The sequence below is a fragment of the Schistocerca cancellata genome, chromosome 3, assembly GCF_023864275.1.
Source record: "Schistocerca cancellata isolate TAMUIC-IGC-003103 chromosome 3, iqSchCanc2.1, whole genome shotgun sequence".
NCBI lineage: Eukaryota > Metazoa > Arthropoda > Insecta > Orthoptera > Acrididae > Schistocerca > Schistocerca cancellata.
The window spans coordinates 419,291,520-419,561,145 of record NC_064628.1 but is presented as its reverse complement, the minus strand read 5'-3'; the positions used below and the strand labels follow the sequence as shown (position 1 = coordinate 419,561,145).

The 269,626-nt window shown below is 40.3% G+C and overlaps 2 protein-coding genes across 2 annotated transcripts in view; one reads left to right on the top strand and one right to left on the bottom strand.

Annotated features, from left to right (window-relative positions):
• Positions 1-72,658: 72,658 nt before the first annotated feature.
• LOC126175167 (enolase-like) lies at positions 72,659-193,959 on the top strand. The gene is made up of 7 exons (XM_049921756.1): positions 72,659-72,759; positions 72,904-73,003; positions 73,148-73,324; positions 120,243-120,397; positions 124,465-124,827; positions 144,388-144,808; positions 193,837-193,959. Exons 2-7 carry the CDS (start codon positions 72,941-72,943, stop codon positions 193,957-193,959), a joined length of 1,302 nt encoding a protein of 433 aa, XP_049777713.1. The 5' UTR covers positions 72,659-72,759; positions 72,904-72,940.
• A 39,765-nt stretch (positions 193,960-233,724) lies between these two features.
• Positions 233,725-269,626, bottom strand: part of LOC126175166 (abasic site processing protein HMCES-like) — an 84,976-nt gene continuing 49,074 nt past the window's right edge. The window contains exons 8-9 of the mRNA XM_049921755.1: positions 247,161-247,217; positions 233,725-234,091 (exon numbers count right to left, since the gene is read on the bottom strand). Of these exons, the coding sequence (XP_049777712.1) occupies positions 234,028-234,091; positions 247,161-247,217 (121 nt within the window). The 3' untranslated portion in view covers positions 233,725-234,027. The remainder of the gene's footprint in view (positions 234,092-247,160; positions 247,218-269,626) is intronic.

Genomic DNA, 269,626 nt, shown 5'->3' with positions numbered 1-269,626 from the left:
CTTTCTGCTGCAAAAACTTGTCAGGCAATGAAAATATTTCCTGGTTTCAATCTACATGTAAATGAACATAACCAAAAAAGTTGTCAAAATATTGTATTCTTCAGAATCTTAAGTCGGAGGCTTGTTGGACTGTGGACAACAAAGAATCGATAATGTTCAGGTGGCACCTGAACACAAATAACATTGTTAGATAGTTCTGATTTCTGAAGGGTTCTGATATTAAAGCATTATTTGCACATATAGTGAGACTGTACTTAATTTGTTAGGTAATAAATTACAAGCTGCAGGTAGTTTCTGTGATTTTCTAAAGGCAACTGACTGTGCAAATACCATCCTTTAGCATAAATTAGAAAACTAAGATTTCACTGGCTATGATGCAAAATAGTCAATCATGTCTCAAAAACAAGAAACAGATGGTGTAGGTGAATTAAGCTGTGTGTCATCACTTTAGGAGGTAATTACGTGTAGTGTCCCACAGTTGTCCATCTTAATGCCATTGCTTTCTCTTGCATGCTTTGGTGATTTCTCGTGAGTTGCATTGCCAGATGGAGATTTTGTTTTATTTGCAGATGATAAAAGTATTGCAATAAATAGCTCAAATCTTTCATGTTTTGACACTGTTGTACCAGGTATTTAAATTTAGTGATGTGTACTAGGAATGGGTTTGAGGATATCCCCTGGTAATTTGTTCTACTCTGCCAACATAAGAGCATTTATGTGCTTTGTTGTTCCATGATGGCACATATATTTTGTACTGATAGTCTTTCCTTGTGTTACATGCTTCACTAGTAAACAATCTTTGTTCTGTATCTTCCCATGCCCCTTCACCCACATATGCTTGTTAAATTCTTTGTGTGATACCTGCCCATTTCAATTAATACTACTTGCTCTATTGTTATGTATCTGGCTGACCTCCATTACACTCATTTTATCTGATTTTATAGGTATCTTTGCCGGGAATTACATATCCTTGCAGCATACTCCAACTGGGTTCTTAAGAGACATGTTGGCTCTCCTCCTGCTTTGGACTCTACCTTGCTCCCTTCAGAATCCTCATACACATGCACAGAGATTTATGTGCCTCGTTTACTGTCTCTCCATTTGTAGTCACCAACATAATTTCTCAGGCTGACAGGTATCGGCATTATTGGCCTACTGAGATGTTGTCAGATATTGGCTTGTACTTGTATCTTATACCACTCTTGCTATATCAGAAGCTAATGAGAGGATTCATCTCCACATTTGCCAACAACCCATTTCTCTGGATCCAGGTTCATATGACTTATAGATCTTTCTGCAGAATCTGTCTTCAAAGTTGTTTACTTTCTTTTAAATTAGTTTGTCACCAAGAGCCGTCTTAGTTCTGAGTTTACCTGTTCTTAAATATTATTGGCATAAACCTGGAGTAAAATGGGAAGAAGACATGGATTTCTGGTCAGGTGAGTATAGGGTAATATCAACAGCAGGAGAAAACGGTGTAGCTGGAGTAGGATTCATTATGAATTGGAAGTTAAGGCAGAGAGTTGGTTACTGTGAACAGTTCGGTGATAAGGTTAGCCTCATCAGAATCGACAACAAACACCGACAATGATAGCTCAGGTATACATGCCTATGTTGCAAGTTGAAGATCGACAGATAAAGTACCATGAGGATACTGAATGAGTAATTCAGTATGTAAAGGAGATGAAAATCTAATATTCATGGAGGAATGGAATGCAGTTGTAGGGGAACGAGTAGAAGAAAGGGTTATGGCAGACTAGGAACGAGATAGGAGAAAGACTGAGTTCTACGATACATTTCAGCTAGTAATAGTGAATACTCTGTGCAAGAACCATAAGAAGAGGAGATATACTTGATAAAGCCAGGAAGTACAGGAATAGTCCAGTTAGATTACATAATGGTTACACAGAGATTCCAACATCAGATATTGGATTGTAACTCATACCCAGGAGCAGATGTGAAATTGGATCACAATTTAGTAATGATGAAAAGTACACTGAACTCCAAGAGACTAGGCAGGAAGAATCAATGCCCAAAGAAGTGGGATGTGGAAGTACTAAGGAATGGAGAGATATGGCTGAAGTTCTCTGGGGCTTAGATATTGTGATAATGAATAGCCCAGTTGGCAGTTCAGTTGAAGGGTCACATCCAAAATGGGTAGTCACAGAATTTGGAAAGAAAAAGTAGATACAAATAGGGAAGAAACTGTGGGTACCAGAACAAATACACAGTTGATCAATGAAAGAAGTAAATACAAAAATGTTCATGAACACAGAAATAAGTAAGTTGCTTACAAATGAAATAAATAGGAAGTGCAAGGTAGCTCAGATGAAATGGCTGCATAAAAAATGTGAAGATGTGATTGTCGGAAGAACTGACTTAGCATATAGAAAAGTCAACAGAGTTTGGTGAAATTAAGAGTGCAAAGGGAAATCCTCTCTTAAATGTAGAGGAGAGAGTGAATAGGTGGAAATAGTACATTGAAGGCCTATATGAGGGAGAAGACTTGTTTGATGATGTGATGGAAGAAGAAGCAGGAGTCGGTATAGAAGAGATAGGAGCTCAAGTATTAGAATCAGAATTTAAGAGCTTTGGAATACCATCTGAAACTGGAAAATCCAGGATGGAATAATGACCATATTACAAAAAGGGTATATTGCTACTTACCAGGTAACAGAGATGTTGACATGCAGATAGGCACAATAAAATGACTGTCAAAGAAGTAAGCTTTTGGCCAAAAAGACCTTCATTGGAATGTATATAAGATACCAACCATTTCCTCCACTGATTCTTCACGGTTCCTGTTCCTTTACGACACAATGCCCTGCTCGTCTCTATTGACGCCACTTTCCTTTACACTAACATCCCCAGTGCCCATGGCCTTCCCACTATTTAACGGTATCTTTACCAATATCCGACAGATCCCAAACCTACAACCTTCTTCCTAGTTGCCATGACCATTTCCATCCTCATCCACAATTATTTCTCTTTTGAAGGCATCACCTACAAACAAATCTGGGGTACAGCAATGGGCATCCGCACGGCACCATCTCATGCCAATCTATTCATGGGCCATTTAGAAGAAACCTTTTAGTCATCCAGTATACCAAACTCCTCACCTGGTTCAGATTCATTGATGACATCTTCATGATCTGAATTGAGGGTGAGGAAACCCTATCCATGTTCCTCCAGAACCTTAAGGCCTTGACCTCCATTCACTTCACCTGGTACTCCTCAACCTAACAAGCTGCATTCCTCTATGTTGACCTCACCCCAGAAGATGGCTACGTCGTTATATCTGTCCATATCAAACCTACCAACGTCCACTTTGACAGCTGCCACCCATTCCATACCAAGAAGACCCTTCCATACAGCCACCCATGACCATTGCATCTGTAGTGATGAGCATTCCCCCTTGAAATACACGAAGGGTCTCACTGAGGCCTCTAGAGACCATAATTACCCTCCCGACCGTGTACAGAAAAAGATGCCCTGCACCCTATCTCTCCAGTCACCACTCACCTCCCAGAGACCTGGCATCTGCCCACAGAAGAGCATCATCCCCTTGTGACTCAGTACCACACAGAACTAGAGCAAATGAATTGCATTCTCTGTTAGAGTTCTGCCTGCCTCTCACTGTGCCCAGAAATGTCCAACCCACTATCATTCCCACCCTGTACACTGTGGTATTCTGTTGCCCACTGAACCTACGGAAACAGAAGCGTCCGATCCTGCCCGTCTGCTTTGACACATGATGTCACAAATATGGCGGAAACGACCATAAATCACGATTCCAATATGGCACATATAAAGTCGGTACGTACATATTATGAGGACGAAAATACATCGAAAAACAAACACACACACACTTTCCACAAAAAGCTTAATGACACTAACGGGACAAGTGCGGGAAATGGGGTGTTTTTAGGTGGGGGCAAACTGAATACAAACAAATTTAGACACCCATCCCCCATACAAAACCACAAAAAAAGACGAAAAAAAAACCATCACAAAACTCCCCAAATACCACTAAACACAATATCATCTGGAATCGGACACTTCCCTTGACCTATATAGCTCAACAGCAGCTCCCGATCCCACAAATTAGGATCAAACGCTTCCCTTGGCCTATATAGCTCAAAAACATCTCCTGATACCAACATACACAGCCACATATTGGGATCGAACACTTCCCTTGACCTGTGCACTGTTAATTTTATCTGTCATATCCATTCCTGAACAAAAACAACAACCGATTAATTTTACTAAAATTACCACAAGACATACAGTGAACAACACTAAATTAACCTTCACACAAAATCGTTAACTCACTGAAACGAATTCCACTACAAACACAGCCAACACTCGAACAATTCTGGATAATGTGCAAAAGCAAACTGAGCCCATTACCCCACACAAACGAAAAAACCCTGAACATACCACCAGAGAGCACAACACGACAACTACATACATGCCACACTCACAAACCTAACTCCGTGCAGTCATGACGTCACACACAACACCCTTACGTCACGGGTCAAAGCTGACGCGTGGGATCGGACGCTTCTGTCGACCCGAACGTACACAATATACAGGGTGTTACAAAAAGGTATGGCCAAACTTTCAGGAAACATTCCTCACACACAAAGAAAGAAAATATGTTATGTGGACATGTGTCCGGAAATGCTTACTTTCCATGTTGGAGCTCATTTTACTACTTCTCTTCAAATCACGTTAATCATGGAATGGAAACACACAGCAACAGAATGTAGCAGCGTGACTTCAAACACTTTGTTACAGGAAATGTTGAAAATGTCCTCCGTTAGCGAGGATACATGCATCCACCATGTCGCATGGAATCCCTGATGCGCTGATGCAGCCCTGGAGAATGGTGTATTGTATCACAGCCGTCCACAATACGACCATGGGGTTGCGTAGACAAGAGCTTCCAAATGCCCCCATAAATGAAAGTCAAGAGGGTTGAGGTCAGGAGAGCGTGGAGGCCATGGAATTGGTCCGCCTCTACCAATCCATCGGTCACCGAATCTGTTGTTGAGAAGCGTACAAACACTTCGACTGAAATGTGCAGGAGCTCCATCATGCATGAAGCACATGTTGTCGTACTTGTAAAGGCACATGTTCTAGCAGCACAGGTAGAGTATCCCATATGAAACCATGGCGGTGAATCGAGGAAGTACAGTACATACTGACGAAACTAAAATGAGCTGTAACTTGGAAATTAAGTGTTTCCGGACACATGTCCACATAACATCTTTTCTTTATTTGTGTGTGAGGAATGTTTCCTGAAAGTTTGGCCATACCTTTTTGTAACACCCTGTATATATATTTGTCCATTCCTACACAACCCCTGCTCCCAACCCCCATACCTCATGGCTCATGTCCCTGTAACAGATGTAGATGCAAGGTGCTTAGACTTGGTAAATTTTGAATTATGTTGTACTGCCACAGTCTGTTAAATATTGTGCTTGACAGTGACCATGTGTCGAAACAGCAATGACAATAAATAACATTTAACAACCTAAAGTGGTATGACTTCATTCAAAAACTCAGCATGAAACTCATACCCTCAAAAAATACACAAAAAATCTGCTACTTGTCATTCCTATGATTTCAGGTTGGAAGAGGCACTTGAAACTGTGAGGTGGAGTCAAAGACTGAACAACAGTAAGTAATACCTGAATATCACAGCACTTGGCGCAGTGACTTTGGTTTATAGTAATGTACTGGACCCACCTCATATTTTTCAATATTATGCCGACGTGAACATCAGGCTGCACTATCGGTCAGTTTGTTACCACAATCAGAGTTTCTGCTTTCAAATCAGTTGGCTTCGCCAGCTCTTAACAGAATTATCACCTTGCAACATAACCTAGATCTCCAGTGGCACTACAGACCAGTCTGTCATCACCACAACCATGACTTCAGGGGGAGGAGGGACGGGAGGTTGTCAAAGATATAAATTTGGCCTTGACTTCGAAGTCCCGCAGCACAGTCAACAGACCAATAAGCAACTTGTATATAAGACAGTGGTATTGATATGGAGTGCGAGGTCAGCATGTTCAATGTCCCACCCTGCCTGAATTCAGATGTGGAGCCTGTAAAACGCACCACATGAGGAGGCTGCCGCACGGTTGAGAGACAAGGTGGGCAGCTCGCTACCCCGACACTGGTGGCCTACACATTGAGTTCATATGGTTGTTGAGATTCTGCCTACCAAACACTGCCCTAAACCTAGCTTTAAATATGTGTACTTGTGTCATCAAAAGTTGTCTTACTTCACACCCACTGACATTTTATTTACAATGATTCTGGCAGTGCTTGTGGATTTTGTCTTTGGACACATTTGCGGAGGGTTGTATATTAAGCTTTGAACTAAGACTTGGCATGATATGGTATGAAATGCGCTGTGGAATCATGTCTCTGTACTCGGTAATTAATTCATTTATTCCTGAGAACTCTGCATGTTATAACAGTGCCATTAGTGATACCTTTACCAACTTTCAAAAAAGCAGCTCACTTCCTGCGGCTGTGACATCGTTGGTCTGTGAGAGTGTTTGCACAATAGCGCTTCACGTCAACGGCTGGGATTTCGTCTGTTAACGACAGTGTACTACACTACTACTAGTCTTCCTTCGACATCGGTAATTATTAATATCCGATTATATCGATACTATTTCTTAAAACGATTGATATATCGATTAACCATCGGCTGTTTTGAGCAGGTGTTTCAAATGAAAAACAGCTTCTCTAGTTTTTCCCCAGGCTTTCTTTTTCAGTAGTCCCTTAAATAAGTCGTATTCCCTGAATTTTTATATTCTTTGCTGCCCAAGGCACATTTCACAAAATGGCTATTATCGTCCATTTTCTTGAAAAAAATCCACACCAATGGTTGATTTTTAACAACGTATTTTCAGAACAATAATAAAACCCGGATTTCCAGCTTCTGTCGTCGTCTGCCCATCTAAGCATGTGATAAAATTTCACAGTGTTTTCATTTTACAGTTTTTGTACATTACTGTGCAATGTCTTTGATTCGCCCGATATCTGTTAATGCTGGGTTGATAGTTATATAGAGGGAGTGGACAAAAATACGGAAACACCAAAAACACAACACATTACTATGCCTAATATGGTGAAGGAAAACTGTTGGCATTCAAGCTGGCATTCAGTTGTCTCCGAATCGATAAATATTGTTCCGCTAAAGAAAAAAAAGCAGTTCTTCAACCGTACAATACCTATCCTTTCCTGACTAAAATGGTAATTATTAACAAATATGTAAAGCTTTACAATGACATGTCGTTTGACTCATAGTTGGGTGAGCCCCGCTCCCAAATCCCTCCAACTGAATGCAGCTTCTAGCTTCACGTTTCTTCACATTATTATTACGCCTCTGCCTGAAGTTTTCGCACGTCTTAATTTAAGCTTTGGCAATCTCGCCACTGTATCCGGCATTAGTGTTCCTTCTCACTGTCATTCTTGGTAATGAACAAGAGTAAAACAACTGTCTTTCTCTCTGCCTTCAGTGCTGCCAGACGATTATTCGATAAATTCCTTCCTCCTAATGCTGAGTTCAGCAACCACCATCCTAAAAGACGCTGCAATGGGGAGCCACAATCTCGCTCGAACTGGTGGCGTAACTGTCCGAATCCTGATGGTGAAAGAGATGTCTGTCATCAGGCTGCGGTTAGCAATGGGGGAAGAGGTACTATACTCTGATCATCATAAGGATAAACCTTATGTAAACAAACACAAACGGAATGATTGGTCAGAAGATGTAGCACACACACAGTGGTATTGTTACGCTCTTGGAAGTAGGTCCTACTTGTGTATTAGATATACACTACTGGAAAGTGAAAGAAGAACACCATGAATTCGTCGACTCAGCAGATGGAAATTTTGTTGACACACTCTTGAGGACATATACAACAAACAATCACACTGACAGCCCCATGAGCGCATTGGACAGGGCGTGTAAAATTTCGGCACTGGTAGCCTCTAGATCCTCATTTTGCAGCAATGCAAGTTGTAGTTCTCCAAAGGAGACGATCGTGCACGTGACGAAAGTAGTCTTGCGGAATGGCCTGCATTACAGTTTCCATCTGGTGGCTCAATTACATCAGATACCTGGCGATATTGCAGACTGTGCAAGATGATATGTCGTCCACACTCAAACATGCTCTGTGGGAGTCAGATATGGGGATCGTGCTGGCTAGGGTACTTGACCTACACCTCGGAGAGCAAGTTGGGTGGCACAGGTTACATGTGGCTGTGAATTGTCATGTTGGAAAACCACGACACCTTGTTGGTGCTTGAACGGTAGCATATCCGTTGAATACTGTTTTGGATGAATCGTACACTGAACAGTGTTTCCTCTACAATTATCACAATAGAACGGCCATTGTATGATATGGCTCTGCACACTATGTGTTGGCCCTGTATGCCACACTCATATACACTACAGAGGTTGGAACTCACCTGCATGATGTCACACATGCAAATGATCATCATTGACACCAAGGCAGAAGTGATTCCCATTTGAAGATAAGTCTTTTTTCGCCATTCCATAAGCGTCTATCGCGACACAACTGGAGACGGGCTGCACGATGTTGGGTTGTGAGTGGAAGACGCCTTAAGGCATGCAGGATCGTAGCCCTACTTCACAGGGATGGTTGTGAATGGTCCTCGGTGATACACCCGGAGCAACAGTGTCTCTAAGACGAAATTAGAATTACATTAATACCTTCAGCTGCAAATGGACGTTGATATATATCAACGGGGACAGGTGAAAATATGTGCCCTGACCGGGACTCAAACCCGGGATCTCCTGCTTACATGGCAGACGCTCTATCCATTTGAGACACCGAGGGCACAGAGGATAGAGCGACTGCAGGGACTATCTCGCGCACGCCTCCCGCGAGACCCACATTCTCACCTTGTATGTCCACAAACTACATTCGTAGTGTCTCATCCCAGCACACTCATTACTCGTGAAAGACATTCTTACCAAATCCCGTAAGAATTCGGGGAATATGTGTGCATCCGCACAGAAGAAGAAGGTCATGGTCGGTGTTGCCAAATCTATATACTTCTATGGATATGGTGTATGTTCTTTCGGACATGCCCGAAAGAACAGACACCGCTGATGACCTGCAGCCGTCTTCAACGACCTCTCGCCGCGCGTGTTGCGCAATTCTGTGGTATAACCACCCAGCATCCCTCAGACCCCACCAGTTCCAACTCCGTCAACTGCTCAAACGGTTCACGTCCACGCCGTCGCGGGATGCTAACAATGTTACAGTCAGAGACAACTGGCTGCTACTGGCTTTGGAGATGAACAACTGCTGCGAAGCTTGATTATTCCACAACTGATAACGCGGCTCTTGGCTTGTAAGCAACGCTGTGCATTTGATCATCGCGTTAACTGCCCTTTCGTAGTGTCCTGTGCAAGTATGACATTCTTTAGTCACTTGTGTCAAAGTGTTCTTTTTTCATTTTCCACAAGTGTTTTATTACTAAGTTACGCTAAATAAAACTTTAAGATATTCAAATGTATTAACAGTCATCAACATTTTTCTTAATCACACTTTAGCTACATAGTTTTTATTTCAAAAATTATTTTCAGTCATGGCCTCTGCACTCTTGTGATCTGATTGTCGCCCTGTTAACACGCAGTATGAAAATGGCTGAGGCTGCTTCCTGTACCGTAGTAAAACACGGTTAGAACGTGCCGAGAAATAATTTGTTCATAACGTTTTTTACAAATTTCCAGAGATAATCAGTTTTGAAGTTTTCCGAGGGACTGTACAGCTTCACGTGAGACACAAATACACATTGGATGTATAGCGGAATTGGTAGCGAAATAGATTAACAACTTACTGCAGTTCATGGTTCGCTGGTTCAAATCCAACCAATACAGAGATCGTAAGGCAAGGATGCCCCCTCTCGACGAGTTTGTCCACCATCGCACTGGACCTTGTGCTAAGAAAAATGGATGACACCACAGCAGGAATCACGTCGCACTGTGCTAAAATGCAAGGCGTGCGCTGACGACGTTGGTTTCCTTGTGGGAGACAAAGAGGACCTCAACAAAGCAAACTACTTCCTTCAACCATTCGGACAATCAGCAGGAGCCAAAATAAAGAAGAACAAAAATTTGATTAACTCTTTTCCGATGATTAGCCGAGTGGTGGCGTTGCCATGTCGCAACATTTCGGTGAGTTTTGTAACCATCATTCTCGCTTGAGAATAATGGGTGCGAAACTCACCGATACGTTGCGACAAGACGACATCACCACTCGACTGATCACCTGAGAAGAGTCCATCAATGGAACACGCCGAGAAAGCCAGCAATCGCGTTTAAAAACGAGACTGCCCTATTACCGATTGGCAGCGAAAAGCTACACGAGAGAAGTACCTGGTACAAAGCTGTCGAAATGCATAAGGGCCTTGGACTGAAACTACACTCGTACCTGACGAAAATGATGGCACAAAATTGGAGGAAAGTGTTGCAAGCAATTAGAGGTCTCGCCAGAACGGATGACCACAGAGAGCTGGACCTATTCCAGAAGGCGATTCTCATTAACGAGCAACCCCTGTCTAAAGTGTGGTTCCTCTCCCAGGTGCCCCACCCGTGAAAGGAAATAGCAAGATCCAATGAAGAAGCAATACATTACCTCCTCTGGTGCACGGTATGCAACCACGACGTCGAGAGAAAATGCGCCGCACTGCTGATACACCGCTTGAACACCATAGCAGGGAACAACCAAAACAGCCTGACAGCCGCTCTAATAAATACGTACCGGCCAGCCTCAGAAAAAGCACCAGTGAACGTAACAACCATACCCTACAAACTAAAATACCTGAAAGAATACTTTGTACAAAAAGGTTAAGTATTATACACAACAGAAGATCCAAGAACGAGGACGACCAAGGAGCTTTATGCAGAACTGAGAGGAGAGGAGCAACGGAACAAGATAGAATCAAAGATACCTGAGCACTATTGGAGACAAGTATGGCTCAATCTACACTAAGGTGTACTCAGTACGAATGCATCTTACAAGGCAGTGAACAACACTGTACCTACAAATGAAAGATTAACAGCAATTCACCTCAGACTATCACGAAAATGTCACATTTATAATCCAAGCAACACCTGGGAACATCGTTTCCAATGTGGAAAAACGAAACAAATATTGGAGACATCAAAAACTATGCTGGCACAGCCGGCCGGTGTGGCCGAGTGGATGTAGGCGCTTCAGTCTGGAACCACGCGAGCGCTACGTCGCAGGTTCGAATCCTGCCTCGGGCATGGATGTGTGTGATGTCCTTAGGATAGTTAGGTCTAAGTAGTTCTAAGTTCTACGGGACTGATGACCTCAGATGTTAAGTCCCATAGTCCTCAGAGCCATCTGAACAATTTTAAGCTGGCACAGATAAACAGAAGTACAAAAATGGTTCAAATGGCTCTGAGCACTATGCGACTTAACTTCTGAGGTCATCAGTCGCCTAGAACTTAGAACTAATTAAACCTAACTAACCTAAGGACATCACACACATCCATGCCCGAGGCAGGATTCGAACCTGCGACCGTAGCGGTCACGCGGTTCCAGACTGAGTCGCCTAGAACCGCACGGCCACAACAGCAGGCACAGAAGTACACCAGAACCGTTAAACATCGAACTATTAACCGTCCCAGACATAAAATCATTCCCCAGATCAAAGAAACAAACCACCACATGGATTTTGGGCCAACCAGTGTATGCAGTAATAGAACAGAACCAAAAAGACGTTATGGGATCCAAAAAGCACAAAACAGAATTTTCGAAATCGCCCTATGTAGCGTTTCAGAGAGCCTTGACGTCACCGCCTGCCCGCCCACCATGGACGGAGCCCAGCTTGAGGGAGGATGGCGGCCCAAGCCAAGCCCCCCCCCCCCCCCTGCCACTCACCGCTGCAGCCACCGCGCCCGCCAGTCGTCCCAGCAAAACCGACAAAGTGCATCAGTGAAGTTTTCTGTCAGTGTTGAGTGCCGTGTTGTTTGTGTTCAGTGTTTTATCAATGCCCTCGCCACTGGATTAGTTAATAACAAGTGAAATCAAAGAGCAAAAATTTACCCCATGCCGCCGAAAAATACGAGCTCATTCACCAGACGCACACAAATCAACACAAATACTACTACACAAATCTGCGTTTTCTAATACACACACATCAAAAAAAGTTTTTCATCACCTTTGTTCCAAGAGTTCCGGAATCTGTACAGAAAATTAGAACAGAGATCAACATAAACATCATTTTCGACTTTTTTATCGGTCATGACAACCACACATTGCGCGTTGTACTACCATACAGCGAGACCTTCAGAGGTGGTGGTCCAGATTACTGTACACACCAGTACCTCTAATACCCAGCAGGGCGTCCTCTTGCACTGATGCATGGCTGTATTCGTCATAGCATACTATTCACAAGTTCATCAAGGCACTGTTGGTCAGATTGCCCCACTCCTCAACAGCGATTCGGCGTAGATCCCTCAGAGTGGTTGGTGGGCCACATCCGTCCATAAACAGCCCTTTTCAATCTATTCAAGGCACGTCGATAGGGTTCGTGTCTGGAGAACATGCTGGCCACTCTAGTCGAGCGATGTCATTATCCTGAAGGAAGTCATTCACAAGATGTGCACGATGGGGACGCGAATTGTCGTCCATGAAGACAAATGCCTTGGCAATAAGCTGCCGATATGGTTGCACTATCGGTCGGAGGGTGGCATTCACGTACAGTCATTATGGCGCCTTCCATGACCATCAGTGGCGTACATCGGCCCCACATAATGCCACCCCAACACAACAGGGAACCTCCACCTTGCTGCACTCGCTGGACAGTGTGTCTGAGCCGTTCAGCCTGACCGAGTTGCCTCCAAAGACGTCTCCAACGATTGTCTGGTTGAAGGCATATGCGACACTCAGCGGTGAAGAGAATGTGATGCCAATTCTGAACGGTCCAATCAGCATGTTGTTGGGCCCATCTATACCGCGCTACATGGTGTCGTGGTTGCAAAGACAGACCTCACCATGGACGTCGGGAATGAAGTAGCACATCATGCAGTCTATTGCGCACAGTTTTAGTTGTAACACGACGTCCTGCGGCTGCACGAAAAGCATTATTCAACTTGGTGGCATTGCTGTCAGGGTTCCACCGAGCCATAATCCGTAGGTAGCGGTCATCCACTGCAGTAGTAACCCTTGGGCGGCCTGAGAGAGGAATGTCATCGACAGTTCCTGTCTCTCCGTATCTCCTCCATGCCCGAATAACATCGCTTTGGTTCACTCCGAGACGCCTGGGCACTTCCCGTGTTGAGAGCCCTTCCTGGCACAAAATAACAAGGCGGACGCGATCGAACCGCGGTATTGACAGTGTAGGCATGGTTGAACTACAAACAACACGAGCCGTGTACCTCCTTCCTGGTGGAATGACTGGAACTCATCGGCTGTCGGACTCTCTCCGTCTAATTGGGGCTGCTCATGCTGCTCATGCATGGTTGTTTACATCTTTGGGCGGGTTTAGCGACATCTCTGAACAGTCAAAGGGACTACGTCTGTGATACAATATCCACAGTCAACATCTATCTTCAGAAGTTCTGGGAACTGAGAGGATGCAAAGCTTTTTTTGATGTATGTAGTAGAAAATTTGTTCACATTTATCATTGCCCAGAAAAACCTCATTTAAAAGTAAAAATGGTCAAGTCAACCATCATGGCAAATGCATCAAAACAAAGACTACTTCTATTAAAAGTTAAATGAAAAGAGGACAATGTCCTAGAAATGAAACAAACTAACTCTATACACAATGATGACTTTGAAACAAAAACTGTGTAAAAGGGAAATTGAAAACGAAATGTAATGGAATTCAAAAACATACCTTATACTTATTTTATAAATAATGAAATTAAAAACGTTTTCGCATTATTATAAAAAAGTGTTGCCTGAGTCATTTTTTTTTCTCATTCAATCTGAAATATCTACATCTTGTATTTGTAAAATTCATCATTATTTCTCACAAATAATGCAAGTCTTCTTTTTTCTTATTATATATAGCACGCAAAATTCATGTTTTCATTTCAAATATAAATCCTTACTTATCGATATTTTATAAAAGACTGTTAATAAAGGTTGCTTAAATTAATAAAACAACAATTTAATTTCTTAAGGAAATACAAATGTAGATAGGTGTCGTAGAAATATGAAAAATAATCATTTTGACAGCCTCGAATACAGCATACGCTGCATTTTTACGTTTGCCACTGTACCATTATGATATGAACCAAACGAAACTGATCTGGAGCCAAGATGAGGGATTTGGCTCGAGAAATAACAAGACTGTTTCACTGCCAGAGGTACGGGAATGAACGCACACAGCTTTTTCACACGTCACTGCCGAACGCTGGAGGGATATAGATAGGCATGTCATAAAAGAAGAGAAGAAAATGCGGCGCATGATGGCTTCGTGGACTCCGTTGTTGACAGACTCGTTATCAACGTACCAGATGACAATTCCATAACTGAAATGTAGGGCCTATTCCTCGGATTCGGATAAGGAAGGAGCTAAGAGATTATCAGATATTTGACTGTAATCAATACCTTCAGTATTCAACAGTACAGAGATTTCAATCCATGCAGTATGCTTTTTCATTGCACGTAGTTCACTCTGAAAAATTACTCTGTGTTTAATTGAGGACTTTTCATGGCTCTTGTTTGTAATTAGAATACTACGTCAGGTGAGAACGAGAGCGTTTTATGCTTTCAATCTGGTCATTTAAGAAGCGCGCGGTAGTCTGGAGTTTTGCTGAATATTATTTCATTCTCTTTAAGAATTAAACCCCCCCATGAACCATGGACCTTGCCGTTGGTGGGGAGGCTTGCGTGCCTCAGCGATACAGATGGCCGTACCGTAGGTGCAACCACAATGGAGGGGTATCTGTTGAGAGGCCAGACAAACATGTGGTTCCTGAAGAGCGGCAGCAGCCTTTTCAGTAGTTGCAGGGGCAACAGTCTGGATGATTGACTGATCTGGCCTTGTAACATTAACCAAAACGGCCTTGCTGTGCTGGTACTGCGAACGGCTGAAAGCAAGGGGAAACTACAGCCGTAATTTTTCCCGAGGACATGCAGCTCTACTGTATGATTAAATGATGATGGCGTCCTCTTGGGTAAAATATTCCGGAGGTAAAATAGTCCCCCATTCGGATCTCCGGGCGGGGACTACTCAGGAGGACGTCGTTATCAGGAGAAAGAAAACTGGCGTTCTACGGATCGGAGCGTGGAATGTCAGATCCCTTAATCGGGCAGGTAGGTTAGAAAATTTAAAAAGGGAAATGGATAGGTTAAAGTTAGATATAGTGGGAATTAGTGAAGTTCGGTGGCAGGAGGAACAAGACTTTTGGTCAGGTGATTACAGGGTTATAAATACAAAATCAAACAGGGGTAATGCAGGAGTAGGTTTAATAATGAATAAAAAAAATAGGAGTGCCGGTTAGCTACTACAAACAGCATAGTGAACGCATTATTGTGGCCAAGATAGACACAAAGCCCATGCCTACTACAGTAGTACAAGTTTATATGCCAACTACCTCTGCAGATGATGAAGAAATACACTCCTGGAAATGGAAAAAAGAACACATTGACACCGGTGTGTCAGACCCACCATACTTGCTCCGGACACTGCGAGAGGGCTGTACAAGCAATGATCACACGCACGGCACAGCGGACACACCAGGAACCGCGGTGTTGGCCGTCGAATGGCGCTAGCTGCGCAGCATTTGTGCACCGCCGCCGTCAGTGTCAGCCAGTTTGCCGTGGCATACGGAGCTCCATCGCAGTCTTTAACACTGGTAGCATGCCGCGACAGCGTGGACGTGAACCGTATGTGCAGTTGACGGACTTTGAGCGAGGGCGTATAGTGGGCATGCGGGAGGCCGGGTGGACGTACCGCCGAATTGCTCAACACGTGGGGCGTGAGGTCTCCACAGTACATCGATGTTGTCGCCAGTGGTCGGCGGAAGGTGCACGTGCCCGTCGACCTGGGACCGGACCGCAGCGACGCACGGATGCACGCCAAGACCGTAGGATCCTACGCAGTGCCGTAGGGGACCGCACCGCCACTTCCCAGCAAATTAGGGACACTGTTGCTCCTGGGGTATCGGCGAGGACCATTCGCAACCGTCTCCATGAAGCTGGGCTACGGTCCCGCACACCGTTAGGCCGTCTTCCGCTCACGCCCCAACATCGTGCAGCCCGCCTCCAGTGGTGTCGCGACAGGCGTGAATGGAGGGACGAATGGAGACGTGTCGTCTTCAGCGATGAGAGTCGCTTCTGCCTTGGTGCCAATGATGGTCGTATGCGTGTTTGGCGCCGTGCAGTTGAGCGCCACAATCAGGACTGCATACGACCGAGGCACACAGGGCCAACACCCGGCATCATGGTGTGGGGAGCGATCTCCTACACTGGCCGTACACCACTGGTGATCGTCGAGGGGACACTGAATAGTGCACGGTACATCCAAACCGTCATCGAACCCATCGTTCTACCATTCCTAGACCGGCAGGGGAACTTGCTGTTCCAACAGGACAATGCACGTCCGCATGTATCCCGTGCCACCCAACGTGCTCTAGAAGGTGTAAGTCAACTATCCTGGCCAGCAAGATCTCCGGATCTGTCCCCCATTGAGCATGTTTGGGACTGGATGAAGCGTCGTCTCACGCGGTCTGCACGTCCAGCACGAACGCTGGTCCAACTGAGGCGCCAGGTGGAAATGGCATGGCAAGCCGTTCCACAGGACTACATCCAGCATCTCTACGATCGTCTCCATGGTAGAATAGCAGCCTGCATTGCTGCGAAAGGTGGATATACACTGTACTAGTGCCGACATTGTGCATGATCTGTTGCCTGTGTCTATGTGCCTGTGGTTCTGTCAGTGTGATCATGTGATGTATCTGACCCCAGGAATGTGTCAATAAAGTTTCCCCTTCCTGGGACAATGAATTCACGGTGTTCTTATTTCAATTTCCAGGAGTGTAGATGAAATGTATGACGAGATAAAAGAAATTATTCAGGTAGTGAAGGGAGACGAAAATTTAATAGTCATGGGTGACTGGAATTCGTCAGTAGGAAAAGGGAGAGAAGGAAACATAGTAGGTGAATATGGATTGGGGGGAAGGAATGAAAGAGGATGCCGCCTTGTAGAATTTTGCACAGAGCATAACTTAATCATAGCCAACACTTGGTTCAAGAATCATAAAAGAAGGTTGTATACCTGGAAGAATCCTGGAGATACTAAAAGGTATCAGATAGATTATATAATGGTAAGACAGAGATTTAGGAACCAGATTTTAAATTGTAAGACATTTCCTGGGGCAGATGTGGATTCTGACCACAATCTATTGGTTATGAACTGCAGATTGAAACTGAAGAAACTGAAAAAAGGTGGGAATTTAAGGAGATGGGACCTGGATAAACTGAAAGAACCAGAGGTTGTAGAGAGTTTCAGGGAGAGCATAAGGGAACAATTGACAGGAATGGGAGAAAGAAATACAGTAGAAGAAGAATGGGTAGCTCTGAGGGATGAAGTAGTGAAGGCAGCAGAAGGTAAAGTAGGTAAAAAGACGAGGGCTAACAGAAATCCTTGGGTAACAGAAGAAATATTGAATTTAATTGATGAAAGGAGAAAATATAAAAATGCAGTAAATGAAGCAGGCAAAAAGGAATACAAACGTCTCAAAAATGATATCGACAGGAAGTGCAAAATGGCTAAGCAGGGATGGCTAGAGGACAAATGTAAGGATGTAGAGGCTTGTCTCACTAGGGGTAAGATAGATACTGCCTACAGGAAAATTAAAGTGACATTTGGAGAGAAGAGAACCACTTGTATGAATATCAAGAGCTCAGATGGCAACCCAGTTCTAAGCAAAGAAGGGAAGGCAGAAAGGTGGAAGGAGTATATAGAGGGTTTATACAACGGCGATGTACTTGAGGACAATATTATGGAAATGGAAGAGGATGTAGATGAAGACGAAATGGGAGATAAGATACTGCGTGAAGAGTTTGACAGAGCACTGAAAGACCTGAGTCGAAACAAGGCCCCGGGAGTAGACAACATTCCATTTGAACTACTGATGACCTCGGGAGAGCCAGTCATGACAAAACTCTACCATCTGGTGAGCACGATGTATGAGACAGGCGAAATACCCTCAGACTTCAAGAAGAATATAATAATTCCAATACCAAAGAAAGCAGGTGTTGACAGATGTGAAAATTACCGAACTATCAGTTTAATAAGTCACAGCTGCAAAATACTAACGCGAATTCTTTACAGACGAATGGAAAAACTGGTAGAAGCCGACCTCGGGGGAGATCAGTTTGGATTCCGTAGAAATGTTGGAACACGTGAGGCAATACTGACCTTACGACTTATCTTAGAAGAAAGATTAAGAAAAGGAAAACCTACGTTTCTAGCATTTGTAGACTTAGAGAAAGCTTTTGACAATGTTAACTGGAATACTCTCTTTCAAATTCTGAAGGTGGCAGGGGTAAAATACAGGGAGCGAAAGGCTATTTACAGTTTGTACAGACACCAGATGGCAGTTATAAGAGTCGAGGGGCATGAAAGGGAAGCAGTGGTTGGGAAAGGAGTAAGACAGGGTTGTAGCCTCTCCCCGATGTTATTCAATCTGTATATTGAGCAAGCAGTAAAGGAAACAAAAGAAAAATTCGGAGTAGGTATTAAAATTCATGGAGAAGAAGTAAAAACTTTGAGGTTCGCCGATGACATTGTAATTCTGTCAGAGACAGCAAAGGACTTGGAAGAGCAGTTGAACGGAATGGACAGTGTCTTGAAAGGAGGATATAAGATGAACATCAACAAAAGCAAAACGAGGATAATGGAATGTAGTCAAATTAAGTCGGGTGATGCTGAGGGAATTAGATTAGGAAATGAGACACTTAAAGTAGTAAAGGAGTTTTGCTATTTAGGGAGTAAAATAACCGATGATGGTCGAAGTAGAGAGGATATAAAATGTAGACTGGCAATGGCAAGGAAAGCGTTTCTCAAGAAGAGGAATTTGTTAACATCGAGTATAGATTTAAGTGTCAGGAAGTCGTTTCTGAAAGTATTTGTATGGAGTGTAGCCATGTATGGAAGTGAAACATGGACGATAACTAGTTTGGACAAGAAGAGAATAGAAGCTTTCGAAATGTGGTGCTACAGAAGAATGCTGAAGATAAGGTGGGTAGATCACGTAACTAATGAGGAGGTATTGAATAGGATTGGGGAGAAGAGAAGTTTGTGGCACAACTTGACTAGAAGAAGGGATCGGTTGGTAGGACATGTTTTGAGGCATCAAGGGATCACAAATTTAGCATTGGAGGGCAGTGTGGAGGGTAAAAATCGTAGAGGGAGACCAAGAGATGAATACACTAAGCAGATTCAGAAGGATGTAGGTTGCAGTAGATACTGGGAGATGAAGAAGCTTGCACAGGATAGAGTAGCATGGAGAGCTGCATCAAACCAGTCTCAGGACTGAAGACCACAACAACAACAACAACAACAACAACAACAACAACAAGAATTAAACGACATTCGAAGCTATATTGTTTCTTTGCTCGTCTCGTTTTACGTCGCAACTGCAACTGCTCACATCATTGCATGTTAGTTGGATCGCCGGCTGGCCAGTGCCGTCCAAGTTTAATGCTCCGGTAAAGCTGTTGTCCCGCATTATCGCGCAATGTGCGTGCAATACAGCATATAACGTATCCTTATGATCGTACTTAACTGTACTGATCACAGCTTGGCTTCCGCTCCACGTGAGACGAAATCCAATGAGATTCAAGCAAACGCAGAAGGATGCATGACGTAATGTTTACTTCAGGTTTATTCTTATGATGATTAGAGTATAATGTCCACAACAGACGACCTCGACGCGCAAGTCGCCGGAGTAGCGTCAAATCGAAAGACATGCACCTAGTCACACGACATTTACATTTACATTTAACAGACGACCATGACCAATATTCTGTACTCTCGATTACATCACAAAGCTCGTCCTATGGTGTCAACAACGTGGCTCTATACATAACGATCCACCCACGGATTGGGACTTTGAAGTGTTGGTGTTATGCAAGATGCGTATGCTCTGTGCAAGAACTGAGTTCCACCTTGCCCCCTTCTTTTATTTACTTGATTATCAAAAACAACACAAACACAACACTACACTGCACAGACATTCATCCCCTAAAACACAGATACGGGCATGATACATTACTCTGAGGAAAAGAGTGTTATAACAAGAGTGTCACAAACACTCACGAAAATGGGTCATACAACATACGTGTTGGAACTGACTGCACAGGTAGACCGAACAGCCCGAGAACATCTTCCTCAGTGTCGTAGTCACCCCACTTTCGTGATATGGTGATGTAACTTCGAGGAAGCCCTCGAAATGTGGGTGCTTCTACAGATCCAAGTTCTTATAGCGGCAGAAAATTTCGTAGAAAACTTGGAGAAAGATACGCGTAAATTTCCTGGTCAAGCTACGGTAATAAGAGAGATTTCAGCCTACCAGCTGCAGTCTGGGAAATTCAAGTGATCTGGGAGAGTGGTATGGAAAGGGATTCATGAGATGAATTGGTCTAAATGCCTCATCCGAAAATTACCTTGAACAGTCACAAAATCTTCTCGATAGGGTAACGTCTTAAATCTCCTGGTCACAAACAGGCTCGCGATTTTCGATTCAGTTTACGCAGAACTCCGAATCACTGAGCATCCGACCATTATAGCATCATTGACTAAGGCTGGCAGTAGGCATGTAAAAAAAGATGGGGGGCTATTTCTGCTTAGTGAGCACAACAAGAAATAGATCTCAGATTAAATGAGTAGTCAACATCAAACATTCATAGAGACCGAAGATTTGGAAAGTAAACGAACAAAATTCAGGAGTATCACACAAACTGCTTTACAAGGTACATCCTGAACAAAGTTCTGCTGGAGGAAAAGACGCCTCGTGGTTCCGCTGTCACGTTGTAGAGTACTCCGGAAGCATAGGGCAAAAACAAAACGAAGCCACAAAGAGCTGAGGGATATACACTGCTGGCCATTAAAATTGCTACACCACGAAAATGACCTGCTACAGACGCGAAATTTAACCTACAGGAAGAAGATGCTGTGATACGCAAATGATTAGCTTTTTAGAGCATTCACACAAAGTTGGCGCCGGAGGTGACACCTACAACGTGCTGACATGAGGAAAGTTTCCAACCGATTTCTCATACACAAACAGCAGTTGACCGGCGTTGCCTGCTGAAACGTTGTTGTGACGCCTCGTGTAAGGAGGAGAAATGCGTACCATCACGTTTCCGACTTTGATAAAGGTCGGATTGTAGCCTATCGCGATTGCGGTTTATCGTATCGCGACATTGCTGCTCGCGTTGGTCGAGATCCAATGATTGTTAGCAGAATATGGAATCGGTGGGTTCAGGAGGATAATACGGAACGCCTTGCTGGATCCCAATGGCCTCGTATCACTAGCAGTCGAGACGACAGGCATCTTATCCGCATGGCTGTAACGGATCGTGCAGCCACGTGTCGATCCCTGAGTCAGCAGAAGGGGACGTTTGCAAGACAACAACCATCTGCACGAACAGTTCGACGACGTTTGCAGCAGCATGGACTATCAGCTCGGAGACCATGGCTGTGGTTACCCTTGACGCTGCATCACAGACAGGAGCGCCTGCGATGGTGTATTCAACGACGAACCTGGGTGCACGAATGGCAAAACGTCATTTTTCCTCACAATACGCCAGTCACTACTCTTGATGAACTGTGGTATCGTGTTGAAGCTGCATGGGCAGCTGTACCTGTACCGCCATCCAAGCTCTGTTTGACTCAATGCCCAGGCGTATAAAGGCCGTTATTACGGCCAGAGGTGGTTTGTTCTGGGTACTGATTTCTCAGGATCTATGCACACAAATTGCGTGAAAATGTAATCACATGTCAGTTCTAGTATAATATATTTGTCCAATGAATACCCGTTTATCATCTGCACTTCTTCTTGGTGTAGCAATTTTAATGGCCAGTAGTGAACATGTGTGAAGCGTTCAACGAATTCTGAAGTAAAATTATGTCCGTTCATCTGACAGAAAATCTAAGAAGTTTGGTCCTACATGACGTCAGTAAAAGGATCGAAGACATATGTGCAGTCACTCAGTGACCACATTGACACCGGAAACTAGATTGACAGAGAGGAGCCCGAAATACTAATTTCCGTTTTCAGAAATTGTTTCACTGGGGAAAATCTAGCTTGCACGAATACTGAAATATCTTATATCGAGGTAAGACAAATAAGGTGAGACAAAAAATCGACTACAATCGTTCAACAAAGGAGAGGCGTCTGGACCTGATGAGATAGCTTTACTACTCTATTGTACATAGCATATCAGAAATAATTTACTCCTCTTCAAGCAGCAATCTATCGGAGATCGTCATAGCAATGATGCATTCCAAGTGATTGGAAAAATGCACAGGTCATTCCTCTTTTCCAGAAGAATCGTTGACCAGATGCACACAGCTATAGACCTATATCGCTTGTAACGCCGGAAATGCATATCCTCCTATTTCCGTCTATTGTACTATTATTTTTTTTCCTTGTTTTGTTAAATCAAGATATAACATTTCTGTCTCTTTGTATACTGTAATTGTTTTACTGTTTGTATATATATATATATTTATACATTTATGTCGATGTATAATTGGTTTGTTTCGTAAATATTATTTGTATTTTTACGCTGGGTCTTGCCTAGGGAAGACTGCTATCGAACGATTACGTCGATGGGTCGTGTGAAGAATCAAAGTGTGTAGGATCTTTGGTAGTGTTAACTCTGCCGCGTGGAGCGCGGGCTGAGCAGAGGGGGTCTGGCTGGGGTAGTGCAGTGGAGCAGGTGTGTTGTGTGACGTTCCCGCGAGTTGCCGCGCTTTCGGGGTTTGGCAGCATGTAATTGCGCTCGACTCGCGATGATAGTTTCTGACATGGTGTCGCGGACGGGAAGCATTAGCTGGCGCACATCAACAGCCCGTTTCGCCTGGTGACCGTGTCGAGAAGAAGGCGCGCCAACATCCAGCTTCTGCAACAGCGACGGCCGACAATGAGTGACTGTCGCCACCTCCTCGATCGACGACTTCAAACCTTCAATCAACCAACAAGGAAGACTGGAAGCAAGTAAAGTTTTAGAACTGTATGGCAGACCTCAGCTTTTCATACTGTACCATTTTCGTAACTATAATTACAGCAACTTAGCATGAACCTTTGTTGCTCATTGTCCCAATTGCATTGCCAAGCAGGGTCCCTTCCTTTTCCGGAATGAACCCGAGTGTCGTTGAAATTCAAACGCCAGCATTAAATTAATATTATAGCATTTCACTGCTTTAATTTCAAAATTCAGTTAAAGTATTCATAGCTGGCTACAATACTTAGATTACACAAGCACAAATTAAGAGTGCGAGTTTTGTTACCATATTTTAGCTTACCTGTGACTGCAGCTCAGCTTGGTACGTACTAAATTTTACTATAGTTAATTGTTCAGAATCATTTAATTCAATTTCAAAGTTAAATCTCTTATTTCTAAATTGCGTAGATTCAAGTAGCTTTTGAAACGATTGTTGAGGTAGTCCAAGACTAACCGTATTTTACTGAATTTCGATGTGCTTCAGAAAGAAAGCTCATTATTAACTTCAGTCAATAAATTAACTTTCAATTTTCCGGTTTTATTAATTCTTTTGCTAAATTAAGTCAGAGTGTAGCGAAATTTATTACTTCTGACAAACTTTCAGTTTTCACACTACACGTGTCATCCTTCAGTTGCCACGCTTCTAGTGCTAATTATATGTGTAATAACCTTTCTTTCTCAATTACTATAGTAATTGTCCTTAGGACTGGCGACCGTAATTTCCCCCAAATCTCAAATATCTAATTACCGCTAGTTGATTTTAACGTAACGGCCGCGCATTTACTTCCTTTATTAACTTTACCCCTTTTCAAAATTAATTTCCACCAGTTTCATTTGCATTTTTCCTTTCATTTAGATGTAACCCTTTCCCCCCTCTTTACCGACAGGTTAACTTCGGTGACGATTGCTTTTCCAAAATTCTCATGGCGACCGTGACAGGACCATCTTCGGATTTGAGGTTGTTCTGGACACGAATTTTGCATTGTGCAAATCTCGTAACAAAGTACTGGTTACGAAATGTTCGATACGTCAGCCAGAATATTAGTGTGAGGAATCCTAATTAGATTTGAGATTTGGCATTTATATTGAAAATTATTAAAATGAGTGAAGGCAACAATTACCAAAATTTGGTAGGCTTGGATAAGGAACAATCGGTCGAACAGTGGGTAACGCGCACCGCGGTACCCATTGTTCAAGGGCAGGCGGCTAGCATGAAAGACGCGACCGCCGAAACGCAACAAAGAGCAGAAATGGAATTCCAAACTTTAGAAAATGTTTCGGAATCGGAAGTGAAAATCAAATCTGAATCCCTTGATGACGAATACGAGGGGACAACTAAAGAGGAAGCCGCTACGGAAGTAAAACCGGTAGTTTCCGGGAATTTAACTGATTTATTGAATGTTTTGATTAACGAAATCAAGAGTCAATCGGCAGAAATTAAAGCTCTGTCTGCCAAGCAAGAAGATCAGGCTGGCAAGCAAGAAGCTCAGGCTGCCAAGCAAGAAGCTCAGGCTGCCAAGCAAGAAGCTCAGTCTGAAAAAATTGAACGGATGCTAGACAATCAGAACAAAGCTGTTAACGTTGCTAACAACAATGTTGGAGTTGTTAACACAAAAGTTGATAAAATCAAAGAAGATATTGTTGTAATTAGTACCGAAATCGGTAATCTTAAACAGGAAATGATAGGCGTTCAGGCGGAAATTGCGAGCATAAATACTCGTTTTTATTCCGAAATTAGCAGAATCGAGAAAAGTGTAGGAGAAGCAGTTGCTCCGATGATTGAGAATAAGGTGACGGAACAAATTCAATTAGTGAAAAAAGAGGATCAAAAGAAGGTGGAAACTTTAAAGGCGTTAGTATCCGAAGTAGATACCAAAGTGACGAAGCAGGCTAATACCTGCGAAGAGAAAAAAAGGGAAGTAGAAACGCTTGCGACAACCACTTGCCAAGTAATTACGAGAGTGTCGGAATTAGAAAAGAAACTTGACGAAAAACAGAGCTATGTGCCAATCTGTGCACATAGTTCGGAATTGTTGACGAAAGAGGAGCGGTTCGACCCCTTGAAAAAAGGCGGTATACACGCGACGGATTTCATTAAGAATTGTGAAAGAGTTTTACCCAGATCATGGACTAATGAGAGAAAAATTAATGCGATTATTGATGTGTTGGCTGGTGATGCCAAGCGTTGGGGCTTAAACCTCAACATTACGAACCTGACTTTTGACGAATTTAAAAATTTGTTTCTGGCTGAATACTGGTCAGAGCAAAAACAGCAAAGTGTCTGGCGCGAATTTGTCGTATCGAGGCCTTTCGATGCGAATTCTCGCGGTTCGATGAAGGAGTTTTGTGAGGGCTGGATCCGCAAGTTGGAATATTTGCGTGATCGCCGCACGGAATCCGAAATAGTCTGGGAACTCTACAAAAAGCTTCCAGATGATACAAAACGCTACGTAGGAAGCAATTACAGGACAATAAATGATTTCCTGGAAAGAGTGGAAGACGAGGACAATTGGCGCAATAATCGCGACAGTGGTAGAGGCCGTGGTAACAATAACGGGTACCACAGCAACCACAACAACGATAACCATGGGAATAATGCATACCGCAACCATGGCAGCAATAACAATAATGGTTCGGACCGTAATAACAATCGGTACAATGCAAATAATAACAGGAATGACGGAAACCAGTATCATACTAACGTGATACGGGCTTCGCAGAATAGTAATAACGCCAGAGGGTGTGATCAGCCGCCTCAGCAGCATCCGGGGAGCGTATCTGCTGGGACGAGACAGGGAAACCATTAGCCGCGCCGGTGAGGGGCCGACCGGGCGTGGAGAAATTTTGGAGGCCCAATAACGAGAGAAAACCCAGGTGTCGCCGTTATGAAAATTCCGTATGGAATAATCAACGGCGGGAGAGTGTGCCAGTGTTAAGAGAAAGGAGTGCGCCCGCAAGTAGTAGATCAGCTGTATACACGGCAGTAGAAAATACATTCACTGTCAGTGAGAACAATTTAAGTAGTGTTCCGGAAATCGATTATAAAGTGGCAGCTGTAATACCCACAGCGGAACTGGAGATTGAGTTTAATAATGATTCACAAGTGTTGAGAGAAGATCAGATGTCGGATAAAACGTCCGTCATCGAGCGAGGGGATGCAGAGAGGGATGAGGTCTGGTTAAGGCAGTTCGGTCGCTTATACGACGAACTAAGAGATTATAGGGGCCTGTATGGGAGAAGTGTTTATAGGGAGCGCGTGCAGGATTTTCCGCGTCTCGTCCCGCAGGAAGATAGTGTTTGTGAAATGATAGAAAGTTCTGGCCCTAACCGGCAGACTTTTCTAGAAATAGTTGATGTTAATGGGGAGCACGAGCAAGATTCGTCGTGTTTCGTCCCGCAAGAGTTGGATGTTGAAGTAGTAACGGAAAGTTCTGGCCTTGAGCGGCAGACTTTACCGAAAGTTATAGTGGTAGAAGTAGCCGACCCATCCGACGCAAAACTCCAGTTAAAACATTGCGAAAGTATTAAGGAGAAAGAGTACGAGAATTTTAGTGATAGCCGGACACGATTGGTAGAAAAGCACGCAGACTACAGCGTGTATGAGGTTAGAGCTGACGTTATACGGTCAGACGATAGCAGTGTGGGTTGTGCAGGTCCAGAGGAAGTAATTGCAGATACTACTGGGCACATTCCTCCAGGTAGATTGGCAGATGAGATCAATCTGACCAAAGTGGAATCAACGAAGGTGACAATTAGTGAATTGATAGCAAAGCAACACTCACCAGTTGACGAGTTACAGGAAAAGGTTTCGGTATTGGAGGCGAAGCTACAGACTAAGCCTCAGGACAAACGTGTTGAAATTAAAACTGTATGTGAACAGAGGTTGAAAAAGCCGCCAGATAAGCCGAATTTAGGATCAAAGCCGGATGGTTTTTTCTGGAATGACCTGGATATAGACGAGGATTTACTGTGGGAAAATAAAGAAACAGTCGACGACAAGTGTAGACAGATAGTAGTGTCTGTTAATATGCACAACCTACAACTAAACGTGTTGATTGACACCGGTGCAGAATTGAGTGCTGTATCTGGGAAAATATTTGAGTTACTGAAAGACAGACCTGGCATCGTAGTTATGCCAGTAACAGGAGTGAAAATTATCGGTGCTACTGGGAAGGCCAGTAAACCGGTCACAAAACAGATTTTTGTCAACTTCGAGATATGTGGGGCACGATTTGAACAAGAGTTTGTCGTTGTGCCAGGCTTGACTACGGAAGTAATTATCGGGTTGGATTGGCTATTAAAGTACCGTGCAGTGATTAATTGCGAAAGCAAAACTTTGACATGTACATCACAAGATAAAACAATAGTAGTTAGTTTTGACGAGGCAGGAGACGGTGTGCATGGGCAATACCAGCCTATACACATTGTTAACTGGCCGGATGCTATTGACGTAGGTATGAATTTGAACTACTGTAACGTGAGGAATTTCGGCATTGACAAAAGTGTAGAAAATGAATTGGAAGAGATAATCAAATTCCCTCCACGGATTGACATTAGTATTGGTGTGAAAAAAGATCGTTTGCGAGAAGTAATGAAGCTAAAAGTCGATGCTCGCATACGTCGTCATGACGCTAAAGCGCGTTTTGCTAAGTTTGCAATCGGAGACTTAGTACTTGTAAAAGCTCATGAGAAATCGAGCGAGATAGACCATGAAATCTCTAAATTTAAGTTTGTTTATAATGGACCATATAATGTCATTGCTATACCTCACACAAAGGCTTATTGCTTAGAGTATCGAAGCTCTGGAAAACGATTAGGTATACGGAATATTGTAGACTTGAAATTGTACCAACCTAGGATCGATTAATACCACACAATGGGTAATTTGTACAGTATGTAAATATAGAGCGTAAGATTTAAGGATGTGCCATGTTACGATGCTTTTGCCTGACCTAGAGGTCATTAAAGAAGTTGTAATTAATAAGTAATTAATTTTGACTAAATGATTTAAGAGTAACTGATCAGTAATCATCTGAAAAATCCAAGCTGCTAGTTTAAGTTTTCAGCTGAGTCACAGTAGATTAAGGAATGTAAATATGATTTTGTAACTTGCTGTAATATTTCATGAATGTGTGTTTTTATTAGTCATTGCCGATGTACTTAGACGCTGTTTTAAGTTTCAGGCCAGTACATGCGTGTGATGATGGACAGTGTTGAGTTATCCACTGTGATAGTGTTTATGAACTCATTGAGATTACTCGGGAGTGAGTTTTTCCGAAAGAATTCAGTGAAACGGACGTTCTGGAAACGCCGTTACAAGGGCGAGTGAGATCAAGCGTGCCGCACAGGCGGGCGCAACAATACTGGCAAGGCTGAGTCGCTGTCGGCTCTTGTGTCGCTGTCGGCTCTTGTGCCGCTGTCGGCATTCTTTGTACTCGCGAGTACGGAATGTGGTGTTGCTTTTCTTCCCGGACAGCTGATGTGAAAGAATTCTGCTGTCAATATTTATGTTTTTTTCGATCTGCTGTATATTATTTTCTTGTTTAGCGTTAATTGGACATGACGAGAAAATTAATTATGAAAAGGTTACATAAAAATGTGTATTCTATGTAATTAATCATTAGTTTGCGTATTTTGATATACCTGTTTTTTATAACCACGTACTCTGATTAATTTTGCAAATAGTATTCCATTTCTTATAGTGTTACGAATTTTAATGATTTTGGAATAGCTAAACCATTTTCTATGTTTTCTATGAATTTTGATATGTTGTCAACCTGTTTTATTTTGTGCAAGATGACAGAGTGGAATAAGATTAGGAGTGTCTCCACTCAATTATTATTGTCTAAAAATTGGTTTATGGTTAATTAGACGAATGCTAAATTTTTTTGATGTTTTGAGCATATGCATTTCCACTGTTTCTTTTTTGGGACATTTTCTGAGTCTGTTTACGTTACACAAACATCCTCAGACAATGTGGGGCACGTGTAACGCCGGAAATGCATATCCTCCTATTTCCATCTATTGTACTATTATTTTTTTTCTTTGTTTTGTTACCGCAAGATATGACATTTCTGTCTCTTTGTATACTGTAATTGTTTTACTGTTTGTATATATATATATATTTATACATTTATGTCGATGTATAATTGGTTTGTTTCGTAAATATTATTTGTATTTTTACGCTGGGTCTTGCCTATGGAAGACTGCTATCGAACGATTACGTCGATGGGTCGTGTGAAGAATGAAAGTGTGTAGGATCTTTGGTAGTGTTAACTCTGCCGCATGGAGTGCGGGCTGAGCAGAGGGGGTCTGGCTGGGGTAGTGCAGTGGAGCAGGTGTGTTGTGTGACGTTCCCGCGAGTTGCTGCGCTTTCAGGGTTTGGCAGCATGTAATTGCGCTCGACTCGCGATGATAGTTTCTGACATGGTGTCGCGGACGGGAAGCATTAGCTGGCGCACATCAACAGCCCGTTTCGCCTGGTGACCGTGTCGAGAAGAAGGCGCGCCAACATCCAGCTTCTGCAACAGCGACGGCCGACAATGAGTGACTGTCGCCACCTCCTCGATCGACGGCTTCAAACCTTCAATCAACCAACAAGGAAGACTGGAAGCAAGTAAAGTTTTAGAACTGTATGGCAGACCTCAGCTTTTCATACTGTACCATTTTCGTAACTATAATTACAGCAACTTAGCATGAACCTTTGTTGCTCATTGTCCCAATTGCATTGCCAAGCAGGGTCCCTTCCTTTTCCGGAATGAACCCGAGTGTCGTTGAAATTCAAACGCCAGCATTAAATTAATATTATAGCATTTCACTGCTTTAATTTCAAAATTCAGTTAAAGTATTCATAGCTGGCTACAATACTTAGATTACACAAGCACAAATTAAGAGTGCGAGTTTTGTTACCATATTTTAGCTTACCTGTGACTGCAGCTCAGCTTGGTACGTACTAAATTTTACTATAGTTAATTGTTCAGAATCATTTAATTCAATTTCAAAGTTAAATCTCTTATTTCTAAATTGCGTAGATTCAAGTAGCTTTTGAAACGATTGTTGAGGTAGTCCAAGACTAACCGTATTTTACTGAATTTCGATGTGCTTCAGAAAGAAAGCTCATTATTAACTTCAGTCAATAAATTAACTTTCAATTTTCCGGTTTTATTAATTCTTTTGCTAAATTAAGTCAGAGTGTAGCGAAATTTATTACTTCTGACAAACTTTCAGTTTTCACACTACACGTGTCATCCTTCAGTTGCCACGCTTCTAGTGCTAATTATATGTGTAATAACCTTTCTTTCTCAATTACTATAGTAATTGTCCTTAGGACTGGCGACCGTAATTTCCCCCAAATCTCAAATATCTAATTACCGCTAGTTGATTGTTAACGTAACGGCCGCGCATTTACTTCCTTTATTAACTTTACCCCTTTTCAAAATTAATTTCCACCAGTTTCATTTGCATTTTTCCTTTCATTTAGATGTAACCCTTTCCTCCCTCTTTACCGACAGGTTAACTTCGGTGACGATTGCTTTTCCAAAATTCCCATTAGGTACACGCGGTTTCATTTTTCACTGTCATTTAGGTCGATAAGTGAGGGGGAGGTTACACGCGACGTAAGTATGTTGCACCTTTTTTGCTGGCATGTTATGACCTTTCTGGTTACAAAAAGAATCTCCTTCAAGAAATCAATATGAAGTCCATCAACAAAGTTGCTGTGAAACTCAGCTCACTGTATTCGTCCATAAACATGGAAGGCAGCGGATATCAGCTCCCAGGTTGATTCAATGTTCCTTGACTTTCGAAAGGCATTCGATATAGGTCCACACTGGCGCATAACGAACAAAATACGAGCTTAGGGACTATCAGATCAGCTCTGTGACTGGATTGTAGAGTTATCAAATAGAACACAGCATGTCGCTCTTAAAGGAGAGAAATCTTCAGACTAAAAGTACCTTCAGTAATGCCCGAAAAAGTATTACAGACCATTATACAGGATGGCGAGGAACAGCCTGAGAAGCTTGTAAGGGTGGTGCAGGTTCTGCTGAGAAATAACTGTTAAGAAAAAAAATCGATACGTTGCGTTGTTTCCAAGTTAATAACATTGAAGTTAGCAAATTAGCGCGTTGCGTGTGCAAAGACAAGCGGCCTGCCACAGACGATGTCCCTGAACCTATGCTTCGTTTGGTTTCCTAAAACCGAACAAGGGAGCGATACAAGAATTGGACAGGGGTCGGTAGTGAGGATCGAACCCGAGCCAAAGGCTGAGCAGTCCCGTGCGCCACTGGCTACCGCTCGGTTATAGGTAACACACAAACAGGGCAACTCACTTCACAAATGCTGTTAATGTGTAACATGCAGCAAATGTTGGAAGTGTCCGTCGCAAGGTATGTCAGAAATGCGAGACGCTCTGTTCATAGCTGATTTTAAGTAACATGTGAATAAACTGCGACAGGAGACGCGTTTTGTAGCCCTGAATTTAAACACATGTCCTAAACTAACCATAACTTCGTGATGTGTAATGTACCTGAGAAAGCCATGATCAACAATCTGCAGCAGAACTAAAATCACGATCGTTTTGTTCACGGCTATTAAAGTTAATCTCTATGAGCAAACTCAAGACAGAAAAAGTTAAGTTCAGCGTTAAGAGCAAACTGTAATTTCATGCTATCGTTGGTTACCTGAAACCATTCTCTCACCGGCTACATGAGCTGCCACGTTACCAGCTGATGAGCAGTCCTCGTTGGCACTTGGGTGCAGATGATAGACGACACAGGCAGATTCCAGACGAAAAAAAGAATAAAAAAAGTCAATACGATGATGAAAATGACTTCGCAAAGAATTGGATAAAAAAAATTACATTTCAACCAATTAACTGAATAAAAATGATAATCAAACTCTTCTGATTAGATTTAGAAAAAAATTCACCTCTTTTAAACCTACAACCTTCAACGTGGGAGGACGACGGTTCAATCCCGTCTCCGGCCATCCTGATTTAGGTTTTCCGTGATTTCCCTAAATCGCTTCAGGCAAATGCCGGGATGGTTCCTTTGAAAGGGCACGGCCGATTTCCTTCCCCATCCTTCCCTCACCCGAGCTTGCGCTCCGTCTCTAATGACCTCGTTGTCGACGGGACGTTAAACGCTAATATCCTCCTCCTCCTTCAACGTGGGAAGTTAACTACGTCAACCATTGCGCTAAAGTACTACAACCAGTCAAGTTGTTTTCCCTACAATCACCCAGTCAAAAAGACTTGGTTTCACGCAGTGTCGTGCGAAGTTTATCTAATGTAAGCCGGTGGTGGTGATTAGTGTTCAACGTCCCGTCGACAACGAGGTCATTAGAGACGGAGCACAAGCTCGGGTGAGGGAAGGATGGGGAAGGAAATCGGCCGTGCCCTTTCAAAGGAACCATCCCGGCATTTGCCTGAAGCGATTTAGGGAAATCACGGAAAACCTAAATCAGGATGGCCGCAGACGGGATTGAACCGTCGTCCTCCCGAATGCGAGTCCAGTGTGCTAACCACTGCGCCACCTCGCTCGGTTCTAATGTAAGCCGTTATGTGTGACTATGAAAACCGCATATGTGACTCTGAATCGCATCTTGTGTGGAAGTATCGAGTAGTGTTTAGTTAGTGCTGTTATGAAACGTGTGTGTTTCGTTAACATCCTTATGTGTGTAAGTTGTTTTTGGTGCGGTTATCATGTGTGATGACATACGAAATAAAAGTGCCAGAGCCATGATTCGGGATTCAGACACATCAAGAAAGAATACCGGGCAAGGAATTTGAAATAAAATGACCAATTTTTGTAGCAGTTTGGCAACAATGAACGGTTCGGGCATGACGTTTAGCTCTCTGATTGGAAGAAACCAGCCCCAATGCTTGAAGTGTCAACCACCAAGTAATTCTGATCAGACTATAAAAGACACTGTAATATAGTTGATTGCCTTTTTTAAAAGTTGCAGTCACTCTGAAATAATACTGCCACCAGAAACTTTGTTATTTCGTTTTTCAAATCTGCTGGGCAAGTGTTTAATCAGCATTGAGGTTACCAGTACTAGAATCTGGTTATATGATTATACTGCCAGTATTTTTTTTAGAATACTGTGAGCTGCTGTGAAACCACAGAAAGCCTTTCAATAATTTAACAATACTTGTTTACTCACACACAAATTTTATTCATACGTCAAATAATAGAAAGGTCATATACTTTTGCCACATAAATCAATCATTTGTGGTATGTCAAAACCTTAATACACCAAAATCACACATATTATCATGGTATCATTATAAACCATATTCAAAAAATGTTTCAATTGGCTCTGAGCACTATGCGACTTAACTTCTGAGGTCATCAGTCGCCTAGAACTTAGAACTAATTAAACCTAACTAACCTAAGGACATCACACACATCCATGCCCGAGGCAGGATTCGAACCTGCGACCGTAGCGGCCGCTCGGCTCCAGACTGTAGCGCTTAGAACCACTCGGCCACTCCAGCCGGCCACCATATTCAAAACAATGCACTTAGGAGAGATCTTTAATCCAGTGCATCACGAAACTACATATTTTCGTAAAACACAAGCATAAATATGAAAACGATCAAATATGGCATGTTAGCTTTGTGGCTGTAAAGGGGGCCCTAGCCGCAATTGCATGCTTGAAAAGCACGCTTGCGCAAGCGTGATTGCCCATGCATGCTTGAGACTGCGTAGGATAAATTTGTGCAAGCGGCAGGACTGTACAAGCAGCTGGATGCTTGATCGAATTTCGATTATGCTTGCTTGTGCAAGCGTTCAAGCGTGCGTATGCTTGAGCGAGTGTACCAAGAATAGGGAGGCTTGTGCAAGCATTTGTCAGTGATTTGGCTTGAATTTATATTCATTTGGTTCTGTCAAATTACATTCTGTAGAAACAATGTACTGTACTGTAGGTCAAGTCAAAATGGTTCAAATGGCTCTGAGCACTATGCGACTTAACTTCTGAGGTCATCAGTCGCCTAGAACTTAGAACTAATTAAACCTAACTAACCTATGGTCATCACACACATCCATGCCCGAGGCAGGATTCGAACCTGCGACCGTAGCGGTCACGCGGTTCCAGACTGAAGCGCCTTTAACCGCACGGCCACACCGGCCGGCTAGGTCAAGTCAAAGAACACAACACATATTCCAAGTAGGTACAGAGAAGAAAATCAAAAGTACTGTGAGACAGTTTCCATAGCGTGTCTACCACGTATTGTTAATATGGGAATAATGTTTTCGTTCGTTTAACAATCTTTTCTCGACATATCACATTCTATCTTTTTTTTTTAACACAACCAAAAAGGTTACCAATGCTAGCGCACCGTCGTCTGAACACATTTTCTGATAAACAAACTAATGTTTGTACAAGAGCGTACGCGAACCACGTGTAGGCACCAGTAATTTGTAGAAGCTTGCTCAAGTAAGTTTGCGCAAGCGTGCTTGTCAAGCATACAGTTTCTGCCCGAGGCAGGATTCGAACCTGCGACCGTAGCGGTCGCGCGGTTTCAGACTGAAGCGCCTACAACCGCTCGGCCACCGCGGCCGGCCAAGTTTAAAAGAATAGGTGACCATGTAATGGATAGATATGTATACAGTAGAACAGTTCATGATTGGAGAGAGCCCCCATGGCATACAGACACTACAAAGAAACTTCTAACGGGAAAGAGGCTACACCATAATAGATATTAAACAGTGCACAAAGCTATAAATAGAGAGGCGCTGAATGAACCACGTTTGGCAGTTACGAGAGCAATGTGTGAAGCCTTCAGTGACTTATGTAGGAGAATGTTGTCGAAAGATCTTTCACAAAACACAGATAAATTCTGGTCGTATGTAAAGGCTTTTCAAATGTTCCATTACAAAGGAAAAATCAGGAATATTGCTTCAATTTAATCTTCGTGCCATTGAAAAGAGGAGTGAAATATATATTAGTGCCAATGACATTGAGAAACAGCTGAAATCGTTAAAATTAAACAAAGCCTCAGAGCTCGATGGAATTCCTATCAGGTTCTATACCCAATTATATGCGCCTGAGTTAGCCTCTCTGCTAACTATAATTTAATGTAGATTCCTCGGACCAAAAATTGTGCCCAGTAAATGGAAAAAAGCACAGGCCACAAAGCACAGGTCACATCTGTCCACTGTAGGGTATCAGTAGCGAGCCATAAAACTATTGTCCAGTATCCTTGACATCCATTTGTTGTACAGTCTTAGAACATACTCCAAGCTCAATCATAATGAGGTATCTTAAATAGAACGACTTCCTCCCCAACACCCGTAATGGATTTCGAAAACATAGATCACGTGGAACCCAACTCCCACCTTGATAAGCTGAAAACCATAGAAGAAGCCAGTATTCAGTATTTCTCGATTTCTGAAATGCATTTGACTCAGTACTGCACCTATTCTCATTAAGAAGAGAACGATCATGTGGGGTATCACGCACAGTTTGTGACTTGACTGAGAGTATCTTGTTAGGGATAGCGCAGCATGTTATATTGGATGGAGAGTCATCGACAGATGTAAAAGTCACTTCGAGTGTACCCCAGGGAAGTGTACTGGGTGTTGGGTCTCTTGCTGCTCATGTTGTATATAATGTGAATGAAACTTCCAAATATCCAGTCAGACCTTATGAGATTTCAAAGTGGTGCAAAGATTGTCAATTTGCTTTAAATGTCCAAAAACGTAACACTGTGCACTTCACAAAATGAAAAAAAGCATACTATCCTAGGAATTTACTATCAGTGAGCCACAGTGTGGATCAGCACCACAACTCACAGAAATACGGTACCTGGGTGTTACACTTAATAGGGACATGAAATAGAACGATCACATTGGCCCATTTGTGGGTAAAACAGATAGCAAACATCGGTTATTTAGAGAACTAGCTGCGCCCTGCGATGTTACCCGCGTTAAACAGTTATGTATAAATAACTTCCTGGCAGATTAAAACTGTGTGCCCGACCGAGACTCGAACTCGGGACCTTTGCCTTTCGCGGGCAAGTGCTCTACCATCTTTTTTTTTTTCGCATTTTGTTCGTTGTTAATCGATGTGTTTGGTAGCTGCGGACGTCACATGACATCCGCTCATGTTCGTTTTGTTGATCCTTCCACTCAGTTTTTTATTACAGAGTTGAAGCAGCTCTCTGACCGAACACGCTGAGCTACCGTGCTGGCATACCATCTGAGCTACCGAAGCACGACTGACGGCCGCTCCTCACAGCTTTACTTCTGCCACTATCTCGTCTCCTACCTTTCAAACTTTACAGAAGCTCTCCTGCGAACCTTGCAGAACTAGCACTCCTGACAGAAAGGATACTGCGGAGACATGGTTTAGCCGCAGCCTGGGGGATGTTTCCAGAATGAGATTTTCAATCTGCAGCGGAGTGTGCGCTGATATGAAACTTCCTGGCAGATTAAAAGTGTGTGCCCGACGAGATACTGGCAGAGGTAAAGCCGTGAGGACCGGCCGTGAGTCGTGCTTCGGTATCTCAGATGGTAGAGCACTTGCCCGCGAAAGGCAAAGGTCCCGAGTTCGAGTCTCGGTCGGGCACACAGTTTTAATCTGCCAGGAAGTTTCATATCAGCGCACACTCCGCTGCAGAGTGAAAATCTCATTCTGGAATAAATGTTGTTGCTGGAACTCAGTATCCATGCGTATGCGCCGTCACAAAAGTCGGCTCTTAGAGGTACTGAGGCGTGGGCCACTTGCGGTCCAGCAAAACGGGCAATATCGGTAGAAAAAACGCAAAATTTTGAGACGACTTGCGCCATAGGGTGGTGGGGTTTCGGGTTCCGCTAGATAGGTCAGGAGTCCACTGCACGCAGCAGGCGGCTACGCGGGTAGCAGGGGTTGTGTGGCGTCGACTGGGAGGTTTTTTAGGTTAGATGGCCTCGGGCAGGTACAGAAAGGGCAACAGCCTCAAAGGGTGTGGGGCAAAGTCAGGACATGCGGGGACCAAGCAGCAATCGGTATTGTAATTGGAAACTGTCGAAGCTGCATTGGTAAAGTACCGGAACTTCAAGCGCTGATAGAAACCACCGAAGCTGAAATCGTTATAGGTACGAAAAGCTGGCTGAAGCCAGAGATAAATTCTCCGAAATTTTTACAAAAGCACAGACGGTGTTTAGAAAGGATAGATTGCAGGCAACCGGTGGTGGCGTGTTTGTCGGTGTTAGTAGTAGTTTATCCTGTAGTGAAGTAGAAGTGGATAGTTCCTGTGAATTGTTGTGGGTGGAGGTTACACTCAACAACCGAGCTAGGTTAATAATTGGCTCCTTTTACCGACCTCCCGACTCAGCAGCATTAGTGGCAGAACAACTGAGAGAAAATTTGGAATACATTTCACATAAATTTTCTCAGCATGTTATAGTCTTAGGTGGAGATTTCAATTTACCAGATATAGACTGGGACACTCAGATGTTTAGGATGGGTGGTAGGGACAGAGCATCGAGTGACATTATACTGAGTGCACTATCCGAAAATTACCTCGAGCAATTAGACAGAGAACCGACTCGTGGAGATAACATCTTGGACCTACTGATAACAAACAGACCCGAACTTTTCGACTCTGTAAGCGCAGAACAGGGAATCAGTGATCATAAGGCTGTTGCAGCATCCCTGAATATGGAAGTAAATAGGAATATAAAAAAAGGGAGGAAGGTGTAACTGTTTAGCAAGAGTAATAGAAGGCATATTTCAGACTACCTGACAGATCAAAACGAAAATTTCTGTTCCGACACTGACAATGTTGAGTGTTTATGGAAAAAGTTCAAGGCAATCGTAAAATGCGTTTTAGACAGGTACGTACCGAGTAAAACTGCGAGGGACGGGAAAAACCCACCGTGGGTCAACAACAAAGTTAGGAAACTACTGCGAAAGCAAAGAGAGCTTCACTCCAAGTTTAAACGCAGCCAAAACCTCTCAGACAAAGAGAAGCTAAACGATGTCAAAGTTAGCGTAAGGAGGGCTATGCGTTAAGCGTTCAGTGAATTCGAAAGTAAAATTCTATGTACCGACTTGACAGAAAATCCTAGGAAGTTCTGGTCTTACGTTAAATCTGTAAGTGGCTCAAAACAGCATATCCAGACACTCCGGGATGATGATGGCATTGAAACAGAGGATGACACGCGTAAAGCTGAAATACTAAACACCTTTCTCCAAAGCTGTTTCACAGAGGAAGACTGCACTGCAGTTCCTTCTCTAAATCCTCACACAAACGAAAAAATGGCTGACATCGAAATAAGTGTCCATGGAATAGAAAAGCAACTGGAATCACTCAACAGAGGAAAGTCCACTCGACCTGACGGGATACCGATTCGATTCTACACAGAGTACGCGAAAGAACTTGCCCCCCTTCTAACAGCCGTGTACCCTAGTCTCTAGAGGAACGAAAGGTTCCAAATGACTGGAAAAGAGCACAGGTAGTCCCAGTCTTCAAGAAGGGTCGTCGAGCAGATGCGCAGAACTATAGGCCTATATCTCTGACGTAGATCTGTTGTAGAATTTCAGAACATGGTTTTTGCTCGCGTATCATGTCGTTTCTGGAAGCCCAGAATCCACTCTGTAGGAATCAACATGGATTCCGGAAACAGCGATCGTGTGAGACCCAACTCGCTTTATTTGTTCATGAGACCCAAAAAATATTAGATACAGGCTCCCAGGTAGATGCTATTTTCCTTGACTTCCCGAAGGCGTTCGATACAGTTCCGCACTGTCGCCCGATAAACAAGTAAGAGCCTACGGAATATCAGACCAGCTGTGTGGCTGGATTGAAGAGTTTTTAGCAAACAGAACACAGCATGTTGTTCTCAATGGAGAGACGTCTACAGACGTTAAAGTAACCTCTGGCGTGCCACAGGGGAGTGTTATGGGACCATTGCTTTTCACAATATATATAAATGACCTAGTAGATAGTGTCAGAAGTTCCATGCGGCTTTTCGCGGATGATGCTGTAGTATACAGAGAAGTTGCATCATTAGAAAATTTCAGCGAAATGCAGGAAGATCTGCAGCGGATAGGCACGTGGTGTAGGGAGTGGCAACTGACCCTTAACATAGACAAATGTAATGTATTGCGAATACATAGAAAGAAGGATCCTTTATTGTATGATTATATGATAGCGGAACAAACACTGGTAGCAGTTACTTCTGAAAAATATCTGGGAGTACACGTGCGGAACGATTTGAAGTGGCATGATCATATAAAATTAATTGTTGGTAAAGCGGGTATCAGGTTGAGATTCATTGGGAGAGTCCTTAGAAAATGTAGTCCATCAACAAAGGAGGTGGCTTACAAAACACTCGTTCGACCTATACTTGAGTATTGCTCATCAGTGTGGGATCCATACCAGATCGGGTTGACGGAGGAGATAGAGAAGATCCAAAGAAGAGCGGCGCGTTTCGTCACAGGGTTATTTGGTAAGCGTGATAGCGTTACGGAGATATTTAGCTAACTCAAGTGGCAGAATCTGCAAGAGAGGCGCTCTGCATCGCGGTGTAGCTTGCTGTCCAGGTTTCGAGAGGGTGCGTTTCTGCATGAGGTATCGAATATATTGCTTCCCCCTACTTATACCTCCCGAGAAAATCACGAATGTAAAATTAGTGAGATTCGAGCGCGCACGGAGGCTTTCCGGCAGTCGTTCTTCCCGCAAACCACACGCGACTGGAACAGGAAAGGGAGGTAATGACAGTGGCACGTAAAGTGCCCTCCACCACACACCGTTGGGTGGCTTGCAGAGTATAAATGTAGATGTAGATGTAGATCTGACAGAAAAAACCTCTCTCAAAATTCACTTGTTTACTTAAGAAAAAATTTTTACGCGACCGAGTAGCGAATTACAAAATGTGCCAGGAAAGGGAATAAATAATATCACGACTGTTTGCGACATGCCTAGCACGGAAAAAATCATAATTGTCTTGGTGTTTATGGAGAGCCAGAAATCTACTGTTTCACTCGTCTCTGTAAACAAGGTTCCGAGATTTCTTGTTCTCTGTGGATATAAAGAGAGCTCTAGCTCTCGATACACGCGAGTAGACAACGTAGATCTGTCGGTGCGATAACCACCTTGTGCCCAGATGAATAACTGCCACTTTCAAGGTTTGTCCTTGACTCTTTGTTTATAGTGATCGAGAAGGCCCAGAGTTACCAAATTACTGGAATTTCCGCTAAATTTGACGAATTTTACACACTGTCAGCGGGTGAAATTTTGCATTTAGCGGTCAAAGGATTTTTTAACGGATTTGTGGATTGACGTCTGCAACAATATTTTTCCGTTTAATTCAACCTTTCCATTTTACAATTTGAAATCATATTTAGCGTGAAAAATCCTAAACTGGCAATTAGATTTCGATATAGTGTTTCTCCTAAATGAAATGAGCGTGTGGCATCGTTGGCCAGGAGGCCCCAACCGGGGACGTTCGGCCGCCGAGTGGAAGTCGCGTTTCCCCTGTCTCAACACAACAGAACAATCCTTTCCAGTCTTAATTCTTTGCTTTTAGCATTGCAGTTACAAATTATCGTGGATCTAAGTCGGTATAGTGCATAGTGTTGAATTGTTAATGTTTATGGTGCAGATAATTGTAATGTAATCAGTGATTTTCTTTAATTTTTTATTAGTTGTCTCATCAAAATGTCGAAGCAAAAGGACAAAAAATACACACAAAAGTTTAGAAAAGAGTGGCTTAGCAACAAACAATTGAAAGACTGGCTTCTTGAGATCCCCGCCGATCCTTCTAGTGTGCGATATCAGTTTTGCCAGGGCAATTTAAATTCGCTTCTGTCGGACTTATTGAATCATTCAAAAAGCAAAAAGCATGTAAAAGCTGCGGCACCCTTCACAGGGGCAGTTGAAACTAGATGCACATCTAGTTAGACAGTCGAATGAAGTTTCTGTTACAGAAGCTGCATTATGTTTATTTGTGGCTAACCATTACGCAATAAGATCAGTAAACCACTCTGCAGCCTTTCAAAAAGGTGTTTTATAGTTGCCGACAATGTCTCCCAGATGCGTTTGCACAGAAGCAAGTGTAGTGGTGTGATTAAAAACATTCTTTACCCACATTTCAAGGCCAGTCTGAACAAAGACATAGAAGACGGCTATTTCAGTGTACTTTTGGATGAATGTACAGACATTAGTGCCAGTAAATTGTTAGCTGCGTGTGTGATATACTTTTCTGAGGCCCAAGGTCGCATGTTTCCACATTCTTGGGAATGGTAGAGTTAGAGGAAGGCGACGCAATCTTTGCTTAATGAGTACGGCTTGAACATTCATTTAATGCGCGGTTTGGGTACTGACAATGCAGCAGTTATGGTAGGAAGAGAAGTTCTTCATCTTATCTTAATTCCTTGCGTCGACCATTCCGTGCAGTTGGCGGTATCTTCTGCCGCAGCTGAAACTTTGCCCCGAAATTTGGAATTTTTGTTGTCAGAAACGTATTCTTGGTTTTCCAAGTCTTCATCTTGTCAAATTGCTTATAGAAAGCTATTCAGTGCAATAAATGACGGAGCTAATCCATTGAAAATAGTTCCAGAAGTGCAATACACGTTGAATGTCTATTTCAGAGGCTGTTTCTCGTGCTTTGTCTCAGTGGCTTGAACTAAAAACCCAATAGCAGCGCTTCGTGAGAAGTGCTATATTGCCCAAGTACTCCATAATATGTACAGTGATGACGTAAACATAATTTATCTTACTTTTCTGAAACCTTATTTGGAAGAATGTCAGCTAGTAAATAAGGAATTTCAGTCAAATTCTGCAGACAAATCACGGTTCCTAAACTATGTTGTTTTACTAATCAGTGGGCTCGTAAGGAGAATTGTTGTACCAGGGTATAGAGACGATCTTTTAACAGCAGATGTTCGCAAATATAAGTCGCCAAGAATATACGAGGGTTCACTGAAAAGGGATATATTCTAGTGTCCGATTCCACTCGTCGGCTTTGAGCAATGACGTGTTACGTAAGGCAAAGACGCTATGTATAGTCAGTCTATGAACGCAACGGATCATACTCGTAAAAAAACGAATGTAGCATACGATAAAATTACGATCACATTTACGCAGTTATTTAGTCATGAATTATATCTAAACGAAGATAATTAATAATAATAATAATAAATAATTAAGAAAGAGAATTAAAAAGAAACTCTCATGTATGATAAGAAGTATTCTCGTAATTTACACGAGTAGAAAAGCACAGAGAACCTATAAATTGCATTACTGTAAAGCGCATATTGTCATATTGTTATAAAAATGGCATTAATTTTACTATTAATTATTGAATCTAACGGACGAAGTGCAGGAAAGTTGGGGTTTTGGGCGGGGAAAAACTAAAATGTAAAAGAAAAACGAGAAAATGAAATGAATGACAACAAATACGAAACAGTAACATGAAATGTGGAGAAAATGACACACTAAATTCTAAAAGAAAACCCATTACATGGCTAACGAATATCTATAAAAATAAAGGATATTGGAATAGATAATTAGAATTAACCTATGTAGGTTACAGATTCCAACTGCTTCACTAAATTATTTTTGCAGTTGTATGCATTGAAATTTAATACCATTTCTACATTTGTAATTGCTTTCTAAAGCTACTGCGGTGAATAGCAAAAACTGGAAACGGTAATTAGAACTGACCTTCTAGATAGGTCACTTCTAGTACCGATTCCAAAATCAGTAACTTTTTTGCAGTAGTTCAGAGAAAAATTACAAGTGCAGAAATCATATTAGCCCACATTTTAATGTAAACACGTGCTAAAAAAAACGATATAATTAATAAGTCATCGAATGCCTGGAATCGGTTAGTAGATTTGACCTATATAGGATGTCAATTCCAATTACTAGAATTGATCTATATAGGAGGTCAATTCCAATTACTGATTCCAACTATTCGATGATTCATAATTTTGGACATATTTGCAGTATATCTGTGGACGAATAAAAGACTTGTTTTTGTACTTTTTCTAGATTTCTTATTGCTCTCAGAACTACTACGAAAAACAAATAAACATTGTAGGTATAGCTTCCAAATTTTTCTCTTTTTCGTACCAGTGAAGAGTGTAATACCATACGTACAAATGCTGTAACACGTTAGTGCACACACTTGTTATTAAAACGGTCTAAACAACGAACCGTGGAATGGTTGGAATCGGTAACTACAATTAAACTATGTACGTCACTTCCGGTTACCGATTCCAGTGTTTGTTACACACTACTTTTTGTCAATTTTCGTTACCTGTGTACTAGTCCCATCAGATTTAAAACTAGTATTAAAAGTTAACGCTATTTCACAATATTATGACTTCATCATGCGCTATACTGCACTGGATTTAAAGGTTCTCTGTGCTTTTCTTCTCGCATAAATTACGATAATAATTTATTTCAGACGTTTATACTTCTCTTCTTCTGTTCTTATTTATTTTCGGTACCTTTAATTCTTCTCGGTATAATTTGTGGCTAAGAAATTAATCATGTGAACTGTGCTTGTAATTTTATCGTATGATACATTTGTTTGTTTACGAATATGGTCAGTTGCTTTCAAAGATTGTCTCTACGTAGTGTCTCTGCCTTAGGTATGACGTCAAGCTCAAAGCCGACGAGTGGAATCGGACACTAGAATTGATCCCTGAAAAGTAATGCCTCCACCTTCGTACCTCTTCAATAGTAGGCAGCATTGGTATGCGGCAGGTACTGGCTTGTTCCGTATCCTCTTCTCTACAGCTCCAGTTGACGGGAAGCCTAAGTATTCAAAAATGGTTCAAATGGCTCTGAGCACTGTGGGACTTAACTACTGAGGTCATCAGTCCCCTAGAACTTAGAACTACTTAAACCTAACTAACCTAAGGACATCACACACATCCATGTCCGAGGCAGGATTCGAACCTGCGACCGTGGCGGTCACGCGGTTCCAAACTGACGCGCTTAAAACCGCACGGCCACACCGGCCGGCGCCTAGGTATTGAACGGTTGTGTTGTTACAGTGTAAAGTATGGAACCCTGCGCAGACGGTCGGTCAATGCGATTTAAGCAACGTGCGGTCATTGAATTATTGACAGCATAAGGTGTCACCCTATAGGAGATTCATCAGAGAATGAAAGAAGTTTATGGTGATTGTGTTGATATGAGTACCATGCCTCATTGGGCGAGTATGTTTAGAAGATGTTGAGGCGGGAACATCTGATCAGCGTGACAAAAAAAGACTTGAACGTCCTGTGACAGAAACCAACGAGTTTCACAACCAAAATGTTGACAGACTGATTCAGGATGATCGTCGTATGACTCAGAGAGAAACTGCAAGCACAATCGGCATTTCACAAGAACGTGTGGGTCACATTATTGCTTTGCTTGGCTATCGGAAGAACTGTGCACGATGGGTAGCCCGGATGCGGACTCCTGAAATGAAAGCGCACAGACTTGAAATTTGCTAGGACTCCTCTCTTGTTACGAGAATGAAGGTGACGCCTTTCTCCATTCAGTTGTGACGGGTCTCCATTCAGTTGTGACAGGAGACGAAACATGGGTACACCATTACGACCCGGAGACGAAACGTCAGCCTATGGAATATCGACACAAGGACGCGCCCCAGAAGAAGAAATTCAAGACGCAGCCCTCAGCTGGAAAAATCATGGCCACAGTATTGTGGGACGCAGATGGTGTTATCCATGTTGATTCCCTTGATCGTGGAACAACAATAATTTCAGAGCGTTACATCATAACACTGCGAACTCTGGAACGACGGCTAACAAGGGTCCGAAAGGAAAAGAGAATTGTTTTCCTACAGCATGACAATGCCAAACCACACACTTCACGTGCCACTACAGCAGAACTTCAGAGACTGAATCTCACCACTGTACGGCATCCTCCGTACAGTCCAGATTTAGCACTGTCTGACTTCCATCTGTTCCCGATAGTGAAAGACGATCTGTGGGAAAATCATTATGTTTCTGATGAAGACGCTGAGAGAACTGTGAGACTGTGGTTGCGGAAACAGAGTGCCAACTTCTTCTGTGATGGCTTCAGAAAACTTATTTATCGTTTGAAGAAATGTGTCCAATGGGCTGATGATTATGTGGAAAAGTGAATATTGGTAATTAAAGATCACATTCTAAGGATTATTTCTGCGTTTGATTTATTAAAATATTCCTATCCAAACCCAATTACCGAAGGTGGAGGCATTACTTTTCATCCAACCCTCGTACTTGCGACATGAAGTCGAAGTCTTACTGCAGTATATGAATACTTCCAATAAAATTTCATCAGAGGTCGAGAAGGCCATAAGGAAAAGATGTGAACATTTTCTTGTTTCCCTTGCTTCTGAGCTCAACGCCGCTTGCCCCAAAATGTAGAAGTGTTGCAAAAAGTATCCTTAATTGCTCCAAGAGAATGCTTGAGAGTGATAGAAGAACCAATGGTATCGTTGGCTAAGGAAATGGGCTTGTCAGACAGTACAGTAACAAAAATTGATTTTCAGTGGTACAGGCTCACTACTGTCCAATGGAAACAAATCAACAATACTGCGGCGTTTTGGAATGAAATTAGATGATACAGAGATGCCAGCGGCTTCAATCCTTTCCGAGAACTCTCAGATCTGGCTATTATGCTTTTGGTTTTACAATGGTCCGATGCAGGGGTCTAAAGGGCCTTTGGCCAACTAAATTTGATAAAAACATCTCTCCAGAACAGATTATTATTGTGGCAAACGCCATAATTACAATAAGAGTTTGTCTTAATCATATTTGTAAGTGCTGTCACGATTACGAGCTGCCGGTGAATGTTCTCCCAGAAATCGGTCCCAGGAATACCTTCACTCGGTCCCAGTACTTCAGCACACAACCTACCAGGATGAGGAGGAAAATGAAATATTGTGGCTTGAACTACATTAATGTGGTGAGTGAAATCTTAACTTAGTGAACTTCCTTTTAGTCGTAGTAATAATATGCCAAGATGATGACAAAAAAATTCTTTATAAGTTATCAGTGCATTGAAATTTCGTTTTTAGGAGGGTACCGTAAATAACAATGATAAGCATTTTGCGGATTTTAGCGGAATTTTAACTTCCGTTTAGCGGAATAAATTTTTCTGTGTTGGCAGCGCCGAGAAGGCCACTTACAAAGGAATCTGCAAGCATCGGAACTGGAAAGGCGAGTTTGTTGGGATGACAGGAATTCGTCCCACAGGAACAGCAGTCACTTTGTCCATCACGTGCGAAGTGACTTTTCCGGAATAAAAATTAGCCTTTGTGTTAATTAATAACTTAGCCTTCGTGTATTAGGCTGTCTCCATTCCACAGTTCATCCAAATCCGTGCAGCGGCTTCAGCGTGAAGTAGTAACAAACACACTAACTCTACGAAGAAAGAAATTAACAAATTTTTATTTCGGTCCAGCGCAAATTTCGTATTTGAACATGCAACAATGCCCACCTGTGTACCAGGTACTAGCGGGTATGCTCTCATATCGTAAATCAAATCCAACCTCAGTAAAACCCTACCACAAGGATTACATAGATAAAACAGAGTAGGGGTTTGATAAAAAAAAATGTTATACAAATAAATACTAATTATAATGATTATAAAACATCCCACATTCCACGTAACACCTTCACTTTATATTTTTTTCCTTCCTTTTTCCTTTCTAGAAATACTTACTCAATGCATAGCACCATACTAAACCCTCTTCCTCTTTCTGAGCTCAACATTTCACTCATTATGGAGTGATGCTGACTCGGTATTTCAGGACAGCAAATGGGAAGTTGCGGTACAGAAAATGGCCCAGAGATCACGTGGGTGTGTGTTATGAAACCATGTGTGTGTAAGTGTGTGCAGTGACTGATAGTGCGATATGAGTGAAGTGTGGCATTACATTATTTAATAAGTACGTTAATTTGTAAAAAAAACTGTTGTATACCAGTAGTAATTCTAATGATTGTCCTTAACTAGAAGTCTGTAAATATATGTGTATACGAATTAGCTTATTTTAAATTGATCTAAACTTGTAAATACTTTGACATGTCCTATATCCTTCTAAAAATAGATCTACAGATGAATAAAGCTACTACTGCTACTACTATTACTTATAACTGCTATAATGGAATTTACCCTCTGCCATGCATTTCACAGTAGTTCGCAGGGTATAGATGTAATAAATGCCAGTCAATTAGAAATGGAGCAGTAGCTCACTTTTAGGAATAATGTGAACAAATCGTGCGTGTCAGTATTGAATAAATGGATAAAGAACAGGCCCAGCATAAATTCCTCGTGATCCAAAGAAACTATCTCGATACCGCTCACTATTTATTATGGGATTCAGACATGGATTCTAAACACTTGTTTCTCGTTTCACAATCACTCAAATTATTGAAATTCGAAGCTCATCAGTTTGTGTCTGCTTAACACTCCACGTGGGCCTCTTGTGCACGTTTTTGGTCACTGAGCATCGCCTATTTTCAATTGTTATTTATGCGTTATTAAGACCTGAGTTTGCGGTGTGCTTGAGTTTTCACTGCATCTCTCTTGTTTTCCTGGTTGCTAGCTACCTAAGCTGATCATTCACGTGTAAGTGTTAAACAACTGCTAAAGTTCTAGACTCGCCTGTAAGCAAAGTACAATGAAGCCGTCCCCAGTTTCATATTAAGCACTGTTTGTTAATGTCTGTACTGCTCGTTTTCTGGCAAAGAGTAAATTATTTCGTGCCGTTGATGGTGACATTGTTACGTTACTTCACGGATTTTGTATCGACGGAGTCCCTGAACCCTTCTTCTGTTTCCAAGTTTGTTTAGAGAGTGATTAGTAGTAAACAAGAAAAATATTGGCAAATGAAGTAACCTGCTTGAGTACTGAGATATAAACATAGTGTAGCAGTTTTGTGTTAGTTTGTTACTGGTAAGTACTTTTACTTAGAGCTAATGTTTTGCACACAGTTAACGGTGCTTAATTCCAAGAGTCACAAAGCTAGAAGACTGTTGGCAATGCAATGTGTTCGATGAAGCGGCTTGGCAGTTAATACTAAAACGTAATGGCAACAGAAGACGCAAAGTTTTGTCCATTGTATTGACTCGCCAGTTATCACGCGAGTAAATACGTATAATTTCATTGTTGACAAAGAAACTCGTTGCCACAGAAGCAATGGATTTTACTCGTATAGTGATCTGCTTCCATGTTCGATCGTAATTTAATACAGTTTCTGGATTAAATCGTCATTTTGATTCAGTCCCCGCGAAAATTATGTGGAAATCTGTGTTCATATGTTGAAGATCCAATCGCAGTTGCTTTACACGTTTGACTGAGATTAACTATGTGGTTTATACTGCATAGATCATTATTGGGTATTAATAATTACTGCCATATCGACCAGGCCTACATGTACACCCAGCAAACCACAGTGGGGTGCATGGCAGAGGATACGACCCATTGTACCAGACTACCAGTTATTAGGGTTTCTTCTCGTTCCATTCACATATGGAGCGCGGGAAGAATGATTGTTTGGATGTCTGTGTGCATGCAGTAATTATTCTAATCTTATCCTCAAGATCCCTATGTGAGCGATACATAGGGGGTTGTAGTATATAACTAGAGTAATCATTTAAAGCCGGTTCTTGAAACTTTGTTAATAGACTTTCTCTGGGTAGAGCACGTCTAGCTTCGAGAGTCTTCCAGTTCAGTTCCTTCAGTATCTCTATGACACTCTCTGACTGACTTAAACAAACCTGTCACCGTTTGTGCTGCCCCTCCCTGTACACCCATTAGTCCTATTTGGTATAATGAGCCCCACACAATTGAGCAATATTCTAGAAGCCCTTGCTCGAGTGATTTGTAAACAATCTTCTTTGTAGACTGATTGCAATTCCCCAGCATTCTTATAGTAAACCGAATTCTACCACCTGCTTTATCCACGACTGAAGGTACGGTAGTTCCATTTCATAGCCCTACAAAGTGTTACACCCAGGTATTTGTATGAGTTCCAACAGTGATTCATTGATGTTGTAGTCACAGGATACTACTTTTTTCATTTTGTGAATTGCAAGATTTTACATTTCTGACCTTTTAGAGCATGTTGCCAATCTCGGCACCACATTCAAGTCTTATCAAGATCTGACTGAATATTTATGCAACTTCTTTCGGATTATAATAGATAATTGCATCATCTTCAAAAAGCCTGGTTTTACTATTGATATTGTCTGTGAGGTCATTAATATGCAATATGAACACCCACAATCCCAATTTATTTCCCAGGGGCATACCCAAAGTTACTTATACCAGCTACATCTTCATCTGATGTTTACTCTCCATCCAAGATAACATGCTGTGTCTTCCCTACCAAAAAGTCCTTCACTTGATCCCCCATATGATTGTACTTTGGACAACACGTGTAGGCACAGTACTGAGTCAAACACTTTTCGGAAATTAAGAAATGCTGCATCTATATGGTTGCCTTGATCCAAAGCTTTCAGTATGTTATATGAGAAAAGTGCAAGTTGTGTTTCACATTAGATTAGATTAGATTAGATTTACTTTCATTCCAATTGATCCGTAGTGAGGAGGTCCTCCTGGATGTGGAACATGTCAGAAAAACAACAATACATGACAAATATTTACAACTAAAACAAATAAGCTAATGTACCATTCCACAGGTCCCAAGTGGAATGATCGTCATTTTTTAATGAACACTAAGAGTCATTTTACAAATACTGATGCACTGAATTTAAAATAAAAAAGTTTTTTTATTTATTTATAAGGTAATAAACATGTAATACAACTACTGTAATACTTATTTACAATGAACACATTACTGCACTGAAATGGTGCAGAAGTTAGATTATACTTACACACACACACACACACACACACACACACACACACACACACACAAATTTTCAGTGAACACATTACTGCACTGAAATTGTGCAGAAGTTATGTTGTACTTATATACAAATCAGTTGGTTTTACTAAGAAATTCATCAATGGAGTAGAAGGAGTTGGCCACCAATAAATCCTTTAGGCTTCTCTTAAACTGAATTTCATTGGTTGTTAAGCTTTTTATGGCTGCTGGCAAGTTATTGAAAATGTGTGTTCCTGAATAATGCACACCTTTTTGTACAAGACTAAGTGACTTTAAATTCTTGTGAAGATTATTCTTATTTCTAGTATTGATTCCATGAATTGAGCTGTTGGTTTGAAAAAGTGATATATTTTTAATGACAAATTTCATTAAGGAATAAATATATTGGGAAGCTGTAGTTAGTATCCCTAGCTCCCTAAACAGGCTTCTGCAGGATGTTCTTGAGTTCACACCACATATAATTCTTACTGCACGTTTTTGTGCCCGGAAAACTTTAGCTTGGCTTGATGAATTACCCCAAAAAATAATACCATATGACATTATGGAATGAAAGTAAGCATAGTATGCCAGCTTTTTCATTTTTATATCCCCTACGTCTGACAAAATTCGCATTGCAAACAGAGATTTGTTAAGACGCTTCAGCAGTTCTGTGGTGTGCTCCTCCCAATTGAATTTATTATCAAGCTGTAATCCCAAGAATTTAACACTGTCCACTTCTTCTATCTTCTTGTCATCATATGTTAGACATATACTCTTGAGACACCCCTTACAAGTTCTGAACTGCATGTAGTGTGTTTTTTCAAAGTTTAGTGACAAAGAATTGGCTAGGAACCAGTGATTAATGTCCACAAATATTTTATTGGCTGATCTTTCTAAGACTACGCTTGATTTGCTATTTATTGCAATGTTTGTATCATCGGCAAACAAAACAAACTTGGCATCTGGTAATGTTACTGATGAAAGGTCATTGATATACACAAGAAAAAGTAAGGGCCCCAAAATGGAACCTTGTGGGACCCCACATGTAATTAGTTCCCAGTTGGATGATGCCTGATAGCTTGATACATGTCTCTTTCCTAATAACACCCTTTGTTTCCTGCCAGAGATATAAGATTTGAACCATTTTGCAGCATTTCCTGTTACACTATAATATTCTAGTTTACTTAAAAGGATATTGTGATTTACACAGTCAAATGCCTTTGATAGATCACAAAATATACCAGTTGCCTGCAATTTTTTGTCTAATGAATTAAGCACATTTTCACTGTAAGTGAAGATAGCCTTCTCAATATCAGAACCTTTTAGAAATCCAAACTGTGACTTTGACAGTATGTTATTTGAGATAAGATGGTTATAAAGACGACTGTACATTACTTTTTCGAAAATTTTTGAGAATGCTGGTAACAGTGAAATTGGACGGAAATTTGATGCTATTTCTTTATCTCCCTTCTTAAACAGTGGCTTAACTTCAGCATATTTCAGCCATTCAGGAAATATTCCACTGATAAACGACTGGTTACACAGATAGCTTAATATGTTACTTAGCTCAGAATCACATTCTTTAATTAACTTTGTTGATATTTCATCATACCCACTAGATGTTTTTGATTTTAAAGATTTTATGATGGACATTATTTCTGTTGGGGTAGTGAGGGTCAAATTCACATTATGGAAGTTACTTGAAATGTCTGGTCTAAGGTAATCCATAGCAGCATCTACCGAACCTGACAACCCCATCTTTTCAGTAACAGTTATAAAATGTTTGTTAAAAAGTTCTGCAACACTATACACATCTGTCACCAATGTATGTTTTGGAAATCCATGCTGTATAACTCTGAGGAGGACATGTCAAGAAACTTCATTATGTTTGAGCTCGGAATATGTTATAAGATTCTACAACAAATCAGTGTCAAGGACATTGGACGGTAGTGTTGTGGATCACTTCTACTACTTGTCTTGTAGATGGATGTGATCAGTGCCTTTTTCCAAGAACTGGGTATGGTTTTTTGTTCAAGAGATTTACATTGGATTCTAGCTAGAAGGCGGTCCAACTCAGCTGCAAATTCAGTATAAAATCTGACACCAGTTCCATTAGGGCCTAAAACTTTGTTCAGTTTTAACGATTTCAGCTGTTTCTCAACACTGCTGACACTAATAGTTATTTCATTCATCTTTTCAGGGGTATGGGGATTAAATTGTAGCAATTCTCCTGGGTTTTTCTTCGTAAAGGAACATTTGAAAACGGACTTACGCACTTCAGCTTTTGCTTTACTACCCTCAATTTCAGTTCCTGTCTCATTTGCTAGGGGGTGGACACTAACTTTGGTGCCACTAACAGCTTGTACATACGACCATAATTTCTTTGGGTTCCGTGAAAGATCATTTGACAATATTCTGCTATGGTAGTCATTAAAGGTATCACCCATTGCTTTCTTGACAGCCAGATGCGTTTCATTAAGCATATCTCAAGCCATAGCCCTATGCATTGTTTTACACCTATTATGCAGCAATCTCTGCTTCCTTGGAAGTTTCTTTAGAGTGACTGTATACCATGGAGTTTCCCTACCACTATAATTGTTCTCCAAGTTACATACCTATCCAGTGCATGCTCAACTATTCTTTTAAACTTGAGCCAGAGTTCCTCTGATATGACATTACCGATTTTTTTTCTAGTTTGCTGAACATATATAACTTTCTACGTGTTTTAGTTGTCATTTGTACTTTGTTAATCATTGTTTCCACAACCGTGTCATGGTCACTGATACCATATTGATGTCAACATCATCAAAGAGGAAAGGTCTATTTGTTGCCATTAGATCCAGTATATTTCGATCATGAGTGGGGCTCCTAACTAGCTGTTCTATGTAGTTTTCAGAGGAGATGTTTTGTAAAGTTTCACAGGATGTCTTATTGTGCCCACCACTGACAATAGTGTAGTTTTTCCACTTAATCGTTGGATAATTAAAGTCTCCACTGATGATTACAGTAAGACTGGGGAATTTATGTACAAGGGGGTGAGGTTTTCTGTAAAGTTTTTGGTTACATCAGGAGATGAGGCTGGAGGGCGATAGAAGGATCCAATAATCATTTTATGGCCACCCCTGATACTTATTCTTGTCCAAACAGTCTCACATGCAGCTTCAATTTCTACCTTGGTGGATTTGAGTTTCTTGTCTACTGCGACAAATACACTGCCTCAATTTCCCATTTGCCTATCCTTTTGATATACTCTTAAATTTTCCCCAGAAATCTCACTGCTGTCAATTTCAGGTTTCAACAGCTTTCTGAACTAGGTCTAGTATTATGTGAGCTTCACTGCTTTTGATTAGCACTTCAAGCTCTTGTACTTTGCCGTTCTTCTAGGTGTCAAAACCTAGGTTAAGTATTGTTACATCAAACAATTAAAATTTCTTACAGATTTACAGATGCAAATTTTTATTTCTGACAGACACAAGAGTAATACATTTATATCTAATGTAAACATAATCTGTAATCTCCTTTGTCCCTGCTCCCTGCTAAGAAAGCCAGAATAGTAATGGATTTTGACTAACAGCAAAAGTAGGAAGAGCCATTTTATAATAGAATCTCAAAACTATTTTGTTATTCAAAGTGTAGTTAATGCAAGTTCCCCCACATATCACAACCACAACGAGCCCAATCCATAGATACAATCTTTGTGCAGTACTAGATTCTTAGATTCTTCAAAGGTCTTGAAACTTTGTAAAAAGTGTTTTGCATGGTAGTTGTTGACTTCTCTTCAAGCACTGAAAAATACAGGTTTTTTTCAGTGTCCTGTGTCCAATGCACTCTCTCAGGATACAAATAAACCTGTGGCCATTTGTACTGCTCCCCCCCCCCTTTTTTTAAAATAATCAATATTTTCTCTAAGACCTATATTACATGGGTACAACACACAAGCAATTTTCTAGGATGGCTCAGAAGCATGTTTTGTGAGCAGTATCTTCTGTATACTGGTTGGATTTTTCCAGCATTCTGCTAATGAACCAAATTCTGCCACCTACTTTATTCACAAGCATGAGTTGACTGATTTCATTTTTGACTAAAAGTTTAAAGATATTTCCATGTGTCTGCTTTTTGCATCCAATTTTACAACTATGATTATGGTATTTAAAGCAAGTAACGAGTCTTTGCACCACATTGTAATCTTCTCAGTGTCTGCCTGGATATTTATGCTATTTTTGGTTCAAGTAGTGCTTCATTATAGATAACTGCATCACCTGTAGGAAGTCTGCAGTTATTGATACTGTTAATATTCTCTATGAGATCATTAACATACAACATCAACTGCAAGAGTTTCATTTCCTTGGGGTGTGCCTGGAGTTATTTTTGTCAATAATTCTCCAGTAAATCTTCAATCCAGTCCCAGATTTCATTTGATACACGTTATGATGATACTGTCTTTAATAAATGTTGGTGTGGTACTGTATTGTATTGTACTGTATGGAACTGGGGACTTAGAAACAATGGAGAGGCTTCGTCCCCGCCATAGCCCTCAGTGATATACAACCCCACAACAGGCTACAGCAGTTCACTCACTTCACTGCCCCACACTGAACCCAGGGTTATTGTGTGATTTGCCCCCCTGTGGACCACCCCGACCCCCCCCCCCCTCACCCCCCCCCCCTCCCCGGGGAATGTCTCACACCAGACGAATGTAACCCCAGTGTGTGCACAGTAGAGTAATTATGGTGTACACATGTATGGAGAAAGTGTATGCACAGATGCACAGCAATTGCCAACATAGTGTAACTAAGGTGGAATAAGGGGAACCAGCCCACATTCACCGAGGCAGATGGAAAACTGCCTTAAAAACCATCCACAGACTGACCGGTACACCGGACCTCGACACTAGTCCAATGGGTGGATTCATGCCGGTTACCGGCACACCTTCCCGCCCAAAAAGCAGTGTGTTAGACCGCACGGATAACCGTACAGGCTGCTTTTGGAAGGTCAATAAATACTGCACCCACCTGTCTGTCTTGATCCAATGTCCACTGTCATCTTGTGTGATAAAGGAGTGAGTTTAGTTTTGCGTACGGTAACAATGTTTTTGTAATCCAACTTGGTTGGCTTGGAAGAGGTCATTCTGTTCAAGCACATCTTTATCTTTCAGCTCACATTATGCTCAAGTATTCCACTACAGGGGAATGAAATTGAATTGTAGTCTGTGAATCATTTCTGCTAATAGTACCCATCGTTTTTTAAAGGTGTGACCTATGCTTTCTTTCAGCCATTGGGTACAATTTGTTGTTCGAAGGATCTGCTGAATAGTATGGCTACAGTGGGGACTAACTCAGCTGCAAATTATGTGCAAAATCTAACAGGGATTCCACATTAGTGATTTCAGCTGTTTCTTAATACCACTGGTGGTAATATCTATACTAATTTTTGCAGTGCTGTGAGAGTTAAAACTGAGGTAGTACTTCTTGTTCTCCTTTGTAGAGGACTGTTTAAAAATGAAATTCAGCATTCCTACTTTTGCTTTAATAGCTTCAATTTTGGTTCCTATGCCATCCATGAGCATATCGAAATTAACTTTGATACCACTGAGAGCCTTTACATATGACCAGGAATTTATTTGGGTAGTGGAAGATATTTTGGAAAGTTTGTAATACCGTAGACCTTGAAGACTGCACACATTGCCATTTTTACAGGTGAACATGTTTCATTCAGCATTTTTCTATCTATAGCTCTGCATTTAAATTATCATCTGCAATGCAGTAGTTACTTTAGAGAGACTGTATACCATGGATGATGCCTCCCATCATGGTTATCCTACTACCAGTTTGTGTGTTGTATCTATCCAAGATTCACCAGCTGTTCTTCCAAACTTGAGGCGTAGTTCCTCTATATGACCTACCTGTATAGCTACATTTCTTCAAGTTTCTTCTTGTCATATGACACTACTTCTTAGTCTTGTTTACCTTTGTACTTCCTTTAGTTTCCTTTTTACTTTATCTACAATTTTAATACATTGCCTCATGGTCACTGATATCAGTTTAGGGTGAACATCCTCAAAGAGGAATGGTTTGTAGGTCACCATTAGATCTAACATATTTCCATCAGAACTATCTGTTCTAGGTAGTTTTCAGAGAAAGCATTTAGTATTGTTTCGCAGAAAGCGTTATTGCTCTCACGACTTAAAAATCTATAATTACCCTCAAATAAGGTGAAGCTGACAGCAGATGTGAAATAGACTGAAAAGTTCAAAAAAGATTTTATGTTAAGTAACTAGGTATACGAGGGTGAGTCAAATGAAAACCTTAAATTTGTAATAACAAATCGAAATTTCACACCGTTATCCTGTAAGTTGGTAAGCTTGCTACAAACAGCATGCAGAATGGCCTGCAGGTGGCAGCATAGTGCAGATGCACACATACCGTTGCAGTATCAGTATAAAGATGGCCACCCCACTTGCGACTTGCACCAGGGAAGAACAGCATTCTGTTGTTCGGCAGTGAAGGTGTGAAACCTATTGAAATTCATCAACGAATGATCAGTTGTAGAATTTTGGAACACGTATTATGTTCGAGTATAATGACTTTTCTGGAGACTAGAAATCTACTCTGTAGGAATCAGCATGGGTTTCGAAAAAGACGGTCAAGTGAAACCCAGCTCGCGCTATTCGTCCACGAGACTCAGAGGGCCATAGACACGGGTTCACAGGTAGATGCCGTGTTTCTTGACTTCCGCAAGGCGTTCGATACAGTTCCCCACAGTCGTTTAATGAACAAAGTAAGAGCATATGGACTATCAGACCAATTGTGTGATTGGATTGAGGAGTTCCTAGATAACAGGACGCAGCATGTTATTCTCAATGGAGAGAAGTCTTCCGAAGTAAGAGCGATTTCAGGTGTGCCGCAGGGGAGTGTCATAGGATCGTTGCTATTCACAATATACATAAATGACCTGGTGGATGACATCGGAAGTTCACTGAGGCTTTTTGCAGATGATGTTGTGGTGTATCGAGAGGTTGTAACAATGGAAAATTGTACTGAAATACAGGAGGATCTGCAGCGAATTAACGCATGGTGCAGGGAATGGCAATTGAATCTCAATGTAGACAAGTGTAATGTGCTGCGAATACACAGAAAGATAGATCCTTTATCATTTAGCTACAAAATAGCAGGTCAGCAACCGGAAGCAGTTAATACCATAAATTATCTGGGAGTACGCATTAGGAGTGATTTAAAATGGAATGATCATATAATGTTGATCGTCGGTAAAGCAGATGCCAGACTGAGATTCATTGGAAGAATCCTAAGGAAATGCAATCCGAAAAAAAAGGAAGTAGGGTACAGTACGCTTGTTCGCCCACTGCTTGAATACTGCTCAGTAGTGTGGGATTCGTACCAGGTAGGGTTGATACAAAACTTAGAGAAGATCCAACCTAGAGCAGCGCGTTTCGTTACAGGATCATTTAGTAATCGCGAAAGCGTTACGGAGATGATAGATAAACTCCAGTGGAAGACTCTGCAGGAGAGACGCTCAGTAGCTTGGTACGGGCTTTTGTCAAAGTTTCGAGAACATACCTTCACCAAAGAGTCAAGCAGTATTTTGCTCCCTCCTACGTATATCTCGCGAAGAGACCATGAGGATAAAATCAGAGAGATTTAGAGCCCACACAGAGGCATACCGACAATCCTTCTTTCCACGAACAATACGAGACTGGAATAGAAGGGAGAACCGATAGAGGTACTGAAGGTACCCTCCGCCACACACCGTCAGGTGGCTTGCGGAGTATGGATGTAGATGTAGATGTAGATGAAGGTTCAGTATGGTGATGCATGTTGTCACAGCAGCAAGTCTATGAATGGAGTAGGAAGTTCGCAAATGGTGTGACTTCAGTGGAAGGTGTTCCTCGTCCAGGTCAGGTACAATGAGTTGTGACTCCACAGAACATTGCAGCAGTTGAAGCCATAGTGAAGGAAAACCACCGAGTGACACTGAATGACATTGCAGCATGTTTACGGATTAGTCATGTGTCAGCATACCACATTGTGCATAATGTGCTCCAATTTCACAAAGTGTCTGCAAGATGGGTGCCACGGCAACTGACTCCTGAAATGAGAGAATGACGTGTTGATGCTTATGAAGAACTTCAGTACTTTGAATGAGTAGGTGATGGCTTCCTTGCAAGAATCATTACTGGGGATGAAACCTGGGTTCACTTCCACCAACCGGAAACGAAGAGAGTGAGCAAGGAATGGCGCCATTCCTCATCACCAAAACCAAAGAAGTTTTGAACAGAACCATCAGCAGGGAAGGTTATGCTTCCTCTCTTTTGAGATAAAGAAGATGTCATTTTGGAGCATTACATGCCTAGAGGGACCACTGTCACCAGTGCATCATACACAGATCTCCTAAAAAATCATCTGCGGCCTGAAATCAAATTGAAGCGTCATGGATTGCTGTCAGCAGGTGTCCTTTTGCAACATGAGAATGCAAGGCCCCACACTGCCCGTACAACAGTTGCAACAATCACAAACCTGCATTTGAGTGTCTTCCTCATCCACCATACTCACCAGACCTTGCCCCAAGTGATTTCCATATGTTTGGACCCTGATGAAGAGGTACGCCACACGGTGCATGCATGAGTGGTTGCGCAGACTACCAAAAGAATTTTTTTCTAAAGGAATTTAGGCACTTTGTAAGCACTAGAGGACTTGCGTTGAGTGTGGGGGGATTATGTTGAAAAGCGATACAGCTTTGTACCACTTCTGCGCAATAAATAATATTTTAAAAAATATTTAAGGTTTTCTTTTATTTTAGTTAGTATACTTACTGTTCGAAAGTATTTAATTCGTGGTAGTGGCTAAATATTAGTATTGTGAACTTCCATTTGAATATCAATCATTTTCAGACGGACTGATTTTTAACTTTTTTAATGAGCTAAAATTTTTATTCGAGTGACTGGCATAAAACAACTCATGTCTGTTATGTGTGTTGTGCACTGACCCTTCGCAATGACAACTAGAGCAATAACAAAAGTTACTCTATTATACTTACCTATTTGTGTTGTTGTTGTTGTTGGGGTTTTCATTCCGAAGGCTGGTTTGATCCTGATCTCCATGCTACTCTATCCTGTGCGAGCCTCTTTGTCTCCGAATAACTACTGCAGCCTACATCTTTCTGAATTTGTATACTGTATTTGTTCTTGGTCTTCCTCTATGATTTTTACCCCCCACACTTCCCTCCAATACTAAATTGGTGATCCCTTCATGTCTCAGAATGCATCCTACCAGCCAATCCTTTCTTTTGGTCATGTTGTACCACAAATTTCTTGTGTCCCCAACTCTATTCAGTACCTCCTCATTAGTCATGTGATAGACCCTTCTGATCTTCAGCATTCTTCTATAGCACCACATTTTTAAAGCTTCTCTTCTCTTTTTATCTCAACTCTTAAAACACTTTTCTCACCATTGCCATTCCACATTTGATACCTTTCTACTTTGACCACCGTCGGTTATTTTGCTGCCCAAAAAGGAACACTCATCTACTACTTTAAGTCTCTTGTTTCCTAATCTAATTCCCTTAGCATCACCTGATTTAATTTGACTACATCCCATCATCTTTGTTTTGCTTTTGTTGATGCTCATCTTATATCCTCGTTTCAAGACACTGTCCATTCCATTCATTGGCTCTATCGAAGTCCTTTGCTGTCTCTGACAGAATTGCAGTGTCATCAGCAAACCTCAAAGTTTATATTTCTTGTCCCTGAACCGAACGTTAATTCCAACGATATATTTTCCTTTGGTTTCCTTCACTAGTTGTTCAAAGTACATACTGAATATCATCAGGAATAGGCTACAGTCCTGTCCCACTCCCGTTTCAATCACTGCCCACCTTGCATGACCCTCGACTCCTTTCACTGCCATCTGGTTTCTGTACAAGTTATAAATAGCCTTTTGCTCCCTGTTTTTTTCCCCTGCTACTTTCGGAATTTTAAAGAGAGTATTCCAGTCAACATTGTCAAAAGTGTTCTGAAAGTGAACAAATGCTATAAATGTACTTTCTCTTTCCTAAACCTATCTTCTAAGATAAGTTACAAGGTCAGTATTGCCTTGCATATTCCTACATTTCTCTGGAATCCAAACTGATCTTCCTTATGGTCTGCTTCTACCAGTTTTTCCATTCTTCTGTAAAGAATTTATGTTAGTATTTTGCATACTTGACTTATTAAACTGACAGTTCAGTAATTGTCACACCTACCTGCAAATGCTTTTTTTGGAATTGGAATTACTACATTCTTCTTGAAGTCTAGGTGTATTTTGCTTGTCCCATATGTCATGAACACCTGATGGAAAGAGTCTTGTCATGTCTGGCTCTCCCAAGGCTATCAGTAGTTCTGATGAAATATCATCTACTCCCAGGGCCTTGATTTGATCTAGATCTTCCAGAGCTTTGTCACATTCATCTTGCAGTAACATATTTTCCATCTCATCTTCATGTACATCTATTTCTCTTTCTATAATATTGCTTTCAAGTTCATCTCTCTTCCACCTTTCAGCTCTCCCTTCTTTGCTTAGGACTCGTTTACCTCTGAGCTCTTGATATTCATACAACTGCTTCTCATTTTCCCAAAGGCCTCTTTAACTTTTCTGTAGGCAGTATCTATCTTTCCCCTAATGCAATAAATTTCTGAATGCATATATTTGTCCTCTAGCTAATCCTGCTTAGCAATTTTGCACTTCTTGCCAATCTAATTTTTAAAACATTTGTATTCTCTTTTGCCTCCTTCACCTGCTGCATTTTTAAATTTTGTTCTTTTAACAGTTAAATTCAATATCTCTTTGTTTTATCCATGGATTTCTGCTATGCATTGTCTTTTTACCCATTTGGTCCTCTACCACCTTCACTATTTCATCTCGTAAAACTACACAATCATCTTCTGCTGTATTCCTTTCCCCTGTTCTAGTCAATCATTGCCTAATGCTCCCTCTGAAGCTCCCCACAGTGACTGATTCTTTCAACTTATCCAGGTCAAATTTCCTTAATTTTTGCCGCACCGGGTAGCCATGCGGTCTGGGGCGTCTTGTCACGGTCCACGTGGCTCCTCCCGTCGGACATTTGAGGCCTCCCTCGGGCTTGGGTGTGCGTTTGCTGTCCGTAGCGTAAGTTTGTTTAGGTTAAATTAAGTAGTGCGTAAGCTTAGGGACTGATGACCTCAGCAGTTTGATCCCATAAGACCTTACCACAAATTTCCAAATTTTTCCTTAATTTCCTACCTTTTTTCAATTTGTGGCCAGAGTCCACATCTGCCCCTGGAAATGTCTTACAATTTAAAATCTGGTTCCTAAATCTCTGTCTAACCCTTACATTACAATAATTTGAAACTTTCTGGTGTCCTCCAGTCACTTTCACGTATACCACCATCTTTTATGATTATTAAACCACATTCTGGTGACCATTAAATTATGCTCTGTTCAAAATTCTTCCAGGCGGCTTCCTCTTTCATTCCTTGCCCCCAGTCCATATTCACCTAATATTTTTACATCTCTTCCTCTGTCTACTATCAAATTACATTAAATTTTCATCTCTGTTAACTATCTGAATAGTTTCTTTTATCTCATCATAGATTTCTTCAGTTTCTTCATCATCTGCGGAGCTCGTTGGTATGTAGATGTGACTACTGTGGTAGTCATGGGCTTCATATCTGTCATTGCTACAATAATGTATTAACTATGCTGCTCATAGTAGCTTATCCGCATTCCATTTTCTTATTCATTATTAAACCCACTCCTGCATTACTTCTATTTGACTTTGTATTTATAACCATGTATTCACCTGGCCAAAAGTCCTGTTCTCCAGTCAGCAAACTTCACTAGTTCCCACTGTAACAAACTTCAACCTATCAATTTCCCTTTTTAAATTTTCTAATCTACCTGCCCAATTAAGGGATCTAACATTCCATGCCCCAATCCATAGAACATCATCATTTAACCATACGGTAGAGCTGCAGGTCCTCAAGAAAAATTACAGCAGCAGTTTCTCCTTGCTTTCAGCCATTCGCAGTACCGGCATAGCAAGGCCATTCTGGTTGATATTACAAGGCCAGATCAGTCAATCATCCATCCCCTGCAACTACTGAAAAGGTTGCTGCCCCTCTTCAGGAACCACATGTTTGTCTGACCTCTCAACAGCTACCCCTCTGTTGTGGTTGTGTTTATGGCAGAGCTAGGCATGCAAGCCACCCCACTGACTGCAACGTCCATGGTTCATGGGGGACTATTTATAGACACGGAAATAAAACTCTTCTACTTCTTGGTGGAAGTGGGCTAAGGCTGACTACCTGACTCTAGATGTTCTATTGTGAACAAATGTTTGTGTATGTGATCTAATGAATGCAGCAACAATGTGACACTCTGGATGAAGCAACAATTGTCTATGCACATTTTTTTCTAAGCTTGATACCTGTGTTTTCTGTTCTGTTTTATATTACTATTCTGAGTTTTTTCTTGACACCTGTCTCATTATATTACTGAGCGGACGCTGAAGACCTTGCTGTCATGCGCCCATAAAACCCTCTACTACTACTACTACTATAACAATCTGACAATGGAGTGGGAAAGTCATAGTTGCAAATGGTTGTTTGTTAACTTCTGAATTCATCCTGTAGGTCGCAGTTCTATTTATTGCATCATAAAGGTGAGATCGAAGAGTTGTGCATACAGACATAAATTGAGTTCTTCGAAGAAACAGAGCCTGGATGTTTTAGAACTGTCTTATAGAACTTTTAAATGGAAAGATAAGCATTAACAAGGCTAACAGACCATATACAATTCCTAAAGGGACCCTGATAAACAGGATGGTTGTCAAGGCAAAACACAAGGTGGTCAGGCAGTTTTTGTCCTAAAGAAGAAGAGATCCTATTGATAGGACTTGCTCAGTGGTGGAAACTGGGGATTTCTGCTTTCTGCCATGGATCTTTGATGTGTAGCAACAGAATTCTTTTGCATTCCTGCTCCAAAAAAACCCTGGAATAGAAGGCCTATGTGAGGGATGGTCTTATGAAATGCCAAGGATAACAAGATGTTACATTCTTATGTGGAAATGTGTCTCATTTTATGTGACCTGTAATTGATAATACAGATATGATCAAGGTTTTAGATGGTACAAAAGAAAAAGAAATTGCCATACCCAATAGTTGGGAGAAAAGGGGGAGGGGGGGGGGGGGGAGATTTTTCTTTTGAAGTTAACATCTTGGGGTTGACTATACATTGTACATGTTTTTTGTGTATGTTTCTCTGGAATTTCATAGATCAAATTTTTTTGTCCGTAAAGTTTCTTTGTTACTCTGAAATTATTATTAAAATTTAGTTACCTGTACTGGTACTATGCCAGATTTATTTTTCAATTGTTGATAAAGTTTCAGAACAATTAAAGTCACCCAAGAGTCATAAACAATCCACAATTATTACATAACAGGTAATTGATCAAATTCACGCCGAGATGGGGTAAAGTCCATAACGCAGTTTTTCTTTCCAGTGTCTTAGAGCAGTGTGGGGTCATTCCACGTCAGTCCAACCACCATGGTCTGAGTTTTTGATATAACTCAGCATATTTGTTCCATTTATGGATTTAAGTAGTAATTCAACATATTATTTCTCCCAAATGGTTTGGGTTTTACACCCAGTTAAAGTTTCTGGAATTTCACAGCTTTTGGTTGTCAGGCAGAGGAAATACAATGTGTTCAAATATACAGAATAATTGATATCTTCCTTATTTATATACGAATATTTTTTGTGTAAGCCTATGCATCAGTAAGAAAAGAGTTCCAAGAAATGTTGATTAAAACATGATGAAAGTTCACACAGCAAGGAGACAATCCTTAATTGCAGATTTCAATTTTTTTTTTAAATCCAAGTGCAGAGAACAACACTAACAATGTCATTAAAAGAAGAGAATACTCAAATAATGTTTTTTTTATTCTTCTTCCAAAAGATGCACTCTACCAAATGAGAAAATATGAGGTTTTTTACTTCTTATTGTTTATTACTTCATAGATGAAAATAACCAAGAAGATTTATATGCTTGCTTACGGTGTGTTGTGTTTACATTTTTTTTTTTTTTTGGCTTAACCATATCCATTTTGCTTTAAAAACTTGAAAAGTAAACAATATTGAGCAATTAAAACAAGATTAAATACATTGTCTGAAGGAACATGATTTTAAACAAAAAACTGACATGGCAAATACATATCAATGTAGGATTGTATTTCATATACGGTTACAAAAATCACTATTAAAATGCATTTAAATTCAGGATCATTGTTCTTTAAGTGTCTTCAGTATTTTTCTTTAAAAACTTGAAAAGTAAACAGTATAGAGTATTTAAAACAAGATTAAATAGAATGAGATTTTCACTCTGCTGCGGAGTGTGAGCTGATATGAAACTTCCTGGCAGATTAAAACTGTGTGCCTGACCGAGACTCTAACTCAGGACCTTTGCCTTTCGCGGGCAAGTGCTCTACCATCTGAGCTACCGAAGCACGACTCACGCCCGGTACTCACAGCTTTACTTCTGCCAGTACCTTGTCTCCTACCCTCCAAACTTTACAGAAGCTTTCCTGCGGACCATGCAGAACTAGCACTCCTGAAAGAAAGGATATTGCAGAGACATGACTTAGCCACAGCCTGGGGAATGTTTCCAGAATGAGATTTTCACTCTGCAGCGGAGTGTGCGCTGATATGAAACTTCCTGGCAGATTAAAACTGTGTGCCCGACTGGTACTCGAACTCGGGACCTTTGTCTTTCGAGGGCAAGTGCTCTACCATCATTCGCAGGAGAGCTTCTGTAAAGTTTGGAAGGTAGGAGACGAGGTACTGGCAGAAGTAAAGCTGTGAGTACCGGGCGTGAGTCGTGCTTCGGTAGCTCAGATAGTAGAGCACTTGCCCGCGAAAGGCAAAGGTCCCGAGTTCGAGTCTCGGTCAGGCACACAGTTTTAATCTGCCAGGAAGTTTCATATCAGCGCACACTCCGCTGAAGAGTGAAAATCTCATTCTGGAAACATCCCCCAGGCTGTGGCTAAGCTATGTCTCCGCAATATCCTTTCTTTCATGAGTGTTAGTTCTGCATGGTTCGCAGGAGAGGTTCTGTAAAGTTTGGAAGGTAGGAGACGAGGTACTGGCAGAAGTAAAGCTGTGAGTACCGGGCGTGAGTCGTGCTTCGGTAGCTCAGATGGTAGAGCACTTGCCCGCAAAAGGCAAAGGTCCCGAGTTCGAGTACCGGTCGGGCACACAGTTTTAATCTGCCAGGAAGTTTCATATCAGCGCACACTCCGCTGCAGAGTGAAAATCTCATTCTGGAAACATCCCCCAGGCTGTGGCTAAGCTATGTCTCCGCAATATCCTTTCTTTCATGAGTGTTAGTTCTGCATGGTTCGCAGGAGAGGTTCTGTAAAGTTTGGAAGGTAGGAGACGAGGTACTGGCAGAAGTAAAGCTGTGAGTACCGGGCGTGAGTCATGCTTCGGTAGCTCAGATGGTAGAGCACTTGCCCGCGAAAGGCAAAGGTCCCGAGTTCGAGTCTCGGTCAGGCACACGGTTTTAATCTGCCAGGAAGTTTCAAGATTAAATACATTGCCTGAGGGGACATGACTTTAAAGAAAAAAACTGATATGGCAAACACATATCAATATATGATTATATTTCATATATTGTTACAAAAATCAATATTAAAATTCATTTAAATTCTAAGTCATTGTTCTTTAAGTGTCTTCAGTATTTTTCGAAATTCGAATATTAACATAAGACTTGCTTTCTTGAGTGAGTCTGTATGTCCTCCTAGTCATTGCATTTGAAGGATCCACAATTGTAATGACATGATGGATGGGTTACACGCATGAACCTTCTTTCTTGAGCTAGAAAAATAATTCTGATAGCCCATGAGGAAAATTTTATAGACACATCTTCTCTCTTTGGCATTTACATCACTAACCATACCAAAATACTGTAACTTATCTTAAATTCAAACCATAAAACATCCATAATATAAATGACCTAGTTTCACAAATAAAGTTTGCTTCATGTTGCACAAGTTGAATGTGAGAGATGCTTTTGCATCACCACTAAGTCTTCCAGCCTCATTTATTCCCAAGTCATACATTGGCTGGAAGTTGTGAAAAATTCTTGTTTCTAGAAGAGTTTGAATGTTTTTCATGTGATTTTGCAAAGTCTGGCGAATTCAGTTAACCACTTCTTTGGAGATAAGTTTAAATTAATATTTGTAATATTGACTTTTCAACATTTTAATAGTTCATTTGTTGGTGTTATTTATCTTCCCAAATGTTGCTGTAGACTTTCCTTCCTAGTTAAGCATTTTACAATATCCCCATACCTTCATATTCTATTTTACCATGATTGGTTGCAAAAAATAATCACTGGGGTTTGAGTTAAGCTTTTCTGATGCAAAAACAGATCATTAAATTGTTTTTATACTGGCAAGCTCAACCACTACTGAAGTAGTGAATGTGAGTAGTTTCCTTTTGGAAATGTTGTTACTGTGTTTTGGATGTCATATACCATAGACACATCATGTTGAAGGTCATCAGAAATAATACATAGAGGTAAAACAAGTTTTTCATAGCTTGCATTCCTGCAGTAAATCATGACAGGATGAATAGTGCATGAATCTGAAATGCAGTGGTAAATGTAATCTTACCCTCCCACCACACATCACCATTAAAGTCACACTCCTTGCACAAATCTTGAAAATTATGAGGGGAGTAAGGTTACAAAAGAAGAACTTTTCTACTTATCTTCATTATCTCATTGTTGTTGTCGATGGCTCAAAGTCTTGTCTTGGAGTATTTTCTCGCAGCTGAAAATTTCAGTTTCTTAGGTTTGTGATGACAAAATAACCATTGAAAAGTTGTATGTTAGTATGAATATCTTTTTATTTTATCACATTCTTCTAAATCACACTGACTTTACAATAGCCACGTTCAAAAAACCTAATAATTACATTGTTGTTGACAAGTTTAGCAAAATACATTTGTTTCCATCAGAGGTAATGCCCACCAGTACCTACATTCTGCGGTGTTCACATTATTCCAAAGAGTTTACAAAGCAAGATGAATCATCGCTAAAATATTTCATTATTTTACAAATTAATCCAGGAATGAATTTAATAATTAGTGTTATATTGTGCGCCAGCCAGAGTGGCCGAGCGGTTCTAGGCGCTACAGTCTGGAACTGCGCGACCGCTACGGTCGCAGGTTCGATTCCTGCCTAGGGCATGGATGTGTGTGATGTCCTTAGGTTAGTTAGGTTTAAGTAGTTCTAAGTTCTAGGGGACTGATGACCTCAGAAGTTAAGTCCCATAGTGCTCAGAGCCATTTGAACCATTTTTGTTATATTGTGTAATTAATGATATGGATTTTTAGTATGCCACAAATTTTGTAGTTTCAAATATTTTCAAAAGAAGAGTAATTTTAACTGTTAGTACATATTGATTATAACACATTAATTTCTTTTTTATACATTTTAGCCTGAAATATTATACATCATATACAAAATCTTGTGAATTCTTTTAGTGAAACAGCTGAGATAATTTTAACATCTCTATAAAAAGAAAAGGTAATGTTGGAGGAGGATGATTCAGTACATAACCTTGAACCTGTCCTTGTTTTATGAAAGCATAGTTTTCATTGACATCTATTGAAATGACTGCTGTGTGTGATGAAGCCATTCCCCCTTTCCTTTTTTTTTTTTTTTTTTTTAACATCTTTGTCTTGGATATGTACTAATGTGGTATTAAGTTGTTCAGATGCCCCAGCAAACTCCCCAAGTGAGCTCGAGCACCGTATCATTAGAGTTCAGTCAGTTGAAACCCACTGACTGTACTCGACTGAATCTTGTTCATCATTATCCTCAAATTTTGATTGTAAAAGGGCTCAAATTTGTCCCATGTCTGTGATCAAGTTCTACTGTAAAACCCTTCTCTTTGAATAATTTTTGAGTTATATGAACAGAATAATCAGATACATTGAATGTCTAGAATATTTTTCTCCTAGACCACTGTAACACAGCAGGAATTGTCAGCATCTGAATCTGTTTTTTTCATGATGTAGTGAGTAAATTCATTTTTAATTAAATCAATAGGCTTGTCCATAACTTCAGATTTTTTTCCCAAACTTATTTCCAAGTCATTTTTTCCTCAGATAATTAATCAACTTCAAGAACAATTTGAATTTTACATTTTCATGTAGGTACTCTTTGTAATTTTCATGGGAGGAGTGGAGCACATGGCTTACCACTAAATGTACTTTTCTGTAATTGAAATACTTTGTCAGGTGGTAATCTGACATCTGCTACCTCATCAATTTTAATTTTTTTACTTTATTTGAAGTAGCTTTTTCCTGCAAGATGTTCACAGTTTTTGACGTGGTTTTAATTTATAGCCCTTTGGAAAAAAGAAATCTGCTCTGTTCTATGGCTACAATACAAAGCTTTTTATTTTATTTATTTATTTATTTTTAAATTGATGGTTTATATTTCTTCAAAGGGATGCAACCAATCTTTTGTAAAAATTCATACTTTTGCAGAAACCTACATTGATGGTGAACACAAATAGTTTTTAAATTGACACCAGCTTCCATTTGCACTTTTAAGATACTTAAATTAGTTTCAAATAGTTCTTCAATAGAGTGTATGGCTTTTTGTTTGATATACTTTAATAAATGACAGTTACTGTCAGTAACTCCCTAACACTGCATTTCTCCATTACACAGCAAATTTTAAAAATGTTAAAAAACACTATAACTAGTTACACTTATCACAATAATTATTGTCCACTGTATTATTTAGAAGCTGAGATCAATTGTTGGGTGAAGTGTGTCATTCACAGCTATTTTCACACTGTTGTAATATCTGGAAAAGAAACAAAATTTGACCAACATCTTTTTCCTTCTATCAGAAACTGAAGAATTACTTATTAAAGTAGTTGAGCTATACTCACCTGTACACAATACAAGGGAATGTTATTCAACAGTTTACAGAAATAAGGTAACAACAGTACGATGCTGTGTACTTCTGCAAAGCTTCGACATTATTGATTCCATAACTCATGCAGAAAGAAGCAGTAGATTGTTCAATGGGTTACATAAACAGAGTTCATGCCTTCACGTTAAGCAAAGTGTTTAGTTTTATTTTCATTACACTTTACTTTTGAAGGGTAGCAAGATGGACATTGTTAAACAAAAGAAGAGTAAACTCAGCAACTCTACACACTGTGGGTAAACATGTGAGTTTTGTTAATAGTTTTTGTCTGTGAAGTAATAAACAACAAATGAGTGAAAAACTCATTAATTTTAGTTTCTTATTTGATAGAGTACATCTTTTAGAAGAGGAATATAAAAAAAGAGTTATTCGATTAACCTTTTCCCTTTCAGTGATATTGCTCTTAGCATGGGTTCTGTATTTTGTTTAAAAAAAAAAAAAAGTGAAAACTGCAATTAAAGATTTTTTCCAGCCATGAAAATTTCATGATGTTTTAATTAACATTTCTCTGAACTCTATATATTGATGTACACACAAATAAAATTGTATCAGCATTTGTTGGTAAATAAGGAAGAAATAAATTATTTTGTATATTTGGACACACTGTATTTTCTTCACTTGACAACCAAAATCTGTTAAATTCCAAAAACTTCAAAACACTACAAAATTTAAATGGTTTGAGGCAGCATAGAAATATTTTGGTTCCTTAATTAGATTCAAAAAAGGGAAAGAATATGCCAAGTTACATCAAAACATGAGACAATATCTGTCAGTTGTTATTTTCTCATTGATTTGTCAGGGAATGACGCAGTAAAGCCCAAGAATTTTCTTGCTACAGTGCAGTACCCATGCTCTGAAACAAAAACCAATACATAAATTTTATTGGTTTCAGAAGTATTTGAGTTTAAAGTCCAAAATCAGTCAACTTCATCTCATTTTATGGTATCCCAATTACTAGTTGAAGGATTTATGTCTCCTCCAATGATGAGAATATGACTGGTGAATATATGTAGCCTATTAAAAAGACGAAGTTTCACTAAAGCTTTTGGTTACATTTGGGTGTGTTATGTTTTACAATAGAAGAATCCAATTTTAAGTGTATGTCCACCCTTGCTGCTGAGACTTTGCTTAACAGTCTTATATGGTAGCTTCAGTTTCTATGTTGGTGGACTTGAATTTCTTGTCTAGTGAAATGAATACACACCTACAGTTGCCCTCAGTGTATCCTTTTGATATTCACATAGATTTATGCTAAAAACATTATTGCTGTCAATTTAAGGTATAACCAGTTCTGTGTATCTGGCATTACGTGAGCTGCACTACTGCTTAGTGGTGTTTCTGACTCTGGAATTTTAATTGTCTCATATGTGGATAGCATTTCTTTGGCTCTTACACCAATAATATAGTGTCTCCTACAGCTGTCATTACACGGACTGGATGAAGAGTCACCTAACCTAAAAAGCTTCTGTTCAGAACCAGAGGGCTACGATCAGTTCTGGGGATAATGTTGCAGTTTCAGTGAAATTCTGTTGAGATGAGCTGATCTATTGCCATCCTCTCTTGTAGTTGGTAGAGCCCAGACAGCGAGCATTGATCATTCCAGTGTGTGCCACAACCTGCAGTTTATTACATCTTGATCCCTTAGTGGCTGCCAGAACAGCTGAATGTGGCCTCCTGAAATACACACAGAATGTAGAAGATGATCCTTCCCATCCTTTGCTGCCATTCGCCTAAGGGAAACTACTATTTTACATTTTAATGGTGCTGCCATCATTTGACTGTAACAATTTTTATTTTATTGTTATACAATCCAAATTTTGACATTAGGCCATTTTTCAAGTACAAAAACTTATTTATATGTAAAGATAAAGATATTTCATAGTAAATCAACAGTTGTGAGCTATAGTTGTGTATTCTGCGAACCTGTACTTTTTGGAAAATCATTTCCCATATTGGATTGTAGGTACTAATTTGATAGTGCAATATTTTCACCTTTTCTGGCTTTCAGCCTTTCAGTGCTGCTACATAAGTCTGCTAGCAAACATAACTCATAAAAGTCAAGACAAAAAGTAAGCTTCAAAGAATCAATAAATTTATCTCAGACTTTTCTCTCATTGTAACATACACCACTTTCTTCGATGCTGTTGCTACAACTCTGACAGGTAATTTGCAATCCTCTTTAATGTAATGTATCATAAAATTATTTATATGTCAAAATTATTTATATGTCAAAATACAAATAAGATTTTGTACTTGACATATCAATAATATTTTGTATTTGAAAATGGCCTAAGGCTGAAATCTGGATTGTTTTAACAATAAAATAAAAATTATTACAGTCAAATGGTGACAGCATCATTAAAAAAATTCACCATGACTGTCACTTCAGCCAAAATAAAAATTATATACCATTTAACAAATGTTTGAATTCTTAATGACTGACAGAACCTATACTTTTCTGTTTGCTTCCCTCTGCCATGGGACACAGCAGACTTCTCTGCAGGTTAAATGTGACCCAATTGCTGCGTCACTTTCAGTGGGAAATAGTGCCTCAGATCTGTTGGTAAGTGGGGCGAATGTAGTACTCTGAATTTTTCCTGGTTGCTGCTTACCTGTTTCTTCTTAATCTCAAAACAAAATTTCTATGAGCTCAACCCCTCCAGATCAAGGTCCTGGATTTGGCTCTTTGTACTGAACCCCCTAACCCTACCACTGACTCGATCCTCACAGTCTAATTGTCAAGTAATGCCAGATCTTTTTTAGTCAGGAGGTAGTATTCAAAGAGAGGATAGTACCTGAGATAACTTTAGTATTTCTGGTAAACAACTCTTGGTAGTTGTCCAACACACCCTTTTACTGCAGCTTCCATTCACTTGTCAACAGTCAGGGTGACTTTTATCTACTTGCAAACAGCAACTAATTCATTTGGTTGGTGCAATTTTGATCTGGGTAGTAAACAAATACTGGCAACTTTAAATTAACTTTGCTTATTCTCTTTTAATTTCATGACACATTACATTAATGAGGATTGCAAATTCCCTTTCATACCTGAAGCAGCAGTGCTCAAGAAAGTGGTGTACGTTACAATGAGAGAAAGACATGGGATAACTGATTCTTCGAAGCTTACTTTTTGTCTTGACTTTTAGGAGGTTGTGTTTGTTAGCAGACTTATGTAACAATGCTGAAAGGCTGACAGCCAGGAAAGGTGAAACTATTGCACTATTGCATGAGTACCTACACTCCAATAAGGGAAATGATTTTCCAAAAAGTCCAAGTTTGCAGAATACACAACTGCAGCACACAACTGTTGATTTACTATGAAATACCTTATGCATAATCCTTGTAAGCTTCCAGTAACTCTCAGAAATGCATCTTTACTCACAAAGATATACACTAAAATTAGAGGAAATGGTTATCTAAACAAGGATGCTGTTGCCGAAATTTCTAGGAAACACAGATGTAGTTTACGACTGACAATACAGTAACAGTTTTGCATGTCACTCAAAAATGTCCCAGATTTCCTTATATATGGCAGTAGACAAATATCTTAACATATTCAGTGAAATGTGAAGGACAAATGACACGAATGGTAAAGTGTAAGAAGCTAGAGTTTTGAATTGCACCTGTCTTTACACAAGGAGCCTACACATTTGTGAATATTTCATTTGACATTACAGCAGCTGTCTGTACATTTTTGAATATTATTTGTGTGATCTGATTGCAGAATGATGTTGTTTCAGCTGTTTACTGACGTAAGCAAATAAATTTTGCATCAGTATGCCTCTTCAGAATTGCTATGCAAGACAGATTTTTGACTCAAGAGGAAATCCTACAGTTGAGGTACATGAAATGAGGTAGTTTTGCAATAATTTTTGTTTGTGAATTGATCTTGTAGGCTAGCTATTGCCTTTATGTTGAATGTGAAGAAATTATGCATTTTTATATTACTGAATACATTTTTCTTTTCAATTTATTTTTTAATAGGTGGACTTGTTGACAGATCAAGGCCTGTTCCGTGCCGCTGTTCCATCAGGGGCAAGTACAGGTGTTCATGAAGCCTTGGAACTTAGAGATGAGGAGAAAAACAATTACATGGGCAAAGGAGTTAGGACTGCTGTTGACAACATCAACAAAATCATTTGGCCTGCACTTTCTAAATCGGTACTGTTGTAGCCCTTATTCTAATACAATGTGACATATTTCCAGCTTTCAGTCAATTCATGGTTTTCTGAGAAAGAAAAAACTTGGCCAGACAAGTTGTGGGAGGTGTTTCTAATTGCTGTTTAGTATCACTAGAAATGAGGACTTGTATTCCAAACATAGGGGTGAAAAAGGAGGTATAAACAATCTGAAGGTTGTCATGGACACCACAGGTATGATCTTATTGGAAATTGTATGTTCCTGTTGCCTCCTATCACCTTTGAACTGATCTGTCAGGATATTTATGGGAGGACATACAGTTTGATGTGAGCTACAAGTCATGTTAAAACTTGGTATTTTTCATATTAATAGATCATTGTCAGAGGTGAAGGAAGCAAAAAATCACAGAAAAATCCTAGGACTAATTGAGGATTGAACCATAGACCTTTCCCATTGTGTTATGTTTAATTTTTCAAAGTGTCATCAGTCAATAAATATCCACAAAGCAGAAAAACTTAATATTTGAACACAAACACAACTGTTAAGAAGTGTTAGTCAGACTCTTGAAATTAAAAGATCAACTCATCAAGGTTGCCCATAATACTGAGGAACTGTCAACAGACCCTCCTCATTTTCTCTACAAATGTTTTGAGTGTGGGAAATAATTTCCTCACAAACCTTGCACACGTAGCCCAGTGGTACATTAGTATGTGTGGGCATTAGTGGAAAAAAAAGGCAAATATGACATGGAAAGTACTTCTGATTTTTCAGTTCCTTTATTGGAACAGGACACAATTACATAAAAATTAACATGGGACATTACCAAAGCAAAATCACATAGCAATAAAAATGGACCCAGTTGATATGATTCCAGTAGCACACAGAATTGAAGTTTCAGCAAGGGACAAGTAAAAGTGTCAACAGTTATGCACGACTATTCCATAACTTGCAAATACAAGGAAGGAAAACTTATGGGCATGGGAGTGGTGGACTGGCAATCAGGTGACATACGGCACACTATCCACTGTGATGCACTCATTCCTAAGAATTCTGTGATACAAAAGTAGCCTACTGATCCTGTGAAATTGTTGGGGGTGGCATGAAAAACATCAATCTAAAATTCGTCCATATGAACAAAATTCTAATGCTCTACCACTAGCGCTCAGCAAGGCTTTTGCAGGTGCCTGCAATCATTGTTCAGGTGAAGCGTGTGATTCAGACTCAGCAGTGTCGTCTTCTCTGTAGCTGTACATGTCCAGAATGCAGTCACTGTGCCTTGTGGCAAGTCTCATCTTCAAGTTCAAACAGCACAAAGGACACTCACTGTAAAACACTATCTCACTTAAATGAGCACATAATCATTCAGCATGGCATGGGCAGTGCTAGTCAGGGAGTTGTTTCCATTGCATGCTTCTCTCCAGGAAAAATCCCAGAGCTGCCACAAGGCAGTGCATGGTGGAGAGAGATTTCACTATGTCGGTCCGCTTTGCTCAAAGCCGATCCAAGTCGTCTGCTGTTCTTATCTGCTGAAGTTAAAAGGTGGCGAGCATGCATGCACTGCAGCATGTCACCACATGTATATGATTTGAATTAACCAAATAAATGGTTAATATGTTCTTCTCTGATGTGTTAGGTGAAGGTGTGCTATGCAGTTAATAGATAGAGATGTTGTAAACACCACTGAACATTTATTTCAGCACTTAACTTGACATAAGCAGTGGAAAGGACAGGTTGGAATATTAACAGTTATGAAAAGAATGGATTTCTACACACCTTAAAGATGACACATCAAGTTACAGACAAGTACAATGAAAAGACTGTTGCACACTGAGCTTTAGGCCAAATCCTTCTTCAGAAAAGAAAGAAAAACACACACATTCACACAAGCAGACACACTTCATGCACATATGACCGCTATCTCCGGCCGCCGTAGCCAGCGTTTTATCGGTGGATGTGATATGCTGCTCCAAACTTTGCTGCCAGTAGCTAGCAGCATCCCTGCCAGTAGCTTGCAGCTTCCCTGCCAGGCATCACAGCAATTGCCCAGATTGATGATATATTTCCCCCTCTCCTGGCCAATACGGGGAAGGATGCTTGGTGTGAGAGGTCAAAGCGCTTTTGCCACTGTACGGCATAGGTAGGCTGCTGATAGTGACTGGTTGACCATCTTCTGCTCCATGTCATCCCTTGAAGGGAGAAGGCAGTGGAGACGCTGGCAAAGTAGGGCATTTCCATTGGTGTGGGCATTGTCTCCAAGTGGGATGTTTGGACAGCTGGTCAGAAACCCTCAGAAGGGCAGTTCCTGGTTGCCCTGAGGGCTCATTGGTGGTGCTGACCATGGTTGTTCTTGGAATGTGGTGGCAAGAGCTGGTGGCATCTGGTGCAGACAGTTCCAATATAGCTGATTCCACTGTTTTTGTAGTTGACACCAGTTGTTGTAACCATCACCATTTGATGGACTGATGAAATATTATGGGTTTTCAGATCCAGCCTGTTGTGCCACCAAACATGCTGCCCTAATTGGAGTGCTAACTTTGTCCTCACCTAGCTCCAGTGGAGGAACAGCAGAGTGAGGTGCATCCATTGAGAGCTGAGAGGGGCCATGAAGCAGCTTGGCTGGATTGCAGCTGTTGATGAGTGTTGCTATTTTTGTTGCTAGAAAACAATTGAAATACTCTTCAGAAGTAGCCACACATAATTGTTTATGCTTTTGAGTTTTAAAAATATGCAGACATCTTTCCATAGTGCCATTGAATGCAAACTAAAATATAGGCTTTTTTACATAATTGATGCCACTGTGGATACTGAAGTGCTTAAAGGCATTTACCATGAACTGTGGCCCACTCTTGTCAGTAATAAGGGTACAGTGGATATCATCTTCAGTAGAGTGTTGGATCTCATGATAGTATGCATAGCTGGGCTGATTCCACATGCAGAGGTGTCAGTTGCTATAACTGAGATCACAGCTTGTTGATATGTTGCTAGACATGGTGCTTATCTCTGGTTTTTAGTTGCTTAAATGCCTGTTGACAGGCCTGGGATCAATCGGATTTGGTGCCTTTTCTGTAATAAATTAAAGGACGTGAGATCTTGGTGCTCAAAAGGATTACTCAAGGATAATAACTGATTTTACCCACAGACACTCACAAGTCTTTGTTTAGTTGGAGACTTTTCTTGCTGTCTGTGTGAGTGACTGTCAGTTGGAAGTAAATAATGAACATTTGGAAAGACTATATTTAAGGCCACACTGTGAAAGTCTGTGAAACAGAAGTTGCAAATTTCACAGATATTCAATGTTTGTTTTACATGTGATGATAATATTATCTAGGCAGTTTACACATTGTGGAATACCTTGTTAGATTGTTCGGTGTGTCTTTGTCATTGTCCATATCGGTTTAGACAGGCCAAGAAATAGTCTCAGATGTTACTGAACTAAAAATGTGTTAACATTCAGGACAAAGCAATAGATCCTTATTTTTTTGTTCTGCATCATAAAATTCCTGGCCTAAGGTGCAGGCCACTAAGGGGTTGCCTTGGGCAACATTCGTTACATATGTAAAATATTAAATATTTCGTTGCTCTTTTATTTTAAAGATAATAATTATCTGATTATAAGAAAGATTTAATTGTGAGAGTCTTTTTGTTGTGCCTATCTTTGACTCAGCTTCTCCACTGTATGGTTAGTAGCAACTTTCCCTCTCATAATATGTGGTCTAGTGGCTAGCATTGCTGTCTCTGGATCACGGGGTCCGGGGTTCCATTCCCGGCCGGGTTGGGGATTTTTATCTGCCTGGGGATTGGGTGTTTGTGTTGTCCTCATCATTTCATCATGATCATCATTTGTGACAGTTGCGAGATTGGACTGTGTTAAAAAATTGAACTGTGTAAAAATTGGGACTTTATACGGGCGCTGATGACCATGCAGTTGAGTGCCCCCCAGACCAAACCTCATCATCGTCACCCTTCTCATAATACTGTTACATTCCATCCTGGATTTTCCATTGCTTGATTTAATTTTCTGATTAAAATGATAACCTCAGTGAGAATTGAAAACTATCAAATTACCTTCCATTGGGAATGTGGAATGCACTCAACAACTGTGAGATGACATTCATAATGATGGAGAGCAGCAGTCAGTTGTTTCCTTTCTGGCTTTGTTAAAGCAGATAAAGATTTTAGCTAGTAACTAGCCATTATCAGTGTTTATTTCAGATTTTTGGTATATGCCATGGTGTGTTCAAAACCTGAATTACTGCACTGATCAATCAATTGTTTCGTTTCTGGCTTTATTAAAGCAGATCGAGATTTTGGCTAGTAACCAGCCATTATCAATGCAGTATTTCAGATTTTCGATATATGCCATAGTGTGTTCAAAACCTGAATTACTGCACTGATAATGACGAGTTACTAACCGAAATCTGGATTTGCTTTAATAAAGCCAGAAAGGAAACAACCAATTGCTGCTCTCCATAATTTTGAATGAAAAATATTTTATTTTCAGAAATGCTAATCCCAAAAGATATTTTTTTCTCTTTCCTGTTGTTCAATACCATACATCCCTAGATTGTGTGAAAAGGAGAACTACTTTTGAATTTAACAGGTTTTATAAAAACTTGAAAAATTTTTTATAAATTGAAGTAGTTTTGATTATATTTTTAGATGTTAGTCTCATGACAAGAAAAATCTTGTATTATTTGACGTAATATTCAAATTCTTCTTAAGGATTTGTAATAGACACAGCTTTCAAAAATACCAAAAGCTACCAAAACGTGTGTGCAAATTTCAAAATAAATAAATTTCAAACAATAGCAATTTTGTGTACTCTACTTAGAACTGAAATTGTTAACTAAGTTAACCAAATATAAGTACAAATGGGTCAGTATCTTTCAATGATATTGAGTGACGCCTTCCGGTTGAAGCAACAGGAAATGGGCCTACTCCTTCAAAACATTGTGAGTTATGACTGACTGCTGATGGTGGTGTTGCTTTCTTTCCACTGGAGATCTATATCCAGCAAATGATCCATGTGGTGGTATGAAGTTGATGATGATTTTGTTTAACTCACAACTGGTATGTATAATTAAATTGTTAAACAAATGTAATGAAGAAATGAAACATGAAAATTAAAGCACATATGTTGTTCATAAAATCTATAAACTAAAATCTGGGAGTTCTCCTTTTCAGACAATGTCAGTTCAATCCAGTATATTCTCATTGGTTCTCTGATCTGTCCATCTAATCTTCAGCATTTTTCTGTAGCCCCACATTTCTATACTGCATACCATCCACATTTCTTTTCTATATGAGGCTATATTCCAGATAAATAATTTCTGAAAAGATTAGCTAGCATGTAAATTTATATTAGATGTTACAATATTTCCCTCCTTCAGAAGCACTTGACACAAAAATAAGCAAACCATGATTACCTAAATTGTGTGACAAAAGTGTGTGGCCAAACTTTCAGGAATCATTCTTGATGAGTAAAGGAAGAAAATGTTGCATGGAGATGAGTCCAGAAATGCTTTATTTCCATGTTATAGCTCAGTTTCCACATTTTGACACAGAGGAAAAGAACATTTCAGCACATTATGTGACGCATTCCTAAATGAAATGTTCAGAATGTCCTCTATTTTTAAGGATTCCTGTAGCAATCAGCTGCTGATCTACATCTGCTTCTTCATCATTGAGCCCTGATGTGATGATATATCCCTAAAGAACTGCATATTGCTTCACAATCTTCCACAGTATGATATGAAGACTTTGTATGTCTTATACTGGGTTTCTGTATATAACAGCTTTCAAATGCCCCCACAACTAACAGTCTAGTGAGTTATGATCCAGTGAGCATATACGCCACTGAATTGGTCTGCCTCTTCCTATCCCTTTATCATGGAATCTGTTATCTAGAAGCCTATGAAAATTAATACTGAAATGAGGAGCAGCTCCATTGTGTATGAAGTACATCACTCATGAAGCCACATGCCCCAACAGAAAAGATAAGAGTATTCTCTAAGAAAGCAGGGTACCTTTCTCTGCTGAGCATGGGTGGAAGGGCACAAGGTCCTAACAAAAAGTCTCCAACAATGCTTGCCCAATTGTTGACAGGAATTCTTTATTGATGATGGAGTTGCACAATTTCATTAGAATTTTCCACAGCCCATACATGGTGATTGTGAAATTTCATAGTCATATCACATTGAAATGAAACCTTATCCATGAACATCACATTTGCACTAAAGTGAGGGTTAACACATTGTGGAATGAACCATCCACAGAAGTGTACCCACATGGGACTATCAGCTGCTGATCTACATCTACATCTACGTCTACGTGATTACTCTGCTATTCACAATAAAGTGCCTGGCAGAGGATTCAATGAACCACCTTCAAGTTGTCTTTCTACCATTCCACTCTCGAATGGCACATGGGAAAACGAGTTCTCAAATTTTTCCATACAAGACCTGATTCCTCTTATTTTATCGTGTTGATCATTTCTCCCTATGTAGGTGGGTGCCAACAAAATGTTTTCGCAATTGGAGGAGACGACTGGTGATTGAAATTTTATGAGAAGATTCCATCGCAACGAAAAATACCTTTGTTTTAATGATTGCCACTCCAATTCACGTATCATGTCTGTGGCACAATCTCCCGTACTTTGTGATAATACAAAACGAGCTGTCCTTCTTTGAATTTTTTTGATGTCATCCATCAGTCCCATCTGATGCAGATTCCACACCGCACAGCAATACTCCAGAATAGGGTGGACAAGTGTGGTGTAAGCAGTCTTTTTAGTAGACCTGTTGCACCTTATAAGTGTTCTGCCAATGAATCGTAGTCTTTAGTTTGCTCTACCCACAACAATATCTATGTGATCATTCCAATTTAGGTTATTTGTAATTGTAATCCCTAAGTATTTAATTGAATTTACAGCCTTAAGATTTGTGTGACTTATCACATAATCGAAATTTAGTGGATTTCTTTTAGTACTCATGTGATTACTTCACACTTTTCTTTATTGCCACTTTTCACATCATACTGATATCTTATCTACATCATTTTGCAATTTGCTTTGGTCATCTGATGACTTTACAAGACGACAAATGACTGCATCATCTGCAAACAATCTAATAGGGCTACTCAGATTGTCTCCTATGTCCTTAATATAGATCAGGAACAGTAGAGGGCCTTTAACACTTCCTTGGGGAATGCCAGATATTACTTCTGTTTTATTCGATAACTTTCGCTCTATTACTATGAACTGTCATCTTTCAGGCAGGAAATCACAAATCCAGTCGCACAACTGAGGCGATATTCAATAGGCATGCAGTTTGATCAGAAGATGCTTGTGAGGAACAGTGTCAAAAGCCTCTTGAAATCCAAAAATATGGAAACAACTTGATATCCCCTGTCGATAGCACTCATTACTTTATGGGTATAAAGAGCTAGTTGTGTTTCACAAGAACGATGTTTTCTGAATCAGTGCTGACTATGTGTCAATAAATCATTTTCTTCGAGGTAATTCATAATGTTTGAACACAGTATGTGTTCCAAAACCCTACTGCAAATTGACATTAGTGATGTGGGCCTGTTATTCAGCGGATTACTCCCATTTCCCTTGTTGGATATTGGTGTGGCTTGAGCGATTTTCCAGTCTTTAGGTACAAAACTTTCTGTGAGCTAGCAGTTGTATATAATTGCTAAATATGTAGCTATTGTAGCAGCATACTCTCAAAGGAGTCTGACTTGTATACAATCTGGACCAGAGGCCTTGCCTTTATTAAGTGATTTAAGCTGCTTTGCTACATCAAGGATATCTACTTCTGTGTTTCTCATCTTCACAGTTGTTCTTGATTGGAATTCGGCAATATTTACTTCATCTTCTTTGGTGAAGGAGTTTCGAAAAACTGTATTTAATAACTCTGCTTTGGTGGCACTGTCATCAGTGAATTCACCGTTGTTATCGCGCAGTGAAGGTATTGATTGCGTCTTAGCACTGATGTGCTTTATATACGACCAGATTATCTTTGGGTTTTCTGCCAGATTCTGACACAGAGTTTCATTGTGGAAATTATTAAAAGCATCTCGCATTGAATCACGCACTATATTCCGAACTTCTGCAAAACTTTGCCAGATTTAGGGATTTCGCATTCTTTTAAATTTGGCATGCTTTTTTCATTGCTTCTGCAACAGCAATCTGACACGTTTTGTGTACCGTGGGGGATCAGTACCACCACTTATTAATCTATGTGGTATATATCTCTCAATTACTGCCGATACTATCTCTGAAATCATTCCACATCTTTTCTGTGCTTATGTGATCACATCAGAAGGAGTGAAGACTGTCTCTTAAAAAGGCCTTAAGAGCATTTATATCAGCTTTTTTAAATAGATGTACTTTCCATTTCTTTTTGATGGTTGTAGGTGTTACGGTATTCAGCCCAGCAGCAACTGCCTTGTGGTTGCTAATCCCTGTATTCGTCATGATACTCCCTATTTGTCCAGGATCATTTGTTGCTAAGAGGTCAAGTATGCTTTCAGAACCAATTACGCTTCGAGTGGGCTCATGAACTAATTGTTCAAAATAATTTTCTGAGAAAGAATTCAGTACAATTTCGGATGACATTTTATGCCTGTCACCGCCTTTAAACGTATAGTTTTTCCAGCATATTGAGCGTAGATTGAAGTCATCACCGACTGTTAGGTTATTTAAAAAAAATTCAGCCGAACTTATTTCTGGCTTTAGCCAGCTTTCTGTACCTATAACTATTTGAGCTTCAGTGCTTTCTATCAGAGCTTGGAGCTCTGGTTCTTTTCCAACACAGCCATGACAATTTACAACTACAATACCGATTGTTTCTACAACTACCTTACTGTGCTTTACTTGTCCCCTTTATAAGTACGCCATTTCTGTGGTTTCCTGAGACCCTGTAACCTAAAAAGTCCCTTCCACACAGCCCCCTCTACCCATGTAGCTGCTTCCTGTGTGTGACGGACTCCTGACCTATTAAGCGGAACCAGGAAACCCACTACCCGATGGCGCAAGTAAAGGGATCTGCAACCTACATGGTCACAGGACCGCCTGAGCCTCTGAGTCAGACCCTCCACTTGGCTCTGCACCAAAGGATCACTGTAAGTACTGTCAATGATGCTGCAGATGGTGAGCTCTGCCTTAATCTTGCAAGCAAGACTGGCAAAATACCATTTCTGCTAACTGCCCAAAACCAGAGAGAATCTCCTCCGATTCAAAGTGACACATGTCATTGGTACCAAGATGGGCCATCACCAACAGTTGGCTGCACCCTGTACTCTTCATGGCATCCGGAAGCACCCTTTCCACATTTGGAATGACTCCCCTCAGTATGCACATGGAGTACACATTGGCTTCCTTCCCCTACTTGGCAGCCATGTTTCTAAGGGCCCCCATCACATGTGTAATGTTGGAGCTCCCAACTACCAGCAAACACACCTTCTGTGAATGCCCAGATCTTGTAGGCTGAGAAGCTTCCTCTGGAACAGGGAGGATGACTGCATCCAGCTCAGAGACTTCATCAGCCACAGATAATGCCCAAAACCTCTTCGTCAAACAATTCAGGGAGGCCCTACAATCAGCCCCTCAGAAAGTCTTTCATTGCCTGCCAGACTTTGGAATGATCTCCCACTCGACCACAGTTGAGGGATCAACCTCAGTGCATGCAGTACCCTGAGTGGCCACAGCAGTGGACTGATCGGGGGAGATGTGGGATGTGCTTGATGTTCCTTGCATACCTGCCTCCGACCCCCCACAGTGATGCCCCTTGGCAGTAGCCTCAAGGTGTGTGACAGAAGCCAACACAGCCTGGATCTTTGAGCAAAGGATCAACAACTCAAGTCACACAGCAATCACAGTTCCTATCCATTACTGAAGCTGCTCCTGTTTGAAGCTCATAAAAATATGTAATAAATGAATGGTGTACTCGAATTATCACCAGTAGGAACTCATGGTGCTCTCTCACTGATGGTCTAACCAACAGTGAAGTGTTCTAACCAAACAAAACAAAAGCCTGTACAATATGAGGTTCAATACAAGAGTCGATGACAACAGCAGTACTCTATGTTACAATGTTATTAAAATAAGAGGTTGTGCCTAGGAAGCAGTCAAACATGCAAGAATTTACAAAAATAAACTAGTAATTATGCATAGTGCCTGCATGTCCTGTAAATGGTAGGGATACGGCAGGTTCTCCTATAGCACTCTCCAGACTGTCATGTGGTCAGCATTATTTTCAGTTAATTATCTTACACTGACACTAGGGCTGTTATCAACTGCATGAAGAAGTTCTTTCTCCAGTTAGGTATACTCATCCATTTAGGCCTCCCGCAGATGTGTGCTGTAGGCTTAAACTTGTCATTCTCCTTAAGATTGCTTCAAATGTCCTGCTCTTAGGGTACCATTGTTCTGGAAATCACTCCCAATACAAACATTGAGCACCATAGCCACTGCCATCTGCTAACTCAAACAGCAAATGAGCATCTGCCAACTCCACGGTTGAGTATACTTCCATTGAAGTGTACAGGAAACTAAGTCAATGATGGACACTAAACAGCTGATGCTCTGTGCTCGTGTAGTCTGTGATGAACCCTAAACAGCTGATGCAAGTAGATCAGTGAGGTTAGTCACATGTAAACAGAAGCAGTGAAGTGAGTAATGTGTGAACATTACCTTTGTTGCATAGGAACAACAAACAATGGTGGTGAATCTAAGAATAACAATTCACTGTACATTCTAGCAAGACATAACCAGGAGGATATTCTCAACATTTCCTGTAAGAAAATGTTTTATTTATTGCTGGTACATACAGTTTTTGTGTGTTCTCCATAATTATATCTATAACTTCTACATAAAGACAAGTCATTATAACTAATAATCTTGAAAAATACTTAACCAGTTTACTTACAATTCTTACACAATACTCTAATAAACAGTCAGACATATGTAAGCTATATATGTTCTTCATATACAGGGTGAGTCAAAAAGGGCTTTACAGCTTTGGAATGATATAGAAATTTATTGAGATAAATTACAGAATGGGTAGATGTGTCATTATGTAGCAAACAACAAGTTTGTTTCACGAAGTGCATCAGTATGACATTCAGCCACCAGAAGTGCCATTGTAGTGCACAGTTAAAATGGCTACTTTCACTGCTGTGGAGCATGCTTGCCATGCGTTTTGGTTTCATGAAGTGAACTCTGCAAGAACTGTTCAGCATAATTTCGCACCAGATATGTTAAAGAACCTCCAAGTGGGCCTACAATGTACTGTTGCACAAGAAATTTATTGAGGTGGGTTGTTCACTACGATATGATAAATCAACAGGTCACCTGCATGTTGATTATATTGAACAGGTTAGGGAGAGCATTGCCTGCAGTCCACAACAATCAACATGACATTTGTCTCGCGAGGCTGGCATTCCACAGAAGAGTGTTTGGTGCGTACTGTATAGTTGTTTAGACTTGAAACCATACAGATTCACAAAGGCACAGCACATTAGTAATGCAGGTAAGGTTACTTGTGGGAAATTCCATGCCAAAATGTTGCATTGGATAGACATTCCTGGATGCAGTACTCTTCAGTGATGAGTCAACATTTCATATATGTGGCATGGTGAAAGCACACCCCAAAGTTAATGTGTTTTGTGCCCTTAGCATACTGAAAGTGTATGGCCCTTTCTTCTTCTTGGAGAAAACTGTCACTGGCAGTGTGTATTTGGGTATGTTTGAATTTTTTTTTAATTCTACAGACAAATGAAGATGACTGAGATGGGATAGCTTATTACCAGCAAGATGGTGCACCACCACGTTTTCTCATGGAAGTTTGACGTTTCCTTGGTTGTTGGTTCCCAGCTCAGTGGATTGTCCATGAAGGGCCAATTACATGGCCACCTTGCTCCTCAGACTTGTCACCACTGGATTTCTTTCTCTGGGATTTCATTAAAGACCATGTGTATGTTTCTCCCCTACCAAACCAATTTAGCGGACCTAAAAAATCGAATCTACGTTGCCGTTGCACAAGTTACACCTGATTTTCTGCAGTCTATGTGGTAAGAAATTGATTACCAGTGGGATGTTTGCTGCATCACAAATAGTAGTTACATCAAAGCAAAATGACACTTGAAACTTTTATGTGAAACTTGAGATTGTTTGGTACAAAATGACACACCTGCCAGTTCTGTGAGTAATCTCAGTAAATTTCTATATCATTCCAAAGTTGTAAAGTGCTTTTTGACTCGCTCTGTGTACAAAATATAGATATATATGTAGTACATAAGGTGGAACATTGTTACCAAAAATCTCGAAAAAATCTTGACCAGCTTACTTCAGATTTTTACACAGTTTTCTAATGAATATACAGACGGACATACGCTATGCTTTTCTAATATATGTAATGTATAAACATATGTGTAATATGTAATGGGGAAACATTACCAGAAATCTGGAAAAGTTCTTTACTAATTTACTTAAAAATTTTACACAATACTACAATTAACATTTGGATAGATAGAGGTTTATTTTGTCTTAATACATATAAAATGTAGTTGTATGTGTAGTATGTAAAGTGGAACATTGTTACCAAAAATCTCGAAAAGTTCTTGACCAGTTTACTTCAGATATTTACATGATACTCTAATGAACATTTGAATTAACATAGGATGTATATCTTTGTAGCATATACAGGGTGATTATAATTAAAGTTAAACTTTCAAACTGCTGTAGAAATAATACCACTTTTCAGAATGACGTCAAACTGCAACGGAAGACTATCGGAGAAGGGGGAAAACATATGGCAGAAGAAAGCCGTAGATGTAGGTAACTTGCAGCAGTCCTCAGCAATTAGGAGGCCTAGGTTAGTTGCAAAGCCTAGCAGAAAGAAGGTTCTGCTGCTAGGTAGTTCCCACGGTAGAGGTGTGGGCCAGCAGTTGCAGGAACCCACGGTAGAGGTGTGGGCCAGCAGTTGCAGGAAGTGTTGGGGAGTGAGTACCAGGTCACCAGCATTGTGAAGCCTAGTGCAGGGTTGGCTCAGGTGACTGAAAGCATAGGGGAGTTATGTAAGAATTTTACGAAAGAGGATCAGGTAGTGATAGTGGGTGGAGCAGGGAACAGTCTCGATAGGGATGGGGAATATGATGTCAGTGGTGACTTGGTTAAGATAGCTACCCAAACTGGTGGTACTAATGTGCATTTCGTGCAACTGTTTCAGCGTCATGATCGACCTCACCTTAATGCGGCTGTTAGGTGGGTTAATGTGGAGCTGGGGAGGGCACTGATGGCGGAGGGCATGGATCACATCTCAGTGGTGCCAGTTGGGTCTATCAGTAGATGGGGTTTCACTAGGCATGGCCTGCACCTCAATAGGTACGGGAAGGGGAGGCTGGCTAAGCTTACAGGTGACAGTGTAGTGGGTGGTGGTGGTAGTGGTATCACTCACGGAAATATTCCTATAGTAGTTGGTGTTAGAGGTGCACCTTTTTTAGACTGAAGTCAGCTGATAGGTATACCTGCTTAAAGGAAGTGCCTCTAACTAAGGGCTCACCTCCAGAGGATGTAATGTTTCCAAGTAGAGAAGGAGTTAGCATATTTCATCAAAATATAAGAGGTATTAGAGATAAAGTTAGTGAACTGCTAATACGAGGGCCGTTCAGAAAGTAACCTCCGGTTGATTTAAAAAAATACACCAAGTTAAATAAAAATATTTTAATATACACATCTTACAACTACATCTTTGCACTATTTTTCTACATAGTCTCCATAGCGATTGAGGCACTTATCGTATCTCTTCACAAGCTTTGAAATTCCTTCTGCATAAAAATCACCCGCTTGTGCCTGGAGCCAGCCTGTGACCGCATCTTTGAGCTCTTCGTCGTCATCAAACCGCTGTGACCCGAGCCATTTCTTCAAATGCATGAAGAGGTGATAATCACTTGGCGCCAGGTCTGGGCTGTAAGGTGGATGGTTGATAACGTCCCACTTGAAGGACTCAAGAAGGGCTGTTGTTCTGCGAGCAAAGTGAGGACGGGCGTTATCGTGCAAAAAAACGATACGGGAAGTCAGCATACCACGCCGTTTGTTCTGTATAGCCCGTCGTAACTTTTTTATTGTTTCACAGTACACGTCTTGATTAATGGTCGTACCACGTTCCATGAATTCAACCAACAACACCCCTTTGGCATCCCAAAACACCGTTGCCATCAGTTTTCTGGCAGAAAAATCTTGCGAGGCTTTTCTTGGTTGGGTAGGCGAATTTGAATGTGCCCACATCTTTGATTGTTCTTTTGTCTCAGGGTTCACGTACTTAATCCAGGTTTCGTCACCGGTCACGATTCTGTTTAACAATGGTTCTCCTTCGTCCTCATAACGTGACAGAAAGTCTAATGCAGAGGCCATTCTTTGAGTTTTGTGGTGGTCGGTAAGAATTTTGGGCACCCATCGTGCACAGAACTTACGGTAACCCAATCTTGCTGTCACTATCTTGTACAAGAGAGTCTTAGAAATCTGTGGAAAACCAGTAGACAACTCCGACATTGAGAAACGTCGATTTTCACGAACTTTTGCATCAACTGTCTGAACGAGTTCGTCAGTCACCAATGATGGTCTACCACTCCTCTCTTCATCATGAACGTTTTCTCGTCCACTTTTAAATAAACGTACCCATTCACGGACAACTCCTTCACTCATAACTCTTGGTCCGTACACGGCACAAAGCTCACGATGAATAGCTGCTGCAGAATATCCTTTGGCTGTAAAAAACCTTATGACAGCACGCACTTCACATTTGGCGGGGTTTTCTATTGCAGCACACATTTCAAACTGCCACAAAAACTAAACTAGCGCAGGTACGACGTTCACTCGACCACGGCTTGATGCCGACTGACCTGTTGAGTGCGTGAACGCACAGATGGTGTCGCTACTCCCCCCACAACCCGCACTGTGACCGATCGGAGGTTACTTTCTGAACCGCCCTTGTAGATGCTAACTCTGAAATTATTGGTATATCTGAGCACCACTTAAATAATTTGATAATTCAGAGGCTTCCTTTACCAGGCTACAGATTAGCTGTCTGTTTCTCAAGGAGTTCCTTGCAGGATGGGGGATTGGCTCTGTACGTAAAAAACAGTATTTCATTTGAGACCATAGACATATCATGACACTGCACTGAACAGATATTTGAAAGATGTGCAGCATTAGTTGAATTTAGTGAAACTAAACTTCTAATTGCTGTTGTTGATAGGTCCCCTAACTCCGACTACAGAGCATTTTTGCTTAAGCTAGAGAGGGTTCTTGATTCACTTTGCAGGAAGTACCAGAAAGTAGGTCTATGTGGTGACTTCAATATTAATTTTGTACATGATTGTGCAAGAAAAAGAATGTTGGTAGATCTCCTAAATTCATATGATCTGATGCAAACTGTGTTTTTTCCCAACTAGGGTGCAGGGGAACAGTAGCACAGTCATAGACAATATTTTTATTCATTCTTCATTACTAGATGGGCATTCTGTTAGTAAAAGGGTGAGTGGCCTTTCAGACCATGATGCACAAATTTTAACACTAAAAGGTTTTTGTACTCTAACCAATGTCGTATTTAATTACAAACTATGTAGGAAAGTTAATCCAACAGCAATAGAGAGTTTTTCAAAACTTGTCAAGGAACAAGAGTGGCAAGATGTTTATAGTGCCGATAATATAGATGATAAATATAATGCTTTCCATAACACATTTCTCATGCTCTTTGAGAGTTGCTTTCCATTAGAAGATTCTAAATGGGGTACTAGCAGTAATGGACAGCCTGGTTGGCTGACTAGTGGGATAAGGATATCATGTAGAACAAAGTGGGAATTATATCAAAATGTTAGAAGTAGTCACATTCAGGCTACAGTAGCCCATTACAAACAGTATTGTAAGGTGCTTAAAAATGTTATTAGCAAGGCAAAAAGTATGTGGTATGCAAATAGAATAGCTAATTCACAGGATAAAATTAAAGCCATATGGTCAGTTGTGAAGGAAGTGTCTGGTCAGCAGCACAAGGTTGACGATATAAAGCCAGTTTGCAGTAATAATATTTCTGTTACTGATAAATCAGATATATGTACAGTATTTAACAACAATTTTCTGAGCATTGCTGGTGAATTAAATAAAAATTTAGTATCTACAGGAAATCGTATAAATTTCTTAGCAAATGCCTTTCCGAGATTGACGTCTGAAATACTCCTCTGTGATACAGACAAGAGGGAGATTGAGACAATAATCAAATCACTGAAGACTAAGGACTCTCATGGTTATGATGGAGTGTCTAGTAGAATATTAAAGTACTGTGCTGCACATGTTAGCCCTGTATTTAGCCATATTTATAATTTTTCCTTTAGGAATGGTCAGTTTCCTGAGCGATTAAAGTACTCAGTAGTAAAGCCGCTTTATAAAAAGGGAGAAAGGGATAATGTAGATAATTTTAGACCTATTTCTATGCCATCAGTGTTTGCAAAAGTTATCGAAAAGGCTGTGTATGTAAGGTTAATTGATCATTTTATATCACACGATTTGCTATCAAATGTACAGTTCGGCTTTAGAAGTCGTTGGACAACTGAAAATGCTACATTCTCTTTTCTCTGTGAGGTACTGGATGGGCTAAACAAAAAGTTTCAAACGCTTGGCGTATTTTTTGATTTAACAAAGGCATTTGACTGTGTTGATCACACAATATTGCTCCAGAAGTTGGACCATTACGGAATAAGGGGAGTAGCTCACAATTGGATCACCTCTTACTTTAGCAACAGGCAGCAAAAGGTCATTATTCACAATGTTGATAATGGCTGTGATGTGGGATCTGAGTGGGGTACTGTCAAGTGGGGGGTGCCCCAGGGATCAGTGTTGGGGCCAATCCTGTTCCTTATTTATATAAATGATATGCCCTCTAGTATTATGGGTAACTCTAAAATATTTCTGTTTGCTGATAACACTAGCTTGGTAGTAAAGGATGTTGTGTGCAACATTGACTCGGTTTCAAGTAGAGCAGTACATTACCTCAGTTCATGGCTTGTAGAAAATAAACTAACGTTAAATCACAGTAAGACTCAGTTTTTGCAGTTCCTAACACACAATTCAACAATACCTGACGCTTTAATCTCATAGAATGGGCATATGATTAGTGAAACTGAACAGTTCAAATTCCTAGATGTTCAGATAGATAGTAAGCTGTCGTGGAAAGCCCACGTTCAGGATCTTGTTCAAAGACTTAATACTGCCATTTTCACTATTCCAACGGTATCGAAAGTGAGTGATATTTCGACACGTAAATTAGTCTACTTTGCTTATTTTCATTCACTTATGTCATATGGTATTATGTTTTGGGGTAACTCTTCCCATTCTAGAAGGATATTTTTGGCTCAGAAACGGGCGGTTCGGGCAATAGGTGGTGTGAGTTCACGAACCTCTTGTCGACCTCTTTTCACGAGTCTGGGTATTTTGACATTGGCCTCTCAATATGTATATTCCTTATTGTCATTTCTTGTTAACAATATTAGTTTATTTCCAAGAATAAGCAGCTTTCACTTGGTTAATACTCGGCAGAAATTAAGCCTCCATTTGGATCGGACTTCCTTAACTCTTGTGCAAAAAGGTGTGCAGTATACTGCTGCATCCATTTTCAATAAGCTGCCACTCGAATTCAAAAATCTTAGCAGTAATCCATGTGCTTTCCAATAGAAACTGAAGAGTTTCCTCATGGGTCACTCCTTCTATTCTGTCGAGGAGTTCCTTGAAGAATTAAGATGATTCTCATTGTACTGCTGATAGCGTTTGCTTAAACTTATGGACTGATTTTCTTTCAGGTTCATGAACATTTATTTTTATCTGTTATTACTTTTTATGTTGTAAGTTCATGTACTGACACGTTCCATGACCTTGGAGATTTGCTCCTCAATTTGGTCTTACGGAACTTGACATTTAAATAAATAAATAAATAAATAAAATAGTTACAAAATCTAGCAATAGATGGCACTGTAAGCTTTATAATTTAACAGTGGTCAACTACAAATGACAAATGAGTCACACAGCAATGCCTAAGGTGTACATTTGACATTAAACAAACTTCACTACTCAGTGTGCATGAGTGTATAGGTGTGATACTGTTAGTCATGTAATCCCATCCACCACGGCAAGGTCATATGACATCACATGGAAAAAGTCAGTTTTTAATTATCCTGATGCCAAAAACCGCATAAAAAGTGTGAATCAAAATCAACTCAGATATTTATTTATGTGTGACTGGCGCAAAACATGTTCAATATGTTGTCCATCGTTCGTTGAAATCAACAAACAGCATGTTCCACAATTGATAGAAGTGTTTCCAGGGTCACATTCAGAATGTGTTCCACAATGCATGCCTTCAATGCACCTAAGTTTGCATTTGGAACACTGAATGCAACATCTTTCAGATAGCCCCATGGCCAGAAGTCACACGGATTAGGATCAGGTGATCGGGATGGCCAGGCCGATAAATTTAGCATTTCTGAAATGCAGCTGCTTAACTGGATTTGCAATGTGTGGAGGTGTGCCATCTTACATAAAAATGATCTCATCCATACATCCACGCTGTTGGAGAGCTAGAATGATGTGGTTGGGCAAAAGACACCCATAGCGCTTACCACTGATGATGCAGGTAACAGGACCAGAAGCACCTGTCTCTTAGAAAAAATATGGCCCTATGATAAACGATGCCATAAACCCGCACCCCACAGTGACCTTTTCAGGATGAAGTAGTACTGGTTGATTAGCGTGTAGATTTTCCGTTGCCCATATTCAACAATTCTGTGTATTGACATATCCTGTCAGATGAACGTGGGCTTCGTTTGTCCACAAAATCTTCCATGGCTTATTATTGTCCATTTCCATGTGAGGAAGAAATTCTAAAGGAAAGGTCTCTCTTTCTGGCAGGTCAACAGGAAGCAGCTCATGCACATGGATAATTTTGAATTGATATCAAAGAAGGATGTTTCATAGGATCTTATGCACCATGCTTACGGTTATGTCCAATGTTCGGGCAATTCCCAATGCACTGTATGTTTACACACCACCACTCGTCTCCTTCTGCATTGCTGTGGCCACTGCTTCCACAGACGTCGAATCAATTCGTTTCCTTCCTCTACCAGGTTGCACACCAAAAAAACCAGTCTTTTCAAATTTCCAAATCATTTTCTCCAGACCTACAGCAGTCATTGAACCAATGCCTTTCCTCAAATCCTTCTGTGTCTGGAACTTCTGCAGAATGATGTGTGCTCACTCATCATTCTTGTAATACAACTTTACAAGCAGAGCGCGATCCTACATTGAGACAGTAATGGCAAAAGTCACAGACACGAAAGGAGGAAAAGCCGTGTACCTGCTGTGTTTATACCAACTTCAATGTGCCGTGCGCATGACAGGTGTCTTCATTTATGTATTCTGACACTTGCAGCACCATCTATTGATCAATGTTCCCACTATTTTTTTTCTACTGCCATAAGTTTTCTCCCTTCTCCGATAACACTCCGTTGCAATTTGACGTCATTCTATCCAGTGGTGTTATTTCTACAGCATTTTGAAAGTTTAACTTTAATTTTAATCACCCTGCGCAATTTATAAATATATATTTAACATATAAATGGGAACATTGTATCCAAAAATCACGAAAAGTTCTTATCTGATTTATCTCAGTTTTTTACATAAAGTTCTAATGAATATTCAGGTGGACATATGCTATACAGGGTGATGCAGCTGCCCCTACTGATGTCGTTTTGTGCAATCTGCACTACATCTGTATCAGGAACAGTATCCATACAGGCAACAGCCACATAATTGATGTAATTTCCCTCTCAAAGCTTTGGATGAGTGTTAGCAAATGGAATCATAATGGGTGACTTGTCAATTTTAAGACTAATAAACTAACGTAAGGTAACAATAGATATATGTACCTTAACATGGATATCATTTATTAAAATCTATGGATATAGTATATATGGTGTTACTCTTTAGGGAGATACTATATCACATGGTCATCATTCAAGAAATCTTCTACACTATAACAGCATTTACTTTTAAAATATTTTTCCAGGTTTCCTTCAATACTTTTTAGAACTGAGTCACTTTTTCCTGGTTGGATTTTATTTATAAATTTCATGCCCATGTGGTGTGGGGTTTTTTCATATAGACTGACGAGCTAAAGAAACTGGTATACCTGCCTAATATCATGTAGGGCGGGCCGGGAGCATGCAAAAGTGCCGCAACATGACATGGCATGGACTCAACTTATGTCAGAAGTAGTGGTGGTGAATCCTGCAGTGGTGTCCTTAAATCTGTAAGAGCACAAAGGGGTAGAGGTCTCTTCTGAACAGCACGTTGCAAGGCATCCCAGATATGCTCAATAATTTTCATGTTTGGGGAGTTTGGTGGCCAGCAGAAGTGTTCAAACTCAGAAGAGTGTTCCTTGAGCCTCTCTGTAGCAATTCTGGATGTGTGGGGTGTCGCATTGTCCTGCTGGAATTGCTCCTCAAGTCTGTCAGCATGCACAATGGACATGAGTGGAAGCAGATGATCAGACAGGATACTTATGTACGTGTCACCTGTTAGAGTCATTTCTAGATGTACCAGGGGTCCCATATCACTCGAACTGCACATGCCCCACACCATTACAGAGCCTCCACCAGCTTGAACAGTCCCCTTCTGATATGCAGGGTCCATGGATTCATGAGGTTGTCTCCATACCCGTACACGTTCATCTGCTTGATACAATTTGAAACGAGACTTGTCTGACCAGGCAATATGTTTCCAATCATCAACAGTCCAGTTTCATTGTTTGGGGAGGGGGGGGGGGGGGGGGGGCAGGGCAATTATCAATGGTTCACGAGTGGGCCTTCGGCTCTGGAAGCCCATATCAATGATGTTTTGTTGAATGGTTAGCATGCTGACACTTGCTGGTGGCCCAGCATTGAAATCTGCAGCAATTTGCGGAACAGTTGCACTTCTGTCATGTTGAATGATTCTCTCCAGTCATTGGTGGTCCCATTCTGGCAGGATCTTTCTCCAGCCGCAGTGATGTCGGAGATGTCATGTTTTACTCGATTCATGACATTCATGGTACACTCCTGAAATGGTCATACGGGAAAGTACCCACTTCATCGGAGATGCTGTGTAGCGTCGCTCTTGCACTGACTATAACATCACATTGTCCTACGTCTAGTCTCATACTGATGCAGGAAGTAGTTGTCCTCAAAAAGTTGTGGGGTTTGAATGTCTCTGTAAGTTTATTCTGTTTACAGTGCTTAATTTTTTGCTGACGGTTCACAAATGTTGTCTTATACAGTATGTAACACAATCAGAAACAACAGGAGATGTCAAAAGGAAGCATGGAAGTGACAACATTTCAGTATATAACCCAGTGAAAAGAATAACATATGCCTCACTGCATTAATGTGCTACAGCAGCATCATAAATAAACTTTGTGCAATAGGTATAACACATTGTATACTTTATCCGTTACTCTCTGTCATTTTAACAGTGTACTTCACATCTGCTGAGCAAACTGGCCAACAACATTGTTCTGTCATGTGGGGTTGCATAAAACGACATCAGTAGGTGCAGCTGAATCACCCCGTATATTTTTTAATATTTATAAGGGGCAATAAAAAGTTACCATTCAAAAACTGTACAGTCCAGAATTGGTAAGCCAAACAAGTAAAACTGCTGAGAGCAGTGAGGCAATCATCCTTCTGGTGAACCAGGTTGATGATACTCATTTAGTAAAACACCAGGTCCTGTTTTGTGAAGAAGTCTGTAAATGCCTGCTCCACATCCTCATCTGACAAGAGTTGTGAAATCTTCAATGCCTTTGTTAAGGAACTGATGGTGTGATAATTGCATTACAAGAAATATGGACTGTGAGATGGGTGGTTGAGTGTCTCCCACTTAAGTTGGTATAATTTCTGGTTTATGACATTTGCGATATGGGTATGTGCATTATGGTGTGCAAAGCACCCAGCATGGACTTGATGTACCACTCCACAACAGTGGTTTTTGACAGACATGCTGCTCCATACATATTATTCATTCTCTGATGGATGCCTACAAGTGTTTGTCCATTAGCAGCCAAGAAAAGAATAACAGTCCTTTGGTCCTGTTTGGACACGTGTGATAGTAACATTGCCATAGATCACATTTCCACATTTACTGTGTGCATGTCATAAAGACATGAATGCCACACTAATCCTTTGCCTGCATGTCAGTGTTTATATATCCGCATTGGAGTCAGGCTACGTTGCATATACACTGCAGCAATGCTTTCAAGTGGAAACTTTTCGATCGAAGTAAATTTGCTGTATCAGGTACAAATGTTCTACCTGTTGGTGACGTGTGAAAATTTTTTGGGGTCCAGGATTCGAACCAAGATTTCCTGCTTATTGCGAGCAGTTGCCTAAATTTCCATATGTCACACTCTCTACATCCCTATGCTGTAATCTCTTACTTTCATCACTGAATGATCGCAGCTTAATTCTGTATTCCTGCATTAGTGAGAACAAGACTATGGGGAATCAAGACTTGTGAATTATCATCTAGTGCCCTTATCGGCACATAATATTTATATTAATGTCTGCATCCTTATACCATATTATTTTTGCATTAGTGAGAATAAGACTATGGGGAATAAGACTATGGGGATCATGTAATAATTACGTTGCTTGCCTGGTTAGCCGTGTGGTCTAACGCACAGCTTTCTGGATTGGGAAGGAGCATCTGGTCCCCGGCATGAATCCGCCCAGTGGACTTGTGTTGTGGTCCAGTGAGCCAGCCAATCTGTGGATGGATTTTAGACAGTTTTCCACCCCCCTTGATGAATGCGAGCTGGTTCCCCTTATTCTGCTTCAGCTACACTATGTCGGTGATTGCTGCGCAAACAAGTTCTCCATGTACGCGTACACCACCATTACTCTGCCACGCAAACATAGGGGTTACACTCATCTGCTGTGAGATGTTCCCTGGGGGAGTCCACCGGGGACCAAACCGCACAATAACCCTGAAAGAATTGTTCGGTGTTGGGCAGCAGAGGAGTGAAGTGGACTGTGGTAGTCATTGTGGGGTTGTGGACCACTGTGGCTGCGTTGGGGACAGAGTCTCCCCATCATTTCTAGGCCCCCGGTTAACATACAATATTTATGTTGATAATTATTGACAGATGTTCAAAATAAACTTGCTGGATGTGAATTACTTGGCATCACCTGTAGTAGGTGCAGATTTTCTACCTGTTGCTTACATTTGAAAATTTGTACCAGTCTGTGACTCTAGCATGTTACAGAGTTGTAGACAGTGTGACCTGTGGAAGTCTGGGTCGGTTGGGGAGTTGTGCACGAGTAGTCTAATGGCACTCACGATAAGTGGGATATCTAGATTAGAGTCCCACTCTGGCACAAATTTCCATGTCACCATTAGCTAGAACATCTGTACCTAATGCAACTGACACCAACTTACTCTCAGTCAGTGAACTTACTTCAGCCTCATTTCAAATGGCTGTCAGTTATCATCAGTGTAAATATTATGTTCCAAGGCTGGCACTAGATGATAAGTCATATGTCTTGATTCCCCACAGTCTTATTCTCATTAATGCGAGAATACAGAGTTAGGTTGTAAGCATTTAGTGATAAATGTAAGATACTATCATATAGGGCGTAAGAAGTATTACATGTGGAAGTAAGGGGAACTCCCAGAGGCATACACTGATAGCCTAATGATAAGGGGACCACTTACAATAAGGGGAAATCTGGGTTCAAGTCCTGATCTGACACAAATTTTCATACATCACCAACAGGTACAATGTTTGTACCGAATACAGCTGACTTAGTTATTCGCATTCAGTGAATTTATTTTGATCTAATTTCGAAGGGTTGTCAGTCATCATGAGTGTAAATAAAAAAAAAAAAAAATAAAAAAAAATAGGAAACTTTCCGATCTCCCCTTAGATAATATATAAATATAAAGGGTGGTCACAAACATTCTGGAAAGCCTGTAAGGTGTTGCAGAGTAGGTTGTGCTGAGAAATAATTAAGAAAAAAATTTGATGCTTTGCGCCATTTCTTAGTTACTTAGCATTAAAGATAGCCAATCTGTTCATCATGCATGCAAATTCAAGTTCCAACTAACCAAATGAAGATGGGCAGCACCACCTTTGGCAGACTGCTTGAATATGCGCGCACATCAACCTGACTGGCTAATTTCAGTGTTAAATAAATTGGAAATGGTGCAACATATCAAATCCAGAATGAGATTTTCACTCTGCAGCAGAGTGTGCACTGATATGAAACTTCCTGGCAGATTAAAATTGTGTGACGGACCGTGACTTGAACTCGGGACCTTTGCCTTTCGCGGGCAAGTACTCCACCAACTGAGCTACCAAAAGCACGACTCACGCCCCTGCCTCACAGCTTTACTTCTGCCAGTACCTCGTCTCCTACCTTCCAAACTTTACAGAAGCTCTCCTGCAAACCATGCAGGACTAGCACTCCTGAAAGAAAGGATATTGCGGAAACATGGCTTAGCCACATCCTTGGGGATGTTTCCAGAATGAAATTTTCACTCTGCAGCAGGGTGTGCGCTAGTATGAAACTTCCTGGCAGATTAAAACTGTGTACCAGACCGAGACTCGAACTCGGGACCTTTGCCTTTCGCAGGCAAGTGCTCTACCAACTGAGCTACCCAAGCACGACTCACGCAAAGTCCTCACAGCTTTACTTCTGCCAGTACCTCGTCTCCTACGTTCCAAACTTTACAGAAGCTCTCCTGCAAACCATGCAGGACTAACACTCCTGAAAGAAAGAATATTGTAGAGACATGGCTTAGCCACAGCCTAGGGGATGTTTCCAGACTGAAATTTTCACTCTGCAGTAGAGCGTGTCCTGATATGAAACTTCCTGGCAGATTAAAACTGTTTGCTGGACTGAGACTCGAACTCGGGACCTTTGCCTTTTGTTGGCAAGTGCTCTACCAACTGAGCTACCCAAGCATGACTCATGCCCCATCCTCACAGCTTTACTTCCACCAGTACCTCGTCTCCTACCTTCCAAACTTTACAGAAGCTCTCCTGCAAACCATGCACGACTAGCAATCCTGAAAGAAAGGATATTGCGGAGACATGACTTAGCCACAGCCTAGGGGCATGTTTCCAGAATGAGATTTTTACTCTGCAGCAGAGTGTGCGCTGATATGAAACTTCCTGGCAGATTAAAACTGTGTTCCGGACCGAGACTCGAATTCAGGACCTTTGCCTTTTGCGGGCAAGTGCTCTAGCAACTGAGCTACCCAAGCACGACTCACGCCCCATCCTCACAGCTTTACTTCCGCCAGTGGTGGATGGTTTTCAGAAGAGCTTCTGTAAAGTTTGGAAGGTAGGAGACGTGGTACTCACGGAAGTAAAGCTGTGAGGACTGAGCATGAGTCTTGCTTGGGTAGGTCAGTTGGTAGAGCACTTGCCCTCGTAAGGCAAAGGTCCCGAGTTCGAGTGTCAGTCTGGCACACAGTTTTAATCTGCCAGGAAGTTTAACATATCAAATTTTTATCTTAGTAATTGTTTCTCAGCAAGCCTCTCCTGCAACACATGTGCAAACTTTTCGCCTCGGTTCTGGCCATCCTGCATATATAATATATAAAGTGGAGAAGTTGTTACCAAAAATCACAAAATGGTCTTGATCAATGTTACACAGTACTCTAACAATCACATGGAACGATATAGGTTATATATTTTCTTAATATACATATTATATAAATACAAGGGCGGTTCAGAAAGTAACCTCCGATCGGTCACAGTGCGGGTTGTGGGGGGAGTAGCGACGCCATCTGTGCATTCACGCACTCAACAGGTCAGTCGGCATCAAGTCGTGGTCGAGTGAACGTCGTACCTGCGCTAGTTTAGTTTTTGTGGCAGTTTGAAATGTGTGCTGCAATAGAAAACCCCGCCAAATGTGAAGTGCGTGCTGTCATAAGGTTTTTTACAGCCATAGGATATTCTGCAGCAGCTATTCATCGTGAGCTTTGTGCCGTGTATGGACCAAGAGTTATGAGTGAAGGAGTTGTCCGTGAATGGGTACGTTTATTTAAAAGTGGACGAGAAAACGTTCATGATGAAGAGAGGAGTGGTAGACCATCATTGGTGACTGACGAACTCGTTCAGACAGTTGATGCAAAAGTTCGTGAAAATTGACGTTTCTCAATGTCGGAGTTGTCTACTGGTTTTCCACAGATTTCTAAGACTCTCTTGTACGAGATAGTGACAGCAAGATTGGGTTACCGTAAGTTGTGTGCACGATGGGTGCCCAAAATTCTTACCGACCACCACAAAACTCAAAGAATGGCCTCTGCATTAGACTTTCTGTCACGTTATGAGGACGAAGGAGAACCATTGTTAAGCAGAATCGTGACCGGTGACGAAACCTGGATTAAGTACGTGAACCCTGAGACAAAAGAACAATCAAAGATGTGGTCACATTCAAATTCGCCTACCAAACCAAGAAAAGCCTCGCAAGATTTTTCTGCCAGAAAACTGATGGCAATGGTGTTTTGGGATGCCAAAGGGGTGTTGTTGGTTGAATTCATTCATGGAACGTGGTACGACCATTAATCAAGACGTGTACTGTGAAACAATAAAAAAGTTACGACGGGCTATACAGAACAAACGGCTTGGTATGCTGACTTCCGGTATCGTTTTTTTGCACGATAACGCCCGAACGCCCGTCCTCACTCTGCTTGCAGAACAACGGCCCTTCTTGAGTCCTTCAAGTGGGACGTTATCAACCATCCACCTTACAGCCCAGACCTGGCGCCAAGTGATTATCACCTCTTCATGCATTTGAAGAAATGGCTCGGGTCACAGCGGTTTGATGACGACGAAGAGCTCAAAGATGCGGTCACAGGCTGGCTCCAGGCACAAGCGGGTGATTTTTATGCAGAAGGAATTTCAAAGCTTGTGAAGAGATACGATAAGTGCCTCAATCGCTATGGAGACTATGTAGAAAAATAGTGCAAAAATGTAGTTGTAAGATGTATATATTAAAATATTTTTATTTAACTTGGTGTATGTTTTTAAATCAACCGGAGGTTACTTTCTGAACAGCCCTCATATATACATAGAATGTGAAGTGGAATTGTTGTTACCAAACATTTCAAAAATTAGCAGCCGTCATTGATTTCCATACCATCCGACGGACCTTCGGACACACTCAGCTGGGATGATGGACTTTATGTATTACTTATATATTTATATTTTATATATATTACAAAAATACGCAGCCTTCATCTTTTTGAATGCTCGTTAGAGTACTGGGTAAAAATTTTAAGTAAATCTGATTTCTTTGGGCTTGGCCTAGTCTATGTCTTGTCTGCCATCAGTCAGTTTTGTTTAGTTCGACTACTGCTTGGTATTGTGTTCTCTTCTGCAGGCAGCCATTCTGTCTTGTGGCTTCACCCATTTTCTCCTAGGTTCTGATGTGTGCTGATATCTGGCTAATCACAGATATAGCAATTATGAGAGTTGTCTGTATTTGCATTTGGCACAAAGCGATTTTCAACTCCAGCATTCATCATGATAGTTCAATTTCCCTTAGAAACCAGTGCACGAAGTCCTTGTTCTTACCACCACTCAAAAAATTACAGTTAGCATGTAACAAGTGCACATAAATATTAGCATATACAACAGAACTCCCACCATTGCTGTTCTTCTCAGTGACTTGGAAATACTGAAGCCATTCTGTGTGAATGTCTTCGTTTCTCCACACTCACATTGTGTTTTAAGGTATGCATCATAGCATCAGTGACATATGATTCAAAGATTTTCAAATTAATTTCATGATTTACATCAGCTTTGTGCTTCAGTACCTTATGTGTACAATTCACTAAATGTTTTCCAAATGGAGTCATACAAGCGATATGGACACTGAGGTGTAAGCCAACTTTTTCCCTCACCTCATAAAACCACCACGTGACTATAGCATGTGCTGATGGCATGAATTGTACTAACATTTCACCAACTATACAGATGCAGATTTGCTGACAGCAAAAATCCATTGTTGCTGAGGGTCAGTAATTTGACTTGCCTGGAAATTTGGTGTCAGTCACCTATGGCACATGTCTCATTTCTCATTGGGTTTGTAAAGTAATGGGAACACCGAGATGCCTGGAAATGATGCCACTGCTGAAATTTCCGTGATGGGCTCTAGGAAGTGCAATATTTATACTGTCTGCTACTACTGCAGTCCCAGTAACTTTGAATGACTTCTTCATTTCTTAGACAAAAGTTCATCTGATGTGATTTGTCCAGCCTCTTGTTCAGTTTTCATAGACAGCACTCAATATTTTTTCCACAGTAAACTTGATACAAGCATGTTATAAATGGGGCCTCATGTCACATGGATCACAGGATGCCTGTGAGATGCTGGCAACAGTTACACAAATTTACGGTGTATTTTCTTTACCCGTATCAGGTGAGATACTAAAGAGATAGAAGAGAAAAAGAAGACACTGTGAAAGATAATACTTTAACACTTTCACATGCAGCCTGGATTATTGAATTTGAAACAAAACCATACTGCAATAATATTAAATGTTGGAGAAGTATGTTGTCTCAAGACAAAATATCGAAGACCGGATTGCTTCATGTAATTTCAGTATATTTCTAATTTCACTTTGCTTTATCTTTTACTATAGTTTGCAGTCATTTTATTATATACATATACTTGTACCCATGTGAACTTTTATGGGTGAACTGAAGATGAGCTAGCTGAAAGTGAAGCATTGAGGTGCTGATAGGCCTCCACAGATACCTAGAGCCAAGCTGTGTGTAGTGGTTCTCACAGTTGTTGAAGACTGGTTTGTAGAGGATTTACAGAGCAAACAAGATGATAGAAATTATCTTACAAAATTTCAGCTGGGGAATCGAGCACCAAGCGAAGTACAATGAAATTCTGAACATGGTTATCCAGGCTTTTCTGAAATCCTCTACCCATGTGGCAAAATGTATTATATTGCTGAAGGAGTTATTCTTTTAGGTAAGAAAATAATCATACATGGGTCAGTGTGATATCCAAGGCTGGATATGTAAATAAATCGGTCAAGAGTGGGTTAACAGGCCTAAAGCATGCTTTTTAATCATTTCTCAAACCATACTGGCCACACACTTTATCTTGGCTCCTCTGTGGTCAGGAGAGATCTGCTCACTTTGTGTGACTCTGGAATGTTTATGCTCTTTGGCTATCTTGGCTTTGTAACAGTATTGTGCACCAATCCATTATGAATCCATTGTTGATTTGTCTGCAGTGTTGTTTGTTATGATTTACAATATCATTTACAAAAATGAGTGAACAGACTGTACATGGTCCTTCTCTAGGCTCTCCATGAACTCTATGTATTCCAACTACTCCTGTGTGAAAAACGAAGACTGTCACTCAAAGAGTACTTAAGCTTTAAGCTGGCTGCCCTGGGAGATGGAGGCAGGTTTGCCCCAACAGCATAGCACTTGAGCCAGATGCTAGCTCCCCCTCCCAGCATCTTTCGTTCAGAGGCAAAACAAAAGTTTGCAACCAACAATAGTGCCTCCATCAAATTTATCTTCCAAACATGTTTGAAAAGTGTTTGTTTTTCAACATTTACCACCAGATGCAATGATTTTAATTTGTCCCATAAAGTAGAAAATGTGACTCATTAAGGAAGGCAGTATATCATCAGTAAACAGCAGTTCCATTTCATTGATGCTCATAAAATTCAGGTCTTCGCACTAGTGGGCCATTCCTATTGGTTAAGACATACTAAACCATTCCCAGTCAATGATGAGTTCAGTTGGACCAAAGGAGCCAGTGCTTTCCATGACAACTTGAGTCCATGGCTTCTTGGGGTCTGTGCCACACTCAAACCCTAACATTAGCTCTTACCAACTGAAATGACTCATCTAACCAGGCCACAGTTTTCAGTCATCTAGGGCCCAACTGATATGGTCACAAGCCTAGGAGAGGCACTGTAGGTGATGTTGTGGTGTTGGCAAAACCCCCTGCAGGTTCAGTGGTTAGAATAGGCTTGAGGTATTCCTGCCTGTCATAAGAGGTGACTAAAAGCTGTCACCCACTTTTCAGCCTAATCAGTTCTGCTCCACTTTAAAGGTTCGACCTACACATCTTTCATTATCCAAAGTGCGGGCCATTTGGGGGAGGATGCCTTGCTTGTTGCACTAGTTACCCATAGTGCCATTAGATTAGATCTCCTGCACTTCTTATTGTCATGGCTTTGCATCTCCACCTGCAATTCAACAATCTGGGTGAGGACACGTTCCAGAGTATTTCATTTTCTTCTGTTGTCTACTGTCCTCTTTTGCCCTCATGACTCTATTGGATTTCTCCGCACCCAATATCTAGCACAGTAGCCTGTCAGTTGTCATGGGGCCATCATTTACCCATTCGATGGAGGTCCATTGACAACACAGGAATCGCACTACCGATGCCTGGGCTGCAAACTTCCCACGTACGCCAAGGAGTAAATGCCGATCTTCTTGGGGCATCAGGATTCCTGGCAACGGCCATCGTGCCAGGTGGCCTTTGCTGTGGCTGGGTGGTGCCTGTGGGGAGAGCCCCTAATTGGAGTGGGATGCATCTGGGCGGCTGACACACAGTGAAGTGGACCAAGTCATCTTTTGCTGGGGACTGAATGGCCCCAGCAGTCTCTAAGAAAGGGAAGGTTGATTACAATGCTGATAGGTATGACCCTAAATAATTCTCCTCCCTAGCAACACCATGGGAGGAATGTAGCGTTACAGAATGAAAGTGCCATATTCACCTCATTATTTAGGCCTAGCGTGCAGCAGAACTGACGGCAACTCCTTTTTGGATATGAAGCCTCTGTTTTTTGTTGAGCACCTGGAGGACAAGTTTGGGGAAATGACAGTGCTGTCCAAAATGTGTAATGGGTTGGTTTTGGATTCAGGTGGCATCCCCAAACCAGTCCTGGTTGTTACTCACCTGTGACTAGCTGGGTGATATTCCTGTTTCGATCACTCCCCATAAAAGCCTCAACACGGTTCAGGGAGTTATTTTTCATCATGACCCCCTGTTGCAATCCGACAATGAACTATGCACTAATTTGGGATGATGGGATGTTCTCTTTGTTCGGTGCCTCTGTAGGGGGCCTAAAGACAATAGGGTTGCCACTGGTGCCTTCATCTTGGCCTTTGAGCGTGATTCGTTACCTGAAAAGGTAAAGGTGATAGTATACCGATGTGATGTCAAACCTTACATCCCTCCCCCTATGTGGTGGTTCAAATCCCGGAAATTTGGGCACATGTCCTCCCAATGCAATTTCAGTGCCATGTGTAGAGACTGTGGACATTGACTGCATCCAAATACTCCATGTGCACCTCCTCCCACCGGTGTTAACTGTGGAGTGCACCACTCCCCCTGCTTGCCAGACTGCACGGTACTCCAAAAGGAGTGGAAAATTATGGAGTACAAGACCCTGGACAGGCTGTCTTACCACAAGGCTAAACTAAAATATGAAAGGTTGAATGCTGTTCGAATGCTCTTGTCTTATGCTGCCTCTACGATGACATCACCCGCCATGACATTGTTACACTCCTCATCTAAGCTTACTCCAGTGGGCACTCAGGGCTGCCCATCTTCATCCTCTCTCCTGCTGACTGGGGGCATGTCTTCTTCTGTTGCTCCCAAATCTTCTACTTCGGGAGCATTGCCCCACCAAATGCCGGAGACATCAGTCCCCTCCTCCCAGCTGGAGAAGCAACAGCCTTCCCCGGCTCCTCTCACATGGAAGGCATCCCTTGGGACTCTACCTTCCATAGTCTCCCCTGTGGTCAAGTGGACACCAGCCGGTGGCTGAAAGAGCCCCTAGCTGCTAGCCGAAGGGCTTCACAGTCTTCCTCTGCCCCTGAAGCTACTTTCGAGAAGCAACAAGCGCCTAAGGAGTTGTGAGAGAGCAAACAAACATAGAAGAAGTCTGTTAGGAAACAGGAGACTCTGGTGGCCCCCACACCACCACTCCCTAACAGTTCTGCATCCAAGAACGAGATAGAGATTCTGGCATTCCCTGAGAACCTAGATCTTGCCGACACCTTGGATGCAACGGTACTGGTTGCAAATACTCAGCCGGTGGTGGCAGGTGACCCTGAAGCGTAATATTCCTGCTTGGTCACTTCATGCCTTCCCAGAGGGAAGCGGCATTCTCCAATGGAATTGCAGTGGTTTCTTCTCCCACCTGTCTGAGTTATGACAACTCAAGCATTACATCTGTTTTTTGTAATACCCTTCAGGAAACCTGGTTTCCTGTGATGTGGACTCCTGCACTTAGTGGCTATCAGAGGAACTACAAAAACCGTACTGACTGTGACAGACTGTCAGGCGGCATTTGTATCTATGTCATTACCTCTGTCTATAGCGAACCTGTGCACCATCAAACACGTTTAGAAGCTGTGGCTCTCAGAGTGAGGACAACGCAGCCAGATTGGCTGAATAATTTTCCAGTTCCCCCCACCTTTTCTACTTCTGGTTGATTTTAATGCCCATAACACTTTATGAGGTGGTACTAAGATTACTGGCTAGGGTAAAGATGTTGAGGGCCTACTAACTCAACTCGACCTTTGCCTCCTCAATACAGGTGCCTCCAAACATTTCAGTGTGACACATGGCACATATTCGGCCATTGATCTCTTGATCTGCAGTCCCAGCCTTCTCCTGTTTGTCCACTGGAGAGCTCATGATGACTTGTGTGACAGTGACCGCTTTCCACTCTTCCTGTTCCTCTCCCAGCATCACTCATCTGAACACTTGCACATATGGGCTCTTACAAAGGCTGATTGGACCACTTTCACTGCTGCCATGACTGTTGAATTTCTGTTGCATGGCAACATAGAAAAAGTGATCCACAGTGTCACTACTACCATTGTTGCTGCAGCTGAATTGGCAATTCCTCATTCCTCATGTTACCTGCTGCAGAAGTCAGTGCCTTGGTGGTTATCGTAAATCACTGTGGCCATTCGAGACCATAGGCAGGCCATCCAATGTCACAAGGGCCACCTGTCCATGGAGAACCTCATTGCCTTCAATCAGCTCTGTGGCCCAGTCCACCCACTCATCAAATGATGAAAACAGGAGTGTTGGGAACGATACGTCTCCATCATTGGAATACGAACAACTCCTTCCTGGGTTTAGACCAAGCTCTGATGACCTTACAGCTATCAGACCCCTGCAGGTGTACCTGGAATTTCCACACTTGGAGCTGTGTCTGCTGATCTAAATGTAATCGCAGAGCATCTTGCCAAGCATTATGATTGCACCTCTGCGTCTGAGAATAACCTCACTGCCTTTTGAATCCTCAAACAGCGGGTAAAACGACAACATCTATCTTCTGTCCATGCCACCCTGAGCCATATAATACTCCCTTCAGTGAGTGGGAATTTCTCAGTGGACTTGCTGTCTGTCCTGACACATTCCCTGGTCCAGACCATATCCATTCCCAAATGAGTAAGCATCTGTCAGCAGATTACCAGTGGCACCTCCTTGCCCTCTTCAACCACATCTGTATCAAGGCGAATTCCTGTTGCTATGGTGGGAAAGTATCACCACTCCAGTGCTAAAGCCTGGTAAGAACCTGGTAGATGTGGATAGCTATCGTCTTATCAGCCTCACCAACATTCTGTGCAGCTGCTTGAACATATGGTGAGCCGTTGGTTGTGTTGGCTGCTGCAGTCTTGGGGCCTTGTGGCTCTGTCCCAGGGTGGTTTTTGGCAAGGGTGCTCCACCACTGAAAACCTGATTCTCCTGGAGTCTGCCATTCAATTGGCCTTTTCCTGGTGACAGCACCTTATTGTCATCCTTTTTGATGTGCGTAAGGCCTACGAGACCACTTTTCAACACCACATCCTCGCTACTCTTCATGAGTGGGGTCTCTGGGGCCTGTCCCTGATTTTTATACTGATTTTTCAAGTTTGTGTCGGTGCTTCCTACAGTTCGCCCCATATACAAGAGAATGGGGTCCCACAGGGCTCTGTCCTGAGTGTCCCATTCTTTTTAATTGCTGTTAATGGTCTCACACTTGCATTAGGGTCCTCAGTATCTCTCCTCCTATATGCTGACAGTTTTCATATTTCTTTCTGCTCCTCACCTATTGGTGTGGCTAAATGCTGGTTGCAGGTAGCCATACAAAAGGCAGAGTCATGGGCCCTCACTCATGACTTTCGGCTTTTGGTCGCCAAGACTTGCGTCATGCACTTCTGTCGTCATCGTACTGGCCACCCACAACTAGAACTTTACGTCGATGAGCAACTACTTGATGTAGTGGAGACTTACGTCTTTTTGGGACTGGTCTTCGATGCCCACTTAACTTGGCTCCTGCATCTTTGTCAGCTTAAGGAAAAGTGCTGGTGGCATCTTAATAATATTCAATGTCTGAGCCACACTGCCTGCGTTACTGATTGCCCTACACTGCTGCAGCTGTACAGAGCCTTTGTGCAGTCCATATTGACTATGGGAGCCTGGTGTATGGTTCAACATCATCCTCTGTGCTGCAGGTGCTAGACCATATCCACCACTGTGGAGTTGGGCTTGCGATGGGAGCTATCTGAATGAGCCCAGTGAACAGCCTCCTCATGGAAGCTGGCATTCCTCCATTGCAACTCTGGTGGAAACTACTGCTTGCAGATCATAATGCCCAAATTCATAGTTCACTTCACCATCCCAATTACCATCTCCTTTTTCCTAACATCGCGATCCATCTCCCACAATGGCGGCCCAGAACAGGGCACCCCCTTTCAGTCTGTGTCTGGTCGCTTCTTACTGAACTCGACACTTTCTCACTACCACCTTACCTGTGGGTCCACTTATGTACCCCTCCATGGTCCATACCTCGACCACAGCTTCGTCTGGTCCTGTTGCAACACCCAAAAGGCTCACTTCCACCTAAGGCTCTCCATCAGCAATTTTTCTTGATTCTCGGCATGTTTAAGGGCTCAGAAATTGTCTACACTGATCGCTCAATGTTCGAAGATCTTGTTGGTTTCACCAACACTCATGTTGGATACATTGAACAGCACTCCTTGCCAGCTGGCTGCAGTGTTTTCACTGCATATTTGAGAGCCATCTATCACGCTCTTGAGCATATCCACTGCTGCGCTGGGATGTCCTTTGTCATTGGCAGTGACTCCGTAAGCAGCCTACAATCTCTCGACCAGCACCTCTCTCTTCATCCTTTGGTAATGACTATCCAGGAGTCTCTTCATGCCCTCAGCAACAGTGGACGTTCAGTGACCTTCATTTGTGGACCCCAGGACATGTTGGGATCCTGGACAGTGAACTTGCTGACTGCCTGGCCAAACCGGCTACCAATAAACCAACTCTGGAGATTGCCCTGCCAGCGACTGATCTTTGATTGGTCTTCGGCTGTAAAGTTTTTGCATCTGGGATACTGAATGGTGCAGCCTCAGTACACCAAATAAACTATGTGTTATCAAGGAGACAACTAATACGTGGCAATCATCCATGCAAGCCACTCGCAGAGACTCCATTGCCCTTTGCCAGCTCCGCATTGGCCATACTTGGCTAACACATAGTCACCCCCTTCATCATGAGGACCCTCCTCGGTGTCGCTGTGGCTCCCATATGACTGTCATCGACATCCTGTTGGACTACCCAATTTTAGCCACTCTGTGGCAGACTTTTAACCTTTCCATCACCCTGCCTCAGGTTTTGGGCGACAACGCCTCAATGGCTGAAGTTGTTTTATGTTTTATTCGTAAGGGGGGTTTTTATAACACAATCTAAGGTTGGGAGTCTGGCCTTCTCTCCCAGACCTCCACCCTCCCTCCATTTTAACTTTTCTTCACTCTTTCTTTACTATTTGTTTGCCTTGGTGTTCTTGTTCCTACGTATGTTCATCTTGCCTTCTCTTTTAGGCTGGAGATTTTAGTGTGTTGCATAGTGGCTGGTTCATCCATTTTTATTCTTGTGATCAGCCAGTCTTGGCCACCTGTTGTATAATTTTAATACCTTCTATTACTTTTCCTTTTAGAGCACATTTTCCCCTTTTGGCTAGCTTCTTTTGTTTTTTCTTTCCGTGTGATTCTCCATTAGTTTTCCACCATTTTCCTTTCCCTGACACCTTTTGGGAACTATTTTAACTACAGCCTTGTTTACAGGAGGAAAAGGGGATTGATGGTTCTGTAGTTTGGTCTCTTTATACCCCAGACTAAGCAACCAACCAGCTGTTAGCAAACAAACTCATGTCGTCATCTGCTGCCGTAACCCATTAACACCAAATTTTGCTATACTGTCCTAACGGATACATTTGTCGTATGTCTCACATTGATTTCAGTGGTTATTTCATGCAGTGTTGCTTGTCTGTTAGCACTGAAAACTCTATGCAAACTCTGCAGTTCTCAGTCGCTAAGTGAAGGCCGGGGGCTGCTGCATTCTCCATTGTGATAGGTAATGATTGAAATTTTGTATTTTCGACAAACTCTTGACAGTGTTGATGTCAGAATATTAAAATACCTAATGATTTTTGAAATGGAATGCCCCACCCATGTTGCTCCAACTAGCTTTTCATGTTCAGATTCTGTTAATTCCTGTCATCCAGCCATTATCATGCCAGACACCTTTTCACATGAATCACTGAGTACAAATGACAGCTCTGCCAATGCAGTGCCCTTTTATACCTTCTATACAAAATAATAACTGCATCTGTGTATCTGCATACCACTATCCCATCATTTGCTACACCGTCTTGATAAATTTATACTTTGTAATATAACTGTCCAAAAAGGTTTTCCCCAGACCAATCTGCATAGTTTGTGAAGTTTTTTTTTTTTTTTTTTTTTTTTTTTTAAATCAGAAACCTTTTTTCCAAGGGGTAGTCATAAAGTTTTAATTATCACCTTGAAAACATCAAGTTGTAACCACGAAATTAGGTGATGATGTTAGTCTTTCTCTATATATTCATCCTTCAATGCAACACATTTTCCCCAGTGATAGAGGACTTGGCTGTAGAAGACTGCATTTAAGTTGGTCGAAAATCACCTTGTTGTCATTCTGAAAATGCCTACCACAAAATGATCTTTTTATTTGAGGAAACTGATTATGTGAACAAGATTGTTACTACAGGAAATCTGGATGTTGCAACCAAGAAATGTGTTCCAGATCACTTTAATAAGAGTTTTCGTTATGTTTCTCTATAAACGTTGTTAAAGATATATGAATGACATATGCTTGTCAGAGGACCTTTCAAATTATCACCATTTACATAGCAAAATGATTGGATTTTAATCTGAGAAAGGAAGAATTAGCCTTTACAAATATATACCACAGTGGGCCATTTATAATATATGAATGGATTATAAATATAGCACCAAGTTTAAAATACCATTTTCTCTGGAATTCATAGATTTTAAGAAGCTTTTGAATCAACAAACTCTGTACTTCCAGCTCTTGTGAAACAAGACAAAGACTCAGATTATTTGTATACTGAAGAACATATTCATCAGCAGCTTCCAAAGACTTCATTAGGTTAGGCAGGATTTCAGAATTGAGAGGGGTTAGGAGATTCTGTGTCACCAAAACTATTGTTAACCATCCTAGAGTGAAATTTCTGATCCATAAACTAGAAAAAAGATGAAGGAACATGACTGTCTGCTTTCCATTTGTTGATGGCATTGTACTGTTTGCTTTTAGTGTAAATAAACTTCAACAACTAATGGAAGCACTTAATAGAGCAAGTTTGAAGCCTGTCCTGAAAACGAATTACAGTGAAACTAAATAATGTACAGCTAACCCATAAAAGAGGTAACTCTACAGATTATCTGTGCCATGATACAATCAGTTGATGAATTTCTGTTGATTGAAGACAACAACTGATTGGGCACTAAGAGAACCAAAGTGAAGAATTCTCCTGGAGTGCTTTTGGCAAACTAAACTAAGTTTTCTAAAATAAGCTTCTTATGAGTATGAAACTGAAAGTTTGCAGGCAGTGTTTATTGCCTCTTTTGACTTACGACAGTGAGACATTAACTTTTAATTTGAAACTGATTCAAAACTAAGTGTTGTTAGTAAGCTATGTTGGGAATTATTAGTTGAGACATGAAAACAAACTAGGGATCAGGGCCAGGGTACACACAAGATGAAGGCATAATTAAACTGGGTGTAAAGAAATAAACAGATGATAGGAAGTAGTGAAGCAACCAAGTGAATGTATGATAGGTGAGCCATAGTAGTTCTTTGCTGGATTCCAAGTGGTGAGAAAAGACTAGGAAGATGAGGTAATGAAAGATGTGTAGATGACATAAGAAAACATGCACAAACAACTTGGATGGGAAAGTGTAGAGGTGATTTTTAACCAGGTCAGTAGACACTTGACTTATGATGAGGGTTGCAATTGCTTTTTACCTTGTAATACGTGCTTAAGCCTCTGGTTTCACAACAAACAAGAAAAAACCTACTTTTTGGGTTTTGAAAAATGTGTTTTTTCAGGCTTATGGTTAGGTGGGCTTTTTCAAACCAACTTTTTTTGTTGTTGTAATGACTTGAGTGTTTAATATCTTTTAGAGATACACAACCTGTTTACAGGTGCTACAAAACAATACTGACCTACTTCAATGAGATGTTGTAGAGTGTGTCTGCAGAACAAATTGAGAATAGGGAATTCTCTCTTAAAATCTCACCCAACAATACTACAAAGCATCAAAATTTCAGAGGCCAGTGCCACTGATAGGCCACCCGTTGGTTACCGGCTCTACACAGTGTTGTTATAATGGGCAGGCCACATTAAATGTCACCAAATGTCCTGAATGCTGTCAGGCCCATTGTGAGGAGTTTCGCTTGTTGTCCATCAATGTACATACATATTTTGCCGAAGGTATGAGCTAGCATTAGATGTGGAACCCTTTTAACTTCGGTGACCTGTAAGTGGTACTTCCAGAGGGGGTTTCCTATCCTCAGTTTGTTCTTGAATGCACCCCAGAAAATCCTTTGATAACTTTAAGTACCATTTTGTTTCACCCTGTACATTTATTCTCAAGTATCTGACCACCAGTACTGAGATTTTAGTCGTCCTAGCTGCAGTTTTAACCAACAGAGACATGCTAAAATTGTGAAAGATTATACAGAGTGATTTGCTGAAGGTGGAAAGGGGGGGGGTCAATGTGCAGAAAATGGTCCCTGAGAGAAAAAGGAGCAAAAAGGTCATATGGTTGGAAAGGCATTTCCAGATAGGTATACCAAGTTGAAGGATGAGAGTAAAGTATCTTTGACAGTGACCCCAGTATCAACAACAGGTAGCTGGCCTGCCAGCATAGGGTAAACCAGGTAACTGTGTAGTACATTCTCCATGAGAACTGCCACTTTCTGTATCACTTGTAACATGTACAGGCCTTGCTCAGTGGAAACAGTTATGTCACACAGGCCCCCATCGTGCTGGGATTTCTGTCATCCATCCTATCCACAGAGGGGTGGTATCATCAACCTTCACAACACCGACCTGTAGTCTACGGAAAATCCCCATGATTATGGTGGCAGCAAACCGTCAGTACCAGTTTGGCCTCAACGTGTGGACAGGAGTTATTGGATACTGCTTTGTTGCACTAGTCATCCTTCCACAATGTCTCACAGATGAGATATATCTGCACTTCCTGCAGATGACTGAAATGACAGGGAGCATTTGCAGGGGGAGGGGGGGGGGGGGGGGGTAGTGGTGGAAGGCACCCTGGTGCATCACAACAGTTTTATCTCAAAATATATTTGATCACGTTTGGCTGTAATACAACAAATATTTGACCTTACAACTGATTAGGATAATGTATGACTGTAATATATTATCCCCATTATTTTAATAATAATTATGACAAACATACATGCATTATTAAGGCACAATGATTAAAAAAAGGTGATAAACTTAGCACTAATGACTTGATATTGAAATCCAAAATGTAATGACAAATATTTAAATTTATGACAGCATCCCCTTTGGAATGAGTGGTGCCTTTTCCTTGTGAGTTATGGAAGACATTTACAAGCAATCAGCAAGAACACAATTTGACAGGCTGGCTGCTACCCAAAGCGCTCCTTCTTGTTTTCCCTTCCTCATTTGTAGGCTGACTTGTGACTGTGATACCACACCAGCCAGTACTGCTTCCTGCCCACCTCAACCAGAGACAAAAAGCAGCACAATGCTCTCATGGCAGACCTCTCCAATATCGATTCCCAAAGATATGCTGGCGTGACTCAGTGACCCTGCCTTTGCTGATGGAAGATGTGCCTTTGGTGGTATGAAGGGTAATGTGGCTACTACATGATGGTGCTCCAGCTCACTGTCCTCTTTGAATGTAGAGCTACAATACTATTACACACAAGTGTGTCCTCAACTGTGCTTTCAATCATCTGTATTACTAAGCCACTGTCCCAGAACCCGGGACCTTGTACCAGTTGCAAGTTTCTTATCTTATAGCTTCCAGGAGCAACAAAAATTTTATTTTCATTATTTTGCATAATTATTGATCAAATTTAAAAAGCTGCCATAATTTACTCATTAAGAAGTATATTCTTGTATTAAAATTTTAACACAATAAGACATGTTGTTACTGTTAAAACTGTGAGTTTTTGTCTTGGGGCAGCATAACTCACAGTGTGCAGATACCTGGACTTAATTCATCCAGTATTTGAGAATGAGAGCACTTAGCAACTACCACCAAACTTCACACTTGATTTCTAACCTTAGCAAAACTTTCTCGCTGGCAGCCCTGCAGCCAGGCAACTAGTGTGAGTTTTGGTGTTCTCTTAAAGATAAGTCATTTTAGATTATAAAAGCATATAGTTTAGTACTGATTACATGGTAAATAGTTGTATTAGTGTGCCTTTTAAGCGTACCATTAATGGTTTCATTTTTCTTTACGTAATATAGCAGAAAACTCAAAAAGATCGTACAGTCATATTTTCTGTTTACGTTTTTCCACAGCAAATCATAGAATTTCGTTTAGTTGTTATTTGCTCTCTCCAGCAATTTAACTGCAGTGTACCTCTTCATTATTTAACTCACATTTCCGTAAAGTAGCATAAAGTTTAAGTTGTTGTTTCAGAAACTTTGCACTGTTGTTTTTGTTTGCACACAGTTGCGTATAGTCCAAATTTGTGGAACATATTTTCGTGTTTATCTGTTAATTTAACTGACTTATTCTTAATAAACTATTACATTTATCATGAATGAAAAGTGCTTGACTTGCCGTAGAACTGTTAGGTTGGGGCTTTGGTGTGACGAATGCTGTAGTTTTTTCCATGTGGGTGACTATAGTGGCATGGGAATAGGGGAAGTAAATGAGACTCATCAGTGGTTTTGTAGGATACATAGTAGAGATAGGAAGATACTAGAACAGGAGGGGAAAATTGCCACCCTACAGGCTGAGTTAGACAAAGCCAAAGGAGATCTTGACAGGTTAAGGAGGGAGAAGGGTAAAGAGAGATGGGAAGTGGCAACAGGCAACAGGAGGAACAGGCCTAGAACTTTGTCTGACTGCTTTGTGGTGAATGTGGAAAATAGATTTGACCAGTTGCTTCAGTTAGAAGCTGTTGAGCCTCAAGCAGTTGCAGGTGTAGACAGGGCACAACAAACTTTCAGCAGCAAATTGAAAAGTAAGAATGTAGGGAAATCAGAAAGAGATAGAAAGTGTTGTTGTTAGGCAGTTCCCATGGAAGAGGTGTTGGCCAACTTTTGCAAGATGAACTAGGATCAGAATACCAGGTCACCAATTTTTTTAAACCTAGTGCTGGTCTGGAGCAGGTGACAGAGGATTTAGGATCACTTTGCAAAGATTTCACTAAGGAAGACACTGTGGTTATAGTGGGTGGGCCAGGTAATAGTATTGACAGATCTGGGGTACAGTATAGAGTGTGACCTGGCAGAGATTGTGTCAGCATTGAAGCATACTAGTGATGAGTTTCTATCTGTTCTTGGGCCCCATGACTGACCTCATTTGAACTCTTCTGTCAAGAGAGTTAATTTGAAGTTGGAACAGCTGCTTATGTCGGGTGCAGGGTCACACATTGGTGTGGTTCCTGTTGATTCTCTCAGTAGATGGGATTGTACTAGGCATGGCCTTCACCTCAACAGGAAGGAGAAGGGTAAACTGGCTGGGAAAATAGCAGGAAAGTTAAAGGGGTGAGGCACTGTCATGAGTGATAAAATACCAGTGGTTATAGGGTTCAGAAAAGACCCTTTTTTAGGGTAGGGAGGACAGAAAGAAACCAAATTTTAAGAGAGGTTAGGACTGAGACAAACCTTCAGTTTGAGAAAGAAACCAAAAAACAAAACTCTAGCTTATTACACCAGCATAAACAGCTATTGGTTAAGAATTTTCAACAATCAGCAGGTATTTCAGCTCTGTGCAATTTTGTCATATGATGACATGATTAAGACCGTGGCTGTTGTTTGAAGACAAATGTTGATGGTGTTGGGACAGCAACCAGCCACAAATTTACTTTCAGTTCCTTTATTCAAAGGGTACCGTTACCAGTTTCGAATCATTGTGATTCATCCTCAGACGGTTTAATCTGTAAAAAACACACCACATGTCATAAAGAAAGCGTGTAAACCATCTGAGGATGAATCACAACAATTCAAAACTGGCAATGGTACCTTTGAATAAATATTAAGCTATCAGGCATCATCCAACTGGGAACTAATTACATGTGGGGTCCCACAAGGTTCCATTTTAGGGCCCTTACTTTTTCTTGTGTATATCAGTGACCTTTCATCAGTCACATTATTAGATGCCAAGTTCGTTTTGTTTGCCAATGATACAAACATTGCAATAATTAATAGCAAATCAAGTGTAGTCTTAGAAAGATCGGCTAATAAAATATTTGTAGACGTTAATCACTGGTTCTTAGCCAATTCTTTGTCACTAAACTTTGAAAAAACACACTACATGCAGTTCAGAACTTGTAAGGGGTGTCCCATGAGTATATGCCTAACATACAATGACAAGCAGATAGAAGAAGTGGACAGTGTTAACTGCTTAATCTCTATTTGCAATGCGAATTGTGTCAGACATAGGGGATATAAAAATGAAAAAGCTGGCGTACTATGCTTACTGTCAAATGGGATTATTTTTTGGGGTAATTCATCAAGCCAAGCTAAAGTTTTCCGGGCACAAAAACGTGCAGTAAAAGTTATATATGGTGTGAACTCAAGAACATACTGCAGAAACCTAGGGAACTAGGGATACTAACTACTGCTTCCCAATATATTTACTCCTTAATGAAATTTGTCATTAAAAATATATCACTTTTTCAAACCAATAGCTCAATTCATGGGATCAATATTAGAAATAAGAATAATCTTCACAAGGATTTAAAGTCACTTACTCTTGTACATTATGTGCATTATTCAGGAACACACATTTTCAATAACTTGCCAGCAGCCATAAAAAGCTTAACAACCAATGAAATTCAGTTTAAGAGAAGCCTAAAGGATTTATTGGTGGCCAACTCCTTCTACTCCGTTGATGAATTTCTCAATAGGACCAACTGATTTGTGTGTGTGTGTGTGTGTGTGTGTGTGTGTGTGTGTGTGTGTGTATACAGGGTATTACAAAAAGGTACGGCCAAACATTCAGGAAACATTCCTCACACACAAATAAAGAAAAGATGTTATGTGGACATGTGTCCGGAAACGCTTAATTTCCACGTTAGAGTTCATTTTAGTTTTGTCAGTATGTACTGTACTTCCTCGATTCACCGCCAGTTGGCCCAATTGAAGGAAGGTAATGTTGACTTCGGTGCTTGTGTTGACATGCGACTCATTCCTCTACAGTACTAGCAACAAGCACATCAGTACGTAGCATCAACAGGTTAGTGTTCATCACAACCGTGGTTTTGCAGTCAGTGCAATGTTTACAAATGCGGAGTTGGCAGATGCCCATTTGATGTATGGATTAGCACGGGGCAATAGCTGTGGCGCGGTACGTTTCTATCGAGACAGATTTCCCGACAGGAAGATGTTCGAAGCAATTGATCGGCGTCTTAGGGAGCACAGAACATTCCAGCCTATGACTCGCAACTGGGGAAGACCTAGAATGATGAGGACACCTGCGATGGACGAGGCAATTCTTCGTGCAGTTGATGATAACCCTAATGTCAGCGTCAGAGAAGTTGCTGCTGTACAAGGTAAATTTGACCACGTCACTGTATGGACAGTGCTATGGGGGAACCAGTTGTTTCCGTAACATGTACAGCGTGTGCAGGCACTATCAGCAGCTGATTTGCCTCCACGAGTACACTTCTGCGAATGGTTCATCCAACAATGTGTCAATCCTCATTTCAGTGCAAATGTTCTCTGTACGGATGAGGCTTCATTCCAATGTGATCAAATTGTAAATTTTCACAATCAACATGTGTGGGCTGATGAGAATCCGCACACAATTGTGCAATCACGTCGTCAACACAGATTTTCTGTGAACGTTTGGGCAGGCATTGTTGGTGATGTCTTGATTGGTCCCCATTTTCTTCCACCTACGCTCAATGGAGCACATTATCATGATTTCATACGGGATACTCTACCTGTGCTGCTAGAACATGTGCCTTTACAAATACAACACAACATGTGGTTCATGCATGATGGAGCTCCTGCACATTTCAGTCGAAGTGTTCCTACGCTTCTCAACAACAGATTCGGTGACCGATGGATTGGTAGAGGCGGACCAATTCCATGGGCTCCACGCTCTCCTGACCTCAACCCTCTTGACTTTCATTTATGGGGGCATTTGAAAGCTCTTGTCTGTGCAACCCTGGTACCAAATGTAGAGACTCTTCGTGCTCGTATAGTGGACGGCTGTGATACAATACGCCATTCTCCAGGGCTGCATCAGCGCATCAGGGGTTCCATGCGATGGAGGGTGGATGCATATATCCTCGCTAACGGAGGACATTTTGAACATTTCGTGTAACAGTGTGTTTGAAGTCACGCTGGTACGTTCTGATGCTGTGTGTTTCCATTCCATGATTGATGTGATTTGAAGAGAAGTTATAAAATGAGCTCTAACATGGAAAGTAAGCTTTTCCAGACACATGTCCACATAACATATTTTCTTTCTTTGTGTGTGAGGAATGTTTCCTGGAAGTTTGGCCGTACCTTTTTGTAACACCCTGTATACAATATAACTTTTGCACCATTTTAGTGCAGTAATGTGTTCACTGTAAATGTGTGTGTGTGTGTGTGTGTGTGTGTGTGTTGTGTGTGTGTGTGTGTGTGTGTGTGTGTGTGTTGTGTGTGTGTGTGTGTGTGTGTGTGTCAAGTACAATATAACTTCTGCACCATTTCAGTGCAGTAATGTGTTCATTGTAAATAAGTATTTTAGTAGTTCTATTACATGTTTATTACCTCATAAATAAAAAAATAACCATATATTTATTTTAAATTCAGTGCATTAGTGTTTGTAAAATGATTCTTTCGTATAGTTTTCATTAAAAAAATGACGATCATTCCACTTGGGACCTGTGGAATGGTACATTAGCTTATTTGTTTTAGTTGTAAATATTTGTCATGTATTATTGTTTTTTTGACATGTTCCACACCCTGGAGGACCTCCTCACTATGGATCAATTGGAATGAAAGTAAATCTAATCTAATGTAAATGCCACACAAAATGATAGGAAGCAAAAAGTTTATCACTTAGTAGATTTTTGGTGTTCATGCAGTAAAATTTCAGAGTCTGCCATGATATTTTAATTTATTATGCTTTACTGCTGACTCTATTTGCAACACAGTTAGCAGACAGTATCCACATATACCATTGGGTATACTTGCAAAATTATATGACTGTGCAACACGTAGTTCTGTAGATAACGTCATCACAGTCATTTAGTTGAGTGAAAAACTAGCTTCTGCTTTAACTGGTATACAGTAAAACTTCAGTATCATGCATTAGGTTTTAATTTATTACTTATTTACTACTAACTCCATTTGTAACTCACACTGCTAACAGTATCTACGTAAATCATTGACTATAGCTGCAAATTTGTGTCATTATATGAGACTTTGTGTCATTATATGACACATATTCAGAGATATGACGTCATTAACATTGAGATGTGTGAGAAACTATCTTTTGCTTAAAACGGAGTGCAAATTATTGAGATTATGTTCATCCAGTCTTTTGTAATGAGAACTTTTGGCAACTTTCAACAGAAGTTAAATACGCTGCCAAATCTCTTCCAAACTTTTTCTTGCTTATGTGCTCAAAATCAAATTTTTAACACATTAACTCATTTGTAAAGTAATCAGATGTTTGAAGCTTTTTTTTTACATTGGAGTTAGAGTCTTCAAAGAATTGGGTGTTTACTGGTGGAAACTGTCAAAGACCTTTTATCTCTAACTTCAAGTAGGTTTACTGCCCTTGGAACGTATTTCTGACCATCTTCAGAAATTTTACCCGTAAAATGAGGGATTGAAGATTATCTTAATACTACTGTACTACAGAATATACAGCTATGATTGGATCCCCCCTGTCCGTATGTTGAATTGTAGAACCCATCTTGGTTTCAAGATGTTGGACACAAAACACAAGACAGAGTTCAACTGCAATTCATTTGTAAATATTCTGGAAATGGCACATTTGTGGAACAGATGACAAATTGTAGGAATTCAGAAGTGTACACCTCTGCTGTTTTAAATGAGTGAAGAGACTAATCCTGGTCCATGACTCTCACCACACCACAAGGGATCAGTTATTACTATGACCATTATGTCAGTTCAGCTTTTGCAATGTTGATTTATTAAGAATTGTTAATGTTAACAACTTGTTATAAAATAATGCACAAACTAAATATTTTTGACTGGTCCAATCGCAGTTTCTGAATATTTTTTCCCCAGGACCTTGAAGCAACTCAGCAAGAAGACATTGATGAATTTATGATTAAATTGGATGGAACAGAAAATAAGGAAAAGCTAGGAGCCAATGCTATCCTGGGGGTTTCACTTGCTGTGTGCAAAGCAGGAGCGGCCAAGAAGGGTGTACCTCTCTACAGGTAAAATGCACTTTCACTATGGTACTGAAAGCAACTGGTGGTGGAATTAATAGAGAATGCTTACCTTTACTTAAATGATGTGACTTCTGTAGTTTACAGGGGTATTTATGATATAAAATTTGTCAATTTTTTGTTTAGAGGATTACTTTTAACTTTTCTTTTTAACTTAGTTTCTCCTGTACAAAGCACTCTCATATGTGCAGAACAAATAAAAACAATAAGTGTTCAGCTAAAAATGTTCCTTATTCAGATCATGATGTTATGTTTGGTATACAAACAGAAAATTTTTGTAATTTGACATTTATCACAAAACCAAAGCTGTAATGGCTGACATTGAGTATGATGGGGTTGGAAAAGTATGTACTGCACCTAAACAGAACTGAGAAGGGGAGCCTGGATTAATTGATTTTTAAAACTTATGGAGTGGGTTGTTGGGCATGTGTAATCAAATATCTTTTGTCATTGGTAGGAAAAATAGCCTTTTAAAGATAAATCACGTCAATAGGTGCCTACTTAGGAACATCTCCACCAGTTAAGGAACATCTCTGGCAACATCAGAATACGAAAACTTATCCACATTAGGTATCAGATGTCACAAAGACAAGTAGCATTGCAATTTAAAATGTCTAACAGTGATCCCTTGACAGATGCAGGTAATTAATAACATAGCTTACTAGTTTGAAGAAGAACGGTTGCCTTTAAACTACAGAATATGTATCACAGAAGACATGCACACAGCAGACTTCCAGCAGCTAGTATTATCCTCATATGAAGAGACACTTTGTCATTCATCCATTGTGTTCTGTTGATATAGTAAAGGATAAGAACTGTCAGTATTGTAGAATAAGTCAACTTATTCATTTAAAAAAGACAGTGAAATCATAGAAACTTAATCTATATACTGTATTAACAGCAAACTATCACTATACTGCTAAGTGCTATTAATGGTTAAAACATCCTTATTTAAAGAAGGAATTTAGGAAGAAAACTGCTACTTTGAAAAAAGCTGCAGTCTCCTCAGTTATACTGTACAGCTGCCGTTTGTCTGCTATTGGCAGCTTAGTATATACTTGATTGCAATGGTATTTTTCAAAGCAAAGTTTACCTGCATCAGTATTTATTGAGTCCTATTTACAGTACATTAGATGTCATGAAGCTTTACAACACTGATATTTGATAACAGATAACAGAACTTTTCAATCCTTGAATCTAAGTATTCAGATAATTTATATAAATAGTTGCTTATAGTGAACATTTTTAATTTTCTTTTGAACGAGTTGGAATTCCCAATTTTTTACTTTACATTACTTAGAAATTTTTTGAGTATTTTCTCACAGGAATAAATACAACCATCCTGCACCCTACACATGAAAATTATTTTTTTGTCTTGTATTGTGACTTTGTAAATCACAGTTAGGTTTTGATTAGAGCTAAATCTCTGCTTTACATAATGCTCTCTCATCCTGGCAAGAGGTTCTTTGATACCAGATGTTAGCAACCCTTTTTCTCAGCTTATTTGGTTTTGTACATAAACAACTACAGAGGAACATTGGGCTCTTAATGTTGAAAGAACAATTTTAAGAAAGAATTCATCTCCTGCTGTGACCTCTAGGAAAATTTCTACCCACTGTTCACCCATCTGTGAATGCTGTGACTGAGTTGCCATTTATGATTCTGTGAGTGTGTACTTCTCACTTTTTTTAGCTAAACCAGATCATTTGGGACATTTTATTTCTGCAGACAAACAATTCATTATGAGGCTCTCATCTTCTTCATGAAAGATAAATGGATTTAGGAATAAACTATCAGTTGCAGTTCCACTTTGTCATAATACTCTTGCTGGAAATGAAATCTATTTTGTAATCACCACTTAAAATGACACCCCATTTTTGTCTAATAAGCTTTATTAGTATTTTATATCTTTGTCTGATGAAGTCAAAAAGTTCTGCTGTTGACGGCCTGCAAACTGTCATCTGTATCATTTTGACTATAGAGATTCGGGACATTGCATAAATTGTTAATGATTTTGAACAGTTATTTTGCCACATTATTAAAAGTACACATAATCTTTTCATTACACAGATCATAATTTCAAAGACTGTTATTTCTTGTATATCCCTTGCTCCTTGTGCACGTCAGTGATATTGGAGTATCCTATGTCCCTTAAACGTGTATAGTCCAGATGACTTTAATAGTTATTTAATAGAAATTGTGGAAAATGCTGTAAATCCAATCCCAGACCTTAGTGTAGGTCCTGCAGCTGCCGTAATAAATGACAAATGATGCACCATGATAAACTGGAGAGAATTACAAAAAATGATATAATAAAGATTGTAAAATCTTATAGACCTTCTGATAATTAGGATACATGGGATGTCCAATAATGCCCTCAAGGAAATCATGTATGAAATTGCTGATCCATAAACTGTGGTAATTAATAAATGTTTTACTGCTGGTGTCTTTCCAGACTCTCTGAAACTTGCATGGACAGTACTGGTTTATAAAAAGGAATACCCAGCCATGGCAGCAAGCTTCAGACCCATATAAATTATTTTGGTCCTTGCTAAAGTCATTGAGACTGCAGTGAAAGTCCAAATATCAAATTACTCTTCACACATGCACAGCATGGACTCTGGAAAGGCAAATCTACAACAGCAGCAGCAGTAGGTTTGGTTACTAGAAGAAAGCTTAGTTTTGAGAATGAAGAATCTGTAGCACTGACACTTTGTGACCTTACTATGGCATTTCACTGCATTCCTCATAAGGTACTCCTAAACAAGCTCAGTAAATATGGAGTTGGGTGGTACTGTTCTGGCAACCTTCAAATCGTATTTGGAAAACAGAAGACAGATTGCATCAGTTCAAGGAGCACTATCACATGAACTGAAGTCGGAACACAGTGTGCCACAGGGATCAGTAATGGGCCCCTTCCTGTTCCTAATATTTATAAATGATTTAAGCTCTCATGGGCAGGACTTGCAATTCACAGAAGACACAGTTCTGTGCTCAAAAGGCATTGGTGTCAGTAAGGCTCAAGAACAAGTAGATGCATTGCATGATGCATGACACAGGACACTTGTCCAGCAGTAGCTGTTAAAATTAAGTCTCAAACCATCTATATACTAAAATTCAGTCATTGGAGGCGGTGAAATTTCAAGGACAGATGTCACAAAATTTACCCCAAAAACACTGTACAGTTTAAAAGAGTTATTTGACAGTCAAACAGCAAATTGAACTCCCTAAACAATTCACTGCTATATGAAATGAAGTGAACATATACTTTTTTTTAATTTCTCACTGTGTATGCCATTATGTGTTATGCTGTACTTATGCAAATTTGTTCTGTATTATTATGCATACTTGTGCTAATTTGTTTTCATATTATAATGCTTGTGCAATCTTAATCTTTTAACACTGACACAGTCTATCCATTTGTGACTGGTGAACAATGTAGATATGGTAATAAATGGTGATAAACATGCTTTGTGCTTAATTATTTTAAATTAGCTGAATTATTATTTAAACAATGCAAACAATATGAAAAGGATAGACTGCCACTCACCACAATGAGGTGCAGATACGCACTATGAGAAAGAACATAGAAATATTTTCAGCTTTCATGCAAAGCACTTATTGCCTAGAGACAGTGGTCATGTGTGTGTGAGTTTTTGTAGTACAAAGGTGTTACAGTTTTACTTCTGAAGAAGGACTTAGTCTGAAAGCAGAAAATATTTCTACTGTTCTTTTCCATTATGCCTGTCTGTGGCTCAGTGCCCCCCCTCCCCTCCCATGTGCCATGTGGTGACTAGTAATCTTTACTTTCCACATTGTTGAAGTAATCTTTAATAGTGCATTTATTGTTAGCTTTAACGAGTTCAGTGAAATACTGTATTTCATAAATTCTTTTGTGATAGAAACTGTGTGTGTGTGTGTGTGTGTGTGTGTGTGTGTGTGTGTGTGTGTATGCACATTCACCACTTCCAGTAGGAAATCAGATGTGAGTTAAATAACTTTTTCTTCTGGAATGGAAGAATATAATTAGAATATTTCTGTTTCTGATATTACAGGCACATTGCAGATCTGGCAGGGAATTCTAACATCATACTGCCTGTGCCAGCTTTTAATGTGATTAATGGAGGAAGTCATGCTGGTAACAAGTTAGCAATGCAGGAATTTATGATATTACCAACTGGAGCAAAAAACTTCACAGAAGCCATGAAAATTGGTAGTGAAGTTTATCATAACTTAAAAAGTGTGATAAAGAGTCGCTTTGGCCTTGATGCTACTGCTGTAGGGGATGAAGGAGGATTTGCACCAAATATACAGAACAATAAGGAGGCTCTGTCTCTTATATCAGAGGCTATTACAAAAGCTGGATATACTGGACTTGTGGAAATTGGAATGGATGTTGCTGCATCAGAGTTTTATAAGTAAGCTTTGCTGTATTAACACAAATAAAATCTTTTTAAGGTATCTGTACATAATTTAGAGATATTGACCATGTTAATGTAAGATGCACAATAACTGTTTACTAGTCTCTGAAAAAAGGGCTGAGGGATAAACCAGTAAGAAACATGCTTCAATGCATACACTCTGTACAAAAAATATTGTAATGAAAAAAGCAGATTAGAATTCATGATTAGTCTTGGAGAATAGTTGCCCATATCCTCTCAACAATGAAGGTCATCAATTGGATGTCTACGTTGAATACTGAAAGTGTTTTGTATTACTGCCAGATATTTTCCAGAATTTTTGCCAGCCACACAAGAAAGGCCTTGGAAAAGAGACATTTTATTAGTGTGCAGAATATGAGCTGCTTCTCTGTGCAGCATCATGTTTTAAAAGAGGAAAATGACCTGTAATTGTGAAACTAAAATTTCATTCTCTTAATTCAATTAATACATTATAGTCAGTCTTAATCCATTCTAGATTTGGTTCATAAACCAAAGTTAACAAAGAAATGTTTTAATGAGCTGTGAAACAGCAAGGAGTGACTATCCAGTTCATTCTTATAACACTCCCTCATTTCATCTCAGGTTGCTAACAACACATACACAGTACATACACGTTACAATAATTACAATGATAATCTTATAGTCCCCCCCATGAACCACAGACCTTGCCATTGGTGGGAAGGCTTGCGTGCCTCAGCGATACAGATAGCTGTGCCTAGGTGCAACCACAACAGAGAGGTATTCTGTTGAGAGGCCAGACAAACTTGTGGTTCCTGAAGAGGAGCAGCAGCCTTTTCCATAGTTGCAGGAGCAACAGTCGGATGATTGACTGATCTGGCCTCGTAACATTAACCAAAATGGCCTTGCTGTGCTGGTACAGCTTTACTATATGGTTAAATGATGATGGTGTCCTCTTGGGTAAAATATTCCAGAGGTAAAATAGTCCCCCATTCAGGTCTCTGGGTGGGGACTACTTAGGAGGCCGTTGTTATCAGGAGAAAGAAAACTGGCGTTCTATGTATTGGAGCATGGCATGTCAGATCCCTTAATCGAGCAGGTAGGTTAGAAAATTTAAAAAGGGAAATGGGTAAGTTAAAGTTAGATATAGTGGGAATTAGTGAAGTTCGGTGGCAGGAGGAAGACGACTTCTGGTCAGGTCAATGCAGGGTTATATATACAAAATCAAATAGGGGTACTGCAGGAGTAGGTTTAATAATGAATAAAAAATAGGAGCACGGGTAAGCCACTACGAACAGCATAGTGAATGCATTATTGTAGCCAAGATAGACACGGAGCCTATGCCTATCACAGTAGTACAAGTTTATATGCCAACTAGCTCCGCAGATGATGAAGAGATTGATGAAATGTAGGATGACATAAAAGAAATTATTCAGATATTGAAGGGAGATAAAAATTTAATAGTGATGGGTGACTTGAATTTGATAGTAGGAAAAGGAAGATAAGGAAAAGTAGTAGGTGAATATGGAATGGGGATAAGGAATGAAAGAGGAAGCCGTCTGGTAGAATTTTGCACAGAGCATTATTTAATCATAGCTAACACTTGGTTCAAGAATCATGAAAGGATGTTGTATACATGGAATAGCCTGGAGACACTGGAAGGTTTCAGATAGATTATATAATGGCAAGACAGAGATTTAGGAATCAGATTTTAAATTGTAAGACATTTCCAGGGGCAGATGTGGACTCTGACAACAACCTATTTGCTACGACCTGTAGATTAAAACTGAAGAAACTGCAAAAAGGTGGGAATTTAACACTTTGGGTCCTGAGCCATTGCACGCGGGTGTCTACCATAAAGACTGGCTGATTTTAACATATTTTAAACTACTACAACTCATGAAAGGTTTCAGTTATAGCAATAAAATTACTCTTATTGAAAAACCTAGACTTTCTTGTTTAAAACCATATATAATACCTTTCTCTTGAATTAATACATACTTTTGACAAACGTTATTATTATAACATTGTTTTTGAAAAAAGGAAAAATTGGTCAAAGGTATATTCCTGTATTTTCTAGAAGGATTTTTTTTATTTTACACAAAAATTGTAATTATGATGGATACAGTATGTCTTATCTACAGTAACCTCCTGTAACTAATTTAGGATGCAATTTTGCTCTTTGTGTGGTAAAATTTGAAGCGCGGCATTTTGCACAATGCTACTTTACATTCACTACACCGGTAGCTTGTGTCTTTTCACCACACTTTGCCAGAAACTTCCTTATTTCCATAAGTGTAACTCCTTTCCACTTTGATAATGAGCAGGTGGGTGAAAGGGAATTTGTGCTTCATAATTTCCTGATGCATTGTTGAGCATACAGGTTAGTTTGTTCCTTTATATGTTTCATCATACTGTCTGTCAGGAAATATGAAAAAAATTGTAGAGGTGCACTGTTCTGGTCTAAACTGACAACATTGCATATTCCAAATTGTCCTGAGAATAGATCGATATCTGGTGCACGATCAGTAGTCGTCCAATCTTCCTCAGAATCGGTGCGGCGCGCACGTGTCGGCTTCCTCCTCGCAGTTAGTCTCACTCGTTCTTCAGGCACAATATCGATGGGATTACTTGGTGCTGAACTGCTTGGACACCTGCTCTCCTCTTCTGAGTCTATCAGAGGAGTACTATTTGCAAATAAAATCATAATTACGTACTGAGAGTTTTTTCAGTGAAAATCTGAACAAAAATTATAGATGTTTTGTTGTCAGAATTATTTACCTGAAGTGCCAGAAACTTCTTCTTGAACATAGTCCACATCATCATCAGAGTCATCTACAATATCTTCCTCTGACAAATCAACATCAATTTCTTCTAAATCACGATACAACTTGCGAGCAATTTCTTCGTCCGTCAAGCCACGCTTCGCCATGTCGACACTACTGAGACCGCGCGGGAAAAAATCACTGCTCACAAAACCCGACAAATAAAAAGGGAAGCACACCCTTCCACAGCATGCCCGCACTGTCTAGTGACCAATACACGAACTACAGTCCACGCAGCGCCTCCCAGACAAGCAGGAGCCGTAAGAACACACAAAGGAAAGAAGGGGAAGAACTAGAACACGCGTCCATAAAATTACGGGCGCCGGACTTTCGGGCAGGTTGCACATGCCCGTATTTTTATGGGCATCAGCGTCTACCGTATTTACTCGAATCTAAGCCGCACTTTTTTTCTGGTTTTTGTAATCCAAAAAACTGCCTGCGGCTTAGAATCGAGTGCAAAGCAAGCGGAAGTTCTGAAAAATGTTGGTAGGTGCTGCCACAACTAACTTCTGCCGTCAGATATACGTAGCACTACACAGGCATCCTTTGTAGCCACAAAGATAAATACTGGGGCCAAAACCTCTGCGTCAGTAAATAAAATAAAAAAATACATTGGAAGACGAGCTTTTTTTCTCCACCCGAGTTTCGACCACTGCATTTTCATACATTATCCAACGAAGTAAATACAAATTCCGTATTGTTCATCTTCGAATGTAGCAGAATTTCAATGTACTACGAAAATCCGACTGGCAAGACTGGGATTTTTGTCAATATGACCAACTCTACATTCTGAATTTTTTCCTACCTGTCAGAAGAGATGGTTGCTAATAGGAATCTGATGAAATGTGAATCACATGCAGTATTCTCTTCACCATAAGAATAATATGAATATAAACATTTTGCCGTGTATTCTTTCGTGTTTGCTTCTATCTCACTTAAATCCTGTCTGCCTAATAAACTACGAAACTAGAGTGAGACAACAGCAAATGCGGAAGAATATACGTATCGTGTCATGTTTATATTCGTATTACTCTTATGCCTAATAGTGATACAGTCAGAAATTAAGCACGGCAACTGACTAGATTTTTAAAGCTAAGATGACTAAATTCTGTGCAGAATTTGATGTACTAAAGAAGCGGCTGCAAAGATTTTCAAACGGAGAAAAATTTTCGCCAAACTCTCCTTCATAACATGTTCTATCATACGCAGTCTATTATTTGGTTCTTGTTGATCATTATCAAAGAAAGCAGCAGTGTAAGTAACAACAAATAGCAGTCTCTTGCCATTGTTTTGGTAATGAGACGATTCCTCTCTTTTTTTTAATTGTAGGCGGCGGTAGCAAGCACAAAAGCAAGCCATGCCGCGAGCAGCGACAGGCCGTAAACACGCACTATCAGAATGCGACAAACAATGCATGACACAGTGTAGTAATGCATTTTCAGCTTAGAGTGACTGACGTAAACACCTATAACATAGAAAATGGCACTCATCAGATCAAAGCAAAATAAGCAATCGATTCAAACCAGAGGAAGCACGTGAAAAAGGAAGGGTATCCATATAAATACGGACGGAGCACCTGACACATAGCAATGGCTACCTGGTAAAGCTTAAATGCTAAGCTAACAACTCGAACCAAACTGCTGTAGCTGTATCGTCATTCATTCGACCTAAATTGTGTCTTATATTACAATGGACCAACTTTGTTTCAATTTGGAGGTGCGGCCTAAAACTTTTCTCTCCCCTTGAATTTCTAGTCTCAAATTTCAGGTGCGGCTTAGATTTGGGAATTTTTTTTTTCCTTTATTTCGAGTCTCATTTTTCAGGTGCGGCTTAGATTCGAGTAAATACGGTACCGTATTTACTCGAATCTAAGCCGCACTCGAATCTAAGCCGCACCTGAAAAATGAGACTCGAAATCAAGGAAAAAAATTTTTCCCGAATCTAAGCCGCACCTGTAATTTGAGACTCGAAATTCAAGGGGAGAGAAAAGTTTTAGGCCACACGTCCAAATCGAAACAAAGTTGGTCCATTATAATATGAGCCACAATTTAGGTCGAATGAATAACGATACAGCTACAGTAGTTTGGTTCGAGCCGTAAGCTTCGCAATTAAGCATTACCAGGTAGCCATTGCTATGCATCAGGCGCTCCGTCCGTATTTATACGGGTACCCTTCCTTTTTCACGTGCTTCGTCTGGGTTGAATTGATTGGTTATTTTTCTTTAATCTGATAAGTGCCGTTACTTTGTTATAGGTGTTTCGTCACTCTAAGTTGAAAATGCATTATTACTGTGTCATGCATTGTTTGTCGTATTCTGACAATGAGTGTTTACGACCTGTCGCCGCTCGCGGCATGGCTTGCTTTTATACGTGCTACCGCCGCTTGCAATTGAAAATAAATAAATAAATAAAATCGTCTCATTAGCAAAACAGTGGCAAGAGACTGCAATTTGTTGTTACTTACACTGCTGCTTTCTTTGGTAATGATCAACAAGAACCAAATAATAGACTGCGTGTGATAGAAGATGTTGTGAAGGAGAGTTTAGCGAAAATTTTTCTCCGTTTGAATATCTTTGCAGATGCCTCTTTAGTACATTACCTTCTGCACAGAAATTAGAGTCATCTTAGATTTAAAAATCTAGTCAATTGTCGTGCTTCATTTCTGACTGTATCTCTAATCGGCATAAGAATAATACTAATATGTATATTCTTCCGCGATTGCTGTTGTCTCACTCTAGTTTCGTAGTTTATTAGGCAGACAGGATTTAAATGAAGTAGCAGCAAACACAAAAGAATGCATGATAAAATGTTTATATTCGTATTATTCTTATGATGAAGAGAATACTGCATGTGATTCACAATTCATAAAAGTACCTATTAGCAACCATGTCCTGTCACAGGTAGGAAAAAATTCAGAACGTAGAGTTGGCCATATTGACAAACATCCCAAACAGTCTTGCCAGTCCGATTTTCATAGTACATTGAAAGGCTGCTACATTCGAAGATGAACAATACGGAATTTGTATTTACTTCGTTGGATAATGTATGAAAATGCAGTGGTCGAAACTCGGGGCGTAGAAAAAAGTTCGTCTTCCACCTTTTTTCTTTTTTTAATTTATTTACTGACGCAGAGGTTTTGGCGCCAGTATTTATCTTTGTGCCTGCAAAACATGCCTGTGTAGCGCTACATATATTCGACGGCAAAAGTTACTAGTGGCGGCACCTACCAACATTTTACAGAACTTCCGCTTACTTTGCACTCGATTCTAAGCCGCAGGCGGTTTTTTGGATTACAAAAACCGGAAAAAAAGCACGGCTTAGATTCGAGTAAATACGGTAAGTGTTAAGGAGATGGGACCTGGATAAACTGAAAGAAACAGAGGTTATAGAGAGTTTCAGAAGAGCATTAGGGAACAATTGACAAGAATGGGGGAAAGAAATACAGTAGAACAATGGGTAGCTTTGAGAGATAAAATAGTGAAGGCAGCAGAGGTTCAAGTAGGTAAAAAGATGAGGGCTCATAGAAATCCTTGGGTAACAGAAGATATATTGAATTTAATTGATGAAAGGAGAAAATATAAAAATGCAGTAAATGAAGCAGCCAAAAAGGAATACAAACATCTCAAAAATGAGCTCGACATGAAGTGCAAAATGGCTAAGCAGGGATGGCTAGAAGACAAATGTAAGTATGTAGAGGCATATATCACTAGGGGTAAGATAGATGTTGCCTACAGGAAAATTAAAGTGACCTTTGGAGAAAAGAGAACCACTTGTATGAATATCAAGAGCTCAGATGGAAAATCAGTCATAAGCAAAGAAGGGAACAGAAAGGTGGGAGTATATAGAGGGTCTATACAAGGGTGATGTACTTGAGGACAATATTATAGAAATGGAAGAGGATGTAGATGAAGATGAAATGGGAGATATGATACTGCGTGAAGAGTTTGATATAGCACTGAAAGACCTAAGTTGAAACGAGGCCCTGGGAGTAGACAACATTCCATTAGAACTACTGATAGTCTTGGGAGAGCCAGCCCTGACAAAACTCTACCATCTGATGAGCAAGATGTATGAGACAGGCAAAATACCCTCAGACTTCAAGAAGACTATAATAATTCCAATCCCAAAGAAAGCAGATGCTCACAGATGTGAAAATTATCGAACTATCAGTTTATTAAGTCATGGCTGCAAAATCCCATCACGAATTCTTTACAGACGAATGGAAAAACTGGTAGAAGCTGACCTCAGGGAAGATCAGTTTGGAACAAGTGAGGCAATACTGATCCTAAGACTTATCTTAGAAGATAGATTAAGGAAGTGAAAACCTATGTTTCTAGCATTTGTAGACTTAGACAAAGCTTTTGACAATGTTGACCGGAATACTCTCTTTCAAATTCTGAAGGTGATAGGGGTAAAATACAGGGAGCATAAGGCTATATACAATTTGTACAGAAACCAGATGGCAGTTATAAGAGTCGAGGGGCATGTATGGGAAACAATGGTTGGGAAGGGAATGAGACAGGGTTGTAGCCTAGCCATATTGTTATTCAATCAGTATATTGAACAAGGAATAAAGGAAACAAAAAGAAAATTCAAAGTAGGAATTAAAATCCATGGAAAAGAAATAAAAACTTTAAAGTTTGCTGATGACATTGTAATTCTGTCAGAGACAGCAAAGGACCTGGAAGAGCAGTTGAATGGAATGGACAGTGTCTTGAAAGGAAGATATAAGATGAACACCAACAAAAGCAAAATGAGGAAAATGGAATGTAGTCGAATTAAATTGGGTGATGCTGAGGGAATTAGATTAGGAAATGAGACACTTAAAGTAGTAGATGAGTTTTGCTATTTGTGGAGCAAAAAACTGATGATGATTGAAGTAGAGAGGATATAAAATGTAGACTGGCAGTGACAAGGAAAGCGTTTCTGAAGAAGATAAATTTGTTAACATCGAGTCGTTTCTGAAAGTATTTGTATGGAATGTGGTGGTGTGTGGAAGTGAAACGTGGACGATACATAGTTTACACAAGAAGAGAATAGAATCTTTCGAAATGTGGTGCTACAGAAGAATGCTGAAGATTAGTTGGGTAGATCACATAACTAAAGAGGAGGTACTGAATAGAATTAGGGATAAAAGAAATTTATAGCACAACTTGACTAGAAGAAGGGATCGGTTGGTAGGACAAGTTCTGAGGCATTGAGGGATCACCAATTTAGTATTGGAGGGCAGCATGGAGGGTAAAAATCATAGCGGGAGACCAAGAGATGAATACACTAAAGAGATTCAGAAGGATGTAGGTTTCAGTAGGTACTGGGAGTTGATGAAGCTTGCACAGGATAGAGTAGCATGGAGAGCTGCATTAAACCAGTCTCTGGACTGAAGACCACAACAACAACAACAACAACAACAACAACAACAACAATCTTATAGTTAGTTTATCTAAAAATATTTGATTTAATGAAATATTATTGATTTACTATTGAGAAAACCACATGAAGGAGAAATTTTCAACGAGCAAGCAGGCGTTTGGTTCTTAATTGGTATAGCTCATTTGAAAGCCCTCATTCCCCTCTTTTAACAAGCATTTTACTTTTTCCAAAAACGTTGTATTTAAAAGGTTATTTGTATTCAGAAATTTTGTTTTCTAGAATGTTTGAATGTTAAAATGTACTTCTATCCAAAATGTATTACCACAGTTTGACAGCTCCGATTTTTCAGTTTCCAAAACTGTAATTTTTTCTCAAAAATGACATGTTAGCTTTGAGAATTTCATGTAAAATTTGGGAATCCCCTTTTACAGTTAACTGCTCTCCTATAACATAGTACCTTAGCAATAATTTTGCCATTGTCTAATTATTCTGTTTTTAGCTGCATATTGTGCCTTTGTTCCGTTTAATTTTCCTGATTTTTATATTCATACCTGCAGTGGGATTTCGATTTTACGTTTTTCATGATTGTACACCATAAATTTATAACCACCATGAAAAACCCATGAGATAATTGCTTAAAATTCCTCAATTTTATTTTTCTTCCTAGTAAGGATTGCCTCGATTTTACATTCTTACTCAACATCTTGCTTGACTTCATCCTGTTTTCTTCCTATTAATATGCGTTGAGACTGAACAAGTCATAAGTGGCACGAAAGACAGATGGTTCACACTGTGAGTGGTGGCAGAGTTAAGGGAATATTGTAGGCTGTTTTGGAGAGGAGAGACATGAGAGAGGAAATGCTGACAAAATCCACATTCAGTGTTGCCAACACAATTTGCAACAATTCACTTAACTTGGCAGTATTGATACTACTGCTAGGTTGCGGCAACTATAGGAAAATAGGACATGCAAACAGCAAGTGTTCAAAATGTTCTGGACAGATCCAATACGTGATGAAGGGGCCTAGCTGCCACCTATTCTTGTGCCACATATAACTCAATCCATTTTTTTGCATGTATTTTCAATGTACTGTATTCAGCAACAAGACTGATCATCAACCTTTTAAATTCAAACACTAAGGCTCGTAGAATATGCTCGGTCAGACTCAAGGAACAGTCATTTACAGCTAGTGAGCTCTTATTGGCTGGGGACTTGTTACGTCACCCAACAGCCAGTACAGCCACCACACCACACTAACACACATAATAAGTTTACATACCCTATGAAACATTCAAAATTCCTAAAGTACTGGATTATAAAGTGTAAACAAGCACAGATGCTATAAATCAAAGTCGCTGTGAGAATTTCATTCTTCTCCTAGGTAGCAATTTTACCAAAACTCGTAATGTCAGCTGACAGAACCAAATCACAAATCCATAACCAAACAAGAAAGAAATTTCAAAATTTTACATCATGTAATAGACCCACTAGGGAAAAAGCTGGTTTTGACACTAGTGATACTGTAGAATATGAAACTGGAAAGACTAACACTTTTGTTTATGATGTATGAGGTAATTGAGCCATTTACCAACACACTACTGCCACAAATTATACCTTACAACATGCAGTTTTGAGGGTTCTTTCATTTTATATTCCCCTCAGAAACAGCAAAAATTTATAGGCTGCATGGTGAAACAAACTGAAAACTGTGAAATACAGTGAAAACTGCCAGATTACAACATCCTGGATGTTTAGCAACCAGTAAGGCACAGTGACATCACTCTAGTGCAGTGGCTTTTAGCATATAAGGTGAAAAACAGCAAGCTTACTTGGCAGCTTGTTGCAAAGTACAGCTGATGTGATCAGTGTATAGCAAATGAAGTGTCCACGAGTTCTACTTAGGTTCAATTCAGTAGTTATACCTCATATACACTTCACTATCGTAACTAATTTTACTTTCAGTCTTTCTGGTCAGAGCCTGTAACAGAATCTGGAATGTATCATGCCTCTACCAATGGCAGCCATCGTAGGCTACTCCATATGCTACATTCAGCAGCTCAGTTAACAGAACATGTTCAGTGAACAATTGTGCGATGGCTTGTGTGTCTTTATTGCAGTCTTCAGTGGTGTTTAATGCATTGTGATGGCAGAAAGAATGTTACAAAGTAACAGGTTGCTGTGACAGAGAAACAGTGAAATCATAGCAGGCGTAACTTTATTTCATATTCATTGGAAAATCCAGGGTGGAATGAAACAATATAATGAACAGGACAGTTGTTACTCACCATATAGCGGAGATGCTGAGCCGCAGAAAGATGTAACAAAAAGACAGTTGGAAAGTTAACTTTTGGCCAACAAAGCCTTTGTCAAAGATAGACAGCATAACACCCAGACACACACTCATGCAAACGCAACTCACACACACATGATCACAGTCTTTGGCAGCTAGACTGGCTCCAGCTGCCAGCCTCTCATGTGTGTGTAAGTTATGTTTGTTTGTATATAGGTGTGTATGCTGTCTATTTTTGATAAAAGCCTTGTTGGCTGAAAGCTAACTTTCCAATAGTCTTTTTGTTGTGCCTTTCTGTGACTCAGCATCTCTGCTACATGGTGAGTAGCATCTGTCCTTTTTGTTATATTGTTTCATATTCATTGATATAAAAAAGTACCATATGTGCAAATGGCACACATTGACAACACTGCAAATTGCTCCACTTCGACTACTCAGCACAGTGAACAAGGAAAGTGTACACGCAATACACTAGAGGTAACTACACTCACATCGCCAGAGTATACTGCACTGCCATTGGCTACAGAAGGAACATACACACCCCCGTGTTAGATTCCAACAGTTTTCACCATACTTTACAGCTTTCAGTTTAATTCACCATGTTCATCATTTTTTGCTTTTTTCTGGATGATCACAAAGGAAAGAGCTCTCAAAAGTGTGTGTTTTGACATATAATTTGTAGTTGTAGCATGTCAGAAAATAGCTCAATTATCTTGTACCCAGATGCCAACTACAGTTTTGTGCCAAGTTTTACTTGCTGTTAAACATTTGTGATTTTTTAAGAACTCATGAAATTCATTACCTCAAATTGTTGTTTAAACATTGTGTTATACATTTAATTTCCTTCACTTTTACAGATTTTGTACAATGTAATGGTGAGGATTACAGTTTTCAATCATATGTGTCAATTACATATGCTTTTGCTCGTATTTTTGGGGTTATAACATTTTCCTTGATTCTGAATTTTCCATGTTTTTGCATTTTTTAAGTCTGGATCACACAAAAACATAAAATAGTTGTCTCACTGTAACAATCTTGTATTACAGTAAATTGTAATTTTCATAAATTGTAATTTTCCAAATTATGCTCATCTAAAAGAAAGTATAGCGTGCAAAGTCTCAGATAGTCTATGCTCAAGGGAGAAAATGTAATTTTCAGTTCATGTTAGCTGTCACTGTGTATGAGGGTTGGAACTTTAATAGTAGTGGCGAATATTTATTTACAACTTGCACAAAGAAGACACATGTTTCAAAGTTTCACAGCATTGTGTATAACCCCTTACCAGCAATGTGGAAGTCGTAGGACACATTTAGCAGTGCCAGATGTGTTGATACATCGAGTGGAGCGGTCTACTTCCTGACGAATCTCTGTAACAGTTCTGAAATGAATTCCATAAAGTGGTTCCTTCATTTCAGGAATCAAGCCCCATCGATCGACCAAATCAGTTGCAAGTTAGTACCACACGAGACCTGGCATTGTCCTACAAAATGATGGGCGGATCCTGCAGAAAGTGTCACTGCTTCTTTCTCTAAGCTGTTCATTTTTGGAACACAGCATGCAATACACCACAGTCTCAGGACTTAAGCCCTTGTGCTTACAACTTGATTCCTAAGGTGAAGGAAGCACTTCTTTGCATTCGTTTCAGAACTGTCACAGAGATTCGGGAAGTAAACCTCTCCTCTCGAACTATCAACACAACTGGCACTGCTAAAGCTATCATATGAGTTCCACATCACTGACAACTGGTTATACACAATTCTGGTGAATACTCTGAAGGACAGTAAAACTTTGAAACATTTATCTATTTTGTATAAGTTGTTAAAAATATTTGCCACTATTAAAGTTCCAACATTCGTAAATATCATGTAAGTGGTCTGTGTTTTGTGACCAAGATGTAACCATCTATGGGACAATATGAAGGATGACATTGATAAGTATCATGTAGTTTTCATTTAGCTAGTGCCAAACTGTTAAAATGTGAAAGCATTATGTCCGTCAACATTGTGTAAAGGAATATATTAGTCTGCCACCTGTGAAGTTTGTAGATTTTTGTTAATCAGTGTAAGTGACTGATTATGTCAAATATTGAGACTCCTGAAAGTTTCAAAGCTGTTCACCAACAAGGGAACATTTGGTGGCAATAAATATTAAGAGATTGAAAATCAGTTGCTGTAGTGTTGCATATTTTCTTTTACAAACATCCGTCAATCCTATATAGCAGGAGAATGGCTCAACATAACAGTTTGTGGCTTGTGTTGCCCTTGGAGTCTTTTGTGATGGCATGCTTCAAGAAAATCATTTTGGTTTACAAGCCCTCTTCACTTTGAGAAAAATACTTGAGCTGACTCCGCCACCATCATCAGGAGTCAAAATCACTGACTGTTGGTGCTGGGTCAGTGTTATGCTTACATAGATGCAATAGCAGTGTTTAGAACCTTCCAGAGAGGACTAGAGTTACATATGCGCAGACGGCAAGTAGGGCAGCTCATAGCAGCTGCATCCTGCCACGGAACCAAGTGATGTCATGTGGTGTGAGGGGCTGGTGACACTTTTGAAACTGCTGCTCCCATTCCCTACAAGTACCAGGCCACCATCTGTGCTTTGATTGATGTCCAAAGCCTGACAAATGCCTTACTAAGCGTGTACTACTGATCTCTGTTAAAATTATTGCTCTTTACTCTAATTTCAGACCTTCCTTTTATATCAGAATCCCAATTTGATGATGTTAGAGACAAAACTGTCATCTTTTCAAATTGTTTTTTATGTTCGTTTTGTAGGCATTTGTTGAGCCACAGCTGAATTCTCAAGTTCCCTTTGCCTAATATGTCATGGGTGCTCTGCACAGAAATCAGCAGGTGGAAGAGTTTGTGCTAAATGCTACCACATTTGCAGAGGGCACCAGACACTATACATGCCAGGAACCCAAAGACTTATGTTGTCTTTAACAGGGCAGAACATATCTCATGGGCTTGGAGGCAGACTGGTACACTGGTCCCAGTCCACATCATTTCTGCATGCATCCTATTTTGCTAATCACTGCTCCACAGCATGGAAGGAATGCAACAGCTTAGCATCCTTCACTGATTCACAAGGTGTCTTTCATCGGTCGCACTTGAAGCTTTTGCAGTTTTTCCTTGCCGAATCTGAAGCTAACAAACTGGGAAGATCTTATTGAATGTTATGGAACCATCGAAGACAGGGTTATAGGTATGCAAGCTTACATGTGGTGGCCAATGTCTGAAGAACTGTTATTTATGTGCACTCCATAATCTCAGTAAAACAGACAAATGACCAGAAGATTATTCAAGTAGCAGACATTATGCAAAGTGAGTGTTTACAGTGAAGTTGAAAGTTAATGAACAGTTGCTAAAAATAGTTGAAGGAATTGAAATTCAAGACCTACCAGAGAAGAATTTCAGCAGATAAGCCTGAGAGGTACCGGTCAATGGAATGCTAAGGATATCATCACCATACTTGAATGACAAACCAGTGAACTGATAAAGCAGTCTGCAATTGTTGGTGAGTACATAGACTTGTTGGTAACAAAATTACAGGTACTTAGAGCACACTCATTTATATCCAATTGTGAATCAAAATCACTGAAAAAATTGAAAGAAAATCCAACCCTGGAAAAAGCAATTCTGTTAATGGACTTTGCTGAAAACTACAGTTTTATAATTCAGAATGAAATTCAGATTTACCACTGGACAAAAAGCAGCTGTACAATCCATCCTGTGTGTGCTTATGTGGTAAATGAAGAAAGTAACTCATTAATAGTGAACCATTGCTTTATAAGTGCTGATATGCAACATGATTTGTAAATGCTGTGCAGAAAGAAATGGTTAAGTGGCTGGCAGCGCATTACACACGAATGAAGAAAGTGCAATATTTGTCTGATGGATGTGCTGCTCAATATAAGAATAGAAAAAGCTTGAAAAACATGTGTCGGCACAAATATGATTATTTTATTGATGCTGAGCATTCCTTTTTTGCTACTAGCTACGGTAAATCTGTGTGTGGTGGTTTGGGAGGAACTATAAAACATATGTTGAGAAGAGCTAGTTTTTAACTAGCAAACAATGCACAAATAATGACTGAATCTGACCCCATACCCCTTCATGATGAATGACTGAGGATGACATGACAGTTAGTTGACTATCACATGGGCTTCATGGCCTGATTGTGTGGTTCCCTTTTTTCTGTTTTTGTATTGTCATTTTTATTATTATTAATGAATTCACTTGTGGGTAACTTAAGCACGACCCCCCCCCATATTCTTTCTGGTATTCACGTATATTAAAACAGTGTGCATTGTCTACCTGCTGTAAGAATACCCACTGTCACAAAGTATTTTATAAGGGCTGAGTTTGTGGGTTGATGTCATCCTTCATAGGACTTAGAATATGTCAAATTTTTGATAAAGATTTGGAGGTGATCTTTATTGCTTTGACTTTGATGGTTTATCTTTACCATCACTTAAGCACTGAAGAGTAGGGATGTGCTTCTCGGTGATATTTTTAGCTTGTATATCCTTTCTTAGATAGTATGGGAAATGTAAATTAACAAAGATGGAACTAATGGTCTTCCTATTACAAAACCATCATAGAACACTTAAATGAAATGACAGCGCATGAAATGTATGCTGTTTAAGTAATATAAATCAAAATTACATCTATTATCTTCATTAAATAGGATGGGCTGCAGTTGAGTATTGTGTATGACTAGCAACTGTGAAGTCAAAAAGGGCAGAACAATTATATAGTGAATACATTGCCTTGTATGAAAATTTAATAGGCACCACTAATAGCATGACCAGTATAACTGCATAAGATCAGTACTGTGAACCATGTAGTAGTTAGTAGCTAGCAGCTAAGAAGAACCATTGTATAAAAAGGGGGATACGTCTGTTGTCAACAACTACCACCAAATCTCTTTTCTGACTGCCTTATCCAAAATTCTTGAAAAAGTAATGTATTGCAGAGTAGCTTCACACCTTTGTAAAAATGAAAGTTTTAACAAAATGTCAGTTTGGTTTCCAGAAGGGTTTTTCAATGGAAAATGCTATATATACTTTCACTAATGAAATATTAAATGCTCTGAGTAACCGGAAGTCACCCATTGGGATTTTTTGTGATCTATCAAAGGCTTTTGATGTGTAAATCGTGGAATACTTCTTGATAAGCTCAAGTACTGTGGTATGAATGGGACAGTGCTCAAATGGTTTAAATCATACCGAACTGGAAGAGTGCAGAAACTTGAAATAAGCAGTTCACATAATATGCAAAAAACTGGTGACTTCTCAAACTGGGAAATAATCAAGAATGGGGTGCCGCAAGGTTCGGTCTTGGGTCCTCTGCTGTTCTTAATATATGTTAATGACTTGCCATTCTATATTCATGAAAATGCAAAGCTGGTACTTTTTGCCAATGATACAAGTATAGCTATCACACCCAACAGACAAGAATTAACTGGTGAAATTGTAAACGATGTTTTTCAGAAAATCATTAAGTGGCTCTCTGCAAATGGGCTCTCACTAAACTTTGACAAAACACAGTATATACTGTTCCACACAGTAAATGGAATGATACCATTAATAAATATAGACTTCGATCAGAAATCGGTAGCTAAGCTAGAATATTCAAAATTTCTAGGTGTATGCATTGATGAGGGGTTGAACTGGAAAAAACACACTGAGGATGTGCTGAAACGTTTGAGTTCAGCTACTTATGCTATTAGGGTCATTGCAAATTTTGGTGATATACATCTCAGTAAATTAGCTTACCATGCCTATTTTCATTCTCTGCTTTCGTATGGCATCATATTCTGGGGTAACTCATCACTGAGTAAAAGAGTGTTCATTGCACAAAAGCGTGTAATCAGAATAATTGCTGGAGCTCATCCATGATCATCCTGCAGACACTTATTTAAAGAGCTAGAGATCTTCACTGTAGCCTCGCAAAATATATATATATATATATATATATATATATATATATATATATATATATATATATATATATCTCTGCTTGTGTCTGTGTATGTGTGGATGGATATGTGTGTGTGTGCGAGTGTATACCTGTCCTTTTTTCCCCCCTAAGGTAAGTCTTTCCGCTCCCGGGATTGGAATGACTCCTTACCCTCTCCCTTAAAACCCATATCCTTTTGTCTTTCCTTCTCCTTCCCTCTTTCCTGACGAGGCAACCGTTGGTTGCGAAAGCTAGAATTTTGTGTGTATGTTTGTGTTTGTTTGTGTGTCTATCGACCTGCCAGTGCTTTTGTTTGGTAAGTCTCATCATCTTTCTTTTTATATATATATATATATATATATATATATATATATATATATATATATATATATATATATATATATATATATATATATATATATAATAGAGGGAAACATTCCACGTGGGAAAAATATATCTAAAAAGAAAGATGATGAGACTTACCAAACAAAAGTGCTGGCAGGTCGATAGACACACAAACAAACACAAACATACACACAAAATTCTAGCTTTCGCAACCAACGGTTGCCTCATCAGGAAAGAGGGAAGGAGAGGGAAAGACAAAAGGATTTGGGTTTTAAGGGAGAGGGTAAGGAGTCATTCCAATCCCGGGAGTGGAAAGACTTACCTTAGGGGGAAAAAAGGACAGGTATACACTCGCACACACACACATATCCATCCGCATATACACAGACACAAGCAGACATTTGTAAAGGCAAAGAGTTTGGGCAGAGATGTCAGTCTAGGCGGAAGTATAGAGGCAAAGATGATGTTGAAAGACAGGTGAGGTATGAGCGGCGGCAAATTGAAATTAGAAATTAGCGGAGATTGAGGCCTGGCGGGTAGCGAGAAGAGAGGATATGCTGAAGGGCAAGTTCCCATCTCCGGAGTTCTGACAGGTTGGTGTTAGTGGGAAGTATCCAGATAACCCGGACGGTGTAACACTGTGCCAAGATGTGCTGGCCATGCACCAAGGCATGTTTAGCCACAGGGTGATCCTCATTACCAACAAACACTGTCTGCCTGTGTCCATTCATGCGAATGGACAGTTTGTTGCCGGTCATTCCCACATAGAACGCTTCACAGTGTAGGCAGGTCAGTTGGTAAATCACGTGGGTGCTTTCACACGTGGCTCTGCCTTTGATCGTGTACACCTTCCGGGTTACAGGACTGGAATAGGTGGTGGTGGGAGGGTGCATGGGACAGGTTTTACACCAGGGGCGGTTACAGGGGTAGGAGCCAGAGGGTAGGGAAGGTGGTTTGGGGATTTCATAGGGATGAACTAAGAGGTTACGAACGTTAGGTGGACGGCGGAAAGACACTCTTGGTGGAGTGGGGAGGATTTCATGAAGGATGGATCTCATTTCACGGCAGGATTTGAGGAAGTCTTATCCCTGCTGGAGAGCCACATTCAGAATCTGATCCAGTCCCGGAAAGTATCCTGTCACAAGTGGGGCACTTTTGTGGTTCTTCTATGGGAGGTTCTGGGTTTGGGAGGATGAGGAAGTGGCTCTGGTTATTTGCTTTTGTACCAGGTCGGGAGGGTAGTTGCGGGATGCGAAAGCTGTTGTCCGGTTGTTGGTGTAATGGTTCAGGGATTCCGGACTGGAGCAGATTCGTTTGCCACGAAGACCTAGGCTGTAGGGAAGGGACCATTTGATGTGGAATGGGTGGCAGCTGTCATAATGGAGGTACTGTTGCTTGTTGGTGGGTTTGATGTGGACGGACGTGTGAAGCTGGCCATTGGACAGGTGGAGGTCAACGTCAAGGAAAGTGGCATGGGATTTAGAGTAGGACCAGGTGAATCTGATGGAACCAAAGGAGTTGAGGTTGGAGAGGAAATTCTGGAGTTCTTCTTCACTGTGAGTCCAGATCATGAAGATGTCATCAATAAATCTGTACCAAACTTTGGGTTGGCAGGCCTGGGTAACCAAGAAGGCTTCCTCTAAGCGACCCATGAATAGGTTGGCGTACGAGGGGGCCATCCTGGTACCCATGGCTGTTCCCTTTAATTGTTGGTATGTCTGGCCTTCAAAAGTGAAGAAGTTGTGGGTCAGGATGAAGCTGGCTAAGGTAATGAGGAAAGAGGTTTTAGGTAGGGCGGCAGGTGATCGGTGTGAAAGGAAGTGCTCCATCGCAGCGAGGCCCTGGACATGCGGAATATTTGTGTATAAGGAAGTGGCATCGACTGACATCTCTGCCCAAACTCTTTGCCTTTACAAATGTCTGCTTGTGTCTGTGTATATGCGGATGGATATGTGTGTGTGTGCGAGTGTATACCTGTCCTTTTTTCCCCCTAAGGTAAGTCTTTCCACTCCCGGGATTGGAATGACTCCTTACCCTCTCCCTTAAAACCCAAATCCTTTTGTCTTCCCCTCTCCTTCCCTCTTTCCTGACGAGGCAACCGTTGGTTGCGAAAGCTAGAATTTTGTGTGTATGTTTGTGTTTGTTTGTGTGTCTATCGACCTGCCAGCACTTTTGTTTGGTAAGTCTCATCATCTTTCTTTTTAGATATATATATATATATATATATTTTCCCTTATGAAATTTGTTATTAACAATCTGAGCGAATTCAAAAGTAATAGCAGTGTACATGGCTACAACACTAGGAGAAAGGATGATCTTCACTACTCAAGGTTAAATATAACTTTGGCTCAGAAGGGGTTAAATTATGCTGCCACAAAATCCTTTGGTCACTTACCTAATTGCCTCAAAAGTCTGACATATAGCCATATAACATTTAAAAGAATTTCTTAATGGCAACTCCTTCTACTTATTAGATGAATTTTTGGATATATTAAGTGGGTAATTTCCTCAACCCCCCCCCCCCCCAAAAAATAAATAAATAAATAAATAAATAAAATAAAAAATTAAAAATATTAAGTGTCATGTAATATTTTATGTAATGTAATATCTTGTATAGACACCTTTTATTAACCTGACACGTTCCACATCATTACGAAGTGTCATATTCTTATGTATTTGTACATTACTGTCTAAGCTGTTTGCTGTTGATGGATTACTGATGTGTGTATTCGTATAGACTCCTCGTAATAACATTCTGATGTATATTTTTTTAATCTTCTAGGGAGGGCATGTATGATCTTGATTTTAAAAATCCAAACTCAGACAGGGGCCAGTGGGCCAGCATGGATAAACTAGCAGATATATATTCTGATTTCATTAGAGAGTACCCATTAGTGTCTATTGAAGATCCTTTTGATCAAGATCACTTTGATGCTTGGACCACCTTTACATCACAAGTAAATATTCAGATTGTTGGAGATGATCTCACTGTTACCAATCCAAAACGTATTGCACTAGCAGCAGAGAAGAAAGCCTGCAACTGTTTGTTGTTAAAAGTGAATCAGATTGGTACTGTGACAGAGAGCATCCGAGCCCATCTCTTGGCAAAATCGAATGGCTGGGGTACAATGGTGTCTCATCGATCTGGAGAAACAGAAGACTTTTTCATAGCTGATCTTGTTGTAGGACTTGGAACTGGACAGGTATGATAAACTCTCACAATTTCTATTTTTTAAATCAGTTAAATAGAGGAGGTAAATAAACACAGTATTCGAGATATGAAGTATGAATCACAAGCAACACTGTGACCCAGATTGAAATTCACAGCTGTTGAATGCTGAGAATATTGTTATGCTCTGCGAAATTTTACAATAGTTGTTGACATATCAGCCTGCGTAACTACAAACTCACATCTTAGTCATGTAATTGATATTTCAAGACTGAAAAGATGAATCTTCTATCATTGAGAGTTACACACAGACACACTAGGCTATTTATACAGAGTTCAGAATTTAACAATCTGACTGTGATGAATTCTGTGCTGTTAAAAACTGTCCCATTGTGATATGGAGGTTTAAAATATGGCTTGAAGGTGCCTACAACCTTCCTCTGCAGTGATACGAAAGTGTGGCACCACATGACACTCCTCAGCTAAGTGGCACTATGCCACTGCACTATCGCCTGCTGGTTGCATTCAAAGTGTGAGGGGTGCCAAAAAAATTGCCTATCCTGCTGGTGCCTAGGAATTGGTGAATGAGAGTCCTTGTTCATGCACATTTCAAGGTGGACATCTGAGGGTGTCACTAAAATGTGGGGTCTTAGAGGGACTGTTTGCTGTTTCATTCATGGATGTGTAAGTGTGGCAGCCCCCCATACTGCCATGCACACATTATAGGTGAATGTGAAAAAGGAGGGAGGAAAAAACATGAGCACCATTTTCTGAACTGTATCACATTCAGATTTGTTTGAGTGGTTTTGAATGGTCCAGAGTGGGTCCATCCTGTATATCAGAGCTAAAATTCCAGTCATTCTATACCCCAAAGGTGTAAGATCATGTTCAGGGGGTTACAGCCCCATGGTATCATTAGAGGAGGATTGAATATCCGACATGTCAGCAGTATCAAAGGTTCTCAAGAACACTGTTCTGTTGCACTTAATGCTCCAGCCTGTCATATTTGACAGTGATATGTTTGAAAATGAACATCCCAGAGGAGATGGTGTCACTCCTGCCCTTTATGACAACTCCTGAGGCCTTTTGGTGTTAATTTTATGTAGCAATGTGTATGATTCCTCAGCAAGACATAAGAAAACAATGTGATTTCAATACATGCTGGACGTTGCGGTTCTGACCATCTCAGAGGTATCACGAAAAGGGGTGAAAAGTGGACAAGAGGAGATATGATGACCTTCCAATGGTGGAAACATTCACAGTGGTGTTGGGCAGAATTGTGGTAAAATGTGATGCCAATGCAACATCATAACCCACCTTAAAATTCAAATGGGCTTCTCAGCTCTAACAACTTGCTGTTTGAAGCATCGCTGAGTCTGAGGTGACATTGGAAGACACCTCACTTTTGCATATTACAGAGGAAAGTTGTAGGCACCTTCAAGCAAAATTTCAGGCTTTTAGGTGCAATGAGAGAAAATGATAGGGTTTTAAAAAAGTGACCCTTTAATTTTGTTGTGCAGCTTATTTGTAAAATGCTTAGCTCTGTCAGTTGGCAGTTATAGTGATTAACTGCCACATAAACAACTAGGTTCAATTTCTTGCACTGTTAAGTAATTTTACTTTGGTACTGGGACTGCTATGGGCTCCATTCGGATTAGTGAGGACTACTGTGGACTCATTTGAAGGAAAAGTAACTTCTAATTTCAAATGACAGAATTAATGCTTGAGGGAAACTCGAAGCAACCCGCTTTCAGAAATGCAATTTTATGAATGTTCTCCATTTTCTTCCCTTTTTGTTTTTCCACCCCTTATGAAAGTCATGTAAGAACATTAGTTCCAACATTATTCTGTTGTTTTGCATATTATATCTTAAGTCATAATCTTGTATATGAGTTATTCCATGTCAAATCAATGTAGATGCCAACCTGACCCTCTTTGATTTTCATAAAATGCATGTGTTCATTGCACGTGACAAGAGACTGAAAACTATCAGATTACAGATTTTTAGTGCAAGTAAGACAAGAGTAATGTCCACTCAAAGTTCAAAAAATGTGCAGAAAATTTGACAAACACTGCTGACAAAAATGGCTGTGACTTCTATTCTAATAAGGATAGAAGAGTGAGCCATGTAATTGTGGAAAGATCTTGAAACAAGATTTTCAGTGATATAAAACTTTGTCATAGTCGCAGATTGTACACAATTAAGGTCAGTGACCTTGTCCTTTGACCTTGAATATATCAAAACATGTCACCTTTGAAACCGACAGTAAAAATATATTTGCTTCTTGATGTTACATTATACAACATAGCAAAATATCAAGTTGGGATGATGATGGGATTAGGAGATATAAATTAATTAATTCAGCAAAGTGTTGCATTAATGCAAAATAAATTGTATTCAGACACCAACAGTATGACATGAAGCACTGAAGAACATGTTCATTGTTAAAAAAGTGGTGTTATAACATAGCACAGTAAATTATCCTTTACTTGGTAACAGTGATCTCATAAGCAGATATAAAATTTCTCAATGCATTGTTGGCACACACGCATTATTAATTTGATCTGATGTTTTGACTATGCTTCAGTTATGAGTTGAACTTATTATTGTGTGGGCGTAATTGTTTCGTTTCCACAATTCTATTGTTTTATTACTCACACATACATATCATCTACGGGCAGATATTACTGTAAAGGGAATAGTTCGCCTCCATCTGATTGACAGATATTACTTTAAGTGAAAAACTTTCCAAATATCTCTTTATAGGTGGCTACTAGTGGAGGGATACCTGATGTGTCACAAAAGAAGCAAAAGAATGATGCTGGTGGCTTTAGAGCAGTTCAAGGAGAGCAATGAGATTATCATTCAGATTCTGAGTCAGGTGGTCAGGTGTGAATGGGTTCTCAACTCATCTGAGAATGAACAAGACAGTGTTAACTCTGTCAGAACAGGGGAAATGGTGACACCAAAACTGACATAGCTTGTCATGGCAAATTGAAGCATTGATTGGTCTGATGGTTCTATGTTCCATTTTCAAGTCTCAGTATGAAAAATTGGCATCACTTTTTGGAAATAATTGTACTGAACGTCCCATTTTTCATGCAACCATGTCTCTAGAATGATGTGAAGTTTTACTGGTGGCTCTCAGATTTGATGATGCGTCTACTCGTGAACAAAGGAAAATAGATGATCCTGCAGCAGCTATGTCCAACATTTTCAACACTTTTATTTCTAACTGTAAGAAGGTACAATTCATTGAAGTTCATGATTGTATTTATGAGAGTCTAAACCCATTTAGAGTCAGATACCAATTCAAAATATATATGCCCAAGACACCTGCTAAATATGGCATTAAGGTCTTGTGTCTCCCAGATGCATACTCATCATATTTATACAATGCTTATATTTATGTGGGGAAAGATAGTGATGGAGCAACAATAACAGAAGAAGAGAAAAAGTTCCAAAAGCCAACTCAGTCCATGATTTGTCTTTCCAAATGTACGAGGCATGTTTTTTAAGTAAGGTCTGTTTGAACATAAGTACACAACAAAAGGTTATTTCAAAAAAGTAAATTTATTTTCAGAAAGTACATACTTCACTCTATTTTTCGACATAGTTGCCAAGTTTGTTCAAACACGTATCATACCTCTCAACCAATTTTAAAATACCCTCCTCATAAAAACTTGCCACCTTCTCCGATAACCAAGAGTTCACTGCCGTTTTCACATCGTCATCATCATTGTAACGGTTGCCACTGAGGTGGTGTTTGACATGGAGGAACAGATGGTAATTGCTCAGCACAAGATCAGGACTGTAGGGTGGGTGGTCTGAAACTTCCAAGCCAAAACTTTCCCATAAACCGCGGGTCTGACCTGCAGTGTGAGGTCTTGCATTGTCATGGAGAAGGACAATTCCCTTTGTCAGCATGCTGCGTCTTTTGTTTTGAATCGCTGTGCATAGTTTTCTCAGGGTTTGGCAGTATGCTTCTGCACTCATAGTGGTTCATTGTTACATAAGTTGACCAACAAAACACCATGCCTATCCCAAAACACCGACATCATGATTTTGCACTGGGACAGAGTGTTTGGCTTTCACCTTTGCAGGCGAGTGTGTGTGTCTCCATTCCATGCCCTGTTGCTTCGATTCAGGTGTGATACGCAAAACCTATGTTTCGTCTCCAGTTATGATCTGACTCAAGAAGCTGTCACCTTCTTTGTGATAACAAGTCAAGAACTTCATCGCACACTTAAATCTTTGGTTTTTGTGGTCCTCTGTTAGGAGTTTCGGGACCTAACGGGAGCACAGTTTCCTAAACCTTAGGTGTTCAGAAACAATGTTGTAAGGCACTGATCTCGACACGTCAGGAAATTCATTTGAGAGACCTGTTATTGTGAAGCACCTGTTCTCACGAATCCTCGCTCCAACTGAAGCCACCAAATCATCTGTAATCAAACAAGGGTGACCAGAGCAATCCTCATCTTGGATGTTGCCACGGCCATCTTTGAATTCTCATACCCACTTACACACTTTGATTTCACTCATAACAGTATCACTGTACACTTTACAAATCTGTCGATGAATTTCTGCAGCAGACAGGTTCCTTACTGACAAAAACTGTATCACTGAGCGAACCTCACATTCAGCGGGCGAGTTGATAGTCTTAAACATTTTGAAAGCACAGAACAGAACCGTACAGGTTAGCTACAGAGCTGAAACTGAGCACAGTTGTTACCGAGGCATGCCAGTACACGACGCATGTGCTCGTTGCAATATGCACATGAACTACTAGTGTTACAACAAAACAGACCTTACTTAAAAAACATGCCTCGTATATATGGAACGAACAGGAATATGACAGCAGACAATTGGTTTCCCTCCATTTAATTGTGTGTTGATGTATGTTGGAACTCGAAAATCCAACAAAAGAGAAATCCCAGAAGAGTTTCTTTCTATCCCAAAGAAAGAACTGGGCTCCAGTGTTTATGGTTTCAGTAGGGATCTTACACTATTATCTTTTCTTCCAAAAAAAACTAGGACAGTTATAATGCTTTCTTCAATGCAACACTCTGCATATGCAGATCAAAAAAGTGAGCAAACCAGAAATTATTAATTTCTATAATGCCACAAAATCTGGTTAGATGTTCTGGACATGAAGTGCAGCTACTAATCTGCTAATCGGCAAATGAGGAGGTGACCAATGGCAATATTTTACTTTCTAATATCATTGAAGTGCAAAAATGACTATGTTATGTATTTACACAAGAGTACAATGTGAAGATTTGAGTTAATGAAGAGCATAGGAATAAATTTAATCAGAAGACATGTGCAAAGAAGGCTCCAGATTCCAAAGTTACCAGATGAAATTAGGAAAACTATTTCAGATATTTTGAGTGAAGAGCAGCGAGATGGTGATTCAGTAAAAAGAGAAAGAAGTGAGAAGTTAGGACAGAGAAAAAACTGTCATTACTATCCATACAAACTGAACAGAACAATGGAATACAAGTGTGTGAAATGTGATGAACCCAGTTCTTTACAGTGTTCCATGAGCATATGTGAAATATGTGCAGAGAGTTTGTAATTTTTTCTTTGCCTCCATGAGTGCATGAAATGTGATAAACCCTACTGCTTGCAGTACTCCATGAAAATTTGTAAAATATGTGCAGAAAGTTAGTATGTTTCAAAATCCAGGATGGAATGTAACAATATTATGAGAAGGAAAGTTGCTACTCACCATGTAGTGGAGATGCTGAGTCGCAGATAGGCACAACAAAAAGACTGTCACAATTAAAGCTTTTGGCCATTAAGGCCTGCATGAGCAATATATACACACACACACACACACACACACACACACACACACACACACTCTCTGTGGTTTCAGTTGCCTAAGACTGCAGTCATGTGTGTGTGTGTGTGTGTGTGTGTGTGTGTGTGTGTGTGTGTGTCTTGTTGACGAAGGCCTTAATGGCCAAAAGCTTTAATTGTGAGAGTCCTTTCGTTGTGCCTATCTGCGACTCAGCATCTCCGCTATAAGGTAAGTTTGTAATTTTTTTCTTTACTTCAATATTTGTCAATATATCTGAAAAAATATGTCAACTTTCCAAACCATTTCACTGGAAATGTTAGTTTGTAATTTTTTGAATTTTGCAAAAGAATAATGAAGTTTATAAACACTTTCATGAGCAAAGGATATGTAATTTTTCATGCTGTCAGGCAAATTATGAGTTAAACACAATAAAAATGTTAGTATTAATATTTCATCACACTTTTAAACTGTTATTAATTTTTGATGTTCATTAAAATTTGGTAGTCTTAGTCTCCCAGATAGATGTTACCATTAGTACACATTTTTTACATGTTAAGCATTTATAATATGCAAGGTCACCTTCAGTGATGCAAAACATGATATAGCCATCCCAGCCAAACACACGCTTGGAAGGCCAGCCAAACACATGCTTGGAAGGCATGGTAAACAGATTCAGATTTACAGAAACAAATATGGCAAATGTATCATCTAGACTTACTTTGCCTCAATACTGGGAAGCAACATACAACACTGTGCATCTTTTGGTGAAAGGAAGTACGTTCATCCTGTTGCTGTTCTCACATCAACCTTTGTTCTTCTTGTTCATAGTTGTCAGGTTTCTCAGGATGTACACATGAAGGTGAAGGCCCATAAGTATAGAGGAAGCTAACTGAAACCTCATTGGTGTCTTCATTAACATTCTAAACACATCCACGCCATCACTAACCTTCATACATGCATGCAACAAATGCTGTGATATCACTGAGGTACAAGTCTTGCTGGGTCCTAGTAAGAGATTCATTCCTGACGTCTGGCAAACTGGAGAAAACTTCTGTTTTGATATTGTAATGGCCAGCATGAATAACACAATGTAAATTGTGGGTACCTAGAATTGCATGAATTTGTGCAAATCACTCTTGAAGGAGAGATTCTTCTTCATCATACTCACAGTTAGTTGTAAAATGAAAGTGCAATGTTCTTGGAGCATCATTCTAGCAACTGTCTATCTGTCATTATCTGACAGTAGCAGATGCACTGCATCACATGATTCTTTGCCATGTGGTGTGGCACAGAAGTGCCACTCTCATAGAAACTGAAATCAGCCTGATGAAAAGTTATGAAGGTACAATTCTTGTGATTCTTCTACTGGGCTGCAGCACCACCTGGGAAGTAGTATACATACTTGGGTGTTCTATGAAAATGGCATGTCATGAAGCTAATCAAATGACACTGTAAAAGATGAACACTCACTGTGTCATGTTGAAGGCATTCTGATATTATAACAAAGGAAATTTGATCAATTGTATAGTTTTCTGGATGTTGTTCCAATGAAGATGTGCCTCATCCTGTAGGACAAGTGCATAATTTTCTGCAAAATCACATACTGAAATGTATTCTTTGGCACAAAGTGTCTCTTTCAGATGCTGGAGAAATTCAGACTGTTGGGTGACTATGTAGGAACGCAACAGAAGCCTCTTTAATTTGCCTGCAAGGTTTTCCAAGGAGTCTTCCACTGATGATACACAAGTCTATAGAGTAGTTATATCTGTGCATGTCCATAGTTAATATGTTATTTCAGTAATTCCATTTTCAGCAAACAACATTCATTTTCAGCAAACAACACTTGCATGTGTGTCGTGATAAAATGTGTACCTTGGCAGTTTTTGAATGTGGACATACAGCATCTTGGCTGTACAGGATTACAAATTATCTGAGCAAGACAGTGTTTCTAGGTGCTAAGTTGACATTCTACATCATGTGTCAATTCTTTTGATCTGGAACCTTCCAACACAAGCTTCGCATTTTGGTGAACACTGCAAACACACACACTATAGGTATGGGTTGCACCAGTCAAAAATAGTTCTTGGGTCACAACTGGCAGAATTTTGGTAATCCTGTTTTCAGTCCTGGGCCTTCATCTTTGAATTCCTGATAGAGTTCATGCAGGTTTCTGAACATTAGTTGTTTTTGTTTATGAATCCTGGAACCAGTGTCCTTGACAGAAACAAAATCCTTCTTCCCATGCAAACAGCAGCTTTTATCACCTCTGTTGTAGAATTCTATGAGACCGTTCACAATTATTTTACTTAAGACTGGTTTATGTCTTGGGTTTGGACATTCTAAATGCCACACTCTTTGACTAATTGTTTTGCTTTTCTCACTAAATAGTTAGAGGCTCCAAATTCATTTTCAAACCTTCAAATGCTCAAACTTTTTGGAAGAAGTATCAAAATTTGGATCTTCTTATGGCTTGTGGTGCTGGTACTGAATTTCCCTTTCAATTGCTTTATCATTTCAGATTCAACATTTGTTTCATAATTTGCATTTTTCCACACTAGGTATGTATTTACTTTGGAATACCTCAGACACATGCTCAAACCTTTTCTGCGCATATGTTTTCTCTACCAGTCTCTTCTTTTTCACTGGACACTTGCCAAGAGATACCAAATTATCAAATTCTCTGCAGCAAACATGAGAATTTTCCCAGGTATGGAATCCATTAGGCACTTTATTACTTTATTACTATATCTTCGTTGTTTACCAGCCATGGCTGGACAGACTGCGTCACAAATACAATGTTTATCAACTAACATTTATACAACACCACATACAAAATTTATATTACACATAAAAGAAAATATTTATGCAGTGCACAAAAACACACAGAACATAGAGAAAATGAAATATAATGAAATAGGAAAGTAAAACTTCATAGCAGCAAATGAAAATACCATAAAGCAAATGTTTACAAAACCACATAGATCACACACATAAACTTTCGTTTTGGCAAAATATGTACTTTAAGTAAAACACAAAATTAAATGTGCAGTTAACTGATAACATAAAAAGAAGATTAAATTTAGGCAAAATCTTATATAAAACATAACAATATTTTTTATTTTGTCCATTCACTAGAACCACTGTTGGAAAACACTTCCAAGGAATATAGTGGATGTTGTTTCAGGTCCTGAGCAATTTTTTTCCAAAATAATTCAGGTGGCAGGGATTTCACTCCTGGAGGCAGTTGATTGTACATTTTTAGGGCGACAGTTGGAAAGCTGTCTTGTGTACTTGATAGGTGACACCTTGCCTCTTCAATGTTCCTCTTACAGCGAGTGTCATGATTATATATTTCTTGTCTTATGCTAAAATTCCTTTGATTATCTTTTACATAATTGAGGCAGAAAAACACACACTGGCTAAAAACAGTCATTATGCCTAGCCTGGTGAAAATAGGCTTACAGTGGTCCAGTCTTTTGCTAGAGGATATGATCCTGACCCCCCCCCCCCCCCCCCCCCCCCCCCCCCCCCCCCCCCCCATGAACCATGGACCTTGCTGTTGGTGGGGAGGCTTGTGTGCCTCAGCGATACAGATGGCCGTACCGTAGGTACAACCACAACGGAGGGGTATCTGTTGAGAGGCCAGACAAACGTGTGGTTCCTGAAGAGGGGCAGCAGCCTTTTCAGTAGTTGCAAGGGCAACAGTCTGGATGATTGACTGATCTGGCCTTGTAACAATAACCAAAACGGCCTTGCTGTGCTGGTACTGCGAACGGCTGAAAGCAAGGGGAAACTACGGCCGTAATTTTTCCCGAGGGCATGCAGCTTTACTGTATGGTTAAATGATGATGGCGTCCTCTTGGGTAAAATATTCCGGAGGTAAAATAGTCCCCCATTCGGATCTCCGGGCGGGGACTACTCAAGAGGATGTCGTTATCAGGAGAAAGAAAACTGGCGTTCTACGGATCGGAGCGTGGAATGTCAGATCCCTTAATCGGGCAGGTAGGTTAGAAAATTTAAAAAGGGAAATGGATAGGTTAAAGTTAGATATAGTGGGAATTAGTGAAGTTCGGTGGCAGGAGGAACAAGACTTCTGGTCAGGTGACTACAGGGTTATAAACACAAAGTCAAATAGGGGTAATGCAGGAGTAGGTTTAATAATGAATAGGAAAATAGGAATGCAGGTAAGCTACTACAAACAGCATAGAGAACGCATTATTGTGGCCAAGATAGATACGAAGCCCACGCCTACTACAGTAGTACAAGTTTATATGCCAACTAGCTCTGCAGATGACGAAGAAATTGAAGAAATGTATGATGAAATAAAAGAAATTATTCAGATAGTGAAGGGAGATGAAAATTTAATAGTCATGGGTGACTGGAATTCGAGTGTAGGAAAAGGGAGAGAAGGAAACGTAGTAGGTGAAAATGGATTGGGGCTAAGAAATGAAAGAGGAAGCCACCTGGTAGAATTTTGCACAGAGCACAACTTAATCATAGCTAACACTTGGTTTAAGAATCATGATAGAAGGTTGTATACATGGAAGAACCCTGGAGATACTAAAAGGTATCAGATAGATTATATAATGATAAGACAGAGATTTAGGAACCAGGTTTTAAATTGTAAGACATTTCCAGGGGCAGATGTGGACTCTGACCACAATCTATTGGTTATGACCTGTAGATTAAAACTGAAGAAACTGCAAAAAGGTGGGAATTTAAGGAGATGGGACCTGGATAAACTGAAAGAACCAGAGGTTGTACAGAGTTTCAGGGAGAGCATAAGGGAACAATTGACAGGAATGGGGGAAAGAAATACAGTAGAAGAAGATTGGGTAGCTTTGAGGGATGAAGTAGTGAAGGCAGCAGAGGATCAAGTAGGTAAAAAGACGAGGGCTAGTAGAAATCCTTGGGTAACAGAAGAAATATTGAATTTAATTGATGAAAGGAGAAAATATAAAAATGCAGTAAATGAAGCAGGCAAAAAGGAATACAAACGTCTCAAAAATGAGATCGACAGGAAGTGCAAAATGGCTAAGCAGGGATGGCTAGAGGACAAATGTAGGGATGTAGAGGCTTCTCTCACTAGGGGTAAGATAGATACTGCCTACAGGAAAATTAAAGAGACCTTTGGAGATAGGAGAACCACCTGTATGAACATCAAGAGCTCAGACGGAAACCCAGTTCTAAGCAAAGAAAGGAAAGCAGAAAGGTGGAAGGAGTATATAGAGGGTCTATACAAGGGCGATACACTTGAGGACAATATTATGGAAATGGAAGAGGATGTAGATGAAGATGAAATGGGAGATACGATACTGCGTGAAGAGTTTGACAGAGCACTGAAAGACCTGAGTCGAAACAAGGCCCCCGGAGTAGACAACATTCCATTGGAACTACTGACGGCCTTGGGAGAGCCAGTCCTGACAAAACTCTACCATCTGGTGAGCAGGATGTATGAAACAGGCGAAATACCCTCAGACTTCAAGAAGAATATAATAATTCCAATCCCAAAGAAAGCAGGTGTTGACAGATGTGAAAATTATCGAACAATCAGTTTAATAAGCCACAGCTGCAAAATACTAACACGAATTCTTTACAGACGAATGGAAAAACTAGTAGAAACTGATCTCGGGGAAGATCAGTTTGGATTCCGTAGAAATACTGGAACACGTGAAGCAATACTGACCTTACGACTTATCTTAGAGGAAAGATTAAGGAAAGGCAAACCTACATTTCTAGCATTTGTAGACTTAGAGAAAGCTTTTGACAATGTTGACTGGAATACTCTCTTTCAAATTCTAAAGGTGGCAGGGGTAAAATACAGGGAGCGAAAGGCTATTTACAATTTGTACAGAAACCAGATGGCAGTTATAAGAGTCGAGGGACATGAAAGGGAAGCAGTGGTTGGGAAGGGAGTGAGACAGGGTTGTAGCCTCTTCCCGATGTTATTCAATCTGTATATTGAGCAAGCAGTAAAGGAAACAAAAGAAAAATTCGGGGTAGGTATTAAAATCCATGGAGAAGAAATAAAAACGTTGAGGTTCGCCGATGACATTGTAATTCTTTCAGAGACAGCAAAGGACTTGGAAGAGCAGTTGAACGGAATGGATGGTGTCTTGAAGGGAGGATATAAGATGAACATCAACAAAAGCAAAACGAGGATAATGGAATGTAGTCGAATGAAGTCGGGTGATGTTGAGGGTATTAGATTAGGAAATGAGACACTTAAAGTAGTAAAGGAGTTTTGCTATTTGGGGAGCAAAATAACTGATGATGGTCGAAGTAGAGAGGATATAAAATGTAGACTAGCAATGGCAAGGAAAGCGTTTCTGAAGAAGAGAAATTTGTTAACATCGAGTATAGATTTAAGTGTCAGGAAGTCATTTCTGAAAGTATTTGTATGAAGTGTAGCCATGTATGGAAGTGAAACATGGACGGTAAATAGTTTGGACAAGAAGAGAATAGAAGCTTTCGAAATGTGGTGCTACAGAAGAATGCTGAAGATTAGATGGGTAGACCACATAACTAATGAGGAAGTATTGAATAGGATTGGGGAGAAGAGAAGTTTGTGGCACAACTTGACCAGAAGAAGGGATCGGTTGGTAGGACATGTTCTGAGGCATCAAGGGATCACCAATTTAGTATTGGAGGGCAGCGTGGAGGGTAAAAATCGTAGGGGGAGACCAAGAGATGAATACACTAAGCAGATTCAGAAGGATGTAGGTTGCAGTAGGTACTGGGAGATGAAGAAGCTTGCACAGGATAGAGTAGCATGGAGAGCTGCATCAAACCAGTCTCAGGACTGAAGACCACAACAACAACATGATCCTGATGACTTTTTTTTTTTGTAATAGCAACACATCTTTGCAGCCTGAGGGGCGTCCCCACAACAACAGTCCATAGCTAAAGTGGCTGTGAAAGTGTGCATGGTTGAGTATTGTGAGAAACTGGTCAGTTATTACCCTCTTCAGTTTCCTCAGGAGGTATATCACACGAGAAAGTTTGGTGCATACATATGCAGTGTGATCATTCATGGAGAGTTTGCTGTCAATCTTGAAGCCCAGTAGTCTGACAGTCTCCATGTTTTCTTGGTCTTCAATGTTGATTAGAGTGCGTATCAAATGTTGGGTTTTTTCTTCATTGATCTTCATTTTGTTTATGATGAACCATTCTTTTATTTCTTCAAACATCAAATTTGATGCACCAAGAGCTTCTACGGCTGTATGTCCTTTGACAATAAGGGTAGTGTTATCTGCAAACTGCAACATTTGACTATTACAGCTCATATCATTGACATATATGAGGAATAGGAGAGGTCCTAAGACTGATTCTTGGGGCACTCCATGTTCCAGTTTTTGTTCAAGAGAAGATGCTCCGTGCACTGATACTACTTGCTTTCGGTTTTCCAAATACGATTGGAGTGTTGATAGAACAACACCTCCAACACCATAGCATCTTAACTTGGCTATTAGTGTCGTGTGTGAGATGCAGTCAAAGGCTTTGCTTGGAATGTCTTCTTGCAGAGTTGCTTCATTGGAGCCGATACTTGTTGCTGTATCTATGGTGGATTTATGGATAATTAATCAGGTTCATGAAAGGCTGGGGAAGTCAGCCTAATTCTTGTGTTGTCCACAATGTGTGTGAAGCATGCAAAAATTTGCACTTTCAAATATTGCATTCTTGCTAATTATTCCAGATTTGCCATATTTTCTTCCTTAGTGACCCCTGTGATGTGAGAAGACAATGGTTGGCCAGCAAGATAGTAGTAGCAGATTTGAGATGATGGTCAACAGTGAATGTTCAGGAGTGAACATACAGATGATACTCACACACTCGCTGCTCTGCCACATTTATCAAGACAAAATGATTTCTACAGCCTCCACTGGTTGTACAGCTTTCTCTTCTGTCAGATGATATGCCCTCTAAAGATCAGCTCAGGAAATATCTTCTGGTGACACAGGAAGTGAGGAAATACTCAAACACATAACTGCTAACAAAATATTGGAATATAGCCCTCAATCTCTGCATCTCTAATTTCAATAATATGTCCCTTACATCTTGGCCCTGTTGATAATGGATTAAGCCATTCTAAAATGCTCTGGGTTTTGTGTTGCTGAGCCCAACTAACCAAAGTGATCCAAGGCAATTCCACCTTCTTTCCCTTCTCCTTTTGTCATTTAGAATCATCTGTTAGTATTGTGTTCTTTGTATTCTCTTCATTGTGATTAATCTTTACAGTTCCTATCATCTCCTTCGTGTAGTTGGTTTTAAAACTCCAGCTTCCATTTCCAAACTTTGATCCCTGATTCTTATTCATGCTTTGCCTGCAGTCTTCCCTTTTGCTATTTCTGCCTTTCTTCTTTCAACTTCTTGAATGGTTCAAGAAATCTATTTGTTCAAGAAAGCCAACTTACAACACTTCAATGAATCTGAATAAATTTTTCCATTACTCCAGTGGTAAATGACTTATTAATATACCTACATGGTAGGTTTTACTGGCTGAGTCATCTAAATACATGACTTGGTTTTAAGTCCTGAAGAAGTTTATGTATCTAACACTAATCTAAAAGTGCCAGGCTTAAGCAAGTCTAAACCCAGATTCGACTGAGCACTTTCAGACCAAGATTTCTTTTTAAACCTTTCTCAAATACTACCTTGTCTTGTAAATCTTCAAAATGGAGGACACCCCATTGTGCATCACCTGTTTCTAATAATAGCTCTGAATTGTCGATGGAGACAAAGGCTTGACTACAGTAAGCAGTTTCAAATGGATGTTGTAGGTCATATGGGTTATGCATAGATGAAGAGGCATGTACAGGACAGACTGGTGTAGAGATCTGCATCATATCAGTTTTAGACCAATCTAACTCTTAAGTTTATCATCCTGGGACTTGGGTAAATTCCTATCAAATACGCTATGTGATCAAAAGTATTTGGACACTCCCAAAAACATATGTTTTCATATTAGGTGCATTGTGCTGCCACCTACTCCCAGGTATTCCATATCAGCAACCTCAGTAGTCATTAAACATCATGAGAGAGCAGAATGGGGCGCTCCGGGGAACTCACGGACTTTGAACTTGGTTAAGTGATTGGGTGTCACTTGTGTCACACATCTGTACACAAGATTTCCACACTCTTAGACATTCCTAGTTCCACTGTTTCCAATGTGATAGTGAAGTGGAAATGTGAAGGGACATGTACAGAAAAAAAGCATACAGGCCGACCTCATCTGTTGACTGACAGAGACTGCCAACAGTTGAAAAAGGCCATAATGTGTAATAGGAAGACATCTATCCAGACCATCACACAGGAATTCCAAACTGCATCAGGATCCACTGCAAGTCCTACGACAGTTAGGTGGAAGGTGAGAAAACTTGAATTTAATGGTCAAGCGGCTGCTCATAAGCCACACATCATGCCGGTAAATGTCAATGGACGCCTCGCTTGGTGTAAGGAGTGTAAACATTGGAAAATTGATCAGTGGAAAAACGTTGTGTGGAGTGACGAATCACAGTACACAATGTGGCGATCCGATGGCAGGATGTGGGTATGGCGAATGCCTGGTGAACGTCATCTGCCAGTGAGTGTAGTGCCAACAGTAAAATTCGGAGGCAGTGGTGTTATTGTGTGGTCATGTTTTTCATGGAGGTGGCGTGCATCCATTCTTGTTTTGCATGGTACTATCGCAGCACAGGCCTAAATTGATGTTTTAAGCACCTTCTTGCTTCCCACTGTTGAAGAGCAATTTGGGGATAGAGATTGCATCTTTCAACACAATCGAGCACCTGTTCATAATGCATGGCCTGTGGCGGAGTGCTTGCATGACAAAAACATCCATGTAGTGGACTGGCCTGCACAGAGTCCTGACCTGAATCCTATAGAACACCTGTGGGATGTTTTGGAACGCCAGGCCTCACCAACTGACATCAATACCTCTCCTCAGTGCAGCCCTCCATGAAGAATGGACTGACATTCCCCAACAAACCTTCCAGCAGCTGATTGAACATATGCTTGAGAGAGTGGAAGCTGTCTTCAAGGCTAAGGATGGGCCAACACCATATTTTGTTCCAGCATTTCCAATGGAGGGTACCACAAACTTGTAAGTAATTTTCAGCCAGGTGTCAGGATACTTTTGATCACATAGTGTACATTCATGAAAATGATTGTGACCCTCAGGTGGTTGCTATGGGAGTGTTGAGGTACATTACAAATACTTAAAAACTGGTTCTGTTACCAGTATCATTTGACTTGCAATTACCTTCTGAATTTTAAGAAACAGTTTTATTTGGTTAAAGTTTTCTCTAAATCTTCACATAATCTGTTTTCATCTGATGCATTTCAGTATGTGACTAAAAGCCATTTTAAACTAATATCCATGTTTAGATCTTCCTGATGTATCTCTCCTACTTTGTCTGTTAAAATTAAAAATCTAGATTTTAGAGTTGCAGTTGGGCATCAAAAAGCCTTTTATACAAGACTCACTTTATACTTGCAGCCTTACTTGGATTCCCAGGGTGCACCTTCACTTCTTAGCTCTCATCCAGCCTTCTTGCTAACTATTTTCAAAATATTAACCTCAATTTTCAATAGTACTTCTGTTGGTACAGTTTCCAAAAGTTTACCGCCTAGATCTTATAAATTCTTTTTCAGCTAACTCCATTTTATTTACTAATTTCACTTTTCCCACAATGTTCATTTAAGTCAATCTTCAGAATATGTACCCTTTGTCCACTATGCTCAGAATCCACAGCTGTTTTTGATTATACTTTCTAATCTAATCACTCTGTCATACAGGTTCTGCTTTTATTTCTCTTAGCTTGAACTTAAGAGTAGATAGAATGTTCTTCTCTATTTTTCAAGTCACCAACTAGAACTTTTTCTCAGAAAAGTTATTTCAGTTTTCTTTCCCACCTGTGACAGTAACAGTTTGTCTTACTATAAATTAAAGTTATCATATGGACCTCTTATAAGCAGTAAACAATCATATAAATAAAAATGTAAATATTTATTTGTTCAGAATTTTAAATCTCTGAAATTTCTCCACCAAATGCTTTGAAATTTTGACACAATGTTGCATTTGAATATATGTGTGTTTTTATACCTACTGGAGTGCCATCTGTTGAACATTATATAACAAAGAAACAGTGTTAGCAGAAATCTTGAAACACTCGTATTTGACTTACTTCAGATATTTAACCCAACACTTTAATAAACAATCAGACAGATAGATGCTGTATATTTTTTTAAGCAACAATTACAGGTTTTCTGTTAAAATCGACAACAAGAAAGAAAATGCTGTGCCGAGAATATGTGCGATTTTCTTTTCTTTCTTGCAGTTAGTTTTAACTACAATTGCAGAGCATTTAAACCATCTGACAAATTATTTCTTCCATGTACATGGTGATTAATGAAAGTTTCAGTTTTGAAACACTGTAGGAAAGACCCTCAAATCAGAATGTCATCTAATCTGAACAGAATATTTACACACATCAAAAAAAGTTTTGCATCATCCCAGTTCCCAGAACTCCTGAAGATAGATGTTGACTGTGGATATTGTATCACAGACACAGTCCCTTTAACTGTTCAGAGATGTCACTAAACCCGCCAAAAAATGTAAACAACCATGCATGAACAGTGCCATTTAGACAGAGTGAGTCTGACAGCTGATCAGTTCCAGTCATTCCACCAGGAAGGAGGTACACGGCTTGTGTTGTCTGTAGTTCAACTATGTCTAGACAGTCAATACCATGGTTCGATCACATCCACATTGTTACTTGCCAGGAAGGGCTCTTAACAAGGGAAGTGTCCAGGTGTCTCAGAGTGAATCAAAGTGATGTTGTTTGGACATGGAGGAGATACAGAGAAACAGGAACTGTCAATGGCGAGCCTCGCTCAGGCCGCCCAAGGGCTACTACAGCAGTGGATGACTGCTACCTATGGATTATGGCTCAGAGGAACCCTGACAGCAATGCCACCATGTTGAGTAATGCTTTTTGTGCAGCCACATGACATCATATTGTGACTCAAACTGTGCGCAATAGGCTGCATGATGCGCAACTTCACTCCTGACATCCATGGCAAGGTGCATCTTTGCAACCATAACACCATGCAGCACGGTACAGATGGGCCCAACAACATGCTGAATGGACCGCTCAGGATTGGCATCACATTCTCTTCACCGATGAGTGTCGCATATGCCTTCAACCAGACAATCGTTGGAGACGTGTTTGGAGGCAACCCTGTCAGACTGAACACCTTAGATACACTGTCCAGTGAGTGCAGCAAGGTAGAGGTTCCCTGCTGTTTTGGGGTGGCATTATGTGGGGCCGATGTATGCCGTTGGTTGTCATGGAAGGTGCCGCAACAGCTGTACGATACGTGAATGCCATCCTCCGACCGATAGTGGCACCATATCGGAAGCATATTGGCGAGGCATTTGTCTTCATGGATGTAAATTCACGCCACCTTCTTGCACATCTTGTGAATGATTTCCTTTAGGATAATGGCATTGCTCAACTAGAGTGGCCAGCATGTTCTCCAGAGATGAACCTTATTGAAAATGCCTGGGATAGACTGAAAAGGGCTGTTTATGGATGATGTGACCCACCAACCATGCTGAGGGATCTACACCGAATCGCCATTGAGGAGTGGGGCAATCTGGACTAAGAGTGCCTTGATGAACTTTTGGATAGTATGCCACAATGAATACAGGCATGCATCAATGCAAGAGGATGTGCTACTGGGTATTAGAGGTACCGGTGTGTACAGCAATCTGGACCACCACCTCTGAAGGTCTCACTGTACGGTGGTACAACACGCAATGTGTGGTTTTCATGAGCAACAAAAAGAGCAGGAATGATGTTTATGTTGATCTCTATTGTAATTTTCTGTACAGGGTCCGGAATTCTTGGAACTGGTTGGATCAAAACTTTTTTTATGTGTGTCAAAGAAGGGGGAAATGTTAAGGAACAAAAAAATTTAATGAAAATTTTCTAAAAAGAAAGATGATGAGACTTACCAAACAAAAGCACTGGCAGGTCGATAGACACACAAACAAACACAAACATACACACAAAATTCTAGCTTTCGCAACCAACAGTTGCCTCGTCAGGAAAGAGGGAAGGAGAGGGAAAGACAAAAGGATTTGGGTTTTAAGGGAGAGGGTAAGGAGTCATTCCAATCTCGGGAGCGGAAAGACTTACCTTAGGGGGAAAAAAGGACAGGTATACACTCGCGCACACACACACACATATCCATCCGCATATACACAGACACAAGCAGACATTTGTAAAGGCAAAGAGGCCAAACTCTGCGTAAAAACCAATATCAAAATTGGCTTTTAACTGTCCCAAGACCAAAAACTGCATAAAAAGCAACAATGAAATCAATTTTTAATTATCATGAGACTGGCACAAGACATGTTCAGTATGCTGTACGCTATTTCCTGTTGCAACTTGAAATAAAAAAAATAACGTGCCACAACAGGTCAGAGTGTCTCAAAGGTAACATTCAGAATGTGTTGTGGAGGTGTGCCTTCAGCTCAGCTACATTTGTAATTGGAGTACTGAATGCAGAATCATTCACATAATCCCACAGCCAGAAGTCACAAAAATGAAGATCAGGTGATCTGGAAGGCCAGGCTGTGGGAAATGACAGCTGATAAGTCCAGCATTTTCAAACTGCCTCTGCAGCAACTGCTAAACTGATGGTGCAGTGTGCAGAGGAACACCATCTTTCAAAAAAATATGATCCTACCCACACATCCATGCTGTTTGAAGGCTGGAATGACGGTGTGCAATGAACTCTCACAGCATTTACCAGTGATGGTACAGGTAACAGGACTTGGAGGATCCATCTCCTCAAAAAAATAAGGTCCCACGATAAACGATGCCATCAACTTGCACTACAGTTATATTTGCAGAATGAAGTGATGCCACTTGATGAGCATGTGGATTTCCATTGCTCTTATTCTGCAATTCTGTGTATTGACATGTCCTTGGATATGGAAGTGGGCTTCGTCTGTCCACAGAACGTTTCATGGCCATTCAAGGTCCACTTCCATGTGAGCAAGAAATTCTAGAGCAAACATTTGTCTTACTCGCAGGTCAGCATGAAGCAACTGCTGAACATGAGTAATTTTGTTTGGATAGCAATGTAGGATGTTTTGTAGAATTTTATGCACCCTGCTCACAGGCATTTCTCAAGTTCTGGCAATTTCTCATGCACTGCATGTTTGCCTACCACTGCTTGACCCATCATGCAATGCTGTGGGCACACCTTCTACTGACATTGTATTAATTGCCACATTGCATTTTGAAAGAACCTGACTTTTCAGATTTTGTACTCATTTTCTCCAGATCCTTAGCAGTCATTGGACCAGTGCCTTTTTTTTCATACTCTTGACTGTACAGAACTTCTGCGGAGCTACTGGTGCACAGACACTGTTCTTGTAAAAGAGCTTTATGAGCAAAATATGTTCCTGCATTGAGAAAGTCATGCCAAGCTTCTCAGATGCCAACAGAAACAACCACGTGCTCAACATCTTTTATTTTGCATATTCTGCTGTTTAAAGCATCAATTTTTTTCAAAACGTTTCCCCCTTCTTTGATAATGTTCTATTCAAATTTGATGTCATTCTGAACAATGTTTCTTTATTTTAGAGCCTTTTGAAACAGAAATTTTAATTATAATCACCCTGCATATTTGTTTTCATTACATATAATTTTAAGCAAGATACATTAAAAAAACATACTGTTTTGTTTTCTTCATCACAATCACTTTTAACAGGATACAGGAAAGTTGCATTTATGGTTTATCACCATCTGAATAGAATACCACTATGGAATCGGACCTGTCTGATGTAATCGTATGTGTTCACAGATGAAAACTGTGCAAAATACTGTCATTCAAGCCTTTGTCCCCACAGATGCAACAGCTGAGGAGGTCTCTCTCACAGTGTGAAACCACTGATCCCTACTGATCTGCCCATACATTCTAAGTGACTTCAATTCTCAGTCATTGTTGTTTACGATAACAACAAACAAGGGTCAGAGTCAAAGACAGGGAGCAAGAGGAGACAGACAGATTTGTGGCAGATGTGGGGGTAGGGGTGTGTTGTTTACCTTTCCATTGAAACCCTCGGCTCCACAGAATTTTTAGTCCTGTCCAAAGCCTCACCTTTAGTCCTACACTCCTTTTCATGATTCCTGCAATGGAAACACTACTTTGCCACCAGTTGTTCAACCAAAAGCCAACCTAATTCCAACATAGAACTCTGCCTTTCCCAGTTTGTACTGCCATCCCATCGTTATCCCCTCCCCCCCCCTCCCTCCAACCAACTGGTGGTCACCTTCCAGGATTTCCTTACCTCCAACTTGGCCTCACCATCCTTCCCCAGGACCCTTCCTCAGAACACCAAAGCCACTCACGACATCAAAACAAATCCTTACCTAATCATACTACATGCAAGAACAGCTTCCACCACTGTTGTTATAAATCGCTATGACCACCTGGTCGAAGGCCTCCACCTATAAACTCTGCCAGAAAGATCCCATCCCAGAAGTCCAACACAACCTCCAGTCCCTGCTTGAAGCCTTAGGTTCATTCCAAACTCTCCCCTGAGCCCATTTCCCTCATCATTCCTATTACACTCTGCACACCCACATTCTACATGCTCACCAAAATCCACAAACCCAACAATCCTTGATACCTCATTGTGGATGGTTTTGCGTCCATACTGAAAGAATTTTGGCCCTCATTGATCAACACCTCAAACCAATTGCCCATAATCTAGCTTCCCATCTCAAAGATACCAGCTACTTCTAATTCCTTCACCGACTCTCCACCATGTGCACCTTTACCTCCTGGATCCCTGCTTGTCATTGTCGACACTGCACCCTTGTACACGAGCACTAACTCTCTTAATGTCCATCTGACTCCAAACCCACTACCTCATTCCTCATACATCTTACTAATTTTATTGTAACTCACAACTCCTTCTCGTTTGAAGGGAAGGTACACAAACAAATCCATGACAGAGCCATGGGCACCAGCGTAATACCTTCTATGCCATCCTGTTTACGGGCCATCTAAGGAGGCCTCCCAAAGTGACAAACACCTAGTCTGGTTCAGATTCAATGATGATATCTTCATTATCTGGACTCTGGGGCAAGAGACCCTATCTTTATTCTTTCACAACCTAAACACCTTCTCTCCCATCTACTACACCTGGTCCTCCTCAACCCAGTGTGGCACCTTACTGTACATTGACCTCCTTCTCTCTGATGGTTCTACACACACCTCTATCCACATTAAACCCACCAACCACCAACAGTGCCTGCATTTTGACAGCTGCCAGCCCTTTCATACCAAAAAATCCCTCCCATACAGCCTGCAGTGATAAGAACTCCATTGCCCAGTATTCTGAGTATCTCACCAAGGGCTTCACAGACAGGCACTCTCCCCCACTAGAGCTTGGGTGCAAACAGATCTCCTGTGCCATTTCCCTTCACACCCCGAATCCTCCCACCATCCCCAAGAATAAGCCACAAAGGGGTCCATCCTTCATCACCTAGTACCACTCCGGAGTGGAACAACTGAACCACATCATTCGCGTGAACTTGGATTACCTATCACCATGTTGGACATCCTACCCAATATCTTTCCCACCCTCCTAAATTGGTGTTCCATTGCCCACCCAATCTCCACAACATCCCAGTCCATCCATATGCCACTTACAATCCCAGCCTCCTACTACGAGGATCATATCCCTGTGGAAGACCCAGGTGCAAGACCTACCCATTCCACCCAACAAGCACTTCCTATTCCAGTCCTGTTACAGGCTTATTGTACCCCATCAGAAGCTGGGCCATCTGTGAAAGCAGTCATATCAAATACCAGCTGTACTACTGTCATTATACAGCTTTTTATATTGGTGTGACTACCAAGCAGCTCTCCACCAGGATGAATGGCCACCACCAAACTGTGGCCAAGAGCAGAGTAGACCACTCTGTGTGACAACATGCATCTTAACATAACATACTTTACTTTGATGGCTGCTTCACTAGACAAACCATCTGATTCCCTCCCCTTCACCACTAGCTTTTCTGAACTGAGCAGAAGGTAGTTATCCTTACAACTCATTCTCCATTCCCAATATTACTGGGCCTCAACCTATGGTAACATAATGTCTCCACACCCTCCACCCAACAGTTTCCACCCTCTCTCTTCTATCACCTCCTCCCACCCTCTTTGTGTGACAATCTCTGCGTATGCCCCCATCCATCTTCCCCACTCCTCTCTTGCACCCACCCATCTTCCCCACTCCTATCCTCTATTCACTCCATTTCCACCCTCCCCACCTCCCTGCCCTACAGCCTCTTGACACTCCATCTTCTGGCAGTCTAGTCCTCACACACTCTGCCAGACCATGCTCCTCTCCCTTCCCATTCTCCACCCTCTCCAGATTGCTGCTTCCATTCCACATGACAGTTGCATTCTAGTCCGAGCTGCTGGAGATGGTGGTCATGTGTGCGGGAAGTGTGCTTGCTTGTGGGAATGAATGTCTATGGGTATGTGTTTCTTTCTTTTTGTGATGAAGGCTGTGGCTGAAAGCTAATGTAAGTTTCTTTTAGTTGTACGTATCTGTAACATCATGTGTCATCTTTGCAGTATCAATGTCTTTTTCATTATATTGTTTATAATCCAACCTGGAGTTACCATTGTTCAAATTTTCAGGTTTACTTTTTGTTGTCCAGTGTAGAATCTCTCCAAGCAGAAAGTTGGAGTTAATCATTTTCCTGACATCCATTAAAACAAACACTCAGCATATACACACTTGGTCTGAAAAGTCGTGAAACTGATCATTTCTTGAAATCTCCATGCAGTAAAATGTGTGCCAGACTGGGACTCAAACCTGGGGCCTTTGCTTTTCCTGAGCTATCAATGCACAACTCAAAAACTGCTCTGACAGCTTGGATAGCTCAGTCAGAAGAGCATTAGCCATTGAAAGGCAAAGCCCCAGGTTTGAACCTCAGTCCAGCTCACAGTTTTCACCTGCCAGGATGATCCAAATTAACATACACTTCACTGCAGAGTGAAATTTAATTCAAGTCACATAGGATAGGATTAGAAACCAGTTGTAATTTTTTTATTGTTTAACAGATCGAAGGAGAGATATTGCTCAAAACTTGTAATTTGCAAATGAATATCAGTGATCAACAGACAGAAAAATAAGTCCATTTTTTTAAAGCATGCTAATGTAAAAGAAGGTTGCTAGACATGATTTGACTTCACTCATACAGGATGTGGTCTCTTGGCCACTGCGCTGTCTCACTCAATGTTACACTGTTCAGATTCTAATACCTGTAGTACCCTTTGCTCCCCCACCCCTCTCCCCAAGAATCATCGACCCTGCTGTTAGTGGGGAGGCATGCACACCTCAGCAATACAAATAGCTGCACCCTAGATGTAACCACAGCAGAGGGGTATTAGCTGAGAGGCCAGACAAATGTTGGGTTCCTGAAGAGTGACAGCAGCCTTTTCAGTAGTTCCAGGGCCAACAGTCTGGACGATTGACTGATCTGGCCTTGTAATATAAACCACAATAGTCTTGCTGTGTCTGAAAGCAAGGGGAGCTACAACCATAATTTTTCCTGAGGGCATGCAGCTCTACTGTATGGTTAAATGATGATGGCATTCTCTTGGGTAAAATATTCTGGAGCAAAGTAGTCCCCAATTCAGATCTCTGGGTGGGGACTACTCAGGAGGACATCATTATTAGGAGAAACAAAACTGGTGTTCTACAGATTGTGGATGGAATATCAGATCCCTTAATCTGGCAGGTAGATTAGAAAATTTAAAAAGGGCAATGGATAGCTTAAAGTTAGATACAGTGGGAATTAGTGAAGTTTGGTGGCAGGAGGAACAGGACTTCTGGTCAGAAATAAAATAAGGGTAATGCAGGAGTAGGATTAATACTGAGTAAAAAAATAGGAATGCACATAAACTATGCACATGCTATGAACAGCATAGTGAACACATTATTGTAGCCAGTATAAGCATGAAGCCCACACCCATCTCAGTAGTACAAGTATATATGCCAACTAGCTCCGTAGATGAGGAGGAGATTGAGGAAATGTAAGATGAGATAAAAGAAATTATTCAGATAATTAAGGGAACCAAAAATTTAATAGTCATGGGGGAGTGGAATTTGATTCTAGAAAAAGGAAGAGAAGGAAAAGTAGTAGGTGATTATGGACTGGGGGAAAGGAATGAAAAAGGAAGCCATCTGGTAGGTACAGAGCGTAATTAATCATAGGTAATACTTGTTTTAAGAATCATGAGAGAAGGTTGTGTACGTGGAAGAGATCTGGAGACTCTGCAAGGTTTCAGATTGATTACATAATGGTTAGGCAGAGATTTAGGAACCGGATTTTAAATTGTAATACTTTTCCAGGGACAGATGTGGATTCTGATCAGAATTTATTGGTTATGAACTGCAGACTAAAACTGAAGAAACTCCAAAAATGCAGGAACTTAAGGAGATGGGACCTGGATAAACTGAAAGAACCAGGGGTTGTAGAGGCTTTCAGAGGGAGCATTAGGAAACGATTGACAAGAACAGGGGAAAGGAATACAGTAGAAGAAGAGTGGGTAGCTTTGAGAGATAAAATGGGTGAAGGCAGCAGATGATCAAGTAGGTAAAAAGATGAGGGCTAATAGAAATCCTTGGGTAACACAAGAGATATTCAATTTAATTGATGAAAGGAGAAAATATAAAAATGCAATGAATTAAGCAAGCAAAAGGGAATACAAATGTCTAAAAAACGATATTGACAGGATGTGCAAATGGCTAAGCAGGAATTGCTAGAGTACAAATGTAAGGATGTAGAAGCATATATCACTAGGGGTAAGATAGATACTGCCTACAAGAAAATCTAAGAGACCTTTGGAGAAAAGAGAACCACCTATATGAATAACAAGAGCTCTGATGGAAAACCAGTCATAAGCAAAGAAGGGAAAGCAGAAAGGTGGGAGTATATAGAGGGTCTATACAAGGCCGATGTACTTGAGGACAATATTATGGAAATGGACGAGGACATAAATGAAGATGAAATAGGAGATATGATACTGCGTGAAGAGTTTGACAGAACACTGAAAGACCTGAGTCAAAATAAGGCCCTGGGAGTAGATAACATTCCATTATAACTACTGACAGCCTTGGGAGAGCCAGCCCTGACAAAACTACCATCTGGTGAGCAAGATGTATGAGACAGGCAAAATACCCTCAGACTTCAAGAAGAATATAATAATTCCAATCCCAAAGAAAACAGGCATTCACAGATGTGAAAATTACTGAACTATCAGTTTATTAAGTCATGGCTGCAAAATACTATCGCGAATTCTTTACGGACAAATGGAAAAACTGGTAGAAGCCAACCTCAGGGAAGATCAGTTTGGAGTCCACAGAAATGTTGGAACACATGAGGCAATACTGACCCTATGACTTATCTTAGAAGCTAGATTAAGGAAAGGCAAACCTACATTTCCAGCATTTGTAGACTTAGAGAAAGCTTCTTACAACATTGACTGGAATACTCTCTTTCAAGTTCTAAAGGTGACAGGGGTAAAATACAGGGACTGCAAGGCTATTTACAATCTGTACAAGAACCAGATGGCACTTTTAAGAGTTGAGGGTCATGGAAGGGAAGCAGTGGTTAAGAAGGGAGTGAGACAGGGTTGTAGCCTATCCCCACTGTTATTCAAACTGTATATTGAGCAAGCAGTAAAGGAAACTAAAGAAAAATTTGGGGTAGGTATTAAAATCCATGGTGAAGAAATAAGAACTTTGAGGTTTTGCTGATGACATTGTAATTGTGTCAGACAGTGAAGGATTTGAAAGAGCAGTTGAATGGAATGGAGAGTATCTTGAAAGGAGGTTATAAGATGAACATTAACAAAAGCAAAATGAGGATAATGGAATTAAATCAGATGAATGCTGAGGGAATTATGTTAGGAAATGGGACACTCAGAGTAATAGATGAGTTTTGTTATTTGGGCAGCAAAATAGCTGACAGTGACGGAAGTAGAGAGGACATAAAATATAGTCTGGCAATGGCAAGAAATAAGTTACTCAAGAATAGAAATTTGTTGATATTGAATATAGATTTAAGTATTAGCAAGTCCTTTATAAAAGTACTTGTATGGAGTGTAACCATGTATTGGTACACGGAAAATAAACAGTTTAGACAAGAAGAGAAGAGACACTTTTGAAATGTGGTGCTACAGAAGACTGCTGAAGATAAGAAGAGGAAATCACATAATTAACTAGGAGATACTGAATAAAATTGAGAAGAAGAGAAATTTGTGGTTCAACCTGACTAAAAGAAGGGATCGGTTGGTAGGACACATTCTGAGACATCAAGGAATCACTAATTTAGTACTGGAGGGAAGCATGGGGGATAAAAATCATACAGGGAGGCCAAAAGATGAATACAGTAAGCAGACTCAGAAGGATGTAGGTTACAGTAGTTACTCGGAGATGAAGAGGCTTTTACAGGATAGAGTAGCATGGAAATCTGCATCAAATCGGTCTTTGGACTGAAGACCACAACAAAAATAACAGTTCCCTTTGATGAAATCTTCTTGGGTTATCAACGGAGAGTCATGGAATTGTTTTGTTGAAATGTTTTTTTGAGTTTCCTGCTCATCATCTTTAGGAGAAGTGTCGGGTGCCTGTTCTGTTCATTTCTTTATAGTTGCTGGACTTCAAACTTCTGTGCCGTGGCCTAATGGATGGGCAAGTTGCGCATCTCTGGATGTCATGGGTGATCATGAGGTAGCCCACTCCCTGGTGTGGTGAAGGTAGGGCCTAGGGCCTAGAGTCAAATGCCGGTGTTGCCTGTCTGTTCTGTTCAATGCCTCTGCCACTTTCATATCAGAGCACTCCTGACTTATTTTTGCTAATGGCACATCCCATGCAGAGCTCAGTTGGAAACTGAAAGTTATATCCTTTATTGATGCTGTGCTCTGTCACTGCTGTCTTATTGGTTAGGCCAAGTCAAATGCTCCTCACATTTTCTGAATAGTGCTGCCAGATGTGTCACTGGAACCTACCAATGTACTACATGCTACACCCACAACTCGCATTGTAGATGCCAGGTTAGTTGGTCTTTGACTGATCCAAGCATGTTCTTGATTTTAACTGCTGAGTGGCAAATGGTTTATATGTTGGGATTCTCCATTATCTGACAGCCTCAACTGTGGGGTCCAGCACTGGGAAGAGTGCCAGGCATTTGGTTTCTTCCTCTGGATTGTTTTCTTTCCCCTTTTTGCCCAGCTGGGCCTCTGAGTAGTTTTTCTTAAGGAAGGCTTCTCATAGATCCTGTAACTTGGGAGGCAAACTTTCCTTGTCTCATATTTCTCATACTCTGCATGCTGGGATGATGAGCACAGATTTGCATTGTGCTGGATGGTGGCAACAATTCATGATTAGATACAGGTCTTTGTGTATGTCTTCTTGCTGCAGGCTGAATGTTCCAGCATGCCATGAGCATTCTTCTTTATCAGAATGTCTTGGAATGGTAGTCATCCATTTTCCGCCACCTCCATAGTGAAGTTGACAGTGTTGTGTATGCTGAGAAGACGACACAGGAATTCTTCACGACGTGGGCAAACCATGAATATGTCATCCACATCATCTACATATTCGCAGACTGGCTCTGGTTTCAGTAGTGCAGATTTGTGAGCTGTTACCTTGAAGTGTTAGTAAACTGAATAGGAGCTCACCATTGTCTAGACATTTTTCCTGAAGCACTTTCAAAAACTGTGTTGACTTCTTGATGTGGTGTGGACAGTGATCCATGAGAGGTTTTAGTAGCTGTGCCAGGTGTTTGGCTATGCCATACATTAGTGAATATATGGTGTTCCCTATCAGAAATGGTGAACTTTATCTGTGTTTTTGGGAGGCCCGACGTTGTTGTAGTACTGGTGTTCTGAAGGATAGCATTCTGACCATATCCCCGTCCAGTCCTGAGTTGTTGAGGAGTGAGATGGTCTTTGTTATCACAGCTTATGTAGGCTCCTTCGGCAGTTGCTTCTGTGCTGGATCCTGTAGTAGCATCTCAATCTTTGCTAATAGTCATCTGAGCATAATAGCATCATTACATTGCCTTTGCCAGCTGCTGGGAAAACTGTGTCATAGTCCCCTCACAGAGCATGTATGGCCCTGCGTTCTGCCACCGAGACATTATTCTTTGGCATTTTGGCTGTTTCAAGGGCCCCTCAGGTCACCCTGATACCCTAAACATCTACATCTACATGCACATTATTAGCCTGCAATTCACAACTAAGTGCATGCAGAGGGTTCATCAAACCACCTTCAAGCTATTTCTCTACCATCCCTCTCTCGAATGGCACACAGGAGAAACCAGCTCTTGAATCATTCCATGTGAGCTCTCATTTCTCTTAGTTTATCATGGCTGTCAAGAAAGCAAAGCATGGGTGTAACAGAATATTTTCGCAGTTGGAGGAGAAAGTTGGCGATTGAATTTTCCTGAGAAGGTTCTGCTGCAATGAAAAATGCCTTTGTTTTAATGATTGCCATCCCAGTTCACGTATCACGTCCATGAAACTTTCTCTCCTGTTTCGCAATAATACAAAATGAGCTGCCCTTTTCTGAACTGATACCGCACTGCCCACAGCACACAACAGTACTCCATAGGAGGGCAGACAAGTATGGTGTAAGCAGTCTGTTGCATTTTGTACGTTTTCTGCAAATAAATCACAGTCATTGCTTTGCATCCCCCACTACGTTATCTATGTGATCATTCCAGTTTAAGTTATTCATAATTGTAATATGTAAGTATTTAGTTGAATTTGCAGCCTTTAGATTTGTGTGATTTATCGTGTAACCACTTTTCATTATTTAGAGTCACTTTCCACTTTTTGCACCATACATGTATCTTGTCTAAATCATTTTGCAATTGGTTTTGAGCATTTGATGACATTTACAAGATGGTAAATTTCAGGATCAGTATATAATGCCCTCGAATATCTGAAACTAGCCTTTACAAATAGCTTCAGGTACATGAATATGTCACTCACTTCATCAAAATAAATAACTTCCATAATAAAATCTTTAAAAACAAAACATTCTAGTGGTTATGATGAAATATCAACAAAGTTAATTAAGGCATGTTCTTGTGAGCTTGGTACAATTCTATGTTACTTGTGTAACCAGTCAATTATAACTGGGACATTTCCTGACTGGCTAAAATATGCAGATGTTAAGCCTCTATTCAAGAAAGGGGATAAAGAGATACCATCAATCTACAGACCGATTTCACTTTTGCCGGCATTCTCAAAAATTTTAGAAAAAGTAATGTACAGGCAGCTTCTCAACCATCTGACCACAAATAACATACTATCAAGAACACAGTTTGGATTTCTGAAGGGTTCTGATATCGAGAAGGCTATTTACACCTACAGTGAAAATGTACTTAATTCGTTAAATAACAAGTTACAAGCAGCAGGTATTTTCTGTGATTTGTCAAAGGCATTTGATTGTGTGAACCACAACATCCTTTTAAATAAATTAGAATTTTATGGTATCACGGGCAGTGCTGCAAAGTGGTTGAAGTCATACTTCGCTAACAGGAAACAAAGGGTGTCAGTGCAAGGGACTAGTGAATTAAGTCATCAGTCATCATCAGAATGGGAAGAAATTACATGTTGTATCCCACAAGGATCCATTTTAGGGCCATTGCTTTCTCTTGTGTGCATTAATGATCTATCATCAGTTACACTGCCAGAAGCAGAGTTCGTTTTGTTTGCAAATGACACAAGTATTGCAATAAATAGTGCCAGAACCTGAAGGAGGTTTCCACCCAGCATATGGATAAAGTTTGAAGAAGAGCAGATAGAAAATGGTTGACAGTCTTAAATTCCTGGAATTACAACTTGATAATAAATTCAGTTGGGAGGAGCACACTACATAACTGCAGAAACGCCTTAACAAATCTGTATTTGCAATTCGAATGTTAGCAGACATAGGCAACATAAAAATGAAAAAGCTTGCATACTTTGCCTGATTTCATTCCATAATGTCATATGAAATAAAATTTTGGGGTAACTCTTGAAGTCGAACGAAAGCTTACAGAGTCCAAAAGCATGTAATACGTGTTATTTGTGGAGTGAATTCACAAACATTCGGTAGAAACCTCTTCAAAGAACTGGGTATACTACTGCCTCTCAGTATATTTACTCCTTAATGAAATTTGTCCTAATTAATATCTCTCTTTTTCCAACAAACAGCTCAGTTCATACATAGAATACCAAGAACAAAAATGATCTGTACAAGGACTTAAAATCACTTACTTTAGTTCAAAAAGGAGTCCACTACTCAGGAACACTCATCTTCAATAATTTGCCATATATATATATATATATATATATATATATATATATATATATATACCTAAAAACAAAGATGATGTGACTTACCAAATGAAAGTGCTGGCAGGTCGACAGACACACAAACGAACACAAACATACACACAAAATACAAGCTTTCGCAACAAACTGTTGCCTCATCAGGAAAGAGGGAAGGAGAGGGAAAGACGAAAGGATGTGGGTTTTAAGGGAGAGGGTAAGGAGTCATTCCAGTCCCGGGAGCGGAAAGACTTACCTTAGGGGGAAAAAAGGACGGGTACACACTCGCACACACACACATATCCATCCACACATATACAGACACAAGGCTTGTGTCTGTATATGTGTGGATGGATATGTGTGTGTGTGCGAGTGTGTACCCGTCCTTTTTTCCCCCTAAGGTAAGTCTTTCCGCTCCCGGGACTGGAATGACTCCTTACCCTCTCCCTTAAAACCCACATCCTTTCGTCTTTCCCTCTCCTTCCCTCTTTCCTGATGAGGCAACAGTTTGTTGCGAAAGCTTGTATTTTGTGTGTATGTTTGTGTTCGTTTGTGTGTCTGTCGACCTGCCAGCACTTTCATTTGGTAAGTCACATCATCTTTGTTTTTAGGTATATTTTTCCTTCGTGGAATGTTTCCTTCTATTATAACCTTATATATATATATATATATATATATATATATATATATATATATATATATGTGTGTGTGTGTGTGTGTGTGTGTGTGTGTGTGTGTGTGTGTCTCTCTCTCTGCTTGTGTCTGTGTATGTGCGGATGAATATGGGTGTGTGTGCGAGTGTATACCTGTCCTTTTTTCCCCCTAAGGTAAGTCTTTCCACTCCCGGGATTGGAATGACTCCATACCCTCTCCCTTAAAACCCACATCCTTTCGTCTTTCCCTCTCCTTCCCTCTTTCCTGATGAAGCAACCTTTGGTTGCGAAAGCTTGAATTGTGTGTGTGTTTTTGTGTTTGTTTGTGTGTCTATCAACCTGCCAGCGCTTTCGTTTGGTAAGTCACATCATCTTTGTTTTTAGATATGGGGAGGATTTCATGAAGGATGGATCTCATTTCAGGGCAGGATTTGAGGAAGTCGTATCCCTGCTGGAGAGCCACATTCAGAGTCTGATCCAGTCCCGGAAAGTATCCTGTCACAAGTGGGGCACTTTTGTGGTTCTTCTATGGGAGGTTCTGGGTTTGGGAGGATGAGGAAGTGGCTCTGGTTATTTGCTTTTGTACCAGGTCGGGAGGGTAGTTGCGGGATGCGAAAGCTGTTGTCCGGTTGTTGGTGTAATGGTTCAGGGATTCCGGACTGGAGCAGATTCGTTTGCCACGAAGACCTAGGCTGTAGGGAATGGACCGTTTGATGTGGAATGGGTGGCAGCTGTCATAATGGAGGTACTGTTGCTTGTTGGTGGGTTTGATGTGGACGGACGTGTGAAGCTGGCCATTGGACAGGTGGAGGTCAACATCAAGGAAAGTGGCATGGGATTTGGAGTAGGACCAGGTGAATCTGATGGAACCAAAGGAGTTGAGGTCGGAGAGGAAATTCTGGAGTTCTTCTTCACTGTGAGTCCAGATCATGAAGATGTCATCAATAAATCTGTACCAAACTTTGGGTTGACAGGCCTGGGTAACCAAGAAGGCTTCCTCTAAGTGACCCATGAATAGGTTGGCGTACAAAGGGGCCATCCTGGTACCCATGGCTGTTCCCTTTAATTGTTGGTATGTCTGGTCTTCAAAAGTGAAGAAGTTGTGGGTCAGGATGAAGCTGGCTAAGGTAATGAGGAAAGAGGTTTTAGGTAGGGTGGCAGGTGATCGGCGTGAAAGGAAGTGCTCCATCGCATCCACCACAAGGGCCTCGCTGCTCGCGTTGGTTGAGATCCAATGACTGTTAGCAGAATATGGAATTGGTGGGTTCAGGAGGGTAATATGGAACGCCGTGCTGGATCCCAACGGCCTTGTATCACTAGCAGTCGAGATGACAGGTATCTTATGCGCATGGCTGTAACGGATCGTGCAGCCACGTCTTGATCCCTGAGTCAACAGATGGGGACGTTTGCAAGACAACAACCATCTGCACGAACAGTTTGATGACATTTGCAGCAGCATGGACTATCAGCTCGAAGACCATGGCTGCGGTTACCCTTGATGCTGCATCACAGACAGGAGTGCCTGCGATGGTGTACTCAATGACGAACCTGGGTGCACGAATGGTAAAACGTCATTTTTTCGGATGAATCCAGGTTCTGACTACAGCATCATGATGGTTGCATCAGTGTTTGGCGACATCATAGTGAACACACATTGGAAGCATGTATTCATCATCGCCATACTGGCGTATCACCCGGCGTGATGGTATGGGGTGCCATTGGTTACACGTCTCGGTCACCTCTTGTTTGCATTGATGGCACTTTGAACAGTGGACATTACATTTCAGATGTGTTACGACCCACGGCTCTACACTTCATTCGATCCCTGTGAAACCCTACATTTCAGCAGGATAATACGCAACGGCCTGTTGCAGGTCCTGTATGGGCCTTTCTGGATACAGAAAATGTTAGACTGCTGCCCTAGCGAGCACATCCTCCAGATCTCTCACCAATTGAAAACGTCTGGTCAATGGAGGTCAAGCAACTGGCTCGTCACAATACGCCAGTCACCACTCTTGATGAACTGTGGTATCATGTTGAAGCTGCATGGGCAGCTGTACCTGTACACACCATCCAAGCTCTGTTTGACTAAATGCCCAGGTGTATCAAGGCCGTTATTACAGCCCGAGGTGGTTGTTCTGGGTACTCATTTCTCAGGATCTATGCACCCCAATTGCTTGAAAATGTAATCACATGTCAGTTCTAGTATAATATATTTGTCCAATGAATACTCGTTTATCATCTGCACTTCTTCATAGTGTAGCAATTATAATGGCCAGTACTGTATGTTTGTTTTGAACAGACAAGAGTATTTTGCTGTGACAGCAAGTTCTGGAATTCAGTTATCAAAGAGGCATTGGAAAAAAGATTACTTTATGGTCTTAGCAATCAGGACAGCAATTTCCATCCAACATCTGCATAGGATGTGGGTTTAGCAAAACTGTGTCAGGAATGCTCTGATGTGAAAGTGGTATGGGCAGCAAGAGAAACAGATGGGCAGCACAAGGCATCAATGCCCAGACCCATCTCTACCCCTCCAGGGGGCTCCTCCACCACCATCCAGGATTTGATCTAATGGCAACAAGTAGACCTAACCTCTTTCAGGGTGCCCACATTGAAACTGATAACAGTGACAATGATGTGGTTTTGGCAATAGTGATCACCAAAGTACAAAGGACAATTAAAACAAGTAGCAACATATAAATGTTCAGTAATGTAGCATAAAAAGCAGTAGTTTTCAGCACAGGACAGGAGCTTGTAGAGGATCTATGGCTCAAGTTTAAAAGAATAGTTGACCACGGCCTCAGTAGATATGTACTTTTGTAGAACAGTTGATAATTGTGTACAATCACTGTAAAGAAACTTCTAAATAAACAGAGACTACTGCATAACAGTTGCAAAATAAAGCAAGAGGCTGTAGATAGAGAGATGCCAAATGCAACTCATGTGACTGTCAAGAGAGCAATGCATGAAGCCTTCAATGACTACTATAGTAGAATATTAGAATGATCTTTCAATAAACCCAAAGAAATACTGGTTGTTTATAAAGGTTGTTAGTGCCATCACAGTCAGTGTCCAGTCACTTGGGAATGAGGCAGGAACTGAATTGAGGGTAGCAAAGCATAAGCTGAGATCCTTATCTACATTTTCAAATTTTCCTCTACAATGGAAAATCCAGGAGAACCTGATTTAATCATTGTATCATGGACAAGATGGGTGAAATAAGTGTTAGTGTCAGTGGAGCTGAGTAATAGCTGAAATAATTAAAACTGAACAAAGCTCGATGGCCAGATGGAATCCCTATCAGATTCTGTAATGAATTTGTGGTGGAGTTAGCCCCTCCCTTAACTACAATCTATTGTACATCCCACAAACAGAAAACCATGCTGAGTAATTGGGAGAAAGCACTGGTCACATCCGTTTACAAGAAGCATAGTAGAAGTGATCCAAAAAACTACTGTCCATTATCTTTGACATTGGTTTGCTGTAGAATCGTAGAACATATTCTGAGCTCAAACATAATGCTATATCTTGAAAAGAATGACATCTTCCAAGCCAACCAGCAAGGATTCAGAAAACATCATTCATGTGAAACCCAACTTGCTTTTCTCACGTGACACACTGGAAACTTTCGATCAAGGCAGTCAAGTAGATGCAGTATTTCTTGAATTCCAAAAAGCATTTGATTCAGTACCACACGTACACTTATTGCCAAAAGTGCTATTGTACAGAGTATAAAGTGAAATTTGTGACTGAATTGAGGACTTTTTGGTAGGGAGAATGCAATCTGTTATCTCGGATGGAGAGTCATCATCAGATGTAGAAGTAACTTTAGTGGTGCTCCGGGGAAATGTGTTGGAACTCTTGCTGTTTGTGTTGTATATTAATGATCTTGCTGGCAATATTAATCTCAGACTATTTGCAGGTGATGCTTATGTATAATGAAGTACTATCTGAAAGGAAGTGCATAGATGTTGAGTGAGATCTTGATAAGATTTCAAAGTGGTGCAAAGATTGGTGACTCGCATTAAACGTTCAGAAATGTAAAACTGTGCACTTCACAAAACAGAAAAAAACTATAGTATCCTATGACTATAATATCAGTGAGTCACTCTTGGAATCAGCCAACTCATACAAATACCTGGGTGTAACACTTTGTAGGTACTTGAAATGGAATGATCACATAGGCTCAGTCATGGGTTAAACAACTGGTAGACTTCAGTTTATTGGCAGAATATTAAGAAAATGCAATCCATCTACAAAGGACGTTTCTTATAAATCATTTGTGTGACCCATCCTAGAATACTGCTCAAATGTGTGGGACTTGTACCAGATAGGACTAACAGGGGATATTGAATGTACACAGAGAGGAGCAGCACGAATGGTCATAAGTTTGTTTCATCTTTGGGAGAAAAATCACATCTCTGTGACACATAGACGGTTAAGAAATTGAACTGGCAGACTCTTGAAGATAGATGTAAACTATCCTGAGAAAACATACTTACAACGTTTCAAGAACCAGCTTTAAATGATGATTTTAAGAATATACACTGTTGGAAAAAATCACATCCCCAAAAAATAATTAACTTAGAGTAATGAAATTTCTGAAATACATTTTTCTAGGTAATATATTTAAGTGATCAACATAGTAAGATCACAGGCTAATGTAAGTGCAAGGTAAGTCATTGCAAATGTGAAATGCTGGTGCGTTAATAACTGGTGTAACTTCCATAATGTTGAATGTGAGCATGCAAACATGCATGCACAGTGTTGTACAGGTACCAGATGTCAGTCTGTGGGATGGAGTTCCATGGCTGTTGCACTTGATCGGTCAATACAGGGACAGTTGATGCTGTTTGAAATGATTCATCTGATGTCCCATATATGTTAATAGGAAACAGATCTGGTGATCAATCAGATCAAGGCAACGTGTCAACACTCTGTAGAGGATGTTGGCTTAACAAAAACTGTATGTGGGTGAGCCTTATCCTGTTGGAAAACACCCTCTGGAATGATTTTCATGAATTGCAGGTCAAAGAACCAAATAGGCATTCAAATTTGCATTCAAGGTGTGTGGGATAATATCAAGAGCGCTCCTTCAGTCACACGAAATATCACCCCAGACCATAACTCCAGGTGTACAGTACATATAGTGTGTCTAGGCCATAGACAGGTTGTTGCAAGTGCTCAACTGGCTTCATTCCAACCAAGATATAGCCATCAGTGGCTCTTAGGCAGAACCAGCTCTCACCAGAAAACACAACAGACCTCCACCCTGACCCCCAATGAGCTCTCGCTCGACACCAGTGGAGTCAGAAATGTCGGTGGTTTGGGGTCAGTGGAATGCACGCTACAGGGCATCTGGGTCGGAGCTGTCTCTGCAGTAATCAATTTTTAACAATTTATTGTGAAACTGTGGTGCCAACTGATGCTCAAATTGCTGCTGCAGATGAGTTTTATGAGTCAAAGCCATACGCCAAACACGATGGTCTTCCCTTTTGGTATTTCCATGTGTCTATCTAGAGCCCAGTCTTCTCGTGTCCAGACTTTCTCATGGCTACCGCTGCCAGCAATCATGGACAGTACCTACATTCCTGCTGAGTCTTTGTGCAGTATTGCAGAAGGACTATCCAGCTTCTTATAGACCTGTTACAGGATGTCAGTCAAACTCAGCAAGGTGGTGATAATGGCATCTTTGTTGCCCTAAAGACATTCTTGGCTAACATCTACTCACCACATCCAATTTCAAAAGTAGCTAACTCTTATGACCTTTAGAGTGTGTATCTAAAGCAAACCTGATTTGCAACCTCATAGTGGCACTACTAGTGCCACTCTTATCTGACTGGCGAATAGACATCATCTTTCAGATGTAGAAATATGGATACCAACTTTTTTCCATCAGTTTATTACAACCCCCCTACTTACTGTTCACGTAGGGATCATGAGGACAAGATTAATTACAGCACACACAGAGACATTTAAACAGTTGTTCTTCCTGTGCTCAGTATGTGAACGGAATGAGAAGAAACCGTAACAACTGATACAATAGGACATATCCTTTACGATGCACTTCATGGTGCTTTGCATAGTACAGATGTAGATTTAGATCTTTTCCAGAGAATTGTGATTGGCCAGCTGTTGGGCCCTCGACAGAGGAGTCTGCAGTCCAGAGGCAATAAAACAATGATTGCACATGAACTCAACACTTTACCAGAAGGTGATGAGTAATGACCTCATCGAAATGTTGCGACAACATGATGTCATGAGACATGAACTCAACACTTTGCCAGAAAGTGAGGAGTAATGACCTCATCGGAATGTTGTGACAACATGATGTCATGACTCATCTGCTAACCCAACATGATTTCATTGATGAAATTCATCAAGAAAGCCTGGAGTTCCATGTAGTTCTCTTTCTAACAGTAATTATCTATTTCTTACTATTCATTCTACTTCTGAAGAGTTCTTTCCCTTTATTTTATGCAGCATAATTGTCATAATCTCAAAGAGTTTGGAAATGTATGCTATTTTGCTAATTGATTACATTGTAGGATATAAATTTATGAGTGCGAGACCCCATATTCTGTAGCACTCCATTAAGCCATGATGGTAATGGAAATGTGTCATTGCAAGGACTTCATGAGACAGCCCATGCATCAGGAGCCATTCTAATACAAAACTATTAAACTTCCACTTTCTAAACACACAGGTTAGTGAGAGCTGTATCCAAGGCACACACATCTTGCTTAATGTCATCACAGATATGCTCAATAGACTGGAGGTCATGTGATCTGAGGTGCCATGTAAACACTCTAATACGCGTAGAATGTTCCTAGGAATATTCTTTCACAACTCTGGATTGATGCAGTAGTGCAGTGTCTTTCTGTAAGTACAAGTAACTTGAGGAGTGCTGTAGACATACACACACACACACACACACACACACACACACACACACACACACACACATATTAGGATGATAAATCCTGTATAATTTGCCAGTGAGAGTTGGTAGTAACATGACTGGGGCCACATTTCATATCAAGTAGATGTCCACAAATGATAATTCTTGTGCACCAGTTCCTGTAGCATTTATCACTGAGAGTCATGGAATATGTTCTAATTATTCAATTTCATACCAAGTAAACATCTCCAAATGTGATTACCTCCGTCATCAGTGTGAATGGTAATCTAGTGGTAGTTGGAATGAATTACTCTGTGTGGTGTTGGGTTTATTCATAACCTGGTATGAGATTAGTAATACTTCATTTATTTATTTATTTCTTATTTTTTATTGGTGTTCTGAATGGTGTGGTGTGGCTCACCATGAATTCCTCTCCTGTGCCAACCTCTTCATTTCAGAGTAGCACTTGCATCCTAGGTCCTCAATTATTTGTTGGACATATTGTAATTTCTGTCTTCCTCTACAGTTTTGACCACCACAGCTCACTCCACTACCATGTAAGTTATTCTCTGATGTCTTAACACATGACCAATCATTCTGTTGCTTCTTCTTGTTGGAATTTTTCAGTCTTCTGTACCACCACATGTCAAACATTTTTGGTTTTCCCACAGTCCATGATTCACTAACGTACAATGCTGTTCTCCAAGCATCCATTCTCAGAAATTTCTTCCTCAAATTAATGCCTATGTTCGATAATATTAAACTTATTTTGGCCAGAAATGCCTGCTTTGTCTGTACTAGTCTACTATTTATGTTGGCTTTACTTCGCCCCTCACTGATTGGGTAGCAGAATTCCTAATTTTGTCCACTTTTTGATCCCCAATTCTAATGTTTCTCACTGTTCTCATTTCTGCTACTCCTCATTACTTTTGTTGTTCTTCAGTTTATCAATACATATTCTGTACTCATCAGTGTGTTCATTGCATTCAACAAATATTGTAATCCTTGTTCACATTCACTGAGGATAGCAATGTCAATAGCAAATCTTGTTACTGGTATACTTCCACTCTGAATTTTAATCTTGATCTTGAACCTTTCTTTTATTTCTGCCATTGCCTCTTTGATGTACAGATTGAACAGTAGGGGTGAAAGACTGCATCCCTGTCTCACACCCTTTTTAATCCAAGCACTTTGTTCTTGGTCTTCCAGTCTTATAGTTCCCTCTTGGTTCTCAGACATATTGTATATTACCCATCTTTCCCGGTAACTTACCCTGTTTTTCTCAGAATTTCAAACATTTTGCACCATTTTATATTGTTGAATTTTTTTCCAGGTGAACAGATCCTATGAACTCATCTTGGTTTTCTTCAGTCTTGCTTCCATTATCAAACACAATGTCAGAACTGCCTCTGGTGCATTCACCTTTCCTAAAGGCAAAATGATCCTCATGTAATGAATGTTATTTTCTGTTTTTCTGTATATTATTTTTTTCACCATCTTGGATGTATGAGCTATTAAACTGATTGTACAATAGTTCTTGCACTTATCTGCTCTTGCTATCTTCAGAATGGAGTGGATGATATTTTTCCAGAAATCTGATCGAAAGTTGCCAGTTTCGTAGATTTTACATACTAACTTGAATAGTCATTTGACTGCGAACTCCCGTCCTCTGTCCCCCAGTGATTTTAGAAATTTTGATTGAATGTTATTTGTCCCCTCTGCCTTATTTAATTTCAAGTCTTCCACAGCTCTTTTAAATTCTGACTCTAATACTGAAAATCCAAACCTCTTACATATCAACTTGAATTTCTTCTATCATGTCATCAGACATTTTCTTCCCTCATATAGCTCTCCAGTGTACTTGTTACATCTATTTGCTTTCTCCTCTGCATTTAACAATGGAATTCCCATTGCACTCTTAATGATTCCACCATTGCTTTTAATTTCACCATAGGTTGTTTTGACTGACCTACATGCATATTCAGTCCTTCCAACAATAATTGCTTTTTTGATTTTTTCACATTTTTCCTGCAGCCATTTTGCTTTGGCTTCCCTGCAATTCCTGTTAATTTCATTCTTCAGTGATTTATATTGCTGTATTACTGTTTTTCCCTGAACATTTTTGTACTTCCTTCTCTTGTTGATCAGCTGAAGTATTTCATCTGTTGCCCAAGATTTCTTCACAGTTACCTTCCAAGTACCTATGCTTGTCTTTCTGTCATCTGTGATTGCTCTGTTTAGAGATTTCTTTTCCTCATCAGTTGAACTGCCTACTGTGGACTCCTTATAGCAGTATCCATGTTGTTGTTGTGGTCTTCAGTTCAGAGACTGGTTTGATGCAGCTCTCCATGCTATTCTATCCTGTGCAAGCTTTTTCATCTCCCAGTACTTACTGCAACCTACATCCTTCTGAATCTGATTAGTGTATTCATCTCTTGGTCTCCCTCTACAATTTTTACCCTCCACTCTGCCCTCCAATGCTAAATCCCTTGGTGCCTCAGAACATGTCCTACCAACCCGTCCCTTCTTCTTGTCAAGTTGTGCCACAAACTCCTCTTCTCCCCAGTTCTATTCAATACCTCCTCATTAGTTATGTGATCTACCCATATAATCTTCAGCATTCTTCTGTAGCACCACATTTCGAAAGCTTCTATTCTCTTCTTGTCCAAACTAGTTATCATCCATGTTTCACTTCCATACATGGCTACACTCCATACAAATACTTTCAGAAACGACTTCCTGACACTTAAATCTAAACTCAATATTAACAAATTTCTCTTATTCAGAAACGCTTTCCTTGCCATTGCCAGTCTACATATTATATCCTCTCTACTTCGACCATCATCAGTTATTTTGCTCCCCAAATAGCAAAACTCCTTTACTACTTTAAGTGTCTCATTTCCTAATCTAATTCTCTCAGCATCACCCGACTTAATTCGACTACATTCCATTATCCTCATTTGGCTTTTGTTGATGTTCATCTTATATCCTCCTTTCAAGACACTTTGCATTCCATTCAACAGCTCTTCCAGGTCCTTTGCTGTCTCTAACAGAATTACAATGTCATTGGCGAACCTCAAAATTTTTATTTCTTCACCATGGATTTCAATACCTACCCCGAATTTTTCTTTAGTTTCCTTTACTGCTTGCTCAGTATACAGATTGAATAACATCGGGGATAGGCTACAACCCTGTCTCACTCCCTTCCCAATCACTGTTTCCCTTTCATGTCCCTCGACTCTTATAACTGCCATCTAGTTTCTGTACAAATTGTAAATAGCCTTTCGCTCCCTGTATTTTACCCCTGCCACCTTTAGAATTTGAAAGAGAGTATTCCAGCCAACATTGTCAAAAACTTTCTCTTAAGTCTACAAATGCTAGAAACGTAGGTTTGCCTTTCCTTAATCTTTCTTCTAAGGTAAGTAGTAAGGTCAGTATTGCCTCATGTGTTCCAACATTTCTACAGAATCCAAACTGATCTTCCACGAGGTCGGCTTCTACCAGTTTTTCCATTCGTCTGTAAAGAATTCGCATTAGTATTTTTTAGCTGTGACTTATTAAGCTGATAGTTCAGTAATTTTCACATCTGTCAACACCTGCTTTCTTTGTGATTGGAATTATTATATTCTTCTTGAAGTCTGAGGGAATTTCGCCTGTCTCATACATCTTGCTCACCAGATGGTAATTTTGTCAGGGCTGGCTCTCCCAAGGCTGTCAGTAGTTATAATGGAATGTTGTCTACTCTCGGGGCCTTGTTTCGACTCAGGTCTTTCAGTGTTCTGTCAAACTCTTCACACAGTATCGTATCACCCATTTCATCTTCATCTACGTCCTCTTCCATTTCCATAATATTGTCCTCAAGTACATAGCCCTTGTACAGACCCACTATATACTCCTTCCACCTTTCTGCTTTCCCTTCTTTGCTTAGAACTGGGTTTCCATCTGAGCTCTTGATATTCGTACAAGTGGTTCCCTTTTCTCCAAAAGTCTCTTTAATTTTCCTGTAGGCAGTATCTATCTTATCCCTAGTGAGATAAGCCTCTACATCCTTACATTTGTCCTCTAGCCATCCCTGCTTAGCCATTTTGCACTTCCTGTCGATCTCATTTTTGAGATGTTTGTATTCCTTTTGGCCTGCTCCATTTACTGCATTTTTATATTTTCTCCTTTCATCAATTAAATTCAATATTTCTTCTGTTACCCAAGGATTTCTACTAGCCCTCGTCTTTTTACCTGCTTGATCATCTGCTGCCTTCACTACTTCATCCCTCAAAGCTACCCATTCTTCTTCTACTGTATTTCTTTCCACCAGTCCTGTCAATTGTTCCCTTATGCTCTCCCTGAAACTCTCTACAACCTCTGGTTTAGTCAGTTTATCCAGGCCCCATCTCCGTAAATTCCCACCTTTTTGTAGTTTCTTCAGTTTTAATCTACAGTTCAGTTTTAATCTACAGTTCATAAGCAATAGATTGTGGTCAGAGTCCACACCTGCCCCTGGAAATGTCTTACAAATTAAAACCTGGTTCCTAAATCTCTGTCTTACCGTTATATAATTGATCTGATACCTTCTAGTATCTCCAGGATTCTTCCATGTATACAACCTTCTTTTATGATTCTTGAACCAAGTGTTAGCTATTATTAAGTTATGCTCTGTGCAAAATTTTACCTGACGGCTTCCTCTTTCATTACTTACCCCCAATCCATATTCACCTACTATGTTTCTTTCCCTCCCTTTTCCTACTCTCGAATTCCAGTCACCCATGGCTATTAAATTTTTGTCTCCCTTCACTACCTGAATAATTTCTTTTATCTCATCATACATTTCTTCAATTTCTTCATCTGCAGAGCTTGTTGGCATATAAACTTCTACTACTGTAGTAGGCGTGGGCTTCGTGTCTATCTTGGCCACAATAATGCATTCACTATTCTGTTTGTAGTAGCTTACCTGCCCTCCTATTTTTTTTATTCATTATTAAACCTACTCCTGCATTACCCCTATTTGATTTTGTAATTATAACCCTGTATTCACCTGACCAAAAGTCTTGTTCCTCCTGCCACCAAACGTCACTAATTCCCACTATATCTAACGTTAACCTATCCATTTCCCTTTTTAAATTTTCTAACCTACCTGCCCGAATAAGGGATCTGACATTCCACGCTCCGATCCGTAGAACGCCAGTTTTCTTTCTCCTGATAATGACGTCCTCTTGAGTAGTCCTGGCCCGGAGATCCAAATGGGGGACTATTTTACGTCCAGAATATTTTACCCAAGAGGATGCCATCATCACTTAACCGTACAGTAAAGCCGTATGCCCACCGGAAAAATCCATATCTTTAATGAACTTCAAACACGTCTCATCATTCCTCAGTACTGTAATATCCCACTTCCTGTCACATTTAATTCTTCTGTATGATTGTCTTAAACTTCAATCTATTCTTCATTATTATGAAATAGTGATATGAGTTTCCATCTGTTCCTGGGGATTCTCTGCATTCCTGTATCTGTTTTTGAAATCTCTGTCTGACCATGAGGTAATCCAACAGAATCTTCCTGTACCTACAGGCCTTTCCAAATCTATCTATTCCTCTTGTGATTTTTGAACAGTGTATTTGCTATTTATAACTGAATTTTATTGCAGAACTCGGTCTTTCTCCTCTCTTATACTTAAACCAAGCCCATGTTCTCCCTTAACCATTTTTTTCTATTCCTTCCCCTACAACTGTACACCAATCCCCCACGATTAATAAATTCTCATCTTCTCTTTACGACTGAATTACCCGTTCAGGGGGTTACATAAGATGGAATGATAGCCGTATGGGCTAATATAACAATGAAAATATTCATTTATTGATAATATAATGTAAATGGATAGTCTTCCTTCTCATCCTGTCCGGTAAGTCTCCCCTGACCTGGGGTTCTGGGTGACTTTTCTGAATTGTATACCCTTTCCCTAAACCTCTCCAGTCCTTGTCCTTCACCCCTCTTCCGTCCTCTTCGACTCTTCTGCCAGAAGGAGGAGCCACTGGCTCAAAAAGATTGTAAAAGTTAAACCCTTTTGTGTGTGTGTTCCCCTGCTGCCACTTGGTGAGCAGATTTTTTTATCTATCTTTTTCCATTGAATTACCTGTTCAGTATCCCCGTATCCTCTCTCTGTCTCTTCACCTCCTGTTTGTGATATCAGCTTGTATACCTGAACTATAGTTAGTGTTGATTTGCTGTTGAATATGATGACTGAAATGTTCACAGTAACTCATTGTCTGTCCTACCTTTCCATTCATAATGAGTCCTACTTCCATTATACCATTTTCTGCTGGTTTTGATTTTACCCTCTACTCATCCAAAGAGAAATTCTTACCTTCTTTCCATTTTCCTTCATCCATCTTCCACTATATCTAGACTAAGCCTTTGCATTTCCCTTTCCAGATTTTCTAGCTTCTCTATCATATTCAAATTTTTGACATTCCATGCTCTGATTCACAGAGCATTACCCTTTCATTGGTTATGCCATCTTTTTGTCATGGTCACCTCCACCTTGGCAGCCCTTTACCGAGATCCAAATGGGGTCTGATCCAGAATCATTTGCCTATGGACGGATCATCATGACTCTCTTTCACTTGTTCACTTGAAGGCCATATGTGACATGGATAATTTTGTGTGTCTTTAAGTCTGTGGTTCCTATTGTCTTCTTTATACACGTGCCATTGATCATTGCTGGTTCTTCTGCCTTTTAGGGGCAGTTTCTTACCCAAAGGGCAGTTGAATGCCCTAAACTCTGTCCACTTCTTCACCCTCTTTGACGACGCCATTGACAGAGCAAGGGTGACTTCTTATGCCAGAAATCTTGGCCACCATTGCTGATGATTATTATTCAAAATTTAAGTAGTAACAACATTCGAAAGAAGGATCTAGAAAGTTTTGATCAATAGTCAAAGATGCTACCTCTAGACCAAGGGTGTCACATCAGATTATATCATGAGGTATTAGTTCTCCATACTTCAGTCAATGATTTTGTGCACCAAGATGAGGAAATGATTCTTGCTAGCATAATTAACTACAGGGATTGGACAAAAACCTGGAAACATTACGAGAAATGCAAATGTTAGCCAAGCCTGCAGGTTGCGCTGCTGGTCACAAACGACACCCGTGCAGTTTCCTCAATATAGTCCAAGTGTCAATCATGGTCAGATCAGTGTTCTGTGCAGTTTTGAATGCATTATATCAGAGCAAAATGAATTCAAATGTGAGAAAATTATTGATGCTCATATGGTAGTGCTTCGGTAACCAAGGTAGTCAAAGTGTTTGGTGTTTCAAGAGGCACCATATTGAATGTCTGTAGTGCATGCAGGGAAAATGGACAAGATTCATCTACTAAGTCACAACGTGGACAGACGTGTGTCCTAAGTGATTGTGACAGATGGTCATTGGAGAAGACTGTGACAAAAAATAACAGGATGACAGTTGCAAAGTCACAGCAGAACTGAATGTTTCACTTGTGAACACTGTTAGAACCAAACCAATACAATGGGAGCTACATAAGCTGGGAATTGCAGGGTGAGCTGGAAATCCAAAACCACACATGCAACACAAGTGTTCATAACAGGAAAACATGGTGCTGAAGCCACAAACCTGGACTGTGGAGCAATGGAGTGAAGTCATTTGGTTGGATGAGTCCTGTATCACACTTCTTCCAACTTCTGGCTGAGTTTACATCCCAAGAGTGAAACATGGTTGGGGTTCAGTGAGGATTAGGGCAGCCATATTGAGGTATTCCAGGGGCCCCATGAATACCCTGCAAGGGCACTGTGCAAGGATTATGTGACTATTTTGACTAATCAGGTCCATCCCATGGTACAATTTTGTTCCCCAATAGTGATGCTGGGTTCAAAGATGACAGGGCCACTGTTCACACATCTTGTATCGTCCAGGACTGATTTTGTGAGCATGAGGATGAATTGCCACATCTCTCCTGGCTTTCGCAGTCACCAGATCTCAGTATTTATTTAGCCTTTGTATTCTACTTTGGAGAGAAGGGTTTGTGATTGCTGTTCACCTCTGTCATTGTTAACTGAGCTTGATCACCATTTTGCAGGAAGCATAGTATAATATTTGTCCCAAAACTATGCAGGACCTATATTTATCCATTCTAAGACGACTGGAAGCTGTTGAATGAAACAGTTTTCCTACATTATATTAACCATGGTAATCTGTTATGTTTTTGCTGTTTCCATATTTTTGTCTCCATCACCACTATAAAGATTGTTTCTGCCCCATCATCGCTGATGGAACTGAAATGCATGGCAAAATTCTTCTAGCAAGTTTCACAAGTTGTGTGCAGCAATTTTACAATGAATCACAGTTTTACAGCAAGCAATATTTTATCAAATGCTGTATTAACCATATTGGTTGTTTTGTGTTTCCTAAATTTTGATAACAAGTTATAGAATAAATTTTGATATATTAATGAATATAAGGAAAAATAAATAATTTTCTTTCCAAATATAGAATGCAATCAGATATAAGTGAATGTCATTATGTGAAGAATATTAATGTCTGTGGAGTAGTAGGAACATGAAGAAAAAGAATTAAAGTGGACATGGCAAATAAATAAATAGAGATAATTATTTAAAGAAGGAGACCTTGCTGAACAGAGTGGGGGACATTGAACATTAAAATTAAAAAATCAATGAAAAAATTCTTTTCATTGGATGAACAAAGTCCCCTAGTTTGGAAATATCTTGCATTAAAAATTGTGAATACTAGTAACAAAGTACAGCATTTTGCAATAAAAAGACTTCGGCAAGAGAGTGCACAGTTCTTATTTTAATTTAGCCCTGTGAAGAAATCAAAACACTTTGACCATAAGATGTTTCAATGCTTTTTCCTATTGATTGCAGGACAATCACTAATGATGTGCATTGTAAGTTATGCCACTAGAGTGATGTATCTTAGCTGTGTGAAATAAATGAGCCAGACTAACACTAGTTCAAATTTTCAGAAAGTTTTTTTTATGGTTCTTGGGAGGTGTAGATTTACAAAAGCTGAAGATCATGTTTTTGATAAGTACACTTATGCAAAGATATCAGATTATCTACAGAAGTATACAAAATTGTGTAGAAGGAAGCTAATCTTTACTGTTACACAGCACTGTCTGAAAGGAAACAAATACATGTAAAACACAAACCATTACTTCTCAGAAATTATGTTGCACTTGTACTACAGGAGAGACAATATGCCATGAAACAACAGAAAAGGAGTAATAAAACAAATTATTAACAAAATGTTGTATCTTCAGAATGGTGTGAAATTCAAAATAACTTGGAAATAGCAGAATGGCAACATTTCCACAATGGCACAATTAAACAAAAATATAATCATCTTCATCAGTGCATGCAAGAACATGGAGATTTTGTTGATGATAGTAGTGATCTAAAAGGTATTAATTACTTCTGTAATAAATTACAATTACTAAGTGTGAAGGAAAATAGACACTAATACTTTGTTTAAAAAATGCAGAGTATGTGGCATGGTTAACAGGGATCCATGATAATGAATAAAATGAACAAATCATGGAATTAACTTGTGACTTTTTTGGTAGCTGCAGAGAAAATGGAAGTTGTGTGAGATGGTAATGACATAAGGAGGAAATGCAGGATGAAGGAACGTAAAGAAGAAAGAACAAATATATAATTAGCAGAAAGGTGACAGTGGCAAAGACAAACTGAAGTAGAGGATTCAAAAAACTCATGACAGTGAACTGCATTAACTGGTTTTAATAATAAAATTCAGTTAATGCAGTTCAGTATCACTGAGTTTTTTGCTGAAATTTGCCTGAAAAAACCCATGAAATAGATGAAACATAGTAGCCAGTATAATATTCGTCTTGGGAGATCAGAATAACAGTTTGTTCAATTATCTGAAATTTAAAACAGCTGAACTGTTTTGAAAAATAAGGATATATAGATGAAACATGAGAACCAGTTCGTAGTTCACTCATGGGAATGCAATGAATGATCTGAGTAACACAAGACATCTGGTAAGTGTGTTGCCCCAGGTTTGTATTGATGTTGCCATAGTACTTATTTTTTATTCAGGTTGCCTGGACATACATAAATATACCTAAAAGTCTCTGTCTAAATCTAACAGAGAATTGATTGAAGAATTCTGTAATTTAAGTTGTTTGGTAATTTTGATATGATTTTACTGTCTCGAACAACACTAATTTTGATTAATGTAATGCAAATTTGTTAAAATTATTTGTTGCAGATAAAAACTGGTGCACCATGTCGTTCAGAAAGATTAGCTAAATATAATCAGTTATTACGCATTGAGGAGGAACTGGGGCACACTGCTAGGTTCGCTGGAAAAGATTTCCGCCGCCCAGTCTAAACCACCTTTTACATTTCTGTGGAATGTGATGTTGTTTTATAGTGGTAATATTGTCAGTGTCTTCAGTATAGTGTATGAGCTCTTAGACATAATTATTGTTCTTGTGTCATACTAACTAGCTTTTTATTATTATGCATTTACATAAATGTTTCATATTTAAAGAAGAGAAAATACAGATTACAAACAAAAACATTAGACCAAAATCTTAAAATCTGATATTCAACTAAAATCTTAAAATCTAACACTCAATATATCTCAACACATTCACTGAAAAATGTTATTTACAGGTGAGAAATGAAGCCATTGTATAAACAGCCATAATGTGAAAAAATACAGAACTGTTGGAGAAATAAAATTTATTTTTATTTTTCATTGTTGTCACTTCCAAAGCTAGTCTCTCAGATGAGCATTTCCATGTGGATAATGTACAGAGATATCTGATTAATTGTTTACAATTTTACATGCAGTTAGATCTTTGTGTTAAGTGGTAGAATGGTGATACTCAATCACTAAAAATGTTATGCAAGATTTCACTGAATTTTTTAACACTGTATTACATACTCAGATGAAGCAGTCCATATAGGAGCTGGCACAAATGTTTGAGAAAGTACAACATATAAGTGACTCCAGATTGCAAGTGAGAACAGGCATCAGGTGTGATAGTTGCATAGATGACTAATATTGTCAGCAATAATTGGATTCAGTTAGGCAGTACTGAAGGAGTGACGGACAAAATAACAAACTGCAATAATCAGTTACATGCAAATTATTTCATTCTAATCTCTGTATACTAAGCTTTATTACTAATACTGCTGGGAAATTAAATCTACATTGTTTCCCAATGAATCATCAAGTAAATTTAGTAGTTGCATACTTTGCTTGGCTCCTTCATTGAGACCATTAGAGATTCAGCTTATTGGCAGGATTTGTAGGTGACAAAACTGTGACTCATTATTTTCTTGATAATGAAATGAAATGTGTGGCTGATCCTAAGTTTCACAGCCTTTGCTACACCTCACACAAAGTACTGTCTAGGACTGAATGGCATCAGATAATTGCTGGCATATCTCATCACTGACAGATTCTGTACGAGGAGCTTCTCGATCAACCTCTTATACAAACTGATGTGATTATATGCTGTCAGATTCATTTATAGAACAGTCATATTGCATCATACAAACAGAAGTCTTCATTTGTTCATAATTTAGCTGACTGATGAGCCTCCTTGACTCGTCACTGGTGAGACTCTTTCAGTCCTGAGAATCTCTTTTGTGTGTACTAGACAGGGACACAGTATCCATCACTGTCTCTTTTTCATCTACATAAAATTAAAAAATGCCTGTGGACTACTTACCTTGCCAAGGTGAGGTGGCTTGCACGCCGTAACAATACGGATAATGGTACCATAGATGCAACCACTTCGAAGGGAAAGGTCTAATTAACATATAATTCCTCAAGAGACAAAGAAGGGTTTTAAGTAGTTCCTGGGGCTAAAGTTGATGGTTGTCTGATGTAGCCTTGTAACTACTTGACTGCAGCAAAGTGTTTCACAGACTGCTCAGAAAAATGTGACGGCTAAGATTTTTAGACAGTACACTGTAGTTGTTTGAAAACTACTTGAAAAAACAGAAGACAGCAGTGTGACATGGGAATGAAAAGTCATCCTGGAAATATGTTTTTTCATGCGTATCATCGTTTCTGTCCACCTGTAAATAATTTCAATACCGACTACCTCCAGCTACCATCACCCACATGAATGATGACCTGTCTTCAGTGATCATATGGCCATAAAACTTAGGACTTAAACTAAATAAGACGTCACAAATAATTTTAGTAGCTCATCAAAACTTAAATTATTCTGCATTCTGTGAAAAGTGCCTCCTATTGTTCTTTGCAGTACCCCAGTACCACATCACAAAATGGAAAATAATGTGGGTGTGACTTCGGATGAATACCTTAACTGGGCATATCATACTGTTGCTATGTGCAGGAAGACTTCTGCTAACCTCTATGCCCTCAACAAGTTTTGGATGTATTTCCAGTGTGTGACCATTTAATCTGGTGAACTTCCTCTACTGTGACATTATTCAACATGGCATGAATAATGAAAACTCTAGAGCAGTGGTTGTCAAACTGTGGTCCTGGCCGCATTTGGCCTGAAGTATTCATGGGCCCATGGTTCTCATCTGTATTTTGGCACTAAGTATTGTAACGGAACATATTAAAGGCTTTACTGTACCGAAGTATGCGATACCCTCCAAATTCAACCAGTTTAATGAGTATTTATGAGTATAGAAAAGTTATTGTGTATGTTAACAATGATTGCATAACATGTCTCCATAAACAGTCAACCCATTAAATTATACTGAATAACTGACCCACACAAAAGTTTATATCACTTGATCACTGATACAGCAAATGTCATCATGTAAAAACACTAAGTTCATCTTAAATAATTAATATGAAGTACGAAAAATAGTGGCCAACTTAGGTATTTTGGATCTCCTTAAATAAAATTCACCCAGTGAAACCTATTTGTTCACTAGGAGCAGTTTCACTCAGTATTCACGAAATCAATCCTATTTTAGACGAAAACCAATGTAATTCTTAATAATTCATGTTATTTACTTATTTATGCAAATTAGAGAAGTCAATTGACAAACTTCTAAAAAACAGCCTTTTTGTAACAAAGAATTATTCTGTCAAGTCAACAAATCTGTCTGTCATTTTAATAACATGTTAAATTATGTCACTCGATGCAAATTAATAACTTTTCTGCACAAATTATGATAACAGATGTACATGTGACTTATAAACTATATCTCTTTTTAGTAGTTCTTTGACAATGTTATAAATACAAGCTGCAAGAAGGGTCGGGGGGCAGTCGGAATGTCACTTTGGTAAAGTGTGTTTGTGTGTTATTGTTTGAGGTGGATAAACAATGCAAAGAACATGTAAAGGAAGTACTACTTTGTGTTGTGTCATGGTCTTTGGTGGACAATGGAATAAGATGGCCACCAGAGTAATAAATATTTGAAGTTTACATATTTGTTGGTTTTGCTCATTCTTTATCATCAAAAGCACATAAAAAACGCGGGACCTCATGTTTTTAACCCTAGACAACCAGATTTAGAGCCAGCATCAGCAGCGATCCAGCAAGTAGCAGCAATTACCACAACACAATGCATTTTAATGGCGCCAACCTAACATCAAGTGCTAACAAGGTCCGTAAATGGGAGTGAAATAGTACGATTATAGCAATTAGCAATATCTACGACCAGGCAACCATTACAAAAGTGGGGGCTCAGCCGAGATCTTTAAGTGCATCGATGATAATAGTGCAGCGATAAATTTCGTACGTGTTTAGCACTCCAAAAAAGTTTATTTGTGCAGTGTGGCAACAGTGAAAATATGTCAAAAATAAATAAATAAATAAATAAAGTGTGTTTGTGCAACTACGAAAAACTATCATCACACCGCTCAGAAGATTAACGTCTGGATTATGTCAATGGAATTCATCAATGAAGACTTCAGCTTCGATAAAACCGAATATAAGTGAAGAAAGCCAACAAGAACACCGATCACGACATCATAGCATAGCTACATAAAGCAAGGTATTTTGTTGTTGTCATTTAAAATAATTAATAGTTAACTGTCTCTACCTGAGAGTGATGAGATCGTAGGAAATGTAAAAATTGAACCAGGGGATGGTGAACAATTAAACTTAACAGAGTGGCTAGCAGAGTTTGCAACTCAAATAAGCTCGCAACTTAAACAATCAAGTGAACAAGTAAGTTTGAAACTTAAAGAAAACACAGATAGACTGGATAAGTTAAGTTTGGATTTTGATCTATTAAGTACTCATCTCAATGAGAAGTGTGAGGAAATTGAAACTACCCTCAGTAAGAACACTAGAGAACAGTTGATACACTTCAGAAAAGAATTTCAAGTTAAAGTTGAAAGTTTAAATGAAAACATACAAGCGAACACAGGCAGCATTGCTGTCATCTACAACAGAGTAGATACTGAAGCTAAAAGATTAGATCAGAGAATAGACAAAACATCAGAAAACCTTAAACAAGAATACAACCTGTATACCACTAATGTAGATACAAAAGTAGAAAATATACACAGTAAACATACACAATTGGAGGATGCAATGATGTCCAAACAAACGATTTACAATCAAAATACAATGTATAGGCACATCCAAGTGAAATGCTTTCCTGGTGAAAATCTGCACCCTATTGACTTTATTCACCAATGTAAGGAGATGTTTGTTGTAGGAATGTCAGATAACATAAAAATTAAGTTAGTAAAATGGTTTCTAGAAGGGGAGGCCCTATCCTGGTCAAATGAGAATAATGATTCTTGGAATAATTTTGAAGAGTTTGAAGCTAAGTTTATTTGCAAATTTTGGTCACAATCCATACAAGCCAGATTAAAGTCAGAATTTCTAAATGGACCAGTGTATAGAGGGAAAGTAGGGGAATGCAAAAATTTTGCAGAGATCAATTGAAAAAACTTGCCCACTTGAATAACTCTTTTGATATTATGACACAAATTGATGTTTTAAAAAGAAGGTTACCAGAGAGACTGCAGTGGGAATTGGTCCATGGACCAGACGATTCAATGGAAGAGTTCCTGAAATTTGTAGATAGATTAGATAGGGCCTTGGAAAGAGAAAATAATCAAAGTTTTGGCTCTGGCAACAACCAGTATGGGGGGTGGAACAGGAATGTAAATAGAGATTATTATGGGAGGAGAGACTTTGAAAATTCTGGAAATAATGCGCCAAATAGGGGAGATAGGAGATATGAAAATGATTTCAGAAACAATACACAGGAGGGAGGATGGAGGAGAGATAACAGGAATGATAGAAATAGGTATTGGGGAAGAGAACAAGATAGAAGGGGGTTTGTTGAAACTAGGGAACAAAACGACAACTACAAATGGACAGACCGAGGGAACCAGCCGGGTAACGGTGGACAGTCCCACTAGATGTCCGTAGTTTTGGGGCTAGACAATATTATGACAGGACAACACATAACCGAAACTGGAAAAGGAGAAGATACAATGTAAAGAGTAAGTACTATGAAAATACTGATGTTGTTAGAATGAATAAACTAGAATTTAATAAAAGGTTTTGGGATACTATGAGTAAAAGTGATACAGTTAATAAAAACAGTGTTCAAGCACAGGTAGTTAGTGAAAGTGCAGAAGTTGAAGGTATTGCAGAGTTCCATAGTTGGGCTGAAAAAGATATTGGTGTTAATAACAAGTCAGACACACCAAAAATAGAATCTATTTTGGGGGGTTTATTTGATAAGAAGGGGGATGATGAAGTGTTTAATGGAGCCAAAGACTCAATTGCTGAGATTCAGATACATAGGGGGGAAACTGAAGATGGGGTTGTTGTTGAGGAGGAGGAAGAAGTAATAGAGGGACATTTAAATAATGATCCTAAATCAAGTGATGTTATTGATGAGAGTGTGGAGGAAGAAATAAAAGTGTTTGTAGAATTGAAAAGTGATTATGTGGTAAAGGTAAGTGATGTGACAAACATGGGTAATAATGAGGTTAATTTAAGTGAAATGCAGACTAGGGAATGTGTATCTGACAAGCTATTGCCTATTGGGAACTATGAAACACTAATCTATGAGAATGGTAATAATAATAATATTAAAGAAAATATAAAGGGATGGAATGTAAATGTGTGTTTTCAAGAAAAAGGGGAAAAGTTTTTAGAAGTTTTGTGGAACAACTATGGAAACTGTATAAACAAAGATGCCTTTTGGAAAGATTTAGCAAAGGTAAGTGCAACCTTGTATCCTACATGGTGGACAAGAATCCGTAGTGGACTTTATAAAAAAGGGGGTAAAAACAGTAGTTTGTTAAGTGACAACACAGTGTTAAAAGGAACAGATGAAAACAAAGGTTTATGTTTAAATGTCAATGCTTTGCAAACAGAGAGGGGTGTGTCTAAGTGTAGGAAAGAGACATTAGACTTAGGAACTAAAGAAATTGAAAATGATCTATTGTTTGAAAATACTGAAATAGACAAAGATGTTGAGCTAGGTTGTCCATATGTTAAAGTAAACATTGACATTTGTCCATTTGAAATAAAAGAAAGCCCACATCCTAATGCGTATAGACTTATCTTTCCAAGATCAAGAAGGTTATTTGGATTAAGAAACATCACTGAATTGAAACCATATAAACATGATTAAGCACATTTCCCTGTTTGAATACAGTTACTTACCCATTTTCCATAAAGCATGTTATCAGCAAAGTTTTTACTGGGTGTGTCAAATAGCAACTACCACTCATCCTACAGACCCTGGAAAAGTTCCAGATCTCTGAATGTTTTTATATTTTTATTGTCACTATTGAATATTAAATTTTGAGACATCTTCTTTACTTGCAACGGGCAAGAAGGTGACAAACATTTATTACTTTCTTTTTGTATTGTTGAATATGGGACATACTTGCACCAAATAAAAGACAATGTAAAAATTGTTGTGCAAGACCCATCATTTTGTTACTATTGTGTTCTTAGGCATAAGATTTGTGTACAATTTTCTACAGCTAATCAGATGTTCACCAAGTTTGATGTTTGTGCTATGTTGTGACCAATTTAAGTGTCCAATTTTAGTATTAATATGTTCTTGTACTGTCTTGACTATGTGTCGCAATGGGAGACAATATTTAAAAAACTCTTCCTTTTTTTTCAAATGCATACTATATTCATACATGTGACTTCTCTAGTGTTTGTGTTTATATATCATGTCCATACTTATAATTATGTTCTTTGCTTTCATTTCTTTTATGTGGCTCAAAAAGAGCAGACAGTTGCAATATTTTCCTATGGACATATGACCTGTCCATCTATGTAATATATTTATGTTCCTTCTATTATCTTGATTAATCTGTGACTCAATGAGAACTGACTTTGAAATAATTTACATATATTTTTTATATATCTTAAAATCGCATGTGATATATTTGTGTCTGTTTTTGATCATTTTCCATGTGGCTCACTGGGAGCAAAGATTAACATTTTTTTACTTTCATATATTACTAAATATTTTTATTATGCTGTCATAGTGAGAGCCATAACACAAAATGCATTTGAAACAACACAACTAAAATATTTGCAGGAAAAAGTCATTTTGAAACGGTGAAACGGTCATTGTATACATACACATTATGCATAGTAAAACAAAAAAAATTTATTAAAGTAGTACTTTTCCAAATTTTAACCATTTGACACATTTGTCCTAGTCGGCTAATATCATTAACATTCTGTAAATGATATTACCCGAGGGGGGTATTGTAACGGAACATATTAAAGGCTTTACTGTACCGAAGTATGCGATACCCTCCAAATTCAACCAGTTTAACGAGTATTTATGAGTATAGAAAAGTTATTGTGTATATTAACAATGATTGCATAACATGTCTCCATAAACAGTCAACCCATTAAATTATACTGAATAACTGACCCACACAAAAGTTTATATCACTTGATCACTGATACAGCAAATGTCATCATGTAAATACACTAAGGTCATATCAAATAATTAATATGAAGTATGAAAAATAGTGGCCAACTTAGGTATTTTGGATCTCCTTAAATAAAATTCACCCAGTGAAACCTATTTGTTCACTAGGAGCGGTTTCACTCAGTATTCACGAAATCAATCCTATTTTAGACAAAAACCAATGTAATTCTTAATAATTCATGTTATTTACTTATTTATGCAAATTAGAGAAGTCAATTGACAAACTTCTAAAAAACAGCCTTTTTGTAACAAAGAATTATTCTGTCAAGTCAACAAATCTGTCTGTCATTTTAATAACATGTTAAATTATGTCACTCGATGCAAATTAATAACTTTTCTGCACAAATTATGATAACAGATGTACATGTGACTTATAAACTATATCTCTTTTTAGTAGTTCTTTGACAATGTTATAAATACAAGCTGCAAGAAGGGTCGGGGGGCAGTCGGAATGTCACTTTGGTAAAGTGTGTTTGTGTGTTATTGTTTGAGGTGGATAAACAATGCAAAGAACATGTAAAGGAAGTACTACTTTGTGTTGTGTCATGGTCTTTGGTGGACAATGGAATAAGATGGCCACCAGAGTAATAAATATTTGAAGTTTACATATTTGTTGGTTTTGCTCATTCTTTATCATCAAAAGCACATAAAAAACGCGGGACCTCATGTTTTTAACCCTAGACAACCAGATTTAGAGCCAGCATCAGCAGCGATCCAGCAAGTAGCAGCGATTACCACAACACAATGCATTTTAATGGCGCCAACCTAACATCAAGTGCTAACAAGCTCCGTAAATGGGAGTGAAATAGTATGATTATAGCAATTAGCAATATCTACGACCAGGCGACCATTACAGTATCTACTGCCAGAAGAATTGTCTGCCTATAGCGGTACTTTTGTTTGCAGGGTACTGCATACTAAAGTTATGATAAAAATTGGGGAAGAACTTAGGGTAAGTGAATATAATCACTTTCATATACATTAAATATTTAAGCAGAAAAAGCCACCTGCTGCCAAACTGCAGTGCCTAATGGCATCAACGTACTGCCCAAATGCTATCTGCTAACAATGCGAGCCACATATCAAAAGTGCTGCACCTTGGTGGCTGCTTACTTGTTGGCGGTCAGTCCTTCAACGTACCTTTGTGTAGTTCCATTTTTAAAAATGAACTATATGAAAAATAAATATTGTAATCAGTTGTTGAGTCATTTTGAAGACCCTGTGAAGATTGCGTATAGTCCAAACGGTGCAAATATAGACGATATAGCTGAAGAAAGTACATCATAAGCTACATTAATTGGCAACTAGAATGAACAAAAATCTAGATTCAGGAATGAGACTGTAGCTTTTTTTTTATAATCCTTGGCACGTAAAAAGTATCAGAAGTGAAGGGGCTCATTGGCTTTTTGTCATTTTGAAAGCTTGAGATTATTGGCATTAGAATAAAGTTTATGTGGCCATTTGAATATTGTAACATAATTTTTTAATGATACAACATGCTGATCTTGCATAGATCTACTTTGAAATCAATTTCAAGAACATAATATCAAACATTGAAAAATCCAGGATGGAACGTAACAATATTATGAGACGGAAACTTGCTACTCACCATATAGTGGAGGCGCTGAGTAGCAGATAGTCACAACAAAAAGACTCTTACAATTATAGCTTTCGGCCATTAAGGCCTTTGTCAACAATAGACACACGTATGCATGCACACACACACTCACGCAAACACAACTCTCACACATGACTGCAGTGTCAGGCAACTGAAACCACCTGTGAGCAGCAGCCCCAGTGCATGATGGGAGAGGGGACTGGATAGGTAAGGAGGAGGCTGGGGCAGGGAGGGGGAGGGATAGTACGGTGGCTGTGGCGGACAGTGAAGTGCTGCAAGTTAGATTGGGGGGGGGGGGCAGGGGAGGTGTGGGGAGGGGAGAGAAGTGGCAGGAAAGGAGAGGAATAAAAAGAGTGGGTTTGGTGGTGGAATGATGGCTGTGTAGTGCTCGAATGGGAACAGGGAAGGGGCTGGATGGTTGAGGACAGTGACTATGAAAGATATACTGCAGGGAAAGTTCCCACCAGTGCAATTCAGAAAATCTGGTGTTAGTGGGAAGGATCCATATGGCCCAGGTAGTGAAGCAGTCACTGAAATGAAAGATATCATGTTTGGCAGCATGTTCAGCAATGGGTGGACCACTTGTTTCTTGGCCACAACTTGTCGGTGGCCATTCATGCAGACAGACAGCTAGTTGGTTGTCATGCCTACACAGAATGCAGCACAGTGGTTGCAGCTTAGCTTGTAGACCACATGACTGGTTTCACAGGTAGCCCTGCGTTTGATGGGATAATTGATGCTAGTGACTGGACTGGAGAGGGTGGTGGTGGGAGGATGTATGGGACTGGTTTTGTATCTAGGTCTATTACAGGGGTATGAGCCGCTAGGTACGGCATTGGGAGCAGGAGTTGTGTAAGGATGGATGAGTATATTGTGTAGGTTCTGTGGACAGCAGACTATCACTGTGGGAGGGGTGGGAAAGATAGTGGGTATGACATTTCTCATTTCAGGGCATGATGAGAGGTAATCCTGGCAGAGAATGTAATTCAGTTGGTCCAGTTCTGGTTGGTACTGTGTTATTTGGGGAATGCTCCTCTGTGGCCAGATGGTGGGGCTTTGGGAGGTAGCAGGAGACTGGAAAGATAAGCCACGGGAGATTTGTTTCTGTACAAGGCTGGGAGGATAATTACGGTCAGTGAAGACTCCAGTAAGACCCTCGGTATATTTCGAGAGGGACTGCTCATCACTGCAGATGCGACGATCATGGATGGTTAGGCAGTATGGAAGGGACTTCTTGGTATGGAATGGGTAGCAGCTGTCGAAGTGGAGGTATTGCTGGTGGTTAGTAGGTTTGAAATGGATGGAGGTACTGATGAAGCCATCTTTGAGGTGGAGGTTAACATCTAGGAAGATGGCTTGTTGGGTTGAGTAGGACACGTCCCAGATTTTCCCCTGCTCTGTCCCAGTTTGCATCCACTAATTCCACCATCCAGTCACATCTTCAGTCCCCGTTCTTCACACTTATCCACCCTCAGAACTGCTACCCACAGTAATATATATATTTTTTATTAGTTATTCTTTACTTTGATCCTTGTGACTTCTGACTAATTTTAGTGAGTTTTCGCTTTCGTCAACTCCCTCAGATTTCATCTTGTTTCCCCCTTTTTCATCCATTTCATCCTTTCTGTGAATTTTCACACATACCTGGGTGTATTTATGTGAAATTTTTTGGACGTAATTCTACATTATTTAATTTTTCGCATTTTTCTGCTGCAATGGATTCTCGGTCCTTCCATCTGCATCAATACAGAAAAGTCTCCTTATCCCTAGTCAGATCTCACTCCCACATACTGTTCCTGCATTGTTGCTTGGCTCATGGAATCCCCCCTGATGGCCTTACCATCAAATTACCCATCTCTGGCTGCCACCCATCTTTCCACAATGACCTCCATCTTTTCAGAATCCGCCAGCCCTTAGCCCTCACCAACATAGTCCTGCAAAACCATATCAACCAAGCCCAAACCTCCTTGCAGTATGTTCTATCCATCCACAAAGTTCTTGTGCTATGGAAACTCAAATTTCTGGAACCCGTAACACACATTGAAGCTCTTGGCATGCAGGAGCTTGAGCGACATGCACAATGCCACTTCAGAAAGCTCTCCATCCTGCTCGCTTCCTACTCCCCCCTTGGATTACCACTGTCCACTAGCTCCAAACCTCCCCTCTGTCCCCTCATAGCTGACAAACCCTGTCTCACAGACCCACTACACTTACCACACTCTCCAAATCTCCCTCCCACCACCACACAGAATCCAGAACCTAAACAGAGATGCAATACTGTAATGAACCTTTCCTTCAGAAGCCTTAGCCCCACAGAAGTATCAGTCCTTTTCAGTGGCCTCATCTTTTGCCCCATTCCCATATTCAATCATGCAGGACTTGTTAAAGAGCTTCTCTCCTTCTCCCAGTCCCTATAGTGGAAACACATTTTCACCACCAACCCTACTGTTCAGACTCAACCAGAGCCAAATATTGAACCTTGCCTGACTCAGTTCACTCCTCCATACAACTGTGATCTCCCCCCGTTAACTTTCCAGAATTAACCTTGCCTCACCGTCATTCCCCAAATCCCTCAATATGCAAACTAACCTTACATCCACAAAAAGAACCACAGTCCACCATCTAAAAACTGATCCCGACCTTATAATCCTACCTGTGGACAAAGGCCCCACTACTGTTATTTTGAACTGCAAGAATTATGGTGGAAGGACTCTGCCAGCTGTCAGATACTTCCACCTACAAATCTTGCCACAGTGACCCTATTCCAGTAATCCAGCAGGATCTCCATTCAATACACAAATTCTCTACTAACCCCTGCTACTCTCCACACTTCCTACCTTCTACATGCTTCCTAAAGTTCACAAACTTAACCACCCATGATGCCCCATTGTGGCTGGTTAACAGTGCCCCCACTGAGAGAATCTCAGCTCTTGTAGACCAACACATTCAACCTATTACCTGGAACCTACCCTTCTATATACAAGATACCAACCATTTCCTCCAGCAACTCTCCACAGTTCCTGTCCCTTTACCACGCAGTGACCTACTCGTCACTAATTATGCCACCTCCCTGTACACTAACAATCCTAATGCCCATGGCCTTACTGCTATTGAACACTACCTTCACCAACACCTGATGGATTCCAAACCAACAACCTCCATCCTAGTCACCATGACCAACTATATCCTCACCCACAATTACTTCTCCTTTGAAGGCATTACCTACAAACAAATCCAGGGTACGGCTATGGGCACCCGCATGGTACCATCCTACGCCAACCTATTCATGGGCGATCTAAAGGAATCCTTCCTAAAAGCCCAGAATCCTTAACCCCTCATCTGGTTCTATTCATTGGTGACATCTTTCCTATCTGAGGGTCTGGATTCTCCAGAACCTCAACAACTTCTCCCCCATTTGCTTCACCTGGTCCTACTCAACCCAACAAGCCACCTTCATAGATGTTGACCTCCATTTGAAAGATGGTTACATCAGTACATCAATCTGCATCAAACCTACTTGCCACCATCAGTACCTCCACTTCGACAGCTGCCACCCGTTCCATACCAAAAAGTCCTTTCCATACAGCTGAGCCACCCATAGTCGTCGCATCTGCAGTGATGAGCAGTCCCTCTCGAAATGTACCAAGGGTCTCACTGGAACCTTCACTGACCGTAATTATCCTCCCAGCCTTGTACAGAAACAAATCTCCCGTGGCTTATCTTTCCAGTCTCCTGCCATCTCCCAAAGCCCCACCGTCTGGCCACAGAGGAGCATTCCCCAAATAACTCAGTACCACCCAAAACTGGACCAACTGAATTACATACTCTGCCAGGATTACCTCTCATCATGCCCTGACATGAGAAATGTCGTGCCGACTATCTTTCCCACCCCTCCCACAGTGATATTCTGCCATCCACTGAACCTACACAATATACTCATCCATCCTTACACAACTCCTGCTCCCAATGCCTTACCTAGCGGCTCATACCCCTGTAATAGACCTAGATACAAAGCCAGTCCCATACATCCTCCCACCACCACCCTCTCCAGTCCAGTCACTAGCATCACTTATCCCATCAAACGCAGGGCTACCTGTGAAACCAGTCATGTGGTCTACAAGCTAAGCTGCAACCACCGTGCTGCATTCTGTGTAGGCATGACAACCAACTAGCGGTCTGTCTGCATGAATGGCCACTGACAAGTTGTGGCCAAGAAACAAGTGGTCCATCCATTGCTGAACATGCTGTCAAACATATCCTTCATTTCAATGACTGCTTCACTGTCTATAAAAACCATCCAAAATCCATCGCTGAATTGAAAACTGCAATATCCACTTTCACTGCTTCTGTTACAGAAGAAATGTTACAGCTCGTGGTTGGAAACATGAATAGATGAGTTACAGAAGAAATGTTACAGTTCGTGTGTGGAAACATGGTTAGATGAATTGAATTGTGTATTCAACAACAGGGGGGACACATTCAACATTTAATGTGAAAATTTGTAAGTAAAAATTAATATTCAGTAAATTAATAACTTGGAATTCACTGAGTTTCATTTCGGTATATTCACTGCGGCATACGGCACACGTGACTAACAATCAGATGGCACTGTGGAGAGACTTTTTGAACATCACGTATAATAAATACTACACTATGTTACAAGATTATGTGAAGTCATAGAAAAATTATGATGCTTCCAGCCAAAGAAATTGTATTTGTAGCACACCTCTAAAGTGAGGCATCCAGTATCGCATGAAAACCATTGAAAGTCATGTCGCGTGCTGGAGGGTAGACAACACCCCCCCCCTCTCAGATCCCTACATGATGAGAAGTAGCCATGAATGCTGATGCTTGCAGACACAATGCCCAGCAATTACTGATAAAGTTTTGATTGGTGCATAACACTGATGACTGAGAGATCTCTCTCCCGTGTACTAATGACATACAGATCCCAAGATGAAGGTGGAGGTATTCAATGCATAATGCCGATAGGGTATGGAACTCCTCGTGCAACCATGGCCAACAGATCACAAACATGAGTACTCCACATATCTATGCCATATAGTCCAGGAATGGTAGAGAAATTCACACATTGTATGTGTAGTCACCTCCGACCTAGTATCTGTCACAAATGACACTCAGTCATCTAGGGAGAGGGCATCCTGCCATAGCTAAAACCTGTCATAACTTTTTGATGCTTTTGTGGATAACCGTTGCTAATAGTTTAAGCAACCAAAAACAAACCTAGGGCCACATCGATGACAGGTTTGATGTGTCAGACATGTAACTATAGCAATATTATGCCACTATAAGACTTGTAAATAGATGCAAAAATAATTACATACATCACCACATGCAAATGAGGCAGAGAAAAATAAACTGTTGTTTCTACATACCAAGTCATAGAATTGTAGAGGTCACGATACTATAAAATGCGACCTAAGAGACTGAGCACCGCATACCAATAAACTGATTCTTCAAAGACCAATTACCAAGGTGATTAAAAAGTGCAAACAACACATGCATAATGATAGTTGAAAAAATTTGGTCACAGATACCTGATAACAGTGCAGTCAGCACCATATTTATGATGAAAAAATGTTTGTGTCTGCTGACCTAGGACTGTGACTCCTGCAGAAGCCACTAAGAGCCTGCAGAAGCCTTGCAATAACTCTATAGCACATACCAGAGGATGAGCCATCTCATTGGCTCCAAGTAACCTCGGGAAAAATCATATGAAAAGTAGGGGTTTGGGGGGGGGAAGGGGGGGGGGGGGGGGAGAGATCACCAAGAAGTAACAACACTCCACCAGTATCAGCGGAGGCTGGCGATGGGTAATGTGCCACCTAGCGAAGACTTGAAATAGCCATAGGACTTAAAACATACTAAAATTAATTTATTTTACATGCCTGTGAGCTGCTGCATACAGTCTTCTTATCGAAAAAAAGCATAATTTGGTAGCAAAAACATTCCAAAGTTGTACTTGTTACAATAATATCAGCTGACATTGAACATTAAGATTCTACCATGATTCTGTGTACTAACCTTACATCCACAGAAAGAACCACAGTCCACCATCTAAAAACTGATCCCGATCTTATAATCCTACCTGCAGAGAAAGGCTCCACCACCATAGTTTTGAACCGCAAGGATTATGTGGCCGAAGGACTCCGTCAGCTGTCAGATACTTCCACCTACAAACCATGCCACAGTGATCCCATTCCAGCAATCCAGCAGGATCTCCAGTCACTACTCAAATCCTTGGACCCATCCCAGAACCTCTCCCCAGAGTCCATCTCTCTACTTACCCCTACCACTCCCTGCACTCCCACCATCTACATGCTTCCTAAAGTCCATAAACCCAACCACCCAGGACGCCCCATTGTGACCAGTTACTGTGCCCCCACTGAGAGAATCTCTGCTCTTGTAGATCAACACCTTCAACCTATTACCCGGAACCTATCCTCCTATATAAAAGATACCAACCATTTCCTCGACTGACTCTCCACAGTTCCTTTCCCTTTACCGCTCTTCACTATTGATGCCACTTCCCTATGCACTAACATTCCTAATGCCCATGGCCTTACTGCTATCGAACACTACCTTTCCAGATGCCCTATGGATTCCAAACCAACAACCTCCTTCCTAGTCTCCATGACCAACTATATCCTCATCCACAATTTTTGAAGGCATTACTTACAAACAAATCCACGGTACGGTTATGGGCACCCGCATGGTACCATTCTATGCTAACCTATTTATGGGCCATCTAGAGGAATCCTTCCTAAAAACCCAGAATCCTAAACCCCTCACCTGGTTCACATTCATTGATGACATCTTTGCTATCTGGATTGAAGGTGAGGACACCTTATTCACATTCCTCCAGACCTCAGCTCCTCCCTCATTTGCTTCACCTGGTCCTACTCAACCCAACAACCCACCTTCCTAGATGTTGACCTCCACCTCAGAGATGACTACATCAGTACCTCCGTCCATATCAAACCTACTAACCACCAGCAATACCTCCTCTTAAGACAGCTGCCACTGGTTCCATACCAAGAAGCCCCTTCCGTACAGCCCAGCCACCCATGGTCGTCGCATCTGCAGTGATGAGCAGTCCCTCTCTAAATATACCAAGGGTCTCACTGAAGCCTTCACTGACCCTAATTATCCTCCCATCCTTGTACAAAAACAAATCTCTCGTGCCTTATCTTTCCAGTCTCCTACCACCTCCCAAAGTCCCACAGTCCGGCCACAGAGGAGCATTCCCCTTGTAACTCAGTACCTTCCGAGGCTGGAGCAACCGAATTACATTCTCTGCCAGGGTTTCGATTACCTCTCTTCATGCCCTGAAATGAGAAATATCCTACCCACTATCCTTCCCACCCCTCCTACTGTGGTATTCCGCCATCCACTGAACCTACACAATATACTTGTCCATCCTTACACAACCCCTGCTCTGAATGCCTTTCCTCACGGCTTATACCCCTGTAATAGACCTAGATTCAAGACTTGTCCCAAATATTCTCCTACCACCACCTGCTCCGGTCCAGTCACTAACATCACCTATCCCATCAAAGGCAGGGCTACCTATGAAACCAGTCATGTGATTCACAAGCTAAGTTGCAGTCAGTGTGCTGCATTCTATGTAGGCATAACAACCAACAAGCTGACTGTCCGCATGAATGGCCACCGACAAACTGTGGCCAAAAACCAAGTGGACCATCCTGTAGCTGAACACGCTGCCAAACATGATACCCCTCATCTCAATGACTGCTTCACAGCCTGTGCCATATCGATCCTTCCCACCAACACCAGCTTTTCTGAATCGCGCAGGTGGGAACTCTGCCTGCAATACATCCTATGTTCCTGTAACCCTCCTGGCCTCAACCTTCATTAGTCACTGTCCTCACCCATCCAGCCCCCTCCCTGTTCCCATTCCCGCACTACACAGCCGTCATTTCACTGCCGTACCCAGTCTTTTAATTTATTTTTATTTCTCTCCTTTCCGCTACTTACCCCCTCCCCCCTCCGCACCTTCTCTCCTACCTTCTGTCTAAACTGCAACACTTCACTGTCCGCCACTCCCACCATACTATCCCTCCCCCTCCCTGCCCCAGTCTCCTGTTTACCCCCACCCAGTCGCCACTCCCATCATGCACTGATGCTGCTGCTCGCAATGTAGTTTCAGCTCTCTGAGACTGCAGACGTGTGTGTGTGTGTGTGTCTACTGCTGACAAAGGCCTTAGTGACCGAAAGCTATGATTGTGTGAATCTTTTTATTGTCCCTATCGCGACTCAGCATCTCCACTGTATGTTGAATAGCAACTTTCCTTCTCTTATATTGTTACATTCCATCCTGGATTTTCCATTGTTTGATTTCTGTATAAGATTTACGTTGCCTTTGTTCAAGCCAGTGTATAGAATCTCCATGTAGGTGATAATTAAAATTGTATGCAGAAATAACATAATTAAGACGCTTTCCTTGGTCTTGAGTCTCAGGACAGTTTACGGCAATTTCCGGGTATTCCTACCACCTCCAGTAGACAAACTGCAGCTGTTCTGGAAGTTTCCTGTTAGCTGGCTTTACATGGATGAGAGTTCAGTGGAGCACATTGTAAACACTGTTTGTTACGTCTTACACTGTGTTGACCACATGAACCATTCCACAGTTGTATATTGCAGAATACAGTCTAGTAACACAATAGTTTTGACCAAGAAGTATGTAAAAGCTCCTCATAGTTACATGTCTGGACACTTTATAGAATCTGTAAGGTGGTTACCAGTAAGTTTGTTCATGTCTGGGCTTGTGATCAGACAAGTAAATTTATGATACATCTGTGCTCTACAGTAGAAGGTCATTCACTTTGAACTATTTCAACTACCTCATTGTTGTCCACAATCAGACTGCTGTTTCTGTGGCAATCTCCTTCCCTGCAGAAGTCATGGTCTGATGTTCTTTTATCACTATTTGTGGCATCACCACTATCCCAATATCTACTCGTCACAGCTCCTTTCGAACAATATTCCCAGACATATCGGTTATCAGACAATACCTTGGATCATGTGTGGGTGTACCCATATAGATTATTATCCATGATTTTTTTGTGTAGATGGATCCACCCAACCATTATCCAGGCTATCTGAGTAGGAATACAGTGCTGATTCCAGCTGAGATAATGATCTTGTTGCATCCAGTTTCATATTACACACCCGATGTTGGGTTACACAGTTGGGCTCCTTGCTTTCCCCCACTCCCTATCCCCAGGGGAACCATAGGGACTTGATCAAGGTCACCCGGGGGAATCACCCAGGCAATATTATCATGTGAGATAAAAATGGCAGGAGCCCTCCCAGCCCCCCCTCCACCCTGGACCAATGAGGATCATTGCCATCCCTCCATACCTTCATCTTTTATAATTGAACACTTGTGTGGGAGGGGTTATTCAGAAGCTGAGCAGCACAGGGAGAAGGTATGTCTATTTGCTTATAACAAATTATGTCATTTGAGTTTTATTTGTTAATAACAATATTACATGGTGCCAGCAAAGACCTCACCTAGGCAGATATGTAAGCATTCTCAGTTTGATGTATTTTTCATATTTTCCTAAATTTTATGTATTTTTTCATTTTTTCACAATTGCCCAATGACACAAGACTGTTCCCGATGTCATGTTGATGTCATTATGCCCTTAGGCAATCAGAATACAAATTAGATATCACTGATACTGAGGCACACATCCACAATTTCATGTTTTATGACTTGAGGTACTTTCAACCATAGGATGAGATTGTGTCTGTTTGTTCATAACAAATCATATCTTTCAGTTCTGGTCTCATTTTATATGTCACTCCTAAGCCACCACTCAATCACTAGTGTGTGACATTATAGGAACATGTTGGTAGAAATATTGATGTTATAGGGAAGACAAAGATATTGTATAATAAATACTGCACTACTTTACTAGATTATATGCCATCATAGTAAAATTATCATGCTTCCCACCAGAGATACTGTATTTGTAGCACACCTAGAGAGAGTTGTCCAGTATCTGTGACAACCCTAGCCAGAATCATGGCGCCTGCTGGAGGGTGGATCACCCTTCTCAGACTAGTTGTGGTTGGCGCCTAACATTGCTGTTATGTCAGTTCTGGCCAGGAGACTGCACGCTGTTGATAATAATGGCAAACAGATCCCAAGTCACATATTGAAATATCAAAGAATGGTACATACCTATATTACAAGAACCTCCTCACCTGTACTTGCCGAGTGAAGCCAATATGGCATGGAACTCCATGTACATTTGTGGCCATCAGGTTGTGAATGGGAGAGACCCATATGTTTGTCTAACACTATTCCAGAACATTTCTACAGGTGTGGTAGAGAAATTTGCAAAATGTATGTGTAGTCACCTCCAACCTAGCAGCTGTCAAAAATGGTGCTCAATCTTCCATGGAGAAAGTGTCCCGACACAGCAAAAACCTGTCATAACTTTTTGATGCTTTTGCAGATAAACCCTGCTAACAGTTCAAGTGCCAAACACTTCCCATCCCCACTCCTTCATAATATCTCTATGGAACACCTAGACAATCAGTCTTAACTTGTAAACATGTATACGCTCACCAGAGGAAATCTGTTGACTCCTATGCCGATAACCACTGCTAAAAGTGCCAAGCATATCTCTCCCCACAATCCTCTCTTTCTGGACCAATCATAAACATACTCCCCTCCTCATCCTCCTCCCTCCAATCACATTTTTAAAACTACCGTGAGTGACTCCATTTTCTGATAGGTGGCCTTCCAGGTGGACTGAAGACTCACAACAAAATAAACCTTGCAAGTGTATGCAACATTACTATAAGCCTCATGGGAAAATCTCTGTATGGTATCTAATTTCAACTGATACATAGAATTCCTAAGACACACACTTCACAGTCAGCACACTGGTGTTTTTGCTATGAAAACTTATTGTACATTACTAATGAGTATTTCCCAAACGAGAGCAGGTCTGGGGCAACCAACATATCCCACTCACTACATATGATCCATATTTGATACAACAGGGAAAAATATTTAGTAACCAAATACAATCCTAGGAACCCTTTGATGGCAGGCAGGTTTGCAATATTACCTCTCTATAAGATATGTAAATAGATGCAGAAATAATCATATACTAGTTCTGTAAAAGTGTGGGCATGTGCCCGCATAAATTTCACTTCTCCTTCTCATATTTGGCTGTATACCATCCAGCCATCTTCAGTGTGAGCTGTGAGATCCAATTGACTGTGAAGATGGTTGGACGGTATACAGTTGAAATATCAGAAGAAGTGAAACTTATGTTGCTGCACACCCAAACCTTTACAAAACAATCATTGGGCCACGAAAATATGAAGATGCAAAGCATATACTACATCGCTACCAGCAAATAAGACAGAGAAATGGTTACAGTGTAGCAGAAAAATAGATTCTCCCTAGATACAGAGTCATAGACAGACTCATAGAGGTTACAACACTAAAAAATGTGACCTTAGAGATCAAGCACAGTATACCAATAAACAGGTCCTCCAAAGTCCAATTATCAACATGATTAAAAAGAAAGCGAACAACACACACACAATGACCACTGGAAAATACAGATTGCATGCACCTGATAACAGTGCAATCAACAACATACCCAGGACCGCGATTACTGCAGAATCCATTGTGAGCCTGCAGACAGACCTGTGAATGTTGACCAAACTTCGGCCATGCAACACACCCTCGTACATGTCCTCGCCAGTTGTGGGGAAGTGCCATCTCATTTGTTCCAGATAACTGTGAGAAAAATCATATGCAAACTGAGGGATGGGGGGAATCACCAAGGAGTAACACTCCAGAATTTTTTGCAGTGGTTTTTGTGTGACAACTAATGCCGCCTTGGTTGCATTGTGGCAGTTGAAACAATAGCTGAGGATTGCCCATGTGCCATCATTATCATAGGAAGCATGGTAATTGATAAAGCCAACAGTACATCACCTGCCAAACGCGAAGCAGACAGCAGGGACTGTCAGAATAAAAACATTCTAAAATTAATTTATAGTACACACCTGTGAGCTGTTGCATACAGTTTATTAACAAAAAAGGATTGTTTAGTAGCAAAAACACTCTGTAATTGTACTCATTACAATAATATCAGCAGATGTTGGACATTAAGATTCTACCACGAATCCGCCTCTCATATGAGGGTACTCCCAAAAGTAAGGTCTCCTATTTTTTTATAATTACATAGACCTGTTTATTTCTACAATGGTTTACATCAGTTTGCAGCTTGAACATTTAGCTATTTTTTGACATAAAACTATTTCTGTTGATGCATTTTTGTAGACGCTGTGGCAGTTTTTGTATGCCCATGTCATACCAGCTCACTGCCATGCTGTTGAGAAGGTAATGAATCTCATCTTTCACCTCATCAGCGGAGCTGAATCACTTTCCGGCTAAATATTCTTTTAACCTATGACACAGGTGATAGTCACTGGGTGCCAAGTCAGGACTAGAGGGTGGGTGATTATGTTCCACTGAAACTGTTGCAGGAGAGCAACAGTTTGCCGAGCGATGTGTGGGTGAGCGTTGTCATGGAGAATGTGTACGCCCTTGCTCAACATTCCTCTTCTCCGGTTCGGAAATGCCCGTTTGAGTTTTTTCAGAGTCTCACAGTACCTGTCAGCATTAATTGTGATCCCAGCGATTCAGCTCTGACAACGAGGTGAAAGAAGAGGTTCTTAACTTTCTGAAGAACATGGCGGCGAGCTGGTATGACATGGGCGTACAAAAACTGCCACGGTGTCCACAAAAATGCATTGACAGAAATGGTGATTATGTCGAAAAATCGCTAAATGTTCGAGCTGTAAACTGATGTAAACCATTGTAGAAATAAACAGGTCTATGTACTTATAAAAAAATATACCTTACTTTTGGGATTACCCTCATATATTGCTGGAGCTGCAACAGCACACTGTCACAGATGATGACGATGAATCAGGAGACTAATATCTCTGAGAGTAGCTGTTGCAGAGTCTATCTGCACAGCTATATTTTACAAAGATGATAGTACAATGAGAAAAACGTTCTGAGACAAATCTACACCAATTTTTATCACGTTTGCCCTCATGATGGGACTCATTAAAAATATTACATTACAATTGATGTCATAAGTCAGACGCACACAGTTTCCTACAAAGAAGAAAAAAAGAGCTATGATTAACCAAAGTGCTTTTTTCATCAAGGTATTGCATCATACCACCACTGAATAATCCATTAAAACTATAGTCTTCCACAATACATACACAGCCAGGTAAAAATATAACATGTATTCAAATTTTAGGAGTTATAATCAGAAAAAAATTCATGATCCATTCCATTGGAGGTTGTACTGCTCACCTCCAGTAGAGAAATTGTAGAACAATTTTAGGCATATATGTTCAGTACTTTTAATAGGTCTGCTTGACAAACGATGGCTCCAGTACGTATCAGGAAGGTACAATTCATTCTGCTTGCATTCTCAGATTTACTCTCACTAGAAGTTTACATACTGATTCATTTATAAGTAGTAGTCAGTCATCTCGATACACATCATCAGTGCTGTCAGTATACCAATTGGTATTTTGCGTAATCCTGTGTCAGTCCACTTTGCTGAGTGTGGACATGCTTCCACCAAGTCATATCTACATTAATTCTCCAGATGGGGGTGAGTTGATTCTACGTCAGTCTATCTTAGTAATTTTATATATATATCACTTCATTTTTATTGTGTAGGATAGCCGCTGGAATGTACGAGGGTTATTCGGAAAGTAAAGAATGATCGGTCGCGGAATGGAAACCACAGTGAAAATCCAATGAAGTTTTGCACAGGTGTGTTGGGCAGTGTCTCTAGTATGCCTGTTGACTGCGTTACGTCGTTCTTTTTAGTTCTGATCACACAGGGACCACATAAAGATACCTCCTACCAAGTACGAGGGCCTGGTGAGAAATTTCGCCCGAAGCTACGCAGCCAACATTACATAACTGTCATATGTTTTCTTCTTCAAGACAATTCTCAGACGCATTCTGCAGGTGCAATGAAGATGCAGGAGCATGGTTTTCAATTGGAAATATTTGATTATCCACAATAAAGCCTGTAATATCTCTGCTCACAAGAACCACTGGCTATGAAGACAACATTTTGGCACAGACAACGAGCTGTAGGCCAGTATAGAGAATTGGCGCAAAGCACTGGCAGCTGCCTTCTATAGCGAGGGTATTGGAAAGTTGGTACAATGCTATGACAAACGTCTAAGTCGGATCGGCGACTATGAAGATAAGTAGCTGGAAGTTGTAGCTAACTGTTTCAAATAAAGCAGTTTCGATTTTCAGTTTGGTTTCCATTTCGCGACCTATCATTGCTTACTTTCCGAACAGCCCCCATATATTTCAATGTTTAATAATGAAAACTACAGGGATGCAGTTCCATAATCAATTATTAAACCTGATTGTCAGGAATACATGTAGCTTTTTACACGTCATTCATACCTACCTTAACTCCCCGGACAGTTGTGTTCTAGATCTCACGTTGACCTGTCTTAGTATTTACCACTTCTCACTCTCATTTTTCATCTGCATATGGTAAACATAGGATGATGATTATTTGTACTGATGACAGAAAACAACATTCTGGGTAAAGATTTAAGCACTTTCTGTCATATAGAGTCATTACATTTCAACCACTTAACCCCAGGACTCACTCTGCTAAAATTTCCCTAGTACTCCATCTGGGGTCATACATGACCCCAATCAATATATAATTGACTGTGTGTACTAATCATTCAGAGAACAATGTACTGTCATTTAATACTGTTTGTTTAAATTTTATTTATTATTTAGACACATTTCACAGCTTTTTTAATAGATATGTACATAGTAGAATTAAATTACATATGGCAGAGTAATTACATATCAGAAGTTACAATATTACTCCAAGTCATAATTTGTTTCACTCATAAATGTTTCACAATGGCTTCAAATTTACAGAAAATGTGATGAATAACTCAACAGGAAACATAATTCTAACTGGAATCCGTACCATAGTCATCTGCACATATTTTGCAAGTAGTAACTATTTCAGAATGTTCCTTGCAAACAAATTTGTTACACTTTTTGCATGTTGAACTGTATTTTGTGTACTTTGATCGGGGGCAACTGGAGCATCTGCCTCGCTTTCTCTTCTGATTGTCGGGTATTACGTCTGGATGTCCATTGTCTAACAGATCATCAAATCCACACCATTTGATACTGCTAATAATATCCTTGTTCCTTGCTTGTGGTAAACTCAAACGACGTTCCACTTGGGGCTTTGCCATTTCTTTGGCCAACTTCATTAGAAAAAGATGTGTGTCTGTTTTTTCAACAGCAACACAGAAGAGTCTGTAGGCATTGAGTGCAGCTAGATCGACAAGATCATAAAATACTGCTAATGGCCAACGTTTTGTACCCTTTTTCACAGAATAGTAAGAGCTCATTTGATCTAGCGTATCAACACCTGATTTTGTTGAGTTGTAATACAACACTACTTCTGGTTTTCGTTTCAAGTTGTTTTCTTTGGGCACTTCAAATGATTGATGTTGTGTTGACAGGAGTAGCACAGCCTTATTTCTTTTTGGAACATACGAAACTAATAGGGTTTTACCAATGTATGCAAATCTGGTAGTGCATTCTTCCCTAGTTTTCGAAGGCAAAAACTCTTTTGGGACTGCTTTTCTTGTAGAACGTAGAGTACCTACAAGTGTCAACTTCATTTTCAACAATTCTTGGCCAAGGTCATAGCTCATGAAAAAATTGTCAGTGGTAATATTCCTACCACTGCCAGCCAGATGACACACTAAATCTAAGACCATTCTCTTGCCTTGATTCACTTCTCTCACATCACCACTCCTTCCAGTGTACATTTGAAGATTTGTCCGATAACCATGTTCACAGACTACTGCGCACCATATCTTGATGCCGTACTTTCCTGGCTTTGAAGGAATATAGACCTTGAAACTGCACCGACCTCTGTATACGCAAAGATGTTCATCAACAGTATTGTTGCTGGAAGGTATAAATGATGTTTGACATTGCGTAGCAAACAAATCAAATATTTCCTGTACAGCTTCAGCCTTATTTCCAGTCCTCTCTTTCCTTCCAAGTCTTGTGATGCGGACGTCAAAACGAAGTGAACGCAGAATGTCCTGATATCGCCTCCTCGACATAGTAGCACGGAATAGCTCAGTGTTACCAACTCAAAATACCTAAGAAAGAGATTGATAGTTGATAATCTATACATTCTATGGCTGTTACATATAATCTATCTGGGGTCATAATTGACCCCAACAGTAGTTTTTGTTAATTATTGATTTAAATGTTGTGTCAAGCGCTCTAAAAATTTTTGTGAGAGAACTACAATACTGTGTGGTAAAAGTCATAAAATTCTGGATTTTTACAAGAAATAGAAATATTATTTTATCCATAGTAAAGATGATTGGGGTCACCTATGACCCCAGAGTGAGTCCTAGGGTTAATATATGAATGCTCGATACATACATTCTTTACACGTCTAACAACCACCAGTTAGACCACACTTTTGCATTATAAAAATTACTCCCACTAGATTTTTCCTGCAATATTATTAACCACCAGTAAATACCTCTAGGAAAGGGGATGCATTTGATGGTTTTAGAAACTGAAAATAACAAACATGTCTCCCAGTCTTGACTCAGTAGCATGACCAGACTACCGGCTGTACCAAGTCTGACAAACGAATGATCATTCCATCTCTTCCACAAAATATTATAGCATACCAATTTATTTATGAGGAATATCCAGCAGTGCTTGGGAAAAACAAGTTGGGTTTTATAAGCAGAAATTTTTCAAATATTTTTGTAAGCAGTGGACTACGACAGGAGCAGCTCGGACGATGCTGGATAGATCTGTCATTGACCCTGGATGATTTAGCAGTGATGGGCATGACCTACCACACCCAGTAGAGATATGATATAGACTGGTAGGTGGAGCAACAACAATGATTCAATTACGGCAGCAGTCATGAATTAACACACAGATCTGCTGTTGTCAGTATTGTTTGTGATTACCAGTCCTAATTCGGCAATATCCTAATCTGATGTTATTGTGGAGAACAAAGTCCTGGATTGAGAGAGATGTTTCTCATGTTGTAAACAGCATTTCCGTGTAAGATTTACATCATATTTGTTCAAACCAGTGTTAAGAATCTCCATGTAGGTGATAATTAAAACTGTATGCAAGAATAACATAATTAATATGCTTTCCTCAGTCTTGAGTCTCAGGACAGTTTACAGCAATTTCTGGGTATTCTTACTACCTCCAGTAGACAAACTGCTGCAGTTCCTCAAGTTATCTGTCAGCTGACACCACATGGGTGTAATTGGCATAGAGTACAATCCAGCACATTGTAAATAATGTTTGTTATCGTTCTCAAACACTTATTAGTCTTGCACTGGGCCAGACACATGATCCATCCAGTAGTTGTATATTGTAGTCTCCATCCTGGTAATACAATGGTCTTAAGCCAAGGAGTACATAAAAGCTCCTCATAGTCACATGTCTGCTACTTTATAAATTCTATAAGGCTGTTAACAATAACTTTGTTCATATCTGTCACTGTCTATCAACTTCACAGTCACGATAAACTTGTAAATATGGCATCTGGAAATAGTAAACTATATTTTACATGATTCCTTGACTGCCATTCAGTAATTGAGTAACTTCAATTGTAAACAGTTAACAATAAGTCTATATTTCTCATCACTGTAACTCAACTGTGTGAAGCAAGGCACACACATAGGAGAGAGGTATTTGCTGAAGTAGAGCTGTGAAAGCGGGTCACTTGTTGTGCCTGTGTAGCTTAGTCGGTTAGGGCATTGCTCATGGAAAGCAAGGTTCTGGTTTTGAGTCCCAATCTGACACAAAGCAGGAACTTTCATAACCTCACACACTTCACCGCAAAGTGAAAGATTAAGTCTGGAAACATACCTTAATGCACACTGCAGAATTTAAATAATTAATCTGTCATATTTCACAACAAAAGTGAGGCAATCATCAATTCAGATCTCGATTTAAATATTACAATGCCTTACTAAGTGTGCTATTGGAAGTAGCATGTGCTTGGCTTCATTTAACATTAGAGTTCTTGCTTATGAGAGAGCCCTACAGCTTCACAAAATACATGAGGCATAGTATAAAAAACAATGAAGTATTGTAAAACACGAAAGTCTTGGTAAATACAAAAATATCCTTAACAGCAAATCAAATTCTGTACATCTTGGTTACTGGTTGACAACTGATTACATCTGACAGAAGTGCTGTGTAAGACCATGGTGACGGGCCATTAGTGTTGCGGTACGCAGCCTGAAGACTGGTTTGATGCAGCTCCCTGTGCTACTCTATGCTGTGCCTCTTCACTTCCAAATAAATATTGCAACCAACATCCAGTGATCTCTTAGTTTCCTTCTGAATTTTTTCCCCTCCCCCCCATTACCAAGCTGATAACTCCTTCATGACTCAGGATGTGTCCCTTCTTTTAGTCAAGTTGCGCCATAAACTTCTGTCATCCTCACTTCGGTTCAGCACTAGTTAGGCTTAACTTCACACAAACACTTTTCGAAAGATTTCCTAACAATTACATTTATACACACATCAAAAAAAGTTTTGCATCACCTCATTTCCGAGAGTTCCGTAAGCTGTACAGAAAATTAGAATAGAGATCAACATAAACATCATTTCCCCCCTTTTTATTGCTCATGAAAACCACACATTGCATGTTGTACCACCATACAGCGAGACCTTCAGAGGTGGTGGTCCAGATTGCTGTACCCACCGGTACCTCTAATTCCCAGTAGCACGTCCCCCTGCATTGACACATGCCTGTATTCGTCATGGCATACTATCCACAAGTTCATCAAGGCACTGTTGGGTCCATGTCTGGAGAACATGCTGGCCAATCTAGTCAAGCGATGTCATTATCCTGAAGGAAGTCATTCACAAGATGTGCACGATGGGGGTGCGAATTGTCGTCCATGTAGACGAATGCCTCGCCAATATGCTGCCGGTAAGGTTGCACTATCAGTCGGAGGATAACATTCATGTATTGTACTGCAGTTACGGCACCTTCCATGACCAAGAGTGGCATACATCGGCCCCACATAACGCCATCCCAAAACAGCAGTGAATCTCCACCTTGCTGCACTCACTGGACAGTGTGCCTAAGGCATTCAGCGTGACTGGGTTGCCTCCAAACACATCTCCGACGATTGTCTAGTTCAATGCATATGCGACACTCATCAGTGAAGAGAATGTGATGCCAATTCTGGATAGTCCATTCGGCCTGTTGTTGGGCCCATGTGTACCGTGCTGCTTGGTGTCATGGTTGCAAAGATGGACCTCACCATGGACATTGGGAGTGAAGTCACGCATCTTGCAGCCTATTGCGCACGGTTTGAGTCGTAACACGACGTCCTGTGGCTGCACGAAAAGCATTACTCAACACGGCAGTGTTTCTTTCAGGGTTCCTCCGAGCATAATCATCCACTGCTGGAGTGGCCCTTGGGCGGCCTGAGCGAGGCATGTCATCGACAGTTCCCGTTTCTCTGTATCTCCTCCATGTCCGAACAACATTGCTTTGGTTCACTCCTAGATGCCTGGACACTTCCCTTGTTGACAGCCCTTCTTGGCACAAAGTAACGACACAGATGCGATCGAACCACGGTACTGACAGTCTAGGCATGGTTGAACTACAGACAACACGAGCCGTTTACCTCCTTCCTGGCGGAATGACCGGAACTGATCGGCTGACGGACCCCCTCCGTCTAATAGGGGCTACTCACGCATGGTTGTTTACATCTTTGGGTGGGTTTGGTGACATCTCTGAACAGTCAAAGGGACTGTGTCTGAGATACAATATCCAGTCAACGTCTATCTTCAGGAGCTCTGGGATCTGGGGTGATGCAAAACTTTTTTTTTGATGTGTGTATTTTAGCCTGCGTCAAGTAGGATGACGCTTCTCCGCATAGAGTAGCGTTAGAGAAGCATGCAGAGGATGATGTCTGAGCATGGCGCAGAGAGCAGGCAAAGACTGTGTTGCTGTGGAAACAATCAGGTTAATTTGCTTTTGGTGCATCATATTATACGTTCAAATCTGTGAGGGGAGTAATGCAGTTTAAAACCAATTTCGTTCAATTGTGTCCATCAGGGTAATCTTACTTCACGTCTTGGCGTCCACTTCAACTATCTGTGTGACGTTGGATGACGTGAAGAGCTGACCCACCTTTGTGAAGATGTCAAGTACAATTTTTCTCAAAATGATGATTTTCTAACGACAAGATAATGGAAAATAGTTGCAATAACTGTCATTTATTGTGGTTTGTGCCATATTTTTATTAAAAATGTAATACAACAAAATTAACTTCGAACTCAAACTGAAATCACTGCATTTGCTTGGCATCCACTTCTACTCCACATCAATTTTTAAAAACTGTGTATAATGAGCGTATATGGGTGTGTTTGTAGTTCAATGTCGAATAAATCACTATGCGTAAAACAGAATTACCGGTAGCAAAGCCCAGCATATCGCAAAAATTGTCAGTATGTTATTACATTTGTCGGTGTCAACAGGCATTGTGTTTGTGTAAATTAACATGTCAGAATTAAAGTGAGGACTGCATTTATGATCCACTGAATAAGGAAACAATTATCCATCTTCTGTGGATAACTCGACAGAATGGCTAGCAATAGCAACAAAAAGCATTTATTTCTGGACAGCTAACCCTCCCTTTCATTTTCAGGTATTTTCCAATTCGTGCCTTGAGAATGAAAGAGGTTTACTTGTCAAAATATTATAGTTTCCACTGGGAAAACCTTAACTTCTCCTTGGGCAATGTGTTGAATGTTATAGTCTTAATACATCATAGGCTACAAATTCCTAATGAGTAAAGGCTACGAAGTTCTCATGCACTGTTTATGCAGCTGATATGTTGACAAGCATATTTCTTAAACCACGAGTCTTTAAATCCAATACATACTATGACTTTACTTTGTTCCAAAGTCTACATTGTAATACACTCCTGGAAATTGAAATAAGAACACCGTGAATTCATTGTCCCAGGAAGGGGAAACTTTATTGACACATTCCTGGGGTCAGATACATCACATTATCACACTGACAGAACCACAGGCACATAGACACAGGCAACAGAGCATGCACAATGTCGGCACTAGTACAGTGTATATCCACCTTTCGCAGCAATGCAGGCTGCTATTCTCCCATGGAGACGATCGTAGAGATGCTGGATGTAGTGCTGTGGAACGGCTTGCCATGCCATTTCCACCTGGCGCCTCAGTTGGACCAGCGTTCGTGCTGGACGTGCAGACCGCGTGAGACGACGCTTCATCCAGTCCCAAACATGGTCAATGGGGGACAGATCCGGAGATCTTGCTGGCCAGGGTAGTTGACTTACACCTTCTAGAGCACGTTGGGTGGCACGGGATACATGCGGACGTGCATTGTCCTGTTGGAACAGCAAGTTCCCTTGCCGGTCTAGGAATGGTAGAAAGATGGGTTCGATGACGGTTTGGATGCACTGTGCACTATTCAGTGTCCCCTCGACGATCACCAGTGGTGTACGGGCAGTGTAGGAGATCGCTCCCCACACCATGATGCCGGGTGTTGGCCCTGTGTGCCTCGGTCGTATGCAGTCCTGATTGTGGCGCTCACCTGCACGGCGCCAAACACGCATACGACCATCATTGGCACCAAGGCAGAAGCGACTCTCATCGCTGAAGACGACACGTCTCCATTCGTCCCTCCATTCACGCCTGTCGCGACACCACTGGAGGCGGGCTGCATGATGTTGGGGCGTGAGCGGAAGACGGCCTAACGGTGTGCGGGACCGTAGCCCAGCTTCATGGAGACGGCTGCGAATGGTCCTCGCCGATACCCCAGGAGCAACAGTGTCCCTAATTTGCTGGGAAGTGGCGGTGCGGTCCCCTACGGCACTGCGTAGGATCCTACGGTCTTGGCGTGCATCCGTGCGTCGCTGTGGTCCGGTCCCAGGTCAACGGGCACGTGCACCTTCCGCTGACCACTGGCGACAACATCGATGTACTGTGGAGACCTCACGCCCCACGTGTTGAGCAATTCGGCGGTACGTCCACCCGGCCTCCCGCATGCCCACTATACGCCCTCGCTCAAAGTCCGTCAACTGCACATACGGTTCACGTCCACGCTGTCACGGCATGCTACCAGTGTTAAAGACTGCGATGGAGCTCCGTATGCCACGGCAAACTGGCTGACACTGACGGCGGCGGTGCACAAATGCTGCGCAGCTAGCGCCATTCGACGGCCAACACCGCGGTTCCTGGTGTGTCCGCTGTGCCGTGCGTGTGATCATTGCTTGTACAGCCCTCTCGCAGTGTCCGGAGCAAGTATGGTGGGTCTGACACACCGGTGTCAATGTGTTCTTTTTTCCATTTCCAGGAGTGTATATCATCACGGCTAACTGAGTCCATGTCTGATCCATTAGATTGTAAATTTAGGATGATAGATTCAAGACTTGTATCCATCTTCACCTCCCTATCAAAGTCTTCTTTCTGAAACTTTTCAGTGTGGCCACACTAAAGGGAGATGTCTACTGCTTCACGCACAAGTGTTTCAGTGGCTGTTGTCTTGACTGTCCTCCTTTTAACACACAACTTTTACCCTATGCCCAAACTAATTCTATCAGCTTATAGATGAAAAACTTCATATTATTGATCCCACAAAAAATATTTTTAGTTGAAATACTTAGCGAATTTAAATAAAGAAATATTCACCCTTTAAACAAAGAATGTTTAATCACAATCAGTGCAAAAGTAAACGATGATACTCACGAAAATAACAACAAGAACCAGTATCGGCGGTATCTGGTTAACCGCAAAACTGCGTGTCCACATTCACGTCAAGTTAAATTTGAATGATCAGTCGCATGACTTGTATAAATTAACGAACCGCAGGAGTTCAGCAAGAGTCTATCTTTTGCCATCTGGAATATTTTTATTTTTCAGGGCCAATATCTGCTTCCCTGGTGCTTGTACTTAGCATTTTCTCGGTAACAGCTGAATGCTTATTGGCACGTTAATTACAATGACTGACTTCGAAGCAATGTATGGCAAGAATTGTCCAGTGGAGCACTTCTTTAAAGTGATAGAGTTCATTTCTGAATGGCAGTCACTGTTATTTTCCTTACACCTAAATACAAGGTTACTCTCAGGAACAAAACCAGAAGAATAGCCAGCATGCAAAATAATTATCCAAGAACCTTCTTCCATGGAAACTATAAAACTGCCATTACCATCACTCATTTCCCAGAAAGTTTTCGTGTGATTCATCCATGTTTCAGCAAGGTAATACACTCTAAAATACCTCCTCCCCTTGTAACATGGATCTTCATAAAGGGATATGGTTCGCACTGCACCTATGCCACTTGTTTCAATTAAAAACTCTCTTCTTAACATATTGGAAACCACTGTCTTTTAAAATTCACTGACAAAGTGCTACCATTGAAGCCAATTTGCTCTTGTGTAATTGTAACAAGTTTTTGTGATATCTGGTATTCCCTACTTTGGGGCTGCACAGCTCAAAAGCAGTCTGGGGCCAAACCACAACTAGACTCTAAACTGTGGGCAACAGAAGACTTCTTGGTCAATTGTGTTGAATGTAATCTTTAAAATTAATTATTATTTCAATTATTACGTCATTATATAATTTCGTTGAACTGTGACAAAGAAATAGCCGATGTACTGTTAGATACAGACTACGTAGTGTAAGCAACAAAGTATTGATTAAACTTTGTGAAACTACACATAATTAATTTTTGAAATCTTGAATAAATACATTAGTTACAAAATATTTTTATTAAGAGATACTTAATGGCTGTGGGGAATGACTGTTTTAGTAGCATACTAGCATGACAAAATATAGCTGATGAAAATAGTATAAAAAAGATAATAAACTGAAACAAAGTTTGAATGTGAGATATTTCATCTTGTGTCAGCTACAAGTTTTTCAAAGTCTGAAGTCATATTTGATGTCACAAATTTTAGTGTGTGTTCTAAATGTTCGTCAGTTAAAAGCGACATTTGTTTTTATTTAGGTTCAAAACAGAACATGTTTGTTCACATAAATAATACCGTCATACATGCTGAATGCTTTTGTTGCTGTCTCTCTTAGGTTATTATATTAATTTTTGTCCAAGCTGTTATGGGTTGGAGAACACTGAATTTCTGTTATCTCCAGTTGTAACTCTACAGGTGTATATATTCTGGAATTACAGAAAAAGGATCTTCAACCATCTTGTTTATGATGTCCTTCTCTTTTGACAACACAAAACTCTTGTCGAATTAAAACTTAACAATGTCACGAGAAAAATTCCTTCCTTGCACAGCATGTTCATCTGAAGAAGTTTTCTGCAAGTAGGAAAATGAGTGATTTCTCCTTTCAACAATTGGTTTTTGAAAGCACGTTCTCTTGCCAACAGACAGAAAGTAAACAGTGACTTTCCCTATAGTTTTAAGGTCATCTCGTTTAAGTGGGGTTTCTGGTATAAGGTCCGATTTTTACCTGATTTTCAACTTGTTTTTGAGGTTAAATCAAAAGATAAATCAAACAATGCTCCTATTCTTTTGTTCATGTATCTTTTACCTGCATTTAAAAAAAGTTTTATGGCCAAAAATATAACACTTGTATGTGTTCAACTAATAAATCAGAATCTTTGGTTTGGTTTCCCCACACATTATCTACGTGATCATTCCAATGTAAGTTATGCACGATTGTAATCCCTAAGTTGTTGTTGTTGTGGTCTTCAGTCCTGAGACTGGTTTGATGCAGCTCTCCATGCTACTCTATCCTGTGCAAGCTTCATCATCTCCCAGTACCTACTGCAACCTACATCCTGCTGAATCTGCTTAGTGTATTCATCTCTTGGTCTCCCCCTACGATTTTTACCCTCCAATACTAAATTGGTGATCCCTTGATGCCTCAGAACATGTCCTACCAACCGATCCCTTCTTCTGGTCTAGTTGTGCCACAAACTTCTCTTCTCCCCAATCCTATTCAATACTTCCTCATTAGTTATGTGATCTACACATCTAATCTTCTGCATTCTTCTGTAGCACCACATTTCGAAAGCTTCTATTCTCTTCTTGTCCAAACTATTTACCGTCCACGTTTCACTTCCATACATGGCTACACTCCATACAAATACCTTCAGAAATGACTTCCTGACACTTAAATCTATACTCGATGTTAACAAATTTCTCTTCTTCAGAAACGCTTTCCTTGCCATTGCTAGTCTACATTTTATATCCTCTCTACTTCGACCATCATCAGTAATTTTGCTCCCCAAATAGCAAAACTCCTTTACTACTTTAAGTGTCTCATTTCCTAATCTAATACCCTCAACATCACCCGACTTAATTCGACAACATTCCATTATCCTCGTTTTGCTTTTGTTGATGTTCATCTTATATCCTCCCTTCAAGACACCATCCATTCCGTTCAACTGCTCTTCCAAGTCTTTTGCTGTCTCTGACAAAATTACAATGTCATCGGCGAACCTCAACGTTTTTATTTCTTCTCCCTGGATTTTAATACCTACTCCGAATTTTTCTTTTGTTTCCCTTACTGCTTGCTCAATATACAGATTGAATAACATCGGGGAGAGGCTACAACCCTGTCTTACTCTCTTCCCAACCACTGTTTCCCTTTCATGTCCCTCGACTCTTATTACTGCCATCTGGTTTCTGTACAAATTGTAAATAGCCTTTCGCTCCCTGTATTTTACCCCTGCCACCTTTAGAATTTGAAAGAGAGTATTCCAGTCAACATTGTCAAAAGCTTTCTCTAAGTCTACAAATGCTAGAAACATAGGTTTGCCTTTCCTTAATCTTTCTTCTAAGATAAATCGTAAGGTCAGTATTGCTTCATGTGTTCCAGTATTTCTATGGAATCCAAACTGATCTTCCCCGAGATCGGTTTCTACTAGTTTTTCCATTCGTCTGTAAAGAATTCGTGTTAGTATTTTGCAGCTGTGGCTTATTAAACTGATTGTTCGATAATTTTCACATCTGTCAACACCTGCTTTCTTTGGGATTGGAATTATTATATTCTTCTTGAAGTCTGAGGGTATTTCGCCTGTTTCATACATCTTGCTCACCAGATGGTACAGTATTTAGTTGAATTTACGGCCTTGAGATTTGTGTTTTTATCCTGCAACCAAAATTTTGCATATTCTCTTTAGTACTTGTGTGGACTTAGTACTTCACACTTTCCATTATTTTGAGTCAATTGCCATTTTCACATCATCCAGATCTGTTGTCTAAAATGTTTTGCAATTTGTTTTGATCATCAGATGATGATAAATCACAGCATCATCTCCAAACAATCTAAGAGGACTGCTCAGATTGTTTTTAAACTTGTTCATGTAGTTCAGGTACAGGATAAGGCCTATAACACTTCTGTTATGATTTTACTAAGTACTGTGACCTTTCTGAAAGAAAATCATGAAGCCAGTCGCACAACTGAGATGATACTCCATAGGCAAGCAATTTGATTAGAAGATGCTTGTGAGGAACTTCACATTTACAGCTGTTACCTGACATATCTATTAGGAAATAGCAGTAAAACATTTATAGATACACATTCACAGCTCTACTTCTACAAGAAAAAAAACATCAACGTCTGAATGAATAACTCATTTGCCTTGTGAATGAAACTGCGTTGTTGCAAGGTACGGCAACAGCGCAGCATGTGTGAGAGAGAGATTCTTGCAGTCTAGTTAATTAGCGGCTAGCCGCTCGGACAGAGACTTAATCTTGTTGACTGCTAGCAGTTAATGGAGGGTGATGTGCAGAACGGCTGGAAACTGAGCCACCTTCTTATAGGATGTGGACTGTAGATGTTAATTTACTATTTATCAAAAATGCTTTTCACATTACAGATAGTTGCATTTTATATTATTCTAAGTCCTTTGCTGTCTCTGACAGAGTAACATCACTAGAAACCTTAATTTTTTAAATTTCTTCTCAAAATTTCACCTTGGTTTCTTCTAATGCTAGCTCAGTGTGGCAACTATACAATATTGGGCATGGGCTACAACCCTATCTCAACACTGCTTCGTTTTCATGAACTTCATTCAACTGCAGTCTGGTGTCTATAAAAAGTTCTAATAACATTTTGCTCCTGTATTTTATCCCTATCTTCATAAATTCAAAAAGCATATTCCAGTCAATATTATCAAGAGCATTCTCTAAACAGACAAATGATATAAACATAGATTTTCCCTTTTTAACTGATCTAACATTACCTGTGTTTATATTCCTCTGTAACTCTGACCTTAACTGATTTTCCCCAAGGTCTGCTTTCACCAGTTTTTCCATTCTTCTGTCAATAATTTGTATCAGCATTTTGCAACTATGACTTATTATTCTTATAGTTCAGTAGTATTCATACTAATCAGCATGTCTCTTCTTTTGAACTGGACTCATAGTATTTCACTGTCTCATATATTATATGCTTTAATGAAAACCTCTTTATGTCAGAAAAGTAATGCATGGTTTTTCCACTTAATAAGGGTGCCTAAAAATATACATCGCTCTTTTTTTCTCAACAGAGCACGGCACATAGGTCATTACCACTCACTGGATTACTGATAGTTGAGATACAAGCTTTTCTATGAAATAACACAATAAAAATATTTTTGTTTTACTTCTGAGATATTATGATGTCTTCCACATCACATGGAATAGTTTTGACATGGCTGGCTCTCCCAAGGATATCAGTAACTCTGAGGGAAAATCATCTACCACCAGGTCCTTATTTTGACTCTGGTCTTTCAGTGTTCTATCAAATTATTCTCACAGAATCATATCTCGTAACTCGTCTTCACATACTTCCTCTTGTCTTTCTATGATATTGCCTTTAGGTTCATTTCACTTTTATAGTCCACCTATATATGCCTTCCACCTTTCCATTCTGTGCTTAGTACTAGCTTGCAACTTGTGCCATGGTTCTGATTCCCCATAAGAACAGTAATGAATTTACAACAATCCTACTGTATGATTAAGAAAATGGTGAAATTAAAAAGGTAGCTGACAGAGTTATTTCATCTTTAGTCCTGACACTCTGATATGATGCAGAAAGAAGAAAATTGCTAGATGGATATAGAAAACAAAACAATTCACCCAAAACTGATTAGTATGTTGTGCACATATACATAAGACAGCAGAGAGACATCATTACCTACCAAGCTGCAGCTCTTTGTCTAGTTTAAATACACATACACTGTCAGTCACAATAATGTAACCATCTGTCAAAAACCTGAATAACCACCTATTGGAGCACTGACCATAGTGACACATGCAGGAAGAGTGTCACTGTTTGGACGATATTCCTAGCTCTGCCAAGGTGATGTAAGAGCACAGCGGGATCACTACGGTTGTACCAGAGTTCGCAAGACGGCCGATTATGCAGTAAACCTGCATTTCTCGCCCACACAACGGCCTCCCAGTAGCTTGGATTACAGGAGTGCGCCATTACTCCCAGCCAGGAAGAGTGTCAATGAAGTTCTAGAAGGTACTGACAGGGATGTAGAGCTGTGCCGATTCCAGTGCCATGGCCAGCAGCGCTGTTTCCTGTTTGAAGATCCAGGTGCAAACAACCTAAATGATGTGGTCCCATTGATTCTTGAAGGGATTTAAATCTATGGAGTTCAGTAAACTCATCCTTCTGCTCTTCGAACCACACACGTGCGCTGCAAGCTGTGTGATACATTGCATTCCCCTACTGGTATTCCCCTGCTGGTAGATGGCATCTTGCTGTGGATAAACGAAGTGTATGTAGGGAGGGATGTGGTCCCCAAGGATACATGCATACTTGTGTTGATCCATTGTGCCTTCCAGAATGATGAGATCACCCTGGAAATGCAACGAAAACATTTCCCAAAACATATCACTCCCTCCTCCAGCCTGGACCCTTTCAATGATTTTTATAGTGTGTTTGCTTTGAGACATTTCATGCCATACTTATCTGTCCAATGGAGCATAAAACACGATTCATCTGAAAAGGTCACCTGTTGCCACTCAGTAGCGATATGGCCTTGCAGATTCCAGCCTTTTTTGCTGATGAACAGCGGCCTGCATTAGTGTGTGAACAAGGTGCCTGCTGTGGAGGCCTATGCACAACAATGCTCGGTGAATGGTCATTGAGTAGACACTGCTGGTAGACTCTTCATTCGTCTGGGTGGTCGGTTGCTCAACAGTTACACATCTATTTGCCCACACACACCTCCATAGTTGTCATTCACCCTTTGTTTATGACTCATGGAGCACCACAATTGCTTTGGTGCCAGTTTTGGATAGTGCCATTTTACCATATGAGGTATGTTTTAACCATTGAACAGTTTAAAAACTTGGCTGTTTCGGAAATGCTTCCATCCTTAGCCCAAAAACCAATGATCATGCCCTTTTGGACATTGCATAAATCACTCCGTTTCCACATTATGACAATGACTGCACTATTTTCTGCATCCCTGACATTTATATATCATCCACTCCTAGTGCTCCCACCTGCTGTCTGTAAGTGGTTATTGTACACTGACGTTGAACAAAGCTTGTACGTCGATCTCAAACACAGACGGTGGTCACATTTATGTGACTGTACTGTGCATTTGCAGGCAATCAAACATAACTTTAGGAGAAGAGGGAGAAACATGTTGTGTGGGAACTGGGATGGTTTGGGGAGGTAATCAGAGGAATCGTTGGGGGGGGGGGGGGGGGGGGGCAGTAGAAGGAGCCTATAAAACACTAATAACAAAATGATGAATGGAAAGGCAACAATTGTAAAACAGACACATAAGTGAAGAGGGCAGGACAGAGTAAGTGTATCAGGTCTGAACAAGGAAGGAGCAGTGTGGAAAATGGCTGGAGAGGAAAGAGAAGGTAAGAGCAAAAGAAGTGAGAAGGGAACTACAGTGGAGGTTGAGGCCTTTGGGATTACAAAAACAGAAGTTATGCTGAAGGGGCAGTTCTCACCCACACAAAAATTTCACAGGAGCTGGTGTCAGGGGGGGAGGGGAAGTGTATTGAAGCAGCTACTATAATCAGTGTTCTTTGGTCCTCCACTTTAAGCAATAGGATGGTAAAGTTACTGGTAATCTACAGATTGGCAGTAGCCATTCCTGTGGGAAACACCTTGTCAGTTGCCATTTCTGTGTACGACACTACAGAAAATGAAGCACACAAATGGCTACAAATAAAAAGTAATCAGAGGGTGAAGAGAGGAATGGAATATTACAACAAAAACAAAGAAATGAATTACAAGAGTAAACAGAAGATGACTTCCAAACACTTGGTGGCCCCACATTTCAAATTTCTTTTACTAATACAAATGCTCTCTTCTCAGGACAGTTGTTGATGCAGATGATTGTTTTACTAGTAGCATACTATACAGACACACCAACTTTTTTCTTAGTACATTTTAATTAATGGAAACACAAATTACATATGAAAGACAATGAAACACAAATTTTTATTACATTACACGTCAGGAACTTTGTTGAATCACTGTATACACTTTGCCACATATTATTCAGTTTAAAATGGTGGAATGATTATCTACACAGTGTTCACTATACATTTGTAAAATAGAAATAAATAATAGTAAAAAACACAATTTAACTGAATAGTAAAAAGTTATGATCTACAAGTACATTAACACATGGAACAACAGTAAACATATTTACATGAAATGCAAAAGGGGTGGCGCACAATCCTTACTGTGTGTCCAGCACATCCGATTCATCAGTGCACATGTCACTTGGGGATGGCAAGTCTTCCCTGGAAAAAATCATTTACATAATAATGGAAACAAAGATACACATTAATTATTCAGAAATAAATGTGTCTACACTTACCAATATTAACAATTGATTGTCCAGGCAAAACAAGGCTTCAAGATGTATGTTTGGACTAAGATAGCGCAAAGAATAAATTGGAGAGGGCAAGTTAATGAGTTTAAAGTGTATCAACACTATGGCTGTTAACTCAATGCCCAGGAGCATAAGGAAAATGTTGGCCATGTTCTCTTTATCAGTAGGGTCACAATCAGTACTAGAGCAGACACCAGTGAATGGAAATTATAGCTAAACAGAGAGACGAAGCAAAAGATGAAGAGTGGACTTTGTGAAGACCTGACACACAACAACATTCAAAATCATTCATCCCATGTTTTCATTGCAAAAACATCTACAATTGTGTGATATAGACAAGTATGTTAATTGTTTAAAGAATTATAATTTACATTTGAGAATGGCTACTAAGACAAAACCACATAGTAGTGAACAATATGAAATAAAAGAATGGTTTACTCAAAACACTAACTGCACAACAGTGATCTTAGACAATCTGGATAGAGAACTCTAGGCAAAGGACTTATGCACACTTGGAGATTCTTGCTGCCTGCACTGTCTGTCTTACTGTCAGTAAGGAAACAGTTTCAATCCGTCTGTATGTGATTAAGGAATATTTACTTATTTCTTGCAGTAAAAGTGTAAGGAAACAGAAATTACCAGATTAGTACAAGATTAAATTACTTCATTAGAATTCATTCACATAGCCAGAATAATTCCTTCCATAAGATAAGCCATTATTTTTACACTATCTCTCTCGTGGTATCATTCCTGAGAATGGTAGCAAAAAAATTAGTGCTCCAGAAATATTTCATGTTCTTTGTGTTTTCACTCTGTGTATCCCACAGAAACTGACAAGCATTTGCACAAGAAACCCTGAAATCTATTATTGGTCATGTTGTACATGTATCTCTGTTGTCAAATCACGCTATTTAATGTGCTGTTGAGAAGATATTGCTGTGTTTGCAGTAACACAAATGTAATGGCAAACTTGACAGGTCTATGACAGGTCTATGTGACATGTAGTGGTTACATTAATACTGAGCACTTGTTTAGTATATTCATAATTTTTATAAGCAGAGGCAAACCTGAGCAAACAATGTCAATTAAACATCTATTTTATTTTCAACACTTGATTTACAAATAACACATTCTTCAAATGTTTGGCCAATAATATAAGACACATGTGCCATGTGTAGACAAGCATTGTCCTGTTGAGAAATGGCACATGACAATGACAATTATTTTGGATGCAGGGCACTCGACATCGAGGTCATCAGCGCCCTGATAAAAAGTTAACACACTATTCCCATAAGGGGAGGGGTCGGAGGGGGAGACAAAGGCTGCCTCATGTGTGGAGTAGTTTACAATAGTTTAAAGTCCATCTCCCCTCCCCAGCACTTGAGTGATGAAGTCTAAATGACAATTCACAAAATTTCATAGCCCGTGTGAGCAGATTTGCAATCAAGCTGACAGTTCCCTTCATGTTAGTAAAGAGACAAGTAGTGAAAATATTCTGAACTGAAACTGTCACCCCTCAAACCTTACAGAGTGGTGGATCCTCCTGCCAGAGGACGAAAACCTGTTTTAAAGGACTATGTCCTATGCACAGTCTGGTTAGCAGCACTTCCTTCCATAGGTGAAGTTGGCATGAAGTCTGCCAAGCCTGTCTGGTTGTCTGAGTGACTGCAGTTCATTTTCTGCGACCTCCAACCATTGTTTCTCACTGGCGCACAATTTGTCTATTGGATAATGAGACGATGACTTACAATACCACCCAAATATACTTCTGCTTTATTGCTAGGTTGTTTCCATGTCCCCCAACATGTCCAGATACCAGCAAAAGGTGTTCATCTATTCGTAAAGCTCCTGTAAGGATTAATGGATGAGCTGAACCAACTGGTCTACTGGATACATTTGGTGCACTGAGCGAGTCAGAACACATCACATGCCTTGTTCTTGAGGTCAGATATGTTCTATCAGTACCTTAACAAGTATGACTGCCCTCTCATTCTCATCCAGTCCAACAATGGGCCACTGTCACACTCAAATGCACCATTAATCTGGATTCTGCACAATTCAACCAGCTGGCCAAATGGAGACCCTTCCAAACTTTAACAGGTGCTTATAACACTGTCTCAAATGAATATGTGGCATCTCTGTGTCCTCCACAGTGATCTTGTGACATCTGCTGCTGTTCATGCCCCTTATACACAGTGTGTTTGAAAAGGAACTCCCTAGTTTTAATGTGTCCTAGAATCTGTACATAGTGACATAAACTATTCTAGTTTGTGGTGTCTGATTCATCAATTCTCCATGTTTGGGTCCCCTGTAGTTGGCAGGTCTGCTTGACCTTGAGATGGCACCAGTGCTGTTTTTTTCTTCTGTTTCCTCAGTTCAGTCCAGGCGTGCGTGCAGTGCAGTGCAGAGCAGAGCAACTCAGCAAAACTTTTTTTGTCAGGTTGTGGAGTATCCAACTTATTGACCTGCTGAATCTCATGGCACTGTATGAAGCAGAATCAATTTTTTGTTCATTCTGCGTCATCAAGCATCGAGAGCGGAGCACGTAGTATCAAGCACCATAGAGATACTGTACACTGTACAGCAAAGCAGTATCACGAACAACCACTGAGATGCTAGAAAGAAGCTGCGCATCCCGTGCCTCTGCCCTGAAGTAGCGGCACTAGAGGCCAGGTGTCCCCTCTGTTCAAGGTTGGATCCTGCCCACTTCCAGGAAGTTTCTGTTGGAGTAACATTGTTGTGCTGTCTACTCACTGTGACACAGCCCATGTCAACCATTGAAGAGTGAGGAGACCTCCGTTTCCTGTGAACTGTGTCTACTTGCGAATGCTATCAGAACTGTGTCAACAAGTGTCTACGAACTTGTGTTTTCTAGTGCCTGTAGTGATACCACAATAAGGCCATTCCGAACTTGTATTAATTTGTCTCTCAGTAATTGGGGCTCATTTAGTGTGTTCTGCACCGCAAGTCCACTTATGCAGTTCCATAGCTACAGCTGAGCATGGCGAACAAAGATATGTTTTGTTATACTCAATAAAGTAATACTTATTCAGAGTACTTCTAATTCAATGTATTTTAATAGCTACCTTACCTCAGTGTCCAAGACGTGTTTAATAGAAACAAATGATGTATTGCATATATTCATACTATTAGTATTGTTATCTCATGTTATCTCAGCTTTTTTTTTTTAAAAAAAGGACATGTTCCACATCCTCGAGGATCTCCTCAGCACGGATCATTTATGGAACGAAAAACTAATCTAATCTAACAAGTAAAGTGATGCCAAGGATGCTGCTCATGGTTAGCTCACTGGGACATACTGTGTAACTAATGCTCTCTTACAGCAGTGCTATATTTCTGTTTGTGTGTGTTGATATATTGAGAGTTCACAGTGTCTCTTTCAGGTGCGTCTTTAACGCAAGCTACACAACTGCATGGACAAAGGCTTGAACAATTATTACAAGCACTGCAAGGAATTGCGGAAGCAACAAGAGTCCCACCCCAGCCTGTTCAACTGGAAAGAACTCAAAAAACGGTTAAAGTGCCAACATTCAGGGTAACCTCTTGACGCCCCCCCATGACATGTTAGTTGACAAATTATCAAATCATCTTAAATCACAAGTGCATGTAGCAGCTGCTTCTTGTAAGTTATTCAGATTAAAACAGCAGCCAGGACAATTCACTTTCAGTGTTCATGAGGGTCAAGTCACAGTGGCATTACGATGAGAGATGCAATTACTCAGAACGTGTGAGTCCCATATTTGTGCTGCCATACTGAAGCATCCAAAACCTGACTTTAATATAATATTGCCAATTGCGGAGTCACAAGACATTGTCAATAGAACTGAGCATGCATGATTTTTAAGCACCTGCAATATCAGCTGTCAAGAGTAAAGACATTTCAGGGGCCAACAACATCCCCCTCCCCCCAGGTCAGATTTTGGCCGATGTCTAGGTCATGTGCACAATAGTCACACCATCAGGCTGCGGCACAGCCTGCACAATCACGGAAGTACTGCCCATATTGCTTTCAAACATGTGATAGGGTGCAGTGCCTGTGCTGCAAAAACCATGTGTTTCACATGTGACAAACAAGGCCACACAATACAGTTGGCATGTTTAAGTATACATGGTGAACAGCAGTTTTCACATTCCATGTCAGACAGTGATTCTTATGTGCATGTTGTGTCTGCTGCCTTACGGTCCACTGATTATGATGATGACGATAATTTTTGGTGAGGGGGTTTCAGCATCGTGGTCATCAGTACTCTGACGAAACGTCAGCACACCAATCTCAATGTGTGGGGATAAAGGCTGCCCCTTATGTGAAGCAGTTTACAATGCCTTAAAAGTCTGTCTCCCTTCGCCACCAATTTAGGGATGAAGCTTGACAGTTCACAAAATATCACCACTCTTTTAACACTAGAATCAGTATCAGCGAGGATGGTGCATAGATCTCCATGAGACACTGAAGGCTGCCCTGATATTAGTATATAAGAAACGTGTTTCCAAAATAAGCTGAACCAAAAATGGCACGCCACATACCTCACAGAGTGGTGGATCCTGCCACCAGAGGACGAATCTACGTGTTAAAGAGTATGTCCAATGCATGGCCTGGTAAGCAGAACCTTCTTCCAGGGGTGAGACTGACATGGAAGACTGCCTAGCCTGTGTGGTCAATTTGAGTGACTGCAGTTTGTTTCTGCCACCTACAACCATTCAGTCTCCCACTGACACACGATGTGTGTGTCACAAGAAGAGATGATGGCATGCAATGCAATGGGACACTGATGGTCAACACTTCATGACATGCTTCCTTGGCCGCTTTGTCGACCATGTCATTTCCCTATATTTGGTCTACCGGATACATTTGGTGAAGTGTTTTTAGTGGGCTAAGTGAGTCAGTATAGATAAGAAACCTTGTATGGTAGCATCTGTGAATCCGCTCCAGTGCCACCATAATGCCATATAACTCCACACAGTAATTTTTAAATTGTTCCAGAAGACGCACTTTGAGAACCCTATCAAGGAAAACAGCGGAACAACTGAGGACATTCTCTTGCTGGGATCCAACTGTATAAACAACTATGAAATTGTGGCGTGTACTTAAAATGGAAGAAAACAAAGCTGTAAAAACGTAATCTGGAGTACAAGTTTTCTTGTACCGCATCATGCTTAAAATAAATTTGGGCTTCTAAAGACATCTAGGCGGCAACGCATTCCATCCCTGGCTGTGTATTCAGAGGTCTGATGGCTGAAGATCCTTGAGACAGACAGCAGTACATATCCTAAATGGTCGCATGGAACCGATTCTGGAACAGCCGTTCAAAGTTGGGTTGGATCACTGTACTAAATGCCAATGACAGGTGATCCTGAGATTTTTCAGTGTCTGTTGAGCCAAAAGGATACCTCACTGCACTCAGAATGGTGGTTCACCATCCTCTGCACACATACTCTGAACTGGGCTGGTCTAGTCGATATCCAAATCTCTCATGGTAGACAGCATCTAACATCTTAAGGTAGGAAATATGGGCTGATTCATTAACCACACTGCCCTAATGTAAATGTGATCGAACAAATTCCCTATGAAACTGCAGGAGGTGAGACCTATCAGCTGCCCCTGCTTTTCCACTATGGCATTTCAAAATATTCAGTGACAAAGCCCTGTATTTGTAGGTCTTTCAGGTACAAAAACGAAGTTAATTTCTTTGCATAAAACATAAAATATTGTCTCCCACTGTTAGTACTGGTTGTTTATAACTTCAACAAGCATGGTTAAAACTGACACATGTAGTCTTCTCTGGTGAGAACTGAAAATCATTTGTCTTGGCCCAGGTTTCCAGCCTCCTGAAGGTCAGCTGTAGCTGCCTTGTCATCACTGTAAGGTCGGACGAAGAGTAGAAGATGGCAAAGTCATCCGCAAACAAAGAGCATTTGACAGTGTTCCTGACTGTGGAAGAAATTGCATTGACAGGAATGGAAAAGAATGTGACACTGAGTACACTGCCTTGGGTGACCCCATTCTCTTGGACATAGCAGTCAGGTAAAGAATCACCAGTTTGGTATCTAAAGTGCCGGTCTTTGAGAAAGGATTGGATAAGAAGTGGCAGAAGACCACGTAGTCCCCACTCTGGAAGTTTGTGAAGGATGTTGTACCTGCAAGTAGTGTCATATGCTTTTTTGAGGTCAAAAATGCACAGATCAAATGATTTCTGTGTAAGAATGACTTACATAGCACTATCTCCAGCAGAAGTAAGTTGTCAAGGGTGGAACGGTAGTGGCTGAAATGGCACTGGAAGCAGCTCAGGTGACCTCAGGATTTGAGGAGTCAGATGAGGTGGCAGTTGACCATGTGTTCAAGAGTCTTACCTATACAACCGGTAAGGGCTACGCCCCAGTAACTGTTAGGGGTGCTACGGTCCTCACTTGGTTTCCATAATGGAACCAATAATGCCTCCTTCCAAGTCGTGGGGTACTGTCCATCAAACCAGATCTGATTGAAACAAGACAGGAGCTGTTCTTTAGCTTCGGGGCACAGATGACGGAACATGACATAATGAATCCTAATCAGGTCCTGGAGTAGCATCTCTGGCCATGGACAGAGCTGATTCCAGTTCCCACATGGAGAATGAAAAGTTCCTCATTATGTGAGAAATAGAGCTTCCTCATCTCTCCAGTTCCGTGGGACACCTGAAACATAGGAGCTTGTCTGGATGAAGCAGTGACTGTAAAAAAATGTTCAGCTAGGCACGTCCAACAAAACCCTATTTCCATAAAGGGATGTGTACTACTCTTGTCTGAAATCTGCCTTATTGATTCCCAAACTTGTGCAGTGGAAGTGGATCGATTAGATCCTGTTGTTGTTCCGTCAGATTGGCAGTACACAAACTCTGAACTTACTAATCAGCAATCCAATAAGTTGTATGTTTGGTTGCGGGTGTTCACCAAGTGTTAGATTCCACTTAGATATTGGTGCTACATTTACACTGCTCAACTGTGCTATGTATGAATGGTTAGGTAGCCTACAGCTTCAGGAACCACATAGCTCATTGTCAGCATACAATGGACAACTTATTCCAGTGATTGGAGTGTGCAGTTTGCAGCCACATTCCATGGCACTATTAAAACAGTGTTATTTCAAGTGTTGTGTTTTCGTCAGCCTACTAACAGTTTTGGCATGGTTAGCTCTGACCTTTTCAGATTCTCAGTTGTTATAAATTAATTCATCTGGGTTTCTGGTCAATACTAATGCATTATCTGACCAGAACAGTTGTCTGTTCCACGGTAGTTTAGACAAGGCTCAAGGGTTCAAGGCCCATGCGACAGTGAAAGACAATGCGCAGCCCAAGCTTTTTCATGCTCTTACTGTCATTATGCATTAAGGGACTGGGCTGCACAGAGTTGCAGGACAGTGACATCACCAGACCAGTGTCAACCAGCCAATGGGCGTAATCCCTGGTGGTCGTTACTAAGCCGTAAGGCAGGTTGAGATTCTGTGCAGATTTTAAATCAACTGTCAGCCCACAAACTACTGTTAATTCTTTCCTGTAGCCCCACCCGGAGGATTTGATGGACAAATTGGGTCAGGGTCATTTCTTTTCAAAATTTCGTCTTCAGGACGCCTACCTGCAACTGCCTTTACATGAAGAGTCAAAGAAGATTTTTGTCACACATGGGATTACTCCAGCTTTGATGGTTGCCATTTGGTAGCACTTCTGCCTCAGCTATTCTCTAAGGATACCTCAAGCAACTGATGTTGAAAGTGCCTTCGTGTTCTAACTATTTAGATGATACAATTGTCTCTGGTCATATGCCAGCAGAACACTTACAAAATTTAGAGGTATTGTTTCACGTTTTGTCCAATGCAGGACTGATGTGTAACCATTTAAAGTGTTCCTTTTTTTCACTGAAATCGAGTATCTTGGCCATACGATTATGTGCACATCCTCCACCCATCACAGTTGTACTTAGTGGCCACTTATGACTTGCCTGAATGAACCAACGTGTCTGAATTAAAAGCTGTAATGAGGACGCTAACCTATCACGTCCATTTTATCCTGAATGCCACTCAGATTGCAGTGTTTCTAAATCAAATGTGCTGCAAGGGCTTTCCAGCAGCTGAAAGATGCACTACTAAGGGATCGGTGTTTGGTCCACTTTGAGCCCAGCAAGCCTGTCATTCTTGCAGTAGATGCCTCACCTTATGGCATTGGTGCAGTGCTGCCACATTCTGACACTGCATTTGATTCCTCTGAAGGCTTCTGTCCTCACACTGATTATAAAGAAATCAGGCTTTTGGAAGTTTTTCTGGTCACTTTGCATTATGTGGCACAGGAGACTGAATTTGACCTGGCATTGCAGAATGTGCTTGAGTTTGTTTGTCATGGGTGGCTGCAGAGTCTGTAGGAGATCCACCAACCAGTTGTTCGTTGCTACTTTGCTCATCAGCTTGCCATCTCTGTACAGATGGGCTTTGTCCTGGCACACACCGAAAGTAGCAACACACTTATTTTTGATCCCTCAGTCTCTCTATCAGAAAATTCTTTGGTTGTTGCACCAAGGGTTTGAGCCCAGAGTTTGCAATGTGTGCCAAGTCTGAATCTGCTCCTCCACAGTGGTACTTTAGAGTGGCCACATCCTGATGTAACTTTGGCAACTTCTGCACGTAAGACTTTGCTGGGCCATACTGGTGATAGTGTTTCGTTGGTGGGGCGCTCAACTGCACAGTCATCAGCACCTGTACAAAGACCCAATTTTTTCACAGTCCAATCTAGCCACTGTCAAAAATGATGAGGAAAACAAAAACACCTAGTCCCCGGGTAGAGAAAATCCCCAGCCCAGCCAGGAATCGTACCCGGGACCCCGAGGTAGCAATGCCAGCCACTAGACCATGAGCTATAGATGCTATGTCATACTGGAACATACACTGCCTAGTGGTTGTCAATGCATACTGCACGTTTCCCTTCATTGTCCCAATGAAGTATAACACATCACACAGCGCAGTATCAGCTCTTACATTGATCTTCTGCATGTAAGTCTTACTTGAGGTGATAGTCTCATAATGGACAGCAGTTCACATCTCAGGAGTTTGAACAGTTTTGTGCAGACAATGGTACTCAGTTTGTCCTATAATGATCTTTCACCCACAGTTGAAGGACCTTCAAATTACAGATGGACAAGTTGTGAGCCACTCGCACATGGAACCAGGCTTTGAAATTTTTTCTGTTGTCTTACTGCTCCTTGCCCAAAGATGGAAAATTGCCAGAGGAGCTTCTGCATGGTTGATGTCACAGGACTCTGCTCCACTTGTTACTTCTGCCACAGAGACCTTATGTTCCTACTTCTGAGTCACAGCTTTGGCCTCAGCGACCAGTGTTCTTTCGCTTGTTCAGCGGGGGGTTGGAGATGGGAATGAGGTGTAATGTCTGAGGTGTTGTCCTGTTCCCATGTCATCTCCAGCAGCATGGTTGTCTCCACAGCAGGAGGCATCCATGGACGTCAGCCTAGCTCTAACCGCAGTGTCGCAGTTTTGCTGACAACTTGTGACACAGCCAGCAAAAGGGTCGGGCCTGGCTGGATGCCACGGTGGGTGGGTGAGCGGGCAGGTGGATGGGGGGGCAGAAGTCGTCTCCAGCAGTCCACCTGTTTCATAGTCTGCATCTGCGCCTATGACCGCTAAAGTGCACCCTGTAGTTGGTTCCCTAGTAGGTATTTCCTGCTGTGCGCAAGGAAGGTGGATACTGGGCTGTGGATGGGTGCTCAACTCTGACTAAGTTTCAGCACCTAGTTCCTCAATTGCATCAGTGACCCCCCACCTCCCCCCACCCTGCCATCATGTCCATCTCCATACCCAACTCCGTAATGATGTTTGGTTTGGGGAGTGGCATGCAGTGTCGTCGAGTATTGAGAGCGGTGCAAGAAGTACCTACCACTGCAAAGTTACTGCACAAAAAAGCAGTATCACAAAGTGCCAATTAGATGCTAGGAAGAAGCATTTCCGAGGTGCCACTGCTGTGCCTCTGCCCTGAAATTGCATCGCTGGAGGCCAGTTCTGTTCGAGGTCAGATCCTGCCCACTTCCAGGAACTAAGCAGAACACAGTAATGTCGTCATTCTGCCTACTCACCGTGATACAGTTCATGTCAACTTTCAGGGAGTAAAGAGACATCTGTCTCCTGTGAACTGTGCCTATTCACCAACGCTGTTAGAACTGTGTCAACAGGTGTCTATGAACTTGTGTTTTCTACTGACTGTAGTGAAGCCACAGTATGGCCATTCTGAACTTTCATCAATTCGCCACTCATTAATCGTGCTCATATAGTGTGTTCCGAGCCTTATGTCCATATGTGGAGTTTCATAGCTACAGCCGAACCTGGTGAGTAAAGATAAGTTTTGTTGTAATTAATCAAGTATTACTTATTTAGAGAGTTGTAATTAACTGTTTTATTAGTAGCCAGATGTTGGACACAGCTGTTAGCCTGTCTCTGTCTGAATCTCTTCCACGTTTTGAAATTTTACAATAGAATTGCAACAGCATTTTACACTAATTTTGCAATAGTTAATTTTTTTATCTTACAGAAACAAGAAACATCTTTTATAGAAGGCTCATGCGGGTGTAGAATCAGAAAGTATTTTCCTTCACATTCTAGTGTCACTTCGTGGACATCTGGTTGTAATTAGGCAAGAAATGAAATTCAAGGATCTTCAGCTGGCATGCTGAGATAGCCACATTTCAGGAAGTTATCTTAATACAAAGATACTTCTTATGCATGTAACAATAGTACAGATTGATATTAAGGAACTGTTTTCATGCAAATATTTGATTTGGTGTTTCATAAAAATTTAATCATTTACTGTAACAGGTATTTCATTTTTAAAGTTTTGTGTGTGCTTGTTTAGTAATCAGTTATGTAAAAAATTCGTTCCATGTCAGTAACTACATTTATTAAGCATTCTATGACCGAGCAGAAATATTGGTCTAATCAGTACTGAATGTCCATCTACTTTGGCCAACTTCTATTACAGACTGCACTCCTTTACTTGGACCTTGGGGACCACCCGTGGAGATGCTATGAGGTTTATATTGGCACTTTTATCATCCATATTATTTTTGGCTAACTTTTGAGTCCTTTTTGAATTTATTCTTTTGTTAATTGTGTTACAGTCAATAAGCAGTTTGTGTGACTTTTGATTTACTTGCAGATGACTGAAATATGTTTATTATAAATTCCACATTTGGGAGCCATGCAATATTAAAAGGTCCCAACTAGGTCAAATTGCTGCTGGACAAAAGATGTAATAATCAGGTAAAATAAAAGTACCTTATTGTGTAAAGTCAGATGCATTTATTTAGACTGTTAAGTGTAGTAAAATAGTCTTACCAATGACAATATTTGGATTTCATAGATACCTTCATTACCTTAAAGGAATGTCACTTTGAGGCATAGTGTTGGTGTTACGTTCAGTGTGTACACAAGAGTATAGTTCTTATCATGAAATAATTTTATGGAAATCAGATGGGACTTTGGCAATTCTGTGTACCATTATCTGCCTTAGCAATCAGAGCTTACATCGCCTATTCCAGAGGAGAGTTATTTTTACATACATTGAAACACCCAACAAGGACCACTTCAAGTGACAGATTAAACAACTGAAGCATGTGTTCTAAAAAAATTGTTGTGGTGATGGAGACATTAAGACAGCACTCTCCTAGCATTCAAATATGATGAGCAGTCTGCATATTCTGTGCATATAAGACTTGAGACCAATTTCTGACTGTCCAAGAAAAACAGGGTTCCATGATCAGGAGAGTCTTGGCTTGGAATTTATGGTAACCTTGTTAGGGTGTATGCCACTGCATCTGTCAATTTATTAGTCTGAGTGCAGACTCGTGACTAATATAAAATTGTGTCTGATGAACAAACTCTTGTCCTATGCATCAACCTACAGGAACTCCATCATCAAACACGTCATGCAGATCAGAATATTCAACACACCTTTAACTGGAACAACAGCTATACTTTTAGTGGTACATGGGAGCAAGCTCCTGAAATTATGACTGCAGAAAAAGTTGGTGACCTGTTGCAAATGAGGTGGCACCACAAGTGACCCTGCATCACAGATATTGACACAATTTCTGGTAGCATGAATTCACAACCAATTCAACAATCACCGACTATTTGTTTTAAAAAGCTCTCTCTCAGCAGAGCCACGACAACTAGCTGTTCCTGAAAAAGATAGGTGGAAATACTTTTGACCCCTAGTTTTTACCCTAATTTGACATGGGAGAAGACTGAGAATGTTTTACACAGTTACTGACAAGGTGAAACTGACAAAGGTAGTACTGTGCATAATTCTGTTATAAAATTACATTTCAATGACAAATGAAGATGGTAGGATTCAACACATGCTGCAATTCCTCTGTTCGCACAAAAATAGCTTATTCTTTTTACACTTAACTTTTTAAAAAAATACAGATATATTTAAATACACTTTTTTGTTGAGGCGCATTTAATATTTACTAATGCTAATGGCAGTTTGAAACTTTTCTTATGAAGATTCATTATGAGCTTAATGCTGCTACAGACACTGATCCAGCATGGTATGTAACAGTGGTATGGGCGTCAGGGGCGTATAACTTACAGAACTGTCACTGAAACTGTAAATTATTGTTTGGTTTTCAATGTTTTGGTGTCTAGTTGTATAGTCACAGTAGCCTCTATAAGTACACTCTGAAATTTTAACTCCTAATTTTTTCTACTCATCTTATGTAATAATAAACTGGTATATGTTAAACAACTGAATATAATACAAAATGTCAAAATTCTTCTTCAAGCACTGACAGCCAGTCTGTAGAAACCTTCCTTGCACTTATCTGAACAAGATACAATATATTTATGTAATGATCATTTACTGTCCTAAGAAGTTGAATTATAGTTACTGAAGCTAAAGTATTGAAATATTACACAAAATGCTTACGTTTCAAGTACAGATGTGACAGTACACAACTCTGCAGAGGTTGTCAGTGTTCCTGACCTGCAAATAAAACATACCAGCAATTTCAGAACTTCAGAAAAAAAATTATGATTGGTGTTAATAGAAATTACATTGTTTTGTATTTATTAACAACAAATGAAAAAAGATGATAATTTTTCCCAAAGTACTATTCAATGACAATAAATCTGTGTACTAACAACAATCAGTTCTTGAAAATATATAATATAACTGAATAGATAAAAAAATCTACTGATGAAGTGGCAGCAAGAGAACACACACATAAAAAGATACTGAAATTTGCAAGCTTTCAGAGCCGGTGGCTCTTTCTCTTCCTCCTCTTGGCAGAAGGGTTGAAGAGGAGTGAAGGAAAAGAACTGGTGAGCTGTAGGAAATGGGGATAGTTTGGAAAAGTTACCAAGAACCCTGGGTTAGGGGAGACTAAGCGGACAGGATGAGAAGGCTAGACTGATGGTTGGGAACTGCATCAGATGAGATGTGAAAACTTGAAAGCTTAAAAGTGCAAGGTACAGTAATAGGCAAGACAGAAATTACTGATTAAACATTGTACACAGGTTAATAAGAGTGGAAAGCCAAGTGCATTGTATGTGGTAGAGGTGGGGAGGTGGGGAAAAATAGAGGTGTGAGAAAAGATATAGAAATCTAAATGGGAGTGAAGAATGAAATAGTTATGGAGATGAAATGCTGAGACTGAAGAAATAGACATACATTACGGCTAGAACCAAGGACATGATGTAATGCCAGTTCCCACCTGTGGAGTTCTGAGAAACTGCTGGCTGCCATGGTGAAACAGGCACTGAGATCATAACTTATATGCTGTACAGTATGATATGCAACAGAATATTGTGTGTTGCCAGTATACACCCTCTACCTATGCCCGTTCATCCTTACTGATAACTTGGTGGTAGTCAGTGAAAGGCCGAACAGTGTTTACGTAACAGCTGGTGAATGACGTGTGTCATGTCACAGGTGGCTCTCCCTTTGATCGTATATCTTTTCACAGTCACAGGGCCGGTACAGTTGGTGGTAGGAGGGTGCTTGGGGCAAGTCTTAGAGCGGTGACAGTCACAGGGAGGCCATAGGGTAGGCAAAGTGTTGAAGGAGCATAAGAGCTGACAAGGATATTACGGAAATGACAAGGATATTACGGAAACTGGGAGGGCAATGTAAAACTGTTCTTGGTGAGGTGGGAAATATGGTGGACAGACTAAAACCCAGTCCAGGCCATGATTTTAGGAAGTCATAGTCTTGCTGAAGTAGCTGATTAATACATCCAAGTCTTCCTAAAATCTTGCCCTGAAATGAGATCCATTCTGTCTGATATTCTGTCCACTACACCTAGAATAGCTTTTCATTGCCCTTCCAATCTCCACAATATTGTTCTCAGACTCTATGCTCCCTGTGACCGTCCCTGCTGCAACATTTGCTCTGTACACCCTCCTATCACCACCTATACCATCTCTGTAACTGGCATAACATATATAATCAAGTGGAGAGCCACCTGCTAGAAAACACTGTTCAGCCTTTTACACTGGCATGACTACCAACAAGGTATCAGTTAAGATGAATGGAAATAGGCAGAGGGTGTATACTGGCAACACACAATATTATGTTGCAGAGATGCTCTACAACATAACAGTCATGATCCCAGTGCCTGTTTCACTATGCAGGCTATCTGGTTTCTTCCCCCAGAAACCAGTGTCTCAGTAATTTCGAAGGTGGGAATTGGGATTACATGTCCTTGGTTCTCGCCTTAATTTACATCTATTTCTTCTGTCTCAAGTATTCTTTTTCATAACTATTCCTTTCTTCACTGTATCTCTATTTTCTGACCTGTCTATTTTTCTCCAGCCCCCACCTCTAACACATACAATGCACTCATCCTTCCACTCTTATTATCTTGTTCACAATATTTAGTCAGTAATTTTGGTCTTGAGTGTTACTGCATCTTCCACTTTTAAGCTCTTGGCTTTTCAAATCTCATCTCCTGCAGTCCCCAACAATCAGTCTATCCTCCTCATACTATCAGCTAAGTCTTCCCCGATCCAGGATTCTTGGAGACTTTTTGTCAAACTCTTCCCATTTTCTAAATCTCGCCAGTCCTTTTACTTCACCCCTCTTCTTCCCCTTCAACCATTCTGCCAGAAGCAGCAGCCACTGGCTTTGAAAGCTTGCAAATTTCAATACCTTTTTACACGAGTGTTCTCCTGCCGTCACTTGGTGAGTAGATTTTATAGATATCTAATTACATTATAAATCTATATACTGGTATATAAAAGGAAAACCACTATGTGCCACCTTATCATCTGGTCCTAATACATAAAATTTGAAGGAAATCCTTTGTGAAAGGGGTTGTCAAAACTTTTTCGTGAATCTGCATCAGGCCTTGATCACTGGTCACAGAAAAATGAAATTTAATGGGAAAATTTATTGTACATTTCCAATTACTAAGAATTTTTATGTTTAGATGAATGTGAGTTATAATCAAATAATCAGTGCCTAGCCTCTAGCATTGGTCCTAGATACCATGATAGGACTTTAAAAAAGTTACACATGTTTACTCATGCTAAGATCACTGCACAATAATAGTGGCACATTATTAGAAGACAGTTGCGTGTTTGGCATTTCCTTTACAAACAGCGTTGCTCCAGTACGGATAATAGGTGCATCACAGCGAAAGAGAAAAATTGTGCAGCAACTGGAAACATACTCAAGTGGGACAGTACAATTATTGTTGACACAATATCTAAATTCCACACACGTGCACAATGGAATTCTTGCAGTACATGGACCAAATGCAATGTTGCATCCACACATATTGAATGGTGCCAATAATTTGACCATGGCCACATAGACACAAGTGATGCTAATTGGGAAGGAATTAAATGCAGGCAACAATATCCAAGAAATTGAGGAACTACTTTGCAACAATCGCACATTTTCCAATGATGAGAACATTCACAAAGCAGTTCTCAAAGGGTTCGATGACCAAGGAGCTGATTTTGCATAGTTGATGAATTGAACAACTGGTAGATGTATACAGAAACTTGTGGGCTACATTAAAAATTGGACACATCCCTGACACTCTCCCCTGTTTCATGATAATACAAAATGTGCAGTACTTCTTTGCACTTTTTCGATATTCTCAGTCAATCCTATCTGATGCGGATCCCACACCACGTAGCAGTACTCCAGAAGAGGATGGACAGGCATGGTGTAAGCAGTCTTTCTGTAGACCTTTTGTGTCTTCTAAGTGTTCTACCTACAAAATGCAGCCTTTGTTTAGCTTTCCACACAACATTATTTATGTGATCATTCCAGTTTTAATTGTAATCTGTAAGTATTGAGTTAAATTCACAGCCTCTACTACAGGCTGTGAGATTTATTGTGTAACCAGAATTCATCAGACTGTTTTCTGCACTCAAATGGACGAGTTTTTATTATTTAGAGTCAAGTGCCACTTTTTGCACCATACAGATAATGTGTCAATCATTTTGCAATTAGTCTCATGACTTTGCAAGATTCTAGATGACAATTTAAGAGGGCTGCTCAGATAGTCTCCTACATTGTTTATATAGATTAAGAACAGCAGAGGGTGTATAACACGTCTTTGGAGAACCCCAAATATCACTTAATCACTACATGGCTTCCTGTCAGTTACTACGAACTGTGACTTTCCTCACAAGAAATCATGAAACCGGTCGTGCAACTGGGACAGTACACCTGAGGCACAAAATTGAATTAAAAGTGGCTTGTGAGGAATGATGTCAGAAGCTTCCTGGAAATCTAAAATACAGAAAATAAATTTGAGATTCCCTACGGATAGCATTCATTACTTCTTGTAAATAGAGAGTTGTTTTGTTTCACATATTGATATTTGCAAAATCTGTGCTGTTTGTTAATAAATCATTTTCTGTGGGATAATCAATAATGTTCGAACACAGTATATGTTCCAAACTCCTACTGCACATACACATTAGTGATATTAGTCTGTAATTCAGCTGATTTCTCTTATTCCATTTCTCAAGTATTGACGACACCTGTGAAGCTTTCCAGTATTTAGGTACAGATCTTTCGTCAAGTTAACGGTTGTATGTGATTGGTAAGTAGGGACTACTGTATCAAAATTCTCTGAAAGGAGCCAAATTAGTATGCAATTTGGACCAAGTTGGCAGCTGTTCTTGGTTTGAATTATCTAACAAAACTCAAAAACCCAACTGGGTTACTCAATTGAGCATGTTGTTCAGAATAATTTGGACTTTATGCCTGCTTCACAAACTGTGCCATATGAATCCACCCTCCTAACACTATCTTTACTGAATGGTGTAAAGCGAAACTGCTCCTCCAGTGTATTGTTAATCCCTGTGAGCACCCACTGCCTATTTGTCTTGAGCTTTATCAGGCCCAATACATAACTTGTCTCTGCCCTTACTCTTGTTCCCAACCCATTTCATCCTCATGTCCTTATACTAGATTCAGACATCCCCTAACAGTTTTCTTCTGCATCACTATACTATATTCTTAGTACTCTCCTATCCTGCCATCTGCTCTCCTGTATATCAGCCACTTCGTCTACAATGTACATATTCCACACTTGCATGATCTTTCTTAACTCCCAACCATATTTTTCCTTTACCAAACTCCTATATCTTCCTTGTGCCCACCTCTCACCACATCAAAAATCACCACTGTCCCACTCAGCAATTTATGACAAGGAAATGAGAGAGTGACAATTATTTTTTTCCATAGTTCCTTTTACATTCAGTTGTCTACAAAATGCCAGAACTTTTAAGATTTCCAAACAATTCCCACCAGCACATAATGTGAAACAAGTTACGTTGTATTAGTTATGCAATATGAAAGTACTGCCATGAATAATAAATATTTACTAAGAACTCTCATTTTCGTACACACCTTCTGTAGTGAAATTGTTTCTGAACAGTATTTTGAGGTGTGCAAAAGTAATAAAATAACATCCCATTATAATAACTCTGATGTTTCATATATAGCCCAACATAAATCAACAGTGAAATTTACTGTCAGTTTTATGCACTTCCATTTCAAAGATTGTATTCACTATCACTAAGTCTATTGAAAATAACTGTCTAGCTATTTGCCCTTATATTTTTGTTGAGATAGTCTCTGGAATTGTACCTCCAGAATAAGCATGTACTGCTCTCTCCAATATGCCTTTTTTATTGATTTTAGTTGCAGTCAGAAACTCAACAAACACAATTAAATACACAAATAGAAAGTAAACAGACGTATCATACTTGGCTGCTGTTGTCAAGTAGCATTTTCCATCAAGTACACAACTAAACTTTGACACTTGGTATCCATTTTGTACAAAATCCTTACATAGAAAACGCATGCCTTCCTTATGCTGTGAAAGTGTCAAATGCATTTATGCTTGTGCAAAGTGAAGCAGAAAAAAAGTCAGTGTGGCTGCAGCTTTAAATATTCAGATTGTTGTACTTTTAAGTCAGATTGCACAATTTTAATATTTGTGTTTGTATGAGGGCATTACAGAAGGTAAATTACACATTATTATACCAGACCAAGTAACTGTTATTGAATTCTGCACTGCACTTCAAAGTGATACAGATATGTGACAATGTTTCTCAACATAGTCCACAAGTTTCTCTACAACATTAGCTGGGGTGGCAATTGTTGAAAGAAAAACTTTTCCGTTGCGGCAGGATCTTTTCACGTAATTTCAGTCACTAAATTACACCTCAGAATGAGGAAAGATTTTGCTGGCATCCACCAAAAGGGGGATAAATTATCATTGTAATAAAAATAGGCGGAATGAGAGCTTGCATGGAAAGACTTGTGTGTTTGTTTTTCCTGCATCCTTTTCAAGAGTAGAATGATAGAAAATAGCTTGAAGGTGGTTCAACAAATCCTCTGCCAGGCACTTCATTGTGAACTGCGGAGTACTGTAGTCACCTAGGTGTAGACCACAATTTATCTGTGGCCATTCATTCATTTAGTTGGTTGGTGGACATAACCACACAAAATGCTGCACAATGGTTGCAGCAAAGTTAGTGGATGACATGGTGGCCCTCCCAATGATATGGTGGGAAAGGCTGATCACAGAACTGGAATGGATGGTAGCTTACAGATGTATGGGATTGATCTTGTATATGGTTATTACACAGGGATATTATCTATGAGTCAGGCAATTGGAAGCAGTTTTGCAGTTTTATGACAAGTTCATCTAAATGTCGCATTGCAGTGCCCTCACCTCAATAAAACCAGTGCAATCTCCAACGCTTACTTCAATTTCCCTTTCATCATCATTCTGTTGCTTTCATACCTATGGTCCACAGGCAACAATTCTTTAGAAGATCCAGGCTCAAAATCTGTCCCACATAGCCAAACACTGCCTCCAATTCCAGTACTATTACTACCTTTCTCTATCCTAATAGAGGGAGAGGCATTCATTCATACAATTCAGCAACATCTACAAATTTTCTCTAACCAATAAACAGCATTCTGTGGAAAAGAAAACACTGTTTGTTGCAGGCTGTATGTATATGTTATTTATTTGCTGTAATATTGATCAATTTCAACTATCACGGCATTATCAAGCACTTATATATGTAGCTTGTTGTCTGGTGGACTCAGAAACATAATGACAGAGTTTTAAAGTTGACGTAAGTTAGTATACATATACATCAACAGTATTCAATGCGTTAAACGAGATGTAGCATACAAATCAAATTGTCAATGTGCAGCCACACATTAGTAAAATTATGCTCTGAATCGAATACAAATGAAAGAGCAGTAAACTATCTAAAAACCCGTATACAGTATTACTTGAGAACAAAGATTCTATCTTTTCACTCCAGGACCACATCGAGTCATGTGTGCACCACAACGAATCTACCACTAACATCAACATACAGACTGAAATTGTAATCAACTGTTCTAACTTATGCCAGAGATACACTCAAAGACAATAAACAAGTCTATCAATAATGTATGCCCATGCATATTACATACTTTGCTGGTGTGTTGATTAATGGAAGTTAAATATTCTAAAATACATTTATATAATACTTGTCACAATGTCGAAATGGTACAAACTCAATTAAATGAATGGGAACAGTGATCAATATACATTCCTATGAAGCAACCTTTTAATTCTGAACAGCCTCTAGAAAGACACAGTACTTCAGTATTACAAAATATGCAACATATTAGTCTAGTCATGGGTGAGATGGGAATGGGAAGGGACTGGAAATTACCAAACTGCTTGTCTACATTGTAATGTACATAACATTGACATGGAGATATATCAGTGCAATCCTAATAATTCGAATGTCATTTGTGTGTGTCACACATACTTACATGTCTCATTTACTTAACTATTAATATAATAGAGGGAAACATTCCACGTGGGAAAAATATATCTAAAAACAAAGATGATGAGACTTACTAAACAAAAGCGCTGGCAGGTCGATAGACACACAAACAAACACAAACATACACACAAAATTCAAGCTTTCGCAACAAACAGTTGCTTCGTCAGGAAAGAGGGAAGGAGAGGGAAAGACGAAAGGATGTGGGTTTTGCCTTTACAAATGTCTGCTTGTGTCTGTGTATGTGCGGATGGATATGTGCGTGTGTTGAAACTCTTTGCCTTTACAAATGTCTGCTTGTGTCTGTGTGTGCGCGGATGGATGTGTGTGTGTGCGCGCGCGAGTGTATACCTGTCCTTTTTTCCCCCTAAGGTAAGTCTTTCCGCTCCCGGGATTGGAATGACTCCTTACCCTCTCCCTTAAAACCCACATCCTTTCGTCTTTCGCTCTCCTTCCCTCTTTCCTGACGAAGCACCTGTTTGTTGCGAAAGCTTGAATTCTGTGTGTATGTTTGTGTGTCTATCGACCTGCCAGCGCTTTTGTTTGGTAAGTCTCATCATCTTTGTTTTTAGATTTACTTAACTATTAAGTACATTTATAAGGGGAACTACAACTGAATATATAATAATATACGTTCCAAAGGTTTACAAAAAGTGTTACAGATACAGGTGGGGAAGAGACTTTCAGCTATAAGCGATGAATAACAATATCATAAAAATATTCTCAAATATTAATTGTCTATTACAGGATGAATAAATAACATTTTCTGCATCGACGATCTACAATCTCATGTAGTGCTTACATCTGCAAATTTTGTTACTTCAGCAAATATTTGCAATTTCCTTTTTGCGTTGTGTAGGTGGAATCAGCCCAATTACTGCTTGACATGTGTTTCATGCAACGCCCAGTGACAACAGAAAGCATCAGTTTGCTTCCCATTACAAACAAAATTATTTTTAAATTGGAGTACTGGTTATTCTTTGTGATTTACTGTTCCTGTCAATACATATTGACAAAACAAATATCAGATTAGACAATCTGGGACCACTCTATTGAATGGGTATGTAAAATTCCACTTTAAAAATAATATTCTTTGCAATGGGAAACAAGCCGACACTTTCCGATGACACTGGTCATCACATGAAAGACATGATGAGCACTACTTGTGTGGGTTGGCTCCAGCTACACAACACAAAAATACAATTAGAATATCTGCTAAAGTACCAGAGGAAATGTGCCTGATGATTCTTACGAGAGAGCTCCTGTATATATTGGTGATACAAAATTGTGCATCAGGTAACTGAGCAAAGGTTATTGAGAACAAAATGAACACTAACAAGTACAAAGGCAAATTCAACTTGATTATTAAGTGTATATTGTTATCTGGAAAACATTCTAGCTAAAATGTTATTAATAAAAATTTGTTTTTGTTGTTGTCTTCAGTCCTGAGACCGGTTTGATGCAGCTCTCCATGCTACTCTACCCTGTGCACGCTGCTTCATCTCCCAGTACCTACTGAAACCTACATCCTTCTGAATCTGCTTAGTGTATTCATCTCTTGGTCTCCCTCTATGATTTTTACCCTCCACGCTGCCCTCCAATGCTAAATTGGTGATCCCTTGATGCCTCAGAACATGTACTACCAACTGGTCCCTTCTTCTAGTCAAGTTGTGCCACAAACTTCTCTTCTCCCCAATCCTATTCAATACCTCCTCATTAGTTATGTGATCTACCCATCTGATCTTCAGCATTCTTCTGTAGCACCACATTTCGAAAGCTTCTATTCTCTTCTTGTCCAAACTAGTTATCGTCCATGTTTCACTTCCATACATGGCTACACACCATATCTGAAACGTCCTCCTGACACTTAAATCTATACTCGATGTCAACAAATTTCTCTTCTTCAGAAACTCTTTCCTTGCCATTGCCAGTCTACATTTTATATCCTCTCTACTTCGACCATCATCAGTTATTTTGCTCCCCAAATAGCAAAACTCCTTTACTACTTTAAGTGTCTCATTTCCTAATCTAATTCCCTCAGCATCGCCGACTTAATTCGACTACATTCCATTATCCTCGTTTTGCTTTTGTTGATGTTCATCTTATATCCTCCTTTCAAGACACTATCCATTCCGTTCAACTGCTCTTCCAAGTCCTTTGCTGTCTCTGACAGAATTACAATGTCATCGATGAACCTCATGGCTTTTATTTCTTCTCCATGGATTTTAATACCTACTTCAAATTTTTCTTTTGTTTTCTTCACTGCTTGCTAAATATACAGATTGAATATCAGGGATAGGCTACAACCCTGTCTCACTCCCTTCCCAACCACTGCTTCCCTTTCATGCCATCTTTTATCTGTACAAATTGTAAACAGCCTTTCGCTTCCCTGTATTTTACCCCTGCCACCTTTACAATTTGAAAGAGAGTATTCAAGTCAACATTGTCAAAAGCTTTCACTAAGTCTACAAATGCTAGAAACGTAGGTTTGTCTTTCCTTAATCTTTCTTCTAAGATAAGTCGTAAGGTCAGTATTGCCTCATGTGTTCCAGTATTTCTACGGAATCCAAACTGATCTTCCCCGAGGTCGGCTTCTACTAGTTTTTCCATTCATCTGTAAAGAATTCGTGTTAGTATTTTGCAGCTGTAGCTTATTAAACCGATTGTTCGGTAATTTTCACATCTGTCAACACCTGCTTTCTTTGGGATTGGAATTATTATATTCTTCTTGACGTCTGGGGGTATTTCACCTGTTTCATACATCTTGCTCACCAGATGGTAGCGTTTTGTCAGGACTGGCTCTCCCAAGGCCGTCAGTAGTTCCAATGGAATGTTGTCTACTCTGGGGACCTTGTTTCAACTCAGGTCTTTCAGTACTCTGTCAAACTCTTCATGCAGTATCGTATCTCCCATTACATCTTCATCTACATTCTCTTCCATTTCCATAATATTGTCCTCAAGTGCATTGCCCTTGTATAGACCGTCTATATACTCCTTCCACCTTTCTGCTTTCCCTTCTTTGCTTAGAACTGGGTTTCCATCTGAGCTCTTGATGTTCATACAAGTGGTTCTCTTATCTCCAAAGGTCTCTTTAATTTTCCTGTAGGCAGTATCTATCTTACCCCTAGTGAGATAAGCCTCTACATCCTTATATTTGTCCTCTAGCCATCCCTGCTTAGCCATTTTGCACTTCCTGTCGATCTCATTTTTGAGACGTTTGTATTCCTTTTTGCCTGCTTCATTTACTGCATTTTTATATTTTCTCCTTTCATCAATTAAATTCAATATTTCTTCTGTTACCCAAGGATTTCTACTAGCCCTCGTCTTTTTACCTACTTGATCCTCTGCTGCCTTCACTACTTCATCCCTCAAAGCTACCCATTCTTCTTCTACTGTATTTCTTTCCCCCATTCCTGTCAATTGTTCCCTTATGCTCTCCCTGAAACTCTGTACAACCTCTGGTTCTTTCAGTTTATCCAGGTCCCATCTCCTGAAATTCCCACCTTTTTGCAGTTTCTTCAGTTTTAATCTACAGGTCATAACCAATAGATTGTGGTCAGAGTCCACATCTGCCCCTGGAAATGTCTTACAATTTAAAACCTGGTTCCTAAATCTCTGTCTCACCATTATATAATCTATCTGATACCTTTTAGTATCTCCAGGGTTCTTCCATGTATACAACCTTCTATCATGATTCTTAAACCAAGTGTTAGCTATGATTAAGTTGTACTCTGTGCAAAATTCTACCAGGTGGCTTCCTCTTTCATTTCTTAGCACCAATCCATTTTCACCTACTACGTTTCCTTCTCTCCCTTTTCCTACACTCTAATTCCAGTCACTCAGGACTATTAAATTTTCTTCTCCCTTCACTATCTGAATAATTTCTTTTATTTCATCATACATTTCTTCAATTTCTTCGTCATCTGCAGAGCTAGTTGGCATATAAACTTGTACTACTGTAGTAGGCGTGGGCTTCGTATCTACCTTGGCCACAATAATGCGTTCACAATGCTGTTTGTAGTAGCTTAGCCGCATTCCTATTTTCCTATTTATTATTAAACCTACTCCTGCATTACCCCTATTTGACTTTGTGTTTATAACCCTGTAGTCACCTGACTAGAAGTCTTGTTCCTCCTGCCACCAAACTTCACTAATTCCCACTATATCTAACTTTAACCTATCCATTTTCCTTTTTAAATTTTCTAACCTACCTGCCCGATTAAGGGACCTGACATTCCACGCTCCGATCCGTAGAACGCCAGTTTTCTTTCTCCTGATAACGACATCCTCTTGAGTAGTCCCCGCCCGGAGATCCGAATGGGGGACTATTTTAACTCCGGAATATTTTACCCAAGAGGACGCCATCATCATTTAATCATACAGTAAAGCTGCATGCCCTCGGGAAAAATTACGTCCGTAGTTTCCCCTTGCTTTCAGCCGTTCGCAGTACCAGCACAGCAAGGCCGTTTTGGTTATTGTTACAAGGCCAGATCAGTCAATCATCCAGACTGTTGCCATTGCAACTACTGAAAAGGCTGCTGCCCCTCTTCAGGAACCACACATTTGTCTGGCCTCGCAACAGATACCCCTCCATTGTGGTTGTACCTACGGTACGGCTATCTGTATCGCTGAGGCAAGCAAGCCTCCCCACCAACGGCAAGGTCCATGGTTCATGGGAGGGGGGTATTGTATAACAGTAAATTATAATTACTGTATTATATTACTTACTTTAAAGATGTGGTTGTATGAAAAGGGAACTGTTAGGCTGATGGAGCTACTGCAAAGAGTGGAGGAAGAGGCTGCTGAGAGTTTGGAGGAATACCAACCAAGTGAGAGATCTGCTACCTGAGGAAGATGAGGGTAAGGGGTCTGATGGTCAGATTTCACTGAGTGAACATGACACTGACTCAAGTGAGGATGCCAGTGATGATAAAACAGATGTGGAGACTTCTACCTCAGAAAGGATGGGTTCACTCAGTGGATGAAGAAACCTCTAGGCTCACAGAACTTCCGGACCAGACTGTTGAGCATCATCAAAAAGGCTCCTGGACCAAAAAGAAATGCAAGACTACTGGGGAAACCATAAGTCTTTTCATTACTCTCAAGGTTGCCCAGACCTCTGTCAACTGTATTGAAAAGCAGTGCAAGAAGTATACTGAAAACTACATGGCCAAGACTGGAAGCCTGCACGGAAAGGCAGACAAATCTGAAGTCATGTCCCTTCTCTGGCTTCTCTGTCTAAATGGAAGGTTCTAAGCAGGAAGAAGGAACATGAAAAGCTTCTGGGCCAATGATGGGACTGATCATGAGAGCTTCCCTCTGACAATTACCATCACTTGATTCAGGTTCCTCCTGTGTTGTCTCAGGACTGACAATTTCAGTACTTGACAGATTTGGCATGCCCAAGATAAGCTCACTCTAATCCACTACACCCCCAACCTGTCCAGCAAGAACTGCCGGAACAGTCACATCCCTGATAGCAACATCATGAATGACCAGAAACAGGAGAGTTTCCATGGCCTGTGCTCTTCTATTCAATATATCCTGTCAAAGCTGGCCAAGTACAGCATCGAGAGGCTCACCGTACAGGTCTACAAGCTGTTCTACGCCTTCAGCCTGAAAGTGTTAATTGGAAAGCACAGCAACCTGATGGTGCTTTCCAGGAGAGCAGCTTCCCAGCTGATGCAGTTGAACAGCTCATAACCAAGATTTCCGGATCAGGAAGAAATCCAATGACAGACAACTGGCACACCAGGATCCCACTGACCGTTAAGCTCCTACCCAAGTGCAAGGCGGCTCTCCTAGGGACAATCTGGAAAAACAAAAAGGCACACTCTAAGGAATTCACTGGGACTACTGGACTCCCAGTCTGTAGCAGCACTTTCTAGTTCTGTAATCAGATCACCTTAGTGCCCCATTTTCAAAAAAGAAGAAGACTGCCATTATCATATTGGCGAATTGACTGAGGACAACAAGAAGCCTGAGGTGAGGTGATTACCTTCTACAATAAGCTCAAAGGCACTGTCGATGCTGTTTATTAATTGTGGGGAACTTTCGAAATGAGCCTAACCAGCAGAACATAGCTGCTCAGAATCTTCTTCTTGCAACTCAGTGTGGCTGGAATCAATGTGCAAGTGGTCAACTTCTGCAACTTGCCTGGGGCAATCCTGACACATCCATAATTCATGAAAACCCTCATCCTCCTTCATGATCAGTTTTACAAGTGCAAGGAAGCATACAGGTTACTTCCAAAACTGATGCAGCAGTGCTTCAAGGGCTTCGCTCCTAGTTCCAGCAGCCAAGCCACGACTCCTCCTCTGCCGAAAAACATGAAGACGAGTCCAAGGTGTGTGCTGTGTGGCTGCAAGGACAGAAAGACCAACTACCAATGCACAAATGGCAGTCTCTCCAAGCTAGCAACTTTTTTTTGTCCCAACTGCATCACTGAAGCACCTGCCAACTAAATCCAAGGACTTTGTGAAGGATGAACTAAGGCATAAATATAGAATTTGAAATTTTCATTGTAAGTTGGTTTATTGTGTAAGCAGTAATTTGTTCCTTGTAAAATGTTATAAAGATTCAATTAAGAGTAAAAAAGCAACAAAGAAATAAAAAACAATTGTAGGTAGTGCGGTGCACTGCACAACACCTTTGTATTGGTGGTACATGATCCACCTTTGTAACACCGGGATTTTTAGGGAGTCTCATTTAATTTTTTCTTGTCTCATTACTGTAGCAAACTCACAGCTAAGGTCGGTATTACACTATCATATTTCTTTGTCAAAGTTGATATGTCAAAGAAATTTGACAGTGTAACAGGGAACTTCGTCAAATCTCACCATTTTGTCAAAGAAATATTATCATATCTAGAGCCTCGCCATAGATTTGATCATAAAAGTCGTTTGTCTTTTGTTCACTGTAATGTGAAATGTAACCACTTTGAGAGCTGGCAACACTACAGCTATCTGACATCTCATTAAAGTGTTTGTACACATGATTTCAAAGTTTGTGTGTTCCTTCAGCTCTTTTTAATAACCTTGCTTCGTCTGGGGTGGAGGGTGAGCAAATGGCAGACTGCTCGCTGTTAATCATGTGTTGACAGACACATGGAATATGCTGCAGGTGACTTCATATGCATAATCACAGCTATGGGCATCCACCTACACATCTGGAAACATCCAGGCAGCTTTTCAGCAAGCTGGAATAGAGGATGTGGTCACACTCTAAAATAAAAATAAAAAATTTCTAGCTATCCATTCCACTGCATCTATTTTTGAACTCTGGATGCCACAAATTAAAAAGCACTTCACTTGTTTTGTACTTCTTATTAATTTTGTATTTGTTGGAAACCCAATTCTATTAATCACAAGTAAAAATAGTTCTTATTGCCCGTATAGGTTACTAAATATTTATTTACCTTCAGATATTCCCCCTTCAGTACTTTATAAATCTCTTCACACATTTCTGGAATTATTTTGGTTGCTGTACACTTTGGTATGCGAGTGCTGTATTGTAAACTAGAGTAGCTCCCTCCTGTATTAAGAAATCACAGTGTCATGGTGAGCCTGTCTTCTGCATATATAGTCTGCACAAACTGCATTTCGCATATATAGTCTGCACAAACTGCATTTCTCAAGCAAGTCTTATTTCCTGTTGTATGAGTAAACACTGAAATGCACTCTCATTAATTTGCAAGTAATTTATATAAAGACCTGATGTCCTCCATTTAACTTGTAAGTAATTTACATAAGACTTATGTCCCCTCCATTTGCAGCTCTCTTAAAAAATTTTGCTGAATGCTTTTATTATCTCGACATAATGCCCATGGCTTTGCCCAAGTATGTTTAGTTTTTTTCCACCACAATTCATCCAAATGCACATACAATGCAACTTTCATACAAGCAACTGCAGTGCAGAATAAGTTGTTGTTGACTGCCATCTTGAAATGTCATGAAAATACTATAACTGAGTAATACCCCTTTTCAGCACCACATCAAAGTTCTTTGCAAAGGAATTGGATGAATATTTGATCATATTTCTTTATCCAAGAAATATGATACTGTAATACAGGCCTAATGTCTGTGTATTATGTTTGGAAGAAGGTAGGAACCTCCAGTATGCAACAGCCATTTGAAATACATTTGGTGTATCACTAGTTTCATCTGCTATCACAACTAAAAATTGTGATTCCCTTACTTGCTTTGAAATTTCTTCTTGGCATCCTCCAACATAATTTGCAAAAGCTCATTTTTAATTTCTAGACTTTCCTCTGAACACAGTTGCCATATACAACGATCTTTTAGTGCTGCAGACAACTCAGTGCTAAAATTAATCAAACCTCTGAAACCGCAGGGTTTAACGACTATTCAGTTTTGTCATGATCCCTTAAAGCCCATTCAAAAGAACCATGGAAATGAATACAATTTATTGAAATATTTGACACATACCTGTTATGTCTAACTACTTCTTTATACTCCCCAATTTTCCATCTACATACAATATCCTACTGTTTAACTACTTTGACGGTTCTAAAAAGTGGCAGTCTCAAACAATTTTGTATGTAAACAGCTGAAGACTCATCTCTCTCCACTTTGGTACTAAGGTGACTTATGTCTGGAGCTCCCACTTTTGTCCACGAGTTTTCCCTTCAAAATAACAGGCAAGGGCAGCAGAATACTGCATTTTTAACTTCATAGCCACATAACAATCACTTTTCTATAAATTTCCATTTTAAACGCTCTCCTAAAATGTCAATTTGTAATATTAATATTTTGTACAATATTTAGAACTGGTTTCGAGTCATTCATGTCCCTTTATAGCAAGCTTCTCCTCACCAAAAATGTGGGAAAAGTTTGTGCCTTGTAAATTATTTACACTATCAATTTTCACTCGTATTGCAAAACCTGAAAGTTATGTGCCGAGCTAGTTCTAAAGAGTCCAGAACATATCAGATTGCCACTTTCCCAACTGTCTCAATGTTAATTAAATCCAAGCTCTACGTACGACTAAGAAAAATATAAAATGCAGTTACGCTGGGGGAGAGAGAGAGAGAGAGAGAGAGAGAGAGAGAGAGAGAGAGAGAGAGAATTTCTTCTGAGTTTTTAAACTCAAAACAAATTTGCAAATGAAACAAAATTATTGTGACTGCTGTTAAAATACCAATTCTAGTAATATTGTGGATGGCAGAACGGCATACCCTAGTGGCTAGGATAACAAGTTAATGTTGCAGCTGGGAGAAGTCTCCTGTGTAGTGGTGCCATCTAATGGGGCATTTGGAACTGCTCAAACTACAATAGGCCATGCTGTCCACCAGGGAGTTGCCACAGGAATGCAAATTTTGAGTATGGTTTGAGCCCAGCAGCATTTTTGGGTCTGTTATGAGGCAACATGTCGGATGAACAAAGATCAGACTCTATCACTATTATGTTTTCGCATTCTCTACACTCTTCTATGTTCGTATGTTCTTTTAAAAGTGCTTGATAATGAAATGATAAGAAACTAGCCAATAACACAGAAAGTAAGTGATGTGGATATATGGCCTACACTGGATATTTTCTTTTACGAAATGTTTTGAGGCTGTGGACCTGCTTATAGACAAGGTTATCAAAGCATTCTCATTGTTGTTGTGGTCTTCAGTCTGCATACTAATATGATGTAATTCTCCAAGCTAGTCTATCCTGCACAAGCCACTTCATCTCTGAATAACTAGTGCAACCAACATTCATCTGAACCTGCTTACTGTAGTCCTCCAATACTAAATTACTGACTCCTTGATGTCTCAGAATGTGTCCTATTAACTGAACCCCTTTTAGTCAAGTTGTGCCACAAATTTCTTTTCCCCCAGTTCTATTAACTACTTTCTCCATACTTACAAAATCTACTCATCCAATCTTCACCATTCTTCTGTATCATCACATTTCAAAAGCTACTATTCTCTTCTTGTATGAACTGCTTATCGTCTAGGTTTCAATTCCACACAAGGCTATACATAAATACCTTTAGGAAAGACTCCCTAACACTTAAATTTGTTACATGTTAACAAATTTCTCTTTTTCAGATTACTAGCTATAAACAGTCTGCATTTTACATCCTTTTCTTCTTTATCGATCATAATTTATTTTGCTGCCCAAATAGCAAAACTTGTCTATTACTTGTAGTGTGTCATCTCCTACTGTGTTTCCCTTAGCTTTGCCCGATTTAATTCGACTACATCCATTACCCATGTTTTATTGTTGTTGACGTTTACTCATGTAAAACGCTGCATAAAGCTCTGGCTAGGAATCAAGAGCAACGTACTGCAAAGCATGTTACTTAGCATATCTAGTTAATTTTAATAACTACTTAACAACCCAGGTCATCGGAATCCTTCATCTTGAAACCGATTTTCTGAACTGTGCAGGCGAGACCTGTCTCAAACACGTCCATCTTTCCTAGAGGCCTCCAGCCTCAGCACACAACCCTGTCTCCACTGCAACCTATTTCCAACTAATTTCACTTCATACTCTTGCAGGCACACAAACTTTATACGTGATATCGGCATTTCTCTACAGCATCCCAGTTCACCTGTACTGTTCTGCATCCTGTATTATTTTCTATGTGGGCTCCAATCCTGTCACCTACACACTTCTGGATAGGCACTGGCTGCTTGCCCCATATGCAAATACAAATTTCAACATCCATACGATATTTCCTAAGCCCTATTTTATTATTGTTCTCTCACCAGTCCATACCTCTTTAATGTAAATAAATTGAGTCAAAATGGCAAAACCTAAGTAAGCTAGGGCTCTAAACAATGAGTTTCTCTATCAGCCCACCACCTTCCACTCACTCTAGCCAAAAGCATTGCTGTCTTCAATCAGCTGAAGAGGGTCAGTGGCAGGAGGAGGGGTAGGAGTGGCATTGTTTGTTACCAGTACCAAGAATATCTCTGTTATTAAACTCAATTGCTACCAACCAGTCTTTTCTATGCTCCTGTCTGTTGCTCAATGCCTTACATATTTAATGAGCAAAATTAAGCTTCAACAACATGATTGCAGTTATAATTTATGGTGGTGCAAATAAAAAATAAATCTGGGTACATACACTATTACTGGCTGTAATGTATCTGCCAAAAACTATATGACATTTACAACTAGTAAGACTTTGAGCAGCATATTTGCTGGAAATCAACTTTCAGTCTAATTTTTTTCAATGAGCTACGCAAAAGTTTTTAAACAGATGAGGACCAGATAAAAATCATAGGATGGAGTGTAATGTTAACATATCTGTGAGCTTCGTGGAAAATATTTGAATGTTGGGTCTTAACTTACAACAGTGGAAATTTCTGGCTGGAATAATATATAAAACAAAATAAATGAAACCACTCACATACGTGTGGTGCACAAAGACACTCGACAAAATACATTACTTTTGAGCTCTTGTTCTTTCTTTAGCAAAAGTACACACATTCTCATACACAACCGCATAGACATCCAAATAATTGTACTGGCAGTTGCAGAGACTGACTGTCGAATATAGATTTGTGAGGGCAGTTGGTTGGGTAGATACTGGTGAGAAGGTAGTAGGGAATGACTGTGTGGCGAGGAGGGGACAGTGAGATAGGTCTTTTGACAGACAAATCAGCTGCTGCACAAGATGAAAGGAGTTCAGAGGGTAGAACATATAAGGAAAGGAGAGAGACAAGGGGGGGGGGGGGGGAGGAGAGGCAGAAAGAGCAGGAAAGCAGACTAGGGTTGAAATGAAAAGGGGTGGGGGGACAGTGAGTGAAGTGAGAAAGGGGGAGAGGTGGAGGAGGCAGAGACAGAGGCAGAGAGAGAGAGAGAGAGAGAGAGAGAGAGAGAGAGAGAGAGAGAGAGAATATATGCCCGCATGGGGGAGGCGGAATTGGGGTGAGGAGGTGGGAAAGAGATTAGAGGAGGTTTAGACCACGAGGGTCGGGCGAGGACAGGATATGCTGTAGAGACAATTTCCACCTGTGTAATCCAGAAAAGCTATTGCTGGAAGGGAGTATCCAAATGGCTCTTGTAGTGAAGCGGTTGTTGAAATGATGTGTGTTGTCGTGCACAGCATTTTCGGCCACTCGGTCAAGTTTACAGTTTGCCACAGTCTCGTGGTGGCCATTCAAGCGAATAGACAGTTGGTTACTAGTCATACACAGAATGCGCACAGCAACTGCAGCATAGCTAATATATAACATCACTACTTTCACAGGTGGCCTTGCATTTTATAGGATAGGAAATGCATGTGACTGGACTGTAGTAGAAGATGGTGGGTTGGTGTACGGGACAGGTCTTGCTCAAGGGTCAACCAGGATTGGGAGCAGGTTCAGAGTAGGGATGGGCAAGGCTATTCCATAGGTTGGGCAGGTGGTGTAACACCACTTTGGGTGATATGGGTACTGAAGTGTAACATGAGATCCTCTGAAATAATATGTTCTATTACCCTCTTAGACCATGAAAGGTGCTCATGAAAGTAGAAAACGTATTTTTTATAGTTTGTAGGTAGCAACATTGTGCATGGTTCATGTAGATAAGTGTAGAAATGATCCACTAAGCATGGACACAGGACATTGGCAAGGCACGATGACGACTGTCTCCACCTGCAGTGAAGAGACTGCTTATGCTTTGGCATCATGGGCTTGGTGGTGTTACGGATGGCAGAGAGAAAGGGGTGCTGCCTACAATGTCAATGCCCAAGAAAACAACTGAAATATTTCAAATCTAATATGTAATTTGACTCAATGTGTTCTTTGAAGCAGTGTCATAAGATTCACTATACACACTACTGGAAAAATAAATAAATTATTATACCCTTTTAGAAGTCTCCAAATCACTCAAGATTTATTATTGCAACAGTGCATATGGACTACAACAAATGATTACATTTACAGATCAATAGCACAAGCAGTTCTGAGATACCAGATATTGACTCGTGCTGAAACATCCATATTAGTACGTAATGTAGCCTCCATGGATGGCAGGGCAGGCACTGACTGGCATCCAGTCTATTGTAAAGGGTGCAGTGTTTAATTCCAGACAAATTTCAAACTGAATTTCCAGCCTTATCGTAGTTCTGCTGGATGTTGTGATTGGTGTTCTTGAAAGCCATAGGCATCTAGTAAACAGTCAGAACCTCAAAATAGCTGAGATGCTATGGGTAAGTACAGAGTACAACTGAAGAGGCGCACTTATCGAAAGCCTTTGCGCTAGACATTTGCCCACTGAAACAGTTAGATTCTTCGGGTACCCGAGATCAACTGTTTATGATACCGTGACAAAGTATAACACTTTGGAGAAGTCTGGGGAAGATTCTGTTAACCCAGCAAGTAAACCTCATTGGATGAAACGTGTCACAAACTGTGGCAGTCATCGAAAAGGCTCACGCACTGATTTCTGAGGACCTGGGCAATCGCTGAGGAAATTGGCATCATTATTGAACATCATTGAGCGAACAATGCTTCGGATGGCAGAGGAGGACCTCATAGGAGCCATTTAGTCTGAAACTGGCTCTCGGATAATGCTGACATGTTCTGGGCAAAGGACTTATGGTCCCCGAACAGCCGGATTTCAACCCCCTTGACTACTATGTTTGGAGTGTAGTCAAAAGAGTTACCAGTAAGAAGAGGCTCACTAATGTCACATTTCTATGCACTACTATCGAAGCAGCATTCGTGAGTGTCGACAGTGCTGTTTTAAAGAGTGCGTGTGATTGTTTCAGGACAAGACTGGAGGTGGTAACTGCGGCTGAAGGGGGTTAAATCGATTAATGTTACTCTTGAAAGATATCACCACTTATATATAAAAGGATTTTCATTTTATCTGTATTAATAAATTTGCTTTTTAAAAAAGTTTCATTTGTGCGGATTTAAGTGACACATGCTGTACAGCTGGTGAATACTGTCCTGGGATACATTATTCCACACCTTCTTGACCTGTTGAAGTAACAAGTCACAGGAGTCCCTTCTTGTCCCATCATATCCCACATATGCTCAATTGGAAACAAGTCCAGAGAGTCTGCTGGCCCCGGAAGTGGCATATTGAGTTTCACGGGCAGTGTGTGGGCAAGCATTATCCTGTTGGAACAATGCATCACCTTCCTGGTGCAAGAATGGCAAAAGAATGGGTCTGAAAACATTCTGCAGGTACTGGTTAGTGTTCTCTGCAGAAACACTAAATGCAAACAATCTGCAGAAACACCAAATGCAAACAAGAGTGCTGTAACTTATGGCAACCCATACCACAAGGCCTGGGGTACGGCACATGTGTCAGACTAATGCACTCTGCGAGACAGCACTCACCAGGTCAAAGGCTTGCACGCACATGGCCACAATTTGCATGCAGCCAGAATCTGCTTTCATCGCTGAAGACCATGGCACACCGTTCCTTCTTCCAAGTGATCCTCTGTCAACACCAGTCAAGCCGTGCGTGTCGATGCTGTTATGTGAATGGAAGACAGGATAAAAGTGTGCTTGCCCATTGTCCACAACTGTTTTGCCAACAGTTTGTTGACACATATGGGGCCACAAGCCCTCTTATCTGTGCTGTGGTAGCTGTACGATATGCCACTGCTTTTCATACAATATGACAACCCTGGCACGGGTGTGTGCTGTGTGGACATCCAGTACCTTACAACGAAGGCTTTCACGACTGGATGTTTCAGCTGCTGAGAATTCTTCCGGGTTGTATGGCCATGGTCCATGGAACTCTTCTATCCCTGATGTTTCGTCCAAGGTTACATTGGTCATCTTCGAAGGTGCTCCTGGTTGTGCTGAGTCTTGGTGCCAGACGAGTCAGACATTGAAGAGCAGCCTAAATACCATGGAAAGTGGGTGTGGTCTGGATTTCATGTGATAGCAGAGAAAAACCTTGTCAAAAATAAAATGTAACTATCGATCATAGTACGTCAAAGATAAAAACTTCTCATTGATTCTGTAGCACCACTGTACATACATCTCTGAGTTTCATGGCTGCTTCTTTTCTGTTAAAACTATCCCAATGTTTATATATTTTGATGATTTCTCTATTTAGCCGTGGATAATAGTTTGTCATAGTACATAAAACTTCA

Coding starts and splice junctions, on each gene's coding strand:
- LOC126175167 (XM_049921756.1), top strand. CDS start 72,941: ATGCCTCTTCAGAATTGCTATGCAAGACAGATTTTTGACTCAAGAGGA. Junction 73,004..73,147: donor GAGGAAATCCTACAGTTGAG/GTACATGAAATG, acceptor ATTTTTTAATAG/GTGGACTTGTTGACAGATCA. Junction 120,398..124,464: donor AAGGGTGTACCTCTCTACAG/GTAAAATGCACT, acceptor CTGATATTACAG/GCACATTGCAGATCTGGCAG.